We start from the raw sequence: 237,963 nt of genomic DNA, 5'->3' as shown, positions 1-237,963 counted from the left end.
TCAGAATCACTGGTTATAGATAGGAGCTGTTGTTGAAATGCAGCCAAGGGAACATACAAGGATACAAAAATCATTTGTCTACCAAGAATGTGTTCCCTTATGGTGAGGAAAGAGAGGGTAGGGACTCTCATAGAGCTCATAGATGCAAAAGAATTTCAGTGGTTTGCTAGTTTTTTCTGAGTCTGTATGTTTTCCTGTTTGTAATGTGTGTGTTTTTTATAGACTAAACTCTCCTTGATTTCAGAAAAGCTGTCTGACCCTCCACCAATTCCTGAAACATGATTCTGCAGCCCTCTCCTTTCTCTGCCACTTCATTCCTAGTCTTATCTTTCAGCACAGGGAAAGCCTCCCCTCTTTCTCTAATATATGCAGTCCCACAGAAGGTGTGATCAGGAGAGCTCAGATTTTTTTTGTTTTTATTTGGGAATCTGATTGTGTCCTGGCAGTCTCATGTGAGAGGTGGAGGCACGGCTATTTTAAGAAACAACCTGTTCTCCTGGAGGTCTTTGTGATTTAAAGGACTTTCTAGACTTCTCAACATAAGATCTAGTGTTTAATTGGATACTACTATATTATGTATTCCGGGAAACTGGAAATCTCAGGCCATGACCCCATCACTCCTGCAATTACTTTGCCGCTGGGCTGAGATGCAGAATCTCTCTCAAACTGTTGTGATTTTGTGGTGTTATATATTTTTCCTGCTCCTACTATATTAAACTTTAATTGGCCATCTGTTTAGAAGAAGTTTAATTTGAACATCAGTAACTTTCAAACTGTTTATTCAAATGGATGCCTAAGAGCACATGTAGATTTGGAGTTTTCAAATGTATTTCCTCCAGAGATGAGGGGGAGAGTGTTAGTGGAAAGAATCCCTCAAAGAGAAAGGGAAGAGAGAGCGCACAGATTTGTCCTTATCTGGAAACTAGATCTGATGCCAGTTGGGAAAACCCAGCTGTGGGATGTTTGAATGGGTCTCAGATTAAATCCTATTGTATTTTTTCTGGAAAACAAATACCACACAAGGAACAAAGCCACCCTCCTTGGAAGCTTTGTGTGATACACACAAATCTTTTTCTGGGTCTCATCTGGGGCTTCTACTTGAATCTGTTACAGAGTTTAGAAGAACCTGGTTCAAGATTTTTCTCCATTACCCAACTAAATTAACAGAGTCCTTTGCATTATGTGGCTCTGCTATACCTGTCAGGGAATTATACCCCTTGGCCATTATAGCAGTAGGTCCAATACAGTGCTGCAGAAGCAGCTCTTCCAACAGCTCATAAAATGAATTATATTTTGGAGGGATTTATCCTGTTACATCTCGATAATCTATATTCAGCAGATATCCCAAGCTAAGCAGGGATGGGTCTGATCACTATATGTAACAAGAATAATCACAGAAATGAAAGGTAGAAAAGACTTATTAGCTCAACTAATCTGTTACAATTACAAATACTGGATTATTCATTCTTCCCAGACTGTTGGTTTGTCCAATCTAACTTTAAATGTCCTGAGCAATGAGTCTTCTAATACTTTGTTTGAGAGACTATTGAGCCTATATTTTTATTTTCTTAATTTCATCCTGTTGCTATTAGGATTAAACTAAACAAAATAACTGATATTACTGTAATAATGTGTGTAAATGCACATGACTACAATAAGGAAAATCTGTTGGAGCTTTGCTCTTTCAGACAAAAAATTGAAATTCTAGAAATGCAAAACTTAACACACCCTTAATTCTGCCTTTCTATCCTTGCCAATTTACCTTTCAAAATTAAGCCACTTTATGACTATGTATCATGGGCTTGGCAGGGGAGAGGGGCATGAGGTTTAGAGTGAATACCAGATTGTCCAATACACTACTAGAAATGTACCACCTATCCATTGTGTAGTTGACTTTGACATAATTACAGGCTGTCCTCCAATTCACCTCTGCTTGCCTGAACCCACCATCTCCCCTCTTACCCTTTATATACACATGCAAGACTAGTCGACACATGGCCAGCTTTCCAGTATAGTTCTTTTATGTCAGATATTGGAAACTTACCTTTTAGTGTTTTGCAGTAGTCAGACTCCTTGGAGCTGCATACCTTGAAAATACTGTATACTGTTGTGTTTCACCTAGGTAGACAGTGTTTAAATGATGATGGACCTAAACATAAGATGGCCACAGTTATAGTCATCTGAAGTCTGTGTGAATGGACAAAATATACCCAGTTCCATAGTCCAAGCAATCGGGGGTGAAAGTCAATATATTTGAGGTTTAAGATAACTCCCTGTGATACTTAACAAAATCATATATTGTCGGATGAAGCATAAAGCCAGGGGCCTGACATCTTGCAGAGAGACAATGCTGTTCATGTGGGACTGGGTACCAGGAAATCATATGTTTTAATCCTGGTTCTGCCACTTTCTGTGTGACCCAGTCCAGGTCTTGTCCACTATGTTCCTCAGTTTACCCACCTGTAAAAACTGGCTTAATATGTACCTTACAGGTGGTATGAGACTTAAAGTGCTAAGTTGTGTTATGGGGGCCATTAAAGGAGTCATGGTACTTTTCACAATAGCTAAGGGTAGGAATGGAGGGGACATATTAGCCTCAATTTCCAATGTGGGTAAATTACATGCTGCAAACCTAAAACAGGGAGGGATAGCTCAGTGGTTTGAGCATTGGCCTGCTAAACTCAGCGTTGTAAGTTCAATCCTTGAGGGGGCTACTTAGGGATTGGGGCAAAATCAGTACTTGGTCCTGCTAGTGAAGGCAAGGGGCTGAACTCAATGACCTTTCAAGGTCCCTTCCAGTTCTAGGAGATGGGATATCTTCATTAATTTATTTTATTTTTATTTATTTACAACTGGGGCTAGAGTTCAGTTTCACATTGTTTGGTATTGTTATGTAGAGAAGGTGAAGGCTGCATATTAGTAGTGTGTGTCAAACACAGATTAAAAGGATTTTCAGATGGAAGGTGCTGTATACATGTAAAATGTTTGTTCTTACTGCATACTGTTCACTATTCTCTCTCCATATGATCTTCATACCTGACTCCATTCACTGGCTGGCTGGAGTGTGACTACAGTAGAGAGCGATTTACCGCCCATCACCATGCTCTGGAGCAAAAAGAAGAACAGGAGTACTTGTGGCACCTTAGAGACTAACAAATTTATTAGAGCATAAGCTTTCGTGGACTACAGCCCACTTCTTCGGATGCATATAGAATGGAACATATATTGAGGAGATATATATACACACATACAGAGAGCAATGCATCCGAAGAAGTGGGCAGTAGCCCACGAGAGCTTATGCTCTAATAAATTTGTTAGTCTCTAAGGTGCCACAAGTACTCCTGTTCTTCTATTTGCGGATACAGACTAACACGGCTGTTACTCTGAAACCTGTCATTATGCAAGGCACTGCATTTAGCCGTATGGAATGGAAATCCATCAACCTCATGAAAAAACTCGTACAGATACAGACAGACATCATCTTCCTTTCTCCCCTTGTAAGTACTCTCACACTTATTATCAAACTGTCTGTACTGGGCTAGCTTGATTATCACTTCAAAAGTTTTTTTTCTTAATTAATTGGCCTCTCAGAGTTGGTAAGACAACTCCCACCTGTTTATGCTCTCTGTATGTGTGTATATATATCTCCTCAATATATGTTCCATTCTATATGCATCCGAAGAAGTGGGCTGTAGTCCACGAAAGCTTATGCTCTAATAAATTTGTTAGTCTCTAAGGTGCCACAAGTACTCCTGTTCTTCTTTTTGCGGATACAGACTAACACGGCTGTTACTCTGAAACCTGTCATGATGCTCTGGAGCACTGACCCAAAGGGGGCTCCCCCGTCACCCTCAGGAAGCTCAGCACTAGAGCGCGCTGCAGGGACAGGCTCTGCAGTCTCGCGCGTGCCGGCGACGGGGCAAGCGCTGGGGCAGTGACGAGCGGCCTGCACGAGGCAGGCTTAGGGCGCCGTGGTGCGCGCCGGGGGGAGAGCTCCGCCGCGCCGCCATCAAAGACTACATTCCCCACAATGCCCCATGGCGCCGCCCGGATGCCGCGCATGCGCAGCGGCGGGGAGACTCGGTGCTGTTGTCGGCGATTGAAGCGGTCGGTCTCTGGCGATTGCCGCAGGGAGGGGGCTGAGGCGGCTGCGGACTGGGGGGCGCCCTCCTCCCGGCCGGGGGGAGCGGCACGCGGAGCAGGTGAGCCGGAGGGGGCGGGGAGGCAGATGGACAGACAGACCGATGGAGACAGACGGACGGACAGGAGAGCGGGACGAACGCGCGGAGCGGGGCGGGGGGCAGCCGGCGAGGGACCGGCCGCGGAGCAGGGCGGGCTGGACCCCGAGAACAGCCCGGCCGGGGGCGAGGGCAGCGCCCTGGGCTCTGTGGCGGGGACGGCGCCTGAGGGTCTGAGAGCAGCGCGGCTGGCCGGGCAGCACGGGCCCGGCGGGGATGCCTGGCTGAGAGCGCACAGAAAGCGGTTCTCTCTGGCGTGGGCCGGGGGAAGAGTGGCCAGATGGGCCACGCAGCCTCGATAAGGAGCCCTCTGGGAATGGGGCACGTAGTCTCTCCCTCTACACGCTGCTGCTCCGCAGCTTGTCCCCTGATGCCTGTAACCCTGAGGGCTGGGCAGTGGGCAGGAATACCCTCTTATCTGGGAGCTCTCCACAGAGGTGGCTTATTCACAGAGACCTGTGTGTCTGTTGGCTCAGATGGGCACCCTTCATATACAGGGGTGTTTTCCTTTTCCTACACACCCACATTCCACTTCGGTATGCTTCCTCCAGATTTCAGCTGTGGTTTGCAGTTAAGAGAATTCGACCCGGAAGGTACGAATCCTACCAAATGGGTCTGTTTGAATACAGCCACCTTGCCAGGAGCGGAAATGTTAACAAAATGTTCCCCTCCTATGTTTCTGGATGACCAAAACCATACTTATAATTTCTAGCAGCAAGGGGAGGGCTGGACCCTGGTCTGTTGGTAGGGTAGGCTTCTGTCCCGCCTCTGTATTCATATCCCTTCCCGCGCCACTGAGGTGACTTCAGGGTGGTCCCTTCTCTACAGCCCCTAGGAAGGTTCCATTTCACCTGATCTGGTGACTCAGGGGCTGCACTGCAACTTTCTGACTCATTTTATACAATGATTCATGACTGGATTTAATTAGGTTTGATGGGGCATCTTCTCCTGCCTTCTCTCTGTCCACCTTTTCTTTTGGTCCTTTCTTGCTCCCTCTCTGTGCCCTTGTCCCTCTTCTATTTGATTTTATTCAGACTTGCCTAGAGGCTGCTCTTGAATTACAGGTATACTATTGTTTTCCCTTGGTTGTCGCTAATCCCCATTGGTCAATTTCTTGGCCTTTTTGCCACTAATCAGAGCTTGCCTGCCTTATATTTCCCCTTGTTCTCAGTTTCTGTTCAGATATGCTGAGAGGAGAGACTGACTCCTGTTCTGTCTGGTGTAAAGCTGGGGGGTGAGGAAAGAGGAAGACCAGCAACATATGGCAATAGCCTCCAGGTTTGGGGCATGAATGGGTGTAATGCAAACCCTCTGAAGTGGCATGTCTGCTCATTCTAAATGGAAACACAGCAGCTGATGTTGGTAATGCAGCAGTCTGGCTATTTAGAGAGTAGGGTTTGCCAACAATACCCCTAGGAAAGGTGAAAATAGACTTGACTTCTGAGACTTACAAACAAAGGAGATACCATGAGTATAACTGGTCTGGTTCATCACTTCCTACGACAGCATTATTGGGTCAGTCAGTCCCAAGTCTTCCCCTTGGCAGTGCCTAGTTCCTGATGCTTGAAAAATGAGTGGAGAAAACAATGAGAATGTAGCAGGCCAAACGTACAAAGTTGTAGTAAGGAAAAAGATCCTTTCTCATTCCCACAGGCATGAAATATGATCACTCTTACATCATACCATGATAGCTGTTAATAGTCCTAATATAGTCCAGCTTCTTTGAGAACATGCATATAAAGTTCTGGGCCTAAGTAGTTTAACATGTGGCATGTGTTATAAAGGAGCATTTCTAGCAGATCCTGGACAGTGGTCTGGGTGGGAGTAGCCTTATATGTTATGTTTTTAGATTTTAGAAAAGCAGAGTTCTGAAAGGAGTCATCTGACTGTGGCCCTGAATACATCTCTTAAATTGCAGCTCCACTCAGCAGAGTGATGTTCAGCAGATCTGCTGCCTGGGTTTATTCAGAGTCACATCTGCTGAATCCAGTGCTGCCTTTTGCTCTTGTTAGCCCCACAGAGCCAACAAAGCTACAAGAGAGTGAACTGGATGGAATCTGTTCTTCCTTGTGCATTGTCAACAGACTTACAGGTCCAGTCAGTTAAATCTGTGCAAATCCATCAGAGGCCTTGGAAGGTACAAGTGTCACTAAGGCCGTAATTTGACTTGCAGGGCTTTTTATTACTGGTGATGTTGCGTGAGCAAAATAAAACACAGCTTGACCCTGGTGTCTCAGGGTGAGTTTGCAGGGCTGGCAGAAGAAAAAATCTTGTAGTCTGCAAATCCCTGGCCTGAGGTTTCCTTTCACAGAGCTGTCATTGTGATGAATGGGTGGGCTTTTCAATCTCCAGGTTTAGGGTGTGATAAATGATTTAGGCAGATGCTAGAGCCTCTCGTGATTCTACCTGGCCAGCATGTCTCTCCTGCACAGAGTCATTTGTCTGCTTTGGAACCCGGTAGATAAAATATCACTCCTTTTTTTGTATTTTAAAATGAATGTTAAAGTGCAGTTCTGCTCTGAAAAATGACTCTATATTGGCATCCTGGACTTCCATGTTCATTGTATCTCAATGGCTCCATAATCAGATGTGCACAGTGTATAATATTTTTTTTTTCTGTGCCAGCCCTACCATGTCAAACTGTGATCTGAAAGTCAAGCTAGGTTCTTCCTGGCTTATTCATTATCACCAGGCAACAAGATTCTGTCCTCTCGTGCGTTATCTTCAAAGTGAATCAGAAGTTTGAATGTGGCCTTGCAATTAGAAATGTAATTAATCATTCCGTTGCTTTTGCATGAGCCAGGATGGGCTGAGTGATGAGCCTGCAGGGCTCATAAAACCTTTATTTTTCTTGCTGTTCTAATGAGACAACTGCTGCACATAGGGAGCAGATTTGTTGCATAAGAAGATGGCATTTTAAATTAATTACATTTTTGACCATAATTACACTTTCAAAGAGATGCATAAAAGTCTCTGGCAAACTTCTATAGTAGACTCATGCTGGGAAGAGACAGGGAGTTCCAGTTTGCCTTTCTTTGGTTGTTAATTCTAGATCTTGATTCATTCTACCAGCTATAGAGCTCTGGATTTGTGTGATAGGAGGCAAAGGAGAGGTCTTGTCTTCTCTTTACTTTCCTCCTGCAGCAAACATACAATCAGTCTCCTTAATTCACAATGATTTCAGTGATTGGGGACCATTTAAGTACTGAGTGTTTTCCCTACATTCTAGATCCTGGCAAGCCACCATCCTGCTGTGCCCACTCACCCACATAGCTCTGCCATGAAACCCCAATTTTGACCTGGCACACCTCCTGCTATTCCAGTCCAAGGATCCCTTTGGAGCAGTGACTACCCGATCATCAGCAGACTTTTGTGAGGTCTGATGTGATGCGTAGGGGGAACGAGGATGAAGCCATTTAAACTCCTTTAACTGTTGCTCTAAATCACTTGGTCACTAGAGATAAAGTCAGAGGCTTAATCCACTGTCATTGCATCATTCCTGTCCTTATACTGTATTTACAGCAACCCAAAACACTGCTAGGCTAGTAGGTTATAAACCTTGCAGAGATATTTCCTGGAATGAATCAGGTCTACAAATATAATAGAAACTGTTTAATCTGGATGTGATAAGGGACGAGATCCATGGAATTGTGCATAGGTGTAAAAACTTAACTGGGTGTCATGCTGCGAGGGTAGGGCAGCACCTTTCATTGTCTGTTACAGGCCCTCCCTGGACCTTGTTTCCTTTCTTCCAGTTGCTTGTTCTGCCTTCTTCAATTGCTAGCTTAACTATGGTTGGGAGGAAAACTCTGGTTCCACAGGCACTCACAGCAAATATTGACTTGAGGAGCAAATGGCACTTACAGATCCGGGATATGCTACTACCTGACCTGAGTGGGAAGGGGAGATGCAAGGGTGAGGATGGGAGTTGCTGTAGCGGATTTGATTTGGTGAACCCTGATTCAAATTCTAAAGCAAAAACTTTTTGTGAGGGCTGGAGGAGATGGACTAGAACAAATACAGATTTTTCATCTCTCATTTCTGTGACGGGGAGGTTCAGTCTGGATGTTTGAAGTTGACACGCTCAACATGCAGTTTTAAAATACATACTGAGAGCTTTCCGGTTCCACATCTGTCTCCAAGTCCCCGGGCCAATGTTTATGTCTTTACAGTCACACTTTCCTCTTTTCTAAAATGTTTCTTTCTGTCCTGTTGCTGTATGAAAGGCTCACAAAGAACAGGGGAAACAGTGGAACTAACTATATGCAAAGTGCTGTCATATGCACAAATTAAGCCGGGGGGAGGGGCATTTTTCCCTTGCTAACTTCTTTCAGTGATAGTAGATATTACTCTTAACACAAGCAGGTAAAAAATAATTCCAGTGTTCTCAGCTGATTGTGTCGCTTTAACGATTTCCATTGATTGCTCTTTTTATTATGCTCTAATAAATTTGTTAGTCTCTAAGGTGCCACAAGTACTCCTGTTCTTTTTGTGGATACAGACTAACATGGCTGCTACTCTGAAACCTCTTTTTATATTGTTACTGAAAACCTAGGTTTATTGGCTTTTGTCTTGCTGAAGACTTGTTGGGAAACTTGCTAGATGGGATGCTGGTTTGTTACTCCTTTCTAAATGGATTCTTATTGTTATATATATAAAAAATCAATTGAGGAAGGGCACTCCTGAGTGGAAGTTTCCCTTCTTGTGCTAAAGACCCTGGGCAGCCAGTGCTGGAAAGGAGCTCATATCTGACTCTAGACCACCAGTCTGCTTCACATCCAACACTAAGCTGCTGTCATGTGAGAGTTAACTGGAGATCATATGGCAAAGGGGGTGACCAGGTAAAACAAACACACAATAGGAGACTGTTATCTGGGTGTTTGCATAAAACCAGATAATTGAAAGCTGTTTCCTATTGCAGCTGAGAGAGAGAGAGAGCAGGAATATTAACAGCTGGCTCAGCAACGTGAAGCGGAAGTTCAAGTGAATTTGCAGCTGTCTTTTCCACATCTCCATTTTTAAAGGAAAACTGCACTATTTAAAAAAAAAAAAATTAACTGTATACAGTAAAAGCTGTGTTATCCGGCACTTTACCAACCAGAAAGCTCTAGAAACGGGCATTTCTGATCTCTCCCAATACAAATCTTCAATCTAGTAACCAGGACCAATGCCGAATCTAACCGGAATCGATGCTGAAGTTATTTGGGACCCAAGTATTTCCGAGAGCAGTCGGACTACGCTCGAGTTAGCCAAGAAGAGCTGAATGCTGTTCTTTCTGTTTGTATCCGCCATTGTGATTGGTCAGTTTACTATTCTGTGTATTGTCCTGTGTTTATTGTAAACTATCAACGCCACCCTACCATCATGGCATCCAAAATACCAGCAAAAAGCAAAGGAAAGAAACGTAAGAGAGTTGTGTTGACATTAAAACAGAAAATAGATATTTGTACACGTCTTGAAAAGGGCGAGAATAGGAATGTTTTGATGCAAGAGTACAATGTTGGCTCGTCCACAATATAAGACATCAAGGCTCAGAAAGGACAATTGCTCAAATTTTTTGCTAGTTGTGAGTCAAATAAAGCTGTTGAACAACGCCATACTCTGCATATGCCTAAATTAGAGCAACTAGACAGTGTTTTATATGAATGGTTTTCATTGAAACGATCGGAGGGTGCCTCTATATCTGGTCCAATGCTCATTGAAAAGGCAAAAGATTTTTATAAGCAAATGCAATTGACTGAGCCATGTGCATTTTCTGATGGATGGCTTTCATGCTTTAAACTTCGTCACGGCATTAGAAAGCTAGATGTACCAAGCGAACAAAAATCGGCTGACCGTGAAGCTGCAGAAAAATATTGTGAATTTTTTAGAAATTTAATTGCTGAACATGATCTATCCCCTGAACAAATTTATAATGCTGATGAAACTTGCCTATTTTGGCGATGCTTGCCAAATTCTACCCTAGCAGGTGCAAGTGAATCTAAAGCTGTTGGTTTTAAGCAGAATAAAGACAGACTAACTGTTCTTACGTGGGCTAATGCTGCAGGCTCACATAAAATAAAACTTTTGGTGATTGGGAAATATAATCATCCTAGAGCTTTCAAAGGTGTTGCACATTTACCTATTGTTTACAAAGCGCAAGGTAATTCATGGATGAACAAAGAAATTTTTTATGATTGGTTTCATCATGTTTTTGTACCTGCAGTGAAAGAACATTTTAGAAAAATAAGCTTACCTGAAGATAGCAAAGCTATTCTATTGCTAGACAATTGTAGAGCTCACCCTCATGAAACAGAATTAGTGTCTGGCAATATTTTTACCATCTTCCTGCCTGCTAGTGTTACTTCATTGATTCAACCTATGGACCAGGGCATCATCCAGAATATGAAATGTTATTACAGAAGAGATTTCCTGAGAGAGCTGATCAATCATGAAGGCACTATACAGGATTTTCAATCTCGTTATAATATAAAAGATGCAATTTTTAATGTTGCTTGTGCCTGGAATTCTGTTAAAAGTGAAACATTAAGGAGAGCTTGGATAAAATTGTGGCCTAGTGTTATGTTTGCAGAAGTGTCTTCTGATGAAGATGAATTTGAAGGCTTTAAAGTAAGTGTTAGAAAAAATACATTCGCACAAATTCTTGAAATGGTGAAGGATACTCCTTCTTCACACCCCATCAACAAACTTCATGAAAGTGAGCTAGAAGAGTGGGTTGAAGCTGACAAGGGGGTTGAAGTGACACCTGCTGTTATTGATACAGAAATAATAGAGACTGTTTTGAATACTGAAAAGTCAAAAGACACTGGTAAAGACAGTGAAGAAGATGATTTTAGTGAAGAGGACAAAATAACTTGGGGAAAGGCTGCTTCAGCTTTTAATACAATAATTAAATTTGCAGAAAGGCAGCCATGTTATACTGCCCAGGAGGTTATGTAATTGCACATTCTGCACTCTACTTTTATGCAAAAGAGGCAGAAGACAAGTAAGCAAGCTGATATAAGGGATTTAGTCAAAAAAGCAGCTTCCAGGGTGTGTCATGGGGCCAGTACAGATTCAGCCCAATCTGCTACACCTTCTACAGCTACAATGATAATTGATGTTGATAATGATGACCCTGACGGCACTGCAAGATCCTGAAGTGCCTTCTGAATTGTCAAAGAAAGATTAAATTATGTTCACTATAGTTTGTTATTTTTAGTGATCTGGGTGTACGCCATACGCTGCCCATAGTGATATGTAGTGTCATAAAATAACCTACTGTATAGAAAACTTTACCTGTATACACCTAAGTGCTTCAAGAAACCAACCACTCTGCAGTGCAGTACTTCTACTGGATTGGTGAGTATCTGTATGCTATTTTATACGTATATTTATATGTATATTAATTTTATTGTATTCTAATTGTTTGAACCTTGGTATTCCATTGGTAAGTATAACTCTTAAGGTATGTCTATACTACCCACTGGATTGACGGGCAGCGATCGATCCAGCAGGGGTTGATTTATCACGTCTAGTCTAGACGCAATAAATCGATCCCCGAGCGCTCTCCCGTTGACTCCTGTACTCCACCACTGCAAGAGGCGCAGGTAGAGTCGCCAGGGAAGCGGCAGCAGTCAACTCACCGAAATGAAGACACCGCGGTGAATAGACCTAAGTACGTCGACTTCAGCTACATTATTCACATAGCTGAAGTTGCGTAAGTTAGATGGATTCCTCCCCCCCCCAGTGTAGACCAGGCCATAGTTAACCGGAATTTTTGACTAACTGGCACCTCCATTTCCCCAGCATGCCAGATAACAAAGCTCTTACTGTATATCCTTGTATAGTGAATAGTTACACACTTGACAAAGGTACTGTAGCTGGAACACTACAGTCAGCTGTAGTTGAGGATGTTTGTTTCCAGTTACAACTTTCTGTTTGTCACACATATAACTGTGTCCATACTTTCACTTGGCAAGTTGGAATTTTCTCTACGCAGAGATGACTTTTTTGTGTGTGTGTGTGGAAGTTTGAACAGAAGGGGTTCAACTGTTTTCAAGTGGCTGGGGGGTGACAGTCTGGGTCTGGACACCCCAAGAGGAGAATAAGGGGTTAAATCTCCTCCCAAAATAATCAGTTGAATAAACAGATTGTATACAATGTCATTTTGCTATAAAATATGTTAAGTAAGGTCTTTTGTGAAAGCTTGTAATGTTCTGAACATGAACATCATTATGATAGATATAGATATACACACACACACACACACACACACACACAGACTGTGGCTATGAATGTATGTATTTGTGTATATATAAAACTTTTCATAATTTGTGTTGCAACATTCAGCTCCATCTCGCAGTGGGGCAGTCAGGCAGGGAAGGGGCTGCCTCCCCAACCAGACGAGACTAGCTCCAAGCACCTAGAATTGTACAACCCAGGAAAAGACAAATGATGGACCATTAAAGTTAATGGGGAAAACATTGAAACAACCTGAAACTGAAAAGAAAACACCAATCTTGGAAAACTACGGACTAGCCTACACAGCCAATGTTAAAGCGCTGCCGCGGCAGTGCTTTAATGTGGCTGTGTAGTCGCACTTTACAGCGCTGAAACTTGCATCACTCAGGGGGGTGTTCTTTCACATCCCTGAGCGATGAAAGTTTCAGTGCTGTAAGTGGCAGTGTAGACAAGGCCTAAGAAACTAGGGAGTTTTTCCCACTTCGAATATCAATAGTGACTAAAGAAGAAAAGAAACCTGAAAACTTCTTAAAAAGTGAAGGGTTTGAAGTGAGGGCCAGTCACTTGGCAGGTGTTGTCCATGAAATCTGGATCTTCTGGGACTGGGTACGCTGGGAAACAGTGGAGGCAATAGGTAACTTGTATTAGAAAAGGTATTTTTATCTAATTCAAAAGTATAAAGCCTGAAGTTGCACCTTTTTTTGTTTTCAGTGTAATTTGTGTATGTTTGCTCTCCCGCACTACTTCCATTTCTTGAATATGATATTTCTATTAAATACACCTTTTGTTTATTTTTTGCCTCAAGCATGTCTCTGGTGTGCAAACTGTGTGGAGAGCATATGCCAAAGCAAGCTGCTAGCTAGGGATTAGTTTCACACCTTCGGGGGAGATGAACCAGAGGGGAAAAGTCCCAAGTGTCAGGTAGTTAAGAACTCAGGGTGGCTGGATTTGGGGAGACACAGGACTGGAAGAGCTGTTGGTGTCACCCTGCAAGGTGTAACTAGGCTGGTGGAAACCAGGGTGAGAATTTGAGTACATCTACGCTGCAAAATATTCCCGCATCACTGAGTCTCAGAGCCCAGGTCAACTGATTTGTGCTCTCGCTGTGGGACTCTCAATAGCAGTGCAGGTGTTCCCACTGGGCTGGAGCCCCAGCTCTGAGAACCAGCCCTCTCACCAGGTTTCAGAGCCCAGGCTCCAACCTAAGCAGGATTGTGAGCCCTGCAAGTCAGTTGACCCGGGCACTGAGACTTGCTGCTATAAGTGTGGGGATTTGGGGTTTTTTTTAATGTAGATGTACCTTTTGTGCTTATGGGCAGGCTACTGGTGTCAGGGCTCTGAACCAAAACTGGACAGCATAAAGGCACTCAAGGTTACAGGGAAGGCTGTGACAGAACACTACTGGTGTGGATGTTCCCGAAAACATCACAGGGGACTTCCATAGTATTTAACTATATCTGCTGATATTCTTGCCGTACGTTGTGGGTTTTTTTGTGTTGGTCTTCTGGTGATATTAGCTGTAGCACCAGAATATCTAGACACTGGAAGTTGACTTTTTGCATGGAAATTGTTCTCGGATGGGACAGAGTCTGTTAGGTAAAAACTGGGTTTGATTTGAGAGAGTTCTGAGGGTTTGAAAGCTTGCACTTCCACGGATATAATTTCTTAGCGCTCCTTGCCGTGTTGTGGCTGTGGGAAGAGTGCATTGTGCGAATTGCATGGCTAACTTAGCTGCAATATTGAATGTGTGCATTTTGAACAAGCGCTGCAAGAGCTCTTGCTTTGTTCACTACCCGTTGTGTATAGAAATTATTTTATGGACCTGGTATAGAGAGCAGTGGTGTCACTACAAGAGGAAACGTGTATTTGGGGTAATAGAAAAAATTGTATGGGACAGATTTTCAGACATGTTAATCACCTACAGTTCCCACTGGCTGCAGTTAGAATTGTGGGTGTTCAGCACTACTGACAGTCAAGCTTACATGAGAAATAGCATGCAATCATGTAAGGACTGTCATAACTCAGACTCTTAGGGGCAGAGTTAAGGTTATACAGACAATACCCTAACTTTGGGATGCTGACCTTGCAGCCATAACATTTCTCTCTCTCTCTCTTTTTTTTTTTTTTTTTAAGGTAATTCATCACAGCACTTTTCCTGTAACTGGAATTTTCCAGTAAGATCCTCTGTATTTTCAGTATCCTATTACTTCTCTCTATAATGCAGGGGGCTCCACGGTGCTCAAATGCTATAATCCTCGTGCTCTTGGAAATGGGGACCCTCATCCTATGTTATCTTCACCGGCTTCTTAACAGTCTGTCTCACAATTCATCCATTGTCACTCTAACTGGTTCATCCTGTCCCCTTCCTTGGCTTTCTGTCCATCTCTAAAATCCATTTAAATTGCACCTCCTGGTTTTGTATCAGCTGGAAGTTCCTTGGGGGTGGGGAGTACAGACTGTCTCCTGGAAGAGGTGAGGGTTGCTTTGGCCCTACATCAGTCAGTCAAGGGAGTGCAGTTGTGGTATGGGGCCACAGGGAATGTGTAGAGCACATTGACCTTGACCTTTCTCCTCCAGCATGTACCCACTCCCCACTGAGCCCTTGATGTTCCGCAGAATCCTTTGCCCCAGTTCCCTGTGACACTTTACTGGAGCTGGGGCAGGGAGTGAACTGAATTCATGTTTTAATCTCTAAAGCAGCTTCATGCTATGAATGTTTTTTGGTAATACTACTACCGCTAGGATTCATCAAGATCAGGCAAATAGTTTAAGGGTGCCCCTAGCAGCTACTTGAGATGGATCAGATGAGCAGCTGTACTTAGGGAGTGGAGTTGTCCTCCCAAGACAATGCTGGACGCCCCCCTTGAGATCCGCTGGTGTGGAGAAATCTTTGCTCCACCAAGGTGGGGAGTCAGAGGGCTATTGTGGTATGGCTTTGGCACTTTCATGGTGAGACGCTTGGATCCTTGGACGGGTTCCAATTCACTGTCTCCCAGTGCAGCAGCTGATGGCACCTTCCTGCTTTCCTGGCATGATTCATCCACCTCCACTCTGGCCTCTCACGCCCCTGGCAATGACAGGCCAGCAGCAGGGCTCTCTCTCTCTCTCTCTCTCTCTGGCAGGTCCCAGATGACTGCTTTCAGGAAGGTTTCCATAGCAACTGAAGTCAGGAAAAACCTGCCCACCAAGTTTAGTGCCTTACTATCAGGCCCATGTTTAGGGAGGGGTGCAGGCAGGAGGAGTGGGTGTGGTGATCAAGCAATTGGCAGGGAGAGGTAGGGTGACCAGATGTCCCGATTTTATAGGGACAGTGCCGATTTTGGGGTCTTTTTCTTATATAGGCTCCTATTATCCCCTCCCCCACCACCTGTCCCGATTTTTCACACTTGCTGTCTGGTCACCCTAGGGAGAGGGGACACTGTTAGACAGGACTGTTCTGACCGAGTGGGCAAGGAAAGGTACTGTGTTCCTGTGTGGCTGCACTGTGATGAGGAAGGAACCCACAGCAGCAAGCCTCTCCCTCCTCCCTTCATTTCCTAGCAGGCTGGATAATTAACTTGGCTTCAGTTCACTTTTTCCTCCACAGCTGTGCCCAACCCACTGGGCTCGCCCCTCGTTAACATGCAGCTGACGGGCTGTGTGCCCTGGGGCTGTGCCACAGGTTGGGCTGTGCAGAGTCTGGGACTGAGAACAGCAGCATTGTAAAATGCTCCCCACTCAGGTGCTTGAGGCACTGGTCAGTGATTCAGAGTGAACAGTGTAATACCAGGGAGTCTAAAGAAACCTAAAGGGACTCAGAAAAACAAGTAGGGCGAGGAGCCAAATTCCACCATGACCTAACCCCCCTGCAACTCTAATTGGCTTCAGTGAAGCTGCCTGTGCAAAGGGTAAGGTGACCATATGTCCCGTTTTGGCTGGGATAAGTCCCTTTTTTTTTTTTTTTTAAGCTCTGTCCTGGCCATCCCGATTCCCCCCCCCCCCCCCAAAAAAAAAAAAGTGGGCATTTGTCCCGTTTGCTCTTGCTGACTTGATCAGTTGGCAAAACTAAACAGGACAAGTGCCCACTTTTGGAAAAAAAGGTGTGATGCAGTGCAGAGGAGGTGACTGCAGAGATGCCAGTCCCCGCAGGGGAAGGCAGGGCTGGGGGGAGGGGGCAGCGTTCCAGCATGTGGGCCCCCGCAGGGTTCCAGCGACCAGGCACAGCCTTGTGTGGGGGGAGAGGGGGAAGTGCAGGGTTCCAGCGATGGGCAACAGCATGGGGCAGGGGCCCCTCAGGTGAGCAGCTGGGAGTGCCCGTTTTCTCTTTGGGAAATATGATCACCTTAGCAAAGGGTAGGATGTGGCCCAAGCGCTCTACACCCGGGGCCCAATCACTTAAGACACGGTGGTAGCAACCTTTAAAAGGCAGTGTCAAAATGCGGCATGAGAGGGGGAGAAGTAGCCCCTATGGAAAGCTCCTAACCAAACCTATCTGCCAGGTTTGGATGCTGCTAAAGCTCATGAGTAAAATGAGTTTGGAGGTTCTAAGCTCTGTTTTTGGTGGTGGCTTATTCACATTGGATAGTTACTGCATAGTTTTCCTTTTAGCTGCTCAGGAAAGACCCAGCACTGAAAGGGGAAGAGGGATGCAAGGCAGAATTCAGGGGGTTTAACAACTACATGTGGGAAGCAGTTGAGGACAGCATGGACATGTGCTGTGCATAAGTTCCAAACAAGTTCTGCTCCTGAGAGAGAAGTTGATAGGTTTTTCTCACTACAGGTGGTGGAAATAACCAATATAGGTAGGTTCAGTAGATGAAGTTCTGCTGCTAAATTTGATTCTGAGCTACTCAGTGGTCCTGGCATCTGATCCCATTTAGACAGCTGTTCAGATAAGGAAGGAAGGAGCATTGTCATATATGTTCTCAAACAGCTGCTTTCCACTCTGTATCAATGGCCTACACGCTGCCCAGCTAGGGATCCTGAACCGTTATAGTTCCAGTGATGTTTGTCACTTGCCATTGGAGTTCAGCAAGTGCTGAAGACATGAGTCTTAATGGACCAAGTCTGTGTTTGGGAGTCTGGTATAACCTGGGATGCTTTTAAACAATTTAAAGTCCCAAATCTAGATTTTAGTGGGCTTTTATACAAAAAAGTTTTATAAAACCTGACAACTAATGGTATGATTTCTTTTTAAATTCAATGTAAAAAGTCTATTTCTGGAGTGAAATCTTTCCTGCAGTCCTGGCAAACCCTCTACAAACCTGCACATGCTAGAGAGCTGAGAAATGAAGCCGAATAGTCCGGCTTCACTGTCTGAGCTGATAGAAGAGACCATCTTCCAGCCAATCAGGATTGTTCCCTACAGTGTGTTCTCCTGTGCAGGGCCCAGTTCATCTTAGGCCATGTCTACACTATAAAGTTTTGCTGACCCAAGTTACATTGGCATACAGCCACTGCAGTCAGTATATCACTTGTGCACATGCATACTTGGCTGCATGCATCAGTGCTGCTTGTATGCACCAGGAGAGGTTGTGTCCAAGCACAGTGCAGTGCACCAGAGATAGGTATCCCAGTATGCATCCTGCTACCATTCAGCTGTCTTTTGGGAAGTTTTGGTAACTCATGGTGGGGCAGAAATAAGGGGGGACTGAGAGCAAGGAGTCAATTTCCCATAATGTGATGTTCTCCATCCCATAATAGCTCTATCCTGTAATTTCCGCAGCTATTTTAAATTTCCCATGAATCCACGCAGGACTTGTCACTGTCCACCATCTCTGACAGAAACATGGAGCCGGCACAGCTCTGCAATATTGTCATGAGCATTGCAAGCACAAGACACGCAGTCCTCTGGTATTTGCAGAGCCAGAAGAAGAACTGTGGGAAACATAATGATTTCCTCATGGTCAGTTTGTTGTGGGACGTAGCGAGAACCAGTTTGGTGGCATTCATGGAGCAGCTGCCATGACTGGTGGGATCGCTTTGTAATGCAGGTTTGGGATGATGAGCAATGCCTGCAGAACTTTTGGATGCACAAGGCCACATTTCTGGATCTATATGCCGAGCCACTGCAGCTATCCAACACAGGAATATCAAACTGATTGCTGTACTGACAGTGGAGAAGCAAGTGGCGGTCATGCTGTGGAAACTTGCAATGCTAGATTACTACGAGTCAGTGGGAAGTAATTTTGGCGTGGGAAAATCCATTGGGCTTGTTACTCTGGCTCTTCAGAGGCATCCACCGTGGTGTGACGGGTGGCGGTGGGGTCTCTGCTAAGTCTGGCATGCAGCTCTTTGTAAAAGCAGCAGGTTGGGGGCTTAGCACCAGATTGACTGTTGGCTTCCCTGGCTTTCTGGTCTGCCTGCTGGTCCGTGTCGAACCCCTTCTCCTGCATCCCCTGAGCACTCTGCTTGTAGATGTCAGTGTTTCTTCGTCTGGATCGGAGCTGTGTCTGCACAGCCTCTTCTCCCCACTGGCTCAGGAATTCCAGTATTCCCTGTCTACTCAGGCAGGAGCGCATCTGGAGCGTGTGGCTGGCATGGGCAGTTGCACTCAACAGTGGAGAACTGCTGGGTGTGCTCATCGAGCTGGGCAATCAGGAAAAGGCTTTTCAAAAATGCACAGGGCTTTAAGTGGGGGCGGGGACCTTCCCGTCAATGTAACCTCTGGGCAGTGGAGTTAACAGTTGTGACCAGAGCGGTCAGCAATGGGCATTGTGGACAGCTGCGGGAGGACTGTTAGGGTCGACATAGGTAATGTGGTAGCTACCCTTGTGCTGCATTGACCTCTGCTCTGAGAGCTGGTGTTACTGTGTTGGCATAACAGAGCACTCAGGGTACATCTACACTACAGCGGGGAGTCGATTTAAGATACGCAAATTCAGCTACGTGAATAGCGTAGCTGAATTCGACGTATTGCAGCCGACTTACCCCGTTGTGAGGACGGCGGCAAAATCGACTTCTGCCGCTTTTTGTCGGCGGCGCTTACTACCACCTCCGCTGGTGGAGTTAGAGCGCCGATTGGGACGCGATAAATCGATCCCCGAGAGGTCGATTTCTACCCGCCGATTCAGGCGGGTAGTATAGACCAGACCTCAGATAGGTGGGAGACAAATTTAAGTGTAGAAACATGCATGATTAGGTCAGCAGAAGGTGGCTTACGTCAACCTAACTTTGTAGTGTAGACCAGGCCTCAGACTTTGCTGAGTGGTGAGACTCCGACTTCATCCCTTGGGAAACTATTCCACAGCTTAATAGACCTCACTCTTATGAAATATTTCTCTCTCGCTTATTACTCCTAGTTATATCCCCTTGTATCACTCAGAACAATTCCTCTACAGCCTCAAGGTTTACACCCTTTGTATTGTGCAGATATTCTAAAGCTTTCCCTGTAATTCCTGGTGTACGGTTAGCAGTGTTCCCTCCAGTCTTGAATCATGCTCTGAATTCTTTCCAGGTCATGTTTTCCTAGTGCCCACCATTAAATGCAGGATCCTGAGTGTGTTGTAAAATTAAGCAAACAGCTTCTATGGTGAGAGGCAACTTGATTTTTGATGTTGTTTTCCCTTTAAATCTGACATGATTTTAGTATCACAAGGATGGTGTAAAGAGATCATTTTACCCTTGGTTGTGTCCCTTTGTCACTCAGGTCGGAAAGGAATTTCCCCCAGGCCATGTGGATAGGTCTTGGGTTGAGGGGATTTCATCTTCCTGTGGAAAAATTTTGGGGGGTTGTTCATTAGGAGCAACTGGGACACAGTTGACCCCAGATGTTGAATGAATACTCTCATGAACACTTATGTTTTTTCTACCTTATTTTTTTTTTCTTGTAGCAGAGCAGTGACCTAAGACTTTTTGGAGGGCAGCACGCCTAGAGATACACGCCGCCCTTCATCACGCACACTCCTCCAGCACCATGTCAGGTAAGCAGAGGATGCCAGGCCTTGGAGCATATTTTCCTGCCTATGTCTGAGGGGAGGGCCAGCAACAATAAAGCTCTATTGAAAGAGCCTGTTTGTTCTTTTTCACATGAACTGCTGCTGCTAAGTTACTGTCTCAAGGAACCATTTCTTCTTCGAGTGATGGTCCCTATTGTATTCCATTGTGGGTTTATTCATGCGCCTGGAGTCAGAGAATCTGAAAGCAGTGTCCGTTGGTGCGTGCATGCACCCTGGCTAACCTCATGCCTCCGACCAACGGGATAAAAGGTGTGGCAGACCAACCACATCTCCTGTTTCTCCTTACTGCCACATGGTCTGGGTCAGAACCTCTGTGTTCATAGCTTTGGCGTTAGCTTACAAAATAAGATTTAGATCTAACATTGTTAATAGTTTTTAGCAGCTTATACAGTTTTATAATGTAGTGTTTTTATAGATGTTGGTGTTAGACTCTTTTCGAGGGGGAAACGTTCACCTCCCTGTAGCCCATATGGGTAGTGGACTACGCCCAAGACTCTGGGCTTCAAACTCTGCGCTTCCCGCCTGCAATCCTTCTCAGTCAGCAGTGACCACCAGCACTGCCTGTACTGCCTTGGGGAAGCTCACGTTGCACTGAATTGCAGTGTCTGCGGGTCATTCCCCAATCATATCCAAGAAAGGTGGGAACTTTGTCTTTGGAAACACCTCATGGAGAAGACCATGCGTCCTCAATCAAAATGAAGGTAAGGAACCCTCCCATACATCAGCCTTATTCACCAAGGAGTACGCCTCCTGCTGCAAAGTCCAAATCTGGTGGAAGCTTGTCAGGAATCAAAGAAACTCTCATAAGCATGAGAGTAAGTCTTCTTCTAAATCCACTTCAAAGAAGTCGGATTTGGCTCGGAGCAAGCCCATCAGCTTGGCCTAAGGGAACTTGGTATGTCCTGAGTTCCAGATGCACGAGAAGAAAGCCCACATACATTGGGCTACATCAGTACTGGACCGCGAATGGTCAGTACCGTCATCCTGGGCACCTCCCAAGCCCCAGGATCTGCTGGCACTGACTAAGACTGATTATCACCAACTTCGCCTATCCATGGTACCATCTTCCTCAAAAGTAAAACAATCTCCTCTGGCTCCAGCAGCTTGGACAGATAGAACCCCTTTTACACCGGGAGAACGGACTCCTTTACTGCTCCACCAGATGTTTTTGCTCTCCCAGATCCAGAATCTTGGGGCTCTGTTCACACATTTGTGAGATGTTACATCCTGGTGCAGGACTCCTCTGCTGATGCTTCCTTTGGGACGGCGATCCTTTACTCAGCTCTACTGTCTGCCTCCTCACACCCTTCTCCTACTTAAGTACTGCTTGTCAGTCACCTACAATGGAAAACAATAGGGACCATCACTCAAAGAAGGGGAGGTTACTTACCTGTAACTGGAGGTTCTTTGAGATGTGTGGTCCCTATCAGTATTCCACAACCTGTTCTCCTTCCCCTCTGCTTCGGATCTGATTTGCACTAGAGAAGAAACTGGACAGATGCTTAGTCTGCCCCATGCTTTCGACCCTCTGTCGGAGGCACAAGGTGAGCCATGGCGCATGCATGGACCAATGGACACTGCTTTCAAGTTCTCTGTCTCCGAGTGCATGGTGTGCATACGTAAACCCACAGTGGAATACAGATAGGGGCCGCACACCTCGAAGAACCTCCAGTTAGAGGTCAATATCCAGAGAAATTAATTTATTTTAACGTGCTGCTTTGGTTGGGAGACCAACTGTAAAAATGCCTCTTCCTTCCCCCCAAATGATCCTGCCCATGTTCAATTGGTATTAATCCAGTTCTCCCCACTATGCCACACAGAGCCCGGCAGAAGCTGCCCCAGCCATGGGACATAGAGGGAGAGAGGCTGGAATCTATTCTGCTTCATGCATCATCATCACCACTTTGCTCAGCTCTGTTCCTATCCAGGATCTTTCCCTCATGGTGGATTTGATGTTGTATGAAGCCAAAAAGAGGAAAAAGCTTTGTTCAGAGATGTGTAGTGGAAGTTCTCTCCCGCTTTGCTCCAACTACCAGCTGATCAGTCTGGGGTGGGAAGGAGGCTGCGGGGTGGTTCAGCCTTGGTCGTCTGATCCTTTCAGTCCAAGCCTTAGTAAACTATGACCATGTCTACACTCCAGGCGTGACAGTGGCACATCTACACTGCTGTAGTGTAGGCTCTTTCCACAGCGACTGAAGGTTTTTTTGTTGCGGTAGGTAATCATAGATGATTAGGGTTGGAAGAGACCTCATGAGGTCATCTAGTCCGACCCCCTGCTCAAAGCAGGACCAACACCAACTAAATCATCCCAGCCAGGGCTTTGTCAAGCTGGGTCTTAAAAACCTCTAAGGATGGAGATTCCACCACCTCCCTAGGTAACCTTTTCCAGTGCTTCACCACCCTCCTAGTGAAATAGTTTTTCCTCTTATCCAACATAGACCTCCCCCACTGCAACTTGAGACCATTGCTCCTTGTTCTGTCATCTGCCACCCCTGAGAACAGCCGAGCTCCATCCTCTTTGGAACCCCCCTTCAGGTAGTTGAAGGCTGCTATCAAATCCCCCCTCACTCTTCTCTTCTGCAGACTAAATAAGCCCAGTTCCCTCAGCGTCTTCTCATAAGTCATGTACCCCAGACCCCTAATCATTTTTGTTGCCCTCTGCTGGACTCTCTCCAATTTGTCCATATCCTTTCTGTAGGGGGGGCCCCAAAAGTGGACGCAATACTCCTGATGTGGCCTCATCAGTGCTGAATAGAGGGGAATAATCACTTCCCTCAATCTACTAATACAGCCCAATATGCTGTTAGCTTTCTTGGCAACAAGGGCACACTGTTGACTCATATCCAACTTTTTGTCCACTGTAATCCCCAGGCCCTTTTCTGCAGAACTGCCGCTTAGCCAGTCGGTCCCCAGCCTGTAGCAGTGCATGGGATTCTCCCATCCTAAGTGCAGGACTCTGCACTTGTCCTTCTTGAACCTCATCACATTTCTTTTGGTGCAATCCTCCAATTTGGTCATTCTGGACCCTATCCCTACCCTCCAGCGTATCTACCTCTCCCCCCCAGCTTAGTGCCATCTGCAAAAATCCACCTCTCCGAGCAGAAGTAGCTAGATCAACAGAAGAATTCTTCCATGGACCTAGCTGTGTCAGCACAGAACAGCACTCAGGGGTGTGCATTCTGAGCGCCATAGCTATGTTGACCTAACTTTTAGGTGTAGACCAGGCCTGTATCCAGCAGGGACAGTCTTAGATTCTCTCACCCCACATTCGCAGCCCTTCCCCATCTCACTTTTATTCTCCTCACAACAGTTCCTTCGGTGCCATCCATCCATGGGGGAGGTGCTGCTGGACGACTGCAGCAGTGCAAACCACTTGCCCAGAGCTGTGATGCTCCCAACTGAACAGAGCAGGGGGTTGAGTCTGATTAGTGAACTTGGCTCCTTTTTCTTTTAAATGAGCTATGGAATGGGACTAAATCTGACTTTAGGTTTTTTGTTTTTACTGTAACTGCAGTTTCAGCCACCGCTGTTTGAACTCCCACTACGAGCTCTGAGAGGAGGGTAGATTTATCCCAACCCCTCAGTTCTAGTGGAGCTGCCGCCTCTTGGAGGAGACAGATTTGGGGGCTATGTAGATGTCATCAGCTCACAAGTTAAACTGGGTCTGGATGGCAAAGCTCCAGGAAACGCCAGGTGCGGTGGGAATTGGGACTGGTGACTCAGCAGGTGGTAGTCATTGCTCCATGAAGATTGAACGAATGCTCCGATGTGGCACATGGGGATGCTGTTTAGTTATGTTTCAGATGAGCCCTAAAATCACAATGAGACATGATCATTTCACTTCCCTGAACACTCTCTCCATTATCTCTAGGGTACCTGATTTTGCTCTTGTGCACCTTTACTTAGTCATTACAATTTCTGAAATGCTGGTATAAAAAGTTTGCTTCAAGTTCCATTCTAGAGGTGCTTCCTTTTAGTGGGAGTGACACTTACTATTTTGAGTTCCCAAGGGATGAAAGATGCTACAGAAACATAAGCTGATCCTGTTTGCTTCCTTGGGCATAGCACAGTTACTAAGGTGATGAGAGCTGTATAAATACTTAGCTGCCATTGTAGCCACCTGACATCTCACTGAATTAGTTGGCTGTCAGTATTAGGTGTTAGTTAATATCTGCTAAGCTGCTCCTTGTTCTTAATTATTGTGTGTGTTGATCCCTTTGTATTTAGGAAACCACACCCCCTCTTCTGGGGGCCCCTTCTCAGCTCTCACCCCCAGCATCTGGCCACAGGAGATCCTGGCAAAGTACACCCAGGTACAGTGGGGAGAGGGGACAGAACATAGTTTGTCTGCTTTTTTTCTCTTCATTGGTAGAGTAATAAATGTGAAGTGCTGCTGCTGGCTTACTGGACTCTTAATGCTGCAGGGAAGGTGCAGACTTTTTCTTTCCCCAAAAAACTGTTCTAAGCAATGAGCTGACATTTAAATTCTGTGTGTTTGCAGCTGCAAACAGCTGGGACTTGCTGTTAAACTAAGTTTTGGGTAGTGAGTGCAGCCTCTGCTGAACAGAGCCAAGGGGACACCCAGAGCCTGAAGAAACCTCTGTGGATCCTTTCCCTGCTCTTTTGCAACTCTGTGGCTGCATTTTACGATGCAGAGAAGGGTTTTTCTAACCATCCACAGTCAGTCATGGGTTCCATAGCCCTGTGTAGGCTAACGCATTGTAGGAGAAATTAACAACCCCCCCAGCGACATGCTCTGGTTTAAGGGATGAGTGTAGAGCTTTGTAACCTGCCAGTAATGTTTGTTAAAGGCAAGTGAGTCACAGAGCCTAGTGGGATGGGCCTCTGAGCCCATTTCTCAGAGGATCGTGCAGTGAAAGAGTATGTATATCTGTGGGGCTACCTGTGTGCCTTGGGGAGAACACACATGGGGAGCTTTGTTAGGGGTGCACTGACTCACTGATGCCAGTTTGTGCTGTGGGAGGGTGCAAGAGTGGCAGTGTTAGGAGTGCACATGTGGGCAGTTGTTAGGAGTCGGGTGGGTTAGGCTTTGTCTACACATGGGATTATCCCTGATTTCAGCCACCAGCATAACTGCACCTGTGCCAATCCCTGGAGCAGTGGTTTCCAAACTGTGGTACGCATACCTCTGGTGGTACGCGCAATATCTCTGGGGGTACATGAGAGTAATTGTGTAATGGTGGATTTTATTTATTGCATTTTCAAAATAGGCTACTCAGCTGAAGCTTTAAAACTCTATGTGAATTTGTTATATAAAATACGGTAATTAATTTATTTCAAGATGTACCTATGAGAACACAGATCCCCAGAGACGCTGATGTACAGAGCCCTCACCTCCAATCACCATACAGCATGGGCTCACTTGCCCAGCAAGTGTCCAGTCTAACTGAGCTCAGAACTTAAGGGGTTTGTTTTTGGTTGTATACGTCGCACTATATCTGAATGTAACAGTGAAATATGGACAAATGGCTACGGACAGGTAGTGTTAAGAAGAACTCACAAAGTATCAGTGATGAGAAGGGGAGGGGCACGCGGGCAGCTGGTAGATCTGGAAGCGGACACGCAATAAGAGAAGTTTGGGAACCTCTGCTCTAGAATAAGCAAGGAAAACTGGTGTTTGTGCTGTGGAGCTGAAAGAACCTCTGACTGAAACCAGGGCAGGCTCCACCAGCTTAGCCTGCCTACCCCAACTGTTTGCACTGGTGCAGTTGCATTGGTGGCTGGAATGTAGACGGGGTCTTGGCGGGGCAGTGCTAGGGGTGCACACACAGGATAATGAAGGACTAACCATGTCTTAGAGGACCACCCATGTGGGGGCTGTGTTAGGTGCATTCCCAGGAGTTCCCATACACGTAGGGATTATCTCAGAATAGTGATCCAGATCCACTGCCCCTCCCAAGCAGATGTTATGCCTCCTTTCCATAATGAGAAGCCAGGGGAGAGCGACATGGGTGGGGAATCAAGGCAGAAGCTACTGAAGAGAAGCCAAAGCCCTTTCCTCACTGTGTAGCGGGGCTAGACTAGCGTATTTTGCCTGTTGAACAGAGCAGTGTTCAGAAGGGGGATGAAGGTCTGAGTGTGCATCCCAGGAGCTGGGAGTGCTCCTCCCTTACTGGGGCCTAGGCAGTGTGACACAGCCTGGCACTCTAAGCAGGTGTCCCACCTAGTGGTCAAACGATGGAAATCAATGCTACCTCTACTTTCTACCTCTCACGCCCCCAGAAAGAAGAGTTGGTGGAGCAGCCGGAATCCCGGTACGATGAATTCGGCTTCCGAGTGGATAAGGAAGGTAAGGCTGCCCCCACCCGCTTTCTGGGCCCATTCTATCCCCAGGGTACCTCATGTGATAGGATCTCCCTTCCACTCTCTGTGATGTCTTCAGTTCCCAGCGCTATCCTGACTCCAGTTTTTTTAGGGATGTGCTTTAAAAGTGCTGGCCATCTTGGAAAGTGATATCTAAAATGCTGGAGCGCTGGCCCAGCACAGTCTGTGACCCCAGTGTAACTTTGCCATCATGAGGCAGGGAAGGCGTGTTTCACTGGTGCATTGTTGCTGCAGGAGGGGGAGGTACAGCTGTTACGATTCACTGAGCAATATGTGCTGCAGTAAATAGCACTGTAGCTTTTCAGCAGTGCAATGCAGAGCACCTACAGCAGATGCAGTGAAACTCAGTGACCTTTCAAACCTTCTATCAAAGCACCTTTGGTTCCCTTCCCAAGGTGGGCAACTGCGGTAGGCTATTCTATCGTCCAGGTGAGGGGAAAGCCCCCACAGCTTGACCAAGGGTGCCTGAGTAGGGGCAGAACCAACAACCTGCTTTAGCTGCATACCTTGCAGGAAGGGAGGACCAAACAGAAAGGGGTTAAAATGGCTGGAGAACCCATGCAGCTGGGCATTAATTATGGGGGCCAGCTGCCGTGGCTAAAGAGGAGGAAAAGAAAAGGAGTGTCTGGCAATGGGAAGATTCCTGGTTGCCATATGAGGAGATGTCACATTGCATTGCTGTACCCTGAAAAGGGGAAAACTGATTTGGACAAGATTAGCCCCCTGGAAAGGGCAGGAGGAGGCTGGGTTCTCTATGTCAGTGGTTCTCAACCTTTCCAGACTACTGTGCCCCTTTCAGGAGTCAGGTTTGTCTTGTGTACCCCGAGTTTCACCTCACTTAAAAATTACTTGCTTACAAAATCAGACATAAAAATACAAGTGTGTCACAGCCACACTAGTACTGACAAATTGCTGACTTTCTCATTTTTACCATATAATTATAAAATAAACCAACTGGAATATAAATATTGTACTTGCATTTCAGTGTATAGTATATAGAGCAGTATAAACAAGTTGTACAAACAAAAAATTTCATACTACCTTCACTGGTGCCTTTTATGTAGCCTGTTGTAAAATTAGGCAAATATCTAGATGAGTTGATGACCCCCTGGAAGACATCTGCGTACTCCCAGGGGTATGCGTATCCCTGCTTTATGTGCATGTGTGTGTGCGCACACTTGCGCTGAGTGCCACACTGAGCACTGGGAGGCACCCCAGGGACAGTGACACAGGTATAGGGGTGTGGCAAAGGGAGTGCCTGTTCCTCCAGAGCATACTATAGATTCATGGATATTAATGCCAGAGGGACCATTCTGGTCATCTAGTCTAACCTCCTGCATAACACAGGCCACAGAATCTCACCCCTGCAATTCCTGCATCAAGCTCATGTCCTATGGCTGAGCCAGAACATATATTTTAGAAAGCCAGTCTTGAGTGAAGAATGCCAATAACAGTGAATTCCCGACTTCCCTTATTAAGTTTCTTCAATGGTTAATTTACCTCAGTTAAAATTTTGCACCTTATTTCTAGCCTGAACGTATCTAGCTTCAGCTTCCAGCCATTGGATCTCGCTGTGCCTTTGTCTATTAGATTAAAGAGCCTTATTAAATACAAAGTTACAAAACCCAGTGGGGCAGCTGCTGCCAGGCTCTCATTTAACTTCGATGACCCGCTGTTTGGCTGGCTCACGTTTTGAATAGGCACATATGAGTCCCAGCCTCCTATATCTTGGGGTTTCAGTGCGGTTTGCTTGTGACCACACAAGCGGTGCTGGGTGGCGAGCGCAGTTTGAACCCAGGCTGTCATTGCTGTGATGCAGGGCTCATGCATCTGAATCCCCAGCGCCGCCACCAGTGCAGAGGCTCAGGTATTTTTGTCTGGCTTTTTCAGATACAGAAGACAGATCTCTCCATTTCTGTCTGTCACTGGTCCCCGCCTAGTCCCTTTCTTGTCTGTTTCCTTCCCACCTCTGCCTTCCCCTGTCTCCTCATGCAGATGGCACTGAGCCGAACTCCAGCAAGCTGCTGGGGACTCCGCTGACGGAGGAGCCACAGCAGAGGCTGAAGTGGCAGGCCCACCTGGAATTCACGCACAACCACGACGTGGGGGACCTCACCTGGGACAAAATCGAGGTCACGCTGCCGGGTTCGGACAAACTGCGCTCACTGGTGCTGGCTGGCATCCCACACAGCATGAGGCCTCAGGTGAGACCCTGGGGCACAGTCATGAAGAAGGGAAGCAGGAAGTATGAAATGAGAGACCAGTTCCTGTTGCTTTCACTTCTTGGTTTGTTGTGGTTGCGTTTTGACCGCTCGTCACCCTTTCTTTTCATGTCCCCGATTCTCCAGCTGTGGATGCGTCTCTCTGGGGCCTTGCAGAAGAAGAGGAATTCGGAGATGTCCTACCGAGACATTGTGAAAAACAGCTCCAATGATGAAACTATCTCTGCCAAACAGGTCGGGAGCCTGCCTGATGCCAACTCTCCAGTGCCTGGGGTGGAAACATGGGTGATCTGTTGCACTGGGGGGATGAGGAATTTGCTTAATGCCTGCAGGGACAGATGAGGGGGAGGGGAGAGGTTGGACTATGCTACTCGTCAATTTTTCTCATCCTTTATTTATTATTATTCTCATCCTTTATTGGTTTGAGGGGCTCACTTCACCTTCCCAAGAGGGGAGGGGAAAAGATTTAGTCCGCACCCACACTGTCCTCAGGCTGTATTGGTTTCTGTGTACATGGGGCAGAAGTTCTGCTGTAAATATATGCATATGAATCATGCCTAGGTACAAACACTGACCAAGATACTAAGGAGTAGGGCCCTACTACTACAAATTCATGGCTATGAAAAACGCGTCAGGGACCGTGAAATCTGGTCTTTTTTGTGCTTTTACCTTTACTATACAGATTTCACAGGGGAGACCAGCATTTCTCAAATTGGGGGTTCTGACCCAAAAGGGAGTTGTAGGGAGTCACAACATTATTTTAGGGGGGTCGTGGTATTGCCACCCTTACTTCTGCGCTGCCTACAGAGCTGGGCAGCTGGAAAGCAGCGGCTGTAGGCTGGGCGTCCAGCTCTGAAGGCAGCGCCCTGCCCGCAGTAGCGCAGATGTAAGGGTGGCAATACCATACCATGCCACCCTTCCTTCTGCGCTGCTGCCTTCAGAGCTGGGCTGTCAGAGAGTGGCGGCTGCTGACTGAAGGCCCAGCTCTGCAGGCAGCAGCGCAGAAGGAAGGGTGGCAATACCATACCAGGCCATCCTTAATTCTGTGCTACTGCTGGCAGTAGCTCTGCCTTCAGAACTGGTCTCCCAGCCAGCAGCCTCCGCTCTCCAGCTGCCCAGCTCTGAAGGCAGCGCAGAAGTAATGGAAGCAATACCGCAACCCCCCTACAATAACTTTGAGACCGCCACCCCCAACTCCTTTTTGGGTCAGGATCCCTATAATTACAACACTGAAATTTCAGATTTAAATAGCTGAAATCATGAAATTTACGATTTTTAAAATCCTATGACTGTGAAATTGACCAAAATGGACCATGAAGTTGGTAGGGCCCTACTAATGAGGAAAGGGAACCCTGGGACTGAAATACCACCAGCAGGTGCATGCCCTATTCAAGTGGCAGCAGCTGTCTCCTAGGGTTTGTCTTTCCTCCTGAGTCGTGAGGGCTCAAGGTGCCAACAAGGCTGGGACAGGGAATTTCCTCTCTCCCTTCTTTTCTGTAATGCTGTCATGGCAAACTCTATCTCTAGGCCAAACTCACCAAACTCCTGGGGTAACAAACCAAAATCATCTGATGGAGGGAGGGACTGAACAGTTCAGGGGATTTGGCCTGTGATATGGAGCCTTTATGCTCACAATCACGAACTACAGTCAAGCCCAGGCCCTGGCCATCGGATTGTGATTTGGTGGCCTGCCTGAAATGGGCGGGGTGGGGTGGACTCACTCCAGATCCCAATGGATAAATGTCCACTTTGCAAACTCCAGCAGCACAGGCTGTACCTCTTGCTGCCATTCTCAGGGGTGACACCAAGGACCGAATGGGTCAAGAAGTATGAAGTCCCCTCTCATCCCTCAGGGCAGTCCCTCTGAGGCAGAGTTTAGGTACCTTGGAGAGTGTGTCTGAGAAGTTGCTCTGTCCCTGGCTATGCTGTCCTGAGGGTAAACAGAGGCCTTCGGGCTCCAGATGGTGCCAGTCCAGTATCTCGCACTGGCACTAAATGTACTTTAAAAGGGTGTGGGAAAGGCTAGGGAGTGTGTGGCCAGGACAGGGCATCAGGGAGGCCAAGGGAGTAGGAGGCTGTTAAGCAGATTACACTATCTGAGTCTGAAGCAATTGTTTGTGACGGGTGCTTGCCAGATCGAGAAGGACCTGCTCCGCACCATGCCCAGCAACGCCTGCTTCTCCAACATGAACAGCATCGGGGTGCCACGACTGCGCAGGATACTCCGGGGACTAGCCTGGCTTTACCCAGAGATCGGATACTGCCAAGGCACCGGCATGGTAATTCCACTTGCCCCTGCTTTATGTTCCTTCATTAGGGATCATTCTTTCTGCAGTAGGTGAGTCAGCGCAGCTGATTTCAGGCAGCTGCAGTGCAGCTGGGCACCATGCGAACCAAATTAGATCAGAGGAACAGACAAAATGGAGCCATTTCGCGGGGCAGGAGAAATGGAAGGAATAATTCTGCGCATGGACTAAACTAATCTGTTTGTGGCAGGAGAGTGATATTGTTTATTTGATTGACATGAGACTCAGCTGATGTGACTGAAATAGCAAAGAATCTCTTCAGGTGGCGTGTGAAAGAAATTCCACCAATAGGAGAAAGCAAAGCTCCTGGGTGTGGAAATGAGGGATGTTTCCATCTCCTAAACTCTGGACTTTGTCCATCTCCCACACAGACCTATGGAAATGTTCCACTCCACCTAAGCACCAGTGAATGTCCCATTTAGTGCAAGCTTGGAATGAACATCTCTTCTTCCCCTTCTCACTAGGTGGCGGCTTCCCTGCTGCTCTTCTTGGAGGAGGAAGATGCCTTCTGGATGATGTGCGCCATCATCGAGGACCTGGTACCTGCCTCCTACTTCAGCACCACGCTGATGGGAGTGCAGACCGACCAGCGCGTCCTACGCCACCTCATCGTGCAGTACCTGCCACGGCTGGACAAGCTCCTTCAAGAGCATGATATTGGTAAAGGGGCCCCTCAGGCCATTGAATCTTCTGACCCAGGGTGCTGCTTTCAGCCTGCAGGCATGACCCAGGCTCATGCGTATGTACATGCGTGTGTGTGTGTGTGTGTGTGTGTGTGTGTGTGTGTGTGGATAAGAGAGGCCTATGTACTGCACAGCACCTTAAACTGAAATGATGTGGTAGGAACCCACAATTGTGAGGCTGCTCCCACAATACCCCTCTCCCTCTCCAGCCGAATACACTCAGTAAAGTGTCCCTTGGTTCACGTGGCAGTGATGAATTCAGTGTATTCTTGTTGCTCCATACTCTGTTTGATATGCTGCAGGGCTTGACGGTGCAGAGCTGCAGCATTGTGGTTGTGTTTTGGGAGAAGCTGTTGGTTTGAGGGTTGGACTGGACTTACTGGGGGGCTTTTCTCACCCAGGAATGCCTGGGAGTCTTGTGTTTGGGGTTTTTTGACAACCCAGGAGGTCATGGAGGCTTTGGCGCTGGGATGGGGAGATGCAGCATCTCTCCTTCTCTCCTGTTTGGGGGCCACAGGGAGCGGGGAGGGACATTAAACTTTTGAGGAGGGGGAGGTTTGAATTCCTGGTGTATGGCTGTGGCTGTACGTACGCGCGCACAATGTCACATGTGGTTTTGGACGTTCTGATTGAGTCTTGTTTAAAAGGGGCACTGTCATATCTTAGGTCCCAAGAAAATGGCCTTATTCCTATGACTGTTTTATTTTACTAAACACAACGCATGTGAGCCTCTCCCCGCCCCCCCCCGACGTCCCCCGGAGCTGTTCATGCGCTGACTGATGTCATCAGAGTTGTCCTCCTTTATAGTCATGGTGGCTGGAGAATCCCCTGGGAATGAGGAGTAGTTGAGGGTGTCCCTTTCAGGCTGGGAGTGCGGTTCTGTGTGGGCTCTCTTCCTCTCTGGTCACCCGATCACTTGTGTCACATTCCCTTTCTGTCTCTTCACACACAGAGCTGTCCTTGATCACCCTGCACTGGTTCCTCACGTGCTTCGCTAGCGTTGTGCATATCAAACTGCTGCTGCGCATCTGGGACCTCTTCTTCTACCAGGGTTCGCTGGTGCTCTTCCAGGTCACACTGGGCATGCTCAGTATGAAGGTAACAACCACCTCCTGTGCCCTGATTTCTAGCACCCTGGCTTTCTCTTCAGGAACGAGGAGGATTCTAGGGGTGGGGCCCTCCTGTACCCCCTGGTTGTATCTGGTTCAGGAGTTCACTTTGGGGAGAGCGAGAGCTGCCATCTTGATTTCCTCAGAATCTGGGGCTGTGAAGGGCGTCCTGGCAGAAGGCAGTCAGCAATCCATTGTTTGAGATTTGGGAGACTCAGTCAAGAAGATGGCTTCCCTTTCCTGCTCTTTTTCCCCCTCACCTTCACGCCCCGTGTCTCACCATCACCCTCCCTCATTTGCTACACCCCCCTGACTCCTGAGCCCAGAGTAACACAGACTGGAGACTTGTCCTGCCCTCCCTGGCTCCAGAGAGTTCTTGGTTTTTTACTATCTTTGGATGGAGATGTCAAACCAAGTTGCTGACCATTTGGGGATGATAAAAGATCCTTTGGTGCTATTCACACAAGCCCCAGGGTGTTAGCCCTGTTGTTGTGGCCATATTTAATTTGGGTGATTACCCTAAACTTTCTCCCATTCAGAATTCAGAGGAAGTTATCCTGTGACTCTCTTGTGTAGCATTGCTGGTGCAAGATGGCGATTGTGCAGCACCTTGAGGTGCCTGCGTTTCTGTGGTGGATGAAGTGATTTCTGTATAATGTGCTGTGGGATCCTTTGGTATGAAAGTGCTAGAGCAGTGTGAGATGCTGCTGCTATCTCCTGACCAAACAGCTTGGACTTTTTCTTATTGAAACTTTTAAGAAATAATCTAGTTGCTTCCGGGTTAAATTTTGTGCCTAGACTGCATTCTGAGGTGTAAGCAGGGCTTTTAGCAGTCCTGGTGAGTGTCACTGACATCCTCAGCGTATTGTGTATGCGTGGTTTCTCCCCATTCCCGCAGGAAGATGAACTAATCCAGTCGGAGAATTCTGCCTCCATCTTCAACACTCTCTCGGACATCCCGTCTCAGATCGAGGATGCGGAGGTGCTGCTGCGGGAGGCCATGCGCGTCGCTGGCTCACTGACAGACATGGCAGTGGAGACCCAGCGCCGCAAGCACCTGGCTTACCTCATCGCTGACCAAGGGCAGCTGCTCAACCCCAGCGCCGCTGTCAATAATCTATCCAAGGTGGGTGCACGGAGCCCTGCCCATTTGGACTGTTAGGGGCTGTAGATCCCCTTCGTGACACTGCCTTATGGGCTAGCTGGCCATCCACCCTTATAACACTCTGTTAGCACGAGGCCACCCTGCATTAGCAGGCTTTGACTCCATGATAAACTTCCCTTCTCTCACCTTCCCAGGGAGGGGGAGTGAGTGCTAGGACTGTGATGGGAATGTGACCACATGTACTGTTCTCACTGCCAGGAGGCCATGCTACCAGACCTCCCACACCTGCCACAGCCACCAGACCTCCCACACCTGCCACAGCCAGCCCACGCAAGAGGAATCTCAGCAACCGGCTAAGCACTAAACGCTGCCTTTCACTCTCTCCGTGGAATGAATTAATTTTGTGTTGCAATAGATCCATGGGTCATCTCCTGTTCTCCCCCTCACCAGCCAGTGTTTGGCTGTTTTTGTGCTTTGTTCAATCCTGTTCTGAGTGTCCCTGATGGTGATCATCCACCCTTAGATTAATCCACAGCCTGATAGATCCCACTCTCTGAAATCATTCCTGCTGGTCCTCTTGCTCAGAGTGCTTTGGTTACTGCCCATTCTGTCTGGGACCACTCCAAACAGTTTTCCTCTCTCCTTGCAGTGTACACCCCTCAGAGACTTGCTGACGGTCGCTGTATCCCCTTGCCCTACTCTAGCCCCTATATGCCAATCTATACATGTTTAGTTCTTCTAATATCTCCTTACGAGTCCACTCTGTCTCACTTTCCCCCCCCACTTCAGATTGTGCGGCGCAGGACCCAGCGCAGGAAATCTGGCATCACCTCGTTGCTTTTCGGTGAGGACAAGTGTGTTCCTTGCATGTTGTGATGGTGCTATCAGGGTGGAGGGTGAAAGAATAGTCTGGAGGCAGAGGAGTGGTTGGGCACGGGAAAATTGAGTGTGTGAAAATTCCTTCAGCAACAAGAGAAGGTAAAGCAAGGGAAGAGATTGAATGAGGAGGAGAGAAGGGAGTTGAACTTGCTGAGTCTGCATTCCCCAAAACAAGAAGCAGACTTTTCCTGATAGCCCAGGAAGTAGCGTGCTTTGGTCGTTAGCCCTTAACCTTCTTGCTGCAGGTCCAGCCACCCCCAAAATATGAAGCCATTTAGGACAGGAATATCCAAAGTCCCTCTTTTTACTCCTGGGGGAATTCTGCACCACTGTGCATGCGCAGAATTTGTCCCCTGCAGTTTTCTGTGCTTCCCCACAGAAAAATGACTTTCTGATAGGGAAGCAAAGGGAAGCCACAAGAGTGGTCGTACAACGTTCCCCAGCAGTATGCCGGGTGCCCATGATAGCCAGCAGAGAGGTAAATCATTGTGGGGCAGGAGGCAGGACTGGGGAGGACTTGGCTGGGCTGGGGAGGATGGGATTTCCCCTCCCGTGCATGGCATCTGGAGCTGTCGGACCCACCCCCAGATTTCTCCCCCAGCTGTAGGAAGCTCTGCAAACTGCCCCCCTCCTCCTCCGCACACACTTCCTGCACCCATCGCTCCTCAGTTCCCCACCTCATTCACTACCCATCTTTCAACAGCCTCAAAATATGAGGCAAAGAACCTACAGATAACAGCCTCCTTTCACTACCCAACCCTGATTAATTTCCTGAGCACTGTGTCCATTCAGTGCACTGAATGGAGCAGAGGTCCTGTGGAAATAAGAGTAGTGATCATGAGATTAAAGTCTGAATCATGGTGCATATGCACAAGGGGGCCAAATTAAGGTTGCACAGGAAATCTTAATTCTGGCATTTCCTATCTTGAGTGCTTGATTTTGCAAACGTAACATTCTTTTAATGTAATTTTTTTGTACGTAATTTCCTATATTTTTTTAAAAAAGCAAACTGAAAAATCAGAAATTTTATCTTGTGAAACCAAATTGGCACCCACATGGTTCTTCAGTGGTGTTAGAATCTTTTGATCCACCAGACAGACCTGTCACTTGAGCTAACAGTACCTTATAGCAGTAGTAGGCTGTTATCCTCTGTGTGGGGCAGCACTACAGGTGGATGAGGTGCATATTTTGCCAGTGGGTTTCACAGCTGTTTTCTGACAGCAGAGGAATGTTGAGACTATTCCAGGTTCTGAGGTGAGTGTAACCTAGTGGTTACAGACACTTCTGCCCCAGTCACAGTTCCCTTCCCCCCCAAGTTCCTAGTACCAGTCCCATCACCCACAAGTCCAGCACCTCTGTCCTTTGCATTCCTGTCAGGCTGCATCCTTCTCCTGGATGCCACCAGGGGGAGCACTGAGAGCGCAGGACAGACAGGCTCCCTGCTTTTGGTTCCTGTGCTTGGTGCCATGGTGGCCTCCAGCAGCTGGGAGTTCTGCTCCGCCCTGGTATCCCAGCGATAGGAGCCTGCTCAGTGCAGAGAGATTCTTTGGAGAATTTAGCTACCAAATTCGAGCACGTCTCAGCTGCGCCTGTGTGAACTGAGACTTTCAGAGGCCAAATTTGAGAAGATTTTCACGGGGATGGCCAGAGACACATTCCTGGCACCAGGGCAACCCCCAGCCAAATTTCAAATCCCTGCTCCAGAGCGGGGAGGTGCCTCAGCTTCTCAACAAAATGGTGGTATGGGTTGTTGTGTTTTAACATGGACAAAATGTATTTTCCCATGTCTTGTTCTCGAAATGGCTAAACCAATTTTGCTGAAATTTTCCAAAAAAAATTCAATCCGAGGCAGACCCTCGGCATGTGGGAAATTGCAGCCTGATTGAACGGTTAAAGTTTAGCAAAGTTATAACCAACTGAAAACAAGGTTGTGTGACACTCCCATTATAAGACCCTACTGTAGGCTCTGCTACCTGCGTTGCCTATAATAGAGGGCCTTCAGTGAGGTGTGTACATGCCCCACATTAAGGCAGGCAGGGAAATGGTTAATGAGGGCTCATTTAGGGCCTGATTCTGCTCCCTTGGAGTCAGTGGGAGTATTAACAGTGACTTGGATGGGAACAGGGCCAGACCCTTCATGCAGGGGGATAGAGAGGAGGCAGTGGAAGGGCCCTGAGGGGCAAAGGAAGTGCACACAGTCCCCGTCTTTTCCTTGCCCAGGAAGCGCACAGACAGCGAGGGTAAGCTGAGCAACTGGCCCTCTTCAGATGGGGTCAGACAGCTTACAAGCATCCGTGTCAGCTGAGAGCTGTTTGTTTTCTCCCGGCTCCTACTGGCCTCCCCTTTATTGGCATGGGGAAAAGGAGGCTGAATCCAGCCCCAGTCCTGGTCTCCTGTATGCTTGGCGTAGAGGTCCTTGGGCCTTAGGGTGACAGGATGCAGTATTTTGTTTCTCTCTGTCCCCTCATATTGCCCCCTTTCCTGTTAGCCATGAGCGGGGCCCAGATGCTCAGGTGGGGCCAGAGCAACGGTTACAGTCTTGACCAGAGGGAGCTGTTGTAATTGTCTCTGCTCAGGCTGAGGGAGGGGACAGCCACCTTTTTTCCCAGCATGGGATTGGTGGTTTCCTTTGTCTTCATCCCCGTGTGTTCCACGTTCCCAGGTGAGGATGATTTGGAGGCACTGAAGGCCAAGAACATCAAGCAGACTGAGCTGGTGGCCGACCTTCGTGAGGCGATCCTGCAGGTGGCACGGCACTTCCAGTGCGTGGATCCAAAGAACTGCAGCATTGTGAGTGGGGGCGCACTGCACAAGGCTAAACCTGAGTCCCTCGTGCTGCATGGCCAAGGCTGGGTCCCCCTACCCCTGGAGGAGCTGCCGGATTTCAGGGAGATCCCCCATGGGCAGGATCTCTGTGTCGCACGTTGCCTGTCCCAGGTGGAGGGAAGGGAGCCATGCTTGATCCTGGAGCTAGCAGAGCTAATCTGTCCACCGGGGGAGGGAGCAGAGAATGGTACTGAACATGGGGGAGCATCCTAGCACATCTAGTCACCACCTTACTGCTCCTCTGTGCTTCTCTTCCGCACAAACTCAGGACCTGACTCCAGATTACACCATGGAGAGCCACCAGCGGGACCACGAAAACTACGTGGCATGTTCCCAGAACCGCCGGCGCCGAGCCAAGGCACTGCTGGACTTCGAGCGCCATGACGATGACGAACTGGGCTTCCGCAAGAACGACATCATCACAGTACGAGGGCTCGGGGGGGGGAGGCAAAATCCCGCGGCGTGATGCACCCTCTCTGCCCCCTTTCAGAGAGGGCATGTTACAGGCACCCACCTTGAGCCACCATGTGGGGCAAGTGTTTCATCCTCCTTAGAGCCTTCTCCCTGAGGAGTCAGGCTGGGGTGTCCCTCCCAGAGCCCTGTGCTGGGTTGCTGGTTATGCAGTCTGTGGCTGGGGGTTCTGGCTGATCCAGGCAGGACACAGAATTCCATTGGGAACGCTTGCTGCCTCCTGCTGGAACTGGTTAGTGAGTCACCCTGTCTGTCAGAAAGCCCCCACTCCTCCAGAGCGAAAGGCAGATAAGATTTGAACTCCAATCAGAGTTAGCTCAGTGCTCTGTGCCACCAGGTCACTGGGCCAGCCCAGCCATCATCTAAGGGCACCCAATAGCATGGAAACCTTGGCACCACCTCCTTACACCCCAGGGTGGGCGAGGGAGGGAGGAAAGGGAAACCCGCTGCCCATCAAAGCGCAAGAAGCTGCTGCTCTGAATAGCTGTCCGATGTGGGGTGTGTTGTGTTGGCAGCATTGTCCTGCGCCCACATGGTGAGTAGAACCAGCCTTTCACCCCCATGTATTGTGGGGCCAACAGAACCACCACTTGGGAAGAAAAAGGGAGGAGGGTGTTGGCACAATGGCTGATCATCATTTAACTCCTCTTCTCCCACCCTCAGGAACTCCTGCCACTTGCCCAGGGTGCCTGGGTAACCCATGCTAACCCAGAGCGGCCCTTTAGCCCCATCTAGTGGCTGAACACATAAAGAGACTGCTACAGCCGCTGAGCTAGTGGACTTGGTCCTGTAGCTCAGATGGGAGAGGCTTATGCTTTTAGATTCAAGGTCCCAGGTTCAGTCCCCACAAAGAACACGGCTACGGGTGTTATTACTTCTGTCTCTGATGTCTGGGCAGCACCCACCTGTAATGAAAGTTGGTTGGTGACTTGAATTTCAGTCAGTCAGTCCCCCCCATCGACCTCTGATGGTTGAGAAGAAAGTGATTCCTTACCCCACATGCACACACTCTCACTCTCTGAGGTGACACTGTTTCCATGGCAATGCATCCCATCTCCCAGCTGTCCTGGGTGGGATGTGTGGAGAGGGAAAGCCTGATGCTGCACTGGTGCCAGCCCCATTTTGCCTCCTTGCTCCCGTTCTATGGCCCCTGTGAGTCAGGGTTTGTCTCTCTCTCAGATTGCCATCTCTCCTCTTCGTTCTTTCAGATCATATCCCAAAAGGACGAGCACTGTTGGGTGGGGGAGCTGAATGGACTGAGAGGTGAGAACAGACAAGGCTGGTGGGTGAGGGGGGGGCTAAGGGAAAGGTGGGGGGAGGGGCTCCAGAGACAGAGGAGGGGAGAGTGTAATTGCTAATGTTCCACAGATGCTGCTGCTCTTAGCGATGGCTCTGGCATCTCTGCCCTCCCTGTCTCAGGGAGCCGTGTGGGTTTGCTTTTCATTTGAGTTCCTGCCCTTATAGCCAAAGGCTCTGCTGAGCACCATTGGGGAGCTGCCTGGGAATGCACATCGCAGGAGAGAGGGGTGTGGAGGTGGGGTGGGGGCGCAGCTCCTTGCTAGGCAAGCTCATTATTCCCAGCAACTGAGGTGTACTTTCACAGTCAGGGTGAGGATGGGTAGGGGGCTGCTCTGAAGCATGGGAGCTGATGCTGTCTGTGGTGCTTGTAGGGAGAATGCCCTTCGATGACATCAGGCTTGCAGCTGTTTGGATTTCCTGATACACACTGAAAGGCTCCAGTGCTGCTTGTTTTCTTCTCCAGGCTGGGCCCACAGGCCCCTCCAGGGCACACAGGAACCCACCTCTTTTCTCCTCCCTCCCCCAGGACCTGCAGCCAGTCTGGGTTTTCATTCATATCCATGTGAGGGTTTCCCGATGTCTCAGGCTCACCCTTTGTCTCTTCTTTGTAGGTTGGTTTCCTGCAAAATTTGTGGAGGTCTTGGATGAACGGAGCAAAGAGGTAAAAATTCCTGTATTTTCTAGGTCACCTTGCAAACCCCACTGTCCTTCTTACCAAAACCCATGCGTGTCTTCCCTGCTGCCATCACTCCTTCTGGCTATCCGTGTTTATATGCCACTTTTCCTCTGCCCCGCTGGCAGGACGTAGCGTAATAGTGTGGTCAGATGGTGGCAGTTTCCTTGGGCATTTGCCGAATGTTTACTCACAGGATGGTCGGAGATGGAGATCCACAGGGTGGGATGGGAGGGAGTCTTGTGCAGTTACTACGGTCCCTACAACCACAGTCTGGCTCAAGGAGAGCCCAAGAGGTGACATCCTGCAAATGTTGCAAAATATGAATCTTTCTGTAACCCCTCCCACCCCAGAATCTGTGTTTCACAGCTGTGAATGAATGACTGACACACTCACACTCTCTCTCTCTGATGGCCGTGTGAGATAGGGAAGTCTCTTATCCTTCCCCATTACAGATAGGAATCTGAGGCACAGAATGATGAATTGATTTGCCAAAGGTCACACAGGCAGTCTGTGCAGAGCCAGAAATAAGTCCCACATCTTCTGACCCAGAGTCTTGGGTGTTAACCTCAAGAGTATCCTTTCAGGGGCCCTGCGGATGCCTGGCTTCCCACAGTTTAAAGTCCCTGCCCGGAGAGAGGTGTATGGGCTGCATTGGGCGCCGAGTGTGGCCGGGGAAGGAATTGGCTCTGTGAATGAGAGAGCTCTCAGCTGTAGTCAGTGAGAGCATGCGGAGGGGGGCCTGCCAAGAGCTAAGTCTTGATGAAACCAGCCTCGCTCCCCACAGACCTGCTAGTCCGGACATTGGTACAACCCAGCAAAGCAAGTTCTGCGCTCAGGCACCAGCTTCCAGTCCCTGGGGCTGTTGGCTCTGAGTGGGGTAGGGGAGCGTCTAGAGTGGGTGATGAAAGGAGATAGAGGAGTCTGGGTGGGAAGGCCTGTCTGGAGAAGAGGTATGGCTCTGTGTCCCCACCCCACAGCTCTCTGCTCTGGGGGCCTGTCTCCCTCTCTAAGAGGCTAAGAGCTAACTCCTTTCATTCCTCAGTACTCCATTGCTGGCGACGACTCGGTCACAGAGGGGGTGACAGACTTGGTCCGAGGCACGCTCTGTCCAGCACTGAAGTCTATATTTGAGCATGGGTTAAAGAAGCCGTCCCTGCTGGGGGGGCCCTGCCACCCCTGGCTGTTTATCGAAGAGGTGAGAATGGCACTTGGGGACAGGGGAACAACGGGGAGGGGATGTAGGGATAACGGGGCTATGGTCCAGCAGGACTACAGGAACACAGCCTTCTCTCGGCTTCCTTCCCTGCTGGGCACCTTGGGGTCTGTCCCGCCTCTGCTGCGGGTGGGGTGCTGCTGCTGGAGGTTCTGTATGTGAGGGCGGGGGTGCTATCAACGGCCTGTAGCTCTGACTACATCCACTTCCCCTCAGGCCGCTGGACGGGAGGTGGAACGAGACTTCGACTCCGTGTACTCCCGCCTCGTGCTCTGTAAGACTTACAGGTGAGGCTGCTCTAGTCATACTGACAGTCTCGCGTCCTCCTGCCCCAAGTCCTCCTTGTCAAAGCTGCACTCCTCTCTCCCGCCTGAAAAGGTCGTTCTTTCCTTCTGGGCCATGACATGTTCCCTCTTCCGAATGGGCAGGGCCCTGCACTGCCCTGCCTGGGACGGCTAGTGGAGCCATGCTGACCTGGACTGCACATGGGACTGACAGGTGGTTCTTGTCTCTAAAAACCCCCACTTCCTGTGTGGTGTGGCTGTGGCTGTATCTCAGCCCGTAGCAGTAGCCATCATCAGGGTCCCCAGCCCCAGTCTCCTGGTGGCAGTAGCTGAGCTGTGTGTTGCTCCGAGTAGCGTGGCTCCCATCTCGGGGTGCGCTCCTGCCGGACAGTGTCTTGCCTGAATCGGCAGATGGCTCTGTGGGGTAAACTGGCTCTCTGCTTTGGTTTTATAGGCTGGATGAAGATGGAAAAGTTCTGACTCCAGAGGAGCTGCTTTACCGGGTGAGTACCTTGCCCTGCCTGCACAGGGGCTAGATTAGGGTTACCAGTTTTGGTTGGATGTATTCTTGGAGATTTCATCATATGACCTAATCTTGAATTCCTGGAGTCTCCAGGCAAAACCTGCCAGACCCACCTCTGTACCTTCCCCTGGTCTGTGCAGCCCCTTCAGCTGCTCTCAGCCTCTCCCAGCAAGAGCCCAGAGCTACTCCCAGCAGATGGCGCTGTAGGGAAGGCTACATGAGCTGTGGTCCTGGTGACTCCTACAGGGAGTGGTAAAGAGAGCTTTGTGATGGCGCTGAGCAAAGGGGAACTGCAGGGAAAGGGTGCACTAGGCTGTGTAGCTGTAGCGACTCTCCATGTGGGAGCCCCCCGTGGAACGTAGTAACCGCCTCCTCCCGCCCGGCAGGCAGTGCAGTCTGTGAACATGACGCATGACACTGCACATGCTCAGATGGACGTGAAGCTTCGCTCCCTCATCTGCGTTGGACTCAAGTGAGTCATTCAGCCCGTTTCCTTGAGCGTTGCTTCGATGATGAGCTTGGGGCGGGCTGGGAGATGGGAGTGAGTAGGAGGCGGGACGGTGAGGTGAGGGGCTGGGGCCAGGTTGGGGTGGGCAGAGGGATCTGGGGAGGCAGCCAGGGGGTTGTGGGGTGCTTGGAGCCAGCTGGGTCAAGCTGGGAAGCAGTAGTTATTTTAGTCTCCTCCCCCCACACAGCTTGAGTCACCAAGCTCTGTCCTCTCTTAGGTGGCCACTAGGGATATAAATATTGGTTAAAAAGGTTAACCAGTTAAACGATTAAAATTATATTGTTTAATCGGTTAACTGTTAACTGATGCCGCTCCGGCAGCGGGGTGGCAGGGACTGGGGGCCCGGTGTTGCCAGGGCTGCTCCAGCCCACCCAGCACGGCCTGGGGCCGTGTCCCACCGGTACAGCGCGGCCGGGGCCATCCGCGGGGGTTAATGGTTAAGTTCTGGTTAACAGTAACCCTGATGCTTACAGGTTAACCGTTTAACCTTTTACATCCCTAGTGGCCACCACCAGAAGCCAGTGCCTTATTTTCAGGTACACTCGACCCAGACTCTCCCCTGAGGGAGCAATTCCCTGGTGTCCTCCCTGTTGCTGTAGAGGAAGAGACTGATGGGTTGTGGTCAGGGGCTGGATGGGAATCAGTGTCCCCCAGAGGGAGAGGCCACCCAGCCCTCTGATAACAGCCCCGGCTCCTAGTGACTTTTCCCCCTCCCTTCGTGCAGTGAGCAGGTCCTGCACCTGTGGCTGGAGGTGCTGTGCTCGAGCCTGCAGACAGTGGAGAAATGGTTCCATCCCTGGTCCTTCCTGCGCAGTCCTGGCTGGGTGCAGATCAAGTGTGAGCTCAGGTGAGTACGGCCCCCCTGTGCTCAGCCACGTGCTGCAGCGCGCTCTTGGCCTTTGCAGACCCCTCGCTATTGAGCATTCGGCTGGTTGTCGTGCTGCAGCGGACTGGTGGGCTGCCGTTTGTGTAACCTGCCACAATAACCATTTGTGTCACACCCACCTCCTCACACAGCTCTGCCAGCAGAGCTGCACCCCACTCGTGGGGATTTCCTCCCAAAGGCCCCAGAGCCGCAGCTGCTGTTTTCACTGTGTTTGGCGTGAATGGGACTCGCTCTCACTATCTGATCAAGGGCAGGGCCTGGTGAGGGTATGTGCGGGGAGCAGCATCTACACACAGGGCTGCTGCTCTCAGGCCTCTAGCTGCTTTGCACTGAGCCTGCTGTAATGGAGCAACCCCCAAAGCCCCTCTCTGCTCCAGGGACCCACGCTCCCCAGAGTCTAGCACAGGGGTGGGCAAACTATGGCCCGCCGGCCATATCTGGCCCATCAGACCATTTAGTCCAGCCCTCAGCTCCCGCCGGGGAGCAGGGTCGGGGGCTTGTCCCATTCCACGCAGCTCCCAGGAAGAAGTTGGCATGACCCCCCCCCCCCCCCCCCACTGGCTCCTACATAGTACATGGAGGCGTGGCCAGGCAGCTCTGCGCGCTGCCCCGTCTGCAGGCGCTGCCCCGCAGCTCCCATTGGCCACAGTTCCCGGCCAATGAGAGCTGCAGGGATGGCGCCTGCAGATGGGGCAGCGTGCAGAGCTGCCTGGCCGCGCCTCAGAGCTGGAGGGGGGTGGGGAGACATGCTTCCGGGAGCTGCTTGCGGTAAGTGCCACGCGGCGATGGCGAGATGGTGGGGGAACTTGGCTTCAGTCTAGTGGCAGAGCTGAAGCAAACTGAATAGCTTCTCTCTTTCCCCATCCACACCTGCCCTGCAGGGAGAGCAGCAGGTGGGCTTGGGCTTCCCCACCCGCAGCACTCCTGTTCCCCCCTACACTGCCCGGGAGGAGGGGAAATGAACCAGTTCCTGGGAGCTCTGCTGCTGGCTCCGAGACCAGCTCCAGGCCAAGCCTGTGTCAGCGGCACACCTTCCATCACTGCCTCTGCCACTGCTGCCACCTCCCATCCTCCTGCCGGAAATGGCTTTTGCCCTTTCCCTGGCCTTTTATTTCCATCCCCCTTTACCCAGGCTGGAGTACGACAGGTTCCCATCCTGGGAGCTGGCAGCCGGCCTGGAGTAGCTGTGGTGTTACCATGGCTGCAGCTCAGGGTCCCACATTCTCCTTGGGAAGTTCTTGAAGCAGGGGGAGTGAATTCCCTTGTAGAGGCAGCAGTTGTCTGCATGTAGCTGCTTCTTTGCTCCTGATACCACCCCCCTGCACCCCACCCTGCTCACCGTCAGGATGTGAGAGCAGGTTCCATTGTAAACTCCAACCGTGCAACAAAACTGCTCGACCGATGGGACATGTATGGAGAGAACTTTCCAGCCCTGACTGGGGCTCAGCTGGTCAAGTGCCGAGAGGCCATGTGTGAACGAGGAGAGTCACCACTGGGTGAGGCTGAGCCTGCTGGGGCAGGGGTGGAATGCACTGTGGGGAGCTGAAGCCCAGGATCGAATGGAGGGAGTTCTCTGTTGCCCTGTAACAAAGGATTTGCCATGAACACCTTTACTGGCCCCCTGGGTTTGGTACGGACTGGGCGGGAAGGGGGCAAAGCAAGCTCAGGGAGGGGGCCCTGAGGAGCTGTCGAGGAATGAGTGAGCACCTGCAAAACTCTAATCCCAGCGCTGCCAGGCCTTGGCCAGCTCACTGGCGCTCAGTTTCTCCATCAGGACTGGGGGGTGGGGGAGAAGGCTCAGTGCTCTCCATACGCCCCTCGCTGGGCAAACAGCTGACTGCCGAAGGGTTTGAGGATCAGCTCCCATGCTTCTGTTTGACACTGGGGTGAGCTCAGCTCCTCTGTTTCTCTCAAGGTGTGTGTGTGTGTGTGTGTGTGTGTGTGTGTGTGGCAATGGTAAGCGGGGGTCCTCACTTCCTGTCCCAGAGAGTTGGGGGGAAGTACTCGTAGAAGTCCGCAGTGTATATTGAGTTGGTCTGGGCCTGCTACACCCTCCTCCTCCTGTCACATGTAGTCCTCTGCTGGGTGGTGGGGGCAGGGCCCCAGAGCAGTGGATGTTGTTGTTAACTTCCCATTGAGATGCATGGGGCAGTTCACACCTCTCTGAACTGTTGTTTCAGGCAGACATCTCTGCATCAGTTGCAAGTAGGTCGTGTTTTCAAGCTTTTTTCCACAGCCTGAGGGCTAGAAATGAGTGTCTTTTTTTCTAATAAAAGCTGCAAGTCTGCTACAGTCACATGGCAGGGATGGTTTGTAAGGGCATAACCATTGCCTTGTTGTATTGCAGGGTCCTCTCCAGATTTGCATTCAGTCTCTCTCAGGACTGGGAACTTCCTATTAAGAGAGAGGTGAGTGGGCCTGGACCCCCCCTTGCCCCAGGAGTAGCCTGCTCTCCCCATTTCCTGGCACGTTGAACAGCCCCCATGCTGCAGACAGCACTTTATTCAAGAGGCCTTGATGCAAATTGGCATTGAACTTGATGCCTGGTCGTCTCCCTGCCCTGTGAGCCAAGGAACAGTCCCTTCCCGGTGGAGCAGCCTCCGCCTGGGTCTGAGTCTGGCAGAGCCAGGGCGAGGCCCCTCAACTGCAGTGTGGTGGGTTACCGATCTCCTGAGAATCACCGAATTGAAGAGAGGATCAACTTCTGCCCTTCTGCTGGGGTTAGTGGGGGTGCAGCACACTGCAGGCTCTTCCCACACCAGTTCTTATTCATACCCCAAGGGTGTGGCTTTTCTGCTTGCTTCCTCCTCCCTTGGCTAGGAGAGTGAGCACTGGACCCCTGGAGAACAAGGTTCTGACTCATGCAGCTGCACCAGCAGCGAAGGGCCAGGGGCAGGTGTTCTCCAGGTGTTCTTACCTGTTCCCTCCATACCCCAACCAGACTGCAGGGTTGAGACGCTTGGCCTGGTAGGAGAGAGAGCAAGTGTGTGTGTGTGTGGGGGGGGGGGGGGGGGGCAGCAGCTGCCTACAGAAGTCACTTCCCGTCTCCCCCACCTGCAGTGGTAAAGTCCAATGGCACCTGCATATGGCTGCTTAGTGACTCTTGGCCCTTTCCTGTCCTGCAGGAGAAGGAGAAGAAGCCACTGAAGGAAGGCGTGCAGGACATGCTGGTGAAGCACCATCTCTTCAGCTGGGACATAGATGGCTGACCCCGCCCACTGCGGACCTTCTAGACTGCCACACTCAACACACACTCTCCTCCCTCCCCCACCCGTGGCTGCTCTCAGCCCAGCTGAAGCGACAGCAGCTCAGCCGGGCACTGCACCCCAGGCACTGGGTGGCTGGAGGACTGTGTGTGGTCTTGCAGGCAGAAATCCTTCCCCCAGCCTGTGCAGCATACCCTGCACCAGCTGCCCAGCTCTCAGTCCCATGTGTTCCCTTGCCCCCAGCTGTAAGCCCTGCTCGGGTGGGGGGAACTCCACCGGCCAGATCTCTAGCTTCCCTTTTGGCCCACTCCACTGCTCCTCTGGGAGAGGGTTCTTAATCTGCCTACTATCCTAGGGGTAGTGAGCAGATCTGTGTGTCTGTCCAATGTTTCCAAGTGCCGCTGGAGCCCAGAATGTGAGGGCAGCAGGTGAAGAGGCAGCTTCCCCCTGCCTGTTTAGTAACTCCAGAGTCCATTGAGGGGGGAGGCTGAGGAATGCACAGAACCACCTGAACTTCCCTGTCTCTTGTGCTTTGGGAGCCTCCCTCCGTGAAAGATGTTTTGTCTTGTTGCTCTAGCAGTGTAAGGGACGGATGAGGGTGCTGACAAGATGTGCCTAAGGGAGCAGCCAGTTACCAACTAGAACTGCCTTAGGGGATGGGGCTTTTTCTCAAAAGTGTGGAGGCAAGCCCCAGTTCTCCCCTAGCCAGAGGGAGTATCATGCTGTCGTTTAGCCTCTAGCTGTGTTGTTTTAAATTAACCAAAAAGATGTAAATGATCTCTAGACATATCTGTATATTTTGGCATCATCTTAGCTCAGGAAGTGGGTTCAGGCCTGAGCTGGCTCAGGGAGACTAACTCAGCCCCTGCCCTGTGGGAAGAGGCTGAGGACTATAAGCTAGGAGTGGACCAACACTACTGCTGTAGGGTGAAAGCACTTGTTTGTGAGCACAAACTACTCATGAAATAACACTAGATTCTTACTTTCCTTTAGTCTTTGGGGTTGTAAATAAAGTGCATCGTGGGAGAGCTTTGGTGGTTTTCTCCAGCAGGGATGGGGGTGGCGGGTGAGCCTTCCTTTGGTTTGCTGTTACAGGTCTCTGTGGGGTTTAAGATGGATGCCTGTTCTCTGAGCTCCTGGAGGGAAAGAGGAATCCTTTACAGGACCAGAGAATTCGTCTTTATCTCACTAAGTGACCCTGAAATCACCTCATCTCTTTTGTCCCTGTTTCCAACTGAAATGGGTCTTAATCCTTTACGGCTTGGTTTGGAATTTAGCAAATGGGAACAGGCTGCACTGTGCAGTGGGATTTATAGGCACACAGAATTGCATCCCCACCCCTGCAGGGAAGGGTGCCCCTCTGTATTGCAGAACAGAATATTCAGCTGTGGCTACGGCATTAGCGCCATTCTACAGCGCAACAATAGGGCCAGGAAAGACTAGGTCAAGCCTGGCTTGCTGACTAAAGCAGGTATCAGAACCAGCAGCACACTGCACCAGAACTAGTGAGAGCAGGGTGGGATGGAATATTCAGGACACTTCTAATGGTGACATTTGTCAACAACAGCGTTTCAACTGTACAAATGAAAATCACATCCCCTGGGACTTATCAGTGTGAAAAAACACAGCAGGAAAAGCCGTTCTGCACTTTTTCATCTGTCATGCAGTTTAAAAAAAAATAAAGGTTCTTGGCACGGCAACCACGAGCCTCAGCATAGGGGAGTGGGGAAGAGAGGCTGTCTCAAAACAGAGTTCAGGGCTGAACACAGTTAAGAGGTAAGGTGCCCTTTATACTTCCAGCAGGGAACCAAAGAAAACAGGAGAGCCTTGCTTGACAGCTCTTTAGGAATTGTGCACTCCTGTGTCCTAAACTCAACCGATGGAAACCTCGAGAAGGTTGGAGGCAAATTGGAGCAGGTACAGGTGAGCACAAGGCATGCCAGCCTGTTTCTATTCAAGTGCTACTCTAACAGGAATGGATCCATTTGCAGGACACTTGCTCCCTGGGGATGCTCCACTGTAGGATGTGCACGCACCATATACTCTTGACCAGAGACTGTAAACAACAGTGTTGCAGTGCCACACCTGGAGCTCCAGGTGAGGGCATAGACCCACTGCTGCTCCAGTTCCTTCTCAACTATGAAACCTGACAGACTCTGCACCTGAGGGGAAGAGCAGGAGGCAGAACACCCTGATGCATAAAACATCTTGAAGAACTCGCATTACTGTACAGCTAGGTAGCCTCTCTATGACCTGAGGGATGCTCCAGTGTAGGAGATTCCTAAGCAGTAGGTCAACACGGAGGTGAGTAGTGAATTGAAGACAGGTTGGAGGACTGTCACCCAAGGTCATGTCAGCTATGAATGCAGGTCTCATGGTGTAATGTTTGACAAATGTGTGAACCAAGGAGCAGGTCACAGCCCTGCAGGTTTCTGAGATGATGTCCTTAAAGAGGGTGATAGCAGTGGACTGAGCCTTCACTTGCTGAGGGGGATATTTCACAGCAGATCAAGATACAATCAAACCCTCTTGGACAGGCTTAGGGGAAATCAGCTGACCCCTCATCCTTTTCGCCAAGGATACAAAGAGTCTTAATGCTGGCAGGGTAGATGGCAAGAACCCTACTTACATCTAATGGTTGGAGACTAGCTTCCTCCCTCAAGGGAGGGGCTTAGCCATTTACTGGTATTTTAGCCTATCTTGGTTGGTGTGAAATTCCAACTAGTCTTTAGGGAGGAATCAAGGATGGGGGCGCAGCCTGACCTTTTCACGCTAGCACGTAGTGGATGGTGGTTCTGCCATGAGCCCTGCGTTCTCTCATTCTTCTGGCTGAGGTGACGGTGATCAGAAGCAAGTCTTGAGGATGAGAAAGCAGGGAGTTTGCAACTGCTGGTAAACCACTGAAGTATCTGTGTGAGGAGAGATGTACTAGTACCACAGCTATTCTGCACACGAGGACCAAGATCTTGCTCCTTCTCATCAGTTTACATAATACATAGCTGCACTGCTGTCCAGTGTCTGACAGAGGGGCCCTTTCTGTCACAAAGTAAGTGCTGACAGGGGTAGTGGCCTTCCCTTAGTTCCAGGATGTTCATTTGGAGTGAACTCTCTTGGGTGAGGACCATTTTCCCTGTGCTGTGGCACTCCACCCAAAAGAGGCATGCAGTGTGAAGATTTTTTGAGAGTGGTATTTCCACACCAACCTTCAGAGGATCTTTCCACCTAAGAGAGGCTAGTACTCAGGGAGGCACAGTGATTTGTTTGGGGCATACATAATCCTTCGCAAGGCCTGACCATCTGAGATGCAGCCTTGCATCTGGCATAATGAATGTGGAAGCCGACATGGCCTAGGCGTTGGCTGGGGGCTGTCTGAGTGGTTTCTGTGGCTTTCGGTGCCCTGGAGGTGGTCATCTTGGTCTTAGATGCATATGCTGGAGGTGGTCATCTTGGTCTTAGATGCATATGCTAGAGGTGTCAAATAGTACCAAGCAAGATGCCTCTTGGTGCTGCTTGGTTGAAGCCTTCTCTGAGTAGGTGGTGTTAGGCCATGCCAGAGTCTCTGGCAGAAGAAAGTGGCTTTCTTCTTTAGAGGCCTTCAGCTCTGAAACTGAGGCTGGAGGGCACTGGTATGGCCTGAGAGGTTGAGGCTAATGTTAAGGGACGTGTTCCTGCCGTTAAACCCCCCGCAGACTTTGCACGTGGATGGGACATAAGATTTTCTGAGGCACCACAGACAGCTTATAGGTCCTATCACTATAAGGAAAACAGTTCTGGTAGCACTAGAACCTTGGAGTCTTAAGCATAATCTGGGTAAGTGTCATAGACCACAAAGGCTGAAGGGGCAAGAATTTCAGAGTGCCCCTCCCCCCCACATTGTGCAACAACTAAGGGGAAAAAAACCAAAACTAATAGGCTAGGAAGCAGCTGTCAATGCAGTTGCTCCAGCTTAAGCTGCAGGCAATTAAGAAGTGGAGGGGTGAGGGGGTCTATATCTCCCTACATCCTTTCATCTGAGAGCACAAGACCCTGCACTTCACAGGCATTCACCGTTATTTACAATCTCTGGTCAAGAGTGCAGGGTGCATACATGTCCTACAGCAGAGCCCCCATAAGGGCACGTACTAAATAACTGGATCTCCAACTCCCATCCAAAGAGGGCAGCACCCTCCCCTCTACATTGGTAAAATGTCTTCCCCTTGGTTCAGTCGTGGAGAAATGGAGGTGGGTTAAAATCTGTCCTCGCTGTTTGGACAGAGAGAAACTTACTGTTTATGGGCATGCGGTTAGTCCCCCCACCCTGTATGGAAATGTCCCTATAGTGCCACTCACCATCAACAAAATGCTACAGCATTTAAAAGCAAGACAAAGCATGCTGGGAAGGGGAAGCTGCTGTAGGTGCAAATAACGCACTAGGAGAGTTAGGATTCCTCCTCCTCTTCTCACTTCCCATACCTCCATTTCAAAGACAAAAGGTGAAGGGCTCTCAGCCTGCGAGGGCAGGGATGTCCTGTACCAATGCCTACAAGACAGACCTTTTGATCATGTTTTTCTTTATTTTTTAATAAAATGTTTTTTTCCAAGTATTTATAACTGAAAAAATAATTCAATGGAAGGATCCATTCTCTCACCCCTTAATTCTTCACTCTTGTCCTTTTCCAGTTGAGTGTTCATGCTGGAGCCTATTGCCTCAGACGGTACTGATTCCCCCCCCTTGCTGGTGCTGCATAGTGGAAGGGCGAGTGCATGTAACTCAAATACACATTATCAACAAGTAGTGGTTACAGCAGAAAGATTCAGGGTTACATTCAAGATAGAGGCAGAACATCAGGCTTTTGTTTTTCCCTGTGAGACGCAACAGGGTCTCCCAGGAAAATCTCCAAGAGTACAGAGAAGTAGATGATCCCGCTTCTCAGCAAGGACCTAGGGCTTCTAACAGGCCATCTCCCCACCTGACCCTCCACTGAGAAGCACCACCAGCAATGGGAACCCAGCTCTAGTACTTCAGTACCAGCTACCGCACCCTCGCAGCCTCACTTTACAGAGGGCCTTAGGCCTCTTCCTATGCAGCAATAGCCCTCTGGGGAGTGGGGAGGAGTGACTTGGTTTACCCACCCTCTCCCCCACCCCACCTGGGGAACTGGTTTGATGCCACCTTCCTACATTGCACTTTGATCATTTGTTTACTGCTTGATATTAACTCTTGTAGTTAGGTTATTTGTACCCCCCCCCCCCCAAAAAAAAAAAGCCGAGCCTCTGCTCCAGTGGGGCCAGGGATCACAGTGGTACATATAAAAGCAGCCTCCAAAGCCATACTGACAGCCTGGTTTTCACACAATACTGGAGCAGCTTAGGTCAGGCTGGAACCCCCTCCAGCCCAGGTCCCAAGGATTATAGGACATGGGTTTGTTCTGCCTCATACACAATTTCTTTAACCCCAGGAGCACTGAGTAAGTGATTCGGGGGGGGGGGGGGGGGGGTTGCAGGTACCCAGACACCTTGCTCAGACTCCAAAGAGGGACGTGATATGTAGCGTTCTGGGCAGAACAGATGCAGCAGCCATGGTGGTGTGAGCCCCCTATGCAAAAACTGATTATTTTGTATCCGAAACAGAGAGCCCAATTAGTGCATAGAGCTAGGGCCAGTCCAGGCCATAAGAAAGAAGCCCAGTTCCAGCCTCCGATTCAGCAGTCCATTCCTGCCTGGAGGGGGAGGAAGGGAAAAACCAGGAACGTTACACAGCTGCTCTATTGCGCAGGACACATGGCTTCTCCAGCACCCCATTGGAGTAGGGAAGGAGAAGAATGCACAGCTTTGCACCATGGGAGATGGGCACAGCTTCACTGACTTGTGTGCACACCAGCTAAACACAGAATAGTAAAAAGAAGCAATCTCCTTTGAAGGGCACGTGCACTAAGACTAGAACAGCTAAGCCGTGGCCTGATTCCATCTCCTCCCCAAACCACAGAATTAAAATACCAACTCTCCTCCCAGAACAAGCAGAAGGGGCTCCAGCAATGCAAGACATGCTCCCCTCCCGGTGATTCAGGTATACCATGCCCAGCTGCCACTTATGCCTTGACATAGAGTAGGAGGGTGGCTGCACCTCCCCACTTTCCCTCCAAGAACAGCTAGCGAGGTATATACATAGACAGAGATTCTTCCTTAGCTACTAATGAATGGCAGATAACCAAGAGGCAAGAAAGCAGCATGAAACCCCCTCCTCCACCCTGAGGCACGTCTCTTCCCAGGTACGCCAGGGACAGACGCCAGACTGGTTGATACACTGACATATTCAGCTACTGGGGGCAAAGGGAACTGCTTACCCCACCCTGTGTCTGTCCTACCATCACACAAGTTGGGTGAGGGGAATTCACTTTTTCCTACTAAATTTTGTTTCAAAGCCAGTACCTCCAGCCCTGGTCCTCTGAAAGCAGCACCACCACCAGCTTCTCCATAAGAGTCCAGTTGGCCATGCTGCCTTCTGCCCACAGCCATACACAGCAGACCGTCCCCGCTCCCCACAGGCTCGGCACCTGTCTAGGGCAGAAGAGGGGAGGCTCCAAACAGCATGGCTGGTTCACTTTTCACACAAGGTGGTGAATGACCATCACTGACCAGAGACAGAACAAGCTTAGAAGGGGACTAGGACGAGTAAGACGTATAAAGGCTTGAAAGCAGCCCCTTCCAAACTCAGCCATAATTACCAAAGTCGCTTGGGGTTGAGGCGGCCATTTCTAGGTCACATAAACTAAGCTAAAATCCCCACCCTGCTGCAGCCTAGGGAGCTTACAGGGGTAGGCCAAAAAGGGGATGGGAGGGAGCCTGGGTGTGAAATTTTTTTTTTCCTTTTACTCCTCTGGGACTAGGGTGAACATGGCACGGCTCAGCAGAGACCGTCCTGCCTTCGCATCTGCTTTAGCGATGCCTGAGAATAGCCTTCCACACCTCTCCCGCCTCCCGGAGGGGCCTGTGCCAGAGCCCTGCCCTGCAATGAACCATCTGCCACTGCTGCAGAGCAACATGAGCATGAGGCTTGCCCTCTCCCCTTCATTTCTGTGAAGCACTGCATCAGCTGTTTTTCCAACCCTTCCCCTGGGCAGCAGGGAAGTCTCCCTGTCCCCGCAGGGGCTCATGGCATGGGTGAGCGGTGAAAAGCTGACACCAAGAGACAAATCGCTCACCTGAAAATAGTGTCACCTTAAGTTGCTTGTCTCTAATAGCCCACAGCACAGAAGGCCACCTCACGCATGGAGGAGACATCAATAGCTGCCTCACCCCTGGCTCCAGCCACCCAATGGCTATTTTCCAGCACTCAGCCTCTTCTGGCCCTGGGCAGCTGTTAGGCCCAGACAGCCCAGCTGTGCCTAGTGAGCCACAGCTGCAGCAGGGCTTGAGCAGGCTGGTGCTAATGACCTGACAGCAGGGAGCTTGGGCTGCAGGCTGAGTAGGAACCCCAGGGGCAGAATGAGCAACAGGCCTGATGCAGCCTGTGTGCCGGGATTCTTGGCCCACCCCCAGCTCTGCGGGAGGCTGGGGCCCCAATCGAAAGAGCAGGTTTTTAAGCACCGTAATGCAGGTTGGGCCAGTCTCCTTTTGTGCAATATGAACCCAGCAGCAGGCTTAGCCTTTCCTAAGCTGCAGCCATGACTCTAATATCTGCTGCAGAGGGCCCACCTCCCCCTCCTCCCACCCAACACCCCATCCCGGATCAGCGGCTTCCAGAAGCCGCACACACAAAGCTGAAGCCCGACCCTCCAGGATCCTAGGCAGGTACCTGCTCTACCACGAGTAACAGCACCTCAGAGTTGGGAAATGGAGGCCACGTAGTCTCCTTCCACCTGTGTGGCAGGAAGTTCATGCGCCCCTTTGACTGGCTCTCAGCACAGCCTGAGTTTTGCATTGCAGTGCCCTGCACGCTCCTGGGGCAATAGTTACTCTACTTTGCTCACGGCCTTGGCCCAGAGCAGGATGGGAGGGCTGGGTTTCCAGTCATGATCCCCTTCTCCCTGTTCTGGTTTCTCATCCTGGGTTGTGTGAAGGACTTAGTACAGGGCCCCTAACAAGCAACAACCTGATCTACTTGAGAAAGGGTATTTCTTTGGGCACTAGCATCTGTGGCTGTAGAACTCCCCAGAGTGAGGGGTGCGCTGCCTAGTCATTCCCCCATGGACCTCTCTCTCCTCCAGCCAGACGGCAGATCCTAACCGAACCCGTCCCTTGTATTGCCCCTGGTAGAAGGTGGCTTATTGCTTGAGCGTCCCTTTGGCCTGAAGCTTCTCCTATAACTGAGACCGGCGTGACAGCTCTGGTCTGCAGGAAGAGCGGGGCCATGGCTAACTCAGTGCTCCCCCTTCCTTAAACAGCCACTGAGAGGAATAGCTGAGCTGCTGCCTAACACGAGGAGTCCCTGTGATTAACCATTCACCCCTCCCAGCACAGCAGGAACCCCTTTGTTTCCCAATTGCTTTTAGGTTGGCCCCTGCCCTACCCCTCTCCTGGCTCCCAGGTGAGCTGTTCCCAGTTGAGCCAAAGGAGCAGAGGAGGCCTCCCTACCCTGCAGTGGTGATATTTCAGCTTTAGAGCCAGGGTATAGGCAGGGAACGCGCCCATTTCAAACGTCTGCAGCCCCTGTCCCCTGAAAGCTATGGTTACTGCTCTGGTCTGACCTGCTGATTGTAGCCCCAGTGAGCACAATAACCCACCAACAGCTGTGCCAGCCCTTGCCAACAGTACAAGTTTCACTACAGGAGGTCACGACTGGGGGAAGAGTTTACACGCAAGGGGCTCATTTTTGGTTGATTGGCCTCTTCCCGCCCCATGCCTGTGCCCTCCCCACCCATTCCCTTCAGTGTCCATTCAGAGATCTACAAGCAAGAATCCCAGTGCAGCTGCAGATCATGTCCATCAAGGAAGTCTGTGGAGAAGAGGCTAGGGACTGCAGTGCTTAGGGGAGCAAGGCTCATGACAGGGCCCCCCGAAAGCTCCAGCCAGTCCATGCTGTCCAAGTTACCCTCAGCTAGGTCCAGGACTAGTCCCCCAGTTGGCTCATGGGCAAAGTGCAATTCTGAGGTGTCCATGGGGGAAGGCGGGTGGTCCAGAATGGCTGAGCTGCTCAGCATCTCACTGTGGAGGTCATCGATCAGGGACAAGGGCTCAGGCCCATCGTGGCCTGCTGGCAGAAGGGGGAGGCCAGTGCTGCTCTCCAGGAAGTCCTCCAGCCGGCCTGCTAGGACAGGGTTAATGCAGCTGGTATGGCCAAGGGACATGTGCAGGGGAAGCTCAGAGGAATGGTGGCTGTTGGGCGGCGAGGCGCATGCTGGAGACACCGATGTCTCCTTCCCAACTGGAGAGGGCTGCTCCTTGAAATCAGCTGAAATCTCTGTAAAGAAAGAACACAGAGTCCCAGGGTGATGAAAGGCTCCAGTTAGTGGAGGTCAGATCCTTCAGATCCCTGAGCTAGAGCATCATCAATCCTGACACCGTGGGCCATATGCTGATCACCAACAGGGGTCAAGAAACCTCTCCCAGCTACACAGTAGGCTGCCTTAGGGGAGTTTTAAACCTGCCTTACAGAGAATCATCATGGGCCATGTGAGGGAGGCCAGCCCAGAGCAACCACAGGTCTGATGCAACACAGCAGCTAGAGGAGTTTTATGCTATATTATACCAGTGCCTGACAAGTCTGTTTCATAGTGCCACACCATACGCTGCTTATGCTAAGGACAGCACCAAATGAAGAATAAGCAAGGGCCCAGGCCAGGGGATACGTACACTAGTGGCAAGACCAATCTCACCAGCCCTGCGCCCTGTTGGGGAGCCAAAGGGTGGGAGTCACACGAGCGCATGAGCTCAGTGCTACAAAGCCATAGACTCAAACCCAGAGGTGACCAGCCAGCAACCTCACTGGTTCTCTCCTCACCTCCACTCTCTATGAGGATGTCAAACAGGTCGTCCATCTGTTGGCTCGAACAGCCGTTCTCCTGGGAAGAGAGTGTGATGAATTAGACCCACACTTACAAGACACACAGTAACCACCAATCTGCTGGCCTGGTCCTTCTCCTCCTTCTTCCCGCACTGACCTGGTAGGATGGTGCCTATAGCAGCATGGCACCAATGACCTCTGTCACCCCAAGGTGTTACTGGAAGAAGGGTGTTTATAGCAGTGTGGGGTCCTACCACCCCACCATGCCCCTGTATTATGGGTATATCTACACTGCAGCTGGGAGGGGTAATTCCCAGCTTGGGCAGACGTTCTCTTGCTAGCTGTGATCAAGTTAGTGTGCTAAAAGTATCGGTGGGGCCACAATTGCATGGGCAGCAGGATCTTGGATGGGATTGTCCTCGGCAGTTAACCGAATCCCTCACAGCCACACTGATTATTTTAGCAGGCTAGTTCAATAAGGCTAGCATGTGTACCTCTACCCGAGCTCAGAATTACACCTCCATCCGCAGTGTAGACACACCCTAAGCAGGAGGTAATCTTACCTCAGTCTCAACAGGCATATGGGTCAAAGAGTGAAATGGAAGGTGACTCCATTCCCACTGAAACACCACCAAGGAAATTCACCTTAACTCCTTGTGTGCAGCTCAAGGTCAGTTAGAAAAGGCACCGTGTGTTTCAGTCTCTCCATTTCCTAGGCACCTGCCCCTGAATTCAGGGAGCAACATGGGTGTTGGATTTGCAGAGGGCAGCCAACCCACATGCTCCCCAAGACGTTCCTTGTGGAAGCACAAGGAAGTGGCTGCTCTTACCTCATGAGGCTTTGGCTGTTGCTTCATGGCCTCTTCATAGCCTGGTGGTTCTTTCATCGGCACCAAGGAGCCAGGGAGAGGAGGTGAAGGGGTCCCAAAAAGGGACGGGTGCTGCTGCTGCTGCTCAAGGTCCATCTGGGATGGGGAAGTGGCAGCAGGAGAACCTGGCTGTGAGGACGACTGTTTAGAATGAAGGAGAACAGAGTGAGTAGGTAGAAAGACCATTTCATCTCCCACATCATGGCTGCTCTCACATGTCCTGGAGAGGCCATCCCTTCTGTCCCCGCTACCGCTGGCAGAAACCACACTGCTTCTGCTCTTCTCTCAGTATCTCTGCTCTTTCTTGCACTGTGTGCGTAGTACATCCCCAGATCACAAATGAAAATCCTCTGCTGTAGCACGCCCATGCCACAAACCACCACAGGACTGCACTGGGGTGAGGAAGAGCTCATCTGTTTGGGTGGGTGGATTCCCCCAGCACTTCACAGAGACACAGGACGACTATCCCCACAATATCAATGTAATCTGTAAAAACAACAAGGAGTCTGGTGGCACCTTAAAGACTAACAGATTTATTTGTGCATAAGCTTTCGTGAGTAAAAACCTCACTTCTTCGGATGCATAGAGTGAAAGTTACAGATGCAGGCATTATATACTAACACATGGAGAGCAGGGAGTTACTTCACAAGTGGAGAACCAGTGTTGACAGGGCCAATTCAATCAGGGTGGATGTAGTCCACTCCCAATAATAGATGAGGAGGTGTCAATTCCAGGAGAGGAAAAGCTGCTTCTGTAGTGAGCCAGCCACTCCCAGTCCCTATTCAAGCCCAGATTAATGGTGTTGAATTTGCAAATGAATTTTAGTTCTGAATGTAATCTGTGTGCGACAGCCTAGAACTGTTATTTTACCCTTTCCTCTCCATAATGAGTCTGCTTTGGAAACACAAAACTATTCACAAAACACAGGCTGTGGAGAAGTCCGCAGGCTCAGATAGTGTCAGATCTCACAAACTTAGCAGCGGGGGTGGGGACAGACCTCAGAAGAGAGCTCTCCAAAGGAAACCCAAGGTATTACAGGAAGTGGTGTTGGTGACTCAGCACTGATCCAGTACCGCAGAGATGTGCTAAAAATACTGTTAAGGCCTTAGCCTTTACTATGATCATACAAGATCCATTCCACAGTTTGTTAAAGTAGGAATAATGGTCCAAGTACCCTGGAGGAACTCCAGCTCAGATAGTTATACATGCTGCCTCTCTAAATCTCTCTGGGAGTTTAATCTGGGAAGATATTTTTCACTTTCCTTCACTGTAACACTGTGGGCAGCAATGCTGGTGCAGAGAAGTGATCCCTGTATATCCAGCCTCCAAAGTCCCTTACGAGTCTGCTCTCTCAAAGTGAGAGAGCCTGAAACTTGGCACTGTGACATGGACTCCATGAGATATGCAGGGAAGCTACCTTTTTCGGCACACTGGGTTGGTTGGCTTTGCTAGGAGCACCAGTTTTCAGAGATCCTTTGTGGAAGCCGTTGAGGAAAAAGGGCTGCAGGTTTGGAGGTGCTGAGAAAGACAAAATTGTGTGGGGCAGCTGCCCAGTGACCACCTGCAGACCTGGCTTCTGAGCCTACAGGGAGACAAAAGGATGAAGAGAGCTACAAACCCCTGCATGGCATGTAAGCTAAGATCAATCACATATTCTGGCTGGCCTAAGGAATTTAACTCTTCAATGGAGAAAGGTGCCTTTGGTTAAAAAACATTCACCTCTGTATTAAAGGCCTTATCAAACCCATGCACTGACCCTCTTCAAAGATGGTCCCACAGTACATGGGTAAGAGCAACAGAACAAAGAAGTTTGATCACATCACTCAGACAAGGCCACTGCCTCCCCATTCATTTCAGGATCCAGTTCAAAAGTTACCCTCCTAATCCTTAAAACCCTTCATAGACTTGTTCTAACCTAACTGATGCACTAGGGAACACACTGAATTATCACCTCATCTAGAAGGAAGAAGATGCAGACCAGGAACTCCTGAGCGGTCACTGAGAAGGGTTATAACCTCTTCACACCTTGTTTCTTTATAGCATTATATCTCTGACAGCCAGACGCAATCCGTAACCAAAGAAAAACAGTTCGGGTGGGGGGCAAGGAGGGCATCTCAACATGGATAATCAGGACCCAGGTTTTAACATGACACCTATTATTCTGGAAGGAGATTTCTCAGAGTTCATACCCCACCCCAGGGTGCAGAGAAGCCCTGCCAACCCCAGTGCAGTAACTGCCTTTTGATTTCAGTGGGAATCCTCAAAGGGTAAGGAACTACAACATGAACAAGGAGGACAATTCTGCCCTTTATTTGTTTACAATCACTTTGTAAGGACACTTTCACACAGTACTAGGTTGTTCAACTGCCGTGTGATTAAGGGTACGTCTACACAGCAAAGAAAAATCTGCAGCCGGCCTGCAGCTCAAGCCCTGCGAGCCTGAGTTGGCTGGCACAGGCCAGCCCAGGTTTTTCTTTGCTGTGTAGACATACCCTAGGGGCCAGAGCTAATACATTGTTAGGGATTCTCAACTATTCTTCATGCCATAAATCCCATGTTCAACCTCCTCAGATGCATCCCAGGATCCTTTACCCCAGTGCCTACTGCTCTTCTGTGGGAGTCACCATGGGAAATTGGCTCAAAGGTGTATGGCACGTCTGACACCCCAAGGAGGACTGGTTATAAATGGCTGAGCAAAGCTGCTTCAGCAGAAGGCCGGAGATATGAAATGGGAGCATTGTGCAATCCCCATTCATTCCCCCCAGGGCCAGCTCCCAGGCCGAGAACCAAAGCACTATGCATGGGGAAGGAAACTGCAGTGCAGTGGGGTCTCTCCCTCTGTAGTGATGGTCTCAGAACTGATTTGTCCACGTGCTCCCTTTCCCCTCTGCGACTCAGCCAACCACCAGACAAAGGGAAAACAAGGAAGGAATGCAAGCATGTGGTCAGCTACCTTCCTGACGGGCTGGTTCAGTAGCCTGGGAGGCTGCTGCTGCGAGTTGCTTGCAGGTAGCTGACACTGTGGTTGGCTGGATAGTTTAGTGGGTGACGACTGTACTCTCTGAAAAGAAAAAGATGAATGAAAACAAAGCTATTCGCTGTACTATTTGAGGGAGTTGTGGAGGCTGGAGGGAGAAACAGGGTTTAGTTTTCCTGAAGCTAAAATGAAGTTAAATGTATTTCCCAACCCTTACATCTTTAGAAAATGCACTTGTTAGTTTCTCCTAGCAAGAAAATTGGAACACTGCCTACTATTAGGTACACAGGAATTGCCAGGCCGAATCAGGACCCGGTCTCTGAGAGTGACCATTACTAGCAGTTTCTGAGGAAGGTGCAAGAAACAGTTCAGTAGTCAGTTATGGGAAGAACTACTCCCATTTCTTTCTAACCCCGAATAGTTAGAGGTTGGCTTATACCCTGAAACTTGAGGGTTTCTGTCCCTGACTAGACTTCTGGAGTCGGTGTTCAAGGTACTTTTGTTAAATGCTGACTTGTCTCCCACCAAAATCAAAGGGGAAAATTAGCTTGGCTGGGCTGGTCTCTATCCTCTTCAATGAAAGGCCTTGCTTTCTGTCAGCTCCACTATAGAGTGGCACATGGAAGAACAAAACAAAAGATCATTTAACAAGACACACTCCTGTTCTCAGGGCTCTGATTTCAGCATTCAAACCTCAATTAGACAAAGTCATCTACTGGAAAACTCGAGCCACAATCTCTTTTCTCTCCACAGTGACGAGTGGTGGAATTCCCACTGCCTTTTACTATAGCGTAGTAAAAACCTGTCTGCAGTGTTGTAGCTTTGTTGGTCCCAGAATATTAGAAAAACAAGGTGGGTGAGGTAATATCTTTTATTGGACCAACTTCTGTTGGTGAGAGACACAAGCTTTTGAGCTTACACAGAATTCTTCTCCTGGGGACCTGAAGAGAACCTCCGTGTAAGCTTGAAAGCTCCTCTCTCTAACCAAGAGAAGTTGGTTCAATAAAAGATATTACCTCCCCCACCTTGTCTCTAAAGACTTGTTCTTTCATACCCTTTTGGACCAGGAATCAGCCTTCCACATCAGACCGTTGGTCTGCCTAGCCCAGTGTCCTACCTGTAACTGTAACCAGAACCTGATGATTTGGGGAAGGCTAAGAAGCCTCTAAGGTACCTAGTTAATTATGTAACACTGTACATGAGGTTTGTGTGCATGGAATTTCCTCCCATCCCCTGGCACTGATCTGTTTTTGTCCTGAAGCAGAAGATTAGATTACACTCATCTTGATTTCCATAGCTACAAATTTTAGAGCCAGTCATAAGATCATCCAACCATTTTAATTTGTAAAATTAATTTCCGAATTGTGATGTCACTCTGTGGTAAAATAAGCCCCCCATAATAATGACCAGGGACTTGCAGAGCAGGACTAGACTGCCTAGCATGGGAGCGACAGTGCAAGCCTACCTGCAATGGTGTGCAGCTATTCCCCTGTGGTGAGAGGCCCCGCCTCTCAGCATTCTGATTGGTCACTGTAAGGACAATGTGGGTCCCTGTGGAATCTGTGATGAGGGTAGGGGGAGGGGCCCCCTTGATGAGGTCACTCAGGGGACCCCCTTGCTGACCAAGGAAGAGCTGCGGGGTGTGGGACTGGCATGGTGGCTCTGTTTCTGCTGTCAGCACCTCCTGTTTCACCATCACCGCTTTCTTTGGCACTGAGCTTGGATCTGAAGTGTCCATTTGGCTAGTGGTGGACACAGGGTTGAATTGATCTGTTTGGCCATCAGGCAGCCCTGCAGACTGGCAACTCGTAAACCCGTTTTCACTCTTAATCTGGGTGCCAAGAGCCACTGGACTAGAGGCAGGGACTACTCCGGTTTCCATAGCTAGTAGTGGCTGCTGAGACCGTTTCTCCTGTTCTAGCTGCAGCCTCAGCATCTCCACCAGCTGCTGCTTCTGTTTCAGCATTCGGGTGAGTTCCTCAATCTGCCTGTCCTTCTCCTGCAACATCTGATCTTTATCCTGGACCTCCATATCCTTGCTGCTGCTGGTGCTGCACCGCTCCAACCTGGGTGCTGGATTTAGGCTGCAGGAGGTAGCCTTAGAGCTCTCTTCCTTCATCAGGAACTGCACTGGAGATGCCTGCAGGGTAAGCTGGGTCAGAGGCGAAGTCACCGTCTCTCCAAAGGCATCTCCAGTGGCAGAGTTCTCATCCCCAGTGCTCATCTGTGAACGCTCTGAGGGGGTGGGTGAAACAGGTGGTGTTGAGCCTGTGCTCCCAAACTTCATCATGCCATTGCTGGTGACGGTGGCCACAACTACCTCTGTTGGTGCAATGCCAGTAGTGACCAGGGCCGGCCCAGTGCTCAGCCTAGCAGCTGGGAAGGCTACCACCACCTCAGCAGCTTTTGGGAGGATGGCTGTTGCACTGGGCTTGGGATTGCTGGCTGTTTGGCTGCCATTCTGCTCTTGGTAAGCTCTGAGCCGTTCAATCAGGTCCGTCTTGGTGCCTGAGACAGGCAGCGCCCTCATCTTCAATTCTTGCTTCAGCTCTGCCACCTAAGAAGGGGAAAACTGTGTTACAACTAAAAGAAAACCCACCGCAACCGGACCTGCCTTTAACACATATGTGAGTCATGAGACAAGGGACTGAACTGACAACCCGGCAGACTCAGGGGTCCTTTATTCCCACACCCCAGGTACAGCAGCAATGCAAGCTGCCACTACATACTGCCCTCTCAGTGTGCCTCAGCCCAGCTCCGGAGCGGCCACCTCATTCAGTCCTTGCCTTCTCAGCTGACAATGCCAATAAGGGGCCAATTAGTTTTAGTGCTGATGGCGGCATGGAAATTTACCTTCATTTCATCTAGGTTGGTGGGGAGAGGGCCCGGTTTACCCACTGTGGCATTACTGTTTTGTCGCATCAGCCCACTAGAACTGGAGGATACAGAAGATGCGCTGTTGCCGGTAGCAGAGAGACTACGCATGGCAGGGGCACTAGTGCCACTCTGCTGCTCTCCTGGAGGCCTGCAGGAAGAAAAAGTGTGGATATCAGAATCAAGGTGGAAGGGATCCTCATAGCCCACCAGCTGTGCTGAGAAGCACAACAAGGACATTTGCAGCACTGTGCGCCTGTGGAAGCATCTAGGGCACCAGCACCCCCAGTGTTGAAGCACGCCAATAAATACCTTCTGACTGTACCGAGATACTCCACTCTGGCCACTGAAAAACCAACTAACTTCAGCTGCTCTTGCCTGACAGATTCACCCAACACAGACCACTTCTTGAGGGTGACAGTAACTTGACAGGATTTACAACTCCTATGCCTCACACCTTCCGAGCTCAATGTGCTTGGGATCTGATGAACTTACTAAGGGAGCGAGTCCCTCACAAGGGGTGGGGAGAGGCAGGAGAGGATCGTGGGCAGTGCAGTAAGTCCCGTCCTTTGGCAGGGCAGATAGGATGGTCTGGTAGCTAGTGCAGCTCATGGAGACCATGAGTAGGGATGGGAGGGCAGGGGGTTCCATACGGATGAGTAGTGTTGTGGGACCCGTACTTTGGTGGGGCTGGCAGGATGGTCTGATAGTTGTAGTGCTGCTGCTGCTGCTGGTTGAGGATCTGGAGCTGCAAGAAGAGCTGTTGCTGCTGCAGTATTTTGGCATATGATGAGTCCATGGGGGGAGCCCCTTTGTCCTGCTTTTGGTCCGGGGGGATGTACTGGTGGTATTTGAGCTTCTTGACTTTCGGCTTCAATTCCTTGGCTTTTTTACTGCGCTGAGACTTCTCACTGGCAGACTTGGGCTGGCTTTGCTATTCAATGAGAGAGGGAAGGGAGGAAGAAAATAAAAATAGATGTAACAGATGCACTGGGATAGCATTAACATCTAACCAAAACCTGCAGGCAAACCAGGCTTTTTACTTCAAAACTCTCTCCAGATTTGACTCCGGGGCCTTTCCACATTCTTAAAGCAGGAATAATAGTACACACTCAGCAGCTTGGCTAGCTCCAGGACCTTACACAGCACCAGAACAAGGGTACAGAGTCAAGAACACAAGAAGGATTACCACAGTGCAACAGACCATTGAACAATTAGCCCAGACTCCTTCTCCCTGACCATGGTCAAAGCTAGATGCTTCAGAGGAAAATTTTATATCTAGGACCCTTGGCAACTGCACTATAATATGTTTGGAAGGGGGGGAGACACCTTCCTGACCTAATCCCTGTCTCAATGAGCTCCTCTCTAACTGAAGAAGATCTAGACATTGATCCATCTCAAGCCCGGGGAAGGTCCTACAAGTAGAAACCAGGGGGAGACAGTGAATGATGAAAGATGTTCTTCCAGCACCTCAGCATCTCTTAGTCTAACACTCCCACTCTCTACCATCCCCAGAGCAGCCACATTAACGTCTATACAAATGGAGTGACATCCCCCACACCCCCATACCTTAATGAGCGTTGGTGGGGGCTTGGCAGCAGGAATAGTGGCTCTGTTGGTGAAGCTAGGAGGCAGCAGAGGTGGTGGTGGAAGAGGAGGGAGTGGCTGTTCAGGTAGGAAAGGTGTTTCATTGGAGTCTGCATTGATCTGTAACTGGGACACAACCTGCAAGGGGAAGAAAGAGCATCACTCAGACACAGACACACAGCTAAATGTTTTCTCTCCACTGTTACAATGTTGCCCTCATTTCAGAAAGCAGGGGGCTGTAGGAGCATTCCACTAAAGTTGCTATGCACGGGTTACCAGACATTAAATGGCCACCTGGCTTCTTAATCCACTCCCTGAGATCCTCTTGTCCAACTTGGGGAAAAGCACGCTTCAGGGGGATCAAAGCATCCTAGAACAAGGAAGGAATCAAAGCCCACTTCTAACTCTATGCCCCTCCTCCTTTTGCCTCCCAGGAACAGTCACATACACTTAATACACACGGCATTACCAAGCAACCATTCCCACTACCAATCCCCAACAGGGCATAACTAGGTGCCCTCTCCTATCACTTCTAGGGAATCACTGGAAGCCCATTCCCACTGCAGCTACCCACAGGGGCACCAGACACATGGTTTTGCTGGTACCACTTAGAACTTAGACATCTCATGTGACTTCAGTGATATCTCACGGATGTATTACTGAGGAACAAATCAGTCTCTTAGCAGTGACACCTTGTAGATATCTCTATGCCTCATCCCTCATTCAGGGATCCAGGCTTTTGCACTGCCCCAATCTAATAATGGTTCTGAGGTGCCAGAGAGCAGCAAGAGTCAACACTCGGCATTGTTACCTGAGCTGTTGATGACACAGTGGTGCTGGGAAGCGGCTCACCAATCCGGGCGTCCATCGGTGATGGTACAGATCCCTGGGACTCATGGCTGGCTGGCTGCTCTGGGGACAGGGCATCACTGCTGTCCTCGTCAAAAGAGGAATTGTCTGCAACCTTTGGGTAGTTCACCTGCCCAACTGAAAACAAAAGGTAATTTCAAACACTGAATATATAACAGTCACCACTGGCCAGCAGGGGGCAGGCTGGGCTGTCTGTTTTCGCTTAAATCCCAAACCCAAGAGATAAGAGAATAAAGCACAGACCTGAACCTTTCCAGGGTACTTCCATTCTCTCTGCGGAATCAGTACTATTGGTATCAAGTGCTACAGAGTAGTCTCGCAAGAGTATGGAAACACTTCCCTTGTCTATGGACAGGGTCATCCACTAGAACAACTGTTGCTGCTTCTACCATACCCTGAGGCCTAAAGGCTGACTGAGAAGGATCCAGGGCAATGGCACCTGACAAGGGGCATTGGGGATTTGGTTAGGTGTTAGTTTGCATTATCTAGTCTCAAGTAATGATTTCTTTAGTGTTGGCCAGCTGCATGCTATAGGATAGGAAGGGGCGGGCAAACTTTTTGGCCTGAGGGCCGCATCGGGTTTTGTAAATTGTATGGAGGGCCGGTTTGGGGAGGGGGTCGTGGCCCGGCCCCCACCTCCTATCTGCCCCCCCATACACGGGACTCCTGCCCCATCCAACCCCCCCTGTTCCCTAACGGTCCCTCTGGGACCCCTGCCCCATCCAACCACCCATCCCCTGACTGCTCCCGGAACCCCTACCCCTGACTGCCCCCTGCTACCCCATCCAACCCCCCCTCCTTCCTGACTGCCCCCCGGGACCCCTGCCCCCATTCAACCCCGTTTCTCCCCCGACCACCATCCACACCCCCGACCACCACCCCGTACTCCCCTGCCCTCTATCCACCCCCCTGCTCCCTGCCCCCTTACCGCACTGCCTGGAGCACCAGTGGCTGGCGGCACTACAGCCGCGCTGCCCAGCTGGAGCCAGGCCACGCTGCCGGCGCCGCCACGACACAGCACAGACACCGGGTCAGGCCAGGTTCTGCAGCTGCGCTGCCCCAGGAGCTCACAGCCCCGCCGCCCAGAGCATTGCGCTGGTGGCAGAGCGAGCGAGCGGAGGCTGTGGGGGAGAGGGGACAGCAGGGGAGAGGCCGGGGGTGAGCCTCCCGGGCCAGGAGCTTGGGGGCCGGGCAGGACGGTCCCGCGGGCCGGATGTGGCCCGCAGGCCATAGTTTGCCCACCCCTGGGAAAGGAAGAAAGATCTTCCTCCTCAAAGGGGGTGTTGACAGTTTCTGTTAGTTGGGATCCCAGATGTTCTCGACTCTCTTTTTCCAGACACAAAGGGCAAGGGTCAATCACAAGAGGTGGCCCTAACTGTTCCTCGGACTTCTATCTGTACATATACGGCCCCCTCCAACAATAGTATCTGTGAGTCCCACAAACATTAATTTATCCCCAAGACACCCCTGTGAAGCAGGGAAGTATGATCACCCCCATTTTAAAGATGTCCAGCTGAAGCACAGAGAAAATAAGTGATGTGCCCAGATCTCTCAAGCCCCAGCTCAGTTTCTTAACCACAAGATAATTCTTCCTCTCTTCCTTGACAGTGAAGCCAGACTTGCTCCTACCCCAGCCCTGCACCTCTCAGTGAAACGTATGCACCCTTGCTCACAAGCATGCCTCCATTAGTCTCTGAAGGAGGTGGCAATTCCTTCAGTGACTGCCCAAGGCTTCAGCAGGGTGTGGCTATGTTTCATACAGCCTGCCCAATTAGGAGTGGGGTGATATTCCTCAGCATTCCTTTTCACCCCTGCCATGGCACTGAAATGATTTACAGCCGTTCCTATTTATTTTCAAAGGAGTTGAATCCTCTGAAGATTTTAAACCAACAGAAAGCTTTTGTTTCCACACACCTGCTCACTCATGTGCCCTGTCTCCCCTCCCTGATCTGACTCAGTCATTGGGTTCCCTCTGATGAAGGGTTAAAGACATTTGTTATACAGACAGAGGGATTTTCAGGAAGAGAGGGAATGCACAAGTTAGGAAACACAATCGCACAACAATTCTTCAGTCCTGGGCTTTGGGGATCAATCTCATTTTATTCTGGGAGCCCAGCATTCCTTATAATCTAGAGTCTCTCCATTGCTATCCAGGCTGGGAAAGGAGCTTTGCATTCCAGAATCCTAGAACTGGAGAGGCTGAAGTTCTGGCATGGGAATGAAATCTCATGGTATTTTTTCCCATAGGGCAAGAGGATAGGTTACCTGAGAGCCTCCCCAGAAATACACATCCCCTACCACACTTACCAATGATGGCTTCTTTCAGGCTGGACTCCACAGGAAGGATGTTCTTCTCCACCAGCTCCATGGGACCCGGCCTCTGCGATATCTTCTCGTTGAGGTCGTCTGCCAGTCTGGCTCTCTTCAGCTTCAGCTGCTTGGCCTGCAGGGAGGGTTCAGCTGAGGTCTCTGGACAGAAAAGAAATAAAGAAGATGGGATCAATCCGGGGATGCCCAGTGTGAGCATGCTGGCATTACTATGCTTCCATTCAGGAAGAAAAGAGCCTTGCTCTCTGACACTGGATGGGAGACACTCCCTCCACTCAAATTGGTGTCATTCAATTCACGTTCATCTTTTCCTACTTGCCTTGTATCCTTCATATATGGAGTATGCTATTCCCTCCCTGACCCTGAAATTGGCCCCACACTCGCCAGCTGAACCTTCCATTGCTCCAATCCTTTGGGCATTTTAAACAAATTCTTCTCTGGTCAGCAGAACACTGCCCATTAACACGCTGCCCATTTCTCCATCCTTCAGCCCCAACTAATGGTTGTGAACAGTTGGGGTTCACATGGCATATCTCTCTGTAGACCAAATAAGCCATGTGAGAAGCAGACGAGTCCTTCCTAAACAGCCACAGAACTAAGGCAGCTTTAAACATAGCAGACGTGATTAGATGATTTTCTGGACTCATTACTGGGGAGTCCTAGACAGGCTACCTGCAGCTCAGCCTCTGGACTGGCACAAAAAGCACTCTTGAGAAGCTGGCTACAATAGGGGTTCCCCATTCCAGAAGATGGTTGCCAGTTCTCACATCCCTGATCTCATAGGCCTCCCTCCCCCAATGCATTCACCCACTCCGGAACTATGCAACTGGTATGATCATCTGCCCACTCCCAGCTGAATAAGGGCTTGGGTGGGGGAAGACAGTAACGGTCTCAAGCTAGTAACTGTCTGGAGGGAGTCAGTGCTTGTTGTAGATTGCGCCACATTTGGAGTTTGTCCCTTCAACATGTACCGTACCTTCCAGAATGTGCATTCTGACCAGCTCCGATCTCTCTGGCCGGGACCGGATCTTCCGTTTCAGATAGTCCTCTGTCTGCAGCAAAGACAGACAAGAATGCAGCGAAATCAAGTGATCAGACATAGCCTAGGATAGGCCTGGGAAGCACTGGGTATTTGGCTTTTTAAAATCCATCTTTTGTTGTTACTGACGTGAATGAACTGCACATAGAAGGGGATATATTCCCATCAAGATCTTATAGTATTTAGAGCCTCAAACACAGGATCAGTTTATCTAAGGGACTGCCTGCTGCTCTTCTTCCCATCCCTGAAAGTAAGAAGAGTAAGGATGCAGCTGCTGCCAGTCCTAAACAGAATGGCGGGAAGCAGGAACTTCGAAGACCCAAACCCCTTTCTTTCCATACACAGCACTGCCAGACCAAGTCAGTGTCAGCCTTCAAGGTGAGAGACTCAAGACAATAGGTTTCTGTTTATGATGCTGAGCACTGGGTCAATTGTTTGCAGAGTAATGCATACAAAAGTAATGTTGGGATTTGGAAGCTGGGTCATGATTTGGGCCCACAGCTGAACTGACAACAAATGGAGCGGTTAAACTGAAGAGTCCGTCTAGTTCTCTGACCAGCTGGACTTAACTTCTGTGGCAAGCTCCACTACAAGCGCAGCATGCTTCCGACTCAGCACTCCCAGACAGCCCAGGAAAGGGAGACTGGGGTCAGTGGGTAGGAAAACGATAAGTGCTGACCACAGGAATGGACCCATTGGAGGCCTTATAACGGTTTTTTTTCAAACATAAAAATGCACTCACCCACTGCCAAGACCCAAAAAGTAATTTAACAATTAATTTTTAGAAGAATCTACAGCCAGGGGGATGCTGCTCTCCAAGCAAACCAAATCTAAGATAGGGGTACTTGTTTCAGTCTTTTCAGAAAGTTTGTAGTGGTGGTGTTGTCTGGGATGTTCCGTCAGAGATGTCATTTCTCTAATTTTGCATTGCTTTCACTTTTGAAATAAAACTCAGCCCAACTGTCAGAGTAGGCGCCATTCCCCTGTAGACTGCTCTGAAGAACATTCCCCAGAGGCCTTTTGGGGAACTGAAATCATCAAGAAACCCCACTGTACAGGCAGCTACAACATGAAGTGTGGTGCCTCTCTCTCACTCTTGGCTTCCTCTTTCTCAAGAGCCACAGGTTTGTGATTTTTAGTCTCTAACCAAGACTATTTGGGATCTCCTCCATCAAGCTGCTGGTTTTAAAGGAAAGATCACCCAGGGTTTGGGAGCACTCCAGGCTAACAAAAATGCGCACGTTGCACAGAAGTAACATCCTTTGTCTCAAAGGAAGCAAAACATACTTAGACTATTGCCATCCAAGGGTAGAAAATGTCACAAAAATAGCTGCATCAGGTGTGCCTGGGGTTATGAATAATGGTGATCTCCAGAAAGAAGAGAATGGGGAAACCTGAAGCATTGTCCTCAACTGGCATTTACTCCTGGGGAAATTCTGCATCACTGCACATGTGCACAATTCATGTCCCCCCCAGATTTCTTTGCTTTCCTGTCAAAGTCATTTTTCTGTGGGGAAGCAGACTTTCTGATGGGGAAGCAAAGGGAAGCCGCAAAAGTGATCACGCATCCCTGCCCAGCAGCACGAGCACATCACTTTGGGCAGCTGGCGGAGAGGTAAATCACAGCACAGGGGACGGGGCAGAGGGCACAGTGGGGACGGCCCAGCTGGTGGCTCCTACCCTGCGCCGGACTCAGCTACTAGTCCCGGCTGGGCTGGGCTGGGGTGAAATGGGACTTGCTCTTCCCCTGCAAGATGGCGCTGGGACAGACCCACCCCCAGAAACCTCCCCTGGCTGCAGGAAGCTCCACGCCTCCCATCCCTGTTTCCTGCCCCCATTGCTCCTCAGCTGCAGGGGGTGGGGTCACTGTGTGGGCAGCTGCTCCCCTGTCCACCCAACCCCTGTGCATCTGAACCCCCCAACCAAGCCTCACCCCCCCGCATCCAGAACTCCCCACACTGAGCCCCCTGAAAACTCCCTCCCCCACACCTCACCCCTTGCATCTGGAGCCCCCTGCACCCAGACACCCTGCCAAGCCCCACCCCCTAGCACCTGGATCCCCACCCCTTCACCCAGACCACCCCTTGCTGAGTCTCCTGCACTCAACTCCCCACCCAGATCAGCCCCACCCCCCTGCACCAGGACCACCCTGATGAGCCCTCACACACCTGGACCTCCACCCCACTGAGCCGCAACTGGCTGCACCCAGCCCCCTGCTGAGCCCCATCCCTCCACACCCAGACCCCCTGCTGAGCCCCAAGGACCTTCACCTGGACCTCCCTGCAGAGTTCCATTACCACTGCACCCAGAACCCCCCAATGAATCCCTGTGCATCCAGATCCCCCTGCACTCGGCCCTCCACTGAGCCGCCTGCTGCCAGATTGCCCCACACAGAATCCTCTCACCTCACACCTGGAACCACCCACACTAAGCCCCTCCACACTTAGATCCTGCAAGGCAGAGCCAGGGTAGACCTGGTTCTTGCGCTGTGTCAGGGTTGGGTGAAGCCTCACCCCCAAGTCCGTGTTCCGGAGTGGGGGGAGCACCTGCAGAGTGATCTCCCACTTCCATGCAGCCTGTGTTCCCCACTGCCATGCTGGAGCCTCCACATTTATTTATTGACAAATAAAGTGTGTAGAATTTTAAAATATTGTGTGCAGAATTTTTTATTTTTTGGCGCAGAATCCTCTCAGGAGTAATCTAGTCAGGATCAGGCAGAATGGGGGAGAAGTCACCACCACATACAAAAATGCATAGATGTGGGTGCATGTGCGATATAGTGCTTCCAGAATGTGAATGTATCCTTTGCGGTCTCATTTAAAGACATGGGGTTTCCAGGGTAATAAACAGAAAATACCCTCCCACTCCCAATTTCCCTTAAACTTGAAAGAGTAAACTCTCTTACCCTGGCACGCTCCAAGCTCCTTCTCTGTTCATGAAATGCAGCTGGACTTTTCAGAGCTGTTGGGAGGACAACATTTATAGAATGAATTAAAATGGGGGAGCCCCCACCCTCTCCACTCCCATGTCACTTAGGGCTGGCAAACTGAAGTTACAAGAAATGTTCACAGCAGCTGCATTATGCATATGTTTAACACACTGGACAAAATTCTCAGCAGGTATAAATCAAAATAGCTCTACTGACCTCAAAGGGCGTTATGTCAGTTTATACCAGCTGAAGATTTGACCCTTTTTGATTCTGCTAAAATTCATAGTGTGGGCTAGATGTTCCCTTGGATTTGCCTCTGAACTACCACATGTAAACTTAATCTGTTCATCTGCTGGGGCATACGAATGAGGGTCAAAAATTAAATATGGGGTTACAAAATACCCTCAGCAAGCTTTCCCATGGTGGTAAAATGCTCTGGACCCTGACTCCAGTGGTAGGCACTAGCATACCTGAAGAGGCATGTGAGAATGGAATGAGCCTCATGAATTGTAAAACCTCTCCATTGCCATTCAACATCATAGAAAGTCAGTTTCACCACCTGTAAAATGGGGATGGTACTGATCTCCTTTGTAAAGCGCTCTGGGATCAAGAGGAAAAGCACTATATATGAGCTAGGTACTACTATTACAGGTTCAAACTTCAAAGATGAATAACTCCAAAATGTTGTATCCACGCCTTATAAAATAGACCCATGCACTAGATTTCATTCAAGAATAGCGAATAAGACTAATTTTAATGTTTCTAGGTTAAGTTGTTCGGGAATACGGTTTAATAATGAAACATTAGAAAATTGTTCAAAATGTGAAAATCTTTGTTTAAATGTAATGTACAAAGGAGTTACTCTTAAATGTGTGTGGTGCACTAAGCTTTCGCCCGGGGGAAGGAGGAGTGGATGAGGTCTGGTGGGTAAAGATCAGAAGCTGAGGCAGCCATGTCTATGGTGGAAGGTGATGGAGTTACTTCAGATTTACATCAGTGTAACAGAAAGCACAATCTAGTCCATATACTGGGCATTTGAGGGGCAGTAGCCAATAACAGAAGAGATTTATATTGCACTAGCCAGAGTAGAACAATTTGTACAATAACTGCAGTTATTGAGAAATAACCACAGTGAGTATAAAAATACCTGCACTCTGATGGGCTAATAATGGCTCTGAGCCAGGCTAATGGGATTTTCAAGCTATCCGGTTATTGAGAAATAACCAAAAGGTATTGTGCAAGCTGGCAAGGGGAGTGCAGGGACTACGTATAGAATTGTGGCCCAATAACTGTACAAAATCTCTACATTCTAATTGGCTGAGACAATTAAATTTCAGGGTAATTTATGACAGTCACTGATGAACAGCAAGAGACAAAGGTTGTTGGGAAAAGTTATTTTCAAGCCGCAGAGAGGTGTTTGTGAACCCACACCCATCCCCCTTAACAAACACTAACCTTAACTTCTATTTTGCGCATGGCACATATGAATAAATAAGATGTTAACATAGGTTTGTATTTCTTCCCCCAACACATAATGATACTGTGCATCAGGCAACCAACTGAAGAGCCATTTGGGAGAGGATGCCAAAGCAGGACTTATCCTGAATTTTCAGTAGCACTCCATGACTAATACTTATGTTCTGTAGCAGCTCTGCCAACTTTCCTTTCTGCACAGTTCTGCCATCCTACTGGAAGCAGCACGTCTCTGTGCACGTTGTGGGAGTTAAATGAAATTTTCTTGACATGGTTACAACCATCTTTATGATGCAACCCCTCTCAGTTTGGTTAGTTTCATGTGTAGTTCAGAGAGCATTCTGAATATAGACAAACCAAACAAGAGGGAAGAGACTTTCCTCATAAAACAAAACAAAAGTATGGCCGGATGGCTAAACAGTTACCCTAAAGGGCAATTTTAATCTCTCGTGGGTATTCCTTTGGAAACAAACACTGGTTCGTAGTTTGCTCTATCCTGGCAGCGAGACAGACAACTTCATATTTGACCTCTGAAAATGTCAAGGGGGCACACATCCTTCCCTGCTTTCCCCAGTGCTCTATCAGGGGGCTCACATATCAGAAAAGGGTGGCTGTCATATAATCTTACTCCATCCAAAATTAACCAAACCCTGTACATTTTTCTTGGCCTTAAAACAACTGTGTAACAATTCTGCTAACTAGCCACTGAGATGGCAAATGACTAAAGAGGAAGACTTTTTCCAGGTTAGAGCCATGAGATGCAGGCTAGCTGTTCAGGGATCCGGTTTATAGACATCAGTAAAACACTGTTATTTACTGGAACTGTTATCCTTTGAGACGTGAGGCAAAGGTGTATTCCAGGTAGGTGCGTGCCCGCCCAACGCACTCTGAGCCAGAGAACTTCGCCAAGCAGTACATGTAGGGGCGCTCTTTGCATCTCATGGCCTGAGCCCCTCCCCTGACCATATAAGGGGGGCACTGCCCTGATCTCCCCCCCCCCCCCGCCCGTCAGTTCCTTCATACCGAATATCAGAAGCAAAGACTGATGCAGAGGTGATGGAGGTTGGATTGTGAAATACACATCTGTATCAGATCTCAAAGAACAACAGTTACAGTAAGTAACTGTTTTCTTCTTCTCATAGATACAGTTATGTATTCCATGCAGGTGACTCACAAGCACTAACCGCTGGAGGTAGGGCTCGGAGTCTATTTAAACAAGGACTGCAGGATTGCCTTCCCAAAGTCTGCATCTGAGCAGAATGCAGTTGTAATGGCATAGTGGTTCGTAAATGTATGTACAGAGGACCAAGTGGCAGCCCTGCAAATGTCCAGAATGGGAACGTCACTTAGAAATGCAATCAGTGTTGCCTGGGCTCTCATAAAATGAGCTCGTACCCTGGGGAGGTCGGGGGGAGGAGGCGTAGTTTAAGCTACTTCGTATGCAGGAAGTTATCCACCTGGAGATCATCTGGAAAGACTGCTCAACCCTTCATTCAGTTTGCACATGGACACAAACAGATGATGTGAGGAATGAAAGGGCTAAATCCTGTGTGGGTAGAAAGCTAGATGTCGCCTGACATCCAACATGTGAAAATTCTGCTTCCTGGGGGTTAAATGCAGTGTAGGGGAAAACACTGGTAGATATGTGACTTGGTTCAAGTGAAATGTAAGCAAAAACTTAGGGTGCTGCTGCAGGGTCACTTTGTCTTTGGAAAACTTTGTGTAAAGAGGTTCTGCCATCAAGGCCTGCAATTTACATACTTCCCTTGCAGATGATATTGCAAGCAGGAAAGCAATCTTCTGAGACAGAAGGGAGAGAGAGGCTCAAGACAGACCTAAGTGAAGCACAGTGTACTCACAGTGCTGGTCTGTCACAACAAACTGGAGAAAAACCCCCTGCGACCGAGCAGAATTGCTATATGAAAATAAGCATCCTGAAGGTCCAGGGTAGCAAACCTGCTTTAAGGGAAGATAGTTGCTAGAGAGGGGGCGGCAACCTTTCAGAAGTGGTGTGCCGGTCTTCATTTATTCACTCTAATTTAAGATTTCGCGTGCCACTAATACATTTTAACGTTTTTAGAAGGTCTCTTTCTATAAGTCTTTAATATATAACTAAACTATTGTTGTATGTAAAGTAAATAAGGTTTTTAAAACGTTTAAGAAGCTTCATTTAAAATTAAATTAAAATGCAGAGCCCCCCAGACTGGTGGCCAGGACCTGGGCAGTGTGAACGCCACTGAAAATCAGCTTGTGTGCCACCTTCAGCAAGCGTGCCATAGGTTGCCTACCCCTGTGCTAGAGTGCCCATCTGGAATCTCATATATCTGACTGTTGACGTCACAGAGGTCGAGAATAGGTCTCACGCTCCTTGGGTTTGGAAACAGGAAATACCGGGAGTAGAATCCATGACCCCAATGAAGTAGGAGAATCTTCTCTACAGCGCCTAAAACTAGTAAGGACTGAACCTATTTGAGAATCAGTATCTCGTAGGACCGGTCCCTGAAGAGGGATGTGGTAGGGGGTTGGAGAGGAGGGATGGAGAGGGACTGTGTAGCATAACCCGATATGATGGTGTGTAGGACCCAGTTGTCCATGGTAGTTGAGTCCCAAACACTTCATAAACAAGCAAGCCTGTTCCCAAACAGGCTGGATGGGGAAGGAAAGGTCACCACTGATCACTACTCTGGACACAGAAGTCAAAATGGGTGCTTGCCAGATGCAGGGGGGTGGGATAGAGGGGATTAGGCTGGTTGGGTGAACCCTGAATCAGAGGATCTCCTTATGGTATCTAAGACTCTTCCTTAGGTAATCCCCCTGCGTCACAGGAAAGGACGACTGGGAAAAAAAGCCCTGCAAGTGGTATTGCTGCTGCTGCTGCTGCCTGTTATAGTGGTGTGTCTATATTGCTGGAGTACAAAACTCCCAAGGAGCGCAAAGTGGCCAGGGAATCCCTATTGGAGTCTTGTCTGAGAACAAAACCTGACCATCAAAAGTTAGGTCCTCAATGATCTGCTGCACGTTGGACGCAATGCTCGATTTCTGCAGCCATGAGGCTCATTCTGCAGCCTCATAGTTACAGCACAAGCCATAATTCTGGCCAAGGCCACCAGCACGTCCAGAGCTGACTGCAGTGAAGTCTTGGCTACCAAACAGTCTTCTGTAACAAACGCCTCCTCTCTGGAGGCTTCTGGTAACTTGGCCGCAAATTTAGACATGGCAGCTCAATTTACAAAATCATTCTTAGAGAGTAGCGCCTGTTGGTTTGCAATGGACATCCAGCTACGGGAAGTGAGAAGGAACTGACAGGGGTCGGGCTGGTGCTACTCTTATATGGACAGGGGAGAGATTAAGGCCACAAGACGTAAATGCTGCCCCTATGGGTACTGTTAGGCAAAGATTTCTGGCTCAGGTGCACTGGGTGCACACACACCTATGTGGAATACACAGCTGCATCTACTCAAAGAAGAACCTATGCTCCACTTTAATGGGTGCATGGGAGAATCTCATCCACCTAAGGTTGGACTATATCTCCAGACCACACAGGTACATTTTATGTGAATATCTCCTTCCTTAAAAGGGAGGGAAACACCCAAACTCCTAACATTAATAAAAGAACATGTACAAAAAGGTAGCTGCCAAAGGCCCTGAAAACAATATGTAATAAGATTTCGTACTTCTACCAGGCCTTTCATATAAGATCTCTCAGTGCTTACAGACATTCATTAATTAAGCTTCAAACCTCTGTAAGGTATTAGGCCCATTTTACAGACAGCAAAATTGAGGCACAGAGATTAAGTGACACTTGCTCAGCATCAATCATACAGAGAGAGTCCATGGCACACCTAATAATAGAACCCAAAAGTTCCACCACATTGCAGCTATGCTCTTGTCAGTTGGTTGGTGACTAAAGCACTTCTCTGACTATCCCAACTTGTATGGAGTTGGGACACAACTACAAGGAGTCAGTTAGGAGCTTCAGGAAAGACCTAATAGTTGAATCTCTCTCTAGCCATTAGGACTCCCTTTACAAGATTTACAGTAGAAAAGTGAACTGTTACTGGCCGCACAGTTCCACAACTTGCCCTCTGGACCCAGGTCCTTTCTGGCTGGTGAGGGCCAAGAGGGAAGACTTGATTTCACTGCTGGAGATGGTCAATGCCATCTTTAAAGAGAGCAGCTTATCAAACTCTCTTAAGGAAGCTGTTGTATAGCATTTGCTCAAGGAATCATCTCTTGAGGCTGACAACCTATTATCAAGAATCTAACCTTTTTGATTAAGCTTAAGAAGGTTGTGGTGGGAACTCTAGGAGTACCAGATGCTTCTGATTTCCTTGTCCCATGTCAATCTGGATTCAGACTTTGGTACAGCACACTAACTGCACGTTAATTTATCTTCTCTGGTGGCAGAAAAAGATTAGGTATTCACAGTTAAAGTGTTAGATCTATCAGTTGCCTTTGATACTATTGATCATGAGGAGATAATGACTTGCCTACAGACTGAAACAGGTGTGGACGAGACTTCTTTTGGGGAGCTCTGTCCCTTCTGTACTGAGCATTCTTAGAGGGATGTAGTGGATACTTCCTGGTCATCCCCAAGGGTTCTTTTGTGTAGTGTCCCATAGGTTCCATTGTGCCTCCCCTCCTACTTAATGTATATATGGGTCCAGAGAGAGAGGTAATGAGGAGACCTGGGCTGCAATGTTTTCATTACATTGAAGACAAACAGCTTTCTATTTCACCTGAGCCTACAAGTTATGTCAATTGCTTTACCCAGTGTTTGGTTAAGACTGGGGCATAGAAGTGAGTTATCTTACTGAAGCTCCATCTGGAAAACATTAATGTTGGTGGGTAGGAGTAAGCAACTAGGGGATATGGCTGAAATTGTCCCCCCTCCCCATATTGAGAATACGTGTCCACCATTCATCAATAGAGTGTACAATTCGGGTGGTGTTACTGGATCCCCAACTGCTGGTAAAGGATCATACAGAAGTAGTTTCTAGGATGGTCTTTCTCCCCAGTCTTCATCTGAACAGGAGAATAGTATTTTTTTTCTACCACCATCCATGTCTAAGATTAAAGAGTGTAATGCTCCCTACATGGAGCTACACCTTAAATCAAACCAGAAACTGAAGCTAATGCAGAATGTGGCAGCCTACTTAATAAGAAATGTATCTTGCTAAGAGTAAATGATTTGTGCTCTACAATCTGCACTGGCTGTCTGAGAGTTTCCAAGTGAAGTTTAAGGTTTTGATTTTGACCTTTAAAGCCCTAAACTGGCTAACGTCTTGGTTACTTGTGAGACCGCCTCTCTGTCCATGTATTAGTGTCACAGTTGCTATCACTAGTGGTACTCAAGTTGGCACTCTCCTCCTATAAAGAAAGGGAGTTGCTGGCAGAGCACACACTAGCAGATGATCTCCACCGTGTCCCTTTGCTCTGAAACAGCCCAAATGATCTGACCGTCAGGACATGCCTCAGGCTCTATTTCTTCACCCAGGGTTTTGGAGACAGAGGCCTGGTCTACACTGCTGCTTAAATCGAGGTAAGGTGTGAAAAAAATCACCTCCCCGTGCAAAGTAGCTTACATCGACCTAATGCAGTGTCTACACCGCACTATGTTGGCAGGAGACACTCTCCCGCTGACTCACCTTCCGCCTCTCAAGGAGGTGGAGTACTAAAGTCAATGGGAGAGCGCTCTCCCATCGACTCATCGTGTCTTCACCAGACCCACTAAATTGACGACGCTGCATCAATCGCAGAAGTGTCAATTTAGCATTCAGTATTGACAAGCCCAGAGTCTCATGATAAGGGCTGGTACTTATGATAAGGAAGGTATTATTTCTTGGATTTTATTTCATTTGTGGTTCATTATTTTCTGAGTTTGTGTTAAGGAACCACTGCTTATCCAATCCTTTTATATGACTATAATTTAAGTTTTTATGGGAACAGTCTCTAGAACCTGGGATTAATTCATTAAAATTGCAGTTTACATCAAAATAAATAATAATTGTGATGATTTGTGAATGTCTTTGTACAGCTTATGTTGCCTGCAGTATTGGTGTAACTGTGCTGGTCCCAGGATATTAGAGAAACAAGGTGGGTGAGGTAAAAATCTTTTACTAGACAAACTTCTGTTGGTGAAAGACGAGCTTTTGAGCTACACAGAGCTCTGCTACACAGACACCTGAAGAAGAGCTCTGTTTAGCTCGAAAGCTTGTTTCTTTCTCCAACAGAAGGTGGTCCAATAAAAGATATTACCTCACCCACCTTGTCTCTCTATGTACATCTTATGAACTCCAGTTTGATTTTGTTAACTATCTGTATCCTTATGTTTTTGGCTGTCTTTTACTATATTCTTACATCAAAGCCCTTGTGCTGAGGAGGAAGGGAGGAATGCTGGTGTGTCTGACTTTGAACAGGACAATCATTAAAGGTTATCAGCACCTGAATAGATCACTCCTAACAAAACAAGGGGTAGCTGCAGCCTGGATGGAGCTCTGCCCAGCTTGTCTAGACAGTGCTAGGATTTTGAGAACTAAGATGTAGACACTGGGGAACTCCGAGAGACTCCGAGCCAGAGGCAGCTTAGGCAGGACAGCACTGACTGCAAAGGTCAGAGAGAGACTGACTAGGATTCAGAGGAGAAGCCATATTCTGAAGCAGGGATTCTGGACTCCTCATAGATCTCTGACCTAAGCCAAATAACATTCCAGAGGTGTAAGGAAACTGAGGCAGGTTAATGCAAGTATGCATTTGTTATTTTGTGTAGATCGGTTTAGTTCTTGCGCTAGCTAAAGCAATGAGTGATTGTTTTTTGGAATTCTTACAAAGCCTGCATGTCCACTTGCTTTCGTTAGCATCTGTCCCTGCACAGATGAAATGCAAAACCCAGAGCACCCATGATGTTGGAGCTCTGAGAAAGGGTGTGCATAGCTATTGGGGAGTCAGGGGGTGAGGGGTGGCTGCACTGGTGTAGGGGGTGCAAGGTCTCATTTCTACAAATGTGTGAGAGAACCTGTGCCCAGGAAGCATGCCAGTGTTGCCAAGGAAAGAGACAGTGCTGCAGCCTACTCAGAGCAAGGGAAGTTTAATGCAACATAGATCTAGCATGTTGGGACCCAAACACAGCAGCTTGGTGAGCTACAACAGGGTTGTGTGACAACAATACACACCAGAACCTTGTCATAGAGAGTCAAGCCCATTCTATTACATCCACTAAAAACATTCTTTTTGGTTCTGAAGTTTTCTGGTGCAGTGTTGCTCTAGATGAGGGAGTTGTTCATGGTAAGCCAAAAAACACAAGTTGTCTCTCATCCTGGACTTGCTTAACCTAGTGTTTACTTCCTTTTGGAGCCCAATCAAAATTAAGCTACAAAACTACAGTGCCCTATCCCAACATGGAGTAGGTATACAGAGCTAGTCTGTGTAACCATGTTTTCTATTGATCCTTCCTCCCATGTTCCTTCCGTTTGTTAAACCCACTCACTACATCTTGTCTTATGTTAGATTGCGAGCCATTCGGTTCAGGGCATGACTATTACTGGGTCTCTGTGGTGCCCAGCACAATAGGACCTTGATTCCGGGCTGTGAAAAAATAAAAAGCATAAGGCATCACTGTTTGTGAAGAAGTAGTGGAAAGCTCAGCAAATGAGAGGCAGGAGAGGAATAACTCAGGCTGCAAGTCCCCAAGAATCAGCAGAACCAAGATTTTTCCAAAGTGTTCAGTACAGAAATGTAAAAGAGATGTCCCCCCTATAGGAGTCTCACTACCTGTACACTCAGCAGGACTATCCTAGCAGGAAGAGATATGAACTCCCAAGTCCTTTCTTGATGGCACCCAATAGCCCTTAGGATCTGAAACTCAGTGGCTGCAGATTGCCACATTTACACTCCAACCACATTCGGAAAATGTCCTGATGTTACCAATGATTGTCAGTAACGGGTCCCATTGAACTGGTATTAAATGTGATTTAACTGCTAGAATAAAGGAGATAAATCATTGTCAACACTGTTATAGAAAACATGTTAGACAGCACATTCCACCAGGTTCCACTTTCTGCAACAGAGTTGTAAATAGTTTTGTCCTATTCCCTCTAGTAAGTAACCCTTTTTAATATCTGTTGAGGGGAGTCCCAACAAACCCTTTGCTAACTACCACTAACAACAAGTCATTTTCTTCCTATAGATTGACTGGTGAGGACCTCAAGAAATCCTATACACAGACTTAGAGGTTTCTTTGGCCTTTCAGTAGATGGGAGGGATGTTGGTTGTGGACAATTCTGATTCTTCCTTATCAATTCCTAGAGTTGAGATTTTAATTAAAAGCATTAGCCTCTCCATTCTTATACCATTAGCTCACAGGAGAAATCCATTCTGGAGACAGAGAAGCACTCCAAGCCTTATTGCTTTCCAATCCCTCCCTCCTTCTCCCACCCTTGAGGCCATGCATTGCAGCTACTATCCTGACAGACTGATCTTCAAAAGTCCTGTCCTGCTCCTCAATTATCTGTAGTAATGCATAGAACTCCCCTCCCTGCAGCCCAGCGAAGAGAATCCATTTATCCCTCATTGTCTATCATGTCTGACAGTCTGTACCCTTATGTTCATCACTTTTACAAGACTATGATAAATTTTGTACAACGTATGCCTTGTGAGGTATCCTTTGCAAATCCATAATCTGCTGAACATTATCATCCTGGCAAAATGTGTGTGGAGACATTATATGTAAAGTTATAGAATTCTACTGTATGATGTTACTAAGATATCATCTAAATCTCAAGAAACAGCCACAAACCAGTTCCTCAGAGACAAAAGGCAAACTGATACCTCAGGTAGGAGTCAATGAAATTAAATGGGCTATCACCTGGTTGAGTGGCCATTCTTTGGCAGGAAAAAGGGTTTGAATGAGAATTTTACATCTTGGCAACAAACAGCTGGAGATTCTCTTCTCCATAGACTGACTGTCTCCTGAACCTCAGCTGCAGATGATTTTCAAAGAAAAGAAAGGAGAACAGAGGCCCCAAAACATTCCTCCTTTCTCTCTATCCACAGCAACCACAACACCTGAGAAACTGTTTTGAACTGAGAGGGTGGGAATCCTGTCTGAAAGGATCCTGTCAGCCAGTAAGACTGCTACGGCATGTGGCGAGAGAAATCTTTGCTTTGAATTTACTTAACTTGATAAGTTAGGTATTAGTTTGGTTTTATCTTGTATTTCTTTGTAACCAATTCTGACTTTTATGCCTCATTATTTGTAATCACTTTCTGTAGTTAATATACTTGGTTTATTGTTTTATCTAAATCAGTGTTTGTTTGGATTGAAGCCTTTGGGATAACAAGATTTGTGCACATCATTTTCTATTAATGAAATGACAGATTTGATATGAGCATGTGCTGTCCAGAAAAGGGCTGAGAGTACAAGATGCACATTTCTGGGTACAAGTCTGGGACTGGGACTGGAAATTTGCTGGTGTCACTCTGCAATATATTTCAGGAGTGACTGGCTAGAGCACTCATCACTCAGCTGGAAGTAATTTACGTGCTAGATGCTGTGTGAGAGCAGGCCAGGAGTGGTTGCTCTCGCAGCGAAGCAAAGTAAAGGGTACCCCTAGTTGGAGAATTGAGGAGACACAGTTGTTAAACAGCCCAGATTGTACCCTGGGTAATGTCACATCATGTTCCTATGGCATCATACTAGGCTAGTATAGCACTCCTGACCTAGGGGATCAGGAATCAAATCTTTGTCTCCCATACAGCAGAGCAGACAATGAAAGTCAGGCATATCAGCTCAGACTCCATTTTCATTTATGTCTTACTCTGCAGACCTGAAAGTAAAATTCGGACTTGAAGAGGGTCAAGGCCACGAAACAGAAAGTCATAAAAAAATAGCCAAGTTCCCGTTACCTAGTGTGAGAAATAAGTAGAACTGTGAACCATGTTCATTCTAAGAATGAAACAGTGGAGGAAAGAGTAGAACTGATCTAAGAAATGGAGGTCAAAAGTAATAGACAAACATTTCTGTACACATCCTGTGTTTGCATCTGGGGCTCACAGAGAGACAGCGAAAGCCAATGTAGGCAAACAGCGAATAATGAAGGGTGTTAAGGTCTTGGATGGTACTCTGCACCCCGCCTGTCCAAAGAAATAGATATCCTGCAGCACCCCTCCACTCCTATGGGTAATAAGACATGCTGGAGGCTCCTCACATTCTTGCGAGTGAAAACAACAGATGAAAGCCAAAACTGGTTTCTAGTCATGCCGCTCTGCAGCAGTGGAGAGGCACTGAATGCACATGCCCATAACCCCAATATCATGCTTGGGAGGGTGGGGGGCACCAGGGGGTATGTAGTAAGGTCTGAATCCAAAATCAGCTGCCAGACAACTGGCAGAGTAAGAAGGAACTAAATACTACAACTCGACTAAAAAACCTTGAAGTGGGAGTTTGAACATTCCGTTTCGCTGTCAAATCAATATGCGGGGGAGGGAAAGATTCAATCTCCCTTTGCTCTGACAAACAAGGCTCCCCACCAACCATTTCCTAACACACGTATCTTGCTCTTGTGTCACACCCAAAACTAAACCTCAGACTTGCTGACTTAATTCAAAGCTTTAGGAGGACTAGTAAAGAGCGGCCAGCTGTTTACTTATCTCCTCCTCTAGGTATATCTCAAATTTTTCTCTTCTGTTTATTACTCTCTTGTAAAAAATGAGATAAGGCCACAAACATGTTTGATGGTTTCCTTTGTTAGCTCAGGGTGGGGTTCTCCAAGTGCCATCTGATCAGAAACAGAAATCTCAAACCAACCCTTGGGCAGCTGGCTCCTTCTCCTCAACCTCCATCCCACAAGGCATCTTACATCAACCTAACTATGTAAGAGTATGTCTACACTGCACAGTTGTCACCAAAACTTTTGTCTTTCCCGGGTACTTAAAAAAATACCCCCGCGAAAAACAAAAGTTTTGCTGACGCAAGTGGCAGTATGAACACAGCTTTGTCAGCAGAAGCGCTCTCCTGCTGACAAAGTTTATGCCACTCACGGGACTGGAAGTATTTTGTCGGAAAAAGTGCTGATAAAATACCGCAAAAGAGCGTTCACACTCGCTGACTTTTAGCGACAAGGCTGTGTCGACACAGCTTTGTCACTAAAACCTGCGTAGTGTAGACAGGCCCTAAGTATCTACACTAAAATTTTGCTCCCACCGAAGTAACTGTCCTGCTATGCTGACTTAACTTCACCTCCATAAAAGGTGTAGAGTCAATGTAGCTATGTTGTCTCAGGGCAGGTCTTCACTACAGGGGGAGGGGAGGGGGGGTCGATTTAAGATATGCAAATAGCGTAGCTGAATTCGACCTATTGGAGCCGACTTACCCCGCTGTGAGGACGGTGGCAAAATTGACCTCCGTGGCTCCCCGTCGATGGCGCTTACTCCCAGCTCCGCTGGTGGAGTAAGAGCGTTGATTCGGGGATCGATTGTCACGTCCCGATGAGACGCGATAATTCGATCCCCAAGAGATCGATTTCTACCTGCTGATTCAGGCGGATAGTGTAGACCTAGCCTCAGTGTCAGTGTAGACACTGCGTTGCTTAAGTCTACTGTTACTGGCTTTCAGAAGCCGTCCCACAATGCCTCACACTGATGGAACGGTAGGTACAAGCACTCCTGGTGAAGACACGCACCACTGACACAAGGAGCATAGTGTGGACAAGCAAAAGCAATTTAATTACTGCAGCAGCTGTATGCCGACATAGCTTAGGTCAACATAATTTTGGAGTGTAGACATGCCCTTACAAACACTATTTCTCACATTGTGGGAGCTTCAGCACATTAAGGACAGTGATCACAAAGGAACTCCCAAATCATCTTCACAGCTCATTTCCAAATACAAAGTTAGCAAAAAGACACTGGATAGCAACATGCATTAAAAACACCAAGAAAGTAGGGGGGAAAACAGGAGAGCTGGAAATGACAGAGCGGTCTACCACCAGTGTCCTGTCCCATCCCATTCCTGCCCCCTACACAACTGCAGGGAAATCAAATAGATGGGACACACACACAGTTGATCTTAATGGATAATTCCCATTCAGGACCTGATCTAAGGGCCACTGAAGTCAATGGAAAAAACAACGGAGGAGTCCTTGTGGCACCTTAGAGTCTTGATGAAGTGGGTTTTAGCCCATGAAAGCTTATGCCCAAATAAATTTGTTAGACATTAAGGTGCCACAAGGACTCCTTGTTGTTTTTGCTGATACAGACTAACATGGCTACCCCTCTGAAACCTGAAGTCAATGGGAATCTTTGGATCACTGCTCTAGAAGAAGCTGATATAAGCAACTAATAAATGTATACACATTATACACACAAAAACTGTTAAAATGGAGTTAAGGTTGAGAATATGTATCAGTAATTTAAGTGTAAAAACTATTTACAGGGATGTTGCCATTATTCCAAAACCAAGCATTATAAACTCAGAAAATTCAGAGTTATGATTATACTTAAAAGAAATCCAAACATGTTAAGGTGAGAAACACACAATTAAGGCACCCAAACAGCCTTAACACTGCTCTTTAGCGTTGCCATTCAATAATCCTATGATTATGATTAGTACATAATAGTATTCATACCCTCTGATTAAATTTAAAGAGCTGTTCTTCCCAGCACATTTTTCCTTTGGTGGCATCACTATAGGACCAAGTTAACATTACAGTAGAACCTCCGAGTTACAAACACCTTGGGAACAGAGGTTGTTCATAACTGAAATGTTTGTAACTCTGAACAAAACGTTATGGTTGTTCTTTCCAAAGTCTACAACTGACCATTGACTTAATACAGCTTTGAAACTTTACTATGCAGAAGAAAAATGCTGCTTTTAACCATCTTAATTTAAATGAAACAGACACAGAAGTAGTTTCCTTACCTTGTCAGAAAAAAAACTTTCCTTTATTTTTTTTAATAGTAGTTTATGTTTAACCCAGTACTGTCCTGTATTTGCTTTTTTTTTTTTTTTTTTTTTTTGGGGGGGGGGGGGGGGTCTCTGCTGCTGCCTGATTGCGTACTTCTGGTTCCAAATGATGTGTGTGGTTGACCGATCAGTTTATAACTAGTGTTCATAACTCTGAAGTTCTACTGTATTTGGATACCTTAACTGTGCATTTCTTAGCTTAACATGTTTGGATATCTTAAGTGTAGCCTCAACTCTGCATTTTCTGGGTTTATAATAATTGGCTTTGGAATAACTCCGACATCTCCATGTTTTTTATCTTTAAGTTACTGATATGTACTCTCAAATTTAACTCCATCTTATCAGTTTTTTGTCTGGGAATGTACTTAGTTTTTAATTAAATGTCATACATAAACACTAAATGATAAACTCAAAGAAAACATTACCATGAAATATTTCTAATGATTTGAAGATGTGTAGTACAAACTTTAAATCTTTAATTTTAACTTTTAGGAGCAGATTCATCAACACACCAAAGCAGCACAAACCAGTCGGAGAGCACCAACCAGTTAAACTGGGTTTATAGAAGCTCCGCATTACCTGAGCAGCACAAAGCAGGTAAAGCATATTAGTGAATCTGGCCTTTAATTTGCAACTATCTTACTGGTTCAGAGGGCTGGGTTAGTGAGACAGGCATTACATGAAGGGAAGACACGGGCTTGGGGGGAAGACACTCCAGAAGTCCCAATGTCTGTGTGCTTTAGGTGTTCCCCCTTCATTTCTCAGTTCCCCCAGCAATTCTGCCTCAAGGTACAGTGTAGCTGAGCCAAGACAAGTGGCATCAGGAGCGGTTCCAGCAGTAATATCCAAAGCTAGAATGTAGCCACGGAATCTTTAGACAGCCGTGACACTTGGGCCCAGTATTCTACTAATGAGAACTCGACACATTGTGTCCAGCTTCCCTTTATACCATATTATGTCTACACTGAAAGCACTACAGCAGCACAGCTGCAGATAATCTGCTGTAGGGTGGACACTTGCTACAACGATGGAAGGGTTTTTTCTGTTACTGTAGTTAATCCAGCCCCTCAAGAGGCAGTGCCTAGGACAATGGAGGAATTCCTCCACTGATCTAGCAGTGTCTATGCTAGGGTTAGGTTGGCTTAACTATATATCTTGGCCATATAGCTAGGTCAACCTAAATGTTAGGTGTAGGCCAGGTCCAAGTAATTTCAATCAACAGAATTGTAACATGCAAGTTAGCTGTAGAGGAAGGGTGTACAGTAACTCCTCGCTTAATGTTGTAGTTATATTCCTGAAAAATGTGACTTTAAGCGAAACAATGTTAAGCGAATCCAATTTCCCCATAAGAATGAATGTAAATTGGGGGGTTAGGTTCCAGGGAAATTTTTTTCACCAGACAAAAATCTATATATTATATAGATATACACACAGTATATGTTTAAACAAACAATTTATTACTGTTCACAGCTATGATGATTGTGAAGCTTGGTTGAAGTTAGAGGGTAGAAGAGGGAGGGATATTTCCCAGGGATAGGATGACCAGATCACCCAAGTCAAATATCGGGATGCGGGGGGGAGGAGGGAGGGAGATGCGGGGGGGGGCGGGCGCGTGGCGGGGGGGAAACCACCCTTCCTCCACAAGCGCTGGAGGGAGGCCCCGGAGACGCAGGGGGAGCGCGGGGCCAGGGGGAGTGAGAGTCCGGCCTGGCCCCGAGCAGGCAGGACGCAGTTGGGTGGTAGGGAGAGGGGGGGGGGGCCCCGCGGTGCCAGGCGGCAGCTGCTCTCCCCCCTGGGCAGCGGGACTTGGGAGCAGCCGCTGCTGCAGCTCCCACTGCCGCGGGGGGAGGAAGCGGCCGATGGCCAAGCTCGGCCGCTGCAGCTGCGGCTCTGGCGCCCGGGCCTGTTGCGGGGACCCAGCAGCGCGCACGCTATGCCCAGCCCCTGGCCAGTCGTGTCTGGGCTGCTGCCCAGCTGGTGCAATCCCGCAGGCGGCCCCGGAGTGGGGGCAGCTAGGCCCCAGCCCCCCCGTCCCGCTCGGGTCCCGCAGAGGAATGAACAGGGCTGGGCTACCGATGCCCCCACTCCGGGGCCGCCGCGGGATAGCACTAGCTGGGCAGCAGCCCAGACACGACTGGCCAGGGGCTGGGCGTAGCGTGCGCGCTGCTGGGTCCCCGCAGCAGGCCCAGGCTTGGGGGGTTCCGGCCCAGGCGCCAGAGCCGCAGCCGCCGAGTTTGGCCATCGGCCGCTTCCTTCCCCCGCGGCAGTGGGAGCTGCAGCAGCGGCTGCTCCCAAGTCCCGCTGCCCGGGGGGGAGAACAGCCGCCACCTGGCACTGCGGGCCCCCTGCCGCCTGGCACCTGCTCGGGGCCAGGCCGGACTCTCACTTACCCCGGCACCGCGCTCCCCCTGTGTCTCCGGGGCCTCCCTCCAGCGCTTGTGGAGGGAGGATGAATGGTGAGCCTGGGCAAGAGGCGGGGATTCGGGGAGGGAGCCAATCGGGGGAGGAGTCGTGGCGGGGAGCACTTCCGGGCTCTGGAGCATTTCCTTGTTTGTCCAGTGTCCCGACCGATGTGCGGTCAGGACACTGGACAAACAAGGAAATATCGGGACAGTCCCGATAAAATTGGGACGTCTGGTCACCCTACCCAGGGAATGTCTTGCTGCTAAATGATAAACTAGCACTTGGCCGAGCCCTCAAGGGTTAACACATTGTTGTTAATGTAGCCTCTAACACAAGGCAGCACAAACACAAGGGAGGGGGGACAGCATAGCAGACAGAGACAGACACACACCTTGTGCGTGGGAGAGAGCGAGAGATGCACACTGCCCCTTTAATAAGGTTTCAGAGTAGCAGCTGTGTTAGTCTGTATCCACAAAAAGAACAGGAGTACTTGTGGCACCTTAGAGACTAACAAATTTATTTGAGCATAAGCTTTTGTGGGCTACAGCCCACTTCATCAGGTGCATAGACTGGAACATATAGTAACAAATATATATACATACAGAAAACATGAAAAGGTGGAAGTAGCCATACCAACTATATGGCTGGAAAGATTAACAATATTGTTGGGTGGGTTAAGTATAGCTGGAAAGATTAACAATGACCCACTCTTAAGTGCATTGTCTTAAGTGGATCAGGAAATTGAGACATCAACTGCTGCTCCTGGCTCTCTCTGTCTCTCCATCCGTGTCCCCTCCCTGCTCTATATGGAGAAGGGGTAAGCGGGGTGCAGGAGCAGGGGGGAGGGGGACACCCTGACATTAGACCTCCCTACCCCCCTTTCCCCTCTGCACAGCAAGCAGGAGTCTCTGGGAGCAGCTCGAGGGCAGGAGCAGCACATGGCAGTGGGGGGAGGGAGGCAACTGATAGCCTGCTGGGCGGCTGCAGCACAGGGAACGTAGGGGAGTGGAGAGCTGATGGGGGGCTGCCGGTCCACCCTGGTTACAAGCCCCCACCAGCTAGCTGCAATGGGCTGCTCTTCCTGCAAGCAGTGGACAAAGCAGGCGGCTGCCAAACGATGTTAGAAGGGAGCATTGCACAACTTTAAATGAGCATGTTCCCTAATTGATCAGCAACGTAACAACGAAAGAACAACAACGTTAACTGGGATGACTAAGTGAGGAGTTACTGTAGATGGCTGAGATACATCTGATATCAATTAATTTAGTTGTTGATCTGAACCAGTCTTCAGCGTACACAATAGCAAATAGGTAAAATAATAATTAAAAGCTTAATTACAACTTAGTTTCTTTAAAAGATAGCCTACACAGGAGATTTCAATTCATTTTAACTATATGAAAAGTTTGATGGGTGTATGTTATTCCACTGTTAACATGATTAGGAACAAAAAAAAACCTGACATGATGCTAAGTTTCTTAAAAAACTCAACTTTTAGTTAATTTGAACACAAATCAATTAACAAATCTATTTGTCAGTTCCCAGAAAATTCACTCTGTACTTTAAGAGTGCTGTAATTTGTTCAGAATATGCTGTATTTTTCCCATACAAAACAAAGAGGTTGAATCCACATTTAAGTGCAAAACAGAAAACATTACCTAGGATCACAACCAGACCCTCTAAAATGAGTAAGCATCACTTTAAACATTTCATCTCATTTATAGAAGAGATGCAGATTTGTAAATAAATGTCTACTTCCATTAACTCTCGGTATGCAGTGTGCATTACCAAAAACCCTCAGAGTTTAAAAAATTAAGAAAGGGTCAGGAAGGACACCTATAGCTTTTCAATCTCCAAACGAAGGGGGAAGGATGAGGAGGATCTCTGACAGGAATCCTTTGATTCATCCATTCTTGGACCAGACTTCATGTCTGTCCCTTTGATGAATAATCTCTCCTCTGCCTAAGCAAATTTCTGCCAACTTGGCAAAATGCCTGGGCAAAAAAGTTCAAAAGACCATTTCCAGCCTCTGTCACAAAAAGCAAAGATCTGAACAAGCAACAAGAAAAAGTTTTGCTTGCAAAAGGACTGTTCAGGGGAGGAGCGGGCTGCATTACTGAGAATTCTGTCCAGTCCCTCGCGCAAAGGTAATTGCCATACATGACTTTATTGCCCTGGACTACGCCTCTTTGGAAAGCAGCCTGTATTTATACATTTATTGCTTTGTTACAGGAACATCTAAGTCAAATGCTGCCTGTGGAATCCTTGAATGCACCCCCCGCCCCCTTCCTATAACTCCAGTGAGGAGAAAGCTGAGTAAGTTGCAGGTTTTCACTGGCAGCAAACTAAATCAGCAAGCATGTTTTATTAATCAAGGAAGATACAAATACAACCAAACAGAGTTGTATGCATTTGTTCAAAATGGAAATGAACAGGCACACCAGATACAGCCCTTAGGCTCCTGGCAGGTTGTCAATGTAGCTCTCAGTGAATGTACAGATTCCCCCCACATACCCAAGGTCAGACTCAGAGGCAGGATGCAGCATGTTTTAAGAGATGTGATCAGAGTCAGAGATATGGCAAAACTCCCCACCCCACTTCCCAAGAAGCAGACAAGCTAAAGTGAACTGCAGCACAAAAATTAAAAATGAGTTAATTCCAAATTTCTGTGCTATGTGCTACTAACATGTTGAGGGAAGGGGGATTTCAGAATAGAAATAAATCTGAACTAGCCATTAAAAAATTCTTTTGTTGGGTCTGGTACTTCTTGATTCTTGCAGTATTCTCAAAATATGACATCACAAATACCAGCAGTCTCATTGCAACCTCTAGTATTTGTAATTCGGGGATACAATAAGTGAAGCAGGAAGTGCCAAGAGGATTTCATAGAGCAAATAAAGCATTTTGAAAGGTTAAAACTTCCATACCATAGGTTCCCCACTAATAACATTCAGTGGATAAATCTGGGATTAACTCAGTTTTCATTTTTTGCTTTATACTATATATATTTAAGGAAAAGAAAGATACCAGCTTGCAGATCTTTGCAGCTCTCCTGTTTAGTGAGGAATGAAAGACAAACTAGGTGAAATGCTTAGGCGACTAACAAGTTTTCAGTGTGGCTCTCAGTGTAACATACAGATTCCCGCCACAGTCTCTTTAATCAGGAGAGTCGCAAATGGGGCAATATGGTAGATACTTGTTTATTATCAAACTGTGTTTGGTATGCTGTAATACAGAAAATAAAGACAGCTCCTGCTTCAAATAATTTATATCTAATGTACTGGGTGTGATCAGAGCATGCTAGTTAGCATATGTTTCTAACACAGGCATAATCTACTTTCAGGGGATTAAAGCAGTTAATAATTCCTTTGGAATTTAAACTATAGTATTTTAGACTACAATCCTGCAATGAGGGATACAGTGCCCTAGTTGCAAAATCTCCTGTCTCTGAGAATCTGGAATGGAGCATGAGAACACCCAGGGATCCATCCCTATATTCCAGAGTATAGATGGAAACTGGAAACAATGACACCAAAGGCCCATCAGCGTTAACCTGTAAACTGGATCAGAGTGGTGATGTTATAAATTACACGGAACAGAGAGCCAAGGTGCAGCAATGTAATAAAGTGATTGGAGTCACTCAGAACACACGCTCCTTCCATTCTGGATAAGATACGCCCAACACTCAATTTAGGGACTAGTGGGGACAGGGCTCCATTCTCAGTCAGCTTCCATAATCTGTGCAGACAGTTTGAAGGAGAACAGAAGGTGAGTCAGTAGGCATCAGGATTAAGCCTGGTGGATGGGGAGTAAACGGATGTCAGACAAACTCCTGCATAAACTGTCAGAGGAGACCAAGAGCTGGTAAATCCCATGAATCTCTGTCCACTCACACAGTTGCCAGCAGTAGCTAGAGGGGGCATTAAACAGACATGGACGGATTATTTCTTTTGGGCTGGCCTGTCCTTACACCCATTCTATCCACGTAGACATTTAAAACACACCAATACACCAGTGGAACAGCCAGACTCGGGTGTCAAAGCTGGATGAAATAAGATCCCTATTAAGGAGGAGGGAAAATGAAAACTGCCCCCTTCAGGCTCTGCATTGCAGCTGTCAACCAGGATAATGCCCTCTCTGATACTAGGATATGTCTACACTGGCAGAGTTACAGTGCCGGCAGTTACAGTGCCTCTCAGAGCGCTGAAGGGAAACCACTGTTGTGTGTTCAGTCAGCTGCCTGCGCAATAGCGTGTCCACACTTGCGGCACTATTCGGAGCGGTGCACTCTGGGCAGCTATCCCACAGAGCATCTCTTTCTCTTCTGTCGCGAAGAGTTGTGGAAAGGTGGAGGGGTTGCGGGGCATCCTGGGTCCTGTTCCAATACCCTGTGATGCATTGCTTCGCATGCCAGTAATCCCTGTGCGTCCGTCCACATTTGGCACCATCTTTCAACGGTTTGTGTACTGCGTGCTATGCCTCTTTGGCACATTTGGTGTGCAGGAACGGATCCTGAACTGTTGACCAGTATGCTGCTCGCTCTGACAAACACGTCACAAGTGGTAGTGGAGTTATTCCTTAAAGTACAAAGGCAAGAGGAGTGTGACATTGATCTTGCCACGCGTACTAGCTATGACACAAGATTGCTTGCGGCATTCATGGAGGTGCTGACCAGAGTGTAACACCACTTTTGGGCTTGGGAAACAAGCACTGAGTGGTGGGATCACATCGTCATGCACGTCTGGGATGACTAGCAGTGGCTGCAGAACTTTCGGATGAGGAAAGCCGCATTCATGGGACTCTGATGAGCTCACTCCAACCCTGCGACGCACGGACACGAGAATGAGAGCTACCCTGTTGTTGGAGAAGCACGTGGCAATTGCATTGTGGAAGCTGGCTATTCCAGACTGCTACTGATCAGTCGCTAACCAATTCAGAGTGGGAAAGTCGACCATTGGACTCGTGTTGTCGGAAGTGTGCAGGGCCATTAATCACATCCTACTCCAAAAAAAGTGACTCTGGGCAACGTGTGCGACATTGTGGATGGCTTTGCACAAATGGGCTTCCCTAACTGCACACATATTCCAATTCTGGCACCAGACCACCTAGCACATTAATTGCAAGGGGTATTTCTCTATGGATCTCCAGGCACTTGTGGATCACCTGACATTGACGCAGGCTGGTCCGGAAAGGTGCATGACACACACATCTTTCGGAACCTGTTTAGGAAGATGCAAGCAAAGACTTTCTTCCCAGACGAGAAGATCACTGTAGGGGAATTCAAAATACCTATTGTGATCCTAGGAGACCCCGCCTACCCCTTAATGCCGTGGTTCATGAAGCCATATACGGGGCAACTTGACAGCAACAAGGAGCAGTTCAACAACAGGCTGAGCAAGTGCAGAACAACTGTTAAGTGCACTTTTGGCCATTTAAAGGTCCGCTGGTGCTGCCTATATGGGAAGCTGGACCTGGCCAATGACAATATTCCTATGCTTATAGCTGCATGCTGTACACTCCATACTATTTGTGAAGGGAAGTGTGAAAGCTTCACTCATGTCTGGACCGCTGAGGCTCAGCGCCTGGAGGCTGAATTTGAACAGCCAGAGATCAGGGCTCTTAGAGGGGCGCAGCGCGGGGCCACAAGGATCAAATTGAGGCAGCAATTTGAAGCTGAAAGCCACTAGTATTGATTGCTATGCTCGGGAGTGCAGTCCTTGTAATGCTAGGAGGTGATTATGATTGGTGCAGACGATGCAATATGAAAGTTTAAGATAACTGACTGTTGCTTTGCAGGGCTCAGTTTGCTTTCAATTAATAGAATAAAGATTGCTTTCAAACCAACAGAATTATTTTATTAAAAAACAACAACTGGAGGCAAGAGAACAAAAAAAACACATCAGCACTGAGCAGGATGGGGAGGTCCCTGGAGGAGGTGGGGTCCTGGGAAGGTTAAAGATTTGGGTAGGTCCAGGGATCATATCCAACCTTCTCCTTTGGAGTACATTGCAGTGGGTAGCATACTTCAACGGGGCCAAACTGCAGAGGGATGGGTGTTGAGTGCAGTGGGTACTGGGAGTCCGCAGGGCTGGACTGTGACGGGGCAGGAGTGGAATGCCGCGGGTACAGACTGCCCCCAACAACTCGTTTCAGCAATTCCCAAAATCATATCCACTTACCGGGGCCTCCTCTCCTATTTGTGCTTTGCCAAGATCCGACAGCAGTGACTGGTTAGCCTCCTCAGGGGTAGAAAAAAGCTCCTGGCTGCATGCATCTTTGACCTCCGAGTCGTCCTCTGCCTCTGGGTCCCCTTTCACCTCCTTGTCCAAGATTTCCTCCTCCTGGTTCAGTCCACTCTCGGCTGGCACACGAGCCACCGACATATCCACAATGACCTTTGCAGTGGAGGTGGGGTCGCCACCGAATATCAAGTCCAGCTCTTTGTAGAACTGGCAACTCGTGGGCACAGCACCGGAGCAGAGGTTTGCCTCCCGCGCCTTGTGGTAGGCGTTAAACAGCTCCTTCACTTTGACCCTGCACTGCAGTGTGTCCCGGTCATGCCCCCTTTCTGTCATGCATCGTGAAATCTGTCCATAGGTATCATAATTCCTACGGCTGGAGCGCAGCTGGGACTGGACAGCCTTCTCTCCCCAAATGCTGATGGGGTCCAGCAGCTCAACATTGTTCCAAGCGGGGGATCGCCTGGTGCATGGAGCAGGCATGGCCACCTGGAAAAATGCGCTGAGACCACTGTCTGCATCACTGAGCAAACAGGAAGGGAACTTTCAAAATTCCAAAGGAATGTACGGGGTGGGGATGATGGTTGGTCACCTGAGGGCAGGACAGTAGAGTTCAAACCGATGACCAGAGAGGCAACAACAGGCATTGTGGGACACCTCCTGGAGGCCAATTGCAGCGCTGTAATCGACCAGGGTGTCTACACTGGCACCGTGGCGCTGTACCCCCAGCGCAGAAAGCTGTACTCCTCTCGTTGGGGTGGGTTTTTTTACAGCGCTGCAACTGCGCAGTTTCTGTGCACTACGTGGCTTGGCAGTGTGTACACCTCGGGAGTTACAACACAGAAAGCTGCTTTACTGCACAGAAACTTACCAGTGTAGACAAGGCCTTAGTCACAAAGAGGGGCTACGGAGAAGCATGAAACACTTGCCCAGGGAAGGTGCTCTTTCTCTGCAGCATTGCTGGCTCTTGAATGCCCGTCCTTAGAGAGGACAACAGACTGGTTTTCTTGAAGGATTGTGCAAGGCGCTAACCACAAGGCAACTGGTCCTGCTCTGGCTATAGTTTACAAGTGGTTTGTATGCGTTACTAGTAGCCAGAGATCAAAATCCACACTAATATAAATCCATGGTACGCCCACATCGTGAATACTGCGTACAGATGTGGTCTCCTCATCTCAAAAAAGATATACTGGCATTAGAAAAGGTTCAGAGAAGGGCAACTGAAATTATTAGGGGTTTGGAACAGGTCCCATATGAGGAGAGATTAAAGAGGCTAGGACTTTTCAGCTTGGAAAAGAGGAGATTAAGAGGGGATATGATAGAGGTATATAAAATCATGAGTGGTGTGGAGAAAGTGAATAAGGAAAAGTTATTTACTTGTTCCCGTAATATAAGAACTAGGGGCCACCAAATGAAATTAATGGGAAGCAGATTTAAAACCAATAAAAGGATGTTCTTCTTCACACAGCGCACAGTCAACCTGTGGAACTCCTTGCCTGAGGAGGTTGTGAAGGCTAGGACTATAACAGGGTTTAAAAGAGAACTAGATAAATTCATGGAGGTTAAGTCCATTAATGGCTATTAGCCAGGATGGGTAAGGAATGGTGTCCCTAGCCTCTGTTTCTCAGAGGGTGGAGATAGATGGCAGGAGAGAGATCACTTGATCATTACCTGTTAGGTTCACTCCCTCTGGGACACCTGGCATTGGTCACTGTCGGTAGACAGGAGACTGGGCTGGATGGACCTCTGGTCTGACCCAGTATGGCCATTCTTATGTAATACAAAGTGCATGTAAAACCAGAGCTTTGACCCTTTTAGTAATTAAGAGATCCCACAGCACAGTTTGCAAGGCAGACTGTTGGCTCAGGTATATTGGGCCAAGTATCTTCCCCATAACATTTTTGTTGTTTTAACTGATATTTTCTACATGTCCTCAGATACATAAAGTTGTTGGGTTCTATTAAGTAGATGCTGTTGTGACGTTGCACCCCATATTCTTCATAGGAATATGGTTATGATATGTATAGGGCCTAAGATATATTTTATGCAAGATGGGTCTTGTAAGGCATCATTGGAAAGGTTATGATTTACTGAATGTGATTATTCAATTAGTATGCATGTATCATTTCTGTATCTAAAATTAGGAATACTGAATATGTAACAATTACAACTGTGGGTATTTGGGAGACAGCCAACAGGCCATCAGCTTTGATGGGCCATTAGGAAGAAACAATAAGTCTTTAAAAATACTAAACACTATCTTGGGGCTGGTCTACACTGGGGGGGGGGGGAGGGAAATCGATCTAAGATATGCAACTTCAGCTACGAGAATAGCATAGCTGAAGTTGATGTATCTTAGATCGACTTACCTCCAGTCCTCACAGCGCGGGATCGATGGCTGCGGCTCCCCCGTTGACTCCGCTTCCGCCTCTCGCTCTAGTCAACGGGGAGCACGTTCGGGGATCGATTTATCGTGTCTAGACGAGATGCGATAAATCAATCCCCGATAGATCGATCGCAATCCGGCGGGTAGTGTGGACGTACCCTTGGACTTCTAGTAATTTTCTACTAAACGGGGTCGGGGGAGGGAGGCTGTCAAGACTGGGAAACAAAAGATTCCCTCCTTATGTTAATCTTATTTAAGGAGCGTGCTCCTGCCAACAAAATGCTGTTCACACCAGTGCTTTTCGTCGGTAAAACTTTTGTCATTCGGTGGGGTGGTTTTTTTAACACTCCTGAATGACAAAAGTTTTGCTGACGAAGTGCCAGTGTAGACAAACCTTGAGACAGAGAAGTCTAGTCTGTAAAGAGAAATAACTGGAAATCTAAGCTACAAAAACTCTGCATCCTGCCTAAAGTTAACATTTAGAATGAGAAATTACGTTTTGTAACCTGTTTCTTTAGTGAATCAGGCTTAGTCTGCGTGTTTTATTTTATTTGCTTAGTAATCTGCTTTGTTCTGTTTGCTATCTCTTATCACTTAAAATTTACCTTTTATAGCTAATAAACTTATTTCTGGTTTATAACATAACCCAGTTTGTGCAATTTATAACTGGGTGGGAGGGGGAGAAACAAGTTGTGCATCTCTCTCTTCACATTGAGGGAGAGGGTGAATTTTTATGAGATTGCGCTGTGCAGATCTTTTTATACAGCGGAAGACAATATTATCTTGGTGTACTTTCCAGAGGGAAGCGGCACTTGACTGCTCGGCAATTTCCTAGCTGAATCTTCCCATACTGCTGTTTGCAGATTCTGTGATTCTACAGCTGGTGCTCCCTACCTGTGTGTGTGCTGCCAGAGACCAAAGAGCCCGATTCAGCAAAACAGGGAGAGGGAGCTCAGGCTAGTGGAGCAGGCAGGCTCGGTGAAATCCCAGTACCTCAGGAGGCATCCCAGAAGGGGGGGGGAGGTTTCTAACCCATCACAGCTGCATTCCACCCCAGAAGTGGCTGCATAGCTGTGGCACAAGTGGTCATTTCAGGATGGAGGGAGACAGACAACTATCTTATAATGTGTTTAATATTCCAATGCCATGAAAAAATAAGTCATCTACACTAAGAATATGGCTTTGAACTCCAGAACTGTCAATTGGCAACATCTTCCTATTCCTTTTACACAGTACACCAGCTTAGAAAAGGGAGCTATGTTTTGTGTTCAATTAATATGTCAAGGGGAAAGGCTGATTCACCCTGTTCACACAATAATATTTAAAAAAAAACGTAAGTACCCAAAAACTTGACTCTGGCACTAACTAGCCTCCAATAATAGCAAGGCCAAGAACTGAACAGACCATGAACACTGAATTCCCCTCATTGCTAGGAGAGATCCCACTTGGTCAAGGCTCAGGTATACAAGCTGCAGGCACAGTGTACTACTCATCCCCCCTGCTGTACGTGCTCTGGGGGCTATAGAAGATTTTGATCTCCAACTCTGACCTTGCACCAGTGGTAACCAAGTAAAAACAAAACTGAAAAAAAACAAAGAAACAAGAAGAAATTTGCGCCTCTGGTGCCAACAGAATTAATGAAGGCACACCACCCAATTATTTTAAATCCTCTTTTCACGTACCTAAAAGCTTTAGCTCTAACCGTGAGACATTTACATCACACAGTAAAACGCATCCCTCCAACAGTAGATAGGCAGCCTTGAGAGGGCATTCAAGTGAGTTTAATTGTACTTGATAACAAATGTTAAAATATGCCACTTTACTCTCCCTCCCCCCCCCCCAACAAAATTCCAGTTGGGAACAAGATGCTCTGCTCCCAACTTTGTTCTTCTGAGAAGAACACCCCTCAAATGCACACATGGAGCCTAAGCAGTCTTTAGATAGAGGAAGCATGGGATGTGGAATATGTAATCCTATGTCTGGAGCTCTCTGCACAGTCGAGGCTTTTAGTTAAATGGTGTTAGGTTTGAGACTCATGTCTCAGACAATGGAATGAAGGGTACCGGAAGATGAGCCTGCACTGCAGGCACTAAACAGCTGCTTCTATGCCCTGCACAAACAGCTTCTCCAGTTCACATCACTGTTCAGCTGGAGGAACCAGGAACTGGAAAGTATTTCAGTTACCACATTTCTTTCATGCACTGCCAAGGCCCTCCAGATGGCAAACAGGGGCTAGACGCAAACCAGAGTCTCAAGCAGCGTGAGGACACGAGATCCCCTAATCCAGCTCCAAGCTTCCTCCTGGCTTCTGTGACTAAACAGCATAATCTAGGATGTCTGATGCCTGTCTGTCTCCTGGTTAAAGGTTTTAGGTGGGAGACATGATTGAGAGTATGGGCTTCTGCAACAGCAGGAGGAAGGGAATAAGACTGAGTACCTGAGCATTTTCACAGGCAAGGTGCATGGGGAAGAAGTATGGAGAGGAATAGGGAACCTGGACATTCCCAGTGTTAAGGCAGAGAGTTCTGTACTACAGAGCTGAAAGTAGACACACGGAGCTGCCCTAAGTGAGAGATCCCTATAGGAGCAGTGGCTGGCTATATGGCATGTTCCATTTCCAGAGCTAAAAAGGGAATTTTGTTTTGAACATCTTGACTTCTCATTTCACATTTGAACTTCTCATTATCATGCAACCCAGCTTAGGAACACTTTAAACGCTACTTTAAAACAGTTATGCCTGATTCATAGAGGACAGACAAACTATGTTGGCACTATGATTAGAAGAAACTGATTTAAAATAATATTTAAGAACACTTCTGCTATCATGGTTTCTCTTCAGTAGACAGGGCCTTTCTGCATCCTGCCAATATTTTAACATGAGGCCTCTAGAAGAGAGTTCTCCTTTAGTTTGTGATAAAAGCTGTCAAGTATAGGTGCTGCAAAGAGAACAAGTTTCTGCAAAATTCACTTGTTTTACCATTTAGAAAACACGGTCAAGATTTCCAAAAGTGACTATAGAGGTGATCATTGTACATTGTTTAGTGCTATCAGTATTCTCAGTATATTTGTCAAGTTCAAAGCACATATCTGTTAGAAGTTTGTTTGTCCCATGGAGTTACGTCTTTCCTTGCCTGCAGTTGTGAGACAGCATTAAGTCTACATTTTCAAAAGTGACTAGCAATTTGGGGTGATCTGGAGACACCTCCCCTAAAGGAACATGATTTTCAAAGGGTTGAGCACCCACCCTTTGCACATCAGGTCTCTTTTAAGGTATCTCAAAAGTTGGACACCTAAAATCTGAAGAACCCCAAATCACGAGTCACTTTTGAAAATGTAGACTTAATGCTGTCTCACAACTGCAGACAAGGAAAGATGCAACCGCATGGGGAAAACAAACTTCTAATAGATATGTGCTTTGAACCTGACAAATATACTGAGAATACTGATAGCACCAGACAGCATTCATGTACGCAACTGAACTGGGGAGGTGAAGACCCTGTATGGAGTATGGGAATGTTTTCTCCTGGGAAAAACTGTTGAAAATATCTGACTACTGGGACAATCTGGTTCCTCCTAAAGGCAATCAACTTGCTCTGTAGAATTATTTGTTCGTGCCACATGGATAAAAGTAGAACAGGAGTACTTGTGGCACCTTAGAGACTAAGTAGGTCTGTCAAGAGATTTAAAAAAATTAATCGTGATTAATCGCGTTGTTAATAGAATACCATTTATTTAAATATTTTGGACATCTTCTACATTTTCAAATATATTGATTTCAGTTACAACACAGAATACAAAGTGTATAGTGCTCACTTTATTACAGTACAAATATTTGTAATCAGAAACAAAACAAATAGTATATTTCAATTCACCTAATACAAGTACCGTAGTGCAATCTCTTTATCATGAAAGTTGAACTTACAAATGTACAAAAATTATGTACAAAAAAAACTTGCATTCAAAAATAAAACAATGTAAAACTTTAGAGCCTGCCAGTCCAATCAGTCCTACCTCTTGTTCAGCCAATTGCTCAGACAAACAAGTTTGTTTACATTTGCAGGAAATAATGCTGCCTGCTTCTTGTTTACAATGTCACCTGAAAGTGAGAACAGGTGTTTGTTTGCATGGCACTGTTGTAGCTAGTGTCGCAAGATATTTACATGCCATATGCACTAAAGATTCTAATGTCCCTTCATGCTTTAACCACCATTCCAGGGGACATGCGTCCATGGTGATGACAGGTTCTGCTTGATAATCATCCAAAGCAGTGTAGACCAACACATGTTCATTTTCATCATTATGAGTCAGATGCCACCAGCAGAGGGTTGATTTTCTTTTTTGGTGGTTCGGGTTCTATAGTTTCCGCATCAGAGTGTTGCTCTTTTAAGACTTCTGAAAGCATGCTCCACACCTCATCTCTCTCAGATTTTGGAAAGCACTTCAGATTCTTAAATCTTAGGTCAAGTGCTGTAGCCATCTTTAGAAATTTCACATTGGTAACTTCTTTGCTTTTTGTCAAATCTGCAGCGAAAGTGTTCTTAAAATGAACATGTGCTGAGTCATCATCCGAGACTGCTATAATATGAAATACATGGCAGAATGCGGGTAAAACAGAGCAGGAGACATACTATTCTCCCCCAAGAAGTTCAGTCAAAATTTAATTAATGCATTATTTTTTTAATAAGCATCAGCAGCATGGAAGCATGTCCTCTGGATTGGTAGCCGAAGCATGAAGGGGCATAACAATGTTTGTCAAACATTGTTTGTCTGAGCGATTGGCTGAATAAGAAGTAGGACTGAGTGGACTTGTAGGCTCTAAAGTTTTACATTGTTTTGTTTTTGAGTGCAGTTACGTAACAAACAAACAAAATCTACATTTGTAAGTTGCACTTTCACGATAAAGAGATTGCATTATGGTACTTGTATGAGGTGAATTGAAAAATACTATTTATTTTATCATTTTACAGTGCAAATATTTGTAATAAAAATAGTATAAAGTGAGCACTGTACACTTTGTATTCTGTGTTGTAATTGAAATAGGTATATTTGAAAATGTAGAAAAACATCCAAAATATTTAATAAATTTCAGTTGGTATTCTATTGTTTAACAGTGTGATTAATCATGATTAACTTTTTTAATCGTGATTAATTTTTTTGAGTTAATCATTTGAGTTAACTGCGATTAATCGACAGCCCTAGATAAAAGTAATCACAGGTAGGCATGAGTTACTAGTATCCAAGAAAAGAGCAAAATCCGTCAAATCAACCCAATCTTCCTTTTTAAATTTGGTGGTGGAATTTTAAAAATGGGGTCTTTCAAGCCGCCAGGAGCAGATCACTGCCTTATATTGAAGTACTCCAGTTGACAAAGTGATGTTGACAGGTATTCATTACACAAACTTAGAGTTGACAAACTGTATTATTTTAGAAGGGGAAGGCACTATCATTTCAGTGTACACCTCAGGAAATCCCCTTCCCTACCTCCCCTGTCCAAAGAGATAGTGTAGCCCCTTTTGGTTTTAGCTGACACTAAAGAGGTGTGTGCGCTGGGGGAGGTTTCTTAAAGAAGGAAACAGTTTGACTGACCCTAAGGCGTTCAGGGGAAATGCAGAGAACACCAAAAATAACTCACACCTACTCTTTGGTGCTCCCTTGTTCGCTTGCTGCTCATGCACATGGAAAATGTTACCCAGTTCAGAAGTTTTAACCAAATTATTCAGCCCCATTTCTACAGGCATCTTTCTGTATGTTCAAAAAGCTGTTCTCCATGACTGGTATGGAGAAAGTAAATAAAGAAGTGTGCTTTACTCCTTCTCATAACACAAGAACTAGGGGTCACCAAATGAATTAATAGGCAGCAGGTTTAAAACAAACAAAAGGAAGTATTTCTTCCTACAATGCAGTCAACCTGTGGAACTCTTTGATAGAGGATGTTACGAAGGCCAAGACTATAACAGGGTTTAAAGAAGAACTAGAAAGGTCCATCAATGGCTATTAGCCAGGATGGGGTGTCTAGTCTGTCTGCCGGAAGCTGGGAATGGGCAACAGGAAATGGATCACTTGATGATTACATGTTCTGTTCATTCCCTCTGAAGCACCTAGTTGGCCACTGTCGGAAGACAGGATACTGGGCTAGATGGACTTTTGGTCTGACCCAGTATTGCTGTTTTTATGTTCTCCAAACCTGATTTAGTCATGCACACATTGAGTTCAGTGTTGCAGTATACTTACCCCACCCATTAATATTATCATGTTACAGTGTCTGCAGATCTTTCTCCCTGCAACAGAATCTGCTGTTCCCCACAGATTCCTACTAAATGCGTTTCTAATAATCTGGCAAAGGTAGGAACAGAGCTGCCTTACCGTCCTGACATCTTGTATGCATGAGTAGAAATCTTACCACGTGTGTGGATATGGACAGACTAATTCACAACAGCCACACAAGAGTTATGGGGAGCTGACAGACAAGAATGGAAGCTCTAAAGGCAGGAAGCCTGCTAAGAGTGATTATCAGCATGTGCTGAGTATGTAAGGCACTTCTAATATGACACACACTCTCCAAAAGGCTTTCATAGCAAGCAATACAGCCACTGTATTTTGAGTACACTTAAAGAAACTTGTTGCCAACACTGCTTCTCGGTATTACAGGTAGCCCTAATACTTTAGAAGGCGGTCTGGTGAAATGGGGTGGGGCTCTCACATCTAGCATTTTTTATGCAGAAACAGAGGGTCAGGTGTTTCAACCCCGACACAAACCACCTCCCCTCATTCACAAACAGGTGACAGAAATGCCCAGAGAGAAGGAAAAAGTTTAAATGGTACTTACGCGGCATGATCCCCTGGCTCACCAGTTCCTCCCGTGTCCGTCGCTGCTGGAGCTTCAACTGCAGCACTGCAGGGTGGCAGAGAAAGAGGAGAGAGGGAAACAGATCAGTTGGAGACACCACAACATTGGGCACATTTTCAGATGCACTGTATTTTCCTCTTCTGACTCCAAAATAAGTGAGAACGGAAGAGAAAGCCCCCTCCTCCCACCTCACTCGTCTGCACTCCTGCAATTGCAGAAGTGGCCTTAAGCAGCAAGGTTTCCGTATTCACTGTGGGTGACGAGGAGAGGAAGTTGCAAAGGGTCTTGGCAGGACGATAAAAATCCGCAAAGCAGAAAAGTCAGGCCTGTTTCTCAAGAAGCTGTAGAGCACCAAGTTCTCTCTCCAAACCATGAACATTTAAAAACAAACAAAATATGGATTGACTGTGCTCCAGTAGGAATGGTCCAACACTAAAGTCCCAAACAGCTCCTAAAATTGTAATTGCCCATGTGCCTGTTATTTTTATACAATATCTTGGTCACTAAAATGTATTTGAAGTGCAAGATATATGACTGTTTCTCCCCTCCACCTGCAAATTCTGTAGCATCCTCACATCGTGTCCTCAAGGTGACATCTAAAGAATATCTAGAGATGCTCCTACACCAGATTCACCATTACTGGGATTTGATTTTATTTTTTGGTGACACATTAAAATGTTTAGTACAAATAAAACTCCTTCAGTGTTTCAAACACAAACCTTCAACATACTTATTACAACCGCAGCATGCAGGCTGCAAAGGGTGTGGTTCGTCCCTTAAAACTATTCATTCATGAGACGAGTTGGGGGGTGTCCATCTAACATCAAAGTACAGCTCCCACAATAAGATCGCACTTGGAAACCAGAGCTAATACTAATAAGTATTGGGTCCCATCCTCTCTTCAAATTCATGCCTTTGTCAGGGTACTTGTATCATCTACATCCTTACAGTAGACAAACTCTTCCCATTTAAGAAAAGAGCTTTTTCAATTGTTCAAAATAGTTGATACACAATGTCACATACTGAATGCCGTAGCTCTTTGCTCGGACCCAGAGAAATTGGAAGGCAAAGAAACTGACTTTTTCAGCATTGTCTGTGAGAAGACAGATAAGAAAACCCCCAAACAAATACAATGGAACCACTAGCTTATGCACATGCCTTACAGGCTCATTCATTATTTTATCATAACCCTTATCCTTCCTCTTCCAATTGCCTCTTTTTTGCCCATCTATCTGAATTTAACCTGTGCACTCTTCAAGGCAAGGATTCATAGATTTTAAGGCCAGAAGGGACCGTTAGATCACCTAATCTTACTTCCTGTATATTACAGATCATAGTCACCCAGTTACCCCAGTATTGAGCCCAATAACTTGTGTTTGGCTAAACCACATCTTCCAGAAAGGCATCCAGTCTTGATCTGAAGACTTCAAGAAATGAAGAATCCACCAGTTTCATTATGCTAACTGATAAAAATTTGTGCTTTGTTTCTATTTCAATTTGTCTGGCTTCAGCTTCCAGCCATTGGTTCTTGTTACACCTTTCTTCACTAGTTTAAAGAGCCCTTTAGTACCCAGTATTTTCTCCCTGCAAAGGTATTTATACACGAATCAAGTAACCTTTCAATTTTTTTGATAGGCTAAACAGATTGAGCTCTTTAAGTTTCTCAGTGTAAGGCATCTTCTCCAACCCATTAACCATCTTTTCTCCATGCCCTCCAATCTTTCACCATCCTATTTAAAAGGTTGACACCGAAACAGTATGCAGTATTCCAGTACTGTCTCATCAATAATATATGCAGAGGTAAAAATCACCTCCCTATTCCTACTCATTGCTCCCATTTATACATCCAATGGTTAGCATAGCCCTTTTAGCCACAGCATCACACTGGGAGCTCATGTTGAGATGCTGGTCCACTATGACCCACAGATCCTTTTCAGGACATAATCCTCTTTACATTCAGCTGCATTAGTACACATTTGTTTTGAATGGGCCCAACTTCACAAGTGACCCAGATCACTCTGTAGGACTGTCCTATCAAAATTTATCTCTCTACTAATCTTGGTGTCATCCCCACATTTTTTTTTTAAATCAGCAGTGATTTTATATTTACTTCCAGATAATTGAAGAAATATTGAGTAGCATTGGGCCGATTCCTACAGAACTCCACTAGAATAACCCAGATTTGATGATTCCTTATTGACATCTTTCAGAGAGCCAGTTAATCCATTTAACATGTGCTTTATTGATATTCTATACTTTTATTTTTTTTTAAATTCAGAATATCATGAGGTACTAAATCAAACGCCTTACACATGTCTAAGTATATTACATCTACGCAGTTATCTTTGTCAACCAAACTGGTAATCCCAAAGAATGAAATAAGGTTTGTTTGACAAGACCTATTTTCCATAAAACCATATTGACTAGCATTAATTATACTTCTATCCTTTATTCTTGAATGGTGAAATCCTGTGTCAGCTTTTCCATTATTTTGCCCAGGAATTATGCCAGGTTAACCAGTCTATAGTTATCCAGATCATCCCACTTGCTCTTTTTGAATATTGGCACATTAGCCTTCTCTTCCAGTCTTCTGGAATTTCCACAATATTCCAAGATTTATTAAAAATTAACATCAGTGGGACAGAGATCTCCTCAGCCAACTTTTTTAGGCCTCTTAGGTGCAAGTTATTGGGGCCTGCTGATTTAAAAATGTGTATATCTAGTAGATATTGTTTAACATCCTCCTTAGTTATTAATGGATTGGAAAGTACTTCATCATCCTCATATGATGAGAGTACACAATCCTGCTTCCTGCCAAATCTGCAACTAAAATATTTATTTTACACTTGAGCCTTCTCTGCGTTATCTCCACCAAGTAATGGGCCTATACAATTTCTATGATTTCTTTTGTTCCTAATATACTTTAAAAAACCCCTTCCTTATTGTCCTTAGTTCTGTTAACCAGGGATTTTTCCCTGACATCTGAAGCTTCCCCTATCAATTTTCTACACTTTATAACTTCTAATTTATATTGATTGCTATTTCCCCTTTTCTCCGTTAGTTATCTATTGATTTTTAATCTCTAACTGTTGCCTTTATTTTGCCACTGAACCCAGATGGGCTTTTAGTCACAGTCATCCTGTTCCTTGGGCATGGAATTGGGACTTTTTGTCCATCTAATGGGCATCCAATCTTCATTCATATTGGTCTAAGTTTTTCCTCCCAATCAATTTTGCTTATAATTTTCTTTATTTTGGGGGAAAATAGCCCTTTTGAAGAAGTGAACGAGGGTGTGAGTGAGTCACTGTATTGGTCAGATCTAGTCCATCTTTCTCCCATCTCCATGCTCTAGTTAATGCAGAATATTCCCAACAGTATGCTTTCCAGTGCCTTATCCCACTCTGTTTTAAAGTATTCAAGTGATGGAACTTTCAACAATATCTTTGGGACACTACTCCACAGTTCAACAATGGCTCTCACTAATAAGAAATATTTTCAGATATTCATTTTAAATTTTCCTTTGCTCAAATCTCATTCCATTACTCCTATTAACAAAACCTTGGATTGAACTGAAGAATTCTTCTCTCTCATTTGTTTACTGTATTCAAAAGGCATCATTTTACAGTAAGAAACCAATCATTGCCAATATGGTTGAATAGAAGGAAGAGAGAAGGAACAACAGGCCAGATTTTTAAAGGTACTTAGGCACCTAACTCCCAATGATTCCATTGTGACATAAATCCTGAAATACCTTTTAAAATCTAGCCCAAAGTCATTTACAGAGAAAAAATATCCTGAAAGGTACATCCCTTATCAAGTGATATCAACAGGACAGAATACTTTGTGCATGCACACAAAAGATTTCAAGGGTAAAACATTGCCAGCATAGAATGCACTTTTTCAAGGGTTATTCCACAGTTCACTATTTGAGGGGGATCGCGGAGGGAAGGACCCTTCCTCCAGACTCCTTGGGCTTAAATAAGTACTCTGGATTCCACGTGTTATTGAATTCCATATATTTAGGAGATCACCTGTTCACGTGTGTGACTCATATATATAGGGTAACAGATGTCCCTAGAGCCAATTCAAGGCTGCCATTCACAGAGGTCTGCCAAGAACGAGAAGAGTTTTATAAAAGCAATTTATGGCCATGGACTAGTTCACTATGTTTTCTTTAATATTCAGAAAATGGCACTTCCCCCCTCTCCCCCACATATTTAAAATTAATTCAAAATCAAACATAATAGGAACTAATCTTATTCTCTGTTAAAGAAGAAAGTACATCTAGTGATTAGAACAGGGGTTTAGGAATCAAAGCTCCAGTGTTCTATTCCTAGCTGTGCCAAAGACTGTAGAACACTGAGCATGTCACTTAGCCTGTATGTTTTATTGTCCCTTTCTGTAAATTGGGAATAATGCTGCTTCCTTACCTCGCAAGGAGATCAAGTGAGGCTTAATTAAAGTTCGTAAAGGAGTCTGAAAGCCTCTGATGAACCAAATACAAAGTATTATTAAAAAGCTCCAGAGAAAGGGTGGAAGATGGCACAGTGCTCTAGTGGAAGCAGTAGGTATGAGTTTGTCTATACTAACAAAAATCAGAGACAATTACACTACAGCTACTACCTGTGGCACTGCACTGATGGTAAAACATAGCACTTATGTGTTCACTACTATTAATCTAACCCTAGAACTGCACCAGTGGAGAATTACACAAACACACCCTATTAGACCAGAGCTCAGTAACTCACCTACCAATGGCTGGTAGGAGCTGGGAGCTTAACTCACTGGGACGGCATCTATTTAGGGAACTCTCCTATTGTTATTCTAGCATTAGTGCAGAGCTGCATCAGCACTTACAATGGTGGGAACACTAGCAAAGGCTGAGCTCAGTTGCTTTTACCACCATGTCATCTAGCCCGGCAGTAGTGTTTTTCAAATGTGCATATGTGAGTGTCTATTTGTAAACTATATTTAGTGTTTAAAAGTATGACCAGAATTATAAAGACAGTAGATTCCCCCGGTGTTTCACAAGGTGAAACCACCAAAAAAAAAAGATGCTTTAGTCACAGGAGACGTTACACACAGTGTCAAAAGTTAAAAAAAAAAAATACTAGGCTCTGAATTATCTTTTTCATTAGAAGAACCAAAGAAATATGTAGATTAAAAGTGAGAGATATTTAGTGGAGAGGCCCCGAAATACCTTGGATATAGAACATTTATTGCTGAAATAATCACATTTCTATACTGCCTTGCATTCTGAAGGATCCCAAAGCTATAAAAATGTCACTCATCAAGCATCACAATGAAGTTTAAGCCACCTGTAAAGTGAATCAAAAAGGAAGGTTACGTACCTTACCTTATATTAACTGGAATTCAAGAAGTATGGTCCCTAAGGGTATTCACTGTGGTTGCACATGCATTTGCACCTGAGGCTAGAAGACTCTTCAATAGCAGCGTCCATTAGTCTGCACCTGCATCCTATACCTCCTCATGTGCTGAATTGAGAGCATAAGGGGTGGTGCAGACCATCTGGCTCTCCAGTTCTTATTCTACCGTGAATCAAACAAAGATCTGAGCAGAGGGGAAGGAGGGCTGGTCATGGACTACCCATAGGGATCAAACATCTTGAAGTCCATTTACTATAAGGTAAGTAAGCCTTTTCTTCTTTGAGTACTGGTCCCTAGGGGTATTAGTTATGATTACTGAGGAGGCGAGTGTGAGGAAGTTTTCTGCATCACAAATCTTTAGGATCGCTGATCCAAAGGAAGCATCCCTCAGCAGATGCTTGAACCAGGGCATAATGCCGCCTAGTAAAGTTGTGAATGGAGACTCAAGTCTCTGCTCTACAGATCTCTGGTCCAGAGAGTCCCTGCTCGGAGCACAGACCATCTTTAACAATACCTGGAGGTACCATAGGTGAAGCCTTGTGAAGGGGATCGTGTAGGTGCATGAAGCCATATGGTCTAGAATTACCAGGCAGGATCAGACTGTTATCTGGAGTCTGAGTCAAAGTTGGGTGATGAGGTCCTTTAACACGAGGACTCTGTCCTGAGGTAAGCAAGCATTGGCCACAGTTGAGTTCAGACTTATTCCAATAAATTCTGTAACTTGTGTGGGGGTTAAAGTAGACTTTTGTGGATTTACCTGAAGTCCCAAAGAGTGAAATAAGTCGGGTAAGGAAGTGACTGCTGCCTGCACTTCCTGCTATTATTGTCCTGCAGCCTGTCCTTTAGGTAGGAAAATATTGGGCTTCCTTTTCAGTGCAGGTATACTGTTCCCACAGATAATACCTTAAAAAAAAAAAAAAAAAAAAAAAAAAAACAGGACTGTTGAGGCAGAAGAGGAACACTGTGTATTGAAAGCACACTAGGCCCATCTTAAAGTGAGGAATCTCCTGTGTGCTGTCTGAATGTCTATCTGAAAACATATATTCCAGACCTGAAGAAGATCTCAGTGATGCTCAAAAGCTTTTCTCTTCCACCAACAAAAGATGGTCCAATAAAAGATATTACCTCACTCATCCTGTCTCTTGCATGAAAATAGGCATTCTTCAAATAGACTGCCACAAGCTAGTTGCCTTCATTCAGGGAGGAGATTATTGAAGCCAAGGTAGTCATTCAGAATCCTGAATGAAGACATTCAGCTGTCAGAGGTCCAGGATATGTCTCTAGCCTCACCTTCTTTTTGGGGATGAGGAAATATATAGAGAGTAAAAGCCCTTGCCCTGATGTCCGGAGATATGGGCTCTATTGCCCCTAACTGGATTAGGGAGTCCATCTCCAGTTTGAGACTCCTTTTGTGAGCGGGGTCCCTGAAGAGGGATGGGAAGGAGGATCTTGGAGAAGGGGCAGAAAGGAATTCTATCACGTAGCCAGTCAAGAAGATGTTTAAGATTCATTTGCCTGATGTGATATGTTGCCACATCACAAGGAAGTGAGCCTGGCAGCCACGAAAGGCAACAGGGGGAAACTAACTGTGTGGGGAATGGTTGATGGCTCTTGAGCATCCCTTCAAAATGCCTTCTTGCTAGGTGGCTGGGATTGAAAAGGTGATGGCAGCGGTGTGGTGCGTCAGCTACACTGTAGCCTCTGGCTCTTCCTAGTGGCCTGATAGCCCTTCTGATGGTAGAAAGGCTGAGGGGCTGCACAGTATCTATGAAGAGGCACCTTAGAGTATTTCCTAAGAGGTTCCAGGGTGTATATCCCCAAAGAGTGGCATGAGAGTCCCTGAGGGCATGATTTTCTCACTCAACAGGTTACCACCCTTGAAGGGGAGATGATCTCTGTTGCCTGAACCTCATTAGGGAACCCTGAGGACAGTAACCAAAAAGCTGCCTTATTACCACGTCTGCAGCATCGAGCAATGCCTAAAGGGGAAATCTAGCAGCCAGTTTCTCTTCATCCAGGAAGACCTGAAATCAGAGCCTGTGGTAGCTTATTAGCAAACTCTGACAGGTTATTGTAACTAACAACATCTATTTGGACATTAATGCCTAGGAGGATGGCTGATGAAAAGTTCTTTCTACTCAAGAGAGCTAGTCTCTTGGAGTCTTTGTCAGAAGGAATGGTCCTAGGCTGGTGCAGCCTGTTTCACTCTGTGACCACCTGGACTACTAAAGAATTCAGATTAGGGTGGGAAAACAAATATCCACCCCTTTGGAGGCAAAAAAAGTACTTTTTCTTAGTCCTCTTTGGAGATGGGGAAAAAGTAGCTGATGTGTATGCCAAACAGTCTTAGTGGGCTCCAAAATGGAGTCATTAATAGAGATTGCCACCTTGGAAGAAGCTGTAGGCTGGAGAATATCCAGGCATTCATAGTAAGATCCTGAACCTCTTCCAGTGAGATCTGGAGAATGTCAGCAATCCTCCTCAAGAGATCCTGGTACTGCCTGGTGGTGAGGGAGAGGCCAGTGTCCTGCCTCATCTGGAGAGTATCTTTGTTGAAAGTGGGACCCAGTGTCCTGATAGTCCAGCATCCAAAAGTAGGGATCCCAGGAGCCCCAGTATGGCCAGTGGGTGGGATATAAGAGTACAAAGGCGGGACCCTCAGGGGTACCACTGGTCCCTAGCCCAATAATGTGGTTCATGAGGAAGCAGAGGCATCCGGAAGGCTCTGTAAGCCCTGCCCAGTCTCACCTCAGGCCCACCAGGGGAACCACTAGCACCGCTTCCTGTTCCTCCAAGGTATAGCAGTCATACAACACTATGGCAGAGCTGATGGTACTGTCTGTATTGCGACAGTCTGGCTGGAGGCAGAAACCAGCAAATAGTTTACCAATAATGTTGGAGCCTCCACAGCACGGCTGGTGCTGGGAATCAGCGAATGATGTGATGACAGGGTAGTGACGTCCCTTGATAGTATGAAGTCTGAACGGATCAGCAATTGGTTATTGGTGTAAAACACCAGGTCCTCGAGAAGAGCTTATCAAGGCCTAGCAGGAAGATAGATAGTGTTGTGCTTTTAAGACTTGTGAAAGCCTGCTCCACACCTGGTCCCTCTCAGATTTTGGAAGGCACTTCAGAATCTTAAACCCTGAGTCAAGTGCTGTAGCCATCTTTAGAAATTTCACATTCATATCTTCTTTGCATTTTGTCAAATTTGCAGTGAAAGTGTTTTTAAAATGAACAACATGTGCTGGGTCATCATTCAAGACTGCTACAACATGAAATATAGGGCAGAATGCAGGTAAAACAGAGCAGGAGACATACTATTCTCCCCCAAGAAGTTCAGTCAAAATTTAATTAACGCATTATTTTTTTAATAAAAACATCATCAGCATGGAAGCATGTCCTCTGTATTGGTAGCCGAAGCATGAAGGGACATATCAATGTTTAGCATATCTGGCACTTAAATATCTTGAAATGCCAGCTACAAAAGTGCCATGCGAACGCCTGTTCTCAATTTAAAGTGACATTGTAAATAAGAGGGCAACATTATCTCACGTAAATATAAACAAATTTGTTTGTCTGAGCGACTGGCTGAATAAGAAGTAGGACTGAGTGGACTTGTAGGCTCTAAAGTTTTACGTTATTTTGTTTTTGAGTGCAGTTACGTAACAACAACAAAAAATCTACATTTGTAAGTTGCACTTTCACGATAAAGAGATTGCATTATGGTACTTGTATGAGGCGAATTGAAAAATACTATTTATTTTATCATTTTACAGTGCAAATATTTGTAATAAAAATAGTATAAAGTGAGCACTGTACACTTTGTATTCTGTGTTTTAATTGAAATAGATATATTTGAAAATGTAGAAAAACATCCAAAATATTTAATACATTTCAACTGGTATTTCTATTGTTTAACAGTGCGATTAAAACTGCAATTAATCGCGATTAATTTTTGTTAATCGTGACTACTTTTTTTGAGTTAATCTGTGATTAATCAACAGCCCTACTAATTATCTAAAATAAACTATTAATAACTCTATTTATAGAGCTGAAGTTCAATCGGGAGTGCTGGAAAGGCTATGGATACAGATGGGTTCCCTCCTAGACCATGAGCGGTAGAAAGGAACTGGAGAGTCAGTTGGTCTGTGCCACCCCTTACATACTCAGTGCAGAGCACACGGAAGTGTTGGAAACAGACACGGACCAACAGACTCTGCTACTGAAGAGTCTTCTAGTCTGAGGCGCACAGAGTGAATACCCAGAGGGACCAGCACTAAGATGAAGTTATTTAAATAGCACAAACAACAGTTTAGAACAGGAAGTGAAGAAAAGTATTGTAGCCAATTGAAACTATACAGAGAAACAGAGTAGGCAGAAGGCAATCACCCAAATTGGAATTTGGTCAGGATATCGACATTAAAGGCACACTGTCACATAATTTAGACAAAGAATTGTGCAAGCGCATGTTGGGCTGGGGGACGGGTGTGTGTTGCATGTTAAATTTCCAGAACCTAACGTAAATAGAAATGATTTCATGATTTTGTAAAATTTCAATCAAAACGGTTTGGATTTAAAAACTTTCCCTTGCAAGGGTATATTGGGAAAGATAGCTACAAAGAAACATTAGCATGAAACAAAAAAAGTGAAATTAAAGTCTATTTTTATTGTCCGAGCTGAGAAGAGTGCAAAGAAAATTATAAAAAGTGAAAAGGAACGTAGATGTTTTACATTCCGTTTTAATTACTTACAATGTTAAGTCTTCTTTTAACTACCTTACTCCTGAAAAAAGTAACTTGGGACCTTTAATGACTACAGGTGCTCAATACCTCTGACATCAGATCTGCAAGTCAGTAACTCCAACAGCACAGTATCCTCTAAGGGTACGTCCAGACTACCCGCCGTGTCGGCGGGCAGCGATCGATTTATCGGGGATCGATATATCACGTCTCGTTAAGACGTGATATATTGATCCCCAAACGCGCTTCCCCGTCGACTCCGGAACTCCACCGGAGTGAGCGGCGGTAGCGGAGTCGACGGGGGAGCTGCACCCGTCGATCCCATGCTGAGAGGACAGGAGGTAAGTCGAAATAAGATACATCAACTTCAGCTACGCTATTCCCGAAGCTGAAGTTGCGTATCTTACATCGACACCCCTTCCCCTCCCAGTGTAGACCAGGCCTAAGATTATGATGCCCCGTTAATGCAGTATGGACTCAGATGGAAAGCATCACCTAACTCTGCACCTCGCTTCATGTAGAATATGTTTTTCCTGGAAATGTGATATGGTCAAAGCACTGACCTGATTTGATTCTGATTAATTTGAGAGTTTCTTTAAAATCACAGTCTAAGGTGATCTGGCAGCAGGGCACAAATTGCAGCAGTGTGTGTTTTGCTAACACATTTTATAAAAATGAAAAAAGCAATACCCTCTACATACAGCCATCAGACTACACCAAGGACATGTATATGATCAAGTTCATTGTATAACACATGAACACAGACTAACAGCATAAACAATTTTATTTAACTACATTCATTACTGTTTTTATACTTAGGCCTATCACTCTAATTAACTAAAACTACTGAAGCTAGCAACTGACTGATAAAAATCAGAGTGCTATGTAAACAATGATCTGAAAGGTAACGTCAACTGCATGCTCTTACCACTCACTCACCTAGAATAATTCTAATATTAAGATGACAATTTGCCTTTGAATTTCATATGTATTATACAGTAAGTTACTCTAGTTATGCACTCAATGCCAAAGTTAGCCTTTGAATAAATGGATGCAACTCATTCACTTCAATGGATGTTGCTTGCACCCTCTTAATATAGGGCTGAATGTATTCTTTAAAATGCAGATGTAGTCTAATAAGTTTCCTTCTTATTCCAGACATCTGCTCCTTGTGGATCTTTAAGTTATACCTGTTTATAAAAGCTAATTTTGACTCCTATTAGCCCTGGAGTGCCAAAACTGCTTTAACCGAGGGAGACTGTGATACAGCAGGGCCAAGGATCAGTGGAAGAGTGGCCTTATTGGGTGCTGGGAAGTGCGCGGGCATAAGCCCTAGGCTAATTAAGGCATGGTTCCCTGTAGACTAGGGAAAGTTACTACAGGTTAATTGGAGCACCTGTAGCCAATTAAGGCCCTGTCAGGAACCTAAAAAAAAAACCCTTCTTCAGGCAGACAGGTGAAGCGAGGAAGGAGAGAGGATTGGAGTTTGGAGGTGTGTGGCTGAGAATTGAAAGACCAGAGAACCGGAGGAAGGGAGACCCTTCCCCAACAGAGCAGGGAGACTCCTTCCCCCAGCATCAAGGACTGAGGGTAACCCTACCCAAGAGGGAAGAGGGTAAGAAACCCGCAGGGGTCGAGAGGGGCTGGGGCTCAGAGTGAGGAGCAAACCCAGACCCCTTCCCTGCTTCCCTCCTGTACCACCTTCCCGGCCAGTAGCGGGGCCCTCGGCGCCCCAAGAGCAGGGGCAAGGGGTGGCATCCTAGCTCCCCGACCAAGAAAAGCACGGGACCCACCATATCAACATCAGCCATTTAGTCACAGAGACAAATATGATTCTGGCTCATGCATCAGCCTGGTCTGATGATTTCCAACTGTAAAATCTTTATGGATGGTGAAGACAGCAGGGGCAGAGAGTTCAACCTGATCCAAAGGTTTTGTTTACATTAAAAAAAATTGCTAAGAAACCATTTTTTAAAAATGCTTACAGCTAGCAGGTGTTGCCCTAATACGAGTAGGCAAAATGGTTTTGAAAACAATGCTCAGTGTTTGGCTACTGCTGAAGTCATCAATTTAAATTATTTTTTCCAACACAAACTTTTCTTGTAGAGTAGACAGGGCCTCAGATCCCAGGTGGAGTTTCCCGCAGCAGTGGTTGGGGGGAAAACATAATTTGCCTTGAAAACTGAGCAGTGTTCTTTTTCAAAGCGACTTTTCTGAGCATAACATCACTTTAATCCACTGGCAGCTGATGCAGGATGCACACTGGCTATGCACCTCAGCTGACTGTGCAGTTAACTGATAAGCATTTAAGTGAAGCAGACTGTAAATGACAACTGAACTGCAGGGATTACATGGATGAGTTTTCTATCTGGGGAACAGAACCTCCGATAATTCATATTTCCACGTGGGGACAACAGGAAGCAGACTGATCACACTGTCGATGCTCAGCATTTGCAGCTTTCCATTGCTACTGTTGTGAACAGTGTCCACATACTCACTCTACATAAACTTGTAAACTGAAAAAGAGTGGCCTGTAATGAGCCTGAGCAAAGAACCGGTAACACAGGAGCTCACCTCTTTTTACTATTTGAGACAATCATACATTCACTACCGCTTTTTTCAGTGTGGCAGCAACTGCTGCTGTTAAAATGCAAGTGGTTTCCTCATCTCTTCCTTAGCAACCACACTAAGGAGATATGGGGAATCTGTTGTGTTAGTCTGTAAAATCATTAGGAGGAGGAACCTTTCACACCAGAGGCAAGTCACCCTTATTTATATTCATGCCATGGGCTCTTCTCATTGCAGAAGTGTTGGAGGAAATTGGCTTGTGAGCAGCTTCCCTTTGTCCAGAGAAAAGGCCTACAAAGCAAGAACCTATCAAGAAACAGAACTTGGATCACCAGTTGTTCCTTGTGAATGATAAAAGTTGATTTCTTGCCAGCCAGCACTGTGGAAATCAGCATGTTCAGCCCCAGTGCAAGTGAGAGGACAGGCACTCCTCCCATTACTCCTACGCCACCTCCCACAGCTCTGCTCATCCAACACACATGGAAGATCACTGACACACATGGCCAAACAGGAGAGAGAACCAGGGAACCCACAGCCAGGGGAAACCTCGATAGCACAGCAGCACTGGAGCAATGCCACCTGGAAGGAGACATCAGGGTCTTTATGCAGAGGTTCCTTGCCTCCAAGGGATCAATAGAGCTTGGGATCTGAACCACAACCTCATTCCAAACCCTTCCCACCCCCAACCTTGAATGCTCTGGGGAAAATTCCACAAGCTGCTCCTCAAGAGTTCCTTTCCTGGGCTCCTTTACTTGGTTTTTCCATGCCAGGGGACAAACTAGGGCCACGTTAGAAACTACAAGCCAGTTGTTTTTCAAAGGGAAGGAAAAAAAAAGTTTTTCAGGTTTCTGATTTATAAAAATGTATTTGAGATCCCAGCCCTATAAAAGGGAAGGCAGCTTTTAGCAAAGAGAGTGGTTTGGCAGAAGATACATCCTATAGTCATGTCTACACCTCAAACTTTGGTTGACGCAAGTTACATTGGTGTACAGCCACTTAAGTTAGTATATCGTGTGTGCGTATATACCTGGCTGCTTGGGTCAGCGCTGCGCACACTTACCAGAAGCATTTGTGTTAATGCAAAATCCAGTGCACCACGGATAGGTATCCCAGTGTGCCACACACTGCCATCTGGCGCAACACCTTTTGGGAAATTTTCACAATGTGTTGTGGGGTAGAATTGAGTCATGCAGGGATCTCTGAGACCTAGGGGTCAAGTTCCCAGCATTCAACTTTCTTCATCTACAGTGCCAACCTAGGTCCCATAATTTGTTTCTCTTATTTAAGATCGTACAAACTCCCACAGCACTTTTCAGTGTCTGACATCAGAAGGATGGAACCTGCAGAGCTCTGCACTGTTCTCATGAATGTTGCAAATACAGGTCATACGATCCTCCTGGATTCACAGATCTGCAAGAACTACCGCAACATGACAATTTCTTCTAGGACAGTGTGCTGAGGAACACATTGAAAAACGATTGGTGGTGCTACTGGAGCAGCTTAGGATGCTGGAGTGCTACCTCCGGGCCCAAGAAACAAGCACTGATTGGTGGAATCGCATCAATGTGGATTTGGGATGATGAGCAGTGGCTGCAGAACTTTTGGATGCAAAAAGCCAGATTCCTGCATGTGTGCGCCTAGCTGATTATAGGCCTTCAGCACAGGGACATCCCAATAAGAGCTGTGTTAACAGTGGAGAAGTGACTAGCGATCGCACTCTGGAAGCTTGCACTGCCAGATTGCTACCAGTTAGTGCGAAGTCATTTTGGAGTGGGAAAATCCACAGTGGGGGCCACTGTCATGCAAGTATGTAGGGCCATTAATCATCTCCAGCTACGCAGGACTTTGACTCTCAGAAATGTGCAGGACATAGTGGATGAATTTGCAGCAATAGGTTCCCAAACTGTGGTGGGATTATAGACAGCATGCATATCCCTATTTTGGCAGCAGGCCACTTTGCCACAGAATGCATCAACAGAAAGGGCTACTGTTCCACGGTTATGCAAGCAATGGTGGATCAGCAGGGGATGCTTTACCGACATCAATATAGGCTGGTCAGAGAAGGTGAATGTCGCTCACATCTTTAAGAACAAAGAGACATTATTTCCTGTCCAGCAGATTACTACTGTCAATATGGAAATGACAATAGTGATTCTGGGGGACCCTTTCTCAGGAAGCTGTACACTGACAGCACCAAGGAAAGATTCAACTACCAGCTCAGCAGATGCAGAATGACAATTAAATGTCCTTTTGGTTGACTGAAGGGATGCTGGCACTGTTTACTTGATTTGATCTCAGTGACAGAAACATCCCAATAATTATAAGCTACATGTTGTATACAGCATATCTGTGAGACTTGGGGGGGGGGGGGGGGGGGGAGAGCTGCTGCAAGGAGGAGGTGGAGTGGCTATCTGCTGAGTTTGAGCAGCCAGACACAAAGGCCCTCAGAAGAGCTCAACACAGAGCTATTGGGTTGAGGGAGGCTTTGAAAGAGCACTTCAGTGGTCAGCCACAGTAGTGTTCTGTGCAGGACTGTTCTCTGTCCTTGAAGCTTTGGGTGCTGTTAGGAATTGTGAGTGCTTGCTATTATTTAGAATTATGACTGTGTTTTACTGAAGCTCTGAATTATGTGGTGCTTGCTGTACATTTATAAATACTGTCTTTTAATGAAGCTATAAGTTCTGTAGTGCTGTTCATTTATGAATACTGGGTGCTTTGAGTACTACAATGCATTCTGCAATGTGTAGTTTTCAAAAATCAGAAATTGAGTGGCAAAAGCAGTGAAGAGAAACAATGTGCAAAAAACAGTCAATGAAATATAAACCTTTGTCGTAAATGAACAGAATGGAACTTTAAAATTGGACAGGCAGCTAACATTTCTGTTCATTGCAGTGCACATATGTAGTCCATTTTGGCTACATACACACCAAGCAGGGCTCTCACAGCTCAGTGGTATGTGAAGCTGTGGTCTTCCTTGCTGTCTGTCCCCGCGCATGGAGTGGTGGGGTAAGGATGCGGCCCATGGTGCCATGTGGTGTGCTGGGTGGTCTAGAGAGCTAATACCATGGAATTCTCCAAGGACTTAAGTCCAGGATTTTTGGACCTGTATATCAACCGGGATCTGCAACATTTGGGTTTGCTGCTTGAAGATCCATTATGTCTTGATGCATCTCTCTCTCCTTTTCCTGGGCCTTTCTCCTGTCTGCTCTTTCTCCATGCCATTTGCCATGTTAGCTCCCTAAGCTTTTGTTTGCAATCTGTTGCAGCCCTGGCTTGTAGAATCTTGCTGAACATGGCCTCCCTTGCTCTCTTCTTTATCCTCATCAGGGTCAGGTATTCTGCAGGTATTTGAGATACCCCTCAAGGCCAAATCAGCAGCAGCTGCTGATAAAAACAAACATGTGTACCACTGGATTTACAATCACAGCGGAAAGGGAAAGAGTTTCAAAACTCCCTTCCCTTATTCCCATAAAAACATTTAATATGCTTACTGACACTTTGGCTTTGGAGTGCTTTTTCCTAGCACTGCTCTCCAGCCCCAGTCCTGGTGAATATGGTCTACCACGAACAGGAAGAGGAGAGGGAAGAAGTGGTGGCAGATGCATGAAACAATAAAATTTTGGTCCCTATTCTATGGGCCCAAGTATAGGGCAATGGCACTGAATATTGGCACTGTTTTCCACAGGCAGTGATGATTTTCGCTGACATCTCACTCCCACAGGTAACAAAGGCACAGAGCTCAGCTACTACTGGAGTGCAAAAGTCACCTGGGCCCATAAGCTGCTAGCCTGTTAATTGCAATAGTGTCAACCAAACTCCTCATGGAATGACGTGGGAAAGTGTCCTACCGCAGAGGAAGAAATAAGGCTGCCTTCCTCGAAGCCTTCAGGAGAGGATTGCGGTTTCATTGAGATCTCAGGAGGATTCAAGTGACATCCCCATGTATATAAACAAACAGCTCCACAAGGGCTTTTCTTTTTTCCTACCTAACGCCACAAAGGAATGAAAAGTAGATACCAACTCTACCTCCATTTCTTTTCTTCTGCTACCTCTTCTCTTACAAGTAAAGCAACGAAAAGTCAATAACTTGTGTCTTGTTAACCTGGGGCTGGGCTCGGCACCACCTTTTAATTTACACTTGTAAGGGAAAATGTATGTACACCATTTACCCAAGGAGGTCCCTTCCTATTCGTCAAGCTTGTCCATGCTCAGCTGGCGGGACAAGCTACACTGTGATAGATTCTCGAACAGAACCTGGCTCAGCACATAGCTGTACACCCTACCATCCCTCTCACCACATCTCCTCCTCCTTGCTGTTCACAGCATGGATCTCTGACACTGGCTTCTCTGAGGTATGTACAGTGGTTGGTGGGATGTTGGTAGGGTCTCCACCAAGTACAGCACCAGCTCATTGTAAAAGTGGCAAGTCCACATCTCAGCACCAGATTACGTCAGGCATACCAATCAGTTCCTTCTCTTTCATGCAGTACTTATGATGATCGTTGTTGTAACTCTTTGCCTGTATTCCCCACGTAATTTTTTGTAGACGTCCGTGTTTCTATGGCTGGTCTGTAGCTGTAAGTGCACAGCCTCTTTTCCCCACAGGCCCAGGAGATCCAATAATCTCCTGTCTACTGCAGGCAAGCGCGCATGTAGTGCCTAGAGCTGGCCTGGGCAGCTGGCCCGTTGCACACAACAAGAGAAAGCTGCTAGGTGTGCTCACTGAGCTGGGCAATCAGGAAGAGGCATTTCAAAATTACACAGGGGAGAGGGAGGTAGCTGCTTATCTCTGACATCCCTAGGCAGTAGAATTCACAATGACCGGCGTGGTTACTGTCACAGGGCATGAGGCATTGTGGGACAGCTGCTGGAGGACTGTTAGGGCCAACACAAGTCCTGTATTGTCTACACTTACATTACATCGACAGCAACAGGTCGACCATGGCTTACTGCCATTAGGGGATATGGTTTTACTGCACCACCATAACTGGGAACTTACGTCAGCCAGAGACAGATTTAAATAGATTGATGCACTGTGACTTACATCGACCTAACTTTGTAATGTAGACCAGGCCTATGAAAAACAAGGTAACCAGAGCATTTCTTAGCACCTATTAGCTCAGATCCTCATCCTCAGAGCAGTAGGTCCCAAATTGTGGTTCATGGTACATGTTGCTGTTGATCCATGGAAGCCTGGATGATCACATGGTACTGGCTCTCCTCTTTTCCAGCTGTTTCTACAAGCCTCCAGGGTCTCCGATAGTAGAAACCTGCAAAGCAGTTGGAAACCGAGGAGCTACCAGTCTAGCTACTTCTGCAGTATTTGTCATTTCAAGTATGGAAGAGGAGGAAGGGAGAAAACAGGAGCAGCCAGCCATTATCAGGAGAGAAACCTCTAAGGGCTGGTCTACACTACGGGGGGGAGGGGAAGATTGATCTAAGTTCCGCAACTTCAGCTATGCGAATAACGTAGCTGAAGTTGACGTACTTAGATCTATTTACCACGGTGTCTTCACTGCGATGTGTTGACGGGAGACGCTCTCCCGTTGATTCCCCTTGCGCTTCTCGTTGAGGTGGAGTACCGGAGTCGACGTTAGAACGATTGGTGGTCAATTTATCACGTCTATACTAGACACAATAAATCGATCCCCATTGGATCAATCACTGCCCATCAATCCAGACAGTAGTGTAGACATGCCCTTAGATAGCAGGAGAGAAGAGGACCAGGTGTCTGGCAACATATGGGGGGTGGGGAGGGCAACAAGGAAAAAAGGAGAGAAAAATCTACATATGGGAGTGCAGACAAAATGAAGAGCAAAAGTAGACAACATAGGTAACTGTTTTCAGAGGACAAAGTAATTACTATAGACAGCTAAATACACACACACACACACACACTTCCCCAATGCTACTTTTCCACACAAGCAACTGCTGTGCTTGCTGCAGGGATGCGGATGCAAATACAAATGGGAGGGGAGATGGTCCTCATGACCACAAATATGAGCTGATACATCAGACAACCTTTATTAACATGGGATCTACACAGTGATAAGGTTTGGGGATCCTTCCCTAAAGTATCAGAAATATAGCAGAGCCTATTTTGTTGTTCAGGTGAAGCTACTCGTTTCTTGATAAAATACCCCTCCTCAAAGTTGTTACAGTTGTGGCTCTCAAAATATAATGCTTGGAGGTCATCCAAGGTCACTGATGTCTTGTGACAGATAGCTGTATTAGCAGGCAGGAGTCATGAAGTTATGATCTTAAAACACGCCTGACATTTTATGTAGATGGTTTTGTTCTAAAGAACTCGCTCATTTTTGAGACTGGAAGAGTTCCATAATTTTTGTTCGGTTGATCCAGAAGGGACCAGTCTGTCAATACCTGGCACACAAAAGGCCCCATCCTTAAAGTAAAATTTGGAATAATTAAGACTGATGGATGTGTGCACTATAGTGGAAGTGAGGTATAGATACTGGGCAATTACGCTAAGTGCTGTGTACACACACACACACACACACACACACAAGGCACAATCTGTCTGAAAAGCTTACAACTAAGTTCCCAATTCTGAAAATAGTTGTGTGTGTCTAATTTTGCATACATGAGTAGTCCCATTGATGTCAGGGGAACCACTCACATGCATAAAGCTAAGCATGTATGCAACTGCTCATGGTACTGGGATCTATAACCGCAAAATCCAAATGTTACCCTTCACTAATTTTTTTAATCATTTTTTTAAATACCTAATTTCTGTATTTTTTTTTCTATTTAATCACAGTTCTTTTCTGTGTTGGTTTAAAATTAACCCTAGGAGATTCTGGTTGTGGTTTTTTTTTTTTTAAACCCTTGCCTTTTTTAAATCTACTTCAAATTAATTTAAATTTTTGTTATTTTTGTTATATAGTTAAAATTTTCAGTTTTTAAAAATAAACGTTAACATTTGCCATTTTCATTTCTATTCCTAGCCTTTGCCCTTTAAGGTTAAATCTTGCCTTTAAAAAAAATATTTTAACTCTTATGTACCAAAAGGATCTTCCTATTGATCCCATTGTAATCTACTCTATGTATTCTAGTTTTGGTATGGGTAACAATCAACTTTTTAATACTCACTGGGACTGTAATCAGCATTCCCAGATGCAATCCCATAAACGCTTTGCAGCATATCAGACATGGAGACATCTGCAAAAATCCTGTCAACTGAAATACAACTGCTTTCAATCACTATAACTGATTTGCATTAGAATCCCTATGGCACATGAAATCATTTATAGTCTCAAAATAAGGGTTAGGTGAAAAGTGTGGCTATAATTAACTATGTATGAACTGTATCTGTGGAACCTTGCTGATGTTCACAGTCCACTAAGGTGACATGTAAAAAGTTATCTAGAAACAAGGCCTAAGAAAAATGACACAGCAAGGTCACAAGATTACAAACAACCTACTCCTTGATGTCTATATTTCTGTTGCCACAAACTTCTTTGAACACAACAGTTTTCATCCTCCTCCAGCTAAAGAAATTGACCTCACACAGCAGAAGTCAACTTCCACTGATAGGCTCCCCGCAGCAGCTTGTGTTACAGTCTGCATTGAGCGACGAGTATCTATATGCCTCCATGAAGAGCCACACAGGGAAGAACTAATGTCACCTTGTACAACCTTAGGAAGAAGAACCTGCCAAGAAATTCCCCAAGACAATCTATGTCAGATGAATGTGTAAGATGGTGAGTTGGAATCATGTGCGACTTAGAGGAAATTTGTTGTAGCGGTTGGTAGAAAAGCTGTAACTAAGTGCTTCTAAGTACAGTAGAACCTCAGAGTTATGAACACCTGGGGAATGGAGGCTTTTCATAACTCTGAACAAAACGTTGTGGCTGTTCTTTCAAAAGTTTACAACTGAACATTGACTTAATACAGCTTTGAAACTTTACTATGCTGAAGAAAAATGCTGCTTTCCCTTTATTTTTTCTGGTCTCTGGTGCTGCCTGATTGCGTACTTCCGGTTCCAAATGAGGTGTGTGGTTAACTGGTCAGTTTGTAACTCTCGTGTTTGTAACTGAGGTTCTACTGTATGTGGATATAAGCTTAAAATGACAATGTCTAGGGATGAAGAAATCAGCTTTTAGAAATCACATTGCAGCACCTTTAAACTAGCTGGCTATAGGCTTTCATTTCTAGGTAATGTCTGTTTGATTAGCTGCACTGGCCGTTGTTCCATAGGATCTCTGACAAAGGCAGTTTTGACCTCCTCTAAACATTCACATTACAGGCAAATTAATGACACAGGGCTTCCTTATCTCATTGGCACTTCTGCCACTGCCTGCCATCCTATACCCCCGTCCTCTCACAGAAGGAAAACTTCAGGCTGCCTGAAGGGAATTACCCTGCACTCTTCATCCTGGCAGTAAGTTAACCTTCCTCATTGCATTTCCGGAGGTTGCGGAGTGCACAGTCTGCAGCTACAATTCAGAAGTTTAAAGGTCACTGCTGTTGTGCTGCAGTAGAACACCATCTTTCTTACAGTCTCCCAAAAGCAAATTCCACCACCATTCAGCTCCTGCTCAAGAAAAAGTTCTAAGTTTTTAAACCATGCTCATCACCATGTGACGTGATCTGAAGCATGCATCTCTGTCCCAGGAGTAATGAGGCTTCCACACACAGAGCAGCAGTAGACAGGATGGATCCCCCAAATTCACATATACACAACAAGCATATCAACTTCCCTGATGTGTGATGGGGGAAAGTATCCTATTCTTCCCATCGTGTTCAGCCTGGAATTCTTGAAAATGTATATTAACACATTTGTTTCTACTATTACCATGTGCTTGGGTACACACATCCTATACCTTAGGATGAGAGCTCTCTGTGGCAGGGACTGTTTTGTTTGTTTGTACAGTGCCGAGTACAACAGGGCATTGATCCATAATTAAAAAAAACAACATTCTGTGATGAAAGAATTTTGTTAACATCAGCAAGCCAAACTCAGCAATTCAGGATAGCCTGCATGACCACAGACCAAGTAAAGACAAGGTCCCTGCTCTAAAAAGCTTACAATCTACATAACACAAAAGTGAGGGTCAACAAAAGACATCAGCAACAATACACTCACATGGTTACTCGGGGAGCCAAAAGAGTTCCATTCACTTGGAGTTTTGTTTTGTTTTTCAGTCCCCTATTGCCCTCAGGCAAGATGGCAAAAGTAGGTTTAAGAGGGATTTGGATGAGGTGAGGGAGATGGCTTGGCAAATAGGTTTTGGAAGGATGTTGGTGGACAGGAGCAGCACAGAAGGATGCATGGAGGCTTTCGAGTGAGAGAAGTGAAGAAAGACGCATGAAGCCTGGTATCATTTGTGAAAAAGGGGGACACAGCGGGATGCAGAGTTAAAAGGCGACAAGATCAGAGATACAGATGGGGATGGATAGTATAGGGCCTTGAATGCTGTTTGTAATGGTGATCAAATGATACAGTAGTAGGGTGTACTTCTAAGCACCCTTCCAGCATCTACTGTGGGCTTTCCAATGACCAACAGCCAAGGAACAGTACTCCATTTGTAGCCAGACTTTACGAAATTATACTAATTATTTTGTCCAGAGAGATATTAGCCCCATGCAAGCATCGTATTGGCATTGTAAAGTTAGGGCAAACTCCACAGAAAGAGAGCTGAAAGTGGGTCTCCTCTGTTGAAAGGTGGTCAGCCAATCAGCATCATTCACTTCCCACACAACAGCATGGTTGTGTAACATAAGAAATTAGGCCAGGAACAGCTGCTGAATGCATGTGTTAATGCAGGGGTCGGCAACCTTTCAGAAGTGGTGTGCCGAGTCTTCATTTATTCACTCTAATTTAAGGTTTTGCATGCCAGTAATAATACATTTTAACATTTTTAGAAGGTCTCTTTCTATAAGTCTATAATATATAACTAAACTATTGTTGTATGCAAAGTAAATAAGATTTTTTAAATGTTTAAGAAGCTTCATTTAGAATTAAATTAAAATGCAGAGTCCCCCAGACCGGTGGCCAGGACCCGGGCAGCATGAGTGCCACTGAAAATCAGCCTGCGTGCCGCCTTCAGCACAGGTGCCATAGTTTGCCTACCCCTATGTTAATGGATAGTAGATGTATCGTTGTCAGGTGAGCACATCAGAACTAGTTCATTAATATGTCCATATATGGAATGTGGATAACCCTTCGACTGTGAATAATCTGAGTTCTAATAGTTTGACTAGCCAATATAGATGCAAACCATAGGGCGAGATCTTTAGACTCACAGACTTTAAGGTCAAAAGGGACCATCATGATCATCTAGTCTGACCTCCTACACATTGCAGGCCAAAGAACCTCACCCCACCCACTCCTGTAATAGACAGACCCTTAACCTCTGGCTGAGTTACTGAAGTTCTCAAATCATGATTTAAAGACTTCAAGTTATCAAGAATCCACCATTCACATTAGCTTAAACCTGCAAGTGATCCCTGCCCTATGCTGCAGAGGAAGGTGAAAAATACCCCAGGGTCTTTGTCAATCTAACCTAGGGGAAATTCCTTCCCAAGCTCAAATATTGTGATCAGTTAGACCTTGAGCGTGTGGGCAACACCCACCAGCCAGACATCTGGGCAAGAATTCTCTGTAGTAACTCAGAGCCTTCCCCATATAGTGTCCCATCACCAACCATTGGAGATATTTGCTGCTAGCAGTCGCAGATTGGCTACATGCCATTGTATGTAGTCTCATCATACCATTCCCTCCATAAACTTATCAAGCTCAGTCTTGAAGCCTGTTAGGTTTTTTTGCCCCCACTGCTCCCCTTAGAAGCCTGCTCCAGAATGTCACCCCTCTGATGGTTAGAAATCTTCATTTAATTTCAAGCCTAAACTTGTTGATGGCCACTTTATATCTATTTGTCCTTGTGTCAACATTGGCGCTTAACTTAAAAAACTCTCTCTCCCTGGTATTTATCCCTCTGATGTATTTAGAGAGACCAATCATATCTCCCCTCACCCTTCCTTTGGTTAGGCTAAACAAGCCAAGCTGAGTCTCCTCTCATAAGACAGGTTCTCCATTCCCTGGATCATCCTAGTAGTCCTTCTCTGCATCTGTTCCAGCTTGAATTCATCTTTCTTAAACATAGGAGACCAGAATTGCACACAGTATTCCAGATGAGGTCTCACCAGTGCCTTTGTATAATGGTACTAACACTTCCCAGTCTGTACTGGAAATACCTCACTCAATGCATTAGCTTTTTTCATGGCTGCATCACATTGGTGGCTGAATAAGAACTGGGAGTGGTTGGGTCATTACAAAACCTAAACCTAATTTCCCCCACACTAATTTCCCCCTACTGTTACTCTCACCTTCTTGTCAACTGTTTGAAATGGGCCACTCATTACCACTACAAAACTGGTATTTCCTCCCTTGGAATCCTACTGTTAACTGAATTGTCTCGTTAGACTGACCTCACACTTGATAAGGCAACACCTATCTTTTCATGTCTTTATACCTGCTCCTGTATTTTCCGCTCCATGCAGCTGATGAAGTGGGTTCTAGCCCACGAAAGCTTATGCCCAAATAAATTTGTTAGTCTCTAAGGTGCCACAAGGACTCCTTGCTGATTTTGCTAATACAGACTAACACGGCTACCACTCTGAAATTAGTGGCTCAGTCATCCTGTGATCAGTCAATACACTCAGGTTTTCCTCCTCCTTTGTCACTTCTGATACGTCCCCAGCTTATAGCAAAAATTCTTGTTGTTAGTCTCTAAATACATGGCCTTATCCTTTGTACTATTAAATTTCATCCCATTTCTATTACTCCAGTTTACAAGGTCATCCAGATCTTCTTGTATGTATTCAAGTCCTCCTCAGTATTGGCAATACCTCCCAACTTTGTGTCATCCACAAATTTTATTAGCACGCTCCCTTTTTGTGCCAAGGTCATTAATAAAAATGTTTTAACAGATTGGTCCCAAGTCCAATCCCTGAGGAACTCCACTGGTAAGCTCCCACCAGCCTGACAGTTCACCTTTCAGTAAGCATTTTGTTCCTGTCCACTCAATGCAAGAATCCACTCTGGCCACTTCAGTTTAAACTCTTCCACAAACCCTAACTCCTGAGAAACACCATCCTTTTCAGTTATTAAACTTGAAGGATTTTATTTAAAACAGGTTTAAGGGGATAAATGAAAGACTATCCAGAAAGCTATAATGCCACCAGTTTTCACCTCACCCTTGGAGGAAAGCTATGCCCCAAGAGGGCTCCATCCCCTCCTGTTGTTAACACTGTTCTCCCTATACCTTCAAGTCAGTTGACCTTGCGTTAAATGTTTGGTATCAATTTAGACTTCAAAATGGCAGATCAGGGAGCTCACCAGTATATTCCCTTGTAAAGGCACCTATTGCATTATATGGACAATAAAACCATGGTTAAGCATGACTGTTAAATTCTGTTCTATGGTTTGTGCGATAGGACTGTAGGTTTATAATAGTTTGATTAGCTTGATTTTTATCAGAAAAAAAATCCCTGCACACAACAGTCAGGGAAAATGTTATTGTCTTTGCTAGCAACCATCACATTTAAACACATTTGTAACTAGCACAGTTCTGTTCTTGGTGTGAACAGAGCTATTTTCTACTACAGTTGGGCTAGAGATACTCCCCCACAGGGAATGAATATTGTCTCTCTCATTCTCCATTCGTCTTAGTGAAGAAAGGGGAAACTGGAAGTCTGGTTCATGGTACCCTAACAAGTTAACATGGCATCCACCCACTAGCCCCTATCAGAGATAGGCATCAGGAAAAGAGTCTTCATCCACATATTAGTAATGCCTGTTCCACCTCCCATTCTTTACTACAGGTTGGCAGAGAGATTGCTCTTGCCAAGAGAAGTACTGCTTTGACATTTTGAACTGAAATTTATTGGTGTAGCAGGTGACAGGATCAGTAATTCAATGCTCAGGGAAGGCTGGATAGATGGAGTTTTCTGAGCAGGTCACTTATTTTTGGCATGTATTTCTTTAACATTGATCAATGACTTCAAACATATGAGAACGCTGAAGAACTTGGGGTGAGGGAAATGACAGACATTTTACACTACAGTATAAATACAGAGATTAGATTTATGCAAACAGTCTGTGAGCTGGCTTTGAAGACATTGTGAGCAAAGACTATTGACTCTTTTGGCACCCAGCTATGCTGGACAGGGAAACCATGATAGAATCTTCTAGCAAGAACTGTGCTGAAGCATGTTTCACTAGAAAAGTAGCTTCTCTATGCAGTGCAGGCAGAGCGTCAGAGTTGAAGTATCAAAATGTGTTATACATGAAGAGCTCCTGCTTTTCAGCACTTACCAGGCTGTCTGAAGCATCAGGCAGTTAGTTATCTGCCATTTAAAAGTGTATACATATACTGAATATATTTTTAGACAGCAAATAAATGCAGAGCCACACAAATGGTTTGCCAGGCAGTACTCACAGGGGTCTCTGATTCATAGATAGATCACTTTCCCAGCCTCTTCAACCCTGGTGAATTTGCTTGATTAAACTGTGAAGGAGATTCAGTTGATAGGTGGGGGTGTTTCTACTGTAAATTTTACATGGTATCATTACTAGTACAAAGGTTGTTTGGATATTGATGCCTGCACAGAGTGCACCACACCCATTCTGTCATTTTGTATATGTATCTGCTTCCCCTGCCTCTCTCTCTCACACATGTGGGAGCCCTACCGTGCTTTCATTTTAGTGTTACTTCCTGCTAAGAGGGTTTCACACTAGACTTTGAGAGCTCAACTAGATCACAGTTTAGTAAACAAGCCTTCCTTCCCTCTCCTCCTCCATTCCTAGCATGAAAATAGCTAGGGCTAAAGCAACAGCTGGGAACCATTATACTGACAGGAATAGTTCACTAGACTCCAACGAGAGAGAGAATGTCACATTAAAAAAAAAAAAAAAAAAAACATTAGGGCAACAGGACAGAAAAAGAAGAGAGCCCAGCTTTAAAAGTCTACAGCCTGGTCTACACCACAGTTTTAAGTCGACATAAGATGCCTTCCATCAACCTACTTGTGTATGTGTCTATATTTAAATTAGTCTCCCACCTATGTAAGGACCCCATTATGCCAATATAGCAACACCAACTCCCTGACAGCACAGAGCCATGGTTAGTGCAGTGTAGACACTGTTATCTATATTGATCCTAACAGTCCTCCATCAGCTGTCCTACACTGTCCAACATTGACCACTGTGGTCAAAACCATTAACTCCGCTGCCCAGGGTTCACACATACCCTCCCTTTAAAAACCCTCGCAAGTTTTTGAAATGCCCCTTTCTGGTTGTCCAGCTTGGTGAGCACATCACTATCTGCTCTTTGTGCTTGTGTGCAACTGCGCAGCTGACCACACTGGATTCATGTTCTAGACCCGTTCCTGTCTGGAGCAGACAGAAGATATTGGATCTCCTAAGCCTGCGGGAAGAAGAGGCTGTGCAGGCACAGCTTCAAACCAGCTGTAGAAACACGGACATCTATGAGCAGATTGCTCAGGGGATTCAGGAGAAGGGGTACAACAGGGACCAGTAGCAGTGCCATGTGAAAGCCAAGGAATTGCAGCAGGCACACCAGAAAGCCAGGGAGGTCAAAAATCGATCTGGTGCCAAGCTGCAGACAGCCACTTTTACAAAGAGATGCATTCCATACTTGGAGGCCTTGGCTACACTGGCAATTCACAGCGCTGCACTTGCTGCGCTCAGGGGTGTGAAAAAACACCCTCCCTCCCCCCCCCCCGAGCGCAGCGAGTGCAGCGCTATAAAGCGCCAGTGTAATCAGCGCCTGCAGCGCTGCAAGCTATTCCCCTCGGAGAGGTGGAGTACTTGCAGCGCTGCGAGAGAGCTCTCGTAGTGCTGGCAGCGTGACTACACTCGCTGTGAATCCACGAGTGTAGCCAAGGCCTTGGAGAAGAGCCCACCACCACAGCACACACCACAGTCAGTACCTCTAGGGAGCCCAGGTTACAGGCCCCTGCTGTAAACAGTGAGAACAAGGGGGTAGATGAGGAAGAGGAATATGGGGGACAGGCGACCGGAGCCAGGCTGTAAGCTAGGACATATTTTTTGACTCCACCACAGCCTGTCTCTGCAGTCAAGCACAGGTGAGCACCAATGCAGGGGGAAGGAATCGTGAGTAGGTGCGGAACTAAATTTCCCATTACACTGATGGCACCCTCAACTTAGCAGGACTCAGCCGTTGACTTTTCATTAATTTATTTGTACTAAAAGAGGTAGTGATATAACACAGAGGTTGAGTTGCTAGAGGCTTTTCATTGCCCTCTGAGTTAGGCGGGCACAGGGGAATGCGGAGTAGTTTGTTTATGTAAATAGGGATGTCCCTTGAAGCCTTCTGAGAGATCTTGATGAAAGGTACTCTGCAATCCTCTCCAAACAGTTTCTAGGGATTGCAGCCTTATGTCTTCCTTTGCAATAGGACACTTTCCCACACCAGTCATTGATAACTTCAACAGACATCACTGCTGTAAACTGGCTAACGGCACAAGGGAAAAAGCAACTTTGGGAACCCAGCAGCAGCTGTGCTCTTTCTGTATCAGCTAACACCACCATCACATGTAGAAAATGGTGCCAGTATTCAGGGCCAGTGCCCTATACTCACTTTCGTGCAAGCAAGCAAGCCCCTCATCGTTTCCCTCACCCCTGGCAGGTCATACTCATCCTGGCTTGAGCTGAGAGGGGCATCAGACACAAGCACTCTAAAGCAGAAGTGTCAATAAGGATGTCTTGTTTAACATTTTAGGGGAGCAAGGAAAGGGGGAAGTGCTGAATCTCAAATTTTGCTTTCTGTTCCTACTATATTGAGAATGGTACTGGTATGTTTTATCTGTTGCTGCAGCCATTGCACCCTTAAGGGGTACCCCCTCCACTGCAGCGGAACAACTGACCCAAATAAGGAAGAGGAAAAAAAAAGATTATGTAGGAGGACATCTCCTGCAAGATCCTGAAAGCCAGTGCTCCATCAGACCTTGAACAGCGGGCCTGGAGGGTGAATATGGCAGACTGCATGGAGAAGGAAAGAACAGACAGGAGAAAGGGGCAGGAAAGGGGAAGGGAGATGCACCAGGACAGAATGAGCTTCTCCATCAGCAAACTCAGATGCTGCAGACTCTTGTGGACTTCCAGGTTCAACAATCCTGAGCTTGACTCCCATTGCAGTCTGTGGAAAACTGCAGCACAGCACCTCCCTACACCTCGCTCAGCATTCCACATGGCTCAGGGTCTGCACACCTACCCCACCACTCCACACTGGGGAAAAGCATGGATAACCACAACTTCACATACACGACCTGTGAGAGCCACAATTGATATATGTGTAGCTACAATGGACATCAAAGTTCATTCCTATTTGTTTATTGAGGTTCCCCAAAAAAATTAAGTTAAAATGTGTTTAAAGTTCTTCAGATTTTTTTAGCTGTTTTTGTAAATGAATAAAATTTGAAAGTTATTCATCTTTATTGGTTTAAAACACATGGTGCATAATGCCTGCTGGCTGTGTGTAGTGGTCTTGTACACTCACAACCAGTCCTAAACAGCGCAATCATCAAATGTACAGCAAGCACCCCCACAGTAATGGGTGCACAATCAGTGATATATGCACAGCTGTGCAGCAGCACCACACAATTTCTAATAGGTGCCTGAACTACAACCTAGGTTGAGCGAAGTACACCACAGCACATTAACAGCAAGTCACAGTAAAGTGCTCTTTCAAAGCCTCTCTAAGCCATATAGCTCCTCATTGAGTTTGTCTGATAGCCCTTGCATCTGGCGGTTCAAACTCAGCAGACAGCCGTTCCTCCTCTGCCCTGACCACAACTTTTCTCCCTTTGCTTCACAAATATTATGTAGGACACAACAGGCAGTTATACCCAGTCGGATATTTTTCACACTGAGATCCAATCTGGTGAGTAAACAACGCTAGAAACCTTTCAAAAGCATGTTCAACTATCATTTTACTCCTGGGGGAAGTCTGCACCACTGAGCACACGCAGAGAGGCACTGCAGTTACACCTTTCACTCACCAGGGGCTGTGGTGCCAGAAATGAGGACGGCCAGCTCACCGGCTTAGCAGTCAGCAGCTGATAGGGAGGAGGAGAGGCTGCGTTCCTCAGAGCCCTGCCCCTGGGGCCAGGTGAGAAGGCATTGGATGAGGCGGGGGACAGACTGGGGCAGGGACTGAATGGGAATGGGGGGAACAAGGACATATGGGGTGGGTGTGCCAGGGCACATGGGGACAGGGGCAGATGTGCCTGACTGAATGGAAGAGGCTAGGGTCAGCCAGAGTCTGCATAGGGGAGGCTCTCTAACAATCCCTCCCCCCCCAAAAAAAACAACAAACAACAACAACAACAAAAACCCTGTCCCATACTTGTCCCACCCACATTCAATAACCCTTCAGGTTCACTCACAGCTCTTTCCCAGCAATTATTTTCCTCTTCCTCAACTCCTACATTACCCCAGACTCCCCCAAGCCTTTGCATTGCTTCTGAGGGGTGCGGGAAATACATTTCTGTGTTGTAGTTTAAATAAATTATTACTCAAAGTTCTGTATTAATATGCATAGTAAAGAATCTATTTGTTGAAAAATATTTCCTGAATCTTTTTTGTTGCCTGTATTGTTACAGGCATATTTGCTGATTGGTATTTTGAAATAAATTACCAAAATAATTGAACCTGGCATGATTATATTGTTATTTTGACAAAATATGCTGAATTTTAAAATACTGTGCACAGGTAGTTGAATGTTTCCTTGCTGCTGTCGAGGTGGCCAATGTACAGCTTCATGAGCAAGTGGAGTAAGCGGTAGGTTAGATCCCACAGGATCACTACTGGCATTTCAACAATGCCAATTTTAATGTGCAGGTCAGGAAAGAAGATCCCTGCTTGTAGCTTTCTGAACTGTCCTGTGTTCTCAAAGATGTGAGCATCATCCACCTTTCCCTAATGAGCCAATATTGGTGTCAGTGAAGCATCCCCAGTGAGCCACCAGAAAAAGAGACAGTTACCTTTTTCTATAACTGGTGTTCTTCAAGATGTGTTGCTCATGTCCATTCAACTTAGGCGTATGTGTGCTCGCCAGATGCAGATGCACCAGTGCTGGAAGTTTTTCCCTTAGCAGTAACTGTAGGGGACCGAAGAATGCATCCGAAGAAGTGGGCTGTAGCCCACGAAAGCTTATGCGCTAATAAATTTGTTAGTCTCTAAGGTGCCACAAGTACTCCTGTTCTTTTTGCGGATACAGACTAACACGGCTGCTACTCTGAAACCTGTAGGGGACCAGTTCTGGCACCCCCAGGAATGGTGCGCGTATACCACGGCATAGAGGGTGCAGACAGCCCCCTCCATCTTCAGTTCCTTCTTGCCAGAAACTCCAACAGTTGGGAAGGGGGGCGGGTTGTGGAATGGACACAAGCAACACATCTCGAAGAACACCAGTTATGGAAAGAGGTAACTGTCTTTTCTTTTTCGAGTGATTGCTCATGTCCATTCAACTTAGGGGACTCCCAGCAGTACCCTGGAGATGGGTAGGAGTTCACGGACATGTAGATTGTGATACAGCTCTGCCGAACCCTGCATCATCCCTGGCCTGCTGCGTGATGCCATAGTAGGCTGTGAACGTGTGTACCGACAACCACGTCGCAGCTTTACAGATGTCCTGGATCGGAACGTGTGCCAGGAATGCCACCGAAGATGCCTGTGCTCTGGTCGAGTGGGCTCTGACAATTGGCAGCGGAGGGACTCCCACTAACTCGTAGCAGGTTTGAATGCAAGAGGTGATCCAGTCAGAAATCCTTTGTGTGGACACTGGGAGGCCCTTTATCCGGTCAGCTGTAGAGATGAAAAGGTGAGTTGACTTACAGAAAGTTTTTGTCCGATCTAGGGTAGAAAGCCAGAGCCCTTCTTATGTTCAAAGCATGAAGGCGCCTCTCTTCACTAGTCTCATGGGGCTTAGGGCAGAAAACTGGAAGAAAGATGTCCTGGCTCATGTGGAAAGCAGACACCACCTTGGGAAAGAAGGCCGGGTGGTGCCAGAGCTGGACCTTGTCCTTATAGAAGACCGTGTATGGCGGTTCTGAGGTCAGGGCTCGCAGCTCGGAGACTCGACTCGCCAACCTCACCGCCACCAGGAAAGCTACCTTCCATGGTAACTGAAAGGGAGCACGAGGCCAAAGGTTCAAAGGGCAGACCCATGAGCCTGGACAGAACCAAGTTGAGATTCCACTGAGGAACCGGGGACCAGACTTGAGGAAAGAGCCTCTCGAGGCCCCTAAGGAACCTGACAGTCATGTCATGGGAGAACACCGTCTGCCCCTGGATTGGCGGATGAAAGGATGAAATGGCTGCCAGGTGCACCTTGATAGAGGAGTGCGCCAGGCCCTGGTTCCTTAAATGAAGCAGGTAGTCCAAGATAGACTGCACCGAAGAATGCAAAGGGGAGATGCCCCGTTTGGCCACCCAGCGGGAGAACCTCGTCCACTTTGCCAGACAGGCTGCCTAGTTGAGGGCTTTCTAGTCGTGAGGAGGACCTTCTGGACCCAGTCTGAACAGGCCCGTTTATCCGGGTTCAGCCACGCAACATCCACGCTGTGAAGTGGAGGGACGCGAGGTTGCAGTGCAAGAGTCGGCCGTGATCCTGCGACAGCACGTCAGTGGCCAGGGAGGGATCGCTGACAAGCTTGATAGCATCCCAAACCAGTGCTGGCGAGGCCACGCCAGGGCGATCGTGATAACCTGCGCCTTGTCCCTCTTGATTTTCGCTAGGACCTTGCTGATGAGTGAAAGTGGAGGGAACACATACATCAGGCTTCCTGTCCACGGCAGGAGGAAGGCATCGGAGAGGGAACCCTTGCCCAGACCCCATCTGGAGCAAAACCTGTGGTACCTCCTGTTCTGCCTGGAGGCAAACTAATCCACTTGGGGAGTTCCCCACCTCTGGAAGACCATGTCAGATACCTCTGGGTGGAGCACCCACTCATGGTGAGAGGAGAAGTCTGCTAGCGTGTTCCTGGCCTCCAGAAGGTGACACGCTTCTAGATGGATTCCGTGGTCGATGCTGAAATCCCAGAGACTGAGTGCCTCTTGGCAAAGGGCAGAGGATCGCACTCCACCTTGCCTGTTGATGTAGAACATTGAGGCTGTGTTGTCTGTGAGGACTCTGATCACTCTGCCCCAGAGATGAGGTAGGATGACCGCGCATGCTCTGCGCACCACCCTGAGCTCTTTGACGTTTATGTGTAGCATTGACGCCTCTGGGGACCACATACCTTGGGTCTAGAGGATGCCGAGGTGTGCCCCCCCCATCCGAGGCATCCAAAACCAACTCAACTGAATGAGGAGTGCTGACGAAGGGAAATCCTTCCAGGATTTTCCCAGGTTTGGTCCACCATCACAGCGAGGTAAGTACTGTCATGGGGATGGTGACGACCATCTCCAGATGGTCCTTGGACTAAGAGTAGACCGTCGCTAGCCATTGTTGCAGGGGTCACATCCAGAGTCTGGCATGGCACACCACATATATACATGTTACCATGTGAACTAGTATGTGTAGGCAAACCCTGCCCATGGTCAGGTGAAAGGCAGAGACTTCCACAATGAGATCCATCAGTATCCTGAATCTCTCAAGCTGCAGGAACACCCAGCTGCAGGTTGAGTTGAGCACCGCTCCGATGAACTCTATCCTCTGTACTGGAACTAACGTGGATTTTTTGTCATTCACCAACAGGCCGAGGCGACTGCACGCGGCTAGCAGCACCGCAACATCCCCTTGGACCTGGAGTTGCCCTTGACAAGCCAGTCATTGAAGTACGGGTAGATCTGGATACCCCAACATCTGAGATAAACCACCACCACCACCAACATGCACTTGGTAAATACCCATGGTGCTGTCGCTAGGCCAAATGGGAGGACCACAAACTGATAATGGTAGGGACCTACCATGAACCGCAGGAATCGTCTGTGTCCCTTGAAGATGGTGATGTGGAAGTACACATCTTTCAGATCGAGGGCACCGTACCAGTCTCCCGGATCCAGGGAGGGTATGATGGAAGCCAGGGAGTCCATACAGAACTTCAGTTTCGCTAAGTAGCAGTTCAAGCCCTGCAAATCTAGTATGGGCTGCAGACCGCCCTTGGCTTTGGGGATTCAAAAAGTATCGGGAATAGGACCCCTTGTTCCTGTATTCCACAGGAACTACCTCCACCACACCCAGCTGTAGTAGACCCTCTACCTCCTGTACAAGAAGATTCTCATGAGAGGAGTCCCTGAAGAGGGATGGGGAGGAGGGGTGGGAAGGGAGGGTAGAAAGTAACTGAAGGGTGTAACCTTCCACCACCATATTGAGGACCCATTGGTCCGATGTTATAGATGCCCACCCGGGAGGAAGGAAGAAAGGCAGTTGGCAAACAGAGGGGAGAAAGGATCCAGGGAACAGTCCAGTAGGTTGCCCTCAGGCGTACCCTCAAAATCGGAGCTTACCCGTCTGCTTACTGCAGGTTGAGCCCGCCTGGGATGTAGATGGGGTTTGGTGTCCAGGGCGCTTCCGGGAGCCCCTGGATCTTTTGTGGGGAGGCTCCTGTCGAGGGTGGCTCTCCTGGCTCTGAGGCTGCTGCGGCTTAAACTACTTGCGGGCAGGGCCAGGGACATACAGGCCCAGTGTTTTTAGGATTGTATGGGAATCTTTCAGGCCATGGAACTTAATGTCTGTCTGTTCTGCGAACAGGGCGTGCCCATCGAAAGGGAGGTCTTGCATTGACTGCTGAGCCTCTGAGGAAAGACCAGAGAGGAGCAGCCACGAAGTCCTGAGCAACAAGATTGCCGATGCCAGGGTACTGGCGGCGGTGTCCACTCCGTCCGATGCCACCTGGAGGGCTTCTCAGGCTGCAGTCGAGCTCTCATCCAGGATAGCCCGGAACTCCTTCCTAGAAGCCTCAGGAAGAGCATTCTCAAACTTGGTCATGGCCTGCCACATATTAAAATCATAGCGGCCTAGTAAGGCCTGATGGTTGGCCACCTGCAACTGTAGACTGGAGGACGAATAAACTTTACACTCAAACGAGTCCAGTCTCCTTGAGTCTTTATTCTTAGGGGTAGCCCCCACTTGAACTTGTTTCTCCCTGTGGTTGACCACCTCTACCACTAGGTAATTGGGAATAGAGTGGGTATAAAGGTACTCGTGGCCCTTATATGACACAAAGTACTTGCGTCTTGGAGATCGGAGGCAAGGAAGAGGGGGGTTTGCCAGAGGACATTTGTAATTTTAGCGACCCGTCATGTAGGGGCAAAGCTACGCTGGCTGGGGCCATGGGGCAGAGAACATTCAAGAGAGAGTGTGCAGGTTCCTCTAACTCCTCCATCTGCAGATCCAGGTTGGCAGCAAGCCTCTTCAACAGCTCCTGATACATCTTAGCATCATCCTGGGGCACTGGCAGAGGGGGCCCTATTATGGCCTTGTCTGGCGATGATGATGAGGAAGCTGGTACCCAGGGGTCCTCTGCAACCATAGGTGGTCTGCTGGAGTGGGGCGGGAGAGGGTGGTAGTCAGTCTCTCTGAAGCTCCGGATACCGAGCAGACAGCCTGAGAGGGCTGAGTGAAACCCTATGGGTACCACTGTGCTGGCCACGGAGTCGGAGACCACGGAGTCTGGCTGCAGTGCCACTGACGTAGTCCGCACCATAGGTCCCGGAACCTGTCCTCTCGCTAGGGAACCTTGCTCAGAACCTGAGCAGTCGTTCTCCCATGACCAAGACAGAGCTGATTGGTGGCTCTGTCCCAATCAGTACTGGTCATCCCTCCCAGAGTTGGATCTGGCTGACTTCAGTGAGTGTCTGGATTGGGGCCTCGGCAACCAGCAGCGCTCAGCGGATCCATAACAGTCCCGGGCTGGCAATCTACGCCTCACACTTAATGAGCAGTACCAGGATGTGGAGTGGGAATGGCTACTACAGTAGGCTTGTCGTTGTGACCATGTAGCCGGACACAGGGACACCGCCCTAGGGGATCGGCAACAGTCCGGGGTATCGTCGGTCCCTCGATCTGTCCCTGGAGAGGTACCGGTGCCGTGGAGATTCTGGGTGCCAACTCTGAAACTCCTGCCAGGGGGCACATGCCTCCAGAGGTCTGCACCCGGTTATGGGCGAGCCGCACCTCGAGCCTCTCTGCCCTTCTCCTGGGTCCAGAGACCGAATGGGGCCATGAAGCTTCTGCCTATCATGGTCAGAGGCGTGTCAGCGTTGAGAGGGCGACCGTTGGTGGATGTCCCCCATGAGGGGGGAGCGCTGCCGGGAAGGTGGAAACTGTGGTGGTCCCAACACAGGTTTACCCTGGGCCTGGGACCCTGCAAGGTCCGGAGAGGGCAGCACCGGGAAGGACAATGTCTTGCACTGCTTGGAGGGCCTCCAGCATGGACACCTAGAGCTGACGAGGACCTCTGCCGCTATCTGGGGTAGCCGGCAGGGAGCGGGCTGCGCTACACCACTCAACCTGAGCTGGGGCCTGGGATCCTGAAGGGGGTGAAGAGGTGCCCGAGACAGAGGCTTGGTCCACCCCAGACTTGTCCTTTCCCTTGCGGGAAGCTGGAGACCTTCCTCACCTCGTCTTCCTGGGCTTCTTGGCTGGAGCCACGGAAAGAGACCAGTGCCGGCTCATAGACGGTACTGGCGGGGCACTGTGCACCGAGATCATGGTGCTCAGCACCGGATTGGAGCGCTGCTCTGGCATTGGGGTAAGGGCAGACTCCATCAGTAGCACCTTCAAGCAAATGTCACACTTCTTCGTCCTGGACTTGAAGGACTTGCAGATTTTGCACTTATCACTAATGTGACCTTCACCCAAGCACCGCAAACCACTACAATGTAGATAGCTAATGGGCATGGGCCTTTTGCAGCGATTGCAGGGTTTAAAGCCTGGGGTCTGGGATATGCCCCATCCTGAGGCGAAGTCCTTTAGGGACCTACTACATCTCCAACTTAACAAATAGGTTGAACTAAACTAGAGGGACACTATATACAGTGATATTTGCAAGAGGCAAAAGAGTTCGAACAAATGAAAAGCAACAGCTCTAGCTGAAGCAGCACCAGTTTCATGCACCGTCACTGTCAGCAAGAAGGAACTGAGGGTGGATGGAGCCGGCGCTGCCCTATATGCTGCCCTATATACGCGTGCCACTGCAGGGGGCGCCAGAACCGGTCCCCTATGGATACTGCTGAGGGAAAAACTTGCGGCACCAGTGCATGTGGCGAGCACACACACCTAAGCTGAATGGACATGTGCAATCACTCCAAGAAGAACTTGCATAACCATAGAAAAGTAGCCACTTCTGTTGATGTTCTCTGTGGCAAGGTGCTCAGGGGCCAAAATAGCAATGTGCATGCCATCTATTCCTCCACCACAGTTCGGGAACCCCAGTGAGCCCCACACCACAAGAAGGATGTGGAAAAATTAGAAAGAGTCCAGCAGAGGGCAACAAAAATAATTAGGGGGCTGGAACACATGACTTATGAGGAGAGGCTGAGGGAACTGGGAATGTTTAGTCTGCAGAAGAGAAGAATGAGGGGGGATTTGATAGCTGCTTTCAACTACCTGAAAGGGGGTTCCAAAGAGGATGTATCTAGACTGTTCTCAGTGGCACCAGACGACAGAACAAGGAGCAATGGTCTCAAGTTGCAGTGGAGGGAGGTTTAGGTTGGATATTAGGAAAAACTTTTTCACTAGGAAGGTGGTGAAGCGCTGGAATGGGTTACCTAGGGAGGTGGTGGAATCTTCTTCCTTAAAGGTTTTTAAGGTCAGGCTTGACAAAGCCCTGGCTGGGATGATTTAGTTGGGGGTTGGTCCTGCTTTGAGCAGGGGGTTGAACTAGATGACCTCCCAAGGTCCCTTCCAACCCTGATATTTTATGATTCTATGATTGCTGCAAAGCCATCCACTATGTTCTACACATTACCAAGAGTCACAGTCCTGAATAGCAGGAGATTATTAATAATCCTGCACATCTGTGTAACATAGGCCCCCACACTGGATTTTCCCACTCCAAATGACTTCACACTGCCAGGTAGCAATCCAACATTGCAAGTTTCCATAGTGTGATCGCCACTAGCTTCTCCACTGTCAGTGTAGCTTAATGTGGTGTCCCTGCATTGGAGGGCTTGGGCGAGCTTGGCACACAGATCCAGCAATGTGGTCTTGCACATCTGAAAATTCTGCAGCCATTTCTTGTCCTCTCAAGCCTGCATTACAAAGTGATTCCAACAGTCAGTGCTCATTTCTTGAGCCCAGACACAGTGCTCCATCTGCCGCTCCTTAATGAACACACCAACAGCCACCTCAAATTGTTTCTCACTATGTTCCACAGCAAACTGACCACCAGGAAATCATCATGTTCCTCGCTGTTCTTCTGGCTTTGCAAATACTCTAGAGGACAGTGCATCCTGTGCTTGCAATGCTCATGACAGTGCTGCAGAGCTGTGCAGGCTTCATGTCGCTGCCTGCCATCTCTGACAGAAGCATGCACAGGTTCGTAGGAAATTGAAAACAGGGATGAAAACTATGGGATAGATATAGTATTATGGGATGAAGAACACTTCATTATGTGAGGTTGACCCTTGCTCCTAGTCTCCTCTGTATGACTAATTTTTGCCCCACTATGAGTTGCCAAAACTACCTATAAGACAGTGTGCTGAATGGTGACGGGTTGCACACTGGGATACCTACCCATGGTGAACCACACTGTACATCAATAGGCACTCCTGGTGAGTATGTGCAGTACCGACGCAAGGAACCAAGCATGCACACAGGCAAGTGATGCACTTACCACAGCAACTGTTTGCTGACATCTTGCATTGGCAAAATTTGTTGGGTACGACTTTCCTACTTGACCTATGAAAACCTCTCACAGAGCCACCAACACCAGCCCTTCTCACACAACTTCCAGTCCAACATCTTCATGTCCACAAGTTACCAGCTCCTTTGCAACTTCTCCAATCTGTATGGCCAAGGATGGCATGCTGAGGATTAGGAGAAAAAGCCTAAACTGCCAGTTTGCCTTTGAGCCACCTCACACTAGCACATGATTATCACAGCTTGTTCACTGGATAAGTTGGAAGCTGTGTCCTTTCTAAGTATAATCAGTCATTCTGTCAGCAATATTCTTCAGAAGTGTGTACTAATATTGTAGTTACACAGATTCCAGCTGCCTACATTGGATGTGCATTTTGATCTGCCACAAGAGACTCCATCCTATCTGCTCCTGATATAACAGATACTCTACACAGCAGCCACTTCAAGATTGAATCACTGATCCCAATAAGCAGTTCATTCAGTATAGTGGTAAATATCAGGTCATATTTCAGACACATACCTGTTACATCTTGTAAACCCAAGACAATAATACTGCCTAATTTCTCATATTATCTATCCATGCATTTATATCACGCATCATAGTGATATCCTTCATAGGCCCTTCAGGTCCATTTGTAGTCCATCTGAACTAGACGACACATACGATAGTTACAGAAAACATTCAACTCCAAGGCTGTGCTGTCAGACAAATCAAGGAACAAATATCCAGGAACAAACCCCTTGTTAGAATTCTGTACATTTTGCTTAGACCTTCCAATATTGTTAACATACCATATTTGTGTTGTATGTGCTCTTCTGCTCTCTACTGGATCTTAAAAATGTTAAGACTACCCAGTTTGTAATACTTTTGCCCTCTGGTGGCTGGAAGTGTTATGACAACAAATGGAGACTTTACCTCATGAGTTTGACCTGTGCATTAATAAAACACACGTTTACAGATTTTTATCTCCTCAAAGCACTGTACAGATTAACAACTGTTAATCCCCCTACCTCTGAGAGGTTCTTCCTATTTTTATAGATAGGGAAAGAGGTTAAATTATTTGGGCAAGGTCACAGAATGGGTCATTGACAGAGTCTGTAAAAAAGGTCAAGAGTTCTTATTTACAGTCCCATGGTTAATCCCCCCACATAATGTTAGCCCTCTCAATTATGGAAAGACTGTCTGCATAATAAAGGTTGTAACAAGGTTTCTATGATAAGACACATTTTCACAAGCACCAACACTCCTCAAAAAAAGTCCCAGACAATCAACTTTTCATATGTGGTTTGTGACCAGGGAATTTATGGCAAAAACGGAGGTGACCTGTACAAGCAGTTTGAGATACAGGTCTTAGAAAAAATAGATATAATTCACTATTGGAAGAGACTAAACCATTTTTGGCAAGTCATTTCTCAAAAATGACTCCAAACCAAGTTTGTTTCATTCAATAGCTCTTGGTGAGAGCTGTTGCACAGTCCTGGAGAAGTTGAGAAGTTTATTTTTGGAGCTATTCCCCTCAGAAATAGGATCTCATGAATATTATCAGCCGTTGACTGGCTTTATGAAGTTTGTCAAAGCTAGTAATGTTCTCCTCCCACACTCTGTAAGGGCTTGGCACGCTTTGCAGTATTCAAAGATCCAGGAGAACTTCTGTAGATATTATGAGATGAACAGACATTCCTATAATACTCTGAAGCCCCACTCATTCCCAAGGAATCTTGAATGGAAAACATTGCTTGTAGACTTTTGAAATTTGCAAAGCTTTCAGCCCCAACACCCACAGCTTTTACAAAATATGTATATGCCATCACCTTTCACTGGGTTTATAAGCAGGGCTGCCTCAAGTAGGTCTGGGACACCTGGCTGCCAAGTCTGAAGTTCACTGTGGGACCTCCTCCACCATACCTGTCCCAAACTCTTATCTCCTCCCATATGACAGCAGAGATTCAGACCTACAGAGTCAGGAAGAGGGAATGTGTCCAGAACAGTGTTTTTGTGGAGAATGTGAGTGACAGTAAAGGGGGATATGTAAAATACTTAAATTTATTACTGACATGGAGTATATCATTGGTCCAGCAGAATTTTGAAAGTTAATGGAAAAGGTCCTAATGCAAGGACTGAGTATCAGGAGTCAGATGCGAGTGGAAATAAACTTTCAAGCACTGCTAAACTTTGCTGATTTTGTTTCTCCTCCTCCCCCACTTACTTTATCTTTATGTCACTGTTTTCGCCTGTCCCTCTCTTAAAAACACCTACTAGTCCCTGCTTCACTTCCCTGCCTCAAACCCACTGATCTATGCTATAAAGTTTATTGGTTCACACACTGCCTTCACATCAACTTAAGAAATGAACTGACAGAAGTTCCAGCTCTCATACTACCAGTGGTTCAGGGGAAGGGAATGAGGTCTACTCCAGAGGCAGCTGCTTCTGAGTGGGGGTCCGGGGGTTGCAAAGAAGGATGGCATGAATATTTACTAGATATGAACACTTCTTATTTTCAGGAATTTGCATCCACAGATTTCAATACAGCCTAGCTTGGTGTGGGGGGAGACACTGACACCAACTCTCCCACTGCAGATGCAGTGGAAGTGAGGAACAGAAATACCATAGTTTCCTGCTCTTGGTGGTAGCAGAATGCTGTAGATCACATTCCAGCAGGAGCTAGTACAATGTAGTCCATGTGGTATTGCAACTACATTCTACATCCCTGAGCTCCAGAACTTCCATTACACTTGAAATGTTGCAGCTGTGCCACTGAAACACTTCAGCGTAAGACACTACCTATGCCAACGAGAGGGGTTCACCTTTGGTGTAGGTAATCTCCCTCCTCCTCAAGAGGCGATGGCTGTGTCAACAGAAAAATTCTTCCATCAATCTAGCACTGTTTACACTGAGGGTTAGGTCAGTTTAACTACACTGCTTAGGGATGTGGATTTTTCCACACCCCTGAGCAACATAGCTGGGTAAACCTAATTTTTTAGTGTAGACCAGGCTTAAACTTTATTGCCTAGAGTGCAGTGTGCCTCCCCAGAACTCATGACATTTGGCTCCGCAATTACAGAAATACAGTGGATGCTGGAGCATAAATACAGCTGGCATCCTGAGAATGCAGGAGAATGAATGGAGTGGCACTCAGGTTACTAGGTCATGCCCCCCCTTTTGCTATGGTAACAGCTATTTCTTTCCTTTCCTTTGACAGGAAGAAAGGAGTAAACAGCATCCATTTCTCCTTCTTCCTGCCCCTACTAGAGGGTAATTAGTGAAAACAGCCTCTTCCCGCTGCATATGGTATTTGTATCCAATATTTACTGATTACTGAGAAGTGGTCAGCTAAACTACTGCTATCAGTAGTATACCTATACCTATACAATCTTTATATACAGTCTGCAACGCAATTTAAAGGATTAGAATTGCCCAGGAATTCAGCATTCTTAATTCATTCCACTAAAGATACATCTCTCAGTTGGGACAGTACCAGACTAAGGAAGAGATTACAGAATTCCACCTTCGCTCCATCTGAGCACTGATCACCAAGAGATCTATAACAGGACAGAACACACAACTGTTGTCTGGCTGTCTCCTAACAGAAATTCAAGATGTTCACCCAAGCCTCTCAGATTCCCTGAGGAATCCCCTCATGGAAACTAATGCCTTGGGAGCAAAGGGAAAACTACAAGTCTTTTTGCAGATTAAACACCTTTTGTTAACTGGAAATGGGCAAAGAGGAAAGGGAATTAGTCACAGATTAGTTGAAATTAAAATCTCTGATCAGTGATTGAAACTAGAGGAGTGGTATGTCACAGTTATCTCCTCTGCCTCAGAGAGTGCCAAACACACCTGCATTGCAGAAAAGTTTTACATTTGCTTTTTAACACTTAATATAGGGGTTTGGGTAGGGGCTTTATTCACTTTGTGCTGGCAGCCTCTGCAGTCCTGGAGCTGGGGGCAGGGGAGGAGGTGGAAGGTGGCAGGGAATCTAAATCCAGCTGCTAAAATCCTTTTCTATGCACTGGCCATCTCTCTCTCCTTAATTTCTGTAACCTTCTCCCATCTGGCTCCTTGCCTCTCAACTCTTCCTCACCCCGTCTGTCCAAAATGTCACTGCTAAACTCATCCTCCTCTCCTCTCACTCAGATCATATCACTCCCCTCTTTGAACCCATCCACTGGCTTTCCTCTCAGCATGTTATATTAAAGATCCTGGTCTTCATCTACAAGGCTCTATTATAATCTTGCTCCTACCTAACTGTTCCCACTACTCATTCTGATCAATGTAACACTCTTATTTTCTTCATCCCATGTCCCAACTTTTGTTTGTTGCCTTCTATCATACTGCATACTATGCTTGGAAAACTCTTCTTGCCCTCATCCATCAATCATCATCTTCCCACGCCTTCAAACCCACACCTTCAAGCAATCCCCCCAGCACCACTGCTCTTCATCCATAGTCTCCCTGCATACTTTTCCTCTCCTGAATGTTGTCCTGTGCTTTGTGTTTAGGTTGTAAGCTCTTTGGGATAGAGAATATGGCTCATCTGTTTGTTAAAAGTATCAAGTACATTTATAGCACAATAAAAATGTTTAAAATAAAATTGTAGTAGATATTCACGGAAAAGCTCCACCTCAGACCTCCTTCAAACGTTAAGTTACCTTGTGCCTAAATCATTTCCTGTGAAAGACAGGGGGTCTCCCCTACTCCCCAAAATATGCCACACCCTCCCACTCCAAGGGGCTTCCATGAAATCCAAGCCTTTACATTTCTCACTAAAAAGTCCCATCTCCTGATTACAAGAGCCCTCCATGCACATACAGTAATGAATTAGAACCTTAAAAGAAGACTGAAGCCATCCCCAGCAACTAAACACTGGTGAAACACTCTATACTAGGGGTTCTCAACTGGGGGTCGTGACCACTCAGGGGGTCGTGAGATTATTACACGGGGAGTCACGAGCAGTCAGTCTCCACCCCCAAACCCTGCTTCGGCTCCGGGCTTTAATAATAGTGTTAAATGTAAAGTGTTTTTAATTTATAAGGGGCGGGGGGTGTCACACTCAGAGACTTGCTGTGTGAAAGGGGTCACCAATACAAAAGTCTGAGAACCACTGCGCTATAAATTGTACTAATACAGCTCTGTAAGCATGGCTATGGGTCTTCTGGGGTGGCAGAGCACAGGAGCCATCAGGAAACATCTGAGTCCGGATGACTGCCGAGAAATGTGAAGAGAAGACCAGAGAGATTCAATATACAAACAGAAAAGGCAAACAGGGCAGAGACCGCTAACCTTCCCGCAAGCTGTGGTATGAATCCTGACAAGTGTTTAAACAGCTCTTCCCCTGCTTCGACACAGTCTCTGCGAGTGGCACAATCCCCACATAGGCAGGCTGGAGAGTCTTGGCTTTATCCAACATGCTGGAGGACGTCCCAGGATCAGAAGGCAGATGCAGTAACAAAGAAGATGTCCCTTAGGCCAGAGGAAGGGCTGTTTAATCCTCAGAGAAGGCCCCAGTCACAATCTGTCAATGCACTGAGAAGGCTGCTTAATGATAGACTCCGAGGCTGAGCTTGCACAGGGACAGCTAGACAATGGAGGCAGTGACAAATCCTGATTAGAATCAACAAGTCCCGGCAAAAAAAAAAAAATTTCCTTCCTGTCAGCACCAGGCTCGGACATAGAAACCTCCCTGCTTCAACAGGCAGAGTGTGCACGCAGGGGGATGGATCTCAATTTGCAGTCTGCATAACAGAGGGGTGGGCTTCTTCGTGAAACCACTTGCAGTGACAGCCAACCTCATTCACCCAAAATAGTACACAGTTGGTTTCTCTACTCAGACCCCTAACACTTGCCAGACAAGCAACATCACGTGACCTTGTCCCATTCCTCTCCTCTCCCTTCTCTCTCCCCTCCCCCACCACCCTCACCCCCACTATAAGGACAAAACTAGGAGACAAGGCTCTGGGAAAGGATCCTCTATTTAGGCCCAGAAAACATGAATTCAGACAGTGAGAGTGCAGGCTTCCAAACACACACTGCCCCCATTAATATACCTGCACCCTGACCTGGAAGAACCACCTCTTAGCAGATGGTGATTGGCAGAGTTCAGTCTATGGCTCCTCTACTGGGAGTGAAAGAGAGGCTTGGAATTAGTGCCAATTTGGTGGTGGGGTTGTAATGTGGACATTTGTAACACAAATCATCAAATGGCTGTCTGATGGTTAAAGACCTTTGGTCACTACATACCAGTGCATGACGAACTGGCAACATGCAGAGGAAGACCCTGGATGGCTCAGGTGACTGGGGTATGCAATGCCCACCCTCAATGTTTTTTACCGTTGGCAGAGAATGCCTGTCAAGACAGATGGGACTGCGGGTGGGGAAGGCAAAGACACTCCAATGACTAAAATGGGTTGATTGATACACTCACACCAACTACAAGGATATTCCAATATCTTTCCAAATAGAAATATGTCACTAGTAATAGCTGTTATCCTAAAGGGCTGAAGTACTGTATCGACAGCCATATAAGTGCTGCAAAAGAGTGAATAACCACTTCTAATTACCTGAAGGCTAATTAAATGCAAGGCTGGAACAGTTTAGTCTAAGCCTTCCATCTCCCAAAATCAAAACAAGAATTTCTCACCTCCAGGTAGTCTGGGGGTCATCCTATCACTGTGCTGAGCAAATGGAGTAAAAACCACAAGGAAAAAAATCCATGTAATATTAAAACTAAATTCACTTAACAGCATGAGAAACACTAAAGAAAAAAAAATTAAGGTATGCCTGCATTAATGACCAAGGAACTTAATTATTTTTTTTTAAATTGGTCACAATTCTCACTGATCTCAGCTTGACTTTCAGACACATTCAAGCAAATGATGCTCTATGCTGGCAGAAATAGTTTTGCATAGAAGCAGAATCACAACTAAATCAACAGGAATAATGGAAGATTTTCTTACTGATTTGGATTAGGTCATTGCATTTGCTACCATTAGATTGTTGTGTAATTTAAATTAGGCTGCTGCAATTGTATCTTCCTACCCGTGCTGTGGGGCTCATGCAATTCAAGAAGGTAACAAAAATTAGTACAGTGCATGTGATATCATTTATTTTTAAGCCTAATTTTAATTACTATAAGTCAGTTTCTTCCTATGCATTTCTAATGTATCCATATGCATGATGTCTAGACAGGTAGATCATAAAGGTCATGAACTGGAAGGTAAAAAAAATAGTAAAACACAAAAACAAAGATATAGAAAAAAAGCTCAAACTCTACATCTACCTCCATCCCTAAAAAAAATTCTGCACTTCTAATTTAGACAAAATAGGTCCTCATTTAACTCTTCATTAATTGGAGAACTTTATGATGCCACATGAGGGTATAACCTTAGTTGCAGCTCTCCCCATTCCAAAACTCACTTTTGGGGAGCAAAGTAATTGGACTGGGGCGGAGAGAGAGGATTGAAGCTCAGATTATGGCCCCATGCGACTTGAAATGAATAGAGCCCTGCAACTCTGCGGATATCCACAGATCATTTTTGCGAATTGCAGATCAGATGCGGATACAAATTTTGTATCTGTGCAGGGTTCTAAAAATGAAGGTCTGGTATTTCTGACTGAAAAAAAAAAAAACCCAGGAAAAAATAAAAGTTGAACTCAGTCAAATATCAAAGAAACAATAAAAGGGCAATAAAAAAACCTTAATTCTGCTCCATAGTGACACAATAAGGAAAACACAAAGTATCTCTAAAAGGCAGTATGTGTTAATCATAATTGTATTGTTATTTCATAGTGTCACAATAGAACAAAGTTAAGATTTTTTGGGTGCCTTAGAGTGCATTTCTTATGTTAATGTGTTTGGATTTCTTTTAAGTTAAAGTCTGAATTTCCTGTGTTTATAATTTTTTTTGGGGGGGGTGGGGGGATAATTACAAGATCCCTATAATGGTTTTTATCCTCAATTACTCATGCATGCTCTCTGCCTTAACTCCATCTTAACAGAGTTTGTGTCCAGAAATAATCAAGTTGTTCCATGCAGACAGGTTCCTGCACCTACAGAATCCCACATAAGTCAACAAGGCTCCACAAAGGCACAACGTAACAGGACCGCTTACAGGATCAGAGCCAGTTTCTCCCTTGATAAGAAGATGCCTATCAGCATCAGACGAGGAGGAGGAGCAAAAAACTTTCCTTTTAGTTTGTTTTTTAAAAAGAAAAACTTCAGCTTAGACTATTCAGCATTCTCTGTTGGAAACTGGAGATTTAAAAATAAGTTATTTTGAGTTCTTAACATAGTCTGCAAAAGGTATGCAGAGTGTCATAGCTAAATACAAGATGGAACAGACTATTATTCATAAGGCCTACTCTACACTACAGAGTTTGGTTGATCTAAGTCGCCTTGTATCAGCCTAGCTGTGCAAATGTCTACAGTTAAATTTGTCTCCCACTAATGTAAGCACCTCATTACAGTAACACAGTAACACCACCTCCTCAAGTGGCACTGAGCCATGGTCAACGTACTGAGGCTGATGCAGCTCTCCATTGTTGTGTGCAACTGCCCAGCTGACCATGCTGGCTGCAAGCTCCAGCTTGTAAGAGACAGGAGATACTGGATCTCCAGGGCCTGTGGGGAGAAGAGGCTGTGTAAGCACAGCTACGGACCAGCCATAGAAATGTGGACATCTACAAGAAGATTGCATGGGGGATGCAAGAGAAGGGGTAAAACATGAACTAGCAGCAGTGCTGCATGCAAGCCAAGGAACTGTGGCAGGAATATCAGAAAACCTGGGAGGCCAACAGTTCATCTGGTGCTGAGCTGCAGACCGGGCACTTCTACCAACAGCTGCATGCGATACTTGGTGGAGACCCCACCACCACCCATCACACCATTTATACCTCTGAGGAGCCTGAGTCACAGGACCTGAGTCACAGGACCCTGCTGTGAACGGCAAGGATGAGGAGAACAGGAGTACTTGTGGCACCTTAGAGACTAACAAATTTATTAGAGCATAAGCTACAGCCCACTTCTTCGGAGCCCACTTCTTATGCTCTAATAAATTTGTTAGTCTCTAAGGTGCCACAAGTACTCCTGTTCTTCTTTTTGCGGATACAGACTAACACGGCTGCTACTCTGAAAGGATGAGGAGGTGGTGGAGGAGTGGGTACATGTAACTCGTTGGTCCAGCTATGCCACAAGCCAAGACCTGTTTGAGACTTAACTTCAGTCTAATCTGTCCCAGCAGTCGAACAGCAGGGGAAGAATCTTCAAGTAAGTGTGTAAATTTATTTTCTATTACAGTGATGACACCCCTGACTTCGCAGGACACAGCTATCAACTTTACATACATTTATTTGTACTAGAAGAGGTAACGGTTCAACTTAGAGGTGATGTTATTGGCTTTTCATTCCCCAGTAGATAGATGAGCGGGGAAGACAGGGGCCATGCAGAGCAATTTATGCACACAGGGATGCCCCTTGAATCCACCTGAGAGATCTCTATGAAATTTTCATGGAGGCACTCTGCAATCCTCTCCCTTAAGTCTCTAGGGATGGCAGCCTTATTTCTTCCTCCATGGTAGGATATTTTCTCAGGCCAGTCAGTGATAATTTCAGCAGGCACCACTGCAGTACCCAGGCTAGCAGCATAAGGGTCCAGGAGGCTTCGGGACGCCTACAACAGCAGTGCTCTCTCTGTTTTTGTTACCCTCAGGCATGAGATATCAACTACAACCACAACCACCTGTGGAAAATGGTGTCAGTATTCAGTGTCAATGCCCTATACTCAGTTTTATGGAATGCAGAATTCCCTCCTCATTTTTCTCACCCCTGACAGGCCATACTCACCATGGCTGGTGTTGTGAGTGGCACCATGCACAAGCACTCAGAAGCAGAACAATAATAAGCATGTCTTCTTTAAAACATCAGGGGAGTGAGGAAAGGGTGTTCTGAATCTTAAACTTTTGCTTTCCATTGTGACTATATTGACTATGAAACCTGTGTGTGTTATCTGCAGCTGCTGTGGTTGCTGCCTTGAGGGGTTCCCCCTTCACACCCAAGCCAGATGAGGAGGAGAAAGGAGAAGATTCGACTCACATGTTCAATGCAATCCTGCAAGCCAGTGCTGCATCTGACCACGAGCAAAGGGCCTGGAGGGTGAACACTGAAGACAGCCTGGAGAAGGAAAGGGCACACGCGAGAAAGGTCCAGAAGTCCAAGCAGGAAAAGAAGAGGAAGCTGCACCAGGACATAATGGGGCTTCTCTGACAACAAATAGACGCTGGAGACTTTTCTGGATCTACAGGTTCAAGAAGCACAGGCTTGCTTCCCTTTGCAGTCAATAAAGAACTCCATTACAACATCTCCCTGCACCAGACATGTCAAACCCATGGGGGGAGGGGGGGGAACCACAGAAATTGGGCTTGTTTTTGGCTTAATTGGCTTGTGAGTTGTTGGCTTGTAGCTTCTTTTTTTTTTTCCATTGGCTCACGGCAAGCAGGGGCGGGGGGCAAAGGGGGAAGAGAGTCAGGGGTGCACAGCGGGCCCACCACAGTCCCAGACTGCACGCCGGGGGGATCTAGTCAGAGTGTTGGGGTTCTTAGAGATTGGCTTGTTTTGAAATGGGATTAGTTTGATTTTTGGCTTATTGTGAAAGTTGGGGTGCTTATTTACCATGTGAAAGTTGACAACTGTGCCCTGCACCCGCCCTTAATATTCCATGTGACATCAGGGGCCACATCCTGCCCTGTATCACTCCACTCTAGGGGACATTAAGGACAACCACAGCTCCATCTACACTGACCTGTGAAAGCCATGGTTGCTGTATGTGTAGCTAAAATGGACAAGCATGTTCTTTCCCCTTGTTAAGTTCTGTTCCATTCATTTAATTTTTTTATGCATCTGCTTTTAAGTTGCATGGATTTTTCTTTGTACTGATTTTGCTACTGAATAAAATTCTATTATTTGGAAAATAATTCATCTTTATCAGTTCACAATATAGGCTGCAAAGTTCCTGGCATCCATATACTTGTTACTGTACAGTGTGACACAACTCATAGGATCAATGACAGTGTAATAATCATAAATGTATAGTGAGCACCCTAATGTTAATAGGTGCATTGAGAGTGTTATATTCACACATGTACTCCAAGCATGACACAATTATTAACAGGCACCAAAAAAGCAAGGCCAGGCACAGCATAGTACATCGCAATGCATTACTGCGGCTCACTCTTAAAGTGCTCTTTCAAACCCTCTGAGCCATATTGCTCTGCATTGAGCTCTTCTAATAGTCCTTGTGTCTGTCTGTTCAACTCAGCAGACAGCGGCTCCACCTCCGCCCCAGCGGCAACTGTTCCATCTTTGCTTCACAGATATTATGCATGACACAGCAGACAGCTATAACCATCGGGGGTTTTCTTCACTGGGATGCAAGCTTGTGAGTAAACACAGTCAGCGTCCCTTCAACCTACGAAAGATATTCAACCGTCATCTGACCTGCTCAGCTGGGTAGTTGAATCTTTGCTTGGTGCTGTCAAGGTGGCTGGCGTACAGCTTAATGATCCAGGGGACTAACGGGGAGGTTGGGTCCCCAAGGACCACTATTGGCATTTCAATATTGCCAATGGTATATTTCTGTATAACATCTCCTTAAACAAAATCTCATTATTCTAATGATAATTGGTTTGTTTCTAATATTTACATGACAAGGATTTGTAAATCTGTTAATACTTCCTAAATAAATAGTGGAAAAATAAAATAGTCCTTTTAACTGATGAGGACTGCATTACATAAATTACAGTTAACTTTGGATGTTCCCAGGATTCCACCTCCCACTAATAAAGACCTTCAGAGAGAATTAGAGAGACTAAGTTGGGAACACTGTCAAAAGCTTGCCTCTTTAGTTCTCAGGAGAAGCCTGCAGTTCATATACACTCATCCTTTCAATCATCTGGTCACAGCTGCTACAGCCAGCTCAGAATACTCCTACCCATGAGAGACAGGTGGCCAAAGGTAAAGCACAGTTGTGGATTCTCTGTAAGAGCAGGCAGGCCTGGGAATCTGGATCCTTGCCCAGTTGCAGAACTGCTCTGCAGCCCCTCAATCCACCCTGGGACATACCACCACCCCCACTTTTGGCAAGTTGGCTTTCACTGCCTGACAAACTGAGTTCTAAATGTTGTGAGCTAGAGATGTAAAAATAGCTGCTGAGCAGGCTGGAAAACCTATCAGATGATGTCAAAGTACACTGAGCCCTTCCCACTCCCCACCACTTCCTTTCTATGTCATTTTCTCATTACATCACTGTCTCCATCTCTGAGTGCTGCCCTCCGCATCTTTCAGCTGCTAAAGTATTTTACAAAACAGCAAAAGTTAAACAACCTCACCACATACAGGTTTCAGAGTAACAGCCGTGTTAGTCTGTATCCGCAAAAAGAAGAACAGGAGTACTTGTGGCACCTTAGTCTCTAAGGTGCCACAAGTACTCCTGTTCTTCTTTTTTCACCACATACACAAACTCTCTCACCCTTGGAACACATCCAAGGTTTGCCAGCTTGCCTTTCCTTGCAGACATGCACATCAAATCCACAAGCCTGTTCTGTGAAATATACATGCAGGGGACAGCAATCCAGTCCAAGGAATGGATGTCTAACCCCACTTTGATCCGAGTTTGATTAACTTTCCAGGTCATGCCAAAGCAGAAGTATTATGCAACACAGTTTTCTAGGCACTGCTAGGATGAAATGCTACACCAGTTCAGCACATGCTGAGGAGTCTATGCAGTTCTAGAATTTAATGTAAACTTAAAAAAAAAAAATAGAGAAACAACCCAACTAAACCTTTACATTATTTAAAATAAAACTCCAGAAACATTTTTTTTAAATCCAGCCCGAGACAGTTTTGTTAATAGGGGACCCAAGCAGGCTGTACATAAGCTCTACTATTATAAAATAATTATGTCTATGTAGAGCTTCCTATCCAAAGGGATCACTCCAGGTGCTGGTTGGGCAGAGGATCACTATATAGAACTGAGTCAAATTAACTTATTCTGCTTTTCCTTAAAGGGAAAAGATATATTCTGGCTATGTCCCTTAATGCCTTTCCTGAGCTGGCTCATTCAGAAATAACTCCCGGTATATGCTATTTCAACAGTGCTCCCTCTCCCATTCCCACTCCATAGTCTACATTCTACTCTCTGATCTGGGGATGCAGCCGTTCCAGACCCTTGAGGAACCGACCCAACATAGGGTTGGCGAAGACAGAGCATCCGGACGCTGCCAGGTGGAAAGCCAAGATAGCAGCAAGGTGTACCTTTATAGAGGATGCTGCCAGGCCTTGCTGTTTCCGGTGTAGAAGGTACTCCAAGATGAGAGATACAGGTGCCTGGACAGGGAGTGTACGACTCTGGTCACACCAACAAGTACATCTTTTCCACTTTGCCAGATATGTGGCTCTAGCGGAGGGCTTCCTGCTGCCGAGTAGGACCTCCCTTACCTGTTCTGAGCACAGAAGCGCCATGGGGTTCAGCCAAGAAGCTTCCAAGCTGTGAGGTTGAGGGACTGCAGTTTGGGATGATGAAGACGACTGTGGTCTTGAGTGATCAGGTCTGGGAGGAGAGACAACATGATTGGGGTGTCCACTGACAGTTCTAGGAGTGTGGTGTACCAATGTTGTCGAGGCCATGCTGGGGCTACCAGAATTATCTCTGCCCCATCCCTGCGGACCTTGAGTAGGACTTTGTGCACGAGTCGGAACAGGGAAAAGGGGTAGAGCAGGCGGCCTCCCCAGGATAGCAAGAATGCATCCATGACTGAGCCTGGGCTGTGTCTCTGGAAGGAGCAGAACATTGGGCACTTTCTGTTGCTCTGGGTGGCAAACCGATCAACCTGGGGAAGGTGAAGTGTATGACATCCGGCTAAATGGACCACTAGTGATTGTGGAAGGATCTGCTGAGGTGGTCCGCCAGTGTGTTCTGAACTCCTGGTAGATAGGATGCTTCCAGATGAATGGAGTGGGCTATGCCAAACTCCCACAGCCAGAGGGCTTCCCGATACAGGGGAGAGGACCGGGCTCCACCCTGCTTGTTGATGTAAAACATGGCAGTTTTTCCATTACTAGGGACAAGGAGGGCTGAGGGCTGTTGAAGGGAACTCCTTCACACACTGTCCAAGGGTCAAGATACCATTGAAGGGACTTGATCACCTGCCCCAGCACCGTGATCACTGAATTCAAGTTGTCACGTCCCTGGCAATAGGCTGAAGTGAGCCATGCCTGTAGAGGCCTGAGCCTCAGTCTAGCATGCCAGGTCACATATATGCAGGCTGCCATGTGGCCGAGGAGACTCAGGCATCCCCTTGCTGTAGTGGTCGGGTACTGCCTAAGGCCTTGAACGATGTCCATGATGGCTTGGAATCGGGACTCTGGCAAAAGTGCTCTTGCCTGAACCGAGTCCAACACCAACCCGATGAATTCTATTCTTTGGGTCAGTGACAAGGTTGACTTGTTCAAGTTGAGGAGGAGACCCAGTCTCTTGAATGTGGATCTGACCAATCAGACTTAAGACTCCACCTGCCCCCTGGTGCAGCCCCTGAGGAGCCAGTTGTTGAGGTAGGGGTATACCTGCACCTGCCTCCGACAGAGGAAAGCGGCCACAAAGACATGCACTTGGTGAATATCCGGGGAGCTGTTGAGAGGCTGAATGGAAGGACCGTAAATTGAGAATGTTTGTGGTCGACCACGAACCGTAGGAATCACCTGTGTGCAGGCCGAATAGCTTTATGGAAGTACGCATCTTTCATGTCGAGTCTCCCGGTTCCAGAGAAGAGATAATTGTACTTAGGGAGACCATGCTGAACTTCAACTTTATCCCACCCCCCTCCACCTCTAATCAAAGATTCTTGCCACTGCCTGGACAGGATAACTATAAGATGAGATTGTGGATAACATCTTAGAGAAAGTCTCATGGACCATGCTTTGCAGCTGGCTGGCCTATCTCCTCACACATTCACAGTTGCATAACATCGTTGGGACAAATGCCCCAATTGCTAACATGAAAAAGTAGTATTAGGAAATTCTTTGTATTTTTCGTCTTCTCTAATGAGGCATGTATTCTCTTTTTTAAAAAAAACTGTCTACTAGATAGCTCTCCATTTCATCTATTCCTCTTTCTCGCCGCACATAAATAGAATCATAGAAATAGAGAACTGAAAGAGACCTCGAAAGGTCATCAAGTACAGCTGTGTGTGCTGAGGCAGGACCAAATAAACCTAGACCATCCGTGACTGGTGTTTGTCCAACCTGTTCTTAAATGTTGGGGATTTCACAGCCTCCCTTGGAAGCCTATTCCAGAATTTAACTACCTTTATAGTTAGAAAGTTTTTCCTAATATCTAACCTAAATTTCCCTTGTTGCAGATTAAGCCCATTACTTCTGGTCCTTCCTACTGTGGACATGGAGAACAATTGATCACAGTCCTCTTTATAAACAGCCTTTAAACATATTTGAAAGACTTATCAGGTCTACGCTTGGTCTTCTTTTCTGAAGAAACATGCTCAGCGTATGTAACCTTTTCTCATACCTCAAAGTTCTTTTATCATTTGTGTTGCTCTCTTCCGGAATCTCCCCAATTTTTCCACATTTCCTTAAAAAAATTGGATATAGTACTCCACCTGAGGCCTCACCAGTGCCAAAGAGAACAGAACGATTACCTCCCAGAGGCATCTTACATATGACACTTCTGTTAATACACCCTAGAATTATACTAGCCTTTTTCACAACTGCATCACATTGTTGACTCATTCAATTTGTGGTCCACTATAACCGTCAGATCCTTTTCAGCAGTACTAACACACACTCAGTTATTCCCCCTTTTGTAATTGGGAAGGAAAAATTCAAATGCACAAGTGTACTACTTTGCACTTGTCTTTATTCAGTTTCATTTTGTTCATTTCTGACCAATTCTCCAATATGCCAAGGTCGTTTTGAATCCTAATGCTGTCCTCCAAAGTGCCTGCAACCCCTCCCAACTTGGTGTCATCCTCAAACTTTCTAAGCATACTCTCCACTCCATTATCCAAGTCATTAATGAAAATATTGACTAGTACTGGACCCAGGATTGACCCCTGTGGAACCCAATTAAATATACCCTCTCAGTTTCACTGTGAACCACTGAGAACTACTCTGAGTAGTCTTTCAACCATAGAGCACCCACCCCACAGTAATTTCATCCAGACCACATTTCCCTAGTTTGCTTATGAGAATGTCATATGGGACTGTGTCAAAAGCTTTAATAAAAATCAAGGTATACCATGTCTACTGCTTCTACCTTCATACATACTCCTCTCCTTCTGAGCACAGTTCCCTGATCTGCTGAACATACTGCCCAGCCACTTGGTCCTGTGGACAACTGTCCTGTACATACTGCCCAGACACTAGTGGGAGACATGTCAAGTCCCTGAAGGTGGTTTCTATCCTTTCAAATAGCATCAGTGTCTAGTAGAGGCAGTTAGACCGGCTCCTTCTCATTTCTAGATACACCTCTACCCAGATATAACACTGTCCTTGGGAGCCAAAAAATCTTACCCCATTATAGGTGAAACTGCGTTGTCGAACTTGCTTTGATCCACCGGAGTGCGCAGCCCCGCCCCCCCCGGAGCATTGCTTTACCGCGTTATATCCAAATTTGTGTTATATCAGGTTGCATTATATCGGGGTAGAGGTGTATTTTTACAGGTCTCCAGACTCTTCTTTACCAGGTACAGTTTGGATATCTATAGTCACAGCTGAAAAAAAAGGAGGAGAAGAGCTAGCGCACTATGAACCGCTAGCTTTCCACAAACCAACAGTGCTCCCAGACCGCAGTCTAGGAACTTCAGCTCTAAAATGGTCTGGCAGGCTGTGCTGTGTTGCATTGCATCGTGAAACCATTAACACTGAACTCCATTAGTAATATTATGCACAGCCAGCCCCTTACACAAAATCGAAAGAGGAAAGCTTTAGGAAGTTATTGTGTGTTTAAAACAAAAGCAACAGTGCTAGAGTCTGCTCTTGAGTCAGCCACCCTCCTCCCCGAATATACCCTCCTTCCTCAAAAAAAACATTCCTAGTTGCTGTTCATCTAGCACTGAACAGCCACCTTTCTCCACAAAAAAGTGCAGCTGCTCGAACCTCAAACCAAACTTATCTCACTGGAATCCCCTTCCTAATCAAATCAAGGGAGAGGGCAGCTTGGATAAGGAATGTTTTCAGACTCTAGTTCAAGCTTCTAGTTCTTGTCAGCAAAGTTTCCAGCCTCACTTCAAGGCCAGAAGGTTAAACATTTCTCAATGACGCAGGCTCCCTTTGCGAGGGAGTGATTCCCAGACACTAAATCAAAGACTGAAGCAAACACAAGTCACTGCCTCTCTCTGTGGAAGAGTGGGAGGAGTACAGCACTATACCACTCACCCTGCCAATGTAAGACAGAGACCCAGAATAAAAGACAAAAGGAGAGAGAGGGATGAGAAGTGCAGTGCAGGAAGCTTAGCTTGATGTGGAATTTAAGTCTCAAACAAATATATGCTGCTGCAAAATGCTGCAGCTAATTTTTTAAGCAGTGTTTCTCAGTGCTCCATGATCTGTGCTGGCTGCCTATTTTGTTTCCAGGTGAAGTTTAAGTTGGTGGCTTCAACCTCAAAAGCCCTAAATGGCTTGACATTTTCCTAGTTCAGAGACCACCTTTCTCTACATGTCAGACTGCTACAAATGCAGTTAGCAGAGGCACTCAAACTGGAGACCTTTAGATGTAGGAGCAGTGGCTGGCAGGAGAGCTTTCTCTATGAGGATTTGGAATCTGCTCCCCCTTGATTTGAAGTAGCTTGCGGTCCGTTGACTTTCAAGACATGCTGCAAAATGTATCTATTTGCTTGGGTTTTTGGAGAGGCTAGAAAAAGTTCTGTTGTAGGTCAAACTTTAAGAGCGTTGTTAGCGGGATTAAATGCTGATTATAGTTTGACTTGGTTTTTGTAATTTATGTTCAAAGGCACTTACTTTGTGCATACTTTTATAAACAAAATTATAATCAGAATTTAAAGGGTAAAATTTACCAGGGATGACACAGGTGAAAGCAAAATCCAAATCTAAAATATTGAGCAAGAGTTGAGATGATAGATCTAAAAGTGGAGAACCTGTAACAGAAATGGAAGCAGTCAGCATCAGTCCTTTCCCCAATCTCTGGGTGGTCAGTGACTTTTCATTATGGACTGGAAACAAGAGCTTGTACCATCTGTTTCAGAAGGGACAGCAGCTTCTTCAAAGATGATGTTGTGCCAAGAAAGTAAAAGGACCCCACAGGGCAGGAATAAGATGACAAGAGAGGATACAACAGCAGATACCTGTTTCTTAGTCTAATTTACACACTGGATAATCAAAAGGTTTCCTTTCCTCTGATCTGCATCAGAGGAAAGGGGGTGCAAACTATGGCCTGAGGGGCCACATCCAGCCCTTCAGACATTTTAATCCAGCCCTCGAGCTCCCGCGGGGGGAGCAGGGTCCAGAGCTTGCCCCACTCCAGCATTCCAGTCAGGGAGTGGGGTCAGGGGCTTGACCCACTCCGCACAGCTCCTGAAAGCAGCGGCGTGTCCCCCCTCCAGCTCCTACATGTAGGGGCAGTCAAAGGGCTCCTCATGCTGCCCCCGCAGCTCCCATTGGCCGGGAAGCACGGCCAATGGGAGCTGCAGGGGGGGCACCTGCGGATAGGGCAGTGTGTAGAGCTGCTTGGCCGCGTCTCTGTGTAGGAGCCGGAGAGGGGACATGGCGCTGCTTCTGGGAGCTGCTTGAGGTAAGCACTGCCCGGAGCCTGCACCCCTGATCCCCTCCCATGTCCCAACCCCCTGCCCCAACCCTGATCCCCCTCCTGCCATCCGAACCCCTTGGTCCCAGCCCAGAGCACCCTCCTGCACCCCAAACCAACTCCAGCCCCACCCCAGCCCCTGCACCCCCAGCTGGAACCCTCACCGCCCCCCGCACCATAACCCAGAGCGTCTTCCTGCACACTGAACTCCTCACTTCTGGATCCATCACAGAGCCCGCACCACCAGCAGGAGTCCTCACCCCCGCCTGCACCCCAACTTCCAATTTCATGAGCATTCATGGCCCACCATACAATTTCCATACCCAGATGTGGCCCTCAGGCCAAAAAGTTTGCCCACCCCTGCTCTGATGGAACTATTGAAAACTAAAAGGTACTGTTTATACTGCACAGGAAGTCTTATTAGCACCTATTTAAAACAAACTTCATGCCAGAAAGATGCTAACAAGTGTCCCCCAGACAACAGGAGACTGCACCCAAATTTAGGGCTCACCTACATAAAAAAGTTGTTAAATTGGTGCAAGCCCCTTGTGTGAACACTTATTCTGGTTTAAGAATGCCTCGTATTCATTTAGCTTCATTCCTTGCCCATTAAATCTAGATCAATGAGCCATGCTTAAATCAAACTAAGATTGTTCACAAAAGAGTACTATTCCAATTTAATTAAATCAGTTTCTGAACCAATTTAGTTAAATCAGCTGTTGGAAGTCTGAATGGAAGGAGGAAACAATTTTAGCTTCACCTCCAAGGATTTGGGTTTAAATCTACCTTGGTCACAAATGAAAAAAGCGTTGGGCTTATCTCGCCTATGAGATGAGATTTGTCCAATAAAAATAACGTAATTTGGCATGACTGGCAGTCTGCCTGAGAGCACCAAAACTGGAACAACAGAGGGTTCTGAGAACTGATGAGGTGCATCAGCAATGCAACACGGGGGGGGGGAGGGGGGGGAGGGTGTCATAGGGTGTAGTGTAGATTATGACTGAGGTGCATGAAAAAATTTTCTGAGGAGCTTAAGACTAGAATAAGCAGGGAGTGTTAACAGTCAAGATTAAGATCTATGCTGGCGCTTTTACTGCAACAACCATGGTAGCTGAAACAACAACAGAGCTGTAGGACCCTCACATAGTTCCTGACTCCACTATAACTGGCTTCGGACCAGTACTAATATCTGTGATCACCAAGGACTTGCGTATACTAGGCAAATTTATGTTTTTTATGCATCTCTGCCTGTGGCAGCAATGGTAAACTTGGAGTATACAGGGCACAGACTTTTATTGTATAATTTAAAAAAATAAAAGCTTCCATTGTAATTATCATGGGTGTAGCTACAGGTGCCTCCTTGACCTGAATAAATGAAGGGGATTTCTAACCAAACACTGGACAGAGACAAGTTGCTAGGTATCCAGGTAGGGAAAATGTCACACAAACTTTTCAGAAAGGAGTTATTTATCCAGACACAGACACACAACATAATGTACGTTCATATTGCGATCCACAGCCAAAAACTAGAAGCATACCTCAAAAAGGTGATAGTTTCAGTACAATGCCAAATCCTCCGATTTGGCTGACACCAAAGTACAGAATTATCTGACTACTCAATGGTTACTCACAAGGATAAAGACACCAAAAGATTATTTTCAGTTCTCTCATTAATGGAATGACTTAGTATCTTTGTGGTTCGGGGTGGATTCCCCCAACTCCATTTCCTACAAGAGCCCAAACATATCCTCATTCAGCAAATAGCTCTGGCATAAAGATTTCCATATTTAAAGATTTCCTTCTAGAAAGTCCAATTTTCTGCTTCAGCACTGCATGTTGATGATGATGCTCACATTGCTTGGTTCAGTCTTCTGATCTCATACGGAATTCTGGTTATAGGCCCGGGGAAGGGACTATGGTCTCATTTTACCACAACTCAAAAACACAGATCATAACCATCCACACACACAGCCCTCATGGAAGTCCATTGCCACCCTGTAAATTCTTATCCATTCCCACAAGCTTGCTATCAGGTGCAAAAGCACTGCCTTACGGAGGGCACTGGCACCAAGCCCAAAATGTACATTCTGTTTTAAGAGGGGACAGCTATTCGACCTGTACCAGCCAGCAATGTTTTCAGAATTTTTTACATTCAAATGAAATCAGGGAGTTTTTAGATTTAAGGGTCCCTGACAACGTTGCAACCCAAACACTCAATTAGAATCATGAGATCCAAAAAGTGAAACCAATCAATCTAGTTTCACTGCTGATAACAAGTGAAATGCAAAAAGCAAACAAAATCCACTAGCAAGAAGTTGTATAACTTTAAAAAATCCATGTATTAGTATCACAGGTTAAAAAAAACACTTTTCCTATCTAGAATTATGATTTCTAACTTGACTGTGTCTTTCATTTTGGTGCAAGCAGAAGTGGTTATTTTTATAAAAAAATAAAACCACCATTTATTTACAAGGGGAGAAGAAAATGGCATTTCTAAGCATAGAAACTGCAGTATTGAGGTTGCTGCTTAAGAGGAAAGTGGGGGAAGACGGGATTTTCCTTCTTTGAGTACTCAGTCCCAGATGACACACCGTTCCCTTTTCATAGGAAATGAAGAAAATTTAGCATCGGACACCCCACAGAGCAGCTTTATTTGACTTGTTTTAAAATGAGAGAAGGTTTTTTATTTTGTTTGGCTTGTTTTTTGGGAAGGGAAGAGGAGGAGCAAGAGAATTGGATCAGTATCTTTCGCTAGTATGACAGATTGGTATTTAATATATGCTCATTTAGGCCAAAAACAGTCTTCCATGGCAGTTTAATAAACAGTTATGCTCAGTTCAAGATGTCAGCATCAAGAAGTTCTTCAGTGAACATTCCGCTCCTTCCTCCTGAGATGCTCAGACAGAGGATTAAACAAGGGAATTTATATTTTTTAAACTATATTTTTCAAAAAAGTTTATTTACTCTACATTGAGTTTAAAACACTTGTCCATAGGCGTTTTATCCTCCAACTATATGGCTACCTCTGTTTATCTAAATCAGTGGTTCTGAAACTTTTGTACTGGTGACCCCTTTCACATAGCAAACTTCTCAATGCGACCCCTCCTCTTATAAATTAAAAACATTTTTTTATATAGTTAACACCATTATAAATGCTGAGGCAAAGCAGGGTTTGGGGTGGGGGCTGACAGCTCGTAACCCACCCACCCCCGATGTAATAACCTCGTGACCCCCTGAGGGGTCCCGACCCCAAGTTTGAGAAATCCTGATCTAAATTATATTTATAACGAAGTTTAGAATAATCCATTTCTGGTCTGTGAAACAGCATCAATCAATAACAGCAGCATATCTCAGGATAAGTAGAGAGGGAAGGGCTAAGTAGAGAAGTATAACATTCTCTATTTCCTAAACACCTTTTTGGGTGGTTTTCCTTAAATCTCTCAGCAAATGAACAGGAGAAAGTATTAAAATCCAAAGGACAGTGTTCATTTGGTCATTCTGTGATAAAGTTAACTTTTATTTATTTAGCACTTTTCATCTCAAAGATTAACAAGATTAGAATTTGTTTAGAGGGATCACTCACTCTCATTAACAAACAGTCAGCTCTGGTGTGAAGCTAGCCACTTAGTGGACAGGAACAATATAAAACAGCTTAGGAGATGAACTGAAGAATACTACAGCAACTCCTCACTTAACGTTGTAGTTATGTTCCTGAAAAATGCAACTTTTTAAGCGAAACGATGTTAAGTGAATCCAATTTCCCCATAAGAATTAATGTAAATGAGGGGATTAGGTTCCAGGGACATTTTTTTCAGACAGATGGCTAGAAATTACTTTATAGAAATAAGCTTTTTTGAACAGTCTAATCAACTTTTTAAAAATAATTTCACTTTCATTTGTTAAACAGCTTGTGTCCATCCTATAAAAAGTTCCCAGAGATTGAGTCAATTAAGACAGAATTTGCATGTGTTAAAAGATCTCAATCTTCCAAGAATGTCGGACAACAAAAACACTGAAGATAAAGTTTAATACATCTTCCAAAAAAGAAATGTGAAAGGGATTTAAATAAGTCAGGCTGTTCCCAGGGAATATTATTGCATGGATAAGCACCTCCTCCTTTTTAAACATTCTTAAGGAAAGTAAGATTTGAAGAACCCTGAAGTCAAGCAATCCTCCCCCACTCCCAATCAACACAAAGAATATACCAGGAGCTGCTACAATAGCTAGGAGTGCTCTTAAATAGGGAGGGTGTCACAAGTACGTTAAAGTATCCAAAATTATTAGATTTCACCAACCTTCCCTGTCTCAATTGCTGGACATAACTGTTACTTCACAGGAGTCATTTCACTACTGAGCAGGAGAAACTGCCAAAAGTAACCTGTAGAAGGCAACACAGGACTTACCGCCCAGCCACATTTGCTGGGCACAGTCACATTTTTATGGGATTGTCTGGATTTGCAAGCCAGACTGACAGGACACACGATGGGTATGGCTACACTGCAATTAAAAACTTACGGCTGGCCCATGTCAGCTGACTCAGGCTTGGGCTAATGGGCTGTTTAACTGCAGTGTAGAAATTCAGGCTCAGGCTGCAGCCCAGGTACAAGGACCCTGCAAGGTTATGTCCCAGACCTTGGGCAGCCCAAGCCCAAATGAATTAAACAGCCCCTTAGGCCAAACTCTCCAGCCTGAGTCAGTTGGCATAGGCCAGCTACGTGTGTCTAGTTGCAGTGTAGATATACCTTATATGAGTGCCAGGAGACTGAATTATCAATCCACTTGGTATTTATATTTTAACAAGTTTACAGGGGAGGATAGAAATGAGCTAAGATAGCAGTGGTAACCCTAACATCACTGACAGTCAAAACTGAATTGCCCAATAAGTCACCAGGACCAGATGGCATTCACCCAAGAGTTCTGAAGGAACTCAAATATGAAATTGCAGAATTACTAAACGGTACATAACCTATCATTTAAAATCAGCTTCTGTACCAGATGACTGGAGGGTAGCTAATGTGATACCAGCTTTTTAAAAAGTCTCCAGAGGCAATCCTGGCAATTACAAGCCGGTGAGCTTAACTTCAATTCCAGACAAATTGGCTGAAATTATAGCAAAGAACAGAATTATCAGACACACAGATGAACACGATTTGTTGGGGGAAGAGTCAATGCAGTTTTTGTAAAGAGAAATCATGCCTCACCAATCTATTAAAATTCTTTGATGAGGTGAACAAATGTGGACAAGGGTAATCCGGTGAATATAATGTACTTGGACTTTCAGAAAGCCTAAACAAGGTCCCTCATCAAAGGCTCTTAAGCAAAGTAAGCAGTCATGGGATAAGAGGGAAGTCCTCTCATGGACCAGCAACTAGTTAAAAGACAAAAAGAGGGTAGGAATAAATGGTCAGTTTTCAAAATGGAGAAAGGTAAATAGTGGTGTTCCCCAAGGACTGTGTTCCATCTAAGCTGCGTGGCCGCCCAGGAGTGATTCAAGTGTAGCGCACTGATTCGCAGAACCACGCACATCCGGCTTACAGAAGTGTTCTTGTATTTAACACTCAGATGCCCAACTCCCAATGGGGTCTAAACCCAAATAAATCCGTTATACCCTGTATAAAGTTCGCCCTCTGTAACACAGAGAGAGAGAGATGCACAGCTGTTTGCCCCCCCAGGTATTAACACAGAATGTTAGGGACCATTAGGAAAGGGACAGATAACAAAACAGAAAATATCATAATGCCTCTATAAATCTATGATATGCTCATCTTGAACACTTTGTGCAGATCTGGTTGCTCCATCTCAAAAAAAAGATATACTGGAATTGGAAAAGGTACAAAGAAAGGCAACAAAAATTATTAGGGGTATGTAACAGCTTTTGTGGAGGAGAGATTAAAAAGACTGGGACTTTTCAGCTTGAAAGAGAGACTACTATGGGGGGATATGATAGAGGTCTATAAAATCATGAATGGTGTGGAGAAATGTGAAGGAGTAAATAATACTAACACAAGAACCAGGGGTTACCCAATGAAACTAATATGCAGCAGGTTTCAAACAAACAAAAGGAAGTATTTCTTCACACAGTGCACAAGTCAAACTGTGCAACTCATTGCCGTGGCTGTTGTGAAGGCCAAAACGATAACAGGGTTCAAATATGAACTACTGTAGATAAGTTCATGCAAGAAAGGTCCCTTAAGGGCTATCAGCCTAGATGGTCAGGGATACAACCCCACGCTTCTGTTTGCCAGAAGTTGGGAATTGACAACAGGAGATGGATCGCTCAATGATTGCCTGTTCTGTTCATTCCCTCTGAAACACCTGGGACTAACCACTGTCAGAAGTCAGCATACTGTGCTAGATGAACCATTGGTCTGACCCAGTATGGTCATTCTTATGTTCTTTGGTAATTGTTTTCTTTTCTCTTGCAAATTTGCAGGTGTTCTTCAGAAGGCAATTTTCATAATTTTCACAAAAACAGCTATTAATATATGTATAGTTGTAGAGTGTACTGAAGTTCAGTGACTGGAAACCCCCTCCCCCTTTACCAGAAAGGGGTAGAAAACAAAAGGAGACAGGATCATTGTGTTATGAATATTCACAGTGAGCTAAACTGAGACTGTCAAAAGAACAGCCATACCAAATCAGACCATCCAGCCCGTACCCTGTCTCAGAGTGGCCGTTAGCAGAGGAAGATACTAGACCTACTAAAATGAAGAGTTATGCATTAATATGCCCATATTGATGAGGAATGGGAAAAGGGGCAATAGGGAGATGGAGATAGGACTAGACAGTGAGAGGGAGGCAGGGAGACTGAGGTCAGCAAGTAGATATAAGGAACTGGAGACTTAAGAGAAAATGTGAGGGAGTGAGAAACTGGGAAGCAGAAGAGTGATCATGGATGGTGAGAAGGTAAGTAAGAAGCCCTGCTCACAGGAACCAGCTGGTATGCCTGCATTTCCAACTGAATTTTCAACCTGCAATGATCACATGCAAATTGGTAGCAGGAGCCTCTTCCAAGACTCGCAAAAAATCAGAAGGCAGACCAAAAATAGTTTTATTTTATTTAACCTCATGATTTTGTATCTGGACTAATGATTTTTACATGATTGGAGTTGACAATACTGTCTCTCTCTCCAATTGGCCTGTAAGAGAAGACCAATACAAAACTAACTTACCTTCTCTTCCTGTATACTACTTTATTTACCCACCACTTCTCTCACAGGCTTCTGATATACACTGTATTTATGTCTTTGGCTAACTGCTCTTCAAACTTGTTAACCCTCTTTATTTTCATCTCACATTTTACCTGCCTTAGTTTATGTTCCTTTCCACAGCCAACACTTGAGATGGATTTACACTCCGTGAAGGAAACCTTTTTGGTTTGAACAAGCTCTTGTAACTTACCCTTTAACCCTTAATGTTTTTGCTTCTCTTACTGCTTCCTTTTTTGTTTAGCATAAGCATAACCACTCTGAATATGGTTAAGCAGCCTCCACACTGAATCTAGGGAGTTCAATTCTTAACTTCTTGTTTAATTTTTTTCCCCAAGCTTGCTCTCTCGCTAAAAAAATGAAATAAGATAAAAAATCCTTTCTTGTATTTAATATCACAACTGAAAATTTTGGTATGACCCCTGCCATTGAAATTATATTACTCTTACTTATAAGCTCAAGTAGTTACTTCTTGAATAGACTTGTGTTTGCCTCTGAGCACTAAATAAGTACTACCCTAATCTGTATTGCTCCACTGTTTTGGTAAAGCGAGGTGCCTCTGTGGTCTCCCTCAGCATTGAAGTATCATTCCCTGGTCTGGAGGCTGCTAATATATTCCCATTATTCTATCTGTATTTTTTTTGACTTCGGTTATGTCTACACTGGCATAGTTTTTCGGCAAAAGTTTGGTCGATGATCAAAAAGCGCTAAAAGAAAATCATAGTTGCTTGTTCACACTATCTTCCTTTGGTCAGCATAGCACACCCACACTTGGGGCAGTAGCTTGAACAGTGAGATCAATGCATTGTGGGAAGCTATCACAGTTCAGCTCTCCACCTTCTGCAGATAGGTCTTGAGGGAAGGTGGAGTGGATCGCAGTGCATCATGATGCATTGCTTTCCATCCCAGCATTCCATGTTCTTCCATCTTCAGTTTGAGACATTTTTCAATATCTCGTTTTCTGCTTGCCCTGTCCTCTGTCTGAAAGAATGGATTCCACACTGCTCCCCAGTGCTCCGCTAGCTATCAGTAGCACAGCTTGAATGGCAGTGTAATTAATCTTGAAGGTCTGAATTCAACGGGCTTCACAGTTGCCTCATGTGCTATCCGACATGGATAGGATCAACATTCGATTACTTTTGGTTTTCACGAAACAGCTGCACATGGTGGACTAGCGCTTTTAGGCTCGGGAATCTAGCAGTGAGTGGTGGGATCACATCATTCTGCACATCTGGGATGATCAGCAGTGGCAGCAGAACTTTTGTATGAGGAAAGCCACCTTCCTGGAACTGTGTGCTGAGCTCGCCCCAGCCCTGCGGCGCAAGGATACCCAAATGAGAGCTGCCCTCTCGTTGGAGAAATACATGGCAATCACGGTGTGGAACCTAGCGATTCCAGACTGCTACCAGACAGTCACAAATCAGTTTGGAGTTGGGAAGTTAACGCAAGTGTGCAAGACCATTAATCGCATCCTGCTGCGAAGGACTGCGACTCTTGGCAAATGTGCATGAAATAGTGGCTTTGCAGAAATGGGGATCCCTAACAGCAGAGAAGCGATAGATGGCACGCATATTCCAATTTAGGCCAAACCACCTTGTGACAGAGTACATCAATAGGAAGGGGTATTTCTCCATGGTGTTGCAGGCGCTTTTGGATCACTGCGGGCGTTTCACTGACACCAATGCGGGGTGGTCCGGAAAGGTGCATGACAAACGTATCTTCAGGAACACCGGCCTGTACAGAAAGCTGAAAGTGGGGGCTTTCTTTTCAGACCAGAAGATGTTCCAGACCAATAGTAGGGGATGTTGAAATGCCCATAGTGAGCCTGGGAGACTCGGCCTACCATGGCTCATAAAGCCTTACACAGGAAACCTGGATAGCAGTAAGGAGAGGTTCAACAATAGGCTAAGTAGGTGCAGGATGATCGTGGAATGTGCCTCTGGCAGATTAAAGGTGCACTGGCCATGTCTTTATGGCAGATTAGACCTCACTGAGGATAATATTCCCATGGCCACGTGTTGCATGTTGCACAATATTTGTGACGGTAAGGGTGAAAAGTTTGCTCAGGGATGGACTGCTGGGGCAGAATGTCTGGCAGCTGATTTTGAGCAGCCAGCTACCAGGGCTATTAGAGGGCTGCAACAGGGGGCTATTCGAATCAGTGAGGCTTTGAGACAACACTTTGAAGATGAGAACCAATAGTGTATGTTGCTATGCTCTGGACTACAGTGCTTAATGAAGTCAAGTTTTGCAAGGAAGCACTTGTGATTTTTGTGGCCTAGGATTCAATGTAAGCAAATGATTTAACTGCTGTATTTGTTGATGCTATCTGCTATCACAATTTGCAGGAGACAAATAACTTAAAATTCAAAAAACTTCGCTTCTATTGCACACAAAAAAACCAGCACCACATACACACACACACACACACACCATTTTTTTTTTTTTGGGGGGGGGGGGGGAGGGAAGGTACCGGGGGAGGTCTGACTTTCAGAGCTGTGCTTAAGTCCAACTATCATTTGAAAAGGTGTCCATGGGAGTGGAGTGAATGGGATACAAGAAGTTCCACAGAGCAGGAAGGAACTTGCAGGTGGAGTTTGGGGAGGGCATGGGAAAGAGTGCTGAATGTGCTGAAGGGGAGAGCGGGCATGCATCTGCTCAATCTGGAGCATTATGAGGGACTGTAGCATCTCAGCTTGCTTCTCCATAACTTTAATCATTCTCTCCATTGCATCCCTAGCGTAAGTCTGATTTTCTTGTCTGTCTTGCCTTTTGATTTCCCTTCAGTGCTTGTGTTCCCTGTTTTCGACATCCGAGCATTGCATCACCTCCTGGAAAACATCTTCCTTGCTCCGTCACGGGCGCTTTCTTATCTGGCAGAGGTGCTCCACCAGTGTGTAGGGGGTGCCTCTCAAGGCCACATCTGCAGAAACACAAGGAACAATACACATAAGCACACGCACAGCATTGAAACAGTGCAGTAAAATACACCTCTAGTAACATACCAAATCACTTTCTCACTGACCCTAGACAAGCACACGATGGCGAACAAGCATGGTGAGTTTACCTGGGGTGGGGAGCATTGTACATGGGGAGATAATCAATATGAAAAAGTCGTGGTGCAGTCAACTAGGGATACTGTTCTAAATTTCCCCACCCTTTTCCACTGGTGGGTGTCATTCTGCCTGATCTCTCACTCTTGAGGGTAAGCAGGGAAGAAACAGTGCATCTACTACATTCTTGCAGCTTCTACCCTGGTCCCTATGTTGCTCGCCTGTGTGCTGCTTTGGTCCTTGCAGAAGTGATTGCAGAATGGCACGGGAAAGTTTCCTTTCAATGGGGGAAGGAACAAAGCAGCTCCGCCAAGGAACCTTCAGCAGAGGATTGCCAAATATTTGCAGGAAAGTTTCCTAGCGATCTCTCTGGAGGATTCCTGTGACGTCTCTGTGTGCATCAACACCCTGTTCCCTCGTACGGCTTAGCTGCACAGCGAAATGTCAAGCACATAGAAACATCGCCAGCCTTGTACATGTCTACGCCCTCAACCCACCTCCACACTTCACAAAGCAAAACCACTTACCAGGGATCTGTTCTCCTGCTTCTTGCTCGCTGGATTGCAACTGCCAAGTCATCTCTGGAGTGGAGAACAGCTCCTGACGGGACAAACCACTGGGCGATCCTGCTGTGGGCTGCACATCGTCGTCTGCTTCCACCTCTTCGTCAATGAATTCGACCTCAGGGCTAGGCCCACTTTCCGCTGGCTCCAGCCCCACCAAAATATCCACGGGGCTCTTGGCAGTAAAGGTGTGGTCGCAGCAGAGGATAGTGTCCAACTCCTTATAAAAACAGCATGTCTGGGACACAGCACCAGAGTGACGGTTTGCTTCCCTTGCGTTCTGGTATGTATGCCTCAGCTCCTTGATCTTTGCTCTGCAACGTAGCATGTCCCAATCATAGCCCTTTTCATGCAAGCTTTGAGAAATCTGCCCACAGGTATTGAAATTCCTACGCTGGAGTGCAGCTGGGACTGCACAGCCTTCTCTCTCTCCAAATACTGCACAGACCCAGAGTGGTCCAAGCAGGAAAGCATTTTCAGCGTGGAGCCGCCATTGTCAACTGGGAAGATGTGATGTAAGCTCTCCAGGAGCAAACAGGAAGTGAATTTTCAAAAATTCACAGGGCTTTAAAGGAGGAGAGGTGGACGGTTGCTTACCTGACTGCAGGGCAGCGGAGTTGTAATTGCTGACCAGAGTGGTCATGATGGGCACTCTGGGACACCTTCCGGAGGCCAATTACAGTGATAAAAATCAAGCATGGTGTCTACACTGGCACTTCGAAAACAAAACTTTTGCGTAAAAAGCCTTATGACTCTCGTCAAGGTGGTTTTATTTTGTTGATGAAATTGAGGAGTTTTGTCACCGAAAGTGGCATTGCAGTGAGTATAGCTCCCACTGTTTTGTCACCAAAAGCTGCCTTTTGGCAAAAAAACTTGGCAGTGTAGACAAGGCCCTAGTCTTCATATCCCTTCAGATTTTACTCATGTTGCCCCCTCTCAGACATTTCATTTCTGTCAGTGGCTTTTATGCATAGTGGTAGTCTCTCTTTTGCACCTTACCTTAGGCTTAGGCTTTAGCAAGGGCCACACTACAGTAAGCACTGAAGTTCATCTGTGCTCTACCCATCCGAACCCTTCATCCTTTTGTCATTTCTCAGGCTCACTTCCACCACCCTTGTTTGTATGACCTCACCCCCCTTCCCTATTTCCTGCTTATCATTTTTAAGCAGTGATTGGCTGACCTGGCCAAAGGAAGGACTGCAATTTCGGATAGAATGGTGATTGGTTTGTATCCCTCATTCCATGGGTTAAGAACACCAAGGAATTGCCTCATCACTGCATGATTCTTTTGAGTGACCCAGGGGTATCAGTAGTGGACTCTGGCTTATGCCACATCCAAGACTCTTTAGATGAAGGAAGAATCATCATAGGAACTAAGAAAGAACAAAACATCCCAGAAGATTCTCATCATTTGGAACAATAGGAAGAGCCACCATCAAAATTTTGGAAAAAGGGATCATTTCATCTGCACGCCGGGGGACTTTCCTCATTTTAGGAAGCTTTGCTTTATTCTGTGGATTTCCCTACAATGCTGATGCCATGCACAGATCCAGTTAGATGGGCTTCTAGATTGTAAGTTAACATGGCCCTTTGTCTTAACTACAAAAAAGAATGTAAAATCCTATTGGAAACAAGGCACAGAGTATTTTTATCTCAGTGTAGCAAGCGGAGGTCAAACTAGTGTCTTGTCTCCACTAGGATTTTACATCACGTTAGCTTGCTCGATATAAAACACACTTTTTTTGCAGTGCCAAAACTGTCTTGCTATCTGTGTCCTGTATAGCAGTGGTCTCCAAACTTTTTTGATCGCACGCCCCATCAGTAAAAAAAATTTGAGCACCACCCCTTATATATACGTACTACTATACTAATATATTATGTACATTATAAAACATAACAAAAAATAGAAATTAAAAAAGGATGAGAAAGATGAAATAAACAATATTTTTAAAATAATTTTTATTGTATTTTTTGTAATGGTACAAAAAACCTTTTTGCTCTCACAAAAAAAAAATATTATTCATAATAATATTTTTAGTGAGAACAATGTGATTGAACATGCTTCATTATTTCTGAAAATCTGGATTTGACACTGATACAGCGATTCGAAGGTCTGGATTAGGATTAGGATTAGGGTTAGGGTGCGGGAGGGGGCTCAGGGTGGAGTGCGGGGTCTGGGAGGGAGGTAGGGTGCTGGAGGGGGCTCAGGGTGGAGTGTGGAGTCTGGGAGGGAGGTAGGGTGCTGGAGGGGGCTCAGGGTGGGGGTGCGGGAGGAGGCTCAGGGCTGGAGCAGGCAGGAGGTGCAGAGCACTTACCTGGGGCAGCTCCTGTTTGGTGCAGGGGGTGTGCAGGTGGCTCTGCGCAGCGCGGCACCGGCCCCATGGCCGCGATTCTGGGAGCTGCCCCTGCCCCGCAGGCAGGGCCACCCGGAACGCAGGGGCTTTAGGGGCTGCAGGGCCCTGGGGCCCTGGCCTGCAGCTCTAAAGCCCCTTTCGGAATGCGGCCCTGCGAGCACAGGCCAGAGGACTCAAGAGGAGCAGGGGCAGCCGCACAGCCAGCGGCCGGAGAGAAACGGCGCTTTCCCCTTCAAAGCGCCGCTACTCTCCAGCCGGCTTTGAAAGGGAAAGCGATGCTTCTTTCCGGACGCTGGCTGCGCGGCTGCCACTCCTCCTCCGCAGGCTAGAGGACTCAGGGCCGCATTCCAAAAGGGGCTTTAGAGCTGCAGGCCAGGACCCTGGGGCCCAGTTAGCCCAGGGCCCTGCAGCCCCTAAAGCCCCTGCGTTCCAGGTGGCCCTACCTGTGAGGGAGAGAGGGGGGAGGGGAAGGCAGCTTCCCCACTCGCTCGTTCCCTCCCTCCTCCGGCCACCCTCCCCCAGGCCCCCCTCCTGCTGCGCCCCCCAACGGATCATCTTGCGCACCCCACTTTGGAGACCACTGCTGTATAGAACCAAGCATGTTGTTAGGGCTTAAATACCGATTCTAGGAATGGCAAATTACAAGTATATCACTAGAGAATGGCCAAACAAATATAGGACCTAAAGCAACTTCTGTGCATTTAAGAATAAGGATAGTAGCAACTATCTCCCATAAGACAGCTCTCATAATTCCACCAACCCAGAGGGCTCCTCCTCTCTCTCCACCTCCCAAGGACATGCTGTAGAATCAAATCCCCTTGCTGAAGTGCCAGAACTGAAAAGTTCTTCCTTCATCTGATGGCCTTCCTCCCAAAGCGGGAAGATCACTCAATACCACTTACTCTTTAGAGAAGCTCTAAAAAACAGGAAGAGAGCAAACTATGATAGAAAATTAAAGCAACATGAGCTATTTCAGAAATTGCTTTGTATGTTTGTTTTTTAAAGTGTTTAACCAAAAAAAGCATGAAGTAAAACCGATCTATCTAGGTGTGACCTTAGATCACACACTGAGTTACCATGCCCACACCTGAAGAAGACAGCAGCTAAAGTTAAGACGCGCAACAATCTTCTTAGCAAACTGGCAAGTCTGTCAAGAGGTGCTCGTGCTCTAACTTTGTGGACATCAGCTCTTGCCACTTTGTATTTGGTGGCAGAGTACTGCGCACCTGTTTGGAGTCAATCGTCACCAACCAAACTGGTGGATACACACAGTTACATGCCACCATGCGTATCGTTCCTGGCACCCTACATCCGACTCCACTCCCACGGCTTCCAGTTCTGAGCAATACTGCTCCTCCTCCTATCAGACGAGAGGTTGCCACTGCCATGTTACTGGAGAAAGTATGTGCCAACTCGAGCCTGTCATTGCACAATGACCTTTTTAAACCACCAGCTGCATGTCTGCCATCACATCGCCCATTATGGTCTCATCCGCCACGCCAGGATGTTAGGGTGGGAACACTCTGGCAAGAGGAATGGAATCTGTTATAATCCCCAACTAGTCCCTCACTGCCGACCCCACAATTTGCCCACCTGGTTTTGATCTGCCCTGTCGCCAGTGGTCCCTGTTGAACAGGTTCCAGACTGGGCAAGGTCTCTGTGCAGCCAACCAATATCACTGGGGCCTTCATGACAGCCCTTTGTGCAGCTGCAGCGCAACACAGACAATGACGCACATTGTCGATGAATACCTGCTGACTAGGTTCAGCAATGGCCTAGAAGAACTGCATCTCACCACTGAAGATGCCATCGCTTGGCTAGAAGACTATGCACACGCTAAATAAATAACCAAAAGATACATTTAGAGCCACTGCCAGACCAGAAGGTGGAAAAGGAAGAAGTTTTACAAAACATATTTAGAAGAGACCATTCTGTGTGTGACTTTTTTTTTTTTTTTTTTTTAATTATCTCTTCCCTCCTTTATTAGGAGCACTGCCTAAAAATTACTGTGAATCAAGACTTCTAGACTGTTCTTAACTGCCACTGATTCAGTATATGACCTGCCAAAGGTCACCATCTCCATGTCAGTTTCTCCATCTCTAAAGTGAAGAAATTTTACCTGACAGGCGTTCTGCAAGACTTCATATTTGCAAAGTGTTTTGAGATCCTCAAAAAAAGGTGTAGAAGTGCACCATATTATTATGGATAGGTATCAAGTCTCATCTATCTGATGACTAATCCTCATCCCTGGAGTCACAATTCTGTACATCTGAAGGATTTCTAGCAGCCAACTGTGATATCACAAAAGGAATATATCATCTTGGAGAAAATGCTACAAGAACACATTAATTCTTAAGGAAACTAGAGATCCTGTAAGCTATAAAAGAAAGGTGAGGAGCAGTGCAAGACAGAAGCAGAGTTTTTCCAAAACAATGTGATTCAAAGTTTCCCAAGAGGTATCAACGGTACTTTCTATATCAGTCATTAAAATCAAGTAAAAAGTAACTGAAATAACAATCAGCTAACAGAGTGGGTGGGCTTGCCTCAAATGGAGTCTCTTTACTACAGAGCCCTAGGCTTGGCAGGCATGTGCTGATTCTCAAGAGCCAAAGAGCTTAATTTATTCAAATATGGAGTGGGGGAAGAGGAAGGAAAGATATTAGTTTCTTCATTTTAAAATCCTGAACTGATCAAAACGTAACATTCCATTTGCACCATCTTCAACAACACAAAGTCATCGCAATTCTATCTCTAGGTCTGTTTTTCATGCAGCATCATGCACCCTCTTCACACTCCCTAACTGACTACCCGGCACACTAGCAATGTTTAACAAATGAGATATGTTTGGAGTGTTACCTGATTGGACTGCCATCATCAGCTTTTCTGGTTCTAGTAGAGTCATGTTGGTCCCCTTCTCAACAGCAACAATGGATTAAAAATATAAATAAAAAATAGACAGAGGATGTCAGGCTTGTCCAAAGGTTCCACAAAGCACCCTTGAATGCTGTCAACTCTGGTGACTGAGAACTCAGTCCTTTTCCCTGTGCAGTTCTTGGCTTATTCACTCTACAGACAAGTTGGGACAGCCCAAAATCAATTAACTGCTAGGAGGAAAATGAATACTCAAGCTGGAACTTAAGATGTGTGATTTGCAACAATAAGCTCCACCCTATGCTGCAGTTTGAGGGATGCGGGGAGAAAAGAAGAGACTCTCCAAAAAAGCATACTGAGAGCTTTTCCCTTTTGAGAAAGGAAGCTGAGATTTTATATGAACTTTGAATCCCCTAAGGGGGTGTGATGATGAAGCAGTTTCGTTCCAAGAACAAGGAGACCCTGCTTTAACATAAGCACAGACATTCTTAACTTGGAAACAGTAAAGCTAAAAATAATACAATACACTGCCCAAGTCTGCCACATTATGTCTGATGATATTTACAAATAGGAAGACAAATCAATGAAGGAAGCTGGCAATGTTTCCCCCACTCCACCTTTCTGGCTGCTATGCCCAAGGCAGTAAAACTCCAGGGTTAGAACTTTTTAAAATAGATTTTAAAGTCAGTTTTTAAAAATGTGCTCTTTCCCCCCCCCCCCCCTCCAATATTTTCCATTCCAGACTATGGCCTTCCTTCAACCCTCATTTCCGCTGAAGAAGTAGAAAATTAAACCATGTTTCCCATGCTCAGATGATGCATTATAAATGGTCAGGGGGAGGGGAGGGTTGGGGCTTTTATAGTTGAATATTTCCTGATAATTAGGACAGTAGATTGGATAATTTTCACTCAGTGGGCAACTCTGGCTCCAAACCAGAAATGAACTTCAATTTTGATTCCTGAACAGTGTCTCAGGAAACTTGATAGATTGCTAATTAAATTATCTTAATGAACCAACTCCAACTCTTCTGTCCCAAAAGCAGCGATCCCTTGCTTCCCATCTCCATTATTCCCCCATAGCTTGTGGCGTTTCTCATTAGGTCATCTGCCAGAAAGTAATTATATTTATTTTTTATACCAGGATCAAAAACATGTTAGATACCACATATACAATGGCATGGTCCACCTTCAGACTTCAAGTTCTTTGGGTTATGCCAGAGTCTCTATTCTGGCAAAGTTTTTTTCAGCTGAGGAATACCTGGATTTGCAAAGGTGCCTTTGCACCTCCTACATTTTGGCCCCTTATACCTGTTGAACAGCAAGTCTACTTTGCCCTGCAGTTTGACCTAATACTACTACGCACCACAGTGATGTGCTGTAACTCCCCCGTGTGGACATGTGGGTACAAACTAAAAGGTTCATAGAGCACATTAACGTAGTCCTCTTCAAACAGGACTATATTAATGCAAAGTAGGATCCTTGTAGTTGGTGCCCCCAAAATCCACATGGGGGAGGTACAGCGCAGCATTTTGGTACCCACTGCTATTCACCCCCACCTCTATAGACTGAACTGCAGGGCAGTGTAGACATGCCTAGACTGGCCTCAAAGCTGCTCTTACTCGCATGTGTAAGCTGAGGACTACAGTCCTCAGCTTAAACCTCTCCAACGCATCATCAGAGACCTACAACCCATCCTGGACAATGATCCCTCACTTTCACAGACCTTGGGAAGCAGGCCAGTCCTCGCCCACAGACAACCCGCCAACCTTAAACATATTCTCACTAGCAACCACACACCGCACCATAACAACTCTAACTCAGGAACCAACCCATGCAACAAACCTCGATGCCAACTCTGCCCACATATCTACACCAGCAACACCATCACAGGACCTAACCAGATCAGCTACAACATCACCGGCTCATTCACCTGCACGTCCACCAATGTTATATATGCCATCATGTGCCAGCAATGCCCCTCTGCTATTGGCCAAACTGGACAGTCACTACGCAAGAGGATAAATGGACACAAGTCAGATATTAGAAATGGCAATATACAAAAACCTGTAGGAGAACACTTCAACCTCCCTGGCCACACAATAGCAGATGTAAAGGTAGCCATCTTACAGCAAAAAAACTTCAGGACCAGACTCCAAAGAGAAACTGCTGAGCTCCAGTTCATTTGCAAATTTGACACCATCAGATCAGGATTAAACAAAGACTGTGAATGGCTATCCAACTACAGAAGCAGTTTCTCCTCCCTTGGTGTTCAAACCTCAACTGCTAGCAGAGCACCTCACCCTCCCTGACTGAACTAACCTCGTTATCACCATACTGATTTATACCTGCCTCTGGACATTTCCATTACTTGCGTCTGATGAAGTGGGCATTCACCCACGAAAGCTTATGCTCCAATACTTCTGTTAGTCTTAAAGGTGCCACAGGACCCTCTGTTGCTTTTTACAGATTCAGGCTAACACAGCTACCCCTCTTATACTTGCTAGCAGTAGCAGGCTATCCTCCATGTAGCTAAGCACTACAGAGGATGGACACTGCCAATGGGTTCCACAGATTTTTGCTGACAGCAGAGGAATGAAGACACTCAGGGATTTTGGATTTCATTCCAGTCTCCTTAGAGCAGAGTTCTCTAGTTGGCCAGACTCTTCTGCCCATCCCCCAAGCTTGACCTCTCTGCCACATCCCTACCAACCTGAGCCTCTCCTATCTGTACCCCATCATTGACTCCTCATCTATTCAGTCCCAGTCTCCACTCAAGGTGCTGATCCCAGACCCCTTGTCGCTGTAAGATCACTTAGGTACCAGCTCTATGGCTCAGGGGTGTGTTTTTTTCACACCTCTGAGCGACATCAGTTTTGCTGACATAAGTGGTAGAATAGTCACTCAGAGGGACTGGTGTATGTATAGTCTGATCACACACAGAAGCTGTGAGAGTGGCTCAACCATGCTCAGTGAGTATATTAGCTTGTTAAACTCCAGCAAACCTCTACTGAGCACATGAAATCTGCGATTTTTCAAAGGCTTATAATCTAGTCATATTAGGGCAGATTTTCATGGAAATGGCAAAAAGGCACACACCTGACACACAGGCCACACTTTGCCAAATTTCAAGTCCCTGATCCAAAGCATGGGAGCACTACGGCTTTCCAAAGAAAAGGTAACCAAGAATTTTTTAAAAAACTTAAAAAAAAAAAAAAATTCTCTAGCCTCATTCTCAGAAAGTGTTGAACATTCCAAATTCAGCCTGTGGAAGACACTCAGCATGGAAAATTTCAGCCTGGTTCAAATTTGGCAAAGTTACAGCAACAGAAAAAGTGTCTTATAATGGGAAGCATTGAGAAACCTTCATAGGCAGTGCTTCCAGTCCATAAATAATGCAAGCCTTAAGGCTAGGATTTTACGTAATAAGCATACATAGTGAGGAGCTGAAGTAAGGAACTGAACCTTGACAATTTGTCCAGGGCCCACTCATAGAAGAGCATCTTAAACTTGAACATCCACAATAAACAAAGGGAGAGACACCTAGTTTGTCAACAAAAATGCTTTGTTCCCCCTTCTTTTTTGAGAAAGACGAGGGTAGAATGAGAGAAACAGTTCCCTTTCCCCCTTCAGAAAGTCCTGCCCTCCAATACTTAGGAAAAGCACTATTTTGCATCCTAGAAGTTACTCCACACTCAGGCGCCATTACTGGTGTTCACATACCCACACCAAACTAACACAGATAAGTAGTTGCAGGGTGGACTGATTTAAAATCAAAGCGATTTAAATCACCAATTTTAATCAAGATTTAAAATCAGCAAGCAGGAAACTCTGATTTAAATTGTTGATTTTAATCATGTTTTGCATTTGTAATTTTTATTCTACTAAGGAAAGGCTGACACTCATTCGTGGGTAACCACTGAAACATTTTATTGGCACTTAATATAGCCTTTAGCAAAAAGAAACTCTAAGTGTATTGTAACCAGGGGAATAAACTATGTCTATACACATTTAGACAAGCAATTATAAAGCCATGATTAACATGACGACTATGATGAAGAAATGCCCGAAATGACCAATTCCCAACTCTGGGCCTCGCTTATTCAGAGAGCCATTTCCATGTATTAACAAGGACTGTTTTAAATAACCACAGGGTTACATACAGTGTCACCTTGATACCTCAAAAAAAGGAGAGAGAAATAAATAGCATGAACCTGGGGAGAGCAGGGAGGTGTGGGGGGGGGGGTAAAAAAATCATGCTGTCTTCAGTAGACAACAAAAGAAACCTGATGTTGAGAGTATGCTTGATAAAGAAGACAGCGCATGGTAAAGACAGCCTTCACATAACTACTTTTAACTGCCCATTTATTTTCCCTTATCACTATTTGACAGTATTTTTTAACCTTGATTTATTCCAAAAGACTAATTTCTGTGCTGTATGGTAATCCCCATCAATACTAGTCCAACATTTCCAGCAAGATCTGGGCCTCAAAGCACCATGAGAAATCTTTGGGCAAGGCACAGTCTTTTAGGACATGTAACTGACAATTTCTCTGTTACATCTATCAAAGGCAGACTGGTTGTTCTTATACCAACATACCATTCCTTTTACTCACACAACTGTGAGGGGACTTAAGCCCACTTGGAATGCGTGTGAAGGACAAATCAGACAGAGCTATGAACTTCCTGCCTTTCGTGTGTGAATGTTACAACATCCTTAGTGTACTTTCCACATTTAAGTATAAAATAAGGCAACAACTATCGCCTGATGACCAAATGCAGGGATTGAGGGCAACCCCCGAAGCACTACCCACCCTAGAACAAATAAATAAACGAGGAAAGACTGTTTTACAAAGACCATGTCCCCTGTAATATCATGATAGTTTTCAGTGTTAATCCCAATTGCGGTTGGTATACGCAAACTCCACCATTTAAAAACATGTTCACAAGCCACATGCAGACTTGTTAAAGGGGACAGTTTATAGCATGATTGTTCTGAAGAAAATAATATCCATGTTGCATACTAAAACTGTGCTAGCTAAAAGTAGGTTGCAAAGCTTAACAAGGTGTTTGCAAACTATGCTTGACAACCATTTCTGAATCTGATTGTAACAAATATTGCTCTGATCGGGGGTAGGGAGAACGTTAATACAGGAACATCCACCAGCATCATTCCTTAAATGAAGTTGAACGCTATTCAGGACATCGGTTAAGATATTAACCCTGTAATTTAAAAACTGTGTAAGTGTAGGAACAAATGTGTTATGAGCTCCTTAAAACCATTTAGAGTGCTTGTGCTGCAATGTCTAACAGAGTCCAGTCTGCATTAGCCAGTGTGGCAAAAATTTAAATTCCATGTTTTGTAAACCATTCACTATACTGCACAGTGAAAGCTCTCAGATACCTGAGGCACATGCCTGTTACAAGAATTGTAGTCACCACACTGAAACGCCACACATTCCAACCAGTAGAGTCTTTCCCCCCAGATGCCCCTGGCATTCTGTAGAGTGTAAGCATCCCAAACTCAAACCAAAAATATGACAAGCAGCTGCAAATTCTGTCCAAACCTGTAACGGCAGTGTTCTTCTGAATGACATAGCTGAATGCAGAGCCATTCAAACAATGAGAGAAGAAACCAGGACAGCCTCAGACTTATCAGAACACTTTACATGGCCTCAGGACAGAGAGATGACTTCTAGTGACAAGACTGGTCAGTGGGTAGAGGCCAAGGATAGGGTGAGGTAATCATCCTCATGTGACTGAAATTAAAAGCTAAACAGGGAGTTCACTTAAAAAAGTGACCAACTTGCATGAAATTCTTAAGTCTGATCTCTTGCCTTTAGGGTTGGAAAAGGCACTCAGATACCATGATTATGGGTGCTAAGACATTCAAGATCATCTCACTGTGAGGGTCACAAATATCATTCGTAATTGTAATAAAGTCCAGGGAAATCTAGAGAGGAACCCCTGGTTTGGAAAAAGTGAACGCAAACTGATAGAATCTGTCACACTAGAACAGACTGACCATGTATTTAGTCCAAATGCTTCAGCGAAAAGTGTAAACTCCCATTATGCATTTAAATTGTGCAGTATTATACTGTGTGGAGAAGACTCTTTTTGACCTCAACTAATAATCAATTTATGCCCTGAAGCACATGGACTGTTAGTCCTAGTAATGGTTGTTTAGTGTAACTGCAGATACGACATTTATTCCTATAAACATCTACTAGTAAAGAGAAGAGAGTCTTTTGTAAGCTAAAGGAACACAAAAGGCTTAATCTCTATTAGAAGGCCATTAGACACTAGTTAGCTCAGCTCTGAGTCAGCAGTGCCTGTCTGCAACTGCAAATGGAATACCCTTTAACAAACTCAGGCACCTCCAACATTTCTCTGTCATGTTAAGATCTCTCCTCCACACCCTACACACCTCTCAATATCTTGGGTTTGGTCAGCTGTCACAGAAGCAGTTCCATTGCACAAGGCATTTTTCCCTAGTCAATTTGTTAAAGCTAAGGAATGTTCAGGCAATCAAATGTCAACCCAACTGGCAGAACAGCTGAGATTTTTGGATCAGTGTTTAAAACAAAACTGGAAATATAATCACACCTACATAACAAACAACTAACTACAGTGGTCAATATCTATTAAGTTACCCAACTTCCGTTCTCATCAATGTCACTAAGAACTCCATTTTAAATATCTTCTATAAAGACATTTTTAAAGAACACATTTATTGATCTAAGATGCATTAATATATTATGTCACAAACAAAATTATTCATTGCAGAGACTCACGAACCATTAAACAGGGTGTCCTTTTACATTGAGGCAGTTTGTAGATAGTTGTATTTATGTGTAACAGCTTTCATCCTACAGTATCTTATAGACAGAATGGGTGTGTGTATGCATTAGTGTTAAATACACACCCAAATCACTTTGCCCACAAATGAAACAAAGCAGCTGTTCAGGAGCACCCAGCAACAAACCACAGCTTTAGGAGTGAAGAATACTCTATACATTTGAAATTATAAGAGGAATTTAAATATTTAGGTTACCAACTTGGGAATCTGACCTGTCACCAGGACTAACATTTGTAGTTCTTAAGAAAATATTACAAATTATCTTTAGTGACTATGACCATCTATGGACGCTGGACTTTACGTCTTGTCTGAAAGATAGTACCCTCCATCAACATAATTCCCCCTATCATGCTGGATACTGTTTTACTATCAGCCCTACAGAGAACCACGTAATCAATCACTAACACCATTTCCTGCAGTACCCTTAGTTTCCCCTTGAGGAAAGATGTGGGTGGAGAGGTGCTCCCATTCAAGTACTTTCCAGACCCAACCCTGTTTAACTTGTTTGTGCTAAGTACATGACAGCCCACAGTGATATGGCTACAGATTAAATCCTTAAGCACTACTGTAACTCAAGGAGATGTGCCTCAAGAAATAGAACATAACCTCCATTAGAATATATTCAACTGTGGACATTGTAACCACAGCATAAGGGGAAAGGGCTGGGAAGAATAATTCCTATTGCCTTCCTTCCTGTCCCATCTAAGAGATTTACTTTTGTAGTTAGGGAAAACCCCTCTAGGTGATACAGGTAATTGGGTTAGCCTCCAGGGAAAGGCATTCCCAGTTTTCCTGAGTCACAAAAATGGATAAGCCCAAAAAGCAGAGTACATTGACTTAAATCAACAATTTTAATCATGATTTAAATCAGCAAGCAGGAAACCTTGATTTAAATAACTGATTTTAATCACGTTCTGCATTTGTAGATTTTAGTTGTTTTTTTAAAGAAAGACTGATTATAACTGGTTGGTATCCATTAAAACATGTTGATTTGCAACTAAATAAAACCTTTACACTAAAGTTGGTGCTTCTTTTTGCTAACCAGGAAGATCTAGTGTATCTATACACATTTAAGCTATTACATAGCTTAATTTACATTTATTCAGATTCTTAAATTTTACATTTCATTATCTTAGAAAATGGTGAGTGATGCACATTTTCTTTCTTACTAAATGATTAATTTATTACTTGTGATTTGGGCCAAACTCTACTCGCATTAAATTCAATTCAATTTTAAAATGCATAAAAACATCATCTAAATTTTTGTATTAAATAAAACAACTTTAAATGTGATAAATACATAAAAATTTTTATCAAAAAGTTTATTAAAATGTTTTGTATTTAAAACAAACTGATTTATTCAACAAAGGAAGTATTTATAGTTAGAGAATTGTAAACTGTTTCTGGTTTACGATCCTTCAAGATTTTAAAACTAGTAGATCTCATCTTCACACTTAGATTTTTAATTTATAGATTGGAAGAGGAAAACAAGCTTTCCTAGTCTTCAACATCCAATCAGTTTCTTAACTTTGGATAAACTAGTCATTGAACTGAACTAGTACAATAAACTGAAATAAAGAAAATACTCTCTTGGCACCAGCAAAAAAGGCTACTGCGCTCAGAAGTTCATTTAGCAATTCAACAAACTGGTTCCAGGTGCTTAGCCAGTAAGTTCTTTATAACTTTGCAGAAAATTGTATTATTTTTTGTATTTCAATTAAATTATTTTAATAGATAAGCAGCTTAGATAGTTAAATATAAGGTTGAAAACCTATGTAATTTTAAATATGTTTTTTAAATAAACCTGTATTTAATTTAAACCAAAAAATCCAATTTTTTCTTAAAACAATTTTTTTATCCATCCTGATGAGACATCTCCCTGCCCCAAATTAAGCCCCACAGTTAATTAGGAGTCATTTTCCCCAAATACTGAGCAATGGCCTCCACAGCCATTTCAAGTTTCCCAATTTGAGATTTGTTGGATTGCAATTATAAACACAAGGTACCGAATGCTCAACCCTCACTGGCGTCAACTCTACCTTGCAGGATCAGGCTCTAGGTGATTTGTGTCCTCATATAAAATCAGGGTTAGCTCATCTGCTGTTTCTGAATTCAGGATCCTTCGCAACTTTAATAAATCTAACTGGCCATTTTAGCCAGTCATGGCAAGAAAGATTTCTCACTGACTGAACACAGGCGAACACGACTCATAGAAGAGTCACCAGCTCCAAGAGGATAGCCTAAAGATGAGATGACACTTCCTTTGCTTTTATCTTTTGGTTTTGCACAACTCTTAATCACCACACAGCATGTAACGATTATTCTGCCAATTACACAGGCCAATAACCCACAAGATTCATTGTTAGTCCTTTGGGACTTCAAAAGCCAACACGAGTCACCAATCCTTCTCCTTAGAAGTCAATCTTCTTCTGCTCTGCATCAGTTTCCCATAGTTATACCTGCTCTGGATTACAAACTGTTCATATGAATTATGTATTATAATGTAAGTGGCACTGTATTCAAAGCATGTGCCATGTCAACTCGCTGTATCTGCTGAAGCCTGGTTACCAAGAACAAGGACATTACAGAGAACTGTGCCACTTACCGTTCTTCCTCTCACTTAGCGGAGGGAGATTGGGGTTTCGGCCACGGTGAAGATTCAGGGTCAACTCGGGCTGCAGGGAGAGCTCCTGCAGCTCATTGGCAACAGCTTCGCTCTGGGGACTTGGCGCCGCAGAAAGCGACACCAACACCGGTTCATCATCATTTTCGCCAGCCCCTCCTCCGTCCAGCCCATTTCCAGCAATGGCGGAAGGGGGCAGGCACACCACACCGGAGAAATCCACTTTGGCTTTTGTGATGGCAACCTGCTGAAGGGACAGAAAACACAAGTTTGGTACTTATTATATAGTGAACTATCCCACCTCCCTTGCTGACGATGGTATCTCTACATTTAAAACCAATGTTATTTCTTGATCTTTGTTAGAATTCATTTTCAGCTGAGTTCAATTCAAACCCAACGCTAGTCATTCAAACCTAGTACACCCACTGGATTAAAAACGCACATGGCATTTTCTTCTCCTCAACACAATCATTGACGAGTCTGCTTGCTAGCCATGCTACTGAGCATGGTCACCCTTCTCCTGCTCTCTACCCATCTTCAAGGTCAGCATCCTCAACCTATTGGTAATTCAAATTCCCACATTTCACAAGCTTGATTCTGCTTACCTTTTCTAATCTTCCAGTTAACCACATTTACTCAGCTTCCCTGCTGATCTCTTTTTAAGGGATCTCCTTGTTTTATAGCAATATATGGTCTTAAAAGGTTAATTATCAACTTGAAATCTAGTCAGTTTCTTAAAACAAGTAAAGTAATTTCAGGGACTACATGCATGCATTCACCTGCCTGGTTTTACACACACATTTTCACACCTAAAAAGTTGCCATCTTCCCCCATTATGCAAAAAATCCATGTAAAACAGTGAAAGTTTACTATGGAGAAAACAATCTTAAAGTGTTGTCAACTACACAGAGTAAACAAACTGAGGAGTTTTCCTCTTTAATCTCTGAGCAATAGTAACATAAAGGACAAGATTAAGAGCCTCAATTATCCAAATAATTAACAGAATCAGATTAAATGTGAATATTTAAAACTCACAGCTGTACTTTCATGCAACTCCCTTTCAAACGACGAACATCCAAGACCCAAGTAGTCGTATATCCAGCTCCACAGACTAGAGCATGCTGGATGACTGGCTGGCTTCCATATGAGAATCATCAGTAAAATGGTTACTAACATCAATATTTACATGGTAATTGCAATTATGCTGGACCATTCACATGCAATTGATGGGGATGGCAGTGTCCTGCTCCTTGGCACTGCTTCTAGCCCTGCACTACTTTGGCTGTGCTTCAATCTGAATGCTTTTCAGAAGCTAAACTTCCATTTTAAAGAGTTGTGAACTAGCTATGAAGAAAAGGTAAATTCAGCAGGAAATCCCGATCTAGTCTAGAAAACCCTCCAAACAGAGTAAAAGCCTAAATCTGGTGCAGAACTTTCTATTTTTCTTGATTGAACAGTAACTTTTTTAGTTAAAGATTTCCACAGCCTTCCTCCACTCTTGGCATTTATATCAACCCAAATGGCCAGCACAAACTGTTAACCTGAATCAGTTTGAAATTGGTTCAAACTGTTTTCCCATTCCCCTTTTGTAGGCAAGGCTTCAATTACTTTGCTTCCATTTCCCTTTCGTCCCCCATCTCAGAGATGATTAATGTTTGCAGAGCACTTGGAAAACACCAAAGTGCTAAGTGGTAGTACTTTTCTCAGAAGAATGCTCAGTAACTTGTCCACCTTGTCTCTCTCCTATCTTTGGACCAACATGGCTACAACACTGCATACTGAGTTATTTCAGATATGTTGTCATATATTCATCCCTAGGATCCCAGCTCATGATCTAATCAAGACAAGCAAGGGGAAGGAGGTGGAAGAAGAAAAGTCTACGAAGAAGTCAAAGGAAATCAGTGCTTGTTCTGACAAGACTCTAGTGAAATGAAACAAGTCTGCTGCAATATGAAGTATTTGGTTTTACATCACACTTTAGTCAGAATATGCCTACACCTTCCTAAGTACATTTCCTCTTTAACAGAAACATAAGTGTTATTGCTCATATCCATTTGAAAGTGAGGGCAAATGTGTTACTCTAAATCTGCCTGCACTGTATTTAATTCTTATACAGGGTGTCTCCCTTTTGGGGGGGTTCTGGTCCACACTGTGGACCACTTTACAAATGGTAACTGCAAAGGAAAAACAGCAGTCTGACACAAATGCAGCAACCCTGACTCAATGCATCGTGAGTGCCCCAGACAGTCACTCTGCTCCTACAAGTCTCAGAGAAAGCAGATATTTTGTGAATACTAGGATGCAAAGACTGCTGAGATTCAACCATCACAGCAGGTGTGGTGTTTTGTTAAAAGTTAGTTTTGTTTGACAGAATTTGGTATGGTGCTTCAAATGCTGTATGCGAAAGATACTGAATCTTGACTTCTGTAGTCAGAAGCTTGATCTTTTCAGTAGGCTTCCGATATTGCAATCTGTCATGCCACATGCACAAAAATGACATTTTAGAGTGAGCTGTAAGTTACACACATTAATATTTAGAAGATAATTAAATATTTAAAATGTTTGTTGTGCTGTCACTCTTTTAAAAAAAATTAAGAGTATTTTGCACAGAGACAAATATACTATATCACGAAGAAGTGAATTCAGCCAGAAGATTGATGGAGAATCCTTACTTAAAAATAAGGAGCCAATAAGAGTTTTGGGGAATGAGGGTCTTCTGAGATTTTAACCTCATTTCCCTGTCAGTCAAGACTTAGGTCACAACAACTCTCCATTTAAGGATAGAAACAACTCTCTCTGGAATCAGTCAATGAAGACTGGAGTATCGGTCATGCGGTTAGCAAAAGAACTGAGAAATAAGAACAGGAGTACTTGTGGTACCTTAAGATAAATTTATTTGATCATAAGCTTTCGTGGGCTAAAACCCACTTCATCGGATGCATGCAGTGGAAAACACAGTAGGAAATATTAATTAGATAGATAGACAGACACACACAGAGAGAACATGAAACAATGGGTGTTACCATACACACTATAACGAGAATGATCAGTTAAGGTGAGCTATTACCAGCAGGAGAGGGAAAAAACTTTTTGTAGTGGTAATCAAAATGGCCCATTTCCAGCAGTCAAAACAAATTGTTTCATGGTGTGTGTGTGTGTGTGTGTGTGTGTGTGTGTGTGTGTGTGTGTGTGTGTGTGTGTGTGTGTGTGTGTGTGTGTGTGTGTGTGTGTGTGTGCGCGCGCCTACTGTATTTTCCACTGCATGCATCCGATGAAGTGGGTTTTAGTCCACGAAAGCTTATGCTCAAATAAATTTGTTAGTCTCTACGGTGCCACAAGTTCTCCTGTTCTTTTTGCGGATACAGACTAACACAGCTGCTACTCTGAAACCTGAGAAATAAGACACTCGTCTCCCACTAGGGGTTAATTATGTCCCATTTTCTCCTGGGTTTTGAATGCATCAGACCACTCTAAATTCAAGAGAGACTTAGCCTCTACTATAGGCTACACAAACAAATTTCAAGATTTAGTATCGTTACATAGATATCAATAATATTTTTTGATAAACTTGCTGGAGACTAACATACTGCCAGAGAGAAGTCGACTACTTGCCAGGGAGGTGGGAGAGAGATCAAGTGTTCCTACAGTCTCTGTAGTCAAGTACATACACGCATTCATTAGAGTCCCAGTGCTGTAGATGCTAAATGCATGTACCTTCCACGGGTTTCAGTGACTTTCACATAGTAGGGAAGGAATTCAGCCCTTAACACTGAATATTTTAATTAATCAAAAAACAGCAATAGATTCCCCATATGAAATGCCAGTAAATACTAACAGAAACCCTCCAGGACAAAACAGATTTTAAAATGGGGGGAGGGGAAAAGAGAAAGAAAGAGAAAAACCCACCACATGTTTTCCCAGTCAAGTGACAACACTGCTATGAACAGCGTTTCCCATTCTTCTCTCCTTGAAATCTGTTTGCATTTGCAGTGTTGCCAGGGTAATAGCAATTTCAACCAATTTAAGAATTGCTAAGCAACCTGGAGCAGCTAACAGCAACAGCATGCATGTGCAGCTGGGCTATTTTAGGAAGAAGTGGTCACTTTTTTAAAAAAACTTAAGAACACCCTTCTGTTAAATGATTGTGCCAGCTGTGATCAGCCAGCCAAAAGAAGAGGTAATCTTGGAGCAGAGTGGCTTTAAGTGGATCAGGCTTTGAGATGAATGAACAGAGGAGGAAGAGACAGAGTCATGTTGTGCCCAGAGGCATCAGTGCCTCCAGGTCATCACAACTCAGCAGAATAATCCAGGAGAAGGGAAATCTGAAGCAGATGGCAGCATCAGCAATATGTTAAATTGAGATGCTACTAAATACAATCTCGTGTGTGTTCTGCTTATTATCCACAAATATCAGTGTCTAATCATAGTAAATGTACTGGCCTATGGTTACTCAGCTGCTGCACTACAGAGTTCTGAAATGTCCGTGTCCCCTTCCCCATTAAAAAAACAGTACTTACATTGATAATTAACTGGCTAATGGCTGTCAAAGCCACAAAGGAGCAAAGAAACTGGTGAAGCTGAAGGCTGCTGGGGCAGAGGGAAGGATGGACTGAGCCAGAGTCTAAAAGGTTTTGGAAAGATTATATAAATTCCAAAAGCAACTGCCATTCAATATCTGATCACTTAGACTTCTCTAACTACACAGTCTTGTGCCAGATTGTTCAGGACTTCAGATAGTCACAGTTATAAAGTAAAACGCCAGGAAGCAGTTATAAAACAAAGATCATGTGTGCACTCTATAAGGAAGCATAGGCTTGTTCAGACACCACTGGAATCCCAGCCACAGAAGAACATGATGTTTACACAAAAACACAGAGCAAGAGTATATTATAGGAATTTAACCCGATCAGATTTTCTCCTCAATCCCAAAAATGAGAGACAGAGAAGTAAGGAAATCCTCTTTGGTTAAGAAAGTTCGGTGGGAAGCAATATTTCTGTTCCCACTTGCCTCCCCAATGTGTACTATACACAAATATCTTCAGAGGAGAGTTTTTCTAAAGACATACTGTGGTATCTTTCAGAGCTAACTGTCCCAGTTCCTGACTGCTTCTTGGTAAAAATACCCTCCCTTGCCCTGAAACTGCTTGAAGACAGATATATGCATATTCATTTGAGTGAAACCAAATCCTAGTTTCCAAGATTTCTGTTAGCCCTGAAACACTGCTTTCTCCTTCAGATCATTAAACAATTAAATATACAAATTGTCTCCAAGAAAATCCCGATGGGACTTTTTGTAGCGGACAACAAATTCCGAATTTCGAACTCAGACATAGCATCCCTTAAGCCAGTGATCACTAACTGGTCGATCGCAATCGACTGGTCGATCCTAGAGGATCTCCCAGTCAATCGCGATCTCCGGCGGTGCAGCAGAGCTGCTGCTAAGACAGGCTCCCTGCCTGCCCCGGCCCCACACCGCTCCCAGAAGCGGCCAGTGCGCCCTGCGGTGGCGGGACAAGGGTCTCCCTCCACGCACTGCTCCTGCCCTCAAGCACCGCCCCTGCAGCTCCCATTGGCTCCCTGTGGCCAATAGGAGTTGTGGGGGTGGTGCTTGCAGAGAGGGGCAACGCGAGGAGCCCACACCTCCTCCCGAACCCCAACCCCCCACCCCAGCTCGGTGAAAGTGAGTGAGGGTGGGGGAGAGCGAGTGACTGAGAAGGGGGGGGAATGGAGTGAGTGGGGCGGGGCTTTGGGGAAGGGGTGGGGTAGATCCTGGGTTGCCCTTAAATTCAAAAAGTGATCTTGGGTGTAAAAAGGTCAGAGAGCCTTAAACAAATCAGATACAAGACTATCATAGAGGGATTGGATAATGTTAGTTTGCTAGCTTACCCACTTCTTTCAATATGCCTCCTTCCACTTCACTCCATACTAGCCATACTAAGTCAATGTCAATCCATGACTTGCCCAGTAAGAGGTTCTCCAGGAATGGAGCATTTCTCGGTCTTTCCTTTTATCTTTGGATATGAAGGAAGTTACCGCCACAAGGGTCTCCAAAAGGATATATTAAGGAAAGTATTCAGTATACTCCCACTTAGGTTGCAAGTAGGCAACACATGGAGGCAGGACTATTTTTCCAGTAAATTTAGATCCTGGCTGATTGGCCTGAAGACGGACACCATAGCTGTCTATACTATAGCACAGGCAGTAGTAGTGCAAGCTCCTCACAAACTCCGCATCTTTACAGTGTGCATCAGCTTTGATCTGGGAGAAATCACCTTAAGGTAAATGAGTTCAGCTGTTCCTGCTGAGAATGCCCATGACATGATCCATTAATTAGTGCAATTTTTTTTATTATTATATGTAAATATAAAATTTAGACCCTGGTCCTCTGGGAACTGGACTGTGATCAACTCATTTCACAAAAGCAAATGAACATTTTCAGTTACTATCAATCACAGGCTGGATTAGAACCAGTGACTCCAAGGTGAAAGGTTGTGTTTATCCCATTCCTGATTCCTTGAGTCACCATCCTCCAGGCCTTCATTTAAAAATCAAAAAAGAACATTCTTGCAACACATGCAGACAGAAAAGAGAAAAGTTAAAGGGACAGATGGGTGTTGTGCCACAACTGTATCCTGCCCCAATTACCTTAACGAGTAGGGGACAGGCCATCTTTGAAGATCACCTGAAATCTTTTCACTGTTGCCTTGAGCAAATCTGCCAATATAAGATCCAAAACAAAACATGTTGGGGCCAGCAAGGAAATAGCAAGAAATCTTATCAGACTAAAGGTCTGAACAGCTGTTTGTTAGGGCTTAGAAGAAGGAGCAAGAATGAGCATGTCTGTGTAATTACATCAAAAACAGCATCATCTGTACAATGGCTGATAAATCCATGTAGATAAAGGCAATTCCCCCATTAGCCTTAAAAAACCCACTCTCATCCAGGACCATATTTCTAATGCTCTATAGAAATTTTCCTCAAAAAAAATTCACATTCATTTTACTCAGTCCAGCAGTGATAAAGGTTTAAACAAAAGCTCATAAAAACCATTGTCAAATGACCATTTCTTTCGTGAATTCACGAATAGCAGGTTCAGAAATACAGACCAGAATCCCAAATATTTTCAAATGCATTTCATAATCCAGTGCTTATAAGAGGCTTTCAAACTCTTTGAACATTGGAACGGAAGTCTGGGTGTGCATAAAAACAAAAAAGACAAAGGACTGGGGTATCAGAAGTGTCACTCGTCACAGTTTTAGGAAACTCATGGTGTGGTATTTACTAAACTAATCCTGCTCAAAAACATGAAAATAACCTCCTTTTCCCATCAAAGTCTGTACTAAAGTCCTGCAGTGGGTGTGAGGGGAAGAATTCCTTCCAATTTCAAAAGCAGCACTCTATTAAGCCTTGAACTGGTAAAGGTCACCAAATGAGCATCTAATCCCATTTATACCCTCCCCAAATATTGTTTGTGTACAATTTACTGTCCACTTTGTGCAATATGCCTTTAAAGGTTTCACCCACAGTATAAAATAATTTCCTCTGGCATTCTAGAGCAACCACTACCATCCAAGGGCAGAGCAAAGGGCCAGTTTTATTTTATTCACATAGGCTAGTGAAGTTGATCCAGCAGTTCAAAAGCCATTAGAGAGTTATTAATACAAGACCTTTATTGTGGAAAGCAAAGGATTTGGAGGAAAACTAATTTACAGGTACTGAAGAGGTATATTCCCTGAAGTGTTCCTCCCCCCCTTATCAGACTAACCCATCTGTGTGGGTCATGAGCAGAGACTGCCTGAAGTTTTCTAGGCCCATTCACCTTCTCCAATCATGAGAATCTCACATGCTCTGAATCCCCAGAAGTTACACCAATCTGAGTTTAACTTCCCTACCTTCCCCCTCAATGGTCCCCAATTTGGAATCCCAGTTTCTTCAATATGGTTTTCAGCTCTCTGAATACTAACATGACATCCATTTCAATGTCAAGGCCAGCAGATGATACCAAATTATCCAAGATCTTTTATTCCCTTTATTTTCATTGTGACACCTGACTACATCAACCTATGGATTTCCAGCTGTTGCAAATATCTAGGCAGCAATGATCCTGGTATACTTTAGCACAGTGGTGAGCAATCTGTGGCCCGTCAGGGTAATCCGCTGGCAGGCACGGCTGCCCGCATCTCCCAGTGGCCGCGGCTCACCGTTCCCAGCCAACAGGAGCTGCGGGACGTGCAGGCTGCCACTTCCCGCAGCTCTCATTGGCCAGGAACAGCAAACCGCGGCCACTGGGAGCTGCGGGCGGCCGTGCCTGCGGACAGTCAATGTAAACAAACTGTCTCGCGGCCTGCCAGCGGATTACCCTCATGGGCTGTGTGCGTCCCATGGGCTGCCCACCACTGCTTTAGAACATATTAACATTCCACCCAAGATGATTGGTTTGTTAGCCAAAAGTATTAAGGACAGAATAGGCAGGGAAATTTATTCTTCTCATCCCTAAACATGGCCCTATGACTTGAGACCTAAGGCACACTGGTGGAGAATAAATGGGTAATAAATAACGTGGGAGAAGTTTGCACTGGTGTTGCCCATGCTTTACCAGTTCTGCGGTAAAGGATTCAGCCTCCACTACAGTCAATAGGCCATCTCTTTTCCCCCACTCCAAAAAAAAAAAAAAAAAAAAAAGGAGTAATACTGAACTGAACCAGTACATTGGAGAAATCTAAAACAAATCTTAAGCCTGGCTTTACAGCCTGTCAGTGCTACTAGAATTGAACTAATGCTTTTCTGTCTCTTTGGACTCCATTACAGTCAACTTTTAACAAGTTAGTTAACCAGGCTGTAACAGTTACAGGTGACTACACTTGGCCTATGGCCAAAAATGATTGTTTAACACATGGCTCCTGATCCTGAGGTCTACCCTGTATCATCAATTCTTTTGGGCAGGTTTATATCACAATTGCCAGGCCGTAATTGAGTTCTAATATGGCAATTCTTCTGTGTAGACAGCATCGCCTGTTTGTGTATAACAGAGCGAGCCAGCCTACCTACCTTAAAAGCATTCAGATACAAGCATGGTATAAGAACTTATATAGAACAGTTTCAGGACAGGAAAACATCCCATATGAACATACTGTATTTAACACACTTCTCTGTACTGAGACCAGCAGCTGAGGCAGTATGGGTAGAAACAAGGTTGTTTCTACCAATATAATACAAATTGGGCTCTTCAGCAAGATACAAGCCAACTCTGACTTTCTTATGACTAGAAAAATGCTGCTACATGGATGCATTCAGTGTTGGATGTAACTACAACAGCGTGTCAACGTCTGTTTACACTTGCGATAGTACTAGTATAGATGTGTCCTGTGTTTTTCTCTCTTTTGGGAAGCTGTCAGGTCTCATGTCTATAGGGGTTTCCAAAATTCCATCTTCAGTGGAGTAGGGCAATGACAGTGATAGTGCCAATAAGGCAACAGTAAATTTAAAGCTATAGTACAAAAGAGCAAATAGGTTTGAAAACAAAGATATGAAACTGCCCTCTCCAGAGGGGAAATTTGTTTATACATACCTTGCTTACAGTTCCCACAAACACACACAGTTTGGTTCCATGCCAGCAGCTCCCTATGATCACTGAAAAGGGAAAAAAACAAAAAACAAAAACAAAAACAAATTCAAGGCTCTTCATACACAAAACAGCCCACATCTGTTTCAGCATGATACAGAGTTCCTCCCAGAGGGTTTTTTGTCACTACCTTTGAGTATTTTGATACACACATTGACAAAAGTAGGATTGAAACAGGTAAATACCACCTCCATTTTGGCAGTTGCACCCTTAGCACTGCCAAGGTAGCACTTCTAGTTCAGTTTTGTTGCTCTTTCAATTCCAAGGACCACACTGTCTTGAGACCTCGAGTGCCAACAATATTCAGTACATAAACTGCCCCTCCCCCAACCAGCCCAGCCCTAAACACAGAATGAGGAATCTGGGAGAACATTATGACTAGTTTATTTCTTATGTTACCCATCCAAACAAAAGAGAGGACAAGAAAAGGCAACATACATGCCATGACTTTGCCAAGATTGCAACAGGAATCTCATATTTCTGCAGACTTTTTCTTGAAACCTTACATGAGATGTTGAGTTAAACATGTAAGCATTAAAACACCCTATTTTTGCTTGGTGCCATAGCCTGAATATGAACATATGCCAGAAGCACTAACTAAGGTGGACCAGAAACTAAAGTTAGTCATTATTTCAGATCCTCCTTACAGCTTGCTATCTTAATGAGAAGACAGTAAGGATGGAAACAGGTTTCCAACCACTAACTGTGGGCTCTCCTCATTCACATCCATCCTCCATACAGATAACTTTCTTAATAAAATGATAAGTAGCCATACGAAGGACTCAGGCTACATCTACACTACAGCCGGGATCGACACTCTGAGATCGATCCACCAGCGGTCGATTTAGCGGGTCTAATGAAGACCCACCAAATCGACAGCAGATCGCTCTCCAGTCGACTCCTGTACTCTACCCCCGACGAGAAGAGTAAGGTAAGTCAACGGGAGAGTTTCTCCCATCAACCCCCGTGGTGTAGACCCCGCGGTAACTTGATCTAAGGTAAGTCGACTCCAGTGACGTTATTCACATCACTGGAGTTGCGTACCGTAGGTCGATTTACCACGGTAGTGTAGACATACCCTCAGATACAAAACTTTATTCTGCTTTCTACTCCAAAATACATTTCTGTTTATAGTAAGGGCTACATAATCATCATCAGCACCCCTCTAAAGAGGTGGAGGAAATCACTGCAGTCAGTGGCAGATTATCATATCATCTCTGGAAAAAAACAGCCTCTGCTTCCCACTGTATAGGCTTCAGCCCTGACAGTCCTGTTGCCATTATGAAGTAACAAAGCAACGCTGAAAAATGTAGGGGATGTGCAACAGAAAATATTATGAGCATCAGAAGGGCGGGTAGGGTAAAGAGGACTGAAGAAACACGTGACCCACACTTAGGTGCTTGGACAGTTACGAAACAGGCCCAAACTTAAAAAAATTCACTCCACTGCCTAAAAGCTGAGAAGGGAAAGACATATGCAAGGCAACTGCAAAAATATAAATTTGTTAAAAAGAATTCCACTTCTACCTGGGCAACAATTGTTCTGGAGGCAGCACACTGCAAGGTGGTTAAACTATTACCACCCTAATCTAAACTGATGCAAATATTAAACTTGAAGATCTTGCCATTTTAAGATCTTCTGACAGAATTTGAACGGTCATTGTGAAAAACATATTTCTATCCTTCTTCACATGAACTCAGCATGCTGCAGCACTGTCCAGCCTTGCCAGTCTCCAGCCAAATAAACCAAGATGGCCCCCACTCCTTACTAAATTCAGCTCAGTGAGTTATTAACTTCTACACCTACTTCTGACCATTTAAATGTCAACACAAAATGCCTGCTTATGAAAATGGACACAGCAGAAGTCAAAACATCTTTTCAGAAAGATTTTGCCAAATTTATGGGATTGTACTTACAACCCGACAAAAGGGGGGGGGGGGGTACATGCTTGTCTCACATCCACACTGCACCTCCACCATTGCTATCACTGGTGAGGCTATGCTGACAAACAGATCCTAATTTTCCTAGGCTAGGCAAGGCAAAAAAATTTATTCCTGAAGCCACAAAACACCTTGGCAAGTCTCCTACACACAAAGGCAGAGAATGATGGAAGATAAAAGTTTAGTCTCTCACTTTGCTGCATAAAAAGCCTTGTTATCTATTGATATGCTAAAATGATTCTGCTAGACATCCTTATATTTTTTATGGAGATTGTGCCCTAAAAATTGGGTAATGGAAAGCTCTGAAGAACATTCATGTGTGTGCATTTCCTGAGATTTTTTTCCAGTTCCAACATATTGTATTGATATAAATTAAAGTAAATAAGAGTTAACTCCCTACTCTGTTTGCAACCTCCCTTTTTCTTTTACCAGTAGACTGTAAGTCACCTCTAGAGCAACTCCACTCGCATTAAAATCGAGAGGAGCTGGTGAAGCCTTTCAGCTAAATAACTCCTGCTGGCCTGTCAATTTTTGGTCACTGGATAACACTTAACAGAATTATATGGCATGTCCTTTTTTGATTTTAAGAGCCTAAAGAGAGGAAGCAATTGAAAGAGATTTTCAGTGACTCAGTCACGGACCAAAGATTAATCTGATAACTGTTAATTATTGATGGAAAATATTTTAAATTACATTGCCTTTATTGCCTGTCTCTACCAGGACATGATCAAAAAGTAAGTACTTTTCCACTCCTTTTTGCCTTTAACTGTAAGAAATCACTGCAGGCAAAATTCTACCACCTAAGTTTTCCTGAAGAAAAAAAGTAGTGTTATCATCGCTAAGAAATGCAGAAGTCTCATCTTACTAATAAACTTCTCCATCCAATGGAAATGTTTATACACCACTGTTTACATGTTCAGGCCAAACTGCTGCTATTCCAGTGATTACAATGGGTTATTTGCCTTCGCTGGTGACTTGGAACTTGGGAGTGGCTGAACAGCATGGAAATTTACCAACTGGCACAAGTCTCTGATCTGAATGTGGCAACTGAGGTTCTGTGCCCAATTGTTCCTGCAACCAAACTGCCTTTCAGATTGAACCTATATCTTTTAAAAGCCTTTAAGTGAATTGTACTGGTGACCAGTACCAGATGGACAGTCATAAAACAGTTTCTCTATTTCTCCCCTGAAAAGGTAGAACACAAGGACTCAGTACATACTCCTCCTCCTCTACTTCCAGCCGCAAAAGTCCAGGAATCCCAATTTAGGTATGTTTTCACTGCAGAGTTAACTTGAGTTATCTAAACTCAAGTTATTCCTCTTGAATTAGTCCAGCTCAAGTGAGAGCAGACGCCTCAAAATAACACTCAAGCTGCTGTGCTCACACTGGCACTGATGTGTGTGGAACAGACTTCTGAGGGCATAGCCCAGGATTCCATGTACCTGCAGTAAGCTTAGCCACTTTATAAATTCTTTCCCATTGAACTGTGGGAGAATTTGCCAATCCTTTCTGAGCACATAGTGGGGGGAATTGTGGAAAGGCACTGTAGGATTAGTGCCACTTGAGTGGAGCTAGCCTGCATCCACATTTCAGAGCCATCATGTTAGCAACTAACCAATTCTGCTTATTTGAGTTTTAGCCTATACCCCCCCCCCCCCCGATTGGTCAGCCAACTGGAGTTGAAAGCACAACTACACTCAGGTTAAGGGTTGTATGTGGATGGGACTCAAGTCAACCTTGCAGTAAAGACAAACACTTAAATGGACCAGCACAGAATTCATTCTTCATCTATCAGTTCTTGGTCACTCAGACTGTCAACCAGGATGAAAAACAGAATTAAATGAGACTGTAGCAATTTGTGATGTGGACTCTTGTCCCACCATGAAATGAACAAAAAGTAAACCTCATATCACAAAGTATCATGCACAAAACCAAGACTAGCTTTCCAATTTTGATTTCTTGCTCCCCTAAACTAGAAAGTGGTGATGTGGAGCCAGCACATTCAACTCCCTTCTTAGACTGTGAGGAAACAGAGTTCTCTGCATCTCTCCACACCAATCTTTACTGGCAACTGATATTTCAGTTGCATAGCTGCCCATCCTCACAGCTGCTGTCTTCCCTGCAGCTGTGTAATCCCTACTTTATGAGCAGCCCCAGGCTTGCTGCCCAATTGAACTGTATCTCAGCCCACTAACACTGTAAATTATCACAGCTCAATTCATAAGTGAGATAAATTCCCAGCTAATAAACTAGTAAAATCAGCTACAGCGGGTGTGCCACAGAGGTCCATTGGTACCAGTTGGGAACGGGTTCACTACTCTATGTCACCAACTCACTACAGATAGGGTGACCAGACAGCAAGTGTGAAAAATCGGGATGGAGGTGGGGGGGTAATAGGAGCCTATATAAGAAAAAGACCCAAAAATTGGGACTGTCCCTATAAAATTGGGACATCTGGTCACCCTAACAAAACACTGCTTTCTCAGTAATTACCCAAAAAGTGTCTTTTAAGATATTAAACGGAAGCCAATGACACACTGGCCATTAATATCACTGTGAAATGTACCTACTGACACTATATAAGAAAGTGTATATATACACTGAAATTATGTTTTAAAGTCTATAACAAGGCAGAGTGAACAAACAGGTCTTCTGCCAGACATAAGCATAGCTATTCACCTATCCGTGTCTTTGATGTAAATTAAGCATGGTATAGCCAACACAATGGAGGTCCAATTTGCTCAGGAAGGCAATGGGAAAAATGATTGACGGGAGTATGTGAAACCAACGGGGGGGGGGGAGGGGGAAGTACACTGAACAAGCAACATGGGAGAAGAGTCTTATCTGGAGGTGCACTTCAAAAGGGACATTTCAACAGTTTACTGGACCATATGAGGAAAGAGAAAGGACCCCTTTCTTATCCTTCAATGAGGAAGCCAAAAGGACAGTGCTTTTTGCATTCATGAAAGTTGGATTCTGGTCACGTGGGCTAGTCAGGCTGAGAGGTTGCTTTAAGTGAGAAATTGCTTTAGACAAAGATTTTAGCCTGTCAGAATTAAGTTTAAACTCTAAGGCTAGGTCTACACTACCCGCCTGAATCGGTGGGTAGAAATCAATTTCTCGGGGATCGAATTATCGCGTCTCGTTGGGACGCGACAATCGATCCCCGAATCGACGCTCTTACTCCACCAGTGGAGGTAGGAGTAAGCGCCGTCGATGGGGAGCTGCGGAGGTCGATTTTGCCGCCGTCCTCACAGTGGGGTAAGTCGGTTCAGATACGTCGAATTCAGCTACGCTATTCGCGTAGCTGAATTTGCGTATCTTAAATCGACCCCCCCCCCCCGTAGTGAAGACCTGCCCTAAGAAACATGTTATTCCTTTTGTTTTACTTGTAATCTGTTGTTCTTACTCACTATCTCTTAAAAATCTTAATCTTTATAAATAAACATCTGTGTTTTCATTATAAGTATATCCCAATGCTGTGTTATCATAAAGGACCTAGTCCTGAGTTGTGCCAGTCAAGCTGTGTGTGTGTACACTGTGTCTTTGGAGACCGCTTCCCAGGTTATTTCTGTGAGTGTCTAGTGATGGGCTGGATACTACAGAAGGGGATGCTTTCAGAGGCACACGGAGGTCTGCAGAGATCTGGAAGTCAGTGCTTGTCTGTGGCCAGAGGCTGTTAGTTTCAGGGTGCTAGATACAGCAGGTAAAACTGCTTTGCATTAAGGGCAGGTGGTGGTGAAGTACCTCAAAACCCTAAGCACCTCTGGGGAGCATCACAGAGAGTAGAATGTCACTCCCTAACATTCTCTCAGATTTTATGGGTTAAACCAATCCTGGGAACTTCGAAATCCTTCTATATCATTTGTCACCCTACACTTGGATGCTATCCCCCCCATATTGCCCACTGTTTAGTTTTTGAGAACATGGGCTCTCATGCAAATCTAATCCTTACTTGCTGCTTTTATAAACTAAATTAGAAAATGGAGCTGCTGGAGATTGCAAGATTTTAAAAGCGGTGCCACTGAAGAGATTACAATCAGTTACACATCTGTGTAGGAATGAGATTTTATCCCAACATTTCTAAAGAAAACAAACCCTCCTGGTTTGCATTTATATAAAATGGGTTAGAAAAATTAAAGCTATCAATCCCAAGCAAGTCAGCAAATGGTGCAACTAAACCAACCTGAATTCTGGCAGACTGCCAGAATTAGAGTCTTCACCCTCTTTACAGCTACTATTCTTGGTCATATTCTACCATATGTAATATACATAGACTATCTTTGGGCCAATGCACTAATAGGGCACAAGACAAATAGTTCGTTATACTCATGCTCACACTGGCTCCTGCTATGGGAAATCTCTCCACTAATACTACATCCCTGGAATTTATTTATTCTTAACAGATTAGGAACTGTTCCTAATACATGACAGAAAATTGACTCCCCTTTGGATTGTGCACAGCAGAGGAAGAAAATAGGGGAGACCAAGAGTCATGACAGAAAAGGAACACTTTTTGTCAATAAGAAAAAGAGTGAACTGTTTGTTTGGTGGCCAAAACCATACTAGTGTTAGGCCTCAGTCCATAATAATAAAATATTAATACTTTCATAGTGATTTTCATCTCTCAGGCACTTTACAAGCATTAATCTTTAACAGACAATAGGAGAGAAAGAATTCTCCATTTAAGGAAACTGAGAATTAGAGGTTAAATAATTTGCCCAATTCCATAAAGGTGGTTAGTGACAGAGCCAGGACCAGAAGTCTGGAGCACCTGGCTCCCAGTCCTATGTTCAATTCACACCTATATTCATCTTATCAAAAATTCACAAAATCACCACATTGGTGGTTTACTTAAGTCTGGTTTGCCAACAGAGCTGACTTTGGGCTACCAAATACATGCTACACATCCAGATTACAAAGTGATGCATTCCTTATCCTGCTCTTTGCCTGCCCAAGAAGAGAAGCCAAATGCATGCGACTTCTATATGCAATTCAAAACAATCCCCTCATATGTTTTGTTTCCTCTCTCTGATTAATTAATTGTGCACCTGAGGTCTCCTGCCAAAAGGGTTTTCATGGACCACAATTATTTGAATGTTATGGGACTGGAATCTGCATGCCTTTCCTATTACGAAAGGAGGACCAAACTGAAAGAGAAGGCTTGCCTACGAACAAGACTAAATGAAACAGGACTAGAATTCCACCCGAGAGGCAGCACGTAACAGTACTTTACCAGCAGACCAAAAAGAAATCACCAATTAGCAACTCATAATTCAGTTTCTAAGCTTTAAAGAGCATATTTATTTTTAATAAATTAATTCCATTCTTAATTTTTAAAAGATTTATATAAAAAAATAACTAATTCATCTGACAATGCCTGAAACTACAGAGGTGGTATAATGATAGATGAACACAGAAGAGAGCAAGATAGAAAAGAGCATTATACAGATTATATCCACTACTTTTGATTTCTTAAATATAAAACTGAACCTAGGATACAAAGTAGAAGATAACCAAATTTAAGATAACATTTCCAAAGACAAACTAAGTGATCAAAATATAAGTTTGTCTCAAAACAGAAATTGATATGGATCAATAATGGGGCTGAAGAGGATGAACTACTGTTACTGCCATTTGTTTCTCACTGCCAAAAACATGACATCATGGCAGAAGGAAGGCTCCTGTATAAAGAATGCATGTCATTTATTTCCTTCAAGGACACACTGCTAATCCAACCTGCACTTAAAAATCTCAAGAGCATCAACAGACCAGCACCTCAGATAGGAGGCTGAAAATTAGAACTGTTCTCATCCCACTCCCAATCATTTTCCCTAAAGGAGCTGCGCTCCAAAGGGGGAAGGCGCCAGGCAATGTACATATGTAATTAACCGTATGGTCTCTTCCTGAAGTGCAGAATGGTACTAGCTGAAGGTAGCCAGAAAAGAAAATTCACCAAAGTGGCTGGCTGAGCAGACAATCATCCATTTCATATGCCAGTTTTAGTTTACAGTTTCAGATCAGATACACTCATCAATGCACTTCAGCAGTGAGTTCAGCATGAAACAATTACATTTCACTTGCCCGGAGCAAGGATTTGGTAGTTCCAGACGGATGAACAAATTAATTTTCCTATCATATAACACTACCTCCTCTTCAATCTCCCAGGAAAAGAGCTGAACGTCACCCCAACTCTGCTAAAAAAAAAAAAATCCTATTACACAGTATTCTTCCTTTAAAGACTTACTAAACACTAGATCTAGTTACAAGTAAATCGCCAAAAACAATGAGGAGCCCTTGCGGCTCCTTAGAGACTAACAAATGTATTTGGGCATAAGCTTTCGTGGGCTAAAACCCACTTCATCAGATGCACGGAGTGAAAAATACAGTAAGCAGAAGATATATTCTAGAACATGAAAAGCTGGGAGTTGCCTTACCAAGTGGGGAGTCAGTGCTAACGAGACAATTCAATTAAGGTGGAAGTGACCTATTCTCAATAGTTGTCAAGAAGGGGTGAACACCAAGGGGGGGAGGGATTACTTTTGTAGCGCTAATTAGGCCAATGCAATCAAGGTGGCCCATGTAAATCACCAGTATGTTTCATAAAGCATCTTACACATAATAGTGAATTATTAGGAATGGAGCAGCTTGACAGCATGAGAGGCAGAAGACTCATCAAAGTTGTTATACCTTGTATTTGGGTATATTTGGGTAGAAAGCCTATATGAAACCACTTCAAACACATCAGATTCACTAAAGTAAACTAGAGATACATTTTTAACAGGTATAATGAAACCTTCTTATAGTGAAGCAATTTCTCCCCTTCCCTCCCTCACCCCAGAATTTCAATTTAAGGAGCATGGAATTCCTCTCCAGAAAGAGATGGGGCAGCAGAGTGGATATCCAGGCTATGAGCTGCCTCTCATTCTGGTCCCCCTGGCCAGGAGAGAGAGAGTGTGCTGGCCCGTAAGTTATAGGGCTTTGCTGATGCTTAAAGCCAGCCCCGGCGAAGGGTCACTGCCACTCTAACTGCAATTTGTATAATTTTTCAAAACACTGAACAATGTGGAAACTTTAAAGGCCAGACAGGACTATTATGATTGTCTACTCTGACATCTCACACAACACAGGCCACAGAATTTCAACCAGTTTTGCGTCACTATAGATTTACTAGATATAATTTAATTTTAAGCAGGTTCCACTGTATTTCTAAAAACATTTTAGGCATTTGTTTAATATAGTGAAACTTGTCTGAATCAACCATTCAAGGGACTGATAAATCCTTAACTTATTGGAGATAATTTTCTATTATAGGTGCAGAAGAGTTGTACTCAGGGTACCAGTGAATATTCCGGGGTAGTCTCTTGATTGAATATTCTCATAAAGGTGGTCTCTTGTATAGGTGTTACTACAGAACAATTCTCAAATATTTTCATAGTGTGGACCACTTATTAAGATAGAGCCCCTCTGTTGCACACCTCCTCTCCCAACCACCCAATTCCAAACAGTCCCTGTAAAATTTAGAGACTGATGTAATGAAAACAATGTTAGTATAGTATTAATGAGACAGGATGGAAAAACTCCCTTTAATGAATGGAAACAGTTGCTGAGTTACATTTCCCACCCCCCACTCTATATTTGGGCTGCTTATTTCCTCTCTCTGGATGTAGGACTTCACTTTTATTGGGGCCAGTCACCTTTTGTTGGTTACAGCTCCCATGACTCTAATCTCCATAGCTGACTATAATCTGCTTCGGTTTTCCTGTATATTATCCCTGCAATTGAGGGTAATCTGAAATATGATCAGAGATCAATAGTACGAGAAATCAAGAAGTCATATTTTCCTTGAAAAGCAAGGATACTCTAACTGGTGGAAGATGCAACATTCCTGTTAGGATTTAGGGATACAAGGGTCTGTGCAAAATACAGATTTTTATGGAATAAACACAAGCAAAATGCACTAAGAGCCAAAGCATCCCCCTGCTTTACAATCAAAAGCAAGTACCAATCTTTGAATCCAAGGATCTCCTGTTACTTCATATTTAAGGGGAGAAGTTGCCATACCGCTGTTATCATGATACTTTCAGACAACACTCACCCACACACACTTTCTGAATACCATTTATTTCTGTGTGTTATATTTGACAAACTGTTTATTGCCCTCTAAAAAAAAGGTGTTGCCAACTTTCCCAGATGATAAAAAAAAAGTGATTGGTCCAAGCTGAACTGATATTAATGCAAATACTGATTCAACCCACTAGAGCAGAGGCAGATTATTTACATATATTTTATTTGCTGCAGGAAAACTGGTGCAAAGGCAGCAATAATTAGCAATTAAAATGTCTTATTTTTTTCCTGACAATTCAGATGTCAAAAATATTATGAAAGGGAATGGAAGGAGGAGGATGGGGCCTTTTCTCAGCAAGTTACTAAGGACAGAGATACCAAGTTTTCCTTTTTCTCCCAAGACTATGTGGCATTTATTTTCAAGTGTGATCAAGTTTTTCCTCCTCCTTTCAGCAGGAGTGTGTAAAGAACAGAAACAGGAGTTTAGAGTCAACATGCAGTTACACTGCTATTTTCTATCTTCACTTTGGTGTCCTAGACCACAACTGGTAGCTAATATAATTCCAGACAGTAAGAACCTTAAACTATTCCTTAATCAGCAGGAATGAGATACTATTACTATGGATTCCATTCTGCCACTCCCTCAAGTGCACTGGACCTGAAGCACTCCTACAACATGAATTATAACAATGCTTTAACAAATGGTCCATTTCCCTTATTAATGCTTTACATACAAGAAAGAAGATACACTTTGGAACTGATGCTGCAGAGTTAATTTATACATATTTCTGAAGGTCAACACACCTTTCAGAATTACTCAGTTAAGAAACTGCACTTTACAGAAGTTAAAAAGATATAATAGCAAAGTAAGCTTATTATAAAGGTGAAATACAAAGGTACAATAAAGGTTGAGTTTATCTCATGTGTAAATCCTGCCAAAAGCCAGGCTTGGGGGGAGGGGAAGAAGGAGCTAGCCAAAAATATTTTAATTTAACATTTTTAAGTTCTTTCCTCAGCATCCTCTAATCCTGTCACTTTCTTGTTCACTGAAGACAGTTCTGAAAGCATCATTCTGTGACATCACGGGTACCAGAAATCTTATTGCAATGATGCATTCAGGGACATCTTCACAAACCAAAAGTGACATGCACATTTCAAAGCGAAAACAATTAAGGCTTAGCTAAAATTTATTTCTTAATGTCCCCTTCAGCATGCTTAGTGAAGGTAATGAATACACACGTTTGGGTTTAGTTAGCTTTGCAATTTAAATTTTGTGTTATGGTCCTTAGCAAAGTACACAGTAAAAGTCCCCCATGTTCTGCAGGAACTTCCTCATCAAAATCTTATAGTGCACTGAATATCTGTTGGCTCACACAAAGACAAAATGCTTTGTAAAAGATCTATATAATAGTTTTAAACGGAAGCACTTTGCAATCCTTCAAAACACATTTCTTGTTGAGCACAGGCTGAGATGCAATTGCAAATGCCCTGCTACTTAAGCTATACAAGCATGATGAAGGAAAGGAAAGGCTGTAAACACAAGCAAATTCAAAACCACTAGCCCAGCCCAGCCCACTCAAGGTTTAGCATAGATAGAAACATGGGGGGAGGGATAGCTCAGTGGTTTGAGCATTGGCCTGCTAAACCCAGGATTATGAGCTCAATCCTTGAGGGGGCCATTTAGGGATCTGGGGCAAAAATCTGTCTGGGGATTGGTCCTGCTTTGAGCAGGGGGTTGGACTAGATCAGGGGTCCCCAACGCTGTGCCCGCGGGCACCATGGTGGGCACTGGACAACTAGCCGCCGAGGAGTGTGGCCACCAGACAAGCAGTTGCCGAAATGCCAATTTTCAGCAGCATTTCGGCGGCAACACTTCTTGGCGGCACTTCAGCAGCTGCATGTCCAGCAGTCACGCTCCTCAGCAGCTAGTCGGCCAGCACCCACCACACGGAAAGGTTGGGGACCACTGGACTAGATGATCTCCTGAGGTCCCTTCCAACCCTGATATTCTATGATTCTATGACTGTGTCAGCTAAAAGTTTGCATGGTGCAGTAGGGAACACATACACAGATGGAATGCACAAAGGTCTTTGCTATATGTTTTGCTCACAAACATGATTTACAATACTTGTTGCACCACCAGTATACACTAATGCAAAAAATCAGTTTTCACATGTGATCACTCTGCCTACATCAGGACATACAAGTATTGCTCATGCAAGGTTCTACCGTTACCCAGGTGAAGAACTGGAGTCTTCTAGGTAGCTCCTGATCCACCATGGTGTTGGAGTTATTTTAAATATGCATTACCCACATAGTGAAAATCCAAGGCCTCAGCTAGGGACAGAGTACACATCACTAAGGCTGGGTCTACACTACCCACCTGAATCGGCGGGTAGAAATCGACCTCTCGGGGATCGATTTATCGCGTCCCGTTGGGACGCGACAATCGATCCCCGAATCGACGCTCTTACTCCACCAGCGGAGGTGGGAGTAAGCGCCGTCGACGGGAAGCCGCAGAGGTCGATTTTGCCGCCGTCCCTACAGCGGGGTAAGTCGGCTGCGACACGTCGAATTCAGCTACGCTATTCGCGTAGCTGAATTTGCGTATCTTAAATCGACCCCCCCCCTGTAGTGTAGATGTAGCCTAAGAAAACTAACCCAATGCAGGTGCAGACAGCATGGGGACTTTCTGATGCACACACCATAATATAAAAACAGCCCCCAGGACTGTAAATAATATGAGGAAACAGTTGTTAAATATTAAGTGGGGGTACATGGGAGGAAAGGGAAAGATACAGCAGGTCATTACAGGAGGGGTTAGGAGCAGTGGGGGAATTCAGCACTTCAGGTGTCTCAGGGAGGGAATTCTGCAGCACGCTGGAAGAGGGCTCATCGGGGTGACGTATTTCACGGATAGACTCATAGGCTGATGAGGTGTTTTATTAGAGCAGAGAGGCAGGAGGAGGAAATGAGGTGTCTCAACTTGGGGGGGGCTCACGAGGATGAGGTAGCGAGAGATGAGATATTACTGGGGGGGCGGAAGAGGCGTCTCACGGATGAAGTGTCTCTCTGGGAGGGCTCATAAGGGAATGGGGGGTCTCACTGGGGCCGTGACTGAGGAGGGGAGAACGAGGGGTCTCAACGGGGGGGGGGGGCAACAAAGCATGTCACTGGGAGGGCTCATGGAGGGGCCTGTCCCTGGGTTGGGGGCGGGGTGTCTCCCTGCGCTGGGGGATACGGGGTGTCTCCCTGGGGCAGTGTGTGCGGAGGGAGAGGCGCCGCAGAGAGCGAGCAGGGACCCGGTCTCGTGGTGGGGGGGCGGGACGCAGAACCATCCGCGGCGCTAACAGGCGGGGGGCGGGGAGCGGGCCCCAGTGTCTCCGAGGAGGGCGGATCCCTCCCCCCTACATGGAGGGACCCTGCAGCGAAGGGGGGGGGGGACTCGGTTCTCTCAGAGGCCCGAACCTCACACTCACCTGGTCACGGCTCCATCCCGGCTTCAGCATCGCCTCGTCCCCTTCCGGAGCCGCCCCCCTCGCCGTCGCCGCCCCCCGAGAATAAACTTCCCCGAACTGGTGGTAACCCTGCCTCGCCGCCGCCGGCTCCTCAGCCACGGAAACTGTCCCGCCCCACCCGCGCCTTGGCTAATGATTGACGGGTCGTGTTGCCAATCGGCACGCGCAGAGGTAGTTGAGTGTCACGAACGCCAACCAGTGACTGTCGAGCGGCCTGGGAAGCTAACGGACATGAATGGGAAGGGCAAGAGGGGATGGGGCGGAACTACTTGTGACTGGCTTACAACGCAGCCAATTAGAAGATAGAATTCATGTCCTCGACAGTTGACGAGGTTAGAGTGTTTAGCCCTCTGGGGAACGGAGATGTCTGGACTCTTAAAGGGATAGTACCCAGTGGGCCTCAAACTTCCCTCGAACTCCCTGAGTGTGTGCATGGGAGGCAGGGCACCGTCCGTGGGCGGCCTTACCAAAGGGAGGGCGGCACGATCAGTGCGGCAATGGAAATCTCGTTTCACCGACACTGTGCCCCACCCCCGCACTGCAGGCCCAAAAAAGAGACGTCCCAAAATACTGGGTCAGCAACTTAGTATAAATCTGTGCGGGGAGCCCGGGACGGGGGCAGCAGGGGAGCTGCGGGGCAAGAGCGAGGGGCACTGGCAGGGCTGGGCAGGGAGCCCGGGACGGGGACAGCAGGGGAGCTGCCGGGCAGGGTGAGGATCCAGCTTTCCACCATTCTGTAGAAAGCATTTTTTCAGCTGTCAAGTGTAGACTTGGCAAAATTCAAAAATTTTTAATAATTTCTATTTAAAATACCAATTTTATTTTTAAGCTTTTTTATTTTTATCCATTTAAATTTTCACAGTTGCAGGAATTTACGGGACGGGGTCAGATAATAATTATTTAATTACAGTAGAAATTGAGATTCAAAAAGCTAAAGCTTTATAACCTAACACACAAGTTGTCAACATCATGTCAAAATATACAAAATAAATACAGATGCTCTCCGGGTTACGCAAACCCTACTTACACAAATCCGCACTTACAGAAAAAGTTCCGTACGTTCCGTAAACTAGATTTTTTTTATTTTTATTTATTTATTTTTGCGTAATGGTCGGGTATATGTTCCCGATTTACACAAAATTTGAGTTACGCAAGGCGTTCCGCAACAAAATGCTTGCATAAGTCAGTGAGCGTCTGTAGCCTTAAATCAAACTCTGCTAAATTCAAAAGCGATGTTTTTCTTCTTTGCCTATGAGTAAATTACAATCATCATCTGTGGAAATACTGTTTCATTATTTGTTGTGTTTGGTGAAATCGACATTTACCAATAAAAATGGAATCTTTCCAAACCTAACCATATTGTATTGCAGACAGTCTATGACCTCTAGTGGTTAAAATTTACAACTCTGTCTCAGATACAGCTACCGAGAAAAAAGAACGAGGAGTACTTGTGGCACCTTAGAGACTAACAAATTTATTTGAGCATAAGCTTTGTTGCAAGGATAGGTTCCTAGGTTAGTGTTTTTGTTGTGTGGTGTGTGGTTGCTGGTGAGTATTTGCTTCAGGTTGGGGGGGGCTGTCTGTAAGCGAGAACTGGCCTGTCTCCCAAGATCTGTGAGAGTGAGGGATCGTCCTTCAGGATAGGTTGTAGATCCTTGATGATGCGCTGGAGAGGTTTTAGTTGGGGGCTGAAGGTGACAGCTAGTTGCATTTTGTTACTTTTTTTGTTGGGCCTGTCCTGTAGTAGGTGACTTCTGGGTACTCTTCTGGCTCTGTCAATCTGTTTCTTCACTTCAGCAGGTGGGTATTGTAGTTGTAAGAATGCTTGATAGAGATCTTTTAGGTGTTTGTCTCTGAGGGGTTGGAGCAAATGCGGTTGAATCTTAGAGCTTGGCTGTAGACAATGGATCGTGTGGTGTGGTCTGGATGTAAGCTGGAGGCATGTAGGTAAGTATAGCGGTCAGTAGGTTTCTGGTATAGAGTGATGTTTATGTGACCATCGCTTATTAGCACTGTAGTGTCCAGGAAGTGGATCTCTTGTGTAGACTAGTTCAGGCTGAGGTTGATGGTGGGATGGAAATTGTTGAAATCATGGTGGAATTCTCAAGGGCTTCTTTTCCATGGGTCCAGATGATGAAGATGTCATCAATGTAGCGCAAGTAGAGTCCTCGCCTACAGACAGCCTCCCAACCTGAAGCAAATACTCACCAGCAACCACACACCACCCAACAAAAAAACTAACCCAAGAACCCATCCTTGCAACAAAGCCCGTTGCCAACTTTGTCCACATATCTATTTAAGGGACACCATCATAGTACCTAATCACATCAGCCACACTATCAGAGGCTCGTTCACCTGCACATCTACCAATGTGATATATGCCGTCGTGTGCCAGCAATGCCCCTCTGCCATGTACATTGGCCAAACCAGACGGTCTCTACGCAAAAGAATAAATGGACACAAATCAGACGTCAAGAATTATAACAGTCAAAAACCAGTTGGAGAAAACGTCAACCTCCCTGGTCACTCGATTACAGACCTCAAAGTCGCAATACTCCAACAAAAAAAATTCAAAAACAGTCTCCAACGAGAAACTGCAGAATTGGAATTAATTTGCAAACTGGACACCATTAAATTGGGCTTGAATAAAGACTGGGAGTGGATGGGTCATTACACAAAGTAAAACCTATTTCCCCAGGCTAATTTTTTCCCCTACTGTTACTCACACCTTCTTGTCAACTGTTGGAAACGGGCCATCCTGATTATCACTACGAAGTTTTTTTTCTCCTGGTGATAGCCTACCTTAACTGATTACTCTCCTTATAGTTAGTATGGCAACACCCATTTTTTCATGTCCTCTGTGTATATATATTTTCCTACTGTATTTTCCACTGCATGCATCCGATGAAGTGGGTTTTAGCCCACGAAAGCTTATGCTCAAATACATTTGTTAGTCTCTAAGGTGCCACAAGTACTCCTTGTTCTTTTTGCTGATACAGACTAAAACGGCTACCACTCTGAAACCAGCTACCAAGAAAGGAGACCTAAAGCATAATGAGTTGCTGAGACAAAGGGTGTTTGCCATGTAAACTTCAAATGACAGAACAAGAGGCAATAGTCTCAGGTTGCGGGGGTGGGGAGTGGGAGAGGTCTAGGTTGGATATTAGGAAACACTATTTCACTAGGAGGGTGGTGAAGCACTGGAATGGGTTACCTAGGGAGATTGTGGATCCATCCTTAGAAGTTTTTAAGGCCCGACTTGACAAAGCCCTGGCTGGGATGATTTAGTTGGTGTTGGTCCTGCTTTGAGCAGGGGATTGGACTAGATGCCTCCTGAGGTCTCTTCCAACTCTGATATTCTATGATTCTAATGCAGAGTAACAGCATTTTACTTTAGTAAGAGTCATTTGAACTACTTATACCTATTACTGGATTCTAAATTAACTAAAGAACCTGGCAGGGGTGAAAGTAACTTACAGGACTTACCGGTACTGCCGGAGTCCTGAGGGGGCGTGGCCTCATCGGGAAGAGGCGTGGCTGGGAGCCCTCAGGGCTCAGGGGCAAATTAAAAGGCCCGGGGCTTCGGGTGCCACGGAGCTCTGGGCCCTTTAAATCCCCCCCGCAGCTCTGGCAGCTGGGCTGGGGCCAGGATTTAAAGGGCTCAGAGCTCCCCGCCGGTGTGGGGAGCTCTGAGCCCTTTAAATCCCAGCCGCGGAAGCTGGTGTGGTCCAGCATGGCATACTGGCTCTTGCCGGTATGCTGGACCAGACCAGACCGGCTTATTTTCACCTCTGGAACCTGGACATTATTATGGACAGCTCAAGGAAAACTTCTGTTCAGTGTGAAGTGGTGGTCAAGAAATCAAACAAAATGCTATGATGCATAAAGAATGGGATAGACTATAATACAGGGAATATTATAAAACCATTATACAAATAATTGAGACATCTGGAATACTGTGTTCAGTTCTGGTCATCCTATCTCAAAAAAGATATTGCAGAGGCAGAGTCGGGGTCCAGAAACTAGGAATGCAAATGCTTATTTTCATGGAATATCTTTCATATGATGAGACACTGAAAAGTATTGGGACTGTTTATCTGAGAGATTAAACAAATAAAATGGGATATGAAGTGGGTATAAAATAATGAATGGTATAAAGAAGGTAAATTGGGCATTCCTATTTACCTTCTCATAATACAAATTAAAGGTAACAAATATACAAATGATAGAAGAAAACATTTACACAATGCAAAATTAACCCATGGAGCTCATTGTAATTAATATAATAATAAAAAAGTGGGAGTATTCACAAGAATTGTAGCCTGATGCTACACAAACTTTACCTTACCCGAAGCCCAATCCTGACACACCCAATTTCTTTGCTGAGGATCCAGTTCATCTTTAGCTATGTAAATAATCCTGACAAAGTCATTCCAGTCTTGAATCCTGTAACAAGGTTAGCTCCCTCAGTTAATTTAGTGAAAGGAGAAAAGTTTAATGGGTTGAAATATACCCAAGGATGAAAGTATTCTCAGGGAGTTTAAGGTTTAATGACAGGTTAGGAATAATACTTACTTTCCTGTCTTCCCATCTATTCTAAAAATTACACTGGGGCACTCAGAGCAGAGTTTCCAAGAGGAGGGAAGGTGATGATGTCCTGTTTTCCTTCATCTCATAATATAGTGATAATATTCTTTCTGTTCCACTAGTATCTCTGGGGGATGTTAGATGCTATTAAAATTAGATATTTTAAAATCAGCAATTCCCGATAACTTGCATCCAACAGTCTTAAAAGAGCTGGCTGAAGAACTCACTGTATCATTAATGTTGATTTTCAATAAGGCTTGGAGCACTGGGAAGGTTCCAGAAGCCTGGAAGAAAATTATGTTGTGCCAATTTTTAAAAAGGGTAAATGGGATGACCCAGGTAATTATAGGCCTGTCAGCCTGACATAGATCCTGGGTAAGATAATGGAGCAGCTGATACGGGACTCAATTAATGAAGAATTAAAGGAAGGTAGGTAATTAATGCAAATCAATAGATCTCAAACTAACTTGATATATTTTTTTGGTGAATTTACCTTTATCAACCAAAATTGTAATAGTGTTAACATAATATACTTAAGCTTCTGTAAGGCATTTGACTTGATACCACACAACATTTTGATTACAAAACTAGAACAATATAAAATTAACATGGCACACATTAAATGTATCCCACAGGGATCAATTCTTGGCCCTATGCTATTAAACATTTTTGTCAATGACCTGGAAAAAAACAAATAATCACTGATGAAACTTGCAGATGACACAAAAATTGGGAGAGTAATAAATAGTGAAGAGGACAGGTCACTGATTCAGAGAGATCTGGATCACGTAGAAAAATGGACGAAGCAAACAATAACATGAAGAAAGAATGTAGGCCATATTTACAGGAGGGGTGATTCTATCCTGGGAAGCAGTGACTCTAAAAAAAGATTTGGGGGTCTGTGACAGGGCACAGTGGCCCCGCATTGGTACCGCAGGGGTTAACCCTTCCTTCCTAGCAGAGGAAGCCATGTCCCTGGGGCTCTCCTGGGCATGCTCCAGCTGAAGAACAGGTATAAAAGCCTGCAGAGCTGCTCAGTCTGGACTGACTGCTGGAAGGAAAGGAGGCATACTGCCAGCTCCTGAGGAGGGACAACCTGCGCTCCAGGATCTGGAGGCCAGCCAAGCTTGGATGTGCCCAGATGGAGTATGTCACAGAAGGGGAACAGACCAGAGGTCAAGACCCCCTAAAATGGAGGACCTGGAGGTTATGGTAGGAAGTGACCCAGGGGAACTTTAGAGGAAAAAGGTGTTAAAGCTGCCCAGAAACTTGGTGTATTTTGGGTGGATCCCCGCCAAGCTGGTGGCAAGGGGAACTTGCCACTACCAGGGCCCTGGGTCAGGACCCAGTGGAGAGGGTGGGCCTGGGTCCCCCTACCCCTAACATGGGAATCATCTGGACTCTGGCCACACTTCCTGGATGTTTGAGGTGAGTTACCTGGACTCTGGCTGCTAGGCTGAACTACCCTGCTTGTGAGGGGGATTGTATGGACTCTGGCCATTGGGCTGCACTGCTCTGATTGATGCTGGGAGTGATTTATATGGACTCTGGCTGTTAGGGCACACTAACCTGACCAAGGGGTGATTGTGAGAAGGGAGTCTATTAGGCTGCATCAGACTGTCCACAGAGAAGCGAGCATGTGAACTTGGGAGTGGTGAGGTTCTGACACCCCAGTCCCCCCTGCCCCAAAGGGGTGATGCGGTGCCAGGCCTGCCACAGGGTCATAGCAGATAATCAGCTGAACATGAGCGCTAAGTGTGATGTTGTGTCCAAAACAACTAATGAGATCCCGGGAAGAATAAACAGGGGAAACTCAAGTAAGAGTAGAGAAGTTATTTTCCTGTATATTTGGTGCTGGTGCAACTGCTGATGGAATACTGTGTCCAGTTCTAGTGTTAACAATTCAAGATAGGATGCTGATAAACTGGAGCGGTTTCGGAGAAGAGTCACAAGAATAATTAAAAGATTAGAAAACATCACTTATATAATGATAGCCTCAATCTATTTAGCTTAACAAAGAGATGTATCTACATGAGGAACAAACAGTTAACAATGGGCTCTTCTGTCTAGCCAAGAAAGGTATAATATGATCTAATGACTGGAAGATGAAGCTAGACAAATTCAGACTGGAAATAAGGCATCAAATTTGAATGGTCAGAGTAATTAACCATTGGAACCGCTTACCAAGGGTTGTGGTGGATTCTCCTTGATGGACAAATCGCAAATCAAGATTGGATGTTTCTCTAAAAGATCTGCTCTCGGAATTATTTTGGGTAAGTTCTCTGGCCTGGGTTATACAGGAAGTCAGACTAGATTATCATAATTGTCCCTTCGAGTCTTGGAATCTACAAATCACTGGGGTTTATAACAACATTTCACCAGTAGATCTCAAAGTAATTTGCAAAGGTGACTAAATATTGTATCCATTTTATAGATGAGGACAAGGAAAGGCAAATTGACCCTCCCAAGATCACGCGGCACATCAGTGGCACAGATGGAACTAAAGCCAGATCTTCTAATTACCAGTCCAGTGTCCTGTCCCTTAGGCCACATTACTCCTTGCTTACAGGAACCAGCACTCTTTGAGTGTTGAAGAGAAGGGGATTTTATCTTTGTTTTTGACCTTTGCTCATGACAGTAAGATGGGAAAACTACCTTATTATGGGTGACTTGGGACAGTGAAGGTTTTTTAACGCTTATGTATGCTGCCAGAGCACTGGATGAACATATTGTATAAAATGAAAACAACATGGTTCTACCACTTCACCCAGTTACTGAGATGCAACATCCCTGTTATTCAAGCTGTGAGCCTTTACTGGGCAGAGATGGCTAATTATATCTCATTGTGGCCCAGATCATCCCCCTTTCTGGTAAAATCTGTTTTAATGGAGGATATCTATGAGGATTCCTGCACTGGGATACACCTGCAGCATTCCATCAGGAGGACAGGGTCCAAAACCGGTGAATTACAAATGTACTGCAGGAAGTCAAAGCCATCCCCTCAGAGTCTTTGTACTTCTCCTACTGAGGCTCTGCTCCCTTGGCAGTGGCTTCCTTAGGGGACAGGTCCTCAAAAAGAATTGTTAGTCTCTGGAACTGACTTAACTTTTCTAGTGAAATTGCACTGGTCTGAAGGAGGGCATGGTGTGTGTGTGTGTGTGTGCTCCTTGACCTGGTTTACCATGACTCCATTCCTTCCCTGCAGGCAGACCCAGGCACCCAATCCCCTCTTCCATGTGGAGGAGGATAGAGCCACATATGAAGGACTCCATGTGTTGATCTGTGGGAGGATGATCTGGCCCTATATGTTTTTGTGATCTGGAGCAGTGACCACCAGGGTGAAGGCTGAGACCAAATAACTCAGAATGCTTAAGGCAGATTTGAGTCCATCTGGTCAGAGGAGAAATACATTAGTCCCAGATACAAAAGTATCAAGGTACTTACCTCCTATTGAAACCTTATTGGCTATGTCTATACATCATTTTGAAGCAAGCCTCCCAGCCCAGGATGACAGACTTGGTCTAGCAGGGCTTGTGGGAGTGCTCTAAAAATAGTTGTATAGACAGTACATTGAAGTTGCAGCAAGGGCTGGAGCTAGGCAAGATGCAACTTGTGGTCTCTGTATGGCTGTTTTTAGAGCACTAGCAGGAGTCTGTCATCCCCAGCTAAGAAGCTTGCTCCAAAATGCTTGCTAGATATATCCACTGACTAACTAGAAACAGTCTTCTGGACAGGTCTGGTTGCCCCTCCAAAACTGTATTTTATATATATGATATGCACAAAATAAAAAATAAAAAACAAAACAAAGATATCTGCAATGCTGATCCAAAGATTAGACCTTTCACTTGGGAATACCATTTGAATCTGTACTGGATTATTTGTGTCTGATTTAGACTATAAGATATTGTCAGGGATTGTGTTCTTACATGTTCGTACAGTATCAAGCATATTGGGGCTGCTCAGTGAATAACAGTATACATTACTTCACTATTCATAAAAATGAAGTGCAAAAACTGATGTGAAAGTAACATTAAGCCTGAGAAATAAAGAACGCAAAAGTCAGGATATTCAAAATTTAGTGTCTGATGCAAGTTTAATTTGACCACACTGCTGATGTTAACTATCATTATTCCTACACTTCCAGAGATATACATGGCACTTGACAGATATACAAGGGAAAGTGCCTGCCCTGAGGAGCTTACAGTCTTCATTAGGTGTAATACAAACAAGAGTGAGGAAGGTATGACGTTGCACTCAATATGATTTTATGAAAGGATGCTGAGGATTATGAATATAATGTAACTGGAATATGCTTCATGCAAAAGGTCTCTTGTAAGGTATCCTTACAAAGCTTATATTCTACTGGGTGTGGTCATCCTATTTGTATAAATGTATCATTCTTGTATCTGAAACTAGAAATATGAAATATAAGTCTGAGGGCCTATTTTAATTATGCAAAGTGTGGGAAATTAATGATGGTTTGGAATCTTGATGGCTCCCACTAACCAGGATAATTGTCTGTAGATGGCTCTGTTTTACTTGTGAGACTTCCTGTATGTGTGTGCTAGCAAGTGGGTAATGAAGTCTTACAGTGACATGTGATCATGTCACCTAAACTGGAATCCATCTTTAACCTGGTGCTTTCCCTATTGAGAAGGGGAGGGAGGTGGGAAGCCAGAGGGACAAAGGATTCCCGCCTTATGCAAAAGATATATAAGTGGGTGGAACAGAGAAAAGGGGGAGCCATCATGAAAAATCCCCTACCTACCACCTGAGCTGGAACAAGGGCTGTATCAGGGGAAAGGATTGTGTCCAGACTAGGAAGGTGTCCAGTCTGTGAAAGAAACTTATTGAAACATCTCTGAGGGTGAGATTTTATCTGTATTCAGTTTTATTACTGTATTAAGCTTAGATTGGCATATTTTATTTTACTTGGTAATTCACTTTGTTCTGTCTGTTACTACTTGGAACCACTTAAATCCTACTTTCTGTATTTAATCAAATCACTTTTTACTTACTAATTAATCCAGAGTATGCATTAATACCGGGGGCGAAGGGGGACAAACAGCTGTGCATATCTCTCTATCAGTGTTATAGAGGGCAAACAATTTATGAGTTTACCCTGTGTACGCTTTATACAGGGTAGAACGGATTTATTTGGGGTTTAGACCCCATTGGGAATTGGGTATCTGAGTGTTAAAGACAGGAGCACTTCTGTAAGCTGCTTTCAGTTAAGTCTGCAGCTTTGGGGCACGTGGTTCAAACCCTTGGGTCTGTGTTGGAGCAGACTGGTGTGTTTGGCTCAACAAGACAGGGTACTGGATTCCCAGTCTGGCAGAGGGAAAGCAAGGGCAGAAGTAGTCTTGGCACATCAGTTGGCAGTTCCCAAGGAGGTTTCTGTGATCTAACCTGTCACAGAATGGATGATGCATACAAATCATATGGGGTGGGGGTGCATATGCATATTATATGAATGTACAGTCTGACTTACAAGGAGATATGACAAGTGAGTGTGGCCAAACTATAGGAGATAAGAGAGGTGGTTAATGCATTTACAGATACTAGTACGTACACATCTTAGTCCCAAATTATGTTAAAGCTTTTTCCTCGGACCTAGCCATCATTAGCTGGTTGATTTCCTGTAGTCAAAGCAGAAGTATGTCTTGAGGAGGAGAGGGTAGTGGCCTAATGAATTAGTTCAAAGGAGAATGTTACAAGCATAACGGGCAACTGGTTTTCTTTGCTCACTGAGGACTTTAGAGCTAAAGCCAAGTTTGGAGTTTCTGGCTTCAGCTGTTAGGTGAACACCAATTTTTCAGTTAATGTAAGCTCTTCTGGGCAGGCACCATGTTTTCCTGTGTGTTTGAACAGAGGACAGCATAGTAGGGTTCTGAGCTTGAAGCTTCTGGGTGCTACTACAATACAAATAAGATAAACTGGTTGTTTTGTTCACTTGCTTTTAACATTGACATAACTCAAGCAGCTCAAATCAATTCAGCTGAAACCTCCAAAAAAATCACCTTTGGGCAGAGACCAAGCCTGGGGAATTTGTTTTAGAAAGCTGAGTGCCTGAAAAAGCATGGTTCATCTGGAAAGTACAGCATAGGCTTACTAACTACAGTTTTTACTACCAGTAAACATATAAGCTATTTAAGAAATACTGTGGTTAGTGAATTTTTTACTCCTGCCCCTAGATGGAGCCAAACTCATATTCTAGTTGTGTGGGCTTCCTGATGCCTGAACAAAGGCCTAGTGAATTCTAGACTGAGGAAAACAGGATTTTTCTTTTGCTGTAATTAATATCATCTGGCTTTCAGGAAATATTTCCTTCTCAAGCATGGCAGTGAGGCGGCTTTCGGCGGCGCACCTGCGGGAGGTCCGCTGGTAACGCGGATTTGGCAGCATGCCTGCGTGAGGTCCACTGGTCCCGTGCCTTCGGCGTAACTGCCACCAAATTGCTGCCGAAACCGCGGGACCAGCGGACCTCCCGCAGGCATGCTGCCGAAGGCAGCCTGACTGCCACCCTCACGGCGACCGGCAGGCCGCTCCCCGCTTGGCGCGCTGGTGCCTGGAGCTGCCCCTGGGCAGAGCGCTCTCAATTGAGGGAGCCCATCTTTGAATCCCCTCCCATTAGCAGTCTGACAGAGCCTGAGTCTAGCAACCTTCAGAGCAGCCTGAGACACATTTATTGTCTTCAGCACTTGTCTGACTGTTCTGGTTTTTCAATCCATTTTTTGTTTTATTCTTTGTAGTTGCAACCCCACGCTGCTATGGCAATGCACACTCTAAAAATTAGTAAGTAAATACTTTTCCTTTGTAGAACCCAGTGTTGCAGTGAGTAAAAAGCTGTTGTCAGAAACTGTTCAGCTCAAGAGTCCGAGTCCCAAACACCTGGTGAACCTTTCTATGAAGGTAGGCAGGTGAAGGTTAGCTTCTCTGGCTGGCCAGCACCTCCACAGATGAAGCAATAGTAGCAAATGCAAGTTGCAGTCTTGGTATATCTGACAGGCAGGGAAAAGGTTAATTTATATCTCCTGCATTTTACTGTATCTAGGTGATGCCCGTGGGAACTGATGGAGAAGGAGGGAGAGAAAGTAGTTTGTACCAAATGTGAACAGTGAAACAGCAAAGCTGGGAGAGACACTCTCCGTTGGAATCAGAGAGGCTGTGTTACAAGAAACTGCTAGCACAGAGCCTGCAGTAATCTGCATGAGACACAGGAATGATCAGCTGGGGAAGAGTGAGATGTAGCCATGTATCTGCTGCCTCTAGAACTGAATATCTGCAACAGCTCTGAACCTGAAGTCCCTCTGACTTCCACCAGTGAGTATAGCTTTCTACCTCAGGGAGGCAGGGGTGTGGTGAGGGGTTGAATGGGTGATATAAATCATTCTCCTTTTAACCAAACTGCTTGAAAAACCTGGAGGTTTTTGTAAGATTTCTGTAAGCTCTAAAGCTTGTGTCTCTAACCAACAGAAGTTGGTCCAATAAAAGATATTACCTCTCCCACCTTGTCTCTGTAAAACTTACGCAGGTTACTAGAGGTACAGAAGCCAAATGAACTGAAACCTACTAGTAACCAGTTCAAGGGAGGGTGTAGGGTAAAATGAAATGAATATTAGGAAACAAGTGTTTTGAAGCAATAAATAGATATTAGAAATCTGGGAACAAAAATCTGAGGGTGTGTAGAAGGTGCACAACGGCCCACAATGCCACCTGGTGGTCAGATAGGTCATCTCCCCATTGAAAACACCTGTCCTTCAGCACTCCCGCCCCAAGGGTTTCCAGCCTTCCCCTTCAGTACAGGGATTTGGGGGGCTGGGCCCTTGAGCACTAAAGGTCTATTCCAGCAGGCCTCTTACCTTAGGTGAAAGCTCTGGTGTTGTAATATCCTCTGGGCCTGCCCCGTCTGCAAGGCTCCAGTTCAGGACCCAATGGTGGACAGCTACACTTGACACTTAGAGTTCTAAGCCACTATCCCCCAGACCACCTCCTACCCATCTCCTTTACCTTCCCAGAATAACGCTATGGCTACATTAGGGTTGCGGACTATTTAATCGCACAAACTCAAGCACCTTGCTCTGATTCCTACCCCGCCTATTCCCCAAGGTCACACCCCTGCCCTGCCCTTTCTCACTCCATCCCTCCTCCCTCTATCACTCACTTTCCCCCCACCCTCACTCACTTTCACTAGGTTGGGGCAGGGGGTTGGGGCGCAAGCTCTGGGCTGGGGCCAACGGGTTCAAAGTGTGGGAGGGGGCTCTGGGCTGAGCCTGGGGCAGGAGGTTGGGGTGCAGGAGGGGGTGCAGGCTCTGCAAGGGAGTTTGGGTGTGGGAGGGGGCTCATGGCTGGGGGTGGGGTGCAGGCTCTGGCCAGTCGGTGCTTACCTCAGGTGGCTCCCGGAAGCAGCCGGCACGTCCTTGAGGCTCCTAGGCTCAGGGGCAGCCAGGTGGTTGTGCATGCTTTTCTGTTGCTGTAGAAATACCACCTCCCCAAGCAATGCTAGCTAAGAGGTAGGTTTGGCATAACTATGCCACTCAGGATGTGGATTTTCACACCTGAGCACAGTAGCTATCTCACCCTAAATCTTAAGTGTAGAGTTGGCCTTAGACACAGAAATGCTCCACCCACAAAATAATAAACCCACCTGCTAGCAGGGGCAGCTCTGTTTTTTGCCGCCCCAAGCACAGCAGTCAGGCGGCCTTCAGCGGCACGCCTGTGGGCAGTCCACTGGTCACACGGATTCAGCGGTGTGTCTGCGGGTGATCTGCTGGTCCCACGCCTTTGGCGTGCCCGCCGCCGAATTGCCACCAAAGCCACGGGACCAGCAGACCTCCCGCAGGCATGCCGCTGAAGGCTGCCTGACTGCCGCCCTCACAGCAACCAGCAGGCCGCCCCAGGCATGCGCTTGCTGTGCTGGTGCCTATAGCTGTCCCTGCCTGCTACCATTCTGGGGAAGAGAGGAAAGAATGAAGAAGCAGGAACAAGATTAATCTTTAAATAACATAGCCCAAACAGGAGAAAGTTGATTTCTTGGGTGCTGTCTGCAGGCTATTTCCCACTGTTTCTGTTCCACCAATTGTGAGAGTACTAGTTTGGTAGGCTCCTGTCATTTTAACCACCATGTCATATACCCTGTTTGGAGCAGGCCTAGATGAGAGGTTTGGCAATGCTAGTAGCAGCTAGTACCTTGTCTACACAAGAACTTCCACTATCACTGCTACTGATGGAGCTGCACCAGTGTTACAACTTAAAGAAAAATACCCAGTTTCTGGTATGTTGGAGCTGATTTGCACTGTCCATTGCTATAAAGCAGTACTAAACTGAGCATATCAAGCCAGTTGAAGATTTCCCAAGAGTAAAGGAATTCTTGGGTGACAGAGTTCCTACAGAGCCGCCTAGGGTGACCAGATGTCCCGATTTTATAGGGACAGTCCCGATTTTTGGGTCTTTTTCTTATATAGGCTCCTATTACCCCCCCACCCCCAGTCCCGATTTTTCATATTTGCTATCTGGTCACCCTAGAGCCGCCTAAGGTATTCCCCCCCCCGCCACCCCTCCTACCCCCAGCTATTGGTGTCAGGGGCATTGCTAGGGGAAACTGAGTGTAGCCAAGCTCCTTTATACTTTCTGATCTCCAGCTGCCATTGGTAGCCAATTTATCAGAACAGCCTGTGGGCTTTTAACATATACCAGGGACCAGACAGAGATGACCCCCAAGCCATTGTTGCAACTCCCTTCAGTGCTTGCAGGGAGGGCTCCTTAGCCATATCATAGGATCAGGGCTAAAAGTACAATGTAAAACAAAAAAAAGTTCTGTTTCAAGCTCTTTTCTCAAGAAAGGAGTAAAATACACCCTCACCTGGCATATTGGTGTATAGTTCCTGCATTTCAGGGTCAGAAGATCTGCTCTTGGCAGCACTGGGGACTGAGCATCTACATGGATCTATCACTCAGGCATCCTGGCTTGCAGAGGGGCAATTTAATATGCAATAGCTCAGGCCTCCTGGGTGTGGCTGGGCCAATAAACAGGCTGAGGCCTCTTGGCCTAGGGATTAGCACTCATCCAACCCTAAATGCAGGGCCAGGGGGTCCCAGCCCAGGGCCCTTTAAGCAACAGGTGATCCCATCACTGGGCTGGCAGGGAAACATGAAGTCACTCCCTTACCTCCAAGCAACACAAGACCAATGTCTCATTTCCCTGGACTGCCTCCTATCAGTATCTGGTTGGATTGCTCAGCAGCTGCTGGGGCCTGATTCCCAGTCTCTCTGATGAGCAGCTCACTCTCCACTTTCTCTGTGGGTTTCTCAGCCTGCCTGGTCAGTGGCTTGCCTTTAGAGCCCTGCTCAGATACAAACTTATACCCATGGATGCAGATATAAATCGGTATCCACGGAACCGCAGGGCTCTCCCAGGAACCACAGCAGCAAAAGGAGCAGAACGTGGGGCCGCCTCTCCCAAGAGCCAGCACTCCACACCAGCAGCTCCTCTGGCACAGCTGTATCGCCCCCAGCCCTGCCCACTAGGGCACACACCAGGTTGACCAGCAGCTGTCCCTAGTCATGCTCTTGTGTTCAAGTGGCATGCATGCCCCCAGACAGGAGACAGACAGCTGTGTGGAAGGAACAGGGGCGGGTCTGGAGGCAGAACACCCATACCAGAGGTGCTGCCGGCACAGGCCACTGACTCCTGGGAGCAGCGGCCCCATGTTCTGCTCCTTTCACTGCTGCGGATCCCAGGAGAGCCCTGCAGTTCCACAGATACCAATTTATATCCACGGATATAAATTTGTATCTGCACAGGGCTGTACTTGCCTCATCTCCAGGCTTGTTCAGGAGAGACATTGCCTGCCACAGCCGGTCATGGGCTCCACAGGTGGTTCAGCTCCCTGGGAAGGATATCTGGCTCTTTCCCTGGTCTCCCCTCAACTGAGGGGCAGGTTCCTGCCCTTATATTTCCTGCTCCGCCCCTGCACTTCCTGCTAGGGGGAAAGGGCAGGGTTAGCTGAGCCCAACAGGGTGAGTTAACACCCACTGTGCAAGAATGAAGTTGTTCCACCTCATTACAATTGGGTTCAGTCTGGTCACTGAATCTCAAAGATACTGCAGAAATGGAGAGGGTCCAGAGATGGGTTTTAAAAACAATAAAGGCACAGAGAGATTTCCATGTTGAAACTGAAAAGACTAGAACTGTTTTAGAGAAGAGATTAATAAAAGAGAAAATAATAGAGGTATAGAAAATAAAATAGAGTACAGAGAGGGTAAATTGGATGCTGCTTATTGCTCCCTCTTCAACACATCAATAAAAGGGGCATTTACACAACTAAAAAGAGACGTTTTTATACAATACATGGTTATGTTGTGGCAATGAATTTCACAAGTTATCACTGAGGCCAAGAGCTTATTGTGATTTGAAATAGGATTAGACTTCCTTTAAAACAGATAAGGAGAACATCTGCAGTTACATTAACTAGGATAATAAAGTATAAGGGATAAAATCCTACATGCTTCAGGGTATAAGTTTATCATAAAATGTCTGGATTCAGAAACCCTTTCTTGAAGGGTAAATTATTCCATAATTGTGCATTATGGGTTTTCTTTAATCTTCCCTTGAAGAATCTCTTATTGCTCTCTATTAGAGATAGGATACTAGACTCCAGGGACTACTGGCTTGATCTGGTTTGGCAGTTCCTGTGTTCCTGTTGAGCTGTATTGGTAGAGCTGTGTGGCCCAGAACTGGAATAACAAAGCTGCTGCAAGTCTCACCCATTGGCAGAGTTTGTGTGGAACAGCAGAGAGTGTGATAGGGCTAGTCTGGAGGTGCATTGGCAGAGCCATTTTTCCAGCACCAAATTCTGTCACAAAGGTAAATGACAAGTCCACCTGTTAATGTTTCCTTTGTTTTCAGAGTGGCCACGACTGCAGAGCATTTCTTATACCAGCATCATCATGCCCTCTGTGTTTGGCATCATCTGTCTCTTTGGCATTGCTGGCAACTCTATGGTCATCTTTACAGTGGTGAAGAAATCCAAGTTCCATGGGTGCCACAATGTCCCAGACATCTTCATCATCAATCTCTCGGTAGTGGACCTCCTTTTCCTCTTGGGCATGCCATTCATGATCCACCAACTCATGGGCAATGGAATCTGGCACTTTGGTGAGACCATGTGCGCACTCATCACTGCCATGGATGCCAACAGCCAGTTCACCAGCACTTATATTCTTACTGCTATGTCCATAGACCGATATTTGGCCACGGTTCACCCCATTTCCTCTTCAAGATTCAGGAAGCCCTTTGTCACTACCTTGGTGATCTGCCTCCTCTGGGGATTCTCATTCATCAGCATTACTCCAGTATGGCTCTATGCCAGGCTCATTCCATTCCCTGGTGCTACTGTGGGCTGTGGCATCTGCCTCCCCAATCCAGAGACTGACCGGTACTGGTTCACTTTGTACCAATTCTTCCTGGCCTTCGCTCTTCCCTTTGTAGTTATTGTTGCCGCATATGCACAGATACTTCGACACATGAAGTCCTCTGTAGCCCCGGCTAGCCAATGCAGTGTCCGGCTGAGGTTGAGAAGAGTGAGACGGATTGCCATTGCTATATGCCTGGTCTTCTTTATCTGTTGGTCACCATATCACTTGCTACAGTTGATACAGCTGTCTATCAGTCACCCAAGTCTTATCTTCTATTACACATATAATGCAGCCATCAGCCTAGGCTATGCGAACAGTTGCCTCAACCCCTTTGTGTACATTGGGCTGTGTGAAACTTTTCGCAAATACTCGGTTCTCTCTATCACTCCAATGGCACAGGAGTAGCACAAGTTCATTCTGCCATTACCAGATAGCTGATACCTGACCTAAAAGGGATAGAGAATATGGGGATGGGCACCTTAAGTCCAGAAAGACTTTGAACAGCTAGAGAATATTCCAAGAACACCAACAACAAAAAGATGAAGAGCTTGATGCACAAGAAAAGATTAAAATAATTAAATATAAAACTTGATTGAACAACAACTACAGAGGGGAAGAGGATGACTACCTAGAAAATTGAAGGATGTAAACACCATGGAAGAAGGATTGATTGAAATAGTATTAGGGATCTAACTCGGAGTAACTGAGTGAATCTGAGTAAAGGAAAATTTTAGCTGGATATAGGAAACAAATATAACTTTAACCCACCTCCCCCCCATCACTCTCCCCCCCCCCCCAAAAAAAACCCCAGAAACACATTGTGACGTTGTGCAGTCTATATGGTTTATAAAAATATGATAATTAGTGAATATAATGTAACTGGGATATGCTTCATGCAAAAGGTCTCTTGTAAGGTATCATTACAAAGCTTATAATCTACTGAGTGTGATCATCCTATTTGTATAAATGTACCACTCTTATATCTGAAACAAGGAATATGAAATATAACTCTGAGGGCCTATTGTAATTATGCAAACTGTAGGCCATTAATGATGGTTTGGAATCTTGATGACTCCCATTAACCAGAACCATTGTCTGCAGATGGCTGTGTTTTACCTGTGAGTCTTCCTATATACCTGTGTGCTGGCAAGTGGGTAATGAAGTCTTGCAGTGACATGTGATCATGTCACCTGAACTGGAATCCATCTTTAACCTGGTGCTTTTCCGGGAGGGGGTGGAAACCCAGAGGGACAAAGCATTCCCGCCTTATGCAAAAGATATAGATAGATAGATAGATATACACATACAGGGATGGAACAGAACAAAGGGGAGACAGGAGCCATCATGAAGAATCCCCTAGCTACCACCTGAGCTGGAACAAGAGCTGTACCAGGGGAAAGAATTGTGCACAGTCTGAGAAAAATACTTACTGAAGCATCTCTGAGGGTGAGATTATCTGTATTCAGTTTGATTAGATATAGATTTGCACATTTTATTTTATTTTGCTTGGTGACTTTCTTTGTTCTGTCTGTTACTACTTGGAACCACTTAAATCGTACTTTCTGTATTTAATAAAATCACTTTTTACTTATTAATTAACTCAGAGGATGTATTAATACTTGGGGGAGCAAACAACTGTGCATATCTCTCTATCAGTGTTATAGAGGGCAAACAAATTATGAGTTTACCCTGCATAAGCTTTATACAGGGTAAAATGGGTTTATTTGGGTTTAGACCCCACTGGGAGGTGGGCATCTGAGTGCTAAAGACAAGCACACTTCTGTGAGCTGTTTTCAGGTAAATGTGCAGCTTTGGGGCAAGTAATTCAAACCCTGGGTCTTTGTTGGCGCAGACGGGAGTGTCTCGCTCAGCAAGACAGGGTGCTGGAGTCCTGAGCTGGCAGGGAAAACAGGAGCAGAGGTAGTCTTGGCACATCAGGTGGCAGCTCCCAGGGGGTTTCTGTGATCCAACCCGTCACACGCATCAAACTAAAAAAAGGTAAATGAACCCCATACTCCAACTAAAATTTTTGCCCCAAAGAGGGAGAAGTGGCAGCTACTCCATTAAGTCCAGTAGGGACTTCACTATTGCTATCAATTTTATTTGAAAGGTACTCAGATACCACTGTGGGTGGCAGTATTACATTTAAAATAGATCTCCTGTCAGTGATCGCCATTTGACTGGAATAATCTCCCAAGTGGACCTCGATGGGGCATAGGCGCCAATTCTGTGGGTGCTTTTCATGGAAAAAAAATAGTGGGTGATTAGCACCCACCAGCAGCCAACTCCTCCCCTCCCCCCACAGCACCTCCCATCTGCCAGTGGCCCTGTTGATCAGTACCTCCCCCTCCTTCCCAGCACCTCCCACCCAGTGCGATAAACTGTTTTGTGGTGTGCAGGAGGCTCTGGGGGGGAATGGGGAGGAGAAGGGATGGGGCACACCTGGGGGAGGGAATGGAACTGGGCGGAAAGAGCTGGGGTAGAACGGGGGTGGGAAGGGGCAGGGGTGGGGGCTTGGGGAACGAGGTTGGGGGGCAGGTCCAGGAGAAGAGCTGGGGGTTGAGCACCCCCAGGGCCCGGAGGAAACCAGTGTCTGTGCAATGGGGCATACAAACTGCACACTTGCCAGGAATGAGCTGCTGTGGTCTCAATCACCGCCACCCCAGCATACCTGCAGTAGGTGGCAGGTTTAGAGGGAGAGGTTAAAAGGGGAGAGCACAGCTCAGTTGAGGGCTGACTCATAAGTAAAGCAGACCTTCAGCTCTCACTATGTGAGACAGATCTGGCTGGGAGGGAGGGGCTGTTTAAGAGATGGGTGCCTGTCACCATAGTATGCCTGAGGGAAAGCAAGCCTGATGCAGGACTATAGTTGTGATGTCCTAGCTATGATGTGCTTGAGGGTCTACAGCCAGTCAGAGCATCTCTGAAGGGAAGGTAGGCCTGACATGTGAATGTCATACAACCTTGCTACCAATGACTTCCCTATGGCTGCAAAGGCAGGCAGTAATAGATGGTGCCCTGCCTAAAGGGGTGATAGCCAAATAAAACCCCTCTGGTTTCTTTACTCTTGAATGGCGACTTGGTAGTGATTTGGCCTGAGACCAGGAGTGGCCTGAGTCAGTGTGCAATAGAAGCCCCACAGGAACTAAACCACACACTGGAATATATACTGTACTGAGTAATCTTTCACTGGTCAGCAAGCATGGAGGATGAACTACATCATGTTTTTTTAATTTCTAACGTCTGTTATTATGTAACAGGTACTTTTGCCAATTCTGAAGATAATTCATTTGGCACCAGTGAATTGTTTTCTCCTGCTCCAGAATTGATTAGTTCTTTCTGTCCTCCTTCCCCAGAGGAACATGGCTTGAAGAGACAATTGTCAGCCCCTTTAATCACAGAGAAAAAGCTGGCAGGCAGAGGACAGTATGGCATGGAAGAAAAGTCTGAACTGGAGACTACTGTAGTAGTTTCTGAACAAGCAATTGCCTCCTACTCAGAAGTTGGGTATACTTTCTCCTCTGGGATGTGTGATGGCATCCCCGGGATGCAGCCTGGGACTGTGGGACTGCTGTGCCCCCTGAACTCTCTCCAGTCTGGGCTGTCTCTCACAATGCCTTGCTAGTGACCAGCAGCAAACCAAACCCCTCCAGGTGCTGTTATCACTCAGCACAACCTTATGTGGAGCCCCAGGCCCAGCTAGATTGCATGAATGCTCCCAGAGCCACTCATGTATCACACAGAGAAAGCCACCAGAGCCAAATCCCACCAGCTCCCAGCACTGTACCTCAGGAATATATCATCTTGCACTACTCAAGATGAACAATACAGATTTATTAATTGGTTCACCACTTTATCAATGGAAAATTAATATAAATCAGCCTTTGCAAACCCTGAGCAGATTTGCCACACACTTCATACAAACTCACCGGTAAAGATAAACAGTCAAATAAATTTATTGACTACAAAAGATAGATTTTAAGTGATAGGCAAAAAGTCAAAGTTAGTTACCAAAAGAAATAAAATATAAGCACACACAGCCTAATCTGTCAACCCTATTAGACTGGGCAACATCTAGATTAAGCAGTTTTTCTCACCCCACTGGATATTGCAGTTCATAGTGTTACACCCCAAGGCCCCCTCCCTCAGGGAGTTCCCTGGGAAGGCAAATTAGCGTTGTATATTGCTAACGCTGTTGCTAGCATTGCAAAGCATTTTGGGGAGGGTCAAAGGTGTGTGAGTGGGGAGTGGAAGATTCCTTTGCAGGTTGTGAGAGGCCAAGAGGGGGAAAGAGGAAGAGAGCAGAGAACGGGTTAACTTGGCACCTTAGCTAGCTCTGTGTGAGAATAAGACGCTTGCCCCGGCCCAAGGTCGTGGGGTCAAAAAATTAGCAGCTGCCCAGCCATGAGAAGAGAAGAACTAAGTTCAGCAGAGTTGCAGAAATAACAGCAAGAACAGTAAGAGCAAATGAGACATAGACCTGCAGAACTGCAATATCCAGTGGGGTGAGAAAAACTGCTTAATCTAGATGCTGCCCAGTCTAATAGGGTTGAGAGTTTAGACTCTGAAGTTTGATCTATGTTTATAGTATGCTAATCTGTGTTTTCTCTAAGCTGCGTGGCCGCATGGCTGCCCAAGAGTCAATCAAGTGCCGCGAACTTGATTAGCAGAGCCATGCACCTCTAGCGACGTGTGTTCAGATGTCCCTCCCACCCGTTGCTCTGCAGCCGTGTTGCTCCTACCCTCTGCTTGGAGCCCCTGACCAGCTGCTCCTGGGACCCTCCTGCTTGCTGTGCAGAGCAGAGGGCGATAGGGGGGCACTGATGTCAGGGTGTCCCCTCCACCCATGTACCCCAGCGATCAGGGGTTTGAGGTCCAGGCTGCCTCAGGGCTACGGTGGGGAGAGAGGACTCCCCCCAGCTCTCTCTCCCTGCAGCAGTACCTGGGCTCGGGGGGGGGGGGGGTTAGAGGTGCCTCTCCCCACCATGGCTGCTCTGGGGCTAGTGCCGTGGGATAGGTGCCTCTCCCCCATCCGCGGCAGGTCTGGGCCAGACTGGGTTGGGGCCAGGGGAGGGGTGCCTCTCTCCCAGCCGCAGCAGGTCTGGGCTGGGGCTGGATGCCATCTGCTGTCTTATTATATTACTGCAGGTTAACTGTACTGGTTCTTGCCTATGTAGACAGAAACATGTTAGACTTTGTCTATGATAGGCAAACATTTCTCACCTTTGCTAACATCAGCACAGTTCTACTGGTGATATTAATGGAAAAGTGATAGCGTCAGCAATAGTCCTATGTGTTTAGATCTATTTATGTCATCCAGACTCACTCTGAACAGGGCTGGATGATACAGTGGTAAAAATACCAGGCCACTGTCTACACTGGAACTTCCACGGCTGGTGGGACTGCAGCTGTGGGAAATGTTAAGAAAAGCTCAATGTAGGTAAGCCTGAGAGGAATAAGGGCACATACATAAGCCATGTTTAAGGTGAGTACTAGTTCAGCTGATTGTGACTGGATGGCTTACATTGTCTGTAGTTAGATAACAAAGAAACCCTGAATGTTATCAGAATTCCCAGAAAATAGTGCTAGAAAAATAAATCCTGGTCCTCTGCTTGATGGTGTTTATTTTTGTGTCTACATAGAAGTTCTCTGCACACGTAGGAGGCATCTGAGAGGTTCATGCAAGCAGTAACTTACTTAGCTCTGCCTGGGGGTGTTTTCTGTGTTTCCATGTGACCTCCGACAGAAAAAAAAAAAAAGAGAGAATTTTGTGCTCATTTTTGCATCTTGATGATAAATAAAAATGACCTGAAAAGGGTCCTTTTCCCCGCCCATGGGATTTTTTTTCCTGCATGTCCTTTTACAGCAGAAATTCAGGCCTTGTCAAGCTTGTTTTTCTTGGAAGATTCTTCAGACAAATGGAAAAATAGTAGGCTCACAAATAGCTACAAGTGAAACCCGATGGAGAAGGGAACTGACTTTTATTCAGATCACTTGAAACACTTCTAATTTGTTTGCTTTTGATACAATTGTTTAATTCAAAACATTAGAAACATTTGGGAGAAACAAACTGGTGGTTTAAAAAAATGTCCTGAAGGAAGAAATTTATTGTATGAGATTTTACTAATAGGTCCACTTTGTTCTCTAATACAGAAACTCCTAAAAATTGATGCCAGCCTTATTATGAGCTAAACCAAGGTGTAGTGAGTCGGTGTGGCTCCCCTCCTGTCCGGAAGAGGGAGCCCACGTGCAGGCACCAGAGTGGGTGGGACCACCACCGCCTGTCCCCGCCCCCCGGAAGTCAAGGGGCGGGACAGGAAGTATAAAGGCCGGCCGCCAGAGCTCAGTTGGCGGCCAGCCACCGGAGGGAGCAGACGTGCGGCCGGGAGCTCCCGGCCAGGAGACCGTCGAAGACCGAGGCCTGGACCCTAGCTGGCCTGAGCTACCCCGGGCCCGCTACGAGGAGGAGCCGCCAGAGCCCGTTCACGCCCGCTACTGGGAGAATCCCTGGGAACCGCCCCCCACTAACCCTGAGGGTGAGACTGGACCCGAACCCCTTCGCCCCTGCTGCTATCCAGAGGAGCCGCCTGAGGACCATTGGCCGGACTTCCCGGCAGAGCTACCAGACTTGCCGCCGAGCCCGGGCAGAGAGGAGCCCGTGCAGGTGGACTGGCCCGATCCCGGCGCAACGACCGAGGTAGGCTTTGAGGGGGATCACGGAAGTAGCCCGGGGGTAGCCGACCCCGGTCCGGCTGTAACTGAGTGTGAGCCTATGTCAGTGTGTTGCGGTCTGGATACCCCACTGACCAGCAGCGGCAGCAACCGCTGTTAGGGCCCCGGGCTGGAACGCAGTGGAGTGGGTGGGCCTGCGTTCCCCCCTGCCACCCTCCGCACGGGTGGCAGGCTTCCCCCTCACCCAACGCTCGGCTACAGAAGCCTAGGCGTACCTTATTTGAACTATTTGCTCCCTCAGCCCCTGCAACAAGGGCCTGAGCCTAACTGTGTTTGCCCCGCCCTGATCCAGGGCCTGGGCTTTGAACTATTTGCTCGCTCAGCCCCTGCAACAAGGGCCTGAGCCTAACTGTGTTTGCCCCGCCCTGATCCAGGGCCTGGGCTCTGAACTATTCACTCGCTCAGCTCCCTGCAAACAAGGGCCTGAGCTAACTGTGTTTGCCCCGCCCTGATCCAGGGCCTGGGCTCTGAACTGTCTGCTCGCTCAGCCCCTGCAACCAAGGGCCTCAGCTAACTGTGTTTGCCCCGCCCTGATCCAGGGCCTGGGCCTTGAACTATTCACTCGCTCAGCTCCCTGCAAACAAGGGCCTGAGCTAGCTGTGTTTGCCCCGCCCTGATCCAGGGCCTGGGCTCTGAACTGTCTGCTCGCTCAGCCCCTGCAACCAAGGGCCTGAGCTAACTGTGTTTGCCCCACCCTGATCCAGGGCCTGGGCTCTGACTGCCTGCTCGCTCAGCCCCTGCAACCAAGGGCCTGAGCTAACTGTGTTTGCCCCGCCCTGATCCAGGGCCTGGGCTCTGATCTATTTGCTCGCTCAGCCCCTGCAGTCAAGGGCCTGAGCTTTAACTGTGGTGGCTCCGACTCTGCACTAAAGAGCCGGAGTCTCGGGACTAACTGACTGCTTGTTCCCACAGTAGTGAGTCGGTGTGGCTCCCCTCCTGTCCGGAAGGGTCGAGCCCCGGCTAGGACCTACTACACAAGGGCTTCTTTTAACTGAAAGTCATAGCTCCCTGTGCCAATTACAGCCCTACCAATTTTACAGAGCTTCAGTACTTCCCATCACACTCTTACTTGACCACTAATTTTTATTCCCCTGCAGTTTAAACTCTACTTGGTTATTCAGAGAGCTAGATTGGTTGTATGTGTTTAAAAAGAAGCTTATATCCTGTGTGTGCTGCTTAAACAAGAGCACTTCAGTGGCAGTCTATTGTTAGTAAATACTAATTTTTGTATATGTTTAGCATGTAAAAGAATTATAAGTTTACCAAAATCCTTTTTATGTTATCTATCCATATATTTAGTGCCCTATATCAATGGAAACTAAAAAGTTATTTGTCCATCAATTGAATCTAATGGATGAAAGGAAAATGAACTCAATGGAATGTGTGTAATCTTTTACTCCTGCCTTTGACCTTAATTTTACTAATATAGTCCAGGTATCCAAGGAAGAGACCTCTGACCAATGAAAAATGTCTGCACACGTATGTTATAAACAAAACTGGGTGATGGATCAGTGATACTTGTTGTAGATAGGTTCTGTAATAGATGAAATAATGACCCACTAAAAGATGTTTTTAACTCATTGAGAACTGTCAGTTGTCACAACTGTTAGTAATAATGACTGGATTAGAGAATCCTGTTTGCTTGTCAATCAGGTAAATTGAGGACCATAAGAGATTCCATTAGTAATTAGGAAAACCGAACACATGCTAAAACTAATCATGGGAAAGTATTTTCCATCCAAAAAAGAGTTTTCTTTGTTTCATACCTATAAAATGATAGAGGGTTTGGAAGAGACAAAGTGGGTGAGATAATATCTTTTTTTGGAACCAACTTCTGTTGGTGAGACAAATAAACTTTTGAGCCACACAGAGCTCTTCTTCAGGACTGGGCAAGGTACTCCTAGCATTACAGCTAAATGCAAGATGAAAAAGTTTGTTTAGCATAAGTAGTTACCACGCTGGTGTTGTTCGTCCGTCGAGTTTGAAGATGACCATGACATCACTGGTTGGTTTGGTTTCTGTGAACACATGAGTGGCTGATCAGGCCAATTTGAGCTTTGAATGGTCTGTGGCACACAGAACAAGAGATGCCGCTATGGGTTACTTGATTAACAGCAGACATGTTGCTGTTGTGAGATTTACGCTGCTGGTGCTCTGCTCTGCCTCAGCAGTTCTCCTCTGCTCATAGACTGTAGCTCCAGTATGGATGAGGCTTTGCCAGGTAGAATGATCATGAGCGAGGTCTTCTCAAAACTCTGGGTCAATGTTGAAATGCTACAAGTATAACTTGAGGGACTCCTTGAAACGTTTCTTCTGGCCTCCCTGAGAACGCCTTCCCATCGTTAGCTCGCAGTAAAAGATTTTTGGCAGTTGCTCATCTGACATTCTGGTGACATGGCCTGCCCATCTCGCTATGAATTCATCAGAGTATGGATGCTTGGAATATCTGCCCGTATGAGAACCTCAGTACCCGGAACCTTGTCTTGCCATCATATCCTCACCAGTTTCCTCAAGCAGCCCCTATGAAAGTGATTCTGTTTCACAGCATGGTGTCTGTACACCATCCAGGTTTCACATGCATACATCAAAGTTGGCAACATGATGGCTTTGTAGACCTTCAGTTTTGTTTGTTGACTAATGCCTCTACCCTCCCACACATTTGCACAAAGTCTGCTAAAGGCCATACTTGCTTTAGCAATTCTGGCTTTGGTTCATCCATGCAAGATGGAACAGATTGTTTAGCATAAGCAGGGCCACCGATAGTGGGTTCGGGCCCCGGTGAAAAAAAATTTTTGGGCTCCCCCCAGCAAGGGCGGACCGGCTAAACAGAGCCGACGAGAGGGGGGGGAAGCCGGGCCCTGGGCCCCCTTCCGGACCGCCAGGCCCTGGTAATTTGTATTGGCTTCCCTCCGCTCTCGTCGGCCCTGAGCATAAGTAGTTAGCACATATTGTAAGGGACCATTCAAAGTAGACAGGTTTCAGAGGGGTAGCCATGTTAGTCTGTATCATTCTCTAAGGTGCCACAAGGACTCCTCCTTGTTTTTATTCAAAGTAGAGTGGACAATTAACACCTATGCAGTCACAGGACAAAAAGAGGGGGTTAGTGGGCTACAGATTGTTGTAATAAACTATAAATCCAGTGTTTAGAAGTTATTGTGGGGAATGCAGGCTGAGAGAGGTCATCTCTTTACCTTACATTCACACCTTTGGTGTATCTATTCTTTTGTATTCTATATAGTGCTGTATTAATCAAAGATTAATAATCTTTGTCAAGTAACAGGCTCAAATGGAATTATTTAATCTCAAATTGTTATTAAATTCAAACACACAACAGTATGCACAAACATTTGCTGAATACCACACAAAATTGATGCTAAATATCAAACAATAGGGAAAACTCCTACAATAGAGATGGAAGTAAGTGGCACAGTAGAAACAAACGTACAAACGTCAGTGATGGAAAGAAACAGTAAATTGAGCCTTAAGGACAATATGTTCCTCTTAAAGTTAATTTAGTG

At 45.9% G+C, this 237,963-nt stretch overlaps 4 protein-coding genes across 7 annotated transcripts; 3 read left to right on the top strand and 1 right to left on the bottom strand.

Annotated features, from left to right (window-relative positions):
* The first annotated feature begins 4,092 nt into the window (after positions 1-4,092).
* On the top strand, positions 4,093-51,522 carry SGSM3 (small G protein signaling modulator 3). 2 transcript variants are annotated; one of them, XM_054031113.1, is made up of 22 exons: positions 4,093-4,202; positions 20,276-20,362; positions 24,626-24,711; positions 26,642-26,708; positions 28,739-28,947; positions 29,092-29,199; positions 31,101-31,244; positions 31,736-31,931; positions 32,907-33,052; positions 33,962-34,189; positions 34,958-35,012; positions 37,710-37,837; positions 38,142-38,297; positions 39,553-39,607; positions 40,255-40,304; positions 41,362-41,514; positions 41,749-41,819; positions 42,271-42,319; positions 42,726-42,811; positions 43,572-43,694; positions 46,081-46,141; positions 46,859-51,522. In XM_054031113.1, the coding sequence occupies exons 2-22, from the start codon at positions 20,356-20,358 to the stop codon at positions 46,940-46,942; spliced, it is 2,262 nt and encodes a 753-aa protein (XP_053887088.1). In that variant the 5' UTR covers positions 4,093-4,202; positions 20,276-20,355; the 3' UTR covers positions 46,943-51,522. The 2 variants fall into 2 exon arrangements, with proteins under 2 accessions (XP_053887088.1, XP_053887077.1); XM_054031102.1 differs by having other exon boundaries at positions 20,273-20,362.
* Positions 9,174-15,594, top strand: JRK (Jrk helix-turn-helix protein). Its single transcript, XM_054006144.1, is given in 2 exon segments — positions 9,174-11,223; positions 15,584-15,594. Coding segments are annotated over 2 exon segments (1,632 nt in total). The 5' UTR covers positions 9,174-9,602.
* Positions 51,523-52,178: 656 nt separating the features above from the next.
* On the bottom strand, positions 52,179-210,783 carry MRTFA (myocardin related transcription factor A). Of its 3 annotated transcripts, none has more exons than XM_054031087.1 (18): positions 210,671-210,757; positions 197,131-197,192; positions 194,208-194,276; positions 187,545-187,809; positions 104,620-104,685; positions 72,311-72,366; positions 69,343-69,418; positions 68,346-68,507; positions 65,980-66,155; positions 65,151-65,306; positions 64,262-64,515; positions 63,561-63,732; positions 62,173-63,264; positions 60,684-60,791; positions 59,148-59,312; positions 57,692-57,871; positions 56,859-56,919; positions 52,179-56,318 (listed from the first exon to the last, which is right to left on the bottom strand). In XM_054031087.1, the coding sequence occupies exons 3-18, from the start codon at positions 194,229-194,231 to the stop codon at positions 55,804-55,806; spliced, it is 3,528 nt and encodes a 1,175-aa protein (XP_053887062.1). In that variant the 5' UTR covers positions 194,232-194,276; positions 197,131-197,192; positions 210,671-210,757; the 3' UTR covers positions 52,179-55,803. The 3 variants fall into 3 exon arrangements, with proteins under 3 accessions (XP_053887062.1, XP_053887067.1, XP_053887053.1); XM_054031092.1 differs by having other exon boundaries at positions 187,545-187,806; XM_054031078.1 differs by lacking the exons at positions 194,208-194,276; positions 197,131-197,192 and having other exon boundaries at positions 210,671-210,783.
* Positions 210,784-222,549: 11,766 nt separating this feature from the next.
* On the top strand, positions 222,550-228,118 carry MCHR1 (melanin concentrating hormone receptor 1). Its single transcript, XM_054016446.1, has 2 exons — positions 222,550-222,619; positions 227,205-228,118. The coding sequence occupies exons 1-2, from the start codon at positions 222,550-222,552 to the stop codon at positions 228,116-228,118; spliced, it is 984 nt and encodes a 327-aa protein (XP_053872421.1).
* Positions 228,119-237,963: the final 9,845 nt, after the last annotated feature.

This window comes from Malaclemys terrapin, chromosome 1 (genome assembly GCF_027887155.1).
Source record: "Malaclemys terrapin pileata isolate rMalTer1 chromosome 1, rMalTer1.hap1, whole genome shotgun sequence".
Taxonomy (NCBI): domain Eukaryota; kingdom Metazoa; phylum Chordata; order Testudines; family Emydidae; genus Malaclemys; species Malaclemys terrapin.
This window is presented reverse-complemented; position numbering and strand designations above follow the sequence as displayed.

Bases quoted from the DNA above. Each gene is read 5' to 3' on its own strand.
- SGSM3 (XM_054031113.1), top strand. The intron at 26,709-28,738 runs GTAAGGCTGCCC...CTCCTCATGCAG, and splicing joins CTTCCGAGTGGATAAGGAAG to ATGGCACTGAGCCGAACTCC. The intron at 41,820-42,270 runs GTGAGGCTGCTC...TTGGTTTTATAG, and splicing joins GTGCTCTGTAAGACTTACAG to GCTGGATGAAGATGGAAAAG.
- MRTFA (XM_054031078.1), bottom strand. From the start codon at position 210,700: ATGCTGAAGCCGGGATGGAGCCGTGACCAG. The intron at 63,265-63,560 runs GTAAATTTCCAT...TCCCCTTCTTAG, and splicing joins CCAACCTAGATGAAATGAAG to GTGGCAGAGCTGAAGCAAGA. The intron at 57,872-59,147 runs GTAGCTTCCCTG...CATTCTAAACAG, and splicing joins AACCCAGTGTGCCGAAAAAG to TCGTCCTCACAGCCAGGTTC.
- MCHR1 (XM_054016446.1), top strand. From the start codon at position 222,550: ATGTATCTGCTGCCTCTAGAACTGAATATCTGCAACAGCTCTGAACCT. The intron at 222,620-227,204 runs GTGAGTATAGCT...CTTTGTTTTCAG, and splicing joins AGTCCCTCTGACTTCCACCA to AGTGGCCACGACTGCAGAGC.